The following is a 288,358-nucleotide window of genomic DNA, read 5'->3' as shown; positions in this document are numbered from 1 at the left end:
GGAAAATTACTCAGCTGTGTCCAGTTCCCAAAGAGAGGAATAGTTACAATATGGATTAGAGTGATGCTGTTCTGTGAACACAGCAGTTGGCCTCCTTCTTCAGAGACTGAAATTTCCCTTCCCTCGTGGTTAAAGATACCCTCCAACGCATCTCGTCAACATCCGCATCTCCACGCTCAGACCCTACCCCTCCAACCGTAACAAGGACACAATCCCCGTGGTGCTCACCTTCCACCCTACCAACCTTAGCATAAACCAATTCAACCGTCGATATTTCAGCCACCTTCAAACAGACCCCACCACCAGGGATATATTTCCCTTCCCACCCTTTTCCGCCTTCCGCAAAGATCGTCGCTCCATGACTACCTGGTCAGGTCCACACCCCGCAACAACCCAACCTCCCGACCTGGCACCTTCTCCTGCCACCGCAGGAATTGCAAAACCTGCGCCCACACCTCCTCCCTCACCTCCATCCAATGCCCTAAAGGAGCCTTCCACATCCATCAAAGTTTCACCTGCACATCCACCAATATCATTTATTGTATCCATTGCTCCCGATGCGGTCTCCTCTACATTGGGGAGACTGGACGCCTCCTAGCAGAGCGCTTTAGGGAACATCTCTGGGACACCCGCACCAGTCAACCACACCGCACTGTGGCCAAACATTTCAACTCTCCCTCCCACTTTGCCGAGGACATGGAGGTCCTGGGCCTCCTTCACCGAGGCCCCGTACAGCTTTAGTAAGACACCCTTACTCCTGGATTCAAATCCCCCTGAGATGAAGGTCAACACAGCATTTATCTTCCTAACTGCTTTCTTTCCTGAGATATTGCTGTCAGTGACTGGTTTACAAGGAGATCCAGATCCTTTTCAATGTTACAGCTACCTGTAAACTGTGGGTCCGTGTACACTGCTCAGCGTGCCAATATCATTCTCAGAATTGGTTTCTGGGTTCGGACCTCACTGCCTTGCATGGACCTCGGAGGTTTGCACAGAGGAAACAAAAACAGAACATAAATCCCTTTAAAGAGCAACATGTTTCAACTAATCCCTTTTCAAATGATAGGTTGCTGTTCTACTATTCCCACCAAAGTACACACCGTCACATCCACTCCCATTGTTCTCCATCTGCCACGTATTTGCTCATTCACTCCACTTGTCTCAATCACATTGGAGCTTTTTACATTCTCCTCAGCCATTCACAATCCGACCTCATTTAGTGCTTGCAGCAGACTTGGGAGTATTGCATTTGATTCCCTCAATTAAGTGTTTGACACGGATTGGGAACAGCAAAGTCCCAAGCACCGATCCTGCGACAAGCCATGATCCTTCCACTTCAAAACATATTGTTAGATTTCTGTTCACTGTTTCCTGTCAGCTCTTTTATTATAAAACCATGTTCATATTTTAGCCCCAACCCTGTAACATTTGGCTTTGCACACTAGGCCACAGTTTGTACCAAGATCTTTCTAAAAATTCAAATGCTTTGCATGCATTGCTTCTCCATATGTATCACCCAGTCAGTTGATCAAATATGATTCCCATTTCATGTTGACCCGTTACAGAAGAACTCGGAGTATTACAAAGGTCATGGCTGATCATTTCATGGCCTCAGCTCCACTTACCCGCCCGCTTACCATAATCCTTTGTTCCTTTACTGAACAAAAAAAATCTATCTGAGCTTCAAAAACATTCAATGACAAAACCTCAACTATTTCACTGGGCAGGGAATTCCACAGATTCACAACCTTCTTAGTCAAGAAGTTCCTTCTCAATTCAGTCCTAAATCTGCTCCACCTAATTTTGTGACTTAGCCATCTTGTCTTAGTTTCACCTGCTACTGGAAACATCCTCCCTATTTCTATTGTATCTATTCCCTTCAGAGTCACATATGTTTCTATGAGATCCCTCTCATTATTTCAAATTCCAATCAGTATATAATTCTAGTCCACTCAGTCTCTCCTCATAAGTCAACTGCCTCAACTCTGGAACCAACCTAGGGAACCTCCTCTGCATCCATTGTAGTGCCAGCTCATCCTTTCTCAAGTAGGGAGACCAAAACTGCTCACAGTATTGCAGGTGTGGACTCACCTGCACCCTGTACAGATGCAACACAACCTCCCTGTTTTTAAACCCAATCACTTTAGCAATGAAGGACACAATTCAATTCGCCTTGATAACTTTTTGTTGCCCCTGCAGGCCAACTTCTGTGATTCATGCACAAGAACACCCAAGTCCCTCTGCACAGACGCATGCTGCATTTTTTACTACGTAAATAATAGTCTTTTTTACTAGTATTCCTACCAAAATGGATGACTTCACATTAATTATAATTGTACTCCATCTGCCAGACCTTTGCCCACTCACTTAAACTATTTATGTCCCGTTGTAATGTTTATCAATCCTCTGCACACTTTGCTCTGCCACTCATTTTCATATCATCAGCAATCATTGAGACACTACAGTGGTCCCCAACTCCAAATCGTCCATGTAAGCTGTGAATAATTGCCGTCCTAGGACTGATCCCAGAGGCACACCACAACCAGAAAAGCACTCATTTATTCCCACTCGTTGTTTCCTGTTAGTTAACCAATCCTCTATGCATGTTAATACATTACCCGTAATGTGACGCACCATTACCTTTTGCAGCAGCTTTTTTTTGGCTGCACTGTGTCGAATTCCTGTTGTAAATCTCGGTATACCACATCTACTGAGTCCCCCTGGTCATAATGTCTTAACACATTTCCAATAAATTAGTTAAGCATGATCTGCCTTTGATGAACTGATGCTGTGTCTGTCGAATGGGACAATTTCTATCTAGGTTCGTGCTATTTGTACCCTACTTACAGATTGAAGCATTTCCCAACTACACATGTTAGGCTAACCAGTGTATAATTGACCACTTTTTCCCTATTTCCCTATTTAAACAGTGGTGTCTGGTTTCCTGTTTTGCGATCTTCTGGAACTGCATCAGAGTCCAGAGTCCAGTGAATTTAGAAAAATTTCCACATATGCATTTGCTATTTCTCCCACCACTTCTGTTAGTACCCTGGTATACATTCCATCAGGGCCAGGAGACTTACCTACCTTTAGATCCATTAACTTACCCAACACTATATTTCTCATGGGAATGGTTGTTTCCAGGTCCTCACCTATCTTCCTCCCTTTGACAACTATTGGCATGCTATTAGTGTCCTTCACTGTGAAGACCGAATAAATATCTGTTCAATTCCTCGGTTATTTCCTCACATGCCATTACTGAATCCCCCTTCTCATCCTCTAAATGACCAATGCTTAGCTTAGCCACTATTTTCATTTCATGTATTTATAGAATCTTTTGCTATCTGCCTTTATATTCTGACGTAGTTTACTCTCATAATCTATCTAATGTTTCTTCATAGCTTTTTTGTTGCTCTCTTTTGACCATTGAAGTTTTCCCAATCTTCTAGTTTCCCACTGTTCTTTGCCATTATTTATGCCATTTATTTTAAGTTTTTTTTTTAAAGATTAGATTACTTACAGTGTGGAAACAGGCCCTTCGGTCCAACAATTCACACCGACCTTCCGAAGAGCAACCCACCCGGACTCAATCCTTCTGACTAATGCACCTAACACTATGGGCAATTCAGCATGGCCAACTCTGACCTTACAGTGTTTGTATAAATAACAGAGATTTCCCGTCTTTCCTTAAATCATTTAATGTACTTTTCAAATTCACGGAAGCCAAATTTATCCTCGTATCTTAATGGCTTGCATGACTCGGGTATGTACCAGGAGAAGGTGAGGTCTGCAGATGCTGGAGATCAGAGCTGGAAATGTGTTTGGGCTTATGCCCGAAACGTCGATTCTCCTGTTCCCTGGATGCTGCCTGACCTGCTGCGCTTTTCCAGCAACACATTTCCAGCTCGGGTATGTACCAGTAATATAAGAAAAAAACTGCTTTGTATTCTGATGTGATTTACATTCAAAATATTAAGATCACTATTCGCAAAAACTCCTTTACAACAAACTCTTCAATTAGCTCTTCTGATCATACACCATCAATTCCAGAACAGTCGTATCTCTAGTTCAGTGCTCGTTATATCGTTAAAGCAACCCATCTCATAGACTCTCATGTAATCCATTTTCCCAGCATTAACATTCACTTGGGTTAACACTCTTTAGATGTAACTTGGAGCTATCCATTATTATGCAGTACCCACAAACGTGTATATTTAATTTCCGGTTTTGTAACATACCCAACAATTGTATCACAATTTTGATATATAACTCTCATCAATGTTTGCATCTTCTTGCTGTTGCTAAGCTCCATCTTACCAAATTCTGTGGAATCTGAGTGACGTGAGCTCTGGCGAGGTTAATGGTAGATTCAGGCAAGCTGCTTGGCGATGTTTCAACATTGATATCATTTCGCCACACCTTCCCTTTTCTTCTCAAGATTATTGTGACATTATTACCAGGTCGCCCATCATGCTGGTGGAATGGAGGAGGACAATGACCTTTCAACAATGCTGTGTATTCCCAGACAGCTGAGACTACCCTAACCTGGGTGGGAACCTTACAGCAGGCTGGTAAAGTGTTGCTGCTGCTGTACAGGGTCTGATTGAGAACACATCTGGAGTAGTGCACACAGATTTAATCTCCTCACTTCGGAAAGGATGTTGGAATGAACTCAAAGATTGTTCCCTCAACTGATTTCTGCAATGAAGGTGTTAATCGTAAAACCCCTTCAGTGTGGAAGCAGGCCATTTGACCCATCGAATCCACATTGATCCTCGGAAGACCATCCCATTCAATTACCGCCACCCATTCCGCCCAATCGTTATAACCTGGCATTTTCCATGACTGATGCTCCTTGCCTCCACATCCCCAGACATTATGGTTAAGTTAGTGTGGCCAATCCAACTAACCTGCACATATTGGGAGTGTGGAAGGAAATTGAAGACTGAAATTGAACTAGGATCTCTGGTGCAGTGAGGCAGCAGTGCTAACCACTGAGCTAACCAGTGTGGGCAACGCAACTTGCCTGCATAGTTCAGCCCTTGAAAAGTGACATTTCAGCAGGAAGATTCCCTAAGTCCCCAAACCTGTCATTGAGCAAATGGAGGTGGACATTGAGATCTTGAGCGGCTTGGTCAGGAACAGGACCAGGACATGCAAGCCATCGAGACTATAACGTAGAAAACCAGGAGAACATTCAGCCCAGCGTGTGTGCAAAGCAGGAATAGAATGAGTCCAATCAGCCACTCATGTCTCTTACAGAGAAATTGGAGCAGATCTTATACAGCCTTGTGCCTGTTGCACAGGAATTGTGAAAGGCAATGTCGAAGTTATAGAAATGGAAGGACTTCGAATAACCAGCTTCACTGGGGAATGACAAGTAGTGAGAAAACTATTGGGATTGAAGACAAATTATTAGAATCCGTTATGAAGGAATTAATAACAGGAGATTTCCAAAGTCAAGCCACAATCTAGAACAGTCAACATAGTTTTATGAAGGATAAATCACGTTTGAATGATTTGACTAGCTTTCCTTAAAAAAATGAACACGCAAGGTAGATAATGGAGATCATATCGATGTATTATATCTGGAATATCAGACGTCAGTTCGTAAAGTGTCTTACAAAAGATTAATATGCAAGAAAAGAACACATGGGGTTAGGAACGATTTACTTGCTAGGGGAGAGGATTAGCTGACCAGTAAAAACCATAATATGGAGCCACTGGTTTTGGACTGTGTTGAACAAGGTCAAAAATCAAATGACACCAAGTTAGAGCCCAATGGGTTTATTTGTAGACACCAGATTTTATTGCGCTGCTCCTTCATCAAGTGTAAGAGAGAGGAAGACCTTAAACACAGGAGTTACAAGGCAAAGATCAAAGGATTGTACAACTTATGCACATGAATTGTCCACACACCTAAGGTGGCTGTTAAATACTTAATCAATTAGAATGAAGATGCAAATTTCATTGATTACTATGCAAATCGCAGAATTTATTTCAAGTCACTGCCTGGAGATACCTTCAAGTATTATCGATGTAAATGAAATAACACTTGCGGTTAGACAATGTATTCTAATCCTGAGACCTTGCTTGGATGCTGTCTGTGTCTTCACCTGGAGTCAGACTGGTTTTATTTACAAAGTAGGAGTTTACAAAATATCACATTGACTGACTGTCTACAATTTGTATCTTTTTGGAACAAAATAAAATGCGTCTGCAAATGGGCAAATGCAAATTCACCCCGCAGATTTATATATGCGTACGTGTGTGTGTGTGTGTGTGATCGGCGTGTCTGTGTGAAGGGGAGAGGGAGAGAGAGAGAGACACGATGTATGTGAGAGAGAGTGTGTGTGAGAAGGCGGGAGGGAGAGAGAGAGACTGAGTGTGCATGCGTGCGTGTGACAGAGTGGAGTGCGCGTGTACGCATGTGAGAGAGGGGGAGTGTGAGTGTGTGTGTGGAAGAGATAGGGAGAGTGTGCTTCAGTGTATGTAACGGGGAGAGTGAGAGTGTGTGCTTGTCCAGGCGAGAACACAGACAGATATAGCAAATCATTTTCCCCACACACACATTCCGTGGTTTCAGAGCTTCCCTTCTCGGTAGCCTTTACTCCAATTGTTGTTCATGTTACAGACCCAAATGCTGTAACTGCAGTCCCCATGATCCATCCAGAGTTGGGTCAGCAAATCCTTAGGATTCCCCTGTATGTCTGACGCAGCTTACAGTTCAACGACCAGCAACTCATCTCTAGCACCTCCACTGACTTTTCAATAACAGGAGTCAGTCAGAAGCCCCTCAACTACAAGTTAGATGCCTGTTCCTTTGCAATTATACTCCAGGATTTCCCTCGTGTTACTGACAGCATGATCAACTGAGAGAGACAAGCAGAGGCGTTCTGTGAGCAGGAGCATACCAAGTTTCTAACAGGTGAGTCAGAACTGCTGGAACACCCCTGTCCATGGAGTACCACATGGGACACATCGGGAAGGGAACAACAACAGATTGACACACACCATTTCAATGGTTCTGAGCTTCACCATGCCAGCAATCGATTTAGGAGGGAGTCAAAAGACAAGACCAGGGAAAGATACAGAAAAACAACACAAATAATTAATTAACTGATAACGTGCTGAAAATGTGGATAAGGAGATGGGGTGATTGGAATAACGAGATAAGTGAGACAATGGTGGGTCCAATTCCAAGAAAGCAAACATTGAATAGAGACATTGCCAGATCCGCTAGAATGGTCCATTGCCTCAAATTCTGAATCTGCTTCACAGAACCAGCCTAGACAACATAAACTGGGGTAAGGTAACGGCTTAGATGGAGAGCTGTGCAGGCCGTGCTAGAGGATTACTCCATAAACTGGACTATCTGCACAGCATGGGGAGCATTGCAAATCTTTGCCAGGATATTGCAAACCTCTACTACCACCCTCTGTCTCTTACCTTTGAGCCAGTTTTGTATACAAATGGCTTTCATATGAACCAACCTTGTTAAACGGATGACCATACACAAAGTTATTCAACTCCTTATTGAAGTCCATATTGTTAGAAACGAAAATCGTTTCTCAATAATCGCTCTAGACAAATTCAGGAGAACAAAGTTTCATTAACAAGTCTGCAGAGTTGGGCACCCTTGAAAAAAGGCGTGCTGAGGCTTACAAAGTCTCCCATTATATACTGTACAAGTCCCTCCCCTCCTTGGCTCTAACAAGCCATGAGGTTCACATTCTTAAAAACATCATTATTCTTCGATTTGCACCCTTATCACAAAGTCTGCAACAAATGTCTCCAGACCCTCCCCTCCCTGGCTCTAACGAGCCATGAGGTTCACATTCTTAAACCGTCATTATTCTCCAATTTGCACCCTTATCACAAAGTCTGCAACAAATGTCTTCAGAGTCTCTAAAGTTGTTGTTTTTCTCACCCTGTAGTCTTATCAGTCAAAGACTTATTCTTCTCTGTCTGTGCTAGCGGTCTTATCAATCTGTAGCAGATGTCTCTGCATCAATCTGTAGCAGATGTCTCTCGAGTCGTTTCCCTATCCTGCAGTCTTATCAGTCAAGGACTCATCCTTCCCTGCCTGTGTTAATGGTTTCATCAATCAAGGGCCTGTTTGTTTTTTACTCTGCTCACAAATTGTCAGCATTCTGCACAATTTAAACTATTCTACTTTTGAGTATATAAAATGTTCTAGAAAAGAAACAAAAGTTTTGTCTTTTATTATAGATCAGTCTGTGGTCCAGGCACATCTTAAAGTTTAAACCGAAATTAACTCTCACAATTCCACCCTTTTCTTTCTTTAAGATGTGCCTGACCAAGATAAGCCCCCCCTCCCTCAAGGGCCCGGGAAATCCTTGGTCTTTCGCAGCAACATCACTTTAAGTTCCCGCGTCCCATGTTGTGGAACCACCACTGCCTGGAGTCGGGAAATATTTTTCTGAATTAAAAACTGAATACAGGGAGTTAGGCAGGGTGTTACGAGAAGAAGAATCATGCCTCCCCCAACCACCAGCAACGCCGTGCGCCACCAGCTACCACCTAGGAGACCACCCCACCATCCGATGCCACGAAGAGGACGCCAAGATTGTACTGGCACATGGGCCAATTTCCGAATTTCATCGGAAATTTTCAAAACCGCTTTACCATTATCGTCAATTTCTAGACAGCAGTTTGTCAGGTTAAATTTCCCGCACACACCCCCCTCCGAGGCCAACAGATAATCCAAGGCAAGTCGGTTTTGATATATAGCAGCCCTCATCTGATCCTGCTGCTTAGCCAACAACTCTAGGGCCAGGGCAGTCCGGTTAGTAATGACCTCTACGACTGCTTGGAGCCTGATAATTCGATTTAACATATATATAGGAGTACGATATCCCCATGATCCGTCCTGTGCCCACGTAGCCGGCCCATAGTATTCAATAATCCGGGCCGGTGGCCACTCACCCCCCCCAATCACCGACTTGGATATCCCTTGGCGACCTACGCAGGGAGTCAAAGAGTTTAACTCCCAAATCATCGCCTTCCTCCCGGGGTAATAGGAAGAACGCAGGTCGTATTAGACCCAGGAAGCATACCCCAGCCCATCCCATGGGCAGTTTGGAGTATGCCTGATTACCGCATATCCAAAATAGGCCATCTGGAGCAGGCCCTCCCTGCCTCACAACGTCATCCCACAGCTCCTTTACCCCGGGGACGCCCTCATAAGGACCAGGACCACTGCAATTCCAGTATTCGGACTCCTGGACCAGAGTCTGGACAGGAGTATCCCAGCATCGATTCCCCCGACAACCACCACTCCAGACTCTCATCATGCCATCGGAAGAATCAGAACCTAATTCATCAGAGGAGGAATCAGTACGTAATGGAACGCAATTTTTATGACCTCGGTTTGCAATGTACCAAGTAATATCCTCAGGCCACCATACTCGCGTGGTTTCATCCAATATATTCTGACAGGGGCTAATCCCTACCTTCACGGTCCCCTTGCCTTCAATACAGAACTGGCCCTCAGGGCTGTTTGTCAGTCTCCACCCCTGGCTTTTTCTGTCGTTGTCATGAGTCCAAGTGGTTTGCAGCAATTCCCCTATGTCTAAGCTTTGACCAGTCCACGGCCATTGTTCCGACATATGCAGCCCCCCACAGACCCAGCAATTGCTAACATTTAAAACAGTGGCTATTCTAGAGGTGAGATCAATAAACAGGTTTTGTGTAACATCAGGGAGTTCAATCTTTCCTTCTACCTCTGCGTATACAGATGGCACTTTAGGGAGCACGACCGTTCCCTGACGGTCTTGCTCTTTCCCCAACCCCCGATCAGGGATCTGTATCTTGGTCTCCTTGACTCTGTCAACCTGCTCCCTGAGCAACACGGAGGATAGGTCCCAGTTTTGCTAATACACACCCAGCGGTCATTTATAGGGCATCCATGGATTTTGCCACCGTATCCTTTATTATATACCTGATAATAGGGTCTCCCATCCTCCCAACATTCATGGCGTGCACTCACATCGTAACACCTATCGTCCACATAGGAATGGGACACAAATGATCCCGAATAGATTTGAATCCCAAGTCTTACTGTAGTTCGACATTTGTCACATCTCCCCTCACCCTCCCCCACATACAGGAGTAAACTGATCAATATCCCCACTAATACAGTCCAAGTAGAGTTCATTATTGCTGTCTTTTCAGTTTTACCGACAACGGCTTGTCCCCTTGCTCGCATGTCCAGGTGCTTTCTTCTTCAGGCGGAACAGGCCCCTTTATCCTTGATGTGTGGACCCACCCTTTTTCTTTCGTCCGAACAGCTGCTTCAGTTGTTAACAGAACCAGGAACGGTCCTTCTCACCGTGGCTGGAGCTTTTCGGCCTTCCAGGTCTTAACAAGTATCCAATCTCCGGGCTCCACCTTATGCAGGAGGAAGTCGAGCGGCGGAGTCTGAGCCAGGAGACCTTTCCTCCGGGGTTCTGCAAAAGAACGGGATAAGGCCAGTAAATAGGTTCGGATAAATACATCCCCCTCTTGTAGAGTGGGACATCCATAACCTTACTCCAATACGGTAATCCGAACAGCATTTCATAGGGGGAAACCCCGACATCTCGGCGAGGTGCCGTACGTATCCTCAATAGGGCAATGGGCAGGCACTTTGGCCAGGGTAACTTAGTTTTTAACATCAGCTTAGTCAATTGGGTCTTGAGCGTGCCATTCATTCTCTCAACTCGACCCGAACTCTGAGGATGCCAGGGTGCGTGGAATTTCCATTGGATACCCAGGGCAGTACAGATCAAATGGTGTAGCTTAGAAATAAAATGCGTCCCGCAGTCGGAGTTGATAGATTCCATTATGCCATATCTCGGGATTATGTTCTCTAACAACAGTCGGGCCACGGTTGGTGCATCGCCTTTGGCAGTTGGGAAAGCCTCTACCCAGTGAATGAAATGGTCTACTATTACTAGCAGATATTTCCATCTCTGTACTGGGGGTAATTCTGGAAAGTCGACTTGGATCCTCTGAAATGGCCTAATCGCGAGGGGCTGACCACCGGCTGGCATAGAACGCATGGCCTTCTGATTAATACGCCGGCAAGTGGGGCATCCGACTACCTCTTGTTGGGCTAATGTGTATATCCCCCTGCATACATAGTCTGTCAGGATTGTATCACACATGGCTTGCACCCCCCCAGTGGGTCTGATGGTGTAATTGGTGCAGAATACCCCGGGTGATCTGTTTGTTCAGTACTTGTCTCCCATCAGGAACCGTCCACTTCCCGTTAGTATCTAGCCGGGCACCCAATTGATCCATTTTATCAATCTCCCTCTGGGTGAAGACGGGTTGTTTAGCGAGCCCTTCCCTCAACGGTATTAACGTTAACAATTGGACGGATTTTTCGACAGCTGCCCGCTTGGCTTCCTCGTCTGCCAGCCGGTTTCCCACCGCTTCCGGTGTCGACCCCTTCTGGTGACCGGGTACATGGACTACTGCAAGTTCCGTAGGTAACGCCAGGGCTTCCAACGTTAGGCTGATCATTTGTTCGTGAGCTAATTCTTTTCCCCGGGAAGTTATCAATCCTCGCTCTTTCCAGATTTTCCCGAAAGTATGAACGACTCCGTATGCATACTTTGAGTCAGTATATATGGTTCCCACTTTCCCTTCCAACAACATCAGGGCCCTCTGGAGGGCGTACAACTCACAGGATTGGGCTGACCACTTCCCGGGCAGTCGTCCGGACTCAATCGTCCATTTCGTTGCACCATCTATGACAGCATAGCCACTGTATCGTACTCCACTGATGCACCGGGAGGACCCGTCGATATACAGTTCCTGTCCCTCACCCAGCGGGGCTTCTTGCAGGTCCTCTCGGCTCTTGGTCTGCAAGTCCACAAATTCCACACAATCATGCTCCTGTTCCCCATCTGCAGGACGTCCGTACAGAAACTGGGCTGGGTTGCAACTGAGATCTTTTGCAAAATTGAGATCGTTCCCGGTCATCAAAATCATCTCATACTTCAGGATGCGAGAGTCTGTTAACCAGCGGTGAGCCTTTTGAGCCAGTATGGCACTAACCGAATGTGGGGAGTATACTGTGATCCTTCCTCCAAAGGTAAGTTTCCGGGCCTCTTCTACTAACATTGCCGTAGCTGCCACTGCCTGTATACAGGTCGGCCATCCACATGACACAGGGTCTAACATTTTTGACAAAAATGCAACCGGCTGACGTTTCCCTGCCCGCAGCTGAGTAAGCACACCCTGGGCAATTCCGCCGGCGCTATTAACATACAACTGGAACGGTTCCTTCAGGGTGGGTAAAGCCAATACCGGAGCTCGAATCAGTTTACTTTTAATAATATTAAATCGCTGCTCCTCCTCATCTGACCAGTCCACCTTTTGTCCTTCTTGTCCCAGTTTGTCGTACAAAAATTTTACTAAACTGGTGTAACTTTCAATCCATATCCGGCAATACCCTACTAGTCCCAGGAATTGTCTGACTTCCTTCTTCGTCCTGGGTATTGGCATACCCGTAATTCCTGATATTCGTTCTGGCGTGATACGGCGGTGCCCCTTACTGACTTGATGGCCCAGATATCTTACTTCTCGCTCCACAAACTGGAGTTTTGTCCTGGAGACGCGTAGACCCTGTTTCCCCAGGAAGTTCAGCAGGGCAACGGTGTCTGCTCATACCTCCTCTTCTCTTGGTCCTGAGAGTAAGAGATCATCGACATATTGGAGCAATTGATTCTCCGCGTTACACCGAAATCCTCCTAAGATCTGCTCCAGTATTTGTCCAAACAAATTGGGTGACTCCGTGAATCCCTGCGGCAAGACTGTCCATCTTAACTGTCGCTTTCGTCCTGTGAAGGAATTCTCCCATTCAAAGGCAAAAAGGTTCCGACTTTCTTCGTCAAGGGGGCAACTCCAGAAAGCATCCTTCAGATCTATTACGCTGAACCATTCATGTTTGGGGGGAATTTTACTCATTAACGTGTAGGGATTAGGTACCACCGGGTATCTAGCCTGGACTACTTCATTCAACCCCCGCAAGTCTTGCACCAACCTATATGTCCCGTCCGGCTTCCTCACAGGGAGTATTGGAGTATTGAAAGGGGACATGCATTCCTCCAGTAGTCCATCTGTGATCAATCTTTCTATCACAGGTTGTAACCCCTCCCGTCCTTCCATAGCAATCGGGTATTGTTTCCTTCTTACCGGGCCTCTTCCTGGTAACATGGTGATTTGGAGAGGTTTGATGTTTAGACCCCCTCTGTTCCCCTCTCGGTACCATACTTCCGGGTCTATTTGTTGATCATCTTCTTCGGTGAGGGCGAACAACCTTACCACCATTTCCCCGTTATTTGGTACCGTTCCGATCCCTAGTTTGACCTGCAAGTCTCTTCCTAACAAATTAAACCCCGCCGATGGCAGTAGAAGGAGGTCTCGTTTAGTAGTTCTGTTTTCATACCCAATTTCCACGTCCTCCACCACTGGGACTTGTAATTTCTGTCCTCCAATTCCAGATACCCCCATAACTTTTCCACCTGCTCGGGTGCCGGGGGGTATTTGGATTATACTTGATCTTTCGGCTCCCGAGTCCACCATAAATGTGATCTCCGATCCTTGGGGCCCTACTTTCAAGTTTACAAGGGGTTCCTGTCGATAGTCCTTTTGCCCCAAGTGTAGGAACCCCCGACCTCCCTAATCTTCCTCCATCAGGGCGTACGACCTCACCTCCCGCTTGTAGCGGGAGCACTCCCGTTTAAAATGTCCCTCTTCATTACAATAGTCACATCTGAGTGTCCTCTTCATTTCCCTGTCGCGGTCTCGCGTTCCTCCACTCTTCCTTTGTTCCGGCCATGGTTCTCTTTTCCTTTGCTCTTGCCACGACTCTCCCCTTTCCTGTTTCTGCCACGGCTCTCCCTTTTCCCTTCTTCCAGCTGTCATTTGTTGCACCGTTTGCATCATTATCTTTGTCGCCTTCTTTTGCTTCTCATCGTCCCTTCTCACAAACACCTTTTGCGCCTCCCGTAGTAATTCACTTAAAGATTTACTATCCCAATCATCCATTTTCTCTAACTTCTTTCGTATGTCCGGCCAGGCTTTTGATACAAACTCTACCCTTATGAGTTGTTGCCCCACGTCCGTCTCAGGGTCCACCCCAGCAAACTTCTGCAAATTCTTCCTAATCCTGTCTAGGAAGTCCGTAGGGGTTTCCTCCGGGTTTTGATGATTACCAAAGGCCTTGGTAAAATTGTGCTCCTTCGGGGCTGCGTGTCTTATTCCTTTTATCCAATATTCCCGCATGTCTCTCATGTTGCGCCGTCCTTCCTCCGTGTTCTTATCCCACTCGGGGTCGGTGAGGGGAAACTTCTGCTCTCCTCCTCCTCCTCTCTCTCTCTCCCAGACCAAGAGCGCAGCTTGTCGTATCATCTGACGCTTCTGGCTAGAGAACAATGTTTTCATGATGGAACACATCTCTTCCCACGTGTAAGTATTCGGACCCAGGAACTGATCCAATTGTTCAACAAGTCCCATGGGGTCCTCTAGTAGACCCTTCATCTCCCCCCTGAAATTCCGTACTTCAGTACTCGTCAAGGGAACGTTCACATATCCCGTTCTTCCTTCCTCGCCCCCCCATGGGCACTTCCCGGAGTGGATTCATTCTTGCAATCGAGACAGGGTTTTGTCTGTGACCCCTTCCAGCTTGAGATCTGGTCTGTACCCCTGAGGTAGTTTGTGATTCCTCCCCATTTTCTTCCCTTTCCCCTGAATCGTCGTCACCCGAAGGAACATTTTGTGGGGCAGACGGGGTCACGTAGGGCGGCGGTAAGTGATCTAAAAGGTCCCATTCTTTCTGCCCTTTCGAGTCTTTATTAGTTACCTGCATTTGGCAAGATATCGTAACCGGTAGCCAACAAAGGGCATAATCACTTTCTTCCAGATTAACATCAGGTTTTGAATTGACATATAAAATGAGGGCTTGCCGGACCCAATCTTCGTCAGTATCGAATCTAGGCCACCATACTAAGTCGCCCTGAATAGGTTTCCTGGACCACTTTGGACAGTATTTTACCATATTCCTTTTAGATTTTCCCTTTCTTCCACCCTGATCCCAATTATTTAGCATTCTCCCTAACGGACTATCGTCAGGTACCCCGGGGTATGTGTCATTGTCCCTGTTTAAGCCTACCTTTCCCTTAATCGCCTTAGATCCCTTATTTCCCATTTCCGAGGACTTCGTATTTTTCCCGTGATAATCTATCACAATGTAGCCAATTCCCGGACCTTCAGTCCCGTGATCGCCCAGGTTCCTTTGCAGGCACCCCCAGTCTTTGGATTCCTGTGTCCTACGTCTCTGTGACACAAATCACAGGCACCCCGTAGGTACACGTTCCTCCTCAAACACGGTCTCTGCAAAATCCCTCACAGGCGAGCCCCGGTCTCTAGATTCCTGAGTCCCACGTCTCTGTAGAAAAAAAAAATCCACAGGCACCCCGTAGGTCCCCAGTCCTCCAGAAACACGGTCCCCGCAAGGTTTTTCTTACCTGGGTTCGGTGCACCAAAATTACTCGATCGTTAACCGTCCCCACTGCCTTGGGTACACCCCTCCTTTGTTTTCCTGAGCCTCCCGGATATCACTCGTCAAGCCGCGTGGGGCGACAAGCAAGGAATCAGGGACTGCCGAACTCGGCAGGGTGCACCTTCTCCGATATCCTTCCTCAACTCCCCTCGCGGCCGGAGTGTTGATCCCAGACGAGCCCCCAAGTTGTTAGAAACGAAAATCGCTTCTCAATAATCGCTCTAGACAAATTCAGGAAAACAAAGTTTTATTAACAAGTCAAGTCTGCAGAGTTGGGCACCCTTGAAGAAAAGGCGCGCTGAGGCTTCCAAAGTCTCCCATTATATACAGTACAAGTCCCTCCTCTCCTTGGCTCTAACACGCCATGAGGTTCACATTCTTAAAAACATCATTATTCTTATCACAAAGTCTGCAACAAATGTCTCCAGAGTCTCTAAAGTTGTTGTTTTTCTCACCCTGTAGTCTTATCAGTCAAAGACTTATTCTTCTCTGTCTGTGCAATCTGGAGCAGATGTCTCTCGAGTCGTTTCCCTATCCTGCAGTCTTATCAGTCAAGGACTCATCCTTCCCTGCCTGTGTTAATGGTTTCATCAATCAAGGGCCTGTTTGTTTTTACTCTGCTCACAAATTGTCAGCATTCTGCACAATTTAAACTATTCTACTTTTGAGTATATAAAATGTTCTAAAAAAGAAACAAAAGTTTTGTCTTTTATTATAGATCAGTCTGTGGTCCAGGCACATCTTAAAGTGTAAACCGAAATTACCTCTCACATCATCATAGCTGCAGAAGTGTTTTTCCCTGACAGGGAATGAAGATTCAGGAGGCAGGCTGAGCTCAGAGTGGAAGATGTTTACTCATGAAGCAATCATTTAATGAAGGGATCGTCCCCCGAGGCCAATCTCGGAAGGGAGATCCATGACACACTGTAACATGCACAGTAAAAAGCTGCATTTTTATGCACATATAATGTGACAGCCCTCTCCTCCTCACCCAGATACCCAAACCAAACATATAATCGCAGATGGGCATCCTAATGGACAGTCCCAGATTCTTATCATCTCATGTTGTTTAACAGGTACTATAATCTCCAGGCCTTGGGATCTTTCCACGCATCTCATTCATTCAGATTCCAAAGTTATTGCTACACTCCCTCGGGCCTCTCAGGATGCCTTCTCTGGTGGGACATTTGGAATTCTATTGTTTATTATATTTTACTTTACCAAAGTCAATTACTCCTCATATTGTTCACTCTCCTAATTACTTATGCACAAAGAAATACAAACGACAGTTAGTTTTAACTTACTTGCTATAAGATTAGTAATATGACTTGTGTTATAAGGTTCGTTATATTGTGTAAAATTATATAGCTACTCTTACTGTCAGGACTTTATAATGAATGGGCAGTGAACATCATATCTTGAAGCTAATTCCTAAAACTCGCTAACTTCACATCTAAGTCTAAATGCTTTTCTCTAATGCTTTTGAATTGAATTGGTTAGATGTATCTAACTTGTGTTGCAAATTACCCCTATGATTCTCAAGAATCTGCAATTAGAACCTTTGTTTAATGTTCTGAGTAACTTTAAAATAATAGCTATTTCTGACAAACAAATCTTCTGTTGTCATGATAGCTGCTTTGTGAGTGAACTGGGCTGCATCCTGCAGCTGCTGTTTATTCATTTACTGGGACAATTATCCCTTAATTTATGAAGATCGGGATTAGTCATTTGTCTGTATGCTGTCTGGAATTCTATAGTTGGAGTAGGTCCACTGGTAGTGTGTTATTTTAGTGAAATGCTGGAACAGACTGTTAGTCTTGTTTATCACCCCTCTGACACCTTGTGTTTTAGTTCTAAGGTACTCTGCCTCTTTCTGATTGTCAGGCGTTTTGTATGAGCAAATATGAACTATTTTCTATTCCAGGTGGGGGCAGGCCACACCCACAACAGAAAATCAACTAAGATTCAAGTATTACAAAAAAAAAATCACCATTCGCTACCATTGGTACCTGTACAGTGCAATACGTTTCCGTCACTGAGCCTTAATTTCACACTGAAAGTTGGATATACTGGATTTGATTAATTATTAAATATTAGATATAAGCAACAATTAATCTTAAAACCATTTCATAGCAAACTTAAAAAATGATTAGAAATCTCATATAGCTGCCTGTGATGTGTCAAAATGAACAGTATTTATTGGAGTGCAAAACAATCAGACGTCTGTTAATATGTAAGACCGAATATTAATCCAATGATTTCTGTGAACATCCAAAGGAGAAAGGAACAGATATTACCTGTGAGTGTTGGATGGGGAATCATGAGTTAGTTTGTGGTTGTGCCGACCTGGAATAAGAGAACTATTATTCTTTGTAATATTGGCACTAAGACATAATGGATTAAACTAAAATGTGAATTTGATGATGTTTGTTACGAAACCTAAGCTGAATTGCTGTGTGATTTTTGGAGAGACAATTCATTATTAATTAATTTTAGAACTTTGACAAGGTGAATGAATCAATATTTGCAAATGGGTTTGCTCTGATGTTGATGAGTAATTTATTAAGATCAGTCAAGTAAGAATTAAAATGCTGGCATGATGGTTTGAAAAGACATTAGACATTCAGTGAACATTGATCAGAATTGGTTTGTCATTCATAATTCTCAGATCTTCAAGAATTCTACACTTGGTGTCTCTGCTTTCCTTCTGGAGAAATATAATATATAATAAGAACAAGTTATGTATTATATTTCATTCATGCAATTTTTCATATAATCAATATTTAGACATCTGAGTCAGAATTACAAAGAAAATAAGTCAATAGGGATTTTTTTTTCACAGAAAAATACAGTCAACAGCATTTGTCAAGGTATTTGTTTCACTATTGTCTCTAAATAAACAGATAGATTCCTTTTATGGGGATCTGGTCACAATGTAATGAATTTCAATTATATTTTATCATAATTATTGGATTGGAAACCAGCAGAAAACTTGCCTGTAGTCAGGACTTGCTTCATCTCAATACATGTTACAATTAGCATCCACAGCCATAAGTAGTAAAGTGTCATCATTGGTCTGGGAAAGTTGTAGTGTTTAAATTATAATAAAGAGTCTCGTCCATATGTTTGGATCTGATGAGAGCATGATGATTGCTGTGATAATTGATCCTGAGAACAATAAGGTACTTATATAGCGGTTTTCACCAAATACTAATTAAGTGGCCTTGAAGACCATTAGAGTACTTTGATTTCAATAATGTTGAGCTGATTTCCATGATTTGGGAAATGTTTCACAACATTTTACCAGAATTCTGGATTCTAAGCATCCAATGGGTTTCGAGTAAACACCCTTCTGTTGTTGTCATTCTCAAGTGAGGTGTATAATGCTCAGGCACTGGCTGGAAGTCAAGGTGCCAGGAAGTCTGCTTCAACCTCTCCAAAAAACAACTCTCAGGCTGGTTGTAACTGGACTCCCGAACCTTTGTGACCTCTTTGACCGGGCCTTCCACTGTTTGCTGGAGCTGATTATTTTGTCTGCTGTTTCCTTTAGTTAGACCTTTTCAGCTCCGATTTCTCCAGCGTTAGGAATATTTAGAATGTTCACTTATGAGCCACAGGTCACTTGACCTTAGTGCATAAATAAATATGGTTCACTTATTGTTGTAATAATGTATTGAGAATGAATCTTTGCATCTTAACAAACAAAATGATTCAATATTTTTCAGCAGTTTCCGGTGAGATTGATTAGATAGTCATTAAGAGAGATCAACTGACAATTATAAGCTATTTGCGGGATTATTGAATTGAAAAAGCATACATATGTGCAGAGATTTTTTAGAAGGCATTGCTTTTTCATTCAAATATATAGGCTGTTCAAGAAGTCGATGTAGCTGTTCATTGATTCTCTTGTCCAGATGCTAATTTATAATTCATATCGCTTTTATTGTGCCCAGAATTTTGAGATTTATATCAGAGTTAAGAAGAAAACGAGGAGCAGTTAATATAAGAACTTGAGTGAATAGAAAGCACAGTAAATTTAAATTACAGAGGAAACAGTCGGTAATTGCTCCACATAAGCAGACAAATATTTTTAATGTCGAGAGTGTGATGCTCGAAAAGCACAGCAGACCAGGCAGCATCCATGGACCCAGAGATTCCCAATGAAGGCCTATGCCCGAAACGTGTTTTCACCTGCTCCTCACATGCTGCCTGACCTATTGTGCTATTCTAGCACCATACTTTTGACTCTGATCTCCAACATCTGATTTCCTCACTTTCTCCAAATATTTTTAATGGACATGAACTGAAAATGTAAAACATCTGCAGTTGAACTAAACCAACGTTTTTTGCAATATTTGGACTGAAAATCTGTTTGTGACCATGCAACACATCAGGACATATGAACATCTCTTCCGTTAGAATCCTTGGCCATTCATAATAAAGAATAACCACAGCTTTGACCAACCAGTATCGTGTGTAATTACTGAACTGAAATACCAGAGGACAACTACTGCATTTATTGGAGGGAATGATAACGGATCCTTACGGTGGCAGTGGGGATTAATCTCAGGAACAATCAGATAGTTACTCTGATTATTCCACTGAACAGTAATTAGCTGGTCACGGGGACCTTTTTGTGATCTCATGTTTAGTGTTTTGTGTGAGCAATGATTTCAAAAATATTCAGATATTTCACAAGATTTAGGAACACATTGATAATCAAGTGTGAAAGATATTAACTAAAGTCAACTTAAAAAAAATGTTAGAATTGCTGAGAGAAACGCAATTAAACTATTGTAGAATCCTTATTAGCACAGTGTGGTAACAGGCCATTTGGTTGAAAAAAATGACCCTCCAAAGAGTAACCCACCCAAACACATGTGGGATATAAATGAATTAATGTTATTTCTGCAAGTATAAATTCTGATACAGAACAGGAATGAGAAAATACATATTCAGCAAAAAGAAAGGATATATTAGCATGAGATGTGAATACAGAACAATGGTGGATATATGGGCAAACAGGAAAGCATCTGTTTCCCCCTTAGATGGGGACACAGGAACAAACCCTAATCAAAGAGGTCAAAGTGGCCTCTGGATGGAAATAGATGCTGATAGAAGAAAAGATATGCCTAATCAATAACCTACGGTAGACTGACGTCAAACACCCTTATGGGAGTCAGAGATAAGAGTTTGTCACGGACAAGACAGGATAAACAGAAGTTGTGGGATAAGTCTTAAGGAAATGAGTGACGTAAGCGAAGCAGGGAACAGACAATGGAATAAGGAAAACATATGGGAAAAAACTGTATAAATTGCAAGGGTTTTTTGGGATATAGTGTGCATTTTGTCATTACCTTACCAGGTAATTAGACAAAGCACCCATCGAAAAGTGTACAAATAAATGGCTGATCAGAAATTAGTCTCGGACTGAAATTATTAAAGTGAGTGAGCTTTTGTTTCTCACAATTGGGGGCTCGTGTCCGGGATTTTCTTCCATCACCGGGGGGAGTGGCTGGCCTTTGACACTGGGAAGATGCGTCCCGTTCCGCATTGAGGAGCGGTCTCATGTCCCGGTTTGGTCTGCTCCCTTGGGTGACTGATGTGAATCCTATAAGAGAGACATCTGAATCAGACAGTGATAGGTGCTCGATAGAAAATACGGTGATAAAAGGGGCCAGGCAACTCTGTGCACAGACCAAGGTAAGAAAATTGACTTTTAAATAATGCCTTGGTGGCCGGGATTGAGTTTTAGTAGTTAATAAGGGACTAACGAAGGAACTCAATATGGATTGCGCTGTGGGTAAGGAAAAAGCCTCCGGGGAAACAAAGTAAGGACACGGCAATGGAAATGGAGGCGGGGTCCCTCACAACATTCCTCCGGAAAGTCCTTTGGGCAGGATGTTGTGGAAATTGGCAAAATAATACTTGTACAAGGGAGAAAGATGATTAAATATTGTTGCTTTGTATGGACTAAGGACTCCATTCTTCGTCCCGCTGTCTTCTGGCCAAAGTACAGATCGGACGAAGACTGGGTTTGTGAATATCTGAATTTATATGTCAATGTGGGAGAGAGAGAGAGAGAGAGAGAGAGAGAATGTAAAGAGCTGTACAGCTGGTAGGAAGTTTAACCCTTTGTGATTTGGTTTGAGTGAACATTTGTTTGTTGGTGATTGAATGTTTGTGTTTTATTCCCTGGAGCTTGTGTTCCAGGACTGTTTTGAATCTGATTTTGTTATGGAAACTTAACATGATTTCTTTTAAGGTTAAGGATTCTATTGTGATTATGAAGAAAAAAAAAGGAATGATAACTCCTGTTCTTTTTACAGATCATGACTGCCTTACTATCAGTTTCTAACTCATCTCTTTTATCTTTACATAACAGCGATTTATGGAGGACAGTTGAAGTTTCAGTTCAACATTAGATTGTAGTAAAAGCAAAATTCTATAGTTAATATCTATGACGTTGGATTCAGCCATTGTTCATGCATTAGAAGTTTTTTTTTAAAAAAAAACTTGAGTAGACAAATTCTTTTAAGGCAAGCTCTGATTATTTTACGACTTATAGTATTGTAATTGAGCAATGATTGGCCAGGACTATTTAAGAAAACTAATTCTGGATCTAAATTAAAGGACTAAAACTGGGTAATTACAGTGAATTGCAAAATTGGGAACTGTATGCATTTTGCATTTTAACTATTAAATACTGAAGAAATGAACGTAAATATATATGAATATATTTATAAGTTAGGAACAGGCTTTGAAGGTTAGTCAAGCATGAATTGATGAATTGGTGTTTGAAGTTATGGGGAGCTAGAAATATTGCAATATTTCTTTAAAAAAAGAAAAAGGGGAAAAACGTAACGACTTATCCCCTTTGGGAGGTACCCATAGGGGACAAAGAGATTGGGTTTGTAAGTGCTCCCCTCACCAGTGGGGAAGTCAGAACATTTAAAAAGGAAATGGAGGTCCTGGTTGAGGATCCGGTGGGGTTGTCTGAACAAATTGATCAATTTTTGGGGCCCAGTCTGTATACCTGGGCTGAATTAATGACTATTTTGAATATATTATTTACTGGGGAGGAAAGGGGACTTATACGAGGAACTGCCATTAAAATATGGGACAGGGAACACCCGATTGGAGATGGGGATGCTGGACAGGGAGAGGTGAAGTTTCCCCTCAGAGACCCCCAGTGGGAAAACCAAAACCTGGAGCATAGAGAAGAAATGAGGGAATTGAAAGACCTGATTCTAAAAGGAATAAGAGAGGCAGTTCCGAAGTCACAGAATTTGATTAAAGCCTTTGAAATTAGACAGGAGAAAGATGAGACTCCCTCAGCTTTCTTGCAAAGATTAAGGGACTCAATGCGGAACTACTCTGGAATGAACCCTGAGGACCCAGTGGCACAGGGTCTTTTGAAAGTACATTTTGTGACAAGAGCATGGCCAGACATACAGAGAAAGATACAGAAGATAGAAGGATGGAGCGAAAAACCATTAGATGAATTGTTGAGAGAGGCACAGAAAGTATTTGTAAAGAGGGAGGATGAGAGACAAAAACAGAAGGTGAAAATGATGGTAGCTACGGTGGATGAGGTAATTAAGGGGAGAATGGAACCAATAGTGGGCAACCGGAGCGGCAGGAGGCAGCATGTAGGACAGAGATAAAAGGGGAGAGGGAGAGGACAAGGGGGAACATTTGATCGAGGGTTTGAGTGACAGGGACAGAGATGGAAGTCGCTGCAGGCAGGATGCTATTATTGTGGAAAGATAGGGCATTTTAAGCAGGAGTGTCCTGATCTACAAAGGGAAGAAAAGGCAATTCCGCTTATGAATTATGATGAAGAATAGGGGTGTCAGGGGTTCCTGCCCTCGGGGACCCATCAGGAACCCTTGATGAACTTGAAGGTGGGACTGTGTAGGGAAGAGGTAGTCTCCCTAGTAGATACGGGGGTAGCACGGTCATCGCTAAATTTTAAACCAAAGAAAGTAGAAATGTTAACACGGTCAATTATTGTTTCTTTGTTTCAGGGGTAAGAGGGGAAGGATTTACTGTTCCACTATTTGAACCTATGATGATAGAAGGTCCTAAAGGTAGGGTTACAGGGGAACTGCTGTATATCCCTGATATAGGAAGTAACTTACAGGGGAGAGACCTAATTATCCTTTTAGGACTGGAGATTGGAATTCAGGAAAAAGAATTAGTTGTACAACTGGCGATGTTGACAGAGGATGCAGAGAGAGATAGACCCTATTGTATGGGCTAGAGAAGGGAATCGTGGAAAACTACAGATCCCTCCCCGTACAATAAATTTAAAACGAAAAGGAGACGTTATCTGTGAACGACAATATCCTATTTCCATAGAAGGTAAACGAGGACTGCAGCCAGTAATTGAGGGACTGATTAGAGATGGTTTGTTGGAGCCACGTATGTCTCCTTATAATACCCCAATTCTACCAGTGCGGAAATCTGATGGAATCGATTGGTGCAGGATTTGAGAACATTAAATCGAATAGTACAGGTCAGGCACCCAGTGGTGCCAAACCCCTACACGTTATTAAGTAAGATCCCTCATGATCACAAATGGTTTAGTGTGATAGATTTAAAGGATGCCTTTTAGGCTTGTCCCTTGGCGGAGGAAAGATTTGGGACTATCCCCCTATGAAATTTTATTTGGATTACCTTATCTGGGAACGCAGGGAGAATTGCCAATTCCCGAAACTAAAGATTTGTTTTTAAAGAAGTATATACTGGGCTTGTCCTCCTCTTTATCTTTCCTCAGAAAACAGGGTCTATTGGCACAGACTCCGCCCCTTGAATTTGCTGTTCATCCCATCCGGCCAGGAGATTGGGTCTTAATAAAATCATGGACAGAGACTAAGCTGCAGCCGGACTGGGAAGGGTTGTACCAGGCTCTTTTGACTACCGAAACGGCAATAAGGACGGCGGAGAAAGGCTGGACTCATTATACTCGGATCAAAGGGCCAGTGGACCCTCCAGTTGAGGAAGAAGTCTGGTCAGCCGAATCAATGCAAGACCCGCTGAAACTCAGACTAAAGAGACTTTGAGTAATTGACTATACAGTGGCGACGCGAGCGCGGGATTATTTCTGTAAGATTGTATATTAAGCCTTTTTGTGTTTTAGCATAATGATCAGAATACTGGGAATGCTTAGAGTTATGATGCTAGCCCTCTTGGTATTGGGATTTTGTCACATATCATTTTCATATGTATTATTAATGGTTCCTGAGTCTGATAATCCACAAGTAATAGACACTGATATATGTAGCTTCGTAAATTGTGGGAATGTAGCTAATCAGAGACAATACCGCAACTCAGAGATACATCTTAAGTCCTATGGGGATGGCCTCGGGGAAGGTACCTGGTATAATGGTCTTGTCACAATACACCAGGCCCCCTTTCGACCAGCACCGATTGTCCCGATAAAAAGTGTAACCCCATATATTTAACAATAAGGAAAACCACATCGCACGAAGCAGTTTTGGGAGGTGGCACTTATGAGGTACAATTAAATGAAACATTTGGGATTGAAATGAAAGCAAATGGGAAGGAGTTTGTGAGCTGTTGTTTTCGAATTAGCATAGGACAGGGAAAATGGGTAGAATTACTGGGTAATGAGATACAACCTTTCACCCCTCCCGATGATCCTAAAGTAGTAAAAATTATAGAGGTAAAGGATTTGAAACAGACCATCGAGATAGAGACTGGGTACGGGGATGCAAATGCCTGGTTTGAATGGGTAAAGTATACTGTAAAGAGTCTGAACAAAAGCAATTGCTCTGCATGTGCCTCCGGTAGGCCAGTAGCCCAGGTGGTTCCCTTTCCACTCGGGTGGAAGCGAGACAGGAAGGGCATGAAATGTATGATAGCCCTGTACCAGGATGAGACTGCATGGAATGATAGGAATTGTACCTCCCTATCTCTGATGTTCCCTCCCTTGGAGGAGAAAGATGCAAAAGTTCCCCCCACATTTTCCGCCGCAGTTGGAAATCACACGTCATGTGTGCACAGGCGAGGTACGAATCGGTCGAGACATTTGGGGGAGCTGAAATTATGTACAGAGATTAAGAATGTTACCGAAGCGGAGAAGGGAGGGAACTACTCAGCATTAAAGGTTCCCCGAGCGGATCTGTGGTGGTACTGTGGAGGAAAAATATTGAGACCCACCCTACCTCTGGATTGGAAAGGGATATGCGCAATTGTACAATTGGCAATTCCATTTACCTTGACATTTGAGAAGGAAAAGATAGTAGGGAAAAAGGGAAGGGGTGAGAGATTACTGTTAGATACTTCTTTTGATGACAGGATTTATCTTGATTCGGTAGGAGTCCCTAGGGGAGTACCTGAATTCAAAGCTCGTAACCAGATTGCAGCAGGCTTTGAGTCAGCCCTCTTTTGGTGGGTAACAATTAATAAAAATGTAGATTGGATAAATTACATTTTTTTATAATCAACAGCGATTTATAAATTATACAAGAGAGGCGGTTAAAGGAATATCAGAACAGCTTGATGCGACAAGTAGGATGGCATGGGAAAGCAGAATAGCCCTTGATATGATTTTAGCAGAGAAAGGGGGTGGTGGTTTTTATCCTTACTTCCCTGATAGTAGTAGTCGGGGTATTGGTGGCCATTGGCTGTTGTATCATACCCTGTATACGAGGGCTCACCCAGAGGCTGATTGAAACAGCCTTGGTGAAACGAATGCCCCTGAGGGGAATCAGACAGAGGAACTTTATCAACTAAATAATAAGGAGATGAGTGAGACTAAGTTGGATGAAATCTCTGAAATGATGCTTGCGAATTTTGGGAACAATGTTAAAAAAAAGGAGACAAAAATGCAGAAGATAACAGATAGTAATGAAAAGAAAAAGGGGAAATTGTGGGATATAAATGAATTAATGTTATTTCTGCAAGTATAAATTCTGATACAGAACAGGAATGAGAAAATACATATTCAGCAAAAAGAAAGGATATATTAGCATGAGACGTGAATACAGAACAATGGTGGATATATGGGCAAACAGGAAAGCATCTGTTTCCCCCTTAGATGGGGACACAGGAACAAACCCTAATCAAAGAGGTCAAAGTGGCCTCTGGATGGAAATAGATGCTGATAGAAGAAAAGATATGCCTAATCAATAACCTACGGTAGACTGACGTCAAACACCCTTATGGGAGTCAGAGATAAGAGTTTGTCACGGACAAGACAGGATAAACACGAATGAAAAATAATTAGAAATTTATTTTGATCAAAGGTCATTCCAATATTTAGATGAATTGCATTTTTTAATAACAAATGTAGGTAATTAGCTGACTAATGAATAATTGGAAGTGACATATGTTTACTTTACAGATGCAGAAAGCGAATTGTTTTCTCTCCTTGTAACATGGCAGAATAACAATGCGAATGTCCGAAATGTTTGAATCAAGCTCTTTCGAACAAAAAACTGATCACTTACGATCACTTAGCCTTTTCACCTTTAAGGCCAAAACATTCTCAAATATTTTCCAGGAATTTAGAACCAGCAGAACTAGTTATTTTTTTTTCTTGGGAACCCGAAGAGAATAAACAGCAGATACAGTGAATAAGTCATTCAATGTGAACATTCAATTGAAGACAACATTCCTTCTTTTTAAAAATGTTCAACTTGCAAAAATTCAAAATTTATTGTCATTGGTGAATGAAACAATAACGATATGCTGATGCTTTTTCATTGGATTTTGTTGCATGAAAAATCCTTAAGTCTTATTGTGATTACCAGCACAAGAAGTGTTAGCATTGAAGTTAAATATATTTACATTAATACAACTATGTTTCAACAGGTAAAATAAAAATTGGTTGTTACAATGATTGAGGAGAAAGTGAGGTCTGCAGATGCTGGAGATCAGAGCTGAAAATGTGTTGCTGGAAAAGCGCAGCAGGTCAGGCAGCATCCAGGGAACAGGAGAATCGACATTTCAGGCAGAAGGGCTTATGCCCAAAACGTCGATTCTCCTGTTCCTGGATGCTGCCTGACCTGCTGCGCTTTTCCAGCAACACATTTTCAGCTCTGTTACAATGATTGAGAGATTGTACACTGCAATGCATATGAAGAATTAACATGATTCAATATTTCAAAAGCACTTTGCTGTGATGTCGATTGGATATTTATTAACATCAGTAAACTAAGGAATAAAACATAGTAGCTAGCTTTACATATTAAAGAAAAAATGAGACATTCAGTGATTATTGAACAAAATTATTTTCCGAACTCAAAAATATATGCAATATAAAACTTGCGAATTTCTTTCCACTGGATTCCTTGTAGAGATGGTACGTTGATTAATATTATTATCAAAGTGTCAGAATTAGGAAGAGAATTAATAGATCATGAAAATGAGCATGAAACTAAACAAACAATGAAGTCACTGCTGGGTGGTATATAACGCTATTGTAATAATTATGTCATTATTGTACACTGATGAATAATGTTGGAATTGAAACAACAAAAAATTCAATACTTCTTTTCTTACAATGTAATGAAAACAATAATCATTTTGCAGCACGCATGATTGGAAAAAGCAGTCTTTTAGTATGACATACAGTGAAGACTAACCTTTTTGCAAATATGTAAGAAGTTCATAAATTCAAAAAGTAGCATTTGTTGAATTGGCAACAAAAATGGTTATAATTTGAATTGTCTCTTGCACACTCACAACAGAAGAGGAGCTTAAAGATTGTTAGAATAGTTAGAAAAGTGTTTCCAGTGTTATTGTATTACAGTCAATATCCATGATAAATTAGAATTATTGTTTTAAACAACATAAATCGTCGTTAACAACTGAACTGAAATATCAGATATCAAATGCACTTACTGCATGGACTAGTAAACAAATGCTTACTGTTGTCATTAGTCTCAGGAACAATAAGATACTCAGGTTATTCCACTGAACAGTAATCAGCTGATGATGAATATCTTTGTGTCGCTTTATGTGCACTGTTTTGTGTGAACATTGACTTCAAGAAAGTTGAGATATTTACATGAATTAGGAATAGATTGATAACTGGGTGTTAAGGATCTTATTTAAGATTAGACTTTTTAAATAGTTGATAGAATTGCTGAGCAAAACACACTTCAAACATCATGCAATAAATGAGATAAGTGATTGTGAGATACGAAGTTCAGTCACTTCAAAAACTTCAGTTCGGAACAAGATTTGAACCAGTAGTATCGTTTATTACGCTATTGCAAGAGGGGTGTGATGTCCACTGTCCACACGACACACAAACACACTGAATTTAATGAGTACACAATATTTATGAAATTCGTTTCTCCTCCCTCCTCCCATTGCTCCTTCACTGTTTACAACTATTTCTAATCTCAACCTGGCTGTTTATCTCTGAACTCATCCAGCCTCGTCCATGACAAAATATTTTACTCTGCCCTCACAAGGCCGTTTGACCACCTCCCTCGGTGGTCTTATTGTTATTTATCCTTCTTCACTGTCATCTGTTTACGTGCTAACCAAAGCAATATTTCCTTTTATTCTTTATTTACACCTAGCCTGATGATCTTTTTTTTTGTTTCTGCTGAAGCGGGAAAGGAAACAGATGCTTGTAACTGTTTGTACAGGCATATCTCGCTTAACCTACACCCCCTCCCCTCACAGCATCTTATCTATTTGACTGTAACATCTACCATTATTTGCAGACACATTTCATTCTTGTATGCACATTTTAGCTAATGCAAAAGCAATTATATATTTCCTTCACATAGTTTTCATTCTTGTTAACTCAGCTCTTGGCTGAAACAATTATACACTGGTGCGAGTTCATTTACCTTGAATAAACAATTATGATTGCAGAAGTAACACTGCTTTACATATATCCCACAGTGATAAATATGCAAAGTCAATTTTCACATGAATGGACTTGGATATTTTCACAGCAGTGCGATCTGACATTGTACATAAATAGGTGAGTGGAAAACTAAAACAAATTTCACATAATTCATAAACAGATCAATAACTAAAATTGATAAATAAAAGGAATTGGCATTTGTTTATTTTACTGAACAAGAAATTTATTTTTTCTCTTCATTGTTATAGCACGGGAGCATCAAGTTCTATGTGTTGTTTGAACTCAGCTCTTCAGAACAAAAGAAAATTAATGAATATCATTACTATGTATATTTCATCTGTATGACTGTAACATTCTCAAATATTTTCCAACGAATAATGATTGAGTGGAATTAGATACATTCTGTTATTAGTGACCTGAACAAAATAAATAACAAATACTGTGATTATTGGAATGAACAACAGATGGAAGCTAATCTAATTTTGAACTGAAAGGCAATTCAATTGATTCTTAGATATTTTCTAATCAACATTCAGAGCTGCTCTGGCACAACTCTGTGCAAGATGGGAATTGAAACTGTACCTCCTGGTCTGGTAACAGAGACACTATCAGAGCTGCACAACATTCCTTCATAATGTTCCCAACCAGGCTGGGCAGGTGTATCATCACATGCTCACTGTGGTTACTCAAGTGAAAATTAATCAGATGTTTATTGTGATAATTGGATTGGAATAAAATGGATGGATCCTGTGTGTAATATACTCAAAATTAAATAGTAATTTACAATAATGATGGGAGTTAACAGATGTCTTAATTAAATATGATTTTTATGATAATTTGCAGAATGACAACTTGACAGAATTGTGTGATTACTGTAAATTGATAAACAAAAATGAATACAATCATTCTATTTGTTCATAACAGTTTCTCATTTTATGAAATGCAAAGTAAAATCTCTTGTTCTACATGTAAATTGGAACAAATGATGAATTGGTCAGTCAGTGTGACTATTCAGCTGAAGACAACTTTCATTTTTTCTGAAAATGTATGATTTCTAAGAAGCCACCATTTCCTGTGATTGTTTAATGAAACAAGAAAGATGTCAATCCCATTTTTGTGTATTTCAAAAAATTCATCGGAATTTAAATAATTTTGCACATGAAATATCTTCAACCATTGTTGTGATGTTAACATTGAAGAGAATTACACTCAAATCATTTCAAAAGTGTTTCCATGTTTAAAATGAAAAGCAATATTCACAATGATTGAGAGATTTTACATTGACATGTCCTTGTAATAGTTATTATATGGAATCATAATTCCACATTTACATCCTTTGCCAAATAGACAATGATTAGATATTAGCAACAAATTGATTTTGAAACTACTATTAATGAATTTAAGAATAATGAGGTATATCATCTTACTATTCCACTGAGTAATGTGCAGAAATGAAGAGAAATATTGCAGTGTAAAGTAACTGGTGTTCTCTGAATATCAATGCCTGAGATGACTGTGATCTTTCAAATGAGCAAAAGTCAGATATTTACAAAGGATGTCGCAAGGGCAGTTATTGGTCTTTTCTGGGTGTATTGGCCCGACCAAACAGGTTTTTATATTGTAGCATTCACAATAAGAAATATGAAAGATATTAAAAACGCATTAACTTAGACTTCGTAAAAGCACAAAGTGCTGTGCAATTATTAGAATTGTTCATTGTTTCTAGAATATTGATAGATAAATTAACTTATTATTTTGAAAGCACTTTGCTCTGACGTCGATTGCGTAATAATTAAGATTTATAAACAGAAAATTAATATATAAAAAGTGGCTTTAATAATTCTAAAAAAAACTCAGCAACAATTGACACAGTTCAACATTGGGGATGTTTGGTGAGTCATATTTATTTACTTAATTTTTATCATGATAAATGTTTAGATATCTATGTCAGATAAGGAAGATAATAATTAGACCGGGAAAGTGAGTACTATTGTGAACAAAAGGTCGAGTTAATGACATTTGGGACAGAAAATTATTTTGCTCAAAATGACTGATAATTACGTGATTATTGTTCATTGACAACTAATGCTGAAAGCAAAAGAAACAGATTCTAACATTTCCAAAGCAGATTTTTTGCTTATAATGAAATTAAAATACAAATCATTTTAGAGGTCACATGATTTGAAAAACTGTCATTTAATGTGATATTTGAGATGAAGATTTGTTCTTTTTGCCCCAGTGTAGTCTTTTCAATAATTTAAAATTTAGTGTTATTGAGCTAAAGAACAGATGGGTGTACCTACATTGTTTTCCTCGCACAAAATAAGTAAAGTCAACAACATTTTTAAGTTTCGTAGAGTTGATTAGCAAAATGCATTGAAGCTATCATGCACGAAGTGAGATAAGTCAGAGAGAGACAAATTAAATGTTCAAATGAGCACGTCGATATTTTGAAAGCATATCAATCTTATGAATTATGAATAGGTGGATGGAAAATAAAAACAAATTCCTGACAATTCATGAATGAATAGTAATAAGAAATTTAATGTTTTCAAAGCACATAACAATATTTAGATGAATTGCAATATTTAGTTACAATTGTAGATGATCAACTGACCAATGAATAATATGAAGTTGCATTTGGTTATTTTGCTGAAGAGGAATTTCGATTGTTTTTTTTTCATCTTTATAATACTGGAGAATAAGGATTTATGTGCTTGAAATGTCTGAACTAGGTTCTTTCAAACAGAAAGAAAAACAGTGAGTATCATTTCTTAGACTCTTCTGACCTTAAGATTTCAACATTCTCAACTACTTTTCCAAGGAATTTCGAACCAGCAGAATTAGATGCATCGTTTTATTAGAGACATGAAGAAATTAAGTAATAGATATGGTGGTGATTGAAATGCACAGCAGATTGAAGTATATTTCATGTTGTTTTGAAAAGCAGTTCAGTCTATGCTCAGGTATTTTCTCAGGAATATTTGGAGCCGCTCTGACACATCTCTGCTGAAGATGGGAATTTAAATCATTCCTCCTGATCTTGTCGCAGAGATACTGTCAGAGCTCCACAAGGACCCTTCATAATTTTCCCACCCCGGAAGGGTAGGACCATAGTCACATGCTTACTGTGGCAACACAAATGAAAATGAATCAGATGTTTATTGTAATAATTTGTATGGGAATTAATTACATATTTCTTGTGTGTAATGAACTGACAAAATGAATTAGTAATTTACAGTAATGATGTAACAAAGCAATAATGACTTTAATTAAATATGAATCTCATTTAGATCCATGATGGGAAAAAATGCCTAATCATTTGATCATTGTACACTGATGAACAAAGATCAATAAAATAGTTCCATATGTTCAAAGCAAGTTTTTACAGAATAAAAAGAAAATTAAAATGCTTTTGCAACATAAATGAATAGGAAAATAAATGAATTAGTCACACAATAGGACTATTCATCTGAAGACAACTTCCCTTCTTTCCAGAAATGTTCACTTCCCAAAGTTCAAAATGTATTGTGACTATTTCATGAAACAATAGAGATGTTAGTTCCGTTTGTTATACTTCAAAACGTCGCAAGAATTTTAAATGATTTTGTTCCATGAAAAATGATTAACTTGTACCACGTTTATAAATACAGTAAATGTTAACATGTAAACAAAACATAATTAAATCAATTCAACTTTTGCTAGGGTTAAAATAAAAATTGATATTTACAACACACACTGCAAATCTTTACATTATTTCATACATGAGCCATATTCCACAGATATGCCCTGAACTATATTGAACAATGATTAGATATTTTTCCAGTCACTGCCATTACATTAATTGCACAATTACTGGATTACATTTATATCAGAACTAGGAAGAAAATGAGAAGCGATTCACATGAGTATTTTCGTGAGTGAAAGTCAAAATAAATTTACAGTGCCAAGTTTCACTATTTTGTCTGAATAAGCAGATAAAGATTTTTAAAGTGCGAGCTCAAAATGTTTTCACCTACAGGTTGTACTAAGCCAAAATACATCATTTTATTTTGCGATAATTCAACTGGATTGGAAATCTATGTATGCTGATGTTAGCGTCCTCGCTCATTGTTATTGGTTTTAGCGAAATATTTCGTGTGCAATTACTGAAGTGAAATGTAAGAAATCAAGTGCATTTTTTGGATGGAACTGCTCACCAAATGTTTACTGTGATTCTTGTTCTCAGAAACAATAAGATATTTACTCAGGTTTTTCTCTTGAGCAGTAATTAGATGACCAGGAAGACATTTGTGTGGTTGTTTGTGCCGTGTTCAGTGAGCATTTCTTTTCAATCACAATTATATTATATTAATATAGGAAGGGATTAATAATCGTGTGTTAAAAATCTTAATTAAAGTCATATTTTCTTTTAAAAATTACGAGAATTCCTTTGTGCAACAATAATTTGGAGATGTCGGTGTTGGACTAGGGTGGGCAAAGTTAAAAATCACATGACACCAGGTTATAGTCCAACAGGTTTATTTGGAAGCACTAGCTTTCAAGGCTATGGCTCTGCATCTGGTTATCTGGTCTCTTAGGAGACACACTACTAGAGCCACAAGTGCCTTTCATGATCTTCCCAACAAGGAAGGGTTGGATTATTATCAATTGGGATTACTCAAATGAAAACTAACCAGTGTTCATTCCGATAATTGGGCTGGGAATTAATTAGACTGTTTCTGTATAATGGACTGAGAATGAACCAGTAATTCACAATAATAACGGTACTAAGCACATATGCTCTAACTTACATATTAATATCAGAATAATTGGAAGAAAGATAAATCGACATATCATGAGCTTGTTGTAAATTCATAAAAAATACAACTGCTGAATACGTTTAAAGCAGTTTTTCTTATAAAGAAAAAGATAATGAGAATGTTTAGCAGTCGGACGGAATTGGAAGAAAAGGTCATTCACTGTGACTATTCAGCTGCAGACATCTTCTCTTCCTTCCACAAATGTATAACTTGCAACAATTCCAAATGTATTCTGATTGATAAAGGAAAGAGCAAACATCTGTAAATTCTATTTTTTTTGTTTACAACAAATGTCACAAATTTAATTTTTTAAGCTTTAAAATATTTAAATCTTACTGTGATCAGAATTACAATAAATCTTTGTGTTGAAGAAAAATATAATCAAATCAATCAAAATTTACATCGATATTCACAATAATTGGGAGAGTGAACACTGCAATATCTTTCCATCAGTTGATGTAATGAGCCATAATTCCACTTTTCTATCCCTTACTGGATTGATCAGTGGTTAGATATTAGCAATAACTAAATTATTAGTATGCTGTCAGTGACCTGCATGTTAATAAGAAACTTCCCAATGCTGTTTGTTCGAAATAAACAGTAATTATTGGTGAAATGTCATTAGATGTCTCTTAATCGATGAGGCTGTGATTACTTTGATTTTGAAATGAGTAGTATTCCAATATTTCCAATGAGCATTGCATGGAAAATCGATGCTTTTTGGTGTAGACCTGATTTTTTTTATTGTAGTATTGGCAGTAATAATCAATGGATAATATTATGATATGCATCACACCTTACTGAATATTTTCAAGTTTTCTAACAGGTTTCTAGTCCAATCTGCAGTTTAAAAGGGGTAATTTTGGCTCAGTACATCAGTAACTGCAAATGGTTTCAACTCATCTCCAAAGTTATTAATCGTATAATTTAAAAAAAAATCAAAAAATGACCTCTGTAAATGTCATTGACTCTAACTTTAGATTATAGTCAAGTTCGTTCTCTACTTATTTTCTTTCTATTTCTGACACCAGTGGCTAAATGTTGATTAGATTAAATGTCATATGAGTGAGACATTAGTTTTCTCTCAAAGATCTGTGCAGCACAGGAATTGGTCCTTTGGCCCATAACGTTATGCTGAACATAATGCAAAAGAAACTCATCCCTTCTGCCGACCCTTGATCCATATCCATCCAAATTATCTACATGAACATTAAATAGCCTTAATGTATCTGCCTCCACCACCAACCCTTGAAGTTCATCCCAGACATCTACCACTCCCTGTGTAAAAAACAATTGCCCCTCACATGCCCCTTGAATTTTTCCCCCTAGCCTTAAATGCATGACTCATAGTTCTCATGTTTCAACTCTGGTGAGAAACTTCCTGACTGACAACTCTACCTATATATCTCATGATTGTATAGACTTCAATCATTTTTTCCCCCAGCAACCGCCACTCCACAAAAAAGCAGCCTGAGTTTTTTCTCGCCTCTCAAATCCAGGCAGCATCCTGGTAAATGCTCTCTGTACCCTCTCCAAATCCTCCATATCCTTCCTGTAATGTGGCGAACAGAAGTGAATACAATACTTCAAGTATGCCTTAACCAAAGTCTTATGATGTTGCAACATGATATCCTGACTTTTGCAACCAGTTCCATGACCAATAAAGGCAAGCATGCCATTTGCCTTCCTTACCACCCTATCTACTTGCATGGACACTTTCAGGGAGCCATGGTCTTGAATGCCAAGATCCCTTTGAACAACAAAGTTGTTCAAGGTCCAGCCATTAACTATCTACTTTTCCTTAACATTTGAGCTCCCAAAGTGAGACACCTCATACTTGTATGGATTAAGCTTTATCTTTAATTTCTCTACCCATAGCTGCAGTTTATCTTTTTCCTGCTGCATTCTTTGGCAACCTTCTACATTATTCACAACTGCACTGAACTTTGTATCATCTGCAAGCTTATTAACTCACCCAATTAGATTTTAATCCATGTCACTTCTATATATTTGTATCGTGAAAAGAAGGGTTCCAGTATAGATCCCTGTGGAAAAAAGACAGAAAATGAGGGAAATGCAGAATTCTTGAATAAATGAGTTTTTTTTCAATGACATAACAATTCTGATGAATAATCTCTGAAGTTGTGATTTTTGTTTTCACATTAACCCAATATTTTAATTCTCAGTTTACTGATCTTAATGAATATCCAGTACAAACTGCTTTGAATATATTGAATCATTTTAAGTGTTGAGTTCTAACATTATGGCACAGTGGTTAGCACTGCTGCCTCACAGCGCCATGAGACCCAGGTTCAATTCCCGCCTCAGGCAACTGACTGTGTGGAGTTTGCACATTCTCTCCATGTCTGCGTGGGTTTCCTCCAGCTGCTCTGGTTTCCTCCCACAGTCCAAAGATGTGCAGGTCAGGGGAATTGGCCATGCTAAAATTGCCCGTAGTGTTAGATAAGGGGTAGATGTAGGAGTATGGGTGGGTTGCGCTTCGGCGGGGCGGTGTGGACTTGTAGGGCCGAAGGGCCTGTTTCCACACTGTAAGTAAAGTAATCTAATCTAATTTAATTGTCCTTTCAATTCTCACGCCATCATGAGATTCTCATTTTAGTTGAATCCATTATTTTTTAATGCCAGTGTCATAATGAAATATTAATATTATTTTCAGGTCAACACACCTGCAATTAACCAACGTTTTCTCACCCAACACTCATAGTAACTATCTCATTCTCTTTCATTTGAATTCTCATATTAATGGATGGATTATTAATCAGCCTTATCAATTAAGAGATGGCTAATTATTTTTCACTTCAATATTTCAGTTTTTTCCGATTTCCTGCACAGTTACATTGCAATGAGGATTTTCTTATCAACCTTAAATTTGGTTTCAGCCATTTTAAAACTAATTATTGCTATTGTCTAACTGGTAATCATTGTTTAAATGCAATATATCCAGCTGTCGATGTGGAACAATGGCTCAAAACATCAACTGACAAACAATATTGCACTCTACAATCTCTTAATCTTAGCAAAATAATTTTCAGTGTGGAAGCCTAGTTGGATTGAATTGGCTGTGAGCAAAAATACATTCTGAGGAAGGGTCACTGGACCCAAAGTATTAACACTGAATGCTCCCCACACATGCTGCCAGACCTGCTGAGTTGGTTTCCAGCAATTACTGATTTTGTTTCTGAGTTCCAGCATCCACAGTTTTTTGCATTCTTGTACTGATTGTATTTCACTTCAATGCTAACATTTCTATAATTCTGATTATTACAAAAGAGATAACCATTTTTCACATTAAACATTATTTAAATTTCATGTGTTTCTTGTGTACACAAACCTGAATTAACAAATGTTTGATCTATTCTTTTACAATAAATCTTGAATTCTTAGAAATCACAATTTTGTGAAACTGAGGGAAGTTGCCTTTCGCTGAGTAGTCACATTGAATGACCAATGCTTTATTTCCAAATCATGTGCTTTACAAAGCAGTTTAATTTTAATTTATGTATGTGAATAACTGCTTCAAACATATTGAATTATTTGATTATCATGAAACTTATATTTATTTAAGATCATTGTCACTTCGTTCCATCATTATTAGAAATTACTAATTCTTTTTATCCATTACACACTGGAACTATCTAATACAATCCTAGTCCAATTATCACAATAAATATCTGAGCAGATTTCCCTGAGAGTAACCACAGTAAGTTTGTGATTATAGTCCTGCCCTTCCTGCATGGGAACATTATGGAGGGCTCTGGTAATGTCTGTACTAATAGACCAGAAGGGCAGGCGTTCAATTCCTATCTTAAACAGAGATGTGTCAAAGCACCTCAGAGTTGATTTGAAAATATCTAAGTGTCAATTGAATTATTTTTCAATCCAACATTTTCTCAACTTGTATCTGTTGTTCATTATAATGATCACAATATCTTGAATTTATTTGCTTCAGGTCACTGATTAAAGTATGAATGTTATTAAGGTGAGGGGGAAAGTTTTAAAAGGGATCTGAGGGGCAACTCTTTTCACAACGCGTGTTTGGCATTTTGAGATGAGCTGTGAGAGGAAAGGCAGCAGCTGGTACGATTACAACATCTAAAAGACATTTGAACAGCTACATGGATAGAAAACATCCAGAGGGATATGGGACAAACACAGGAAAATGGGACTAGTTTAGTTTCAGAAACCTGGCCGGAATGCCAAGTTGGGCTGAATGGCCTGTTTCCGTGCTGTATCAGTCTAACTTTTTACAATTCAAACTTGACTGTGCTGGGTAAAGGAAAGCAAAAACGGGTGTTAATTCTATTTTCTGTCCATGAAAAAGTGACATAAATTTTAAATAATTGTGTCACATGAAATAGTTCACTCTTATTGTGATTAGAAATACAATGAATCCGAGCATTAAAGTGAAATATAATTGAATTAATTCAACTGTGTTTCCATGATTAAAATAAAAATTGATATTCACAATGATGAAGAGTTTGTACACTGCAATATATTCACATCAGTTCACGTACTGAGCTATTATTGCACATTTATACCTCTTACTGAACTGAACAATAATTACATATTAACAATACACAGATTTTTGAAAATGTATCAGTGCACTTCAAAGAAGGAGATATTTAATGTTACTATGTGACTGTGCAATGTGTAGACATGAACAGCAATCATTGCAGTGAAAAGTAATTACAGTTCTCTGAATTTATAAGGCTGAGATTGCTGTGATTATTCAAATGAACAAAAGTCAGTTTTCAAAGCGTGTTGGATGCAAAATCATTGGTTCCACTGTGGGATAGTTGACCTGAAAACAATAGCATTGCTGCAATGGATTAAATGAAACAATGGATTAAATTAAAATATGGATCTGACTATACACGTTAGAAAGACAAACAAATTATTCTGTAATTATTATAAGGATAATGAATTCATAATAAATGTTGTAATCTGAACAAATAAGTTGACTCAATATTTTAAAAGCACTTTGCTCTGATGTTGATTAGACATCATTAAGATCGATAAACTGAAGACTAAAATATAACAGCTAGATTGATGGATTAAGGACAATAAATGAGCCATTCAGTAATTATTGAAAAGAAATGACTTTTGATCAAAATGCAAACAATACAGAAGTAATGTATTTCATTCAATTAGCTTACATGCAGAAACGTATGTTTTTAATTTATTTAATTTTATCCTGATCGATGTTCAAACATTTGTGTCTGAATTAGGAAGAAAATAAGGAGATAATGAAAGTGAATATCAGAGTGACCACAAGATACAATCCATGACATTTGATAGAAAAAGGAATTTGCATAATTTTGTAATTATTGAACGTTGATAAATAATTAACTCCTCAGGTACTGAAGCAGTCCAACCCCAAGAACTACAAAATCTGGACAATATCCAGGTTTGGGCTGACAAGGGGCAAGTAACATACATGCCACACAAATGCAGGCTGTGACCATCACGTATAAGAAATGACCTAACCACCATCACTTGACATTCAATGCTGTTACAATCACTGAACACCCACTATCAACACTATCCTGGGGATAATCATTGATCAAAAACTGAATTGGTCTCACCACATAAACACAGTGGCTACAAGAGTAATTCAACTCCTGGCTCCTGAAAGCCTGCCCAACAGCTACCAGGCACAAGTCAGGAGTGTGATGGAATACTCCCCACTTGCCTGGATGAGTGCAGCTCTAACAACACTCAAGGAACCCATGGCCGCTTCCATCTCGAAGGACAAGGGCAACAGCTATATGGAAATACAACTACCTTCAAGATCCCCTCCAAGGTACTAACCCACCCTGACTTGGGAATATATCGCCATTCCTTCACTGTCGGTGGGTGAATGTCCTGGAAATCCCCACCCCAATGGCATCGTGGGTGATCCCACAGCAGCTAGACTGCAGCGGTTCAAGAACACAGCTCACCACCAATTTCTCAAGGGTAACTAGGGATGGGCAATAAATGCTGGGCCCAGCCAGTGACAACCAAATCACATCAAATAAATATTAAAATAATGTCTCCAAGATCAAAACAGCTCCAACGCTGTCCTCGCTGCAATCTCTGCCTCTTCTTATTGACAAAGATAAAAGGTTACCCTGCCCAACTTTCTCATCAGTACAGTATTCAACCCAGCCTTCTCTTATACCAACCAGCAGCATTTCCATCACCAGCAGCAACTCCACTTAAAATATTTTGTCAGTAACTTTTCATTAACTGGTTACTTCAACTACAATGCAATCTCTACAAACAGACCAAGTACCTTTTAGGCGACAACAAATTTTCTAACAACGTTTCTTGATCTCTCTCTGCCATTCTTTTTGGTTATATGATGTAGGGAAGGATGGGATCACCACAGTGATGTAAGATATATGTAACACAGTGAGACAGGAAAGCTCGTATGGCTCACGTTTACTCTTAGACCCCACAGTGTGGAACAACGCATTCACTGCATAATAAACACAACACAACATTTCAACCCGGCGTGACAGTAATAAAATGTGGATCGGTTGGACAGGCTGGATTTGTTTCAGCTGGAGTTTGTGAGAGTGAGGGATGACATGACTGAAGAATCTAAGATCCTGAATGGTTTGGTAAGGAGGACGTGGAAAGGATGTTTCCTCTTGTGGGTCATACGTTAAAATTAGATTCACCCTTTCAGGACAGAGATGAGGAGGTTTATTTCCTCACAGAGGGCTGTGCAACTTTGGAACTCTCTGCCCCAGAAGGTGGGCTCAATGAATATTTTTTAAGACACAGGTTGATAGATTCTTGCTAAGGGACGTTGGGGGAAGATGGAACATCAATCACTAACAGATCAGGCCTGGCCTTATTGAATGATAGAGTGGACTTGAGGGGCTGAATGGTCACCTCCTGCTTCTTTCTCACATGACCCAGGACGAAGAGCTTTGTTGAAAATTTATTCACTGGATGTAGGTGCCACTGGCTATGGGCAGCATTTATTACCCAGAGGGCAGGTAAGAGTCAACCACATTGCTGTGGGTCAGGAGTCACATGGAGACTAGATCAGGTAAGGATGGCAGCTTCTTTCCCTAAAGGACGTCAGTGACCGAGATGTGTTTTTCCTGACAATCGAGAATAATTTCATCAATAGACTCATAATTCTAGATGATTATTGAATTCAAACTCCTGAAACTGACTGGCCATGTGGCTGTCAGTGAATCCAACACAAGTGAATGGAAACATTGCTCAGAGTCTGGTTCTGGAACATTCAACACAACTAGGAAATGGAAAGTGAATAATTAGCTGAAAACAAGGCCACTGCTCTGTTAGAGACAAAATCATTTAATGTTCAGTTATTGACCATTATTGACTCACAGAATATTCTAACCTGCAGAATCACAGTAAAAGGGAAAAGTAAACAACATTCTTGGCAAAGACATAATGAACCAACTGCTTGTATAAAACAGCTCTGAACAAAGGGGCTGAATCCTCCACAAACTGACAAATCAGATTTGTAGATAGAGATTGGAAATCTTTAGAAAAAAAAACCCTTCCCTGCCTATGGTGTGTGCTAGAACCCATTCTCAGAGTGATCTGCCACTTATTTCCTTTGAAGAGAATCTGTTTCCCCTCACAAAAGGAGGTGTGTTGCTCACCTCAGTTACAGACTGACTTACAGACAAAGGAAACCTGATCAGGGACTCGCAGGTTAATTAAGCTTTTAGTGACAGTCCACTGCACACATCAAGAGCTCAGACCACAACAGATTCTAGTGAAACCAACAATGCAATGAAAAAGGCGACTTGCTCTTTATAATCATGCAGCCTCTCTCAATCAAATAATCCCAGTCAACTTCTAAACATTTAAAAACTATTAATATCAATGAATATATATTTTTTTTCCATTCCTAATTTCCTCCAAAAAAATGCATCTGATTATTCTCTTCAAAATATATTTTAAATGGTGAATTCCAAATCACAATTCATTTCCAATTATTCTTAGAGCAAAACAACTTGCAAACTAAAATAGTTTTCATGTCAATAATGACACTGGAAACTTTGTTATGTAGTTTATCCGTATTTCCAAATATTGTTTTGGTTCATTATTGTAGTGAAGCTAAAATTAAAGTCTATTTATTTTCTCTGATATCCTTCCATTACTTTATTCCCTAATAACTATGCATGACGTAATGGGTGACAAGCATTAAAATAAAATCGAATTTTCAATGCAAGAACTGGTACAAATAATCACATATTATTCAGTTCATTCATTGTCGTTGATTATCAGAGTTATTTTCATTGTATGATCACGTTAAATTCACTTAAATAATCACAGTACAATTTTCACCTCTATAGATAAGTGAAGTGAATGTCAAATTATTAATATTTCAAGTCAAACCAAATTCACATTTTGTTCTGTTTTATTCAAGGAATGATGGAATATATTACATTATTATGAGAAACAGGAACAAGTGAAGGTGGTGGTTCTCAGATGTGAAGCCATAAATCCAAAGGGCCAGGTGGTAGTTACAGTGGGGGAGGTACCTTGTCTCTCTCTCTCCTCAGAAGGCAGTGAGGATGGTGACACTGGCAGGAACGGGTTAGATGACAAAGCGTCTACGTATGGATAGAGGGACGGCAATGGGTGGGATGACCCACCGCCCTGTAAGGCCCAGAAGGCCGTGTCTATAGCATCGCTGTGCATCAAAGCTCAAACTTGGACAGACAGGAGGGGTGGGGGCAACAAAGGGAACTGACAGAAACTAAACCTGAACCGTTCACCCGCTGAACGACAGATGTTGATGAATGAACACCCAGCCTGGTAGAGAAATGGCAATAATGGGCCTTATTGGGACAATATGGATGAATTAGTAGAGGTACACAGTCTCACCGAAGATGATGTATGGACCCTCCCTCGGGCCAAGATGCCCTGAAGTGTACAACAGAAACTGTCCCTGCAATGAGAGGATGGGGTACAAGCCGGTTCCTCCCAGAGTACAGCCGATCAGTGTCTCCAGGCATTAACAGATATTGCAGGGACACACAGGGGACGGGACAAGCTGAATGGGCTAAAATAACCTTGGTGACTCAGGGGCCCAAGGATAATATCGAGGATTATACAGAGAGGAAGCCTGAGGTGTAAGGACCACGGGGGTTTACCAAACTCCAACCTGTGATGATGAAATAGGTTTGATGTATTTAAAAGATGACATGGGATCCTATTTAACTGGAATTATAAACATGGGACTCCCAGTGGGAGATAATTCTAACCACACTCTGAATTGCGTCATGAGAGCTGAGGCAAACTCAGAAACACAGGGGAATAGCTGCAGTACAGGGAGGGTAATCAGACCCACAATGTTACAAGGGAAGCAGGAAAGGGCACATAGACAAGGAACGTAGGCACAGAGAGGGAGATAGGTGTTCATATTGTGTGTGGCCTGTGTTCACCTAAGTATATGCATAGCCCATGAATATTCATTGACGCGCTGTTGAAGGGCCAAAACTGCATGATGCTAACACCGGAGCATCTTTGTCAGTTACCGATAAGCATTTACCCCTCACTCCCTCAATTACTAAAATGAGAGCAGTCGGAGAGGGAACCTAGGAAGCTGGATGAAGCAAAGCTGCCCCGATATAGACTGGGAGTATGACAAAATGTATTCAGATATGGAGGTGTGAAACTCAAGAAGGGACCTTCTGGGAGTTGCTCCTATTTATGCAACTATTGACATCAACATCTGAATTTAAACATGGGGATGCTCCGGCCAGGACTCGGACAGAAAGAAAAGGAGAGGCAACCTCTCCAGAGTAGCTACATTGCAGGGAGACTGGGACAGTCAAAGAATCTGGTGGGTTATTGCTCGGACGAACTCAGCGGTGTGCGTAACTCAAACAAGAAAGTGGGTTGTTATCTATCGACCCTGTAGAGATCGAGGGCCCTCTCACTCCCCACACAAACAGGATCTCATCAAAACTGGGGATGAGGGGGCAATAATTGTGAGAGTGACAGATTGACAGAAGCTGGAAATAGTCTGGGTCCATACCTGTGGACATTGAATGGCAGATGAAAGTGGTGTTTACTGACTGAGGAGAACAGGCGACCAGGATACTATTACCTCAGGGATCCTGCAATATTCCAGTATATCCCACCGATGTGTGTTTGATGGATTTAGTCACACTGATCTTACCAACACCTCATCACCTCAAACAGTGAAGAAAGAACATATCCAGATATTATACAGAGTATTGAATCAGGTTAACCAGGCCAGGCTTAAAATTAACGCACAGCGAGTGCAACTGGGAAGGTAGGGAGAGACGTAACTAGGACATCATATTGGGGAGATCAAATCAGGAAGGGAGAGGGAACAGTCCCAGCGGGAACAAAAACTATGATTATAAAACTAATCACCCACACACCGTAAAGGGATCAGGCAAACTTTAGGATTGTTTAATTATTGTGGGAATTTTATGAGGAATTATCCAGAAACAGAGAACCATCACGAGCCCTGGCAGAAGCGCGGACATTAACCAGGGATGAGGGAGGCAAAATGCACACAGTCAGCATGCCTTTGGTATAGTTCATGACTGGGCTCGGTGAAGGTACATCACCCTGCCTGGGGGCCACATTGAGCATGAAGAACAGGTCAGAGAGTTAGTGGAAGCAGCTAACTTTCCCAGTGAAGCAGCAATAATGAAGATTAGAGCTCACAGGAAAGTAGAAACCCCACACCAACGCGGTAGTTGGTGACATGGGTGAGCATACTTACTGAAACGGTGCAGACATTTGAGGAGGATGCAGTGGCAGTAGCTACAGAAGCGAGAAAGGAAAGTTTAAAGACATTTCCAGAAACAGTCCCACAGCAGGAGAAACAGGAAGGGGAAAAGGGTGGGGCAGTAATAGGACATAGGATGATGCAGCAGAGCCACTGTATAAGACAAACATTATGAAAAACATATCATGGGCTGGCCCATATTGAGCAGGATAAAATGCAATATCGGATGATCAACTACAGGGGTGTTCTGGAACAAGAAGGTTTTGTCAAAGGGGTGTAGTCTGTACACAGCGTGAGCCAGGGAAAACAATCAGGATAAAATGGAGGAAGCCGTAGGGACCCAGGGGCCCACGGGAACAATTACAGATGGATTTTATGTACACCCCCATCCCAATCCCAGGGAAGGAAATCCTGCTGGGTCTTAATAAACAGGTTTACTCAGTGGGCGGAAGCATTCCCCTGCAGATTCTGACCAAGGGACACACGTTCCAGGAAACTAAGTTAAGCAGCTCTGTGGCCTGTTTGGTACTGAGCAGAAATCCCATCTCACATACCACCCCCAGAGCTCAGGGACAGGAGAAGGAATGAAGCAGACACTGAAAGCTAGTCTGACTAAGGCCCTGACAGAGACAGGCAGAGATGGGTTAGTGTACTCCCCACAATCCTAATGAAACTGACTTCAACCCCAGCAAAGGGAACTGAGCAATCCCCCTTTGAATTAGTGACCGGATGGACTATGCAGCTGCCAGAGGGTATGGTAATGGGAGGGCAGGAGATGTACAATGGCAAGGATAGGGTGAAACAATTTGTGAAAGAACTGACAAAGCAACTGCATGAGCTGAGAGGGGAAGTTGCAGACGGACAGAGAATCAGATACTGGGAAAGGGAGCTCATAAACATCCGAGCTGACATCCCGAACCCAGGAGATTGGGTCAGGGGGGAAATATTAGTGGAAAGTATGGAAGAAACACATCAAAATGCTGGACTTGGCTGGGGGAACCACAGAATTCCAGAGAGGGAACTCTTCCACCATGCATTAGTAAGGAGCTCTGAATAAACATTGGTCGTGCTGCTCAGCACAGAACTCAAGGCTCCTCTTTGATACTTCTCCCAGCAACAGATGTGCTGGGGTATGTTACCGGCTGGAGGTCTGTGACCAATGCCTCTGTTCTACAAGGGTCAGAGCTGGGACATCAGTTGTTTGTAATACATATAAATGATTCGCCTGAAAATGTAAACGATTTAATTAGCAAGTTTGTAGATGGCACAAAGTGAAGAAGCTGTGAATCGTGAAGAATGTTGTCAAAGGAAACATCAAGGACGAGATCAGTTGGAAGGTTATGCGGAGAAATTGCAGATAGGTTTTAATTCAGACAAGTGTGACGGCTCATTGTAAGAGGAATGTATACACTAAAAGGAAGTGCCCTGAGCAGCATTGATATACAGAGGTGCAAGTTCACAGCTCCCTGAATGTGGTGAAGGAGGTGGATGGCAGATTTGCCTTCTTCTGTCAGGGGACTGAATATAAAACTGTCATTAGGCCACCTTTGCAGTATTGTGTGCTGTTTTGAGCACCGCATTATAAGGAGGATGTGGAGGCTTTGGAGAGGGTGGAAATGGGTTTACCAGGATGTTGCCTGGATTGGGAGAAGTTGGAAAATCTTGGATTGTTGTCTTTGGAAAGTCAGTGGCTGCGGAGTGATCCGAGAGGCACAGACAAAGTGAATAATCTGAATCCTTTTCCAAGTGGAAATGACCAATTCCACAGGCCATAGATTTAAGGGGAGAGGGGGCAAGTTTAACGGAAATGAAAACTGAAAGAACAGCAGATGCTGTAAACCAGAAAGAAAAACAGAAGTTTCTGAAAAAGCTCAGCAGTTCTGGCAGCATCTGTGAAGAGAAATTAGTTAACATTTCTGAGGAAGGGGGACCGGACCTGAAACATTAACTGATTTTCCTTCACAGATGCTGCATGATCTGCTGAGCATTTTCAACAACATCTGTGCAAGTTAAAAGGGAGTTGTGTCAGACAAGTTTATTATGCAGAAGGTGGTCAGTGACTAGAATGTACTTGCCTGAGAGATGGTAAAAACAGAAACAATCACAATGTTTAAGAGGCATTTGGACAGACAGATAAGCAGGTATGGGTTGGCAGGGATATGGATCATGTACAGGCAGATGGAATCAGTTTGGAATGGCATCATGATCCACACAGACATGGTGGGCCGATTATTCAGGTGCTGTACTGTTCTGTTTTCCAGGGGGTAGAATGATAATATTTTGAGTATAATATGTCTCTTCTTTAGAACACACAGTAAGTTGATGCATTTTGAGAGAAGCAATGTAGAAAGGGGATATATATTTGAATGGCACAGACACAGGGAGCAGGACAGTAGGAATGCGGGACAATGTGTACAAATCCTTAAAGGAGAGAGAACATAAAGTGTTTTGAGTAAACGTATAGGATGCTGGGCTTCATTAATAGAGGGAATGATAACATACTCATGCAAAAGATGCTGACCGTTGACAAAGTTCTAGTTAGGTCACAGTCAATCATTGCATCCAATTGTGGTCAACTGATTCCTGGTCAGGATGAGGAAGTTAAAATACCACAGAGGGGCCTGTTCCATACTTTGCTTCTCTTTCAGGATGCATTGGTGACTCAAGGGTTAAACATTATCCTGCCAAAGGTCTTACTGCCGTATTGTAAGAGTACAAGGCCTGTACTCTTCCAATACAGACTGAACACCTCAGCAGGGGTGAGGCAGACCGTATCTTTGAAATAGAACCTCTTGGAGCCACACATGTGGATTCCACCATAACCCCAGACAGAGCAATTTACCCTTTCCAGACAAGACTGAGAGCCCTGGGCACAACCCTGTTAAACTGCCTCCTGCTCTCATTGTCTCACTTCCCCTCCATATGAGCATAGGTAAGTGAATCCCCCATTTACTGAAAGAAGAACCCTTCTGCCTTAATCTCTTCCCATCAACATATAATCATGGACAATACGATAATCAGTTTCTGTAATCCATCACACATTATCACAGGACATTGGCATTCATCAAGCTTTGTAAATTCATAATTACCAGCTTTAAACTATGTAGTAGCAATCGCCCATGTGACTGATATGTCTTTGTCTAATTGTTATTAAATATACTGTCTCTGTGGGTAAGGCAGAGGTTCGTGAAGATGAGTCTGTACAGGTAGACACTCGGCTACTTTAGAGATGCTTTGAAATTCTTGCCAGCTGTCTGATAATAAAGCTACTGCTGTTGTACAGAAAACTTGTGTCGTCTGGATTTGTGGAACAAAACAGACATTAACAAGGAAGGAGGGCTTTTGCCCGAAATGTCGATTTTGCCTGTCCTCGGATGCTGCCTGAATTGCTGTGTTCTTCCAGCACCACTGATCCAGAATCTGGTTTCCAGCATCTGCAGTCATTGTTTTTACCTCATTAACAAGGAAGGATATGAGTGATCTTCAGGGTGTGGAGTACAGACTTACTGGAGTGGTTCACTGATGAAGAAAATGCAGTCACTGGATTGATTTGAAGAGATTGCTATCTTCTTTGAAATAAACAAGTTAAATACATTTTGATAAAGCCATATAAGATTATAACAGACCTAGATATAGCAGACAAAAATATCTGTATTTGATAGGTGATGGCACAAGAATTAAGACCAGATGTAAGGTTTTGAGACAACGGAAGATGAGCAAATGTTTCTGTTGACTGTATTGGCTGGAAGTATGCAGAACATGTTGCCTATTATGGTGGTGCAAGTAGAGAATATCAATGATTGATAAAAACAATTAGATCAGTCCTGAGTGAAATAAACTTGCAGAGTTTGGGGTACATATGGGGAATGAGAATATGGGATTCTGCAACAGAGAGCCAGCTTGGATTTGATGGCCTCTTTCTGTGCTATAATGATTTTATTTGGAATTGCTTAACTTGCTCTGGTCACCGATTAAGTTGTCATTTAGGTAAATCTGCTCAGTGTTCCTACTCAGACCAACACAGGCTGTCCCTCCACAGCAGGGGATAATGTTTACTGCTTTATACTGGGTTCTTTTGGTGGGGGGGGGGGGGGGGGGGGGTGGTGGTGGTGGGGGGGGGCGAACGGTGTGTGTAACAGTCTGCTAGCATTTATCTGAAATGGCAAAACAACAGTGCAGCCAGACTAGGGATCGACTCTGGAAATGTGGGGAATGCCAGAAGGGAATTCTTTACCCATCCCACCTGGAAACTGGCCAAACCAGTCAGACTGGGGAGCTGTTCACTTGCTCTGTGTGTGTGGGGCGGGGGGGGGGGGGGAAGGGATTCACTCAGGCATCCATCCTGCTGAGACACCATTCAATTTACTGATGGCCACAGTTGAAGGATTTTTTCTCTTTTTCACGCCAAGTAATGAACAATGGTTTTGGCAGCTCACAAAATTGTGCACATAGAGATCTTAGCTTTGGAAATGTTCACAACATTGTTGAACATGCACAGGTTCACACTGGGTACAGATTTTTATTTTCCTTTATTCATTCACAGGATGAGGGTGTCACTGGCCCGGTAGCATTTACTGCCCATCCCTAATTGCCAAGGGGGCAGGTAAGAATAAACCACATTGCTGTGAGTCTGAAGTCACGATGTTGGCCAGACCAGGTAAGGATGGCAGCTTCCTACCTGAAAGGGCATTAGTGAACCAGATGGGTTTTTCTGACAATCGATTAATGGTTATCGTTAGACTCTTAAATTCACAAGTTTTTTTTTATTGAATTCAAATTCCCCCATCTGCTGCAGCAGGCTTTGAACCCAGGTCTCCAGAACACTATCTGGGGTTTTAGATTAACTGTCTCACGACAATACCACTCGGCCAATACTTCCCCACATCGCTGTCCAGCTGCACAGAGTGAACAGTGATTTTCTGGTTCATCAGAACTGGGTAATCACACATACGTTTGCTCAATGATTGCAGGAGTTGGATGTTGACGGGCTATTGACATCCATCTCCGAACCATGTATTCTGGGGTTTGTTTCTGATGATGATTGGAAGCACCGTCAGTCTTGTTATCTTTTGGGGATAAAACCAGTTTCAATTAGCTTTCTGTTAAATGCATGGCAATCAATTCTATCTCACAACTCTCAGGCAGATTAGTTTTTGTAGAAGGACTCTCCATCTCCCCAACCTCCTCCATCCTCACCTCCAACAGTACAATAATCTCATAGAGTCTCTTTATGATTATGAATGAAACAATCTGAACGGCTGCTTCTTTCCCTACTCCTATGTCAAGTTGGATCTTAAACTCCCCTTACTGCAGCTGTGATCCTGCATCATTGTACAGTGTTGCTCGTATTTCATGTTTTGGCCTATCAGTGTTCATGATACTGCATGTAGTATATGGGGCCAACAGTGTAAGAGTTTAGCTCTTTCTTTCCAACAACAGCAGTAGAATTGTACTCCAACAAAACTTATAGAATCACGGCCAAGAATATCCCCCAACTTACCTCTTACCATCAACCCAGAGTATCAATCCTCATTCAACTGAGAGAATTCAGGAGGGCATGTCAGTCACAGCAGCATGAATACCTAAAAATGAGGTGTTAACCTGATGAAGTTCCCAAAGAGGACTACTTGTGTGCCTAACAGCATAAGCAGCAAGTGATAGACAGAGTGAAGCAATCCGGGAAACAACAGAACACACCTAAGATCTGCAGTCCAACAAAATCCAGTTGTGAATGAAATCAGAGCACAGCTGGAATTCTGAGGACAGTTCTCTTCAAGATATTAACCAACAAGAATGTCAGACTGGATTAATTATCATAAAACTCAAGTCCTTTTGATATTCATATATTTACAATCAGTGTTCAATTCACCAAATGTAGCTGAAGGTAAAGATAATCTTCAAGTGATTGTAACAGTGGAGACATCTGAATACTTGATCAGCAAATTAAAGCCTGTTGTGTTTAGATAGTAATAATTTTAAAGATATTTTTTAAAAAGTAAGGTGACTTGAGTATAATGGAAGAAGTTGATTGGTGTGAAGCTGATAATGTTGTTTTAATCTGAAGTTAATTTAGGATTAGTGAACAAATAAACACATGGTAGGGAATCCCAGCCTCATGGAGTGCACATCCAGTTCCATGTGGGAAAACCAGGACATTTCTTGTGTGAGCGACAACCACAAGAACACGGAGGTGACACGGGAAATGTCAGGAACACTTGTTTGACCACAGCTAAAGTACTGCACACACTTCTGATCCCCTTATTCCAGGGTTAATGTGATCACACCAGAGAGGGTACAGAGGAGACTCATCAGAATGTTTCTACAATTGGAAAATTTCTGCTCTGAGGAAAGGTTGGAAAGGCTGGGGATGATTTCCGAGGAGGATGAGCTGAGATTTAATTGAAGTGATAAAATGCTGAGGAATCCAGATCGAGTGAATAGGAAGGAGCTATTCATTGACTGAGAGGTCAGAAACTGGAGGATTTAGATTGAAACTAATTCCCAGAAAGAAGGAGGGGAGAATTCATTTCACTCGGAGATGGTGGGGAGCAGGAACTCATTGATGGGGTGGCAGAGGCAGTAACCAGCATCACATTAGAATAAAAGGACATGGATGTAACTGAGATGCTGGAACATGCAAGGTTGTGGACTAAAGTCTTCAGAATGGGATCATTGTGATTTATTTAACATTTCCCCAGAATATTAAACTCAAGTCCAATTTGAGAATTTATGAACATCATCCGACCTGAATTCCAAATGTCAGAATAAATTTATCAGAAAGTTACAGCACAGATCGAGGCCACTTGGCCTATCCTGCATGTGTTGGCTGTAATGGAATGACCCAGGCTTTACAGCGTTCTGTACTCACCAATGAGAGCAACAATTTCAGATTGCATACTCTGCCATCTATGTTGTTATAACCTGTTTATTCAATGTATTTCTTTGACAGCTGCTCACCTTCTTTCCTGGTTTCTTTCCCAGCCCTAACTCCATTCCCCGTGGCCTTGAGGGGCTCCCATTTCTGCTGTTTAATCTCTCCTGCCTTCTCCCGTGTGACAGACTGTGTTTTTGTCCTTGTCTCACTCCCACCTTGCTCACAACTTGTTACATTTCTGATGGTTCCCACACCCCTTCACTGCGTCCCCCAGGTCAGTGGCACGAGTTTTGAATTCTCTTCCTCATGAGATAATCGGAAATCTTTCTGGCTGCAGTTTCCCCCAGATTTTATTTTGAAAAAAAAAGAGGATTTGCGTCAGAGTCAAGTACTTGTGAGCCTTCATCCACAATCCTGAGCACTTAGACATAATATGTGACCCTCCCACAGATGTGCAAGTTTGATGGATTGGCTGTGCTAACATGGCCTGGAGTGTGTAGGTTCGGCGGGTTGGGTTAGCCATGCTAAACGTGGGCTTATGGAGGTAGGGTGGGACAGCAGGTCATTGCAGACTCGATGGACCGAATAGTCTCTTTGTGCGCCTAAGAGACTCTGTAATTCTAACTACTTGTGATTGTTGTCACATTTTCCTAAGTCCAGGTTCATTCAACTCAGGTACACATGCTGCCTTTTGTGTTTCTGTGGGTGCTCACTCAATCCTTTCCTTCTGATTTACATCAGTTTCACACTGTATGTGAGGGTGGGAATGAATGTGTAAATTTAAATATTCCAACCGAAACCCCTCACAAGTCAGGAACTGTTTCTGCTACTAGCATCACTCACAACAGGAAAATAAAGGTTCAGTCACAAATCTGACAGAAACACAGTAGTTATAATCACCAGGAAAGGCTTAACAGCTTAAAACTCTTTTCTTAAGAAAAGAGGAGGCTGAGAGACAACCTGGTACAAGTAGGAAGCTTTGTGTCTGTGTTTTCAGAGGTTTGAGGTTGAAATCATTGGGTTGAAGCATGTTTCATTGCCCCAGGTCATCGAAGGTGTTATCTAAATGTGCATCTTTCTTTCTGCCTATCTGTCTGAGTCAACAATCAGATGGATAGGTCATTGTCTGAGTGTTTTCCCAAATCCCTGATTGAATCTGCCTCCCCCCACAATCTCAGGTGCCAGCTGCCTCACGTCCACCCACATGGGCATGTTGAAGAGCATGTCAGGAGAATGGATTGAAACCGAGAGTTCAATGCCAGAATGAAATAGGAAGAAGGAAATAGACGGGATTTTTGGATCCCAGGGGATACAGACTCCAGGATTAGTCCTTGTGGGCATTCCTGCAGTAACACGAGACAGAATTCCATGATGAGAGTTAAATCCGGGTGGCAGTAGAGGGAACCACTGAGCATGAGCAGGTTTAGTTCAAACACAGGAGGTTTGTTCAGTCAGTAACAGTGTGTTAGACATGGAGGTGAAGTGAGCATTGAGGGGAAATGTTACCACAAGCTGCAGATGGATAACTTTCATTGGAACAGGAGGAAGCCATTCAGCCCTTCAACTGTGCTTTACCATTCAAGAGATCATAGCTGATTTGTGGCCTAAGTTGCAATGTTCAAAACTCTCCAAACTCATCAATAAACTCTTCTGCAACAGACAAGATCAATATACAAAAACGAAACATCTGCAAATGCTGGGAAATCAGGAACAAAAACAGAAATTGCTGGAAAAGAAAAGTCAGCAGATCTGGCAGCATCTGTGGAGAGTGAACCTTTGGGTCCAGTGACGGGTCAGGTGACCACCTGCAGCTGACCATTCTGCCTTTTCTGTAACACTCTCTGGAACAGGTTCTGGTGCGAGGGGAATGACACTGTCAATAACACCTGAGAGAAACAGGAGGACGTGCTCAATCAGAATAAAACCCATTTTGGTCTTTCACTTTTAATTCAACTGTAAAAATTATTCATTATCATTTCAGAAATAAGATAATAGGCCAGAAATCAACTCTTCATGTCATTGGGTCTGAGAGACTGTGTTAATTCTGACCTGGTCCAGCCTATATGTGAATCCAGACCCTGAATAATGGGGTTGACTCTGAACGATCTCCTGGGCAGTTAGAATGGATGACAAATGCTGCCCCAGCAAGTGATGCCATGATCCCATGAACAAACAAAATAAATCCAATCGCTGTGGTTACTTGTGAACTCGCCGGTGTTATTGGAAATGGACGAATGGGAAGGTTTATGGGGTAAAGGGAGAAGAATGCATTCAGTGAGGAGATCCTTTGGAGAGCTGATAAGTCAATCAGCCTCCTTTCGTACAGTAACAATTCAGTAAATATTTCATTCTGAGCCATCTGAGGAAATATCAGAGCAGGGTTTATAAAGAGGTCAGATTGAATGAGTGTCTCGGTGAACACAAGTGAGACACAGGTACAGAGAGGTTTTGGGATGGATTAAATTATATTTTATACATTTGCATAGTCATCAACATTACAGCAGTTAAAATTGGGGGTTATTTATGCATCGAAAGGGAATGCTGGGTAAAGATACCATAGTTAGTGCTTATTTTACTCCAGGCACACCAGCCAGGGAGCACATCCTTCCTGTATCTATCCTCTCGAGCTCTTGAAGATTTTTCTTCCTTTGAAGGGTTTCATGTTTAGATACTCCAGAGAAGACAGCTTCAAGCTCCTCAATCTCTCCTGCCAGTGCAATGCTGCTGTTAGAATTCAACTCACTGGTGCATGTTACTGGCTGCTTCGTGGACTGGAACTGGCAATTGAGACTGAAAGGTTACTGTATAAAATATCTTCAATGGTATTGCCAGACGAGAGTGGTTTTAGGGAAATGACCTTGACTTACGGGCATTGAGTGTCAGAGCACTTCCTGTTGTGGGGCATCCTGGTTAGATTCAATCTATTGCTAACTATTAGAACTGACTTGCACTGGCTCCGTCAAAGTGGTCAGAGCATTATGGCTGTCATCGAAGCTGGTAACAAACTTCCCATGGGTTAAAAATCGTAAATGATAGAGTATATACGAGGTCTGATGGCACTGCTGGAGTATTGATGTTGTTGTTAATCACATTAACTGGGCTGGAGTTGACTGAATTTATATTGTCTCTTTCTGAATCTCAGGATGTCTCTCTGGGCAGTATGTCTCCACAAACAGCAATGCGACAATGAGAAGGGATCATCTGTTTTGATTTAAATTGTGACTGTAGCACTGCTGCTTCACAGGACCAGGTACAAGGTTGGAGTCCAGCCTTGGTCAACGGCCTGTGTGGAGTTTGCACATTCCCCTATGATTGTGTGGGCCCCCTCCAGGTGCTCTGGTTTCCTCCCACAGTTCAAAGATTTGTGGGTTAGGTGGATCAGTTGTGCGAAATTGTCCACAGTGTCCAGGTATGTGCAGACTCGGTGGATCAGCCATGGGAAATGCAGTGTTACAGGGGTGGAGTGCTCCAGGTGGGATGCTCTTTGGATGGTTGGTGAGGTTTGATGGGCCAATGCTCTCCTGCCACACTGTTGGGATTCTATTCTATGATTGAGGATAAAGCAGGGTGTCCTTAGAGAAGGAGCATGTGGTATGTTTCAATGCTCTCGATGCCTTTAGATAGAGGTTGGCATCGCAGGGGATACCGTGCTTTATCTCCACTGCTGCCCCCTCACCCCTAACTCTACTTTGATTTAGTCCCTTCCCATTCTGTCATTTGAAATGGTTTGCTTTGCCCGTAATGGGCTTTGTTTGTAAATATTCAATTGGTTACACGGGTGGTTTACTGCAGGTGATTACATATTAACAAAACCCAAAATGGCGTAATGATGAACGTCGGAAGGTTGCTCAGCTGTGTATGATAACACTTCTGGGTAGGAGAAATGGGGGGGAAAAGTACACTTCACAGCTCACAGAAGGAGAACTGAAAAGCAGTGAAATCAAACCAAAGGTTCAGACAGGGAGGGAATATTTCCCTGGAGTTTGAGTAACTGGAAAGAGATGGTGTCCGGGAATAGACAGGATTTTGTTTTTACAAGGCATTTGAAATTTTTAAAAACTGTTATATTCAGATAGTTTCATTTCTTTTCTTTTAGTTTTATTTATTGTGGAATAAATAGCTACAATATTTTAAAACCAACTTCACAAATGTTAAATAAAATCCATCAAACCATCCCTCACTGAAAACTGATGTGGAGGTGCAATCTCCTGGAGAATCCCTGCCCACTTCTTCCTACCCGGGCTCCAAGGCTATATACATACCTGGGAGATAGCAGCAGGAGGCCATTCGGCCTTTCAATCCTGCTCCACCATTCAAGGGAAAACAGCTAACCATGCAGCTCAATCTCCTGTTCCTGCAGTGTTCCAATCCCCTTTCATGACTTTACCTTGAAAAACTATATCTAAGTCCTCCTTTGGCTTCACCAGCTTTTGTTTCAGTGGCGTTGAGGTGTTACTGCGTGGGTATAGGCAGGGGTATTGTGATGGTGCTGCCTTCTGGAGGATGCACTCAGCGTCCCTCATCATCCTGCAGTAACATCAACTGGGTTTTAGCAACTAGAGATAGAAACCGTTTCCAGGATATGGGCATGACTTGCTCAGCCAGCATTTATTCCCCTAATCTAGTTACCCTTCAGAAGATGGTAGTGAGCTGCTGTCTCGTACCATTCACAGTCCATTTGGCGCAGATAGACCGACAATGCTGGGAGGGAGAGTGTTGCAGGATTTTGGCCGAGTGATTCTCTATCTTTGGTTCTTCAAATGTTGTTTAACTTAATCACAATCTGCACATGATTTTGAGATTTCAGTCTGCAAATCTTCACCATCTCGCACCCTGTATAAAGGTATATGTACAGATTAGAAATTCAGAGCAGACAATTCTAGTTTCTCTGGAATATCTTTTTCCCCCTTTCTTCCCTCAAAGCTGTTACCCTCCAGCCCATTTACTCTCTCCCACCATTCTGACTCTACTACCGTCTAAGGTACACCCTCCCCATTCTCATGGAGTTGTTGATAAACAGATCCATGCCACCCCTTCCAGCCCCTGGTTAGACGCTGCACCCTTTCTGGGTTCACTTGCTTTCCCTTCAGTTGCTGCAAGTCAATAATGTAACAGCAGAATGAAACGAAAGGAAACAGACAGGGAGGTGGCAGATCCTGGATAGTAGAGGAACCTTCAGTCTGGGAGAATGGGTCAGATCCTTCTCTGTTTCTCATTGGTAGATTCCAGTGTTATGACAAGTTGGGGATGGAACTTGGTCCCATGTGGGTGTGCTGACACGTTGACCCTCCAACAGATCAATACTACAAGCAAATACGTTCCTCCTCCAGCCAATCACAGTGTGAAATCCTTTCCACTAGTTACCCCAAAGCACATGCTCCAAAACTTATCCACATTCTGTACTTGTGCACTGCCAGGTTTCCCCACAGATGTGTGGTCCCTGCCTCGGAATTTGGGAGTTGCAGTCCTCATGCAGCCACTGGATCCCTGTCTCTGGAACGTGAATGAAAAGTGTGGGGTGGAAGATGTTGTGTATTGGATCCCCATTCAGACACACGGGACCTGTGGGCTGTCACTGGGATTTACTGAGACATCCGCTTAGACAACCTGATTTCTGATGTAAGGAACATAGATTCAGCCAATTGGGGGTTAGCGAGGTTAATAAGGGGCAGCAGGTTTTAAGCAGAGGTGGTTCAGTGGCTAGCACTGATGTCTCACAGCATCAGAGACCTTCGGCGACTGTGGGGAGCTTACACATTCTCCCCATGTTTGCATGGTTTTGTGCAGTTCTCCAGTTTCCTCACACAGTCCAAAGATGTGCAGGTTAGGTGGATTGCCCATGCTAAATTGCTGACAGTGTCCATGCATATGCCGGTCAGACAATTAGCCATGGGAAATGCAATGTTACAGGGAATGAGTGGGTCTGAACGGGATGCACATCATAGGGTTGGTGTGGACTCGATGGATGAATACCCTGTTTCTGCACTATAGGGACTCTATTCTATTCTCATGGGGAGGAATGTACTTATCTCGATGTGTTGTGAATCTGTGGAATTCCCTACTCAAAATGCGGTGGATGCCAGGACAATGAGCCAATGTAATGAAGAGATACAGATGTTGAATTTGCAATGGGTTGAAGGGTGAGAAAGAGCTGGCAGGAAAATCCAGCTGAGACCGATGTGAGCTCAATCATCACCGTATTAAATGGTGGGGCTGGTTCTCCTGTGCCCAGTGCGTCTCTTCTTACGGTAATAACTGGAAAGCTGAATCCAAAACTCACCACCTTCACCAAAGGAGATTTTTGGAAAATGACATAGTCAGGTGGATTAGCATTCCAAGCTGAGATAGTGAGGAAATGTGTAGGAGATAATGATTTTGCAATTTTAAACTGAGGGGAGACAGTGATTTATGGTTTTAGATTGTGTCGTACCTTCGCAGCGTCCAGTGTACGCTGTTGTGAATATCTATCCTGTACTTTATTACAAAGCCAAGGTCACTGACAATGAAAACCAAAACACCCAGGTAACATCGTCTCACCTCGTAATCTGATAAAAGACTTGTGATAAGTCTGGTTGAACTTAGAACACAGATGGAAAACTGGAAGATTAGATCCACTCCAAGATCCAGTGCTTTTTAAACAAAAGGAGACTACAATAGGATGAGGCAGAAGTTGGCTAATGTAGACTGGAAACAAAGACTTTACGGTGGGAAAGTTGACAGACTGCGGGAATATCAAAGCAATTTTTTGATGTGCTCAGCAAAAGTATATATCAGTGAAAAGGAAGGACTTTAGGAAAAGGAATAATCTGCCATGGATGGCTCAGGAAATAAGAGAGTCTATCAAACTGAAATAGAATGCATACAAATTGCCAAAGACCAAGGAGATTAAAAAAACTTTAAAGATCATCAGAAAGCGAGATGGGATTGGGGGAGAAAAGTGGTGAGTAGCTATCCCCAGGGCCAGAATAGCAGTTTACACTGCTAGAGGGGAACCTATTGTGTGGGGAACATATGGCGTCTAATTGTTGAAGCACTGAACTGTTACCATAGAGATAATCCTGATCAAGTTAAAAATCACAGCACACTCCAAAAGCTTGTACTTCCAAATAAACCTGTTGCACTATAACCTGGTGATGTGTGGTTTTTAAACTTTGTCCACCCCACCACCGTCTCCTCCACATCAGAATCGTGATAGAAAGCCCCACTGAAACTGAAGTGCCTGTCAGATACTTGAGGGAGCCACAGGGGCGTGGGGGAGGGGTGTGTGGTTTAACCACAAAGTGCTGAACTGAACTAGACTTTCTAACTGACCGTTGCCATGGAGATAATACTGAGAGACAGTCTCTATTCAAAGTCCCAAACCACAAAGGTATAAGAATGGGAGCGGCACATCGGACAGGCGGGGAGTTACCTGATGCTGCCTGGAGGTGTTTTGCATGTACACTATCCAGGGAACTGCCATGTCTCATCAATAAAGACTCAAAGAAGACCTCTCAGAGTTCTGTGCCTAGTTATACCTATCCAGCAGGGTTCAGGAATATGAGGACACAGCAGTCAGTCTTCACAGTGGAGGATACGAAGACCATGCCAGTAATTGATAAGGAGACTGAGGAAGGTGAGGACCTAGATAACCATTATCATGAAAGAGTTAGAGCTGGGCAAGGTATTGGAGCTAAAGGTAGACAAGTCTCATTGCCCTGTTGGAATACATCCCAGGATACCAACAGAGTTAGTGGGAGAAATAGCAAATGCACTTAGAGTTATAGAATCCGACAGCAGAGACAGGACCTTTGGCCCAAACAGGCCCACACTGACCAGAATGTCCATCCATGATAACCCCATTTCCCTGCACTTGGCCCATCTGCTTCTGACCCTTTCCTATCCATGTATTTGTCCAAATGTCTTTTACCTGTTGGGAGTGTTCCTGCCTGAATCACTTCCACTGGCAGCTAATTTCATATACATACCACCCTCTGTGTAAAACAGTTGCCCCCCCCAGCTTCCCTTTTATTCTTTCTCCTCTCACCTGAAACTGATCCAATCAAGCCGTCCAATCCTTGAGTTCCTGGGAAAAAAGACTGAGTGCATTCACCTTATCCAGGCCTCTCATGGTGTTATACACTTCGAGAAAAGAACCCCCTCTGTTTCCTCTGCTCTAAACATAAAATCCTCACTTGTCCAACTCTCCCTATAACTCAGATCCCTGAGCCCTGGCAACATCCTTGTAAATTGTTCTGCACTTTTTACAGTTTAATAACTGAAACCTACATTACATTCATCATATTTCCAGTATTTGCCCACAGCGCTGGAACCGACGTGACAAGTCAATGGATTAGAATCCATGATCGAGAATGAACTCCTTTACAATAATCCGGTTTTCATAGTGTTTCCCATGGTGCAGGTATCCTTGTGTCTTTCTGGTTGCATTATTAATTAAAGACTTGTCCTTCTACAAAGCAAAGTTGTGACTTAATTGTTCCTGGGAAATGTGCCATGATTTTCCAGACTTTCAAAAGCAAATGGAATCTCTCTCCCCAGTCACCGTGCTGACATGGACTTGGCTGTGTCTCAGTACTTTTGCAGTCACACTGAGATTTGGAATATTCGCCCATGGACAGAATGCACACCTTTCCTTCCAGATGAAAAGGCCAATGATATTCAGATCGGCACGGATCAAGTAACTATCACATCTGAACATGAAGTTCAATTTGAATTTCTCATCCGCAAATCCACCCTTTCAATACCTTACAACAGAGCACACAAGTTACCACTGTTAATACAGGATGGAAATTCATAAGACAATTGTAGTATTAAACTGTAGCTTCCTTGTTCCTCCAAAGCTTTAAGCCTCAGTCTCACAATTTCTCTCTTCTGTGAACTGAAATCCAAACCCACCTCCACACCCAGTTCTCTCACACATTCTCTTCGAATTCAGTTTCCGAGCTCCTGATGAGAACTATCCTGCATACACTGCTTCCTGCAACTCTGGCCAAGACCCATCTTCCTAAAATGAGCCAAATTAGAATTCTAATTGCAGGCCCATCCTTGTCCCTTTCCATAACAACTCTGAATCTTCACAAAAGAGTTCTGATCATTTTCTGCAAAACGCTGCACCACTGATAGTCTGATCACATGTCAGGGTAGTAAGAAAGGTGCCATTTTCCTGGGTCCTGCTCCCAGAGGGATGAAGCTGCTAATGATAGATTAATTCCTCACACCCACAGCCTCCTTCCCAGACACTGACCTAGGCTGCACATACTCCCAACGGTTGCCAGCACTGCGACCGTGCACTGGTCTCCCTCCTACAGCACGTGCTCCCGATCATACAGGAGTCCGGGTGATTGACAGCAGCTGCTGCCCAATATATCAGAATCCCTACAGTATGGAAACAGGCCCTTCGGCCAGACAAGTCCATACTGACCCTGCAAACAGTAACTTGCACAGACCCATGCCCACTAACTAATGTAACTAATACTATGGGCAATTTAGAATGGCCAATTCACCTGCCCTGCACATCTTTGGATTGTGGGAGGAAACCCGCTCAGACACGGGGAGCACACGCAAACTCGACACAGACAGTCGCTCGTGGACGGAATCTAACCCGGGTACATGATGCTGTGAGGCAGCAGTGCTAACCACTGAGCCGTCTCTATCGAGTGGAGGGGGCGTGGCTGGAGGACTGGGTCAATGGGATTGTAAACAGTGAATGAATGTGGAGGACACTGGGGGATGGACAGGTCAGTGAGCGACAGGATCAGTGCAGCAGCAAGAGGGGATCCGAGACAAACTGAGCAATGGGAAAGTCTGACAGGAGAGAAACTACAGGAAGGTTCTGTTTAGAGGCTCAGGCAGGGACAGCTGGGAGACAGCATGGCCTGGTGGCTTGGGCAGGTTTACTAATCAGCCTCTTCAAAGATGCTTTTACACAACTCTGAGCCTGATCCTCCTCGTCCAGAGGTAAGGACACTTACACTATTTCCTGGTGGGCAAGGGATACAGGAACTGCCTTTCAAAAGGAACTCACCTGTGTTGGTGACATTAACAGGACTCAATACAGACTCACTGACAAAATGCTGGTGTACTTGAACTTCATCCAGAATATTAACACCTATAACTGGGCAACGCAGACCCCAATGTACAGAGTTAAATCCTGGATACTAATAACAGCTTTGTGCATGGGAAATCATATCTCATGAATTTGACTCAGTTTTTTTGAAGAAGTAACAAAGAGGATTGCTGAGGTCAGAGCATGGACATGATCTACATGGTCTTCAGTAACGTGTTTGACAAGGTTCCTCATGGGAGACTGGTCAGCAAGGTTAGATCGCATGGAGTACAGAACTGGCCCGAAAGTAAAAGGCAGAGGGTGCTTTTCAGGCTGAAGGCCTGTGACCAGTGGAGTGTCACAAGGATCGGTGCTGGATCCACTACTTTTCGCCATTTATATCCATGATTTGGATGTGAACATAAGAGGTATTGTTAGTAAGTTTGCAGATGACACCAAAATGGGAGGTGTAGCAGACAGTGAAAAAGATTACCTCAGAGTACAAGGGGATCTGGATCAGAAGGGTGAATGGGCTGAGGAGTTCAGTTCAGAAAAATGCAAGCTGCTGCATTTTGGAAAAGCAAACTTTAGCAGGACTTATACAGTTTATAGTAAGTTCCAGGGGAGTGCTGCTTAACAAAGAGTCCTTGGAGTGCAGGTTCATAGTTCCTTGACAGTAGAGTAGCAAGTAGATAGGATAGTGAAGGCGGCAGTTGGTCTGCTTGCCTTTATTGGTCAGAGAATTGAGTGTAGCGGTTGGACGGTCATATTGTGGCTGTACAGGACATTGATTCGGCAACTTTTGTAATATTCCATGCAATTCTGGTCTCCTTCCTATCAGATGGATGTTCTCAAACTTGAAAGGGGTCAGAAAAGAATTACAAGGATGTTGCCAGGGTTGGATAGGCTGTTTTCGCTGGAGCGTCAGAGGCTGAACGGTGACCTGAAAGAGATTTTTAAAATCAGGCCGGGCATGGATAGGGTAAATAGACAAGATATTTTCCCTGCAGAGGGGGGAGTGCAGAACTAGGGGGCTGAGAGGGGAGGGTAGGCAGAGAGGGGGTGGGCGGAGGGTAGGAGAGGGTGGATGGATCGAGAGGGTTGGGACAGAAATGGGCGGGGACAGAAAGCGGGATTAGAGAGGAGGGGAACAGACAGGGGGATCAGAGGGGGCGACCGACCGACGGTTGGGGGGGCGACCGACAAAGAGGGGGAACAGACTGAGGGGGGGCAACCGATGGAGCGGGGAAAGAGACGGGTGTGCGACCGACAGGGGGGCAACTGACAGAGGGGGGACAGACCAAGGGGGCAAAAGATGGGGGGACAGACCGACAGGGGAGGGACGACCGACGAGGTGGGGGAGCCGACAAAGGACTAACCGACAGAGGGGGGGAACCAGACAGAGTGGGGGGAGACGGGGGGGGGGGGGACAGAGAGGGGGAAGATGGAGAGTTATTTTATAGATCTACAACTCAACCCTGTTCGTGTTTTCTCCTCCTCACCTTAATTTCCTCTGAAGGGCTCTGAACAACTGCATAGTTCCTGGAAAGTGGAGTTTCAGGGAGATCAGGTGCTGAATGTGGCATTTGGGACACTGATCTTTAATGGAATGTGCTGGTCAATAAACGGACTCTGGTTTGATTCCACTGTCTGTGTGGTATTTGCACATTCTCCCCGTGTGTCTGCGTGGGCTTCCTCTGGGTGCTCTTAATTTCCTCCCACAATTCCAAAGTCATGCAGTTTAGATGGATTAGCTTTGGGTAATGGTAGGTTACAGAGTTAGGGTGGAATACTGTTCCGATGGTTGGTATGGTCTCATGGGCCGAAAGGCCTGCTTCCACACTGTGGGGATTCTGTCACTGAGATAGGGGTTAGGAGGTCACGTTGTGGCTGATTAGGGCATTGGTGAGGCCAGTTTTAAAATACTGCATTCAATTGTGGTCTCCATGATTTCAGAAAGATGTTATCAGAATAGGACTCAACCTCTTAATGGCAAGATCTTGGGAAGTGTTGACAAACAAACAGACCATGCAGTGTAGGTTGATAGTTCCTTGAAAGTGTGGTTGAAGGTAGACAGTTCGGTGAAGGTGGTGTGCTGTATACTAGCTGTTATTGGGCAGTGCATTGAGTAGAGAAGTTGGGAGATCATGTTTCGGTTGTACAGTTTATTGGCTCGGCCACTTTTGGAATCCCCAGACTGCTTTCAATTCCAGTCTCCCTGTTACAGGAAAGATGTTGGGAAACTTGCAAGAGTTCAGAAAAGCTTTACCTTGTGGTGCCAGTATTGGAACATTTGAACCATAGGAAGAGGCTGAATAGGCTGAGGCTATTTCCCTGCAGCACTGGACATTTTAAGTGGCTTTATTGAACTTTATAAAATTATGAGGAGCAATGATAGGGTGACCAGTCATGGTTTCTTTTTTCCCAGGGTAGGGGAGACCAAACAAATGCTCCTATTAACAAGCAACAATTTAAAATTCTCACCCTTGATGTAATTCCTGGCTGTGAACATCCCTGTCTCCCTGCACCACACAACCTGTGAGACCCCGACAACTCATTTTCTTTCAGACTCCCAACGATGTGTTTATTGATTGCTTCAACTGTCTGGCTGGTTCTACTGTTGCCAAGGCAACACGGTCTGGAATTCCCACCCTAACCCCCTCAGACCTGCTTTCTTCCTTTAAGGTATTCCTGAAAACCTGCTTATTTGGCAACTCTTTTGATCACCTGACCTAATATCCCCATCTGTGGCCTTATGTCAGAAGTTCTCAATAGTATTTCTGTGGATTTATAAACATGATAAAAAAAAAACAAACTGTTGTTGATTTGCACATACATTGTCAACTCTTCACTGTCGCTGAGTGAATAATCTATAACAGCTCTTACCCAACCACATTGTGGGAGCACCTTCACCACACGAATTGCAGCTGTACAACGAAGTCAAACATCACCTTCTCCACAGGCAATGGGGCTTTGGCACTGATCAATGGTATCTGTGGAGGGAGAAACACACAGTTGATATTTCAGGGAGTGCAAAATGCATTATAGGGAGGGAAAATGGTGCAGAATTTGGATTTTGAAATTTGTGTTTTACAATGTGCACTAAGTTCTATAAAACCTCTCATCCCATACCATGAAAATTTCCTCCTCTTCCTGGTCAATATGTCTTTCCTTTCCCCTACCCTTCACCTTCACACATTTCCAATGCCTTGGTCACAACAACACTGTGCTGTCAGTGAAGTTTATCATGTGGTTGAGTATTGTCCCGCCCCTCATTCACTCCGATTGGTTGAAGGACCAACTAGCACCTCTAGCCCCCGTTCCCCCACTCTTATTGGTCCTGCGCTGACATCAATAATCCGAGGCCCATTGTGTGCTGGAGCATGCTCAGTGCTTCCTGCTTTTGCTGCTATTCATTCGGTATGAGAGAGAGGGCTCATCCCTGTTTCTCCTGATGTCAGACAATAACAACAACTACCTGCATTGTATGGAGCCTTTCACATTGACAAATCTCCTAAAATGCTTCACGAATGATAAAAACGTTGATTAAAGAGAACGATTTTTAGATACATCTTTAAGGCAGACAGACAGGGTTCGGGAGGATATTCCAAAGGTTTGTGTCCTCGGCAGCTCCAATCGTGGAGTGATATAGGTGGGCAACAGCTTACAATGAAGACAGTTAGTGGCTAACCATAGGTTAACAACCTCATGTCGTAGCCCCCTACCCCACACACCAGTACTTGTTCTCACAGCCTGCCATTACACACTACCTATGGTTAGCCATTAACAGTCTCCATTAACAGCTAGTCAACCTCCCCCGGCCAGATCGTTATCCTTTATCCAACTGTTCTTCTCACTCTATCCCTATCTATCCTTTACTCCTTTTATCCTCCCCTCACACTATCTTCTGCACATAAACTGACTTTTTTTTCCTCAGTAACATCTGTTCTGTGGAAGGGACACCGGATCTTAAACTTTAACTCTGATTTCTCTTCACAGATGCTGCCAGACCTGCTGAGCTTTTCCAGAACCTCCTGGTTGTTGTTTCTGATTTACAACATCCGCAGTTCTTTTGGCTTTAATTTACTGGGAGTTTGTAATTCAGGTCCAACAGCCTCTGTCCCAGTCTCTGCTGTCTCTCCCAACCCCAAACAGTGACACTGCACCTGCACAGCTCATGGACATGTGTTGTCTTGCTGGCCACACCCCTCATTCAATCTCATTGGCTGCAGGACCACACAGACTCTCCTCCCATTGGTCTAGAGCTGCCATCAATCAGCTGGGCCCCATTGTGATGAGAGTGGAGGGCTAATCGCTCTCTCTGCCCTGGGATGAGCTTCATAATTCACAGTGAATGGGGCAGTATCACAGAGCACAGGGGCTGGGGGCTATTCAGCCCATTGGGGCTGCACTCTCTCCCTCTGGAGATGCTGCAAGTCTGTCCAAAGTCCCCTCCCATGTGCCCATAGCCCCCCAAATCTTTCCTTAAAAAGTAAATTCCAAGTCTGCTTCAGAATACCTGCTGAATCTGTGTCGTTCAGACTATTCCAGGTGCTCAGAACTTACTGAGTAAAATAGTGTTCACATTTTCACCTTGTATTATTTGCCAATTACTTGAAAGTAGTTACTAAAAATTGTGACAGTGTTAACAATTCCTCTCTCTCTCTGCAAATTCAAGACCTTGGAACCAAATCTGCACCAGATCGAAATCACTGCTTCACCTTCTCAGCTCCAAGGATAATTATCTGTGCTTCAGCTAGCTCTCCACAAAATAGAGGAATGCATCTTAATTTATTAAGATCAAAGAAACAGACCTTCGGTCCAATTCGTCCGTGCCAACAAGGAATCCTAAACTAATGGATTCCCATTTACCATCTATTGGCCTGTATCAATCAAAACCCTTCCTATTCATGTACCCAATTGGAAGCCTTTTAAATGTTGTGATTTTATCAGCCTCCACTACTTCATATGGTAGCTCCTCCCATACACACACCACACTCAGCTTGAAAACATTGCCACTTAGATCCCTTTTAAATCTTTGCCCTCTCAACTTAAACCCATGTGCTCTAGTTTTGGACCCACCTAACCTGAGGAAAAAGGACGCCAGCTGCTCACCTTATCAACGCCCATCGTGATTTTATAAATCTCCATGAAGTCACCTCTCAGTCTTTGATTCTCTAGAGAAAATAGCCCCAGCCTATTCAGCCTCTCCCTGTAGCCCAAATCCTCCAATCCTGGCAATGTTTTTGTCCAAACTTTTTCAAGTTTCACAACATCCTTCCCAGAACAGGGAAATTCAAACTGAAAACAGAATTCCAGAAGTGGCTTAATCAACGTCCTGTCCAGCCACAATATGACGTCCCAGCTTCTGTATTCAATGCATTGACCAATAACGGAGAGCGCTAGTGGAGTCCCATTTGCCATCGGTTCACCCGTTTCCCTCTAAAACCTTCCTCTTCATGTACCCAATCAAATGCCTTTTAAATGCTGCAATTGTACTAGCGTCCACCACTTCCTCTGGCAGTTCATTCCATACTTGCAATGCCCTCAACATGAATAAGATGCCCCTTAGATCCCTTTTAAAACTTTTCCCTCTCAACTTAAGCCTGTACCCTCTAGTTCTGGACCCACCGAACTTGGGAAAAAGTCCCTGACTGCTCACCTTATCCATGCCCTTCATGATTTTATAAGATCACCTCTCAGCCTCCATCTCTCCAGGGAAAATAGTCCCAGCCTATTCAGCCTTTCCCACGAGCTCAAACCGTCCAACCCTGGCAAAATCCTTGCAAATGTTTTCTGAACCCTTTCAAGTTTCTCAACATTATTCCAAGAACAGGGAGATTGGAACTGAAAACAGGATTCCAGAAGGACCTTAATCAGTGCCTGTCTAGCCACAATATAACGTCACAACAATTGCATTCAATGCATTGAGCAATAACGGGGAGCGTACCAAATGCTGCATTCACTCCCCCGCCTACCTGTGACTCTACTTTCAAGGAACTATGAACCTGCACTCCAAGGTCTCTTTGTTCAGCAATGTTCCCCAGGACTTTACCATTAAGTGTATAAGTCCTGCCCTGATTTGCCTTTCCAAAATACAACAGCTCACATTTATCTGCCATTCCTTGCTCCAATGTCCTATCTGATCAAGATCCTGTTGTATTCTGAACTAATCTTCTTCACTGTCCACTACTCCTCCAATTTTGGTGTCTTCTGTAAACCTACTGACCATACCTCATATATTCACATCCAAGTCATTTATTTAAGGGCCCAACATCCATCCTTGCAGCACATTGCTGCTCACAGACCTCCAGTCCGCAAAGCAACCCTCCATCATCCTCTGCCTCCTACCTTCAAGGTAGTTTTGTAATGGCTTGCTCTCCCTGCATTCCATGTTATCTAACCCTGCTAACCAGTCTGCTTTGTGGAACCTTGTTGAATGTCCATATAAACAACATTCACCGCCTGGCTTCATCAATTTTATTTGTCACTTCAAACACTCACTCAAGTTAGTGAAACACAATTATGCATGTACAAAGCCACAGTGACTCTCCCTGATCATTCCTTACCTTTCCAAATAGATGGATATCCTGTCCCTCAGAATCCCTTCCAACAACTTGCCTGCCACTGACTTCAGGCTCACTGTTCTCTTGTTCCATGGCCTCTCCTTACCACCTTTTAAAAATAATGGCACCTCACCTGTCGCTATCAACGATACAAATACCTCAGGAGAGGCCCAACAATCACTTCCCTAGATTTCCAGAAAGTTTCAGGATACACCTGATCAGGTTCCAGGGCTTTATCCACCTTGATGCGATTTAAGACATCTAGTACCACCTCCTCTGTAACAAGGACACTTTTCAAGTTATCACTGTTTATTTCTCCAAACTCTCAAGCTTCCCTATACTTCTCCAGTAAAAATGACGTGAAATATTTGCAGATCATTCGCACCCCCTGTGGTTCCATAGACAGCATTGTTGACCTTTAAGGGGTCCTATTCTCTGGTCCAGTTAATCTTTTGTCTGTGATATATTTGTTTAAACTCTTTGGATTCGACTCCAGGACATCCCAGAAAGGCCTACTTCACGGACCGTAATTTTCCTCTGACTTGATCAACAATGCCCTCCAACACATACCCTCCACTTCCCGCACCTCCGCCTTTACCCACAATAATGAATATAACCCTGCGGTCTTCACCTTCCACCCCATTAATCTCCAGATACAGCACATTAACCTCTGCTATTTCTGCTACCTAAAGTCAGACCCCACCACCAGAGACATATTTCCCTCCCCACCTCTATCTGCATTCCGCAGAGACCATTCCCACTGTGCCTTCCTTATTCGGTCCACACCCTCCCACCAACCCACGCTCCACACCCTTGACCCTACCTTGCCGCCATGGGAAATGTAAAACGTGCAGCCACACCTCCCTCTGTCCAAGACCCCAAAAGGATCTTTTCACATCAGGCAAAGATTTGCCTGCACATCCCAAAACCTCATCTAGACACTATGGGAAATTTAACATGGTTCATCCAACTAATCTACACATCTTTGGACTGTGGGAACAAACTGGAACACCCGAAAGAAACCCTCACAGATACTGGAGAGAATGTGCCAACTTGAACACAGGTAGTCGCCCGAGGCTGGAATCAAACCCAGGTCCCTGGAGCTGAGGAAGCAGCCCTAACCACTGAGCCACAATACTTTGGGATCTTTGTTGCTGATGTCCCGCCCCACTGATACCTCGGTCATTCACCCTGCTTCATTTCCTAAGAGGCAGCGATGATGGAGTGAAATTATCGCTAGACAGATAATCCAGAGACACAGAAAACGTTCTGGGGACCCGGGTTTGAATCCCATCACGGTAGATTTTGGATCGTGAATTCAATAAATATCTGGAAAAAATAATCTAGTGACGACAAGGAATCCATTGTTAATTGTTGAAAAAACCAATGTGGTTCACTCACGACCTTTAGGGAAGGAAAATGCCATCCTTACCTGGTCTGGTCTGTATGGGACTCCAGACCTATAGCAACTTGGTTGACTCTTAACTGCCCTCTGGGTAAACGCTGCAATAAATGCTGGCCGAGCCAGTGACAGCCTCATCCTATGAATGAATAAAGAAAACAGGAAGGTTTTGTTCCTTCTCTAGTAGGTACATCCTACCAAATGAATCTGAAATGTTCTCGTACACACTGAACAAATAACTTTCCATCCAAGCCCTTATCACTACATCACTCCGAGGCCATGTTGGTAAAGTTAAAACCACTTATCATTGCATCCATATTATTCTTACATATAACTGAGGTCTCCTTGTAAAATTGTGTCTCAATTCCCCGCTGACTATTGGGACAGAGGCTATAATACAATCCCAATAAGATGGTCATCCCTTTCTTATTTCTCAGTACCAACCAAATAACTTGCCTGGATGTACTCCCAGGAATGTTCTCCCGAAGCCCAGCCATAATGTTATCCCGAATCAAAAACACCTCTCTCCCTGCTCTGTTGTCCCCTTTCTATCCTTGCTATAGCATCTATACCCTGGAACATTAAGCTGTTAGTCCTATCCATCCCTGAGTGATGCCTCTGTAATTGCTATGGGAACCTAGACTGTAGCTTCAGGGTGCAGGACCTGGAGTGTAGGGAGGTTAGGAACATGGCATCAATCTCAAAGGAGGGTGCCTGTAAACAGGAAAGTGGCTTGAAGTGTGTATACTTCAATGCAAGAAGTATACGAAATAAGGTAGGTGAACTTGCAGCGTGGGTTGGTACCTGGGATTTCGATGTTGTGGCTATTATGGAGACATGGGTAGAACAGGGACAGGATTGGCTGTTACAGGTTCCAGGGTTTAAATGTTTTAGTAGGGTCAGAGGTGGGGGTAAAAGAAGGGGAGGTGTGGCATTGCTTGTCAAAGATAGCATTACAGCGGTGGAAAGGACGATGAATGAAGACTCGCCATCTGAGATAGTTTGGACTGAGGTGAGGAATAGGAAGGTGAGCTCACCCTGTTAGGAATTTTCTACAGGCCTCCTAATAGTCCTAGAGATGTAGAAGAAAGGATTGCGAGGATGATTCAGGAGAAGAGTGAAAGTAATAGGGTGGTTGTGTGGGGAACTTTAATTTTCCAGATATTGACTGTGAAAGCTATAGCTCGAGTTCGTTAGATGGGTCGGTGTTTGTTCAATGTGTGCAGGAGGGTTTCCTGACACAATATGTAGACAGGCTAACAAGAGGTGAGGCCATACTGGATTTGGTTCTGGGTAACGAACCAGGCCAGGTGTTAGAATGGGAGGTAGGTGGGACAGTGACCACAATTCAGTGACTTTTACTCTAGTGATGGAGAGGGATAAGTGTGCACTGCAGGGCAAGAGGGCAGGGAAATTATGATGCGGTGAGGCACGACTTAGGATGCGTGGCTTGGAAAAGTAGGCTTCAAGGCAAGGGTGTAATTGATATGTGGAGCTTGTTCAAAGAGCAACTATTGAGTGTCCTTGATAAGTATGTACCTGTCAGGCAGGGAGGAAAGGGTCGTGTGAGGGAGCTGTGGTTTAATAAGGAATTGGAATCCCTTGTTAAAGGGAAGACGGCGGCCTTTGAAAAGATGAGGCGTGAAGGTTCAATTGGGGCGATTGAGAGTTATAAGGTAGCCAGGAAGGATCTGAAGAGAGAGCTAAGAGCAGCAAGGAGGGGACATGAAAAGTCCTTAGTTGGTCGGATTAGGGAAAACCCTAAGGCTTTCTCTAGGTATGTCAGGAATAAAAGAATAAAAGGAATAGGTCCAGTCAAGGATAGTAGTGGGAAGTTGCGTGTGGAGGCTGAAGAGATTGAGGTGTTGGAAATTCTGGAAAGGGCGAAAATAGATAAGTCCCCTGGGCCTGATGGCATTTATCCTAGGATTCTCTGGGAAGCAAGGGAGGAGTTTGCAGAGCCTTTGGCCTTGATTTTTAAGTTCTCGTTGTCTACAGAAATAGTGCCAGAAGACTGGAAAATAGCAAATGTGGTTCCCTTGTTCAAGAAGGGGAGTAGGGATAACCCTAGTAACTATAGGCCGGTGAGTCTCACTTCTGTTGTGGGCAAAGTCTTAGAGAGAATTGTAAGGGATAGCATTTATGAACATCTGGATAGGAATAACGTGATCAAGGATAGTCAGCATGGTTTTGTGAAGGGCAGGTCGTGCCTCACAAACCTTATTGTTTTCTTTGAGAAGGTGACTAAGGAGGTGGACGAGGATAAAGCGGTAGATGTGGTGTATATGGGTTTAAGTGAGGCGTTTGATAAGGTTCCCCATGATAGGCTACTGCACAAAATACAGAGGTATGGCATTGAGGGTGAGTCGGAGGTTTGGATTAGGAATTGGCTGGCTGGAAGAAGACAGAGGGTAGTAGTAGATGGTAAAGGTTCATCTTGGAATGCCGTCACTAGCGGTGTTCCGCAAGGATCTGTTTTGGGACCATTGGTGTTTGTCATTTTTTATAAATGACCTGGAGGAAGGGCCAGAAGGTTGGATGAGTATGTTTGCGGATGATACAAAAGTCGGTGGAGTTGTTGACAGTGAGGAAGGATGTGGCAGGTTACAGCGGGATATAGATAAGCTGCAGAACTGGGCAGAAAGGTGGCAAATGGAGTTCAATGTAGGTCAGTGTGAAGTGATTGACTTTGGTAAGAGTAACAAGAAGATGGGGTACTGGGCTAATGGTAGGATACTTGGTAGTGTGGATGAGCAGAGGGATCTTGGTGTCCATGTAAACAGATCTCTGAAAGTTGCCACCCAGGTAAATAGTGCGGTGAAGAAGGCATATGGCGTCCTGGCTTTTATTGGTAGAGTAATTGAGTTCCGGAGTCCTGAGGTCATGTTGCAGTTGTATGGGACTTTGGTGTGGCCGCATCTGGAGTATTGTGTGCAGTTTTGGTCACCATACTATAGGAAGGATGTGGAGGCACTAGAACGGGTGCAGAGGAGCTTTACCAGGATGTTGCCTGGTATGGTAGGAAGATTGTATGAGGAAAGGCTGAGGCACTTGGGGCTGTTTTCATTGGAGAAAAGAAGGTTTAGGGGTGACTTGTTAGAGGTGTATAAGATGATTAGGGGTTTAGATAGGGTTGACCATGAGAACCTGTTTCCACGTATGGAGTCAGCTATTATGAGGGGGCATAGCTTTAAATTAAGGGGTGGTAGGTATAGAACAGATGTTAGGAGTAGTTTCTTATAGGACAGATGTTAAGAGTAGATTCCATGAGTCGTGAGTTCATGGAATGCCCTGCCACTAGCAGTGGTGCATTCTCCCTCTTTATGGGCAGTTAAACGGGCATTGGATAGGCATATGGAGGATAGTGGGCTAGTGTAGGTTAGGTGGGCTTGGATCGGCGCAACATCGAGGGCCAAAGGGGCTGGCTGCGGCTGTATTTTTCTATGTTCTGTTTTTTTCTATCCCAGTCACATTTTCAAAACCATACCCAGAGCCCACCTGCCTGACCTGTAAGGCCTCTTGCACAGAAATAAATGCAGTGCAACTGGTCCGTCGCACCTCATTCTGTGACTTGCTCTTGACTACCTTGACAGTCTGACTGGTGAACAGTACCAGCCTCAGACTCACCTCTTTTCTCAGTATCTCTTTAGGATTACCCTGACTCCCTCACAGGTTTAATGCCTCCCGAGTGGCACTAGCAAATCTCCCTGCTCGTCAGGACCCCATGCCTTCCCCTTCCTATGCCATTGGTACCAATGTACAATGTCCTCCCACTGGTTATTTTCCCTTTTGAGAATCTTCTGCTCCCTCAGAGACATCCTTGACACTGGCACCAGGGCGGCACCACCCCATTCTGATCCCTCATTGTCAGCTGCACAAACAGCAGATTGTGCTCCTGACTAGAGAGTCCCCTATCACCATCGATTGTGTGGAACTGGATATACCTCACATTATGTTAGAAGCCAGTCTCAGTACCAGTAACTTGACTGTCAGTTACATCCCCCTGAAAGTCTAATACCACCTACATTTTCCAAAACAGTATACTTGTCTGAGATGGGGATAGCCACAGGAGACTCCTGCAGTACCTGCCTACCCCTCCTAGCTTTCCTGGCAGTAACCCATCTACCTGACTGTATCTGCAGTATCCTGCATTCCTGACACTGCCACCTATCACACCCCCCAGCTCCTGTCAATTCCTCACTGCCTTTAATCACTCCTCCACTAATCCATGCGATCCAACAGGATTTGCAATCACACTTCCTGCAGACAACCATCAGGATCATTGAAACTCTCCCTAATCTCCCACATCCGACAGGAACAGCATGCCCCTCTACAACAGGCCATCTCTCCGCCTTAACAATCTACAGACCAAGACAAAGGCACAGTCTTACTGCTCGAAAAATACTGCCAGAGAATAACTTAATGCTTAAGTTTTATATTTTAAACATTTAATCAGGAGACTGTAAGACATTAAAAAGAAACCCTCACCTTACTCACGATTGTACATTTAATAAAATAAAACCGACTAAGATTGATATTTGAAGAGACTGAAACTCACTAAGCTGATCCCCGGCTCGGAGTATTTCCAAGGGTGAAGTCTCTCTGAGGGCAGCTGTGAAATGTCACTGTTTCTCTTCTCTGCCCACTCCATTTCCAGAGAGGTTTTTAACTTCACATCAAGTCAGCTCAGAGAGGTCACTGCTTGGTTTTATTCACTGGGGGTTGCCTTTGCTGCCCAGACCAGTATTTTTTGGCCACCTTTACTTGTCTTGGAGAAAGTGGTGGTTAATCGCCTCCCTGAAATGCTGCAGTCCATGTACACCACAGTGATGTTTGGACAACAATCCCCCTCTGGCCCCACAACCCTCCCTGTCTCTGTAATCCCCCTCCGGCTTCAGAAATTACATGTCCATGGCATAAGATTTTTATTTAGATTCATTTTTGTTTAATAAACTGGCCCAAAAAAGTGAAATAGTTCACCCCCAAACAAATTTCTGTTGATTGAAATTTTGGAGAGGCTGACACATTGACGTTGCAGTATTTTATCTCAAATTGTACACCTAGAATGATGGAACTTTCTTTTAAATGTTGCTAAAAAGGGAGGCAATGGCTTAATGGTATTCCTGCCAGATGAGTGATATGTACAGTGTTCCGAGGATTAGGGTTAGAATCCCAACATGGCTGATGGTGGCATCGGAATTCAATACAATCTAGAATGAAAAGGCGAATGATGACCATGAAACTATTGTCGATTGTTAGAAAACCAATTTGGTTCACTAATGTCCTGGAGGGAAGGAAACTGTCATCCTCACCTGGTCTGGCCTACATGCGACTACAGGCCCACAGCAATGTGGTTAACTCTCAACTGCCCTCAGGAAAAGTACTTTAAAAACTGTTAACAAATACTCCACAGGTATCACTTAAAAACTGGTTGTTCCCATTGGGACTGTGAATTTCTGAACGGCCAGAACTAAAACGGAGTTTCATCTTCAACTTCTCCCTGTCTCTCCTCACTCTGTTCACACCCAAGTCCAAAACACTCTCATTGAGCCAAGCAGCCCTCACAGTGCAGCCCTGTCATTTTCCTTGTCTGCTCACACCTACACTGCCCTCAGCCTCCTGTACTGTTCCAATGCATCTCAATGGGAGCTCAGGGACAGCACCTCATCTTTCAATTCAGCCCTTTGTAACCCTAGAGTCAATATGGACCTCAGCATGGACCTCTGAATGAACAGACAGTTGTCAGAAGCTGGAACATTCCACCTGAAAAGGTACTGGAATTTGAGTCCAAAAGGATTTTTAATGGGAAGTTTGCAGGTAATTGAAAATATGAAGTTTACATGTTAGCATCATGAAGTGGGTGGTTGGGTCTAAATCTGAGAGTTCTCACAAAGAGACAAGGTGCAATCTGGATAAATCCCTCTCAGGCCAATCCCTCTCAGGCCAATATCTCCTTCCTCTCCTGCAGGGCCCAGAACAGAGCACACACCCAAAGGGTGACCCAACCATAAATTTGTACATCTTTCTGCTTAACAAAAATATTGGAGATATTTTCCCACAAACAGATCAGACAAACCTTTCTCCTTCCACAGTTAAATGCCAATGATATTCAGATCCGGATGAATCCATTTTCTGTAAAAACTTGCTTTTGAGATCCCAGCCTCAATTATTCTGATTTAATATCCTATGAAATGAATTCACAAAACAAAACTCACAGTCAGTGCTAGAAGAATATAAAGACATACTTTTCTCTTGTTATGTGCTTGATGTGTAAATGCCTCTCTTCAAATCGCACCCCCCTGTCCTAGGAAAGGGACATGTACATGCGCCTCACCTGTACCTTGCCCACAATAAAGATGGTGGCCATATCACCGCCTGAGGGCCGCAGCCATTTTCCCATCTGCTGCAAACGCGGGACTAAGAGATTCTAATTCAGACTTACGAACCGCACAGAGTGTAATTAAAACTTCCCAGTGTAAAGTGACTCATTATCTCCCTGTCTCTGAGGCCACTCTCCCCTTCCCTGTTTGTGTCTCCCACATTCACCAACGCCCGAGTCACGTGGCACTGCATCGGCTGAGTTATTGGTGACGTGTCATCCCACTGGCCACGCCCCTCATTCACTCCCATTGTTTGGATGACCAGCTGGTTACACTTCGTCCACCAGTCCCACCACCTTTTCCTATTGGTCCGAAGCTTCCACCAATCAGCTGGACCGCATTGTGAGGTCAGTGGTGGGATCCTCCCCCTGTCTGAATCACACCCAGAAGGTGTCAATCAGGAACAACAGCAGAAGGTGCAGGAAAAGCTCAGCAGGTCTGGCAGCATCTGGGAACAGAAATCTGTCCAGTGGCCCTTCCTCAGAACCGATGGGAGCTGGGAAAATTAGAATCCTGACAGTTTGGAAATAGGCCACTCGGCCCAAAAAGTCCACAGCATCCCTCCAAAGGGTATCCCACCCAGACCCATTCCCCTACCCTATTACTATATATTTCTCCTGACTAATGCCCCTAACCTACACATCCCTGAGCACTATGGGAAATTTAGCTTGGCTAATTCAACTAACCTGCAGATCTTTGTACTGCAGGAGATAGGGGTTAAAGAGTAAATAATAGGGAGGGACAGAATCCAAAGAGAGACCGGACCATTTGGAAAGACAAAGGAGTGGATTACGTTCTGGCTGGGAGGGTGCATAGATGTTAATGGTGGGGACAGGAACCTGTGTCTGGCAGCATCTCAGTGGAGGTGGCCGAAATGACAACTGATGATCTACATTCTGCTGCAAAAACAGACCCCGAGCTTCCGGCTGCCTGCCACTTTAAACACACGAGCCTGTTCCCTGGCCAACATCTCTATCTCATGCTTACTGCTGTGTCCCAGTGAAGCCAGAACATACCAAATGGCCCCGTATTTCGAGGAATGCAATTTCCCCTCCCATGTGGTCAATACCATCCAATGTGTCTCCTCCACTTCCTGCACCTCTGCCTTTGAAACCCACACCTCCAACTGCAACAAGGATAGAACCCCCACGTACCCCCACCAAGTCCTTACCTTCCACCCTGATACAACACATCATTCTCTGCTATTTCCACCACCAACAATCAGACCGCACCACCAGATTAAGGGGTTTGACAGAATAAATACTGATGTGTCTGAGGGTAAATACTGAGAGGGGAGTCTGAAACCAGATTCTGAGCCAGTCACAGAATCAAAGGTTCTGCTTTGGGTTCGTCAAGTTTAAGGCAACACAGACACGGACAAGGGGTTTCAGTCGCAATGGAGCTGGGGTGAGGAGGAGATAAGCAACGGTTTAGAGATTGGAATTCCTGATGTTTGGGATTGTGTAGATGTCTAATCAGAAGGTCAGCTTCACGTCAGTTATAACAGCAGTATTGTGAAGAGTCTAGTTCTGCTGCATAGTTCCCAGTGAGAGGGAGAGGCTCAGCAGTTAGGGAAAGGAATTTGTAAGCCAACGGGTTTAACCATTACAATGTTTTATTGGAGGGAACTGCACCTAATCGAGTAGTGGGAGCGTGGTAAGCAGTTTGATAACTGAGTAACAGTGGAGTAATGGAGAGGGATGATGGGGAGGGAGAGCTGGGCATCGTCAGTGGACATGTCAAACCCAACATGGTACTTTTGCACAATGTCACCTCCTGGCAGTATGTAGGTGAGATACAGGAGGGGCCAAGGATAGATCCACGGGGGACACCAAATGCAAGGAATTCAGAAAGGAAAGGGAGAGTGGAGATGTAGCAGCATTTTCCAACAACCGTGAGGTCAAATGTCAGTTTTTCACAGAATGGGAGAGAAGGACATAACCAGAAAAGACAGAACAAGGAACAATGTCAGTGAATCGGTGAGGGGGACTGATGACGAGGAGGAGAAAAGAGAGTTGGAAAGTCAATGGTTTAGTGAGATTAGTGTAAAGGGTCAAGATGAGCTCTGATAAGGCTTGACATGAGATGAGATTGGAGATAGATGTAGGTTTGGACAAAAACCAGGAACACCACATGAAGCAGTTTGACTCAGTGGGCTAGTGGGAGGGAGGGAAGCAGCAGATCGGATTCTCTGTCTTAGTGACAGAGAAACTCCATGTGCTCCAAACTCTTGTTGTTGGAGAGAAGGATAGAGGAGACAGGAGGATGGACAGTGCTTACAAAGAAACAAAACCTGGGTAAGTGATATATAAAGTGAGTGAACAAACCTAATGTATATAAATTTTATCCAAAATATTAAAACAAATGACTGAAGTCCTGGTTCGAATCCCATCTTGGCAGATGGTGGAATCGGAATTCAAGAAAAAAATAACTGGAATTAGAAATCTCCTGATCTCCATGGAATAATTGTCAATGGCGAAAAAAGTCCTGCCAACCTGACAGTGACCCAGCCAGCTACTCACTGTATTAATCACTGCAAAGTCTCAACACAGGAATGAAACTGGATGGACCACTCGGCATCTAAGAAGGCTCCATTTAATACAACCACAGAATCAGCCCTCTCGATGGTGCAATGTCTTTCAGACTAACATCTGGATTTTGGTACCAAAATGTGAAGAGCTGTCTCACAGACCAATCAAGGAACAGCCTGACATAGTCACTCATGAAATCAACCCTTACAGACAATGACCAGACACCACCATCACCATCCCAAGATAATGAAATTGTGGTGATGGAAAAGCGCAACAGGTCAGGCAGCATCCGAGGAGAAGGAGAATCGATGTTTCGAGCCTAAGCCCTTCATCAGCCTGACCTGCTGTGCTTTTCCAGCACCAGACTCTTGACTCTGATCTCCAGCATCTGCAGTCTTCACTTGCTCCTGAAATCTCTGGATATGTCCTGCCCCACAGGCCAGGCAGAGGTCGTGGCACAGACAGGGAGGATTTGCCCTGGGAGTACTCAACATTCACTCCGGACACCAGGAAGTCTCACGGCTCCTGCTAATTACCACATCCCCTCCTCCCTTGGCTGATGGATCAGTTCTCCTTCGTGTTGAACAACATTTGAAGGAAGCACTGAGGCAATAAAATGGTGTCAAACGTACTCTGGGTACAGGATTTCAATGTTCACAATCGAAACTAACTCTGCAACATAATTACTGACTGAGCTGGCCAGGTCCTGAAGGACATAGCTGCTCAACTGAGTCTGCAGCGGGTGGTGAGGGAACCAACAAGAGGGAAAAACATACTTGATCTCATTGTTATGAATTGACCAGCTGCAGATACATCTGGCCATGACAGTATCAGTACGAGCGACCATCACACATTTCCTTTGGAGACAAAGTCTTGCCTTAAAGTTGAGAAAAACCTCCATTGTGTTGAGTGACACTATCACCGTTCTAAATGGGACAGACTTCGAAGAGATGTAGGGTCTCAAACTGGGTATCTATGAGGCACTGTGGGACATCAACAGCAGCAGAACTGTACTCCAGCACAATCTGTAATCTCATGGGTTTGTAAATCCTGCTCTCAACGATCACAATGGACAGGAAAGGAGGGCATGCCAAGAGCAGCACCAGGCAGACCTAAAAATGAAGTGCCAACCTGGTGAAGCTATCAAACAGAACTACCTGCATCAAACAGCATCAGCAGCAATCTGCAGCCAGAAGTGCAAAGTGGGATGATCCATCTCAGCCTTCTCCAGTGGTTTCTAACATCACAGATGTGAGTTTTAAGCCAGTTCGGTTGAGTTTGAATAACATCAAGAAATGGTTAAGTAGTGCAAAGGCTACGGGCCCTGCCAACATTCTGGCAATAATACAGATGGCTTGTGCTCCAGAACTTGCCACCCACCAAGTCACGTACCACTCCAGCACTGGCATCTACCGACAATGTAGAACATTGCCCAGGGATGTTCAACACAAAAACACAGGGCAATCCAACCCAGGCAATTTCTCTCTATCAGTCCACACTCGATCAGCAGTAAAGTGATGGAAAGTGTCATCAACAGGGCTACCAAGCAGCAGCTGCTCCGCAACAGCCAGCTGAGCGACACTCATTTTAGGCTCCACCATGGCAACTCGGGTCCCGATTGTGTTACCGTCCTGATTCACAACCTGACAACCAGCTGAATCCCAGAGGTGAGGTGAGTCTGACGGCTGAGTCCCACTCCAAGACCACAAATTCTAGCTGATTCCACCCTTGTCTCAGCTCATACACTTTCATCTATCTTGTGTTATCTCCAGACTTCAATATCCAAACATACTCCTGGCCAGCTTCCCACATTCAACCTCCCTGTAATCTAAAGAAAAACTAAATCTCTGCTGCCCAAGTACTCCCTCGTACCAAAACTTGTTGATCCATCAAAAGGCTCCTATTCATAATCAACAACATAGAGCCACAGAGATGGACAGCATGGAAACAGACCCTTCAATCCAACCCATCCATTCCGACTAGATTGAGTTGGGATATCTGGTCTCACCTGCCAGCATCCAGCCGACATTCTTCAATTTAAAACTCTCACCCTTGATTTAATTCCTGATTGTGATCATCCCGAGCTCGCTGCATCTCACACCCTTTGAGACCTCAACAACCCATTCTGTTCGAGACTCCCAATGATCTGTTAGTGACTCCCAATGATCTGTTAATTCATTACTTCACCGGTGTGGCTGCTTTTACAGTTGCCAAAGCAGCAAGGTTTGAAATTCGCAGCTAAAACCTCTCAGGTCTGCTTTCCTCCTTTAAGACATTCCTCAAAACCTGCTTTTTGGCAATGCTTTTGGTCACCTGACCTAATATCTCCATCTCTGGCCTTATGTTTAAAATTCTCAATAATATTTTTTGTGCAATTATAAGCATGATAATAAAAATACAAACTGTTGTTGATTTGGACATTATCTTCAGATCTTTATTGTTACTGAATGAATACTCTGTAATGTCTCTTACCCAACCACACTGTGGGAGCACCTTCACCACACAAACTGCAGCTGTACAAGAAAGTCAAACATCACCCTGTCCCCAGGCAACAGGGTTTTGGCATTAATCACTGGTATCTGTGGAAGGAGAAACACAGTTGATGTTTCAAGGAGTGCAAAATGGATTACAGGGAATGAAAATGGTGCAGAATGAGATAGTCAGAAATGGAAGGAAGATACACTTGCTTATTGGAAAAAGAAATTCTTGACTGTTAAAGATTTTCCAGAAAATATTGATAAGCAGCAGGTGGTCAGGGGCTGGGCGGCAGTGAAAAATTAACTTCCAAAAATGTCTGTAAAAATAATAGTAAAATACCAAACAGACCAGAAATACACCCATTGTTCGATACTGACGAAGCTAGATATTGACAAAGTGGTCGCATGAGGGAGCCCAGAGATGAAGCAGAGCTGTATAAGCTGTTATGATCCCACAGTCATAGAGATGTATAGCACCGACACAGACCGTTCGGTCTAACTCATCCTTGCCAAACAGATATCGAACCGAGTCTAGTCCCATTTGCCAGCACTTGGCCCATTGTAAACGCTTCCTAATCATATCATGTGTCTCTTTAGATGCCTTTAACATGTTTTAATTGTACTAGCCTCCACCACTTCCTCTGGCAGCTCATTCCACCCACTCCATGAAAGAGTTGTCCTTTAGGTCCCTTTGAAATTTTATCCGTTCACCCTAAATGCCCTCTACTTCTAGACACTCCTACTCCAGGGAAAACACCTTGTTCATTTACTCTATTCATGCCCCTCATGATTGTATAAACCTCCATAACACCACCACTCAGCCTATGGCACTCCAGGGAAAACAGTCCCAGCCTTTTATGCCTCACCCTACAGCTCAAATCCTCCAACCCGAACAACATCCTTGTAATTCTTTTTTGAAACCTTTCAAGTTTCACAGAACCCTTCTGATAGGAGACAGGCCAGAACTGCACACAATATTCCAAAAGTGGCCTAACAAATGTCCTGTACAGAAACATGACCTCCCACATCCTATACTCAATGCTCGAACCAATAAAGGAAAATATACTGAACACCTTCTTCATCATCTGCAAATGACTTGCAAGGACTATGAACCTGCAGTCAAGGTCTCTTTGTTCTGCAAACATCTCCAGGGCCTTGCCATTCAGTGTATAAGTCCTGCCCTGATTTGCTTTTCCAAACTGCAGCACCTAACATTTATCTAAATTAACCCCCATCTGATCAATATCTTATTGTAATCTGAGGTAACCTTCTTCATTATCCACAATACCTCAAATTTTGTATGACCTGCAAACTCACTTACAATACCAAATCATTTAAATGAATGACGAAACAAATCCAGAAATAAACATCCATTTCTCTGAGTTTGAATGTGCTCTGTGTAGATCCTGCCCAATGACTCTGTACCAGAGAAAGGCTGCACCTGCGCCTGGCTGCACCTTGCCCCCTACAAAGCTGGCGGCTCCGCACGGGTCCAGTGAATTCTTGCCCCGAATAAAGATCGTGGCGGTCACTCCTGCCTGTAGCCACACTGAGGCAATTCCCCGTTTACTGAAAACGCGAGACTGGGACGTTCAACTTTGTGTTTTCCGACGTGCACATTTTGTTTGTAAAACCTCTCCACTCATACAGAATCTCTCTCACCTCCTGCGGTTCCACAGACAGCCTTGATGATTTTTGCGGGTACCTATTCTCTGCCTGGTTACTCGTTTGTCCTTAGTGTATTTGTACAATCACTTTGGATTCTCCTTAAACCTATTTCCTAAAGCTATCTCATGTCCCCTTTTTGCCCTCCTGGTTTACCTCGAGTACACTCCTACTGTCCCTTTACTCCTCTAGGGATTCACACAAAACAGCTCTCTGTACCTGCCATATCCCTCCTTCATTTTCTCGACCAGGCCCTCAATTTCTTTCGTCAGGCAGCACTCTTTACACCTACCAGCCTTGGCCTTAACAGGAACATACTGTCTATATACTCTCATTGTCGCAGGTCTATGGAAGCAATGGCAGATGAGGATACAGAAGCAATCATTCTCAGTAAAGAGGTAGTGTTGGAAAGATAACAGCCTAAAGGTAGATGGGTCTCCTGGCTCTGATGGAATGCATCCCAGGGACTAAAAGAGATGTTGGGGGGGGGGGGAGAATAACAAATAGACCTCGTGATAATTCACTAAAATTTGTTGGATGTCTGGTTTTGACAGACTGGAAGCTGCAAATGTGGTGCCACTATTTTTCAAAAAGGATCCGTTAGCTTAACTTCTGTAGTGGAGAAAATGCTTGAACCTCTCAAGGAAGTAGTGGTGAGATATCTGGGTAGAAATTGTCTCATTGAGCAGACACAGCATGGATTCATGAACGGCAGGTCACGTTTAACGCGTTTACTAGAATTACTTGAGGATACGATGAGTGCGTTGGACAAGGGGGACTCGGTGGATGTGGTGTACCTGGATTTCCAGAAGGCATTCGATAAGTTGCCACATAAAAGGCTGCTGAATAAGGTAAAGATGCATGGAATTATGGGTAATTATCATTGATACAGGATCGGTTAACCAACAAAAAGTAAAGAATGGGGATAAATGGGTGTTTGGATTAGTGTTGGCACTACAACTGTTTGCAATTTACACAAATGTTTTGGAGTTGAGGACCAAGTGTACGGTGTCAGAGTTCACATTTGATACAAAGATGAGGTAGAGCAATGTGTGCAGAGACCACTGTCAGTATGCACAGGGATACAGATCAGTTATGTGGGTGGGTAAGGATCTGGCAGATGGAGTTCAATGTTGGGATATGTGAGGTCATCCATTTTGGTTGGACTAACAGCAAACTGGATGATGAAATGGTGAAAACATGCAGCAGGCTGCTGTACAGAGGGAGCTGGGTGTCCTTGTGCATGAATCACAGGAAGCTGGTTTGCAGGTGCAGCAGGTAATTAAGGCAGTGAAGGGAATATTGTCCTTCCTTGCTAGAGGGATGGTGATGCTGCAGCTGTACAGGGGGCTGGGGAGGCCACACCTGGAGTACTGTGTACAGGTTTGGTCTCCTGACTTCAGCAAGGATGTACTGGCACTGGAGGGAGTACAGAGGAGGTTCACTAGTTTGGGTTAGGAGTTGAGGATTGGTGCATGTGGAGAGATTGAGAAAACTGGTTCTATAGTCATTGTAATTTAGAAGAATGGGAGATTGGATAGGAAACAATAAAATTATGAAGGGAGTAGATAAGACAGAAGCAGGGAGGCTATTTCCACTGGGGGTGGGTCAAACTACAGAGCATTACCTCAAAATAAGGGGGAGCAGATTTAGAACTGAGCTCAGGAGGAGTTTCTTCAGCTAAAGGGTTGTGAATCTGTGGAATTCCCTGCCGAGTGCAGCATTTGACGTTATCAACTTGAATGCCTTTAAGACAAAATGTAGATTTGTGAACAGGAAAGGAAGTAAAGGTTATGGTGAGAGATCAGGAAAGTGGAGCAGAGGCCATGAGAAGCTCAGCCCTGATCTTAGTGAATGGTAGAGTAGGCTTGAGGGGCCAGATGAAAGTTCTTGCCTTGTGCCATCAAAATTGGCCTTTGTCCAATTCAGAACCTTAACTTTTAGATCTGGTATATTATTTTCTGTAACTATTTGTAAATCTTGTCTGAACTCTTTCAAGATTCAAAACATCCTTTCCAGAACAGGGAATTTCGAACTTAAAACATAATTCCTGAAATGGGCTTAATCAATGTCCTGTCCAACCACAATTTGACGTCCCAGCTTCTGTACTCAATGCATTGACCAATAAATATAAGCATACCAAACACCACCTTCACTAGTCTGCCTACCTGCGACTCTACTTTCAAGGAACAATGAACCTGCACTCCATGGTCTCTATGTTCAGCAACATTCCCAAGGACTTTACCAATAAGTGTACAAGTCCTGCTCTGATTTGCCTTTCCAAAATCCAACAGCTTACATTTGTCTAAATTGAACCCAGTCTGCCATTCCTCGCTCCAATGGCCCATCTGGTCAAGATACTGTTGCATTCTGAACTTGTCCACTTCTTCATTGTCCACGACACCTCCAATTTTGGTGTCTTCTGTAAACCCACTGACCATATCTCATATTCACATCCAAGTCATTTATTTAAGGACCCAATATCCATTCCTGCAGGACAATGCTGCTCACAGGCCTCCAGTCTGCAAAGCAACCCTCCATCACCACCCTCTGCCTCCTACCTTCAAGCCAGTTTTGTATCCAAATGGCTAGTTCTCCCGCCATTTCATGTTGTTATCTAACCTTGCTAACCAGTCTGCTTTGTGGAACATCGTTCAGTGTCCATATAGACAACGTCCACAGTCTGCCTTCATCAATCATCTTTGTCACATCTTCAAAAAAACTCAATCAAGTTAGAGAGAGAGAATTTCCCACACATAAAGCCATGTTAGCTATCCCTAATCAATCCTCGTCTTTCCAAATACATGTAAATCCTGTCCCTCCGAATCCCTTCCAACAACTTACCGACCACTGACGTTAGGTTGACTGTTCTCTTGTTCCCTAGCCTTTCCTTAGCACCTTTTTTAAATAATGGCACCCATCTTCCAGCACCTCACCTGTCACAAACAATGATATAAATACCTCAGGGAGGGGCACTGCCATCACCTTCCTAGCTTCCCACAAATTTCTGGGATACATCTGATCAGGTCCCAGGGATTTATCAACCTTGCTACTGTTTAAGACATCCACTACTTCCTCCTCTGTAATCTAGACACTTTTCAAGTGATCACTATTTATTTCTCCAAACTCTCTAGAATAGAATAGCATAGTATTTCTCCCACCTCCTGTTGTTCCATAGATGGCCTTGTTGATCTTTAAGAATTCCTATTCTCCGTCTGGTTATTATTTTATCCTTAATGTATTTGTAGAATCTCTTTGGATTCTCCTTAAAAACTATTTCCTAGAGATATTTCAAGTCCCCTTTTTGCTCTCCTGATTACCCTCGAGTATATTCCTGTAAAAACGTGATCCTGTACTCCCAATTCCTCTGCCTCTGTCATATCTGCTCCAGGCAGAAGCAATTCCACTCCAGGACATCCCAGAAAGGTTTCCTCTTTCAAGGACCGGATTTCCCTCCCACTTGATCAACGATACACTCCAACGCATATCCTCCACTTCCTGTACCTCCGCCTTCCCCCCACCCCTCCAACCACAATAAGAATATAATCCCCCGGTCCTCACCTGCCACCCACTAATCTCCATGAACCTCTGCTATGTCCGCTACCTACAGTCAGACCCCACTACCAGGGATATATCTCCCTCCCCAGCCCTTTCTATCTTCCGCAGAGACCATGGGATCTTTGGTGCTGATGTGCTGCCCCACGGATACCTCAGTCACTCATCCTGCCAAATGGCCTCGTGAGATTATCACTAGATGGATAATCCAGACACCCAGATAACATTCTGGGGCCCAGGGTTTGGATACCATCACGGCAGAGAGTGGATATGAATTCAATAAAAATTTGGAAGTAAGAATCTATTAAAGACCATGAATCCATTGTTGATTATTGCGAAAAAAAATCTCATCAGATTCGCTAATATCCTTCAGGGAAGGAATCTGCCATCCTTACCTGGTCTGGCCTACATGTGACTCCAGACCCACAGCAATGTGGCTGACTCTTTACTGCCCTTTGGGCCCAGCCAGTGACACCCTCATCCTGTGAATGAATAACAAAGAAGGTCAAGTCTTGTACACAACCATACTATTCTTACAGAGAAGTCATCTCTTAGTAAATTTGCTTCTCAACTCCCTGCTGACTATTGGGGAAGTGGGGGGTCAATAGTACCATCCCAATAAGGAGATCATCCCTTTCTTATTTCTCAGTTCCACCTGTATCACCTGCCTGGATGTACTCCCAGTAATACCCTCTTGAAGCCCAGCTGTAATGTTATCCCTAATCAAAAATATCTCTCCCTTTGCTCTGTTGCCCCCTTTCGATCTTTGCTGTAGCATCTATACACTGGAACATTAAGCTGCTGGTCCTATCCATCCCTGAGTCATGCCTCTGTAATTGCTATAATATCCCAGTGCGATGTTCAAAACCATATCCTGAGCTCCTCTACCCGACCTATCGGGCCTCCCGCATTGAAATAAATGCAGTGTAACTGCTCATTCTGTGCTTTGCCCTTGTCTGCCTTGACTGTTTGACGTCTGAACTGTACCAGCGTCAGACTTAGCTCTTCCTCACTCTCTCTCTGGTTTTACCCACATTCCTTCACTGGTTTAATGCCTCCTGAATAACACTAGCAACTGTTCCCTTCCAGTGCAGGTACAATCCATCCTTCTGATGGAGGTCAATTCCACCCCACAAGAGATTCCAATGATCCAATAATGTGAACTCTTCTATTCCTATGTCATTGGTACCAATAAACAACAGCCTCCCCTCAAAATGGTTATTCTCCCCTTTAAGAATATTCAGCTCCCTCTCTGAGACATCCTTGTACAAAAATTACACATTCGAATAATAAACCTTACACTCATCACGTCATCATAAAAGGATTACATGACACATTGAAGGTTTGGGGAGACCTTTTGCGAGAATGCGATGATTCAAAGGAGAATTTTTAAGCAGCAAATGGGATTTATCTGGAACACAATGCGAATATCCAGATCCTGATATACTGAGTAATTCAATCAGAGTTTGGCAGAATATTTACTGAGATTACCATCTGAATGTCCACCTGTAATATCCTGCAATACAAGTTTATAAAATCTGTCACTACCAGTTCAAGTTAGAAACCCACACCATTCCCTCCTTGTGGCCCAGGATGACTGTACATATTACCCTTGAGGACATCAGCAGTCAACTAAGGGGGAAATCTGTGGGTTTCTAGGAGATTCCAACTTGAGATCTCATGTGACTGAACACAGCAGTTCTTTGACAGGTTGGAGAAAATGATCCAAGCGTCAGTGAGATATGGGGAACAAGAATGACTTTCTTTTCTTTCATTCCGTGCTGCCGCTCTGCCTCATCAATAAGACATGGGTGTGAAAGGCTAATGCCTAACGATGGGCAAGTTGTCTCCATCCTGACCAATGGGTAGGAAGATCCTCTCAATCACTCCAAAGCGTATCCCTAAAAAGATAGCAACTCTGTCTGCTTCCCACTGCCCAGTGCTCCCAGTAAATGTTTGGAAGAATGGGAAGGGGGGATATCTCCTAGAAAAGGCATAACTGTAAAAATGTCTAGGAGGATTATGAAAAGAGAGAGATGCACAGGAGAAGGGGGCAACAAGTTGCCAGACAGGGCGTAACTTGGAAAAGTGGGAAGTTGCTCAGTTTGGAGGAGATAATAAAAGAACAAAGTACTATTTAAATGGTGGAAACTGTAGAAAGCTGCACCACAAAGGGACCAGGGTTAATTGTTCAGGAAACACAGAAAGCTACCACACAGTTACAACAGGGAATCAGGAAGGGGAATGGAATGTTTTGTTTCAAAGGTTCTCAGTACTAGAGTTTGGAATATATACCTGAGAGTAACGTGTGGAAGTGCTGGTGAGACCACCATATCTGCAGTAACGAGAGCAGTTTTGGTCCCTTTAGATAAGGAAATATGTCACTTTATTGGATGCATTTCAGGGAAGATTCAATGAGATGATCCCTGGTTTGGAGGCATTATCTTTTAAATAAAGGCTGAAAAGGTTGGGACTCTACTCACTGGATTTTGGAGAAAGAGAGGTGATCTCATTGAGACAGTTGGGATTCTTAAGGGGTTTGACAGGATAAATACAGAGAGGATGTGTCTGAGGGTAAATACTGAGAGGGGAGTCTGAAACCAGATTCTGAGTCACGGAATCAAGGGTTCTGTTTTGGATTCAAGGTTAAGGCGACAAAAACACGGGTAATGGGTTTCAGTGGCAATGGAGCTGGGGTGAGGTGGAGAAAAGCAACGTTTAAGAGACTGGAATTCCTGGTGTTGTGATTGTGTGGATGTCTGATCAGAAGGTCATCTTGGGGTCAGATATAACAGCAATATTGTGAAGAATGTAGTTCTGTCTCAGAGAGTTCCCAGTGAGAGGGAGGAGCTCAGCAGAAAGGTAAAGGGAAGGCAATGGGTTTAACCGTGACAATGTTTCATTGGAGGAAATTGCAGCTAATCGAGTAGTGGGAATGTGATAAGCAGTTTAATAACTGAGTAACAGTGGAGTAATGGAGAGGGATGATGGGGAGGGAGAGCTGGGCATCGTCAGTGTACATGTCAAACCTAACAGTGTTTTTGATGATATCACCTCCTGGCACTATGTACGTGAGATACAGGAGAGACCAAGGATAGATCGTTGAGGGAAACCAAATGCAAGGAATTCAGAAAGGAAATGGAGAGTGGAGATGGAGCAGGATTTTCCAACAACGGTGAGGTCAAATATTAGTTTTTCACAGAATGGGAGAGAAGGACATAACCAGAAAAGACCAACAGACAGAACAAGGAACAATATCTATGAATTGGCGAGGGGGGGTGATGAGGCGGCAGCGGAGGAAAGAGTGTTGGAAAGTGAGTTTAGTGAGATTAGGGTAAAGGGTCAAGGTGAGCTCTGATAAGGCTTGACAAGAGATGGAGAAAGATGTAGGTTTAGGACAAAAACCAGCAACATCACCTGAGGCAGTTTGGCTCAGTGGGCTAGTGGGAGGGAGAGAAACAGCAGATCGGATTATCTCAGTCTCAGTGACAGAGAAACTCCATGTGCTCCTCACTCATTGTTGGAGGGGAGGATGGAGGAGACAGGATGATGGACAGTGTTTCACAAAGAAACAAAACCAGGGTTAGTGATATTTAAAATGAGTGAACAAACCTGATGTATTCAGCTTTTATCCAGAATATTAAAACAAATGACTGAAGTCCTGGTTCGAATCCCATCTTGGCAGATGGTGGAATCTGAATTCAAGAGAAAAAACAACGTATTAGGAATCTCCTGATCTCCATGAAACCATTGTCAATGGCGAAAAAAATCCTGCCAACCTGTCAGCGGCCCAGCCAGCTACTCACTGTACTAATCACTGCAAAGTCTCAACACAGGAATGAAACTGGATGGACCATGTGGCATCTAAGAAGGCACCAGAAATTACAACCACAGAATTAGCCCTCTCGATGGTGCAACATCCTCCTCACTAACATATGGTTTTTGGTGCCAAAATGTGGAGAGCTGTCTCACAGACTAGTCAAGGAACCGCCTGACATAGTCATACTCACGGAATCATCCCTTACAAACAATGACCGGACACCACCATCACCATATCTAGATATCGAGAATGTGGTGCTGGAAAAGCACAACAGTCAGGCAGCATCCGAAGAGCAGGAGAATCGACGTTTGGAGCCTAAGCCCTTCATCAGCCTGACCTGCTGTGCTTTTCCAGCACCAGACTCTTGACTCTGATCTCCAGCATCTGCAGTGTTCCCTTTCTCCTGAAATCTCTGGATATGTCCTGTCCCGCCGGCAGGACAGACCAGGCAGAGGTGGTGGCACAGTGGTGTACAGACAGGGAGGATTTGCCCTAGGAGTACACAGCATTGACTCCGGAGACCAGGATGTCTCATGGCTCCTGCTGATTACCATATACTGTACTGGCTGATGAATCAGTTCTCCTTCATGTTGAACAACATTTGGAGGAAGCACTGAGGCAATAAAATGGTGTCAAACGTACTCTTGGGTACAGGATTTCAAGGTCCACAATCGAGACTAGTTCTGCAACAGAATTACTGACTGAGCTGGCCAGGTCCTAAAGGACATAGCTGCTCAACTGAGTCTGCAGCGGGTGGTGAGGGAACCAACAAGAGGGAAAAACATACTTGATCTCATTGTTATGAATTGACCAGCTGCAGATACATCTGGCCATGACAGTATCAGTAAGAGCGACCATCACACATTTCCTTTGGAGACAAAGTCTTGCCTTAAAGTTGAGAAAAACCTCCATTGTGTTGAGTGACACTATCACCGTTCTAATGGGGACAGACTTTGAACAGATGTAGGATCTCAAACTGGATATCTCTGAGGCACTGTGGGACATCAACAGCAGTAGAACTGTACTCCAGCACAATCTGTAATCTCATGGGTTTGTAAATCCCGATCTCACCCATCACAATGGACAGGAAAGGAGGGCATGCCATGAGCAGCACCAGGCAGACTTAAAACTGAAGTGCCAACCTGGTGAAGCTATCAAACGGAACTACCTGCATATCAAACAGCATCAGCAGCAATCAACAGAGCTAAGTGATCCAACATCCAATGGATCAGATCGGAACTCTGCAGTTCTGCCACACCCAGTTGTGAACGGTGATGGACAATTAAACAACTCACTGGAGGAAGGATCACAGATACCCCCACCTTTACTGATGGAGGGGCCTCACACATCCATGCACCAGATAAGATGACAGCATTTGCAGCAATCTGCAGCCAGAAGTGCAAAGTGGGATGATCCATCTCAGCCTTCTCCAGTGGTTTCTAACATCACAGATGTGAGTTTTAAGCCAGTTCGATTCAGTTTGAATAACATCAAGAAATGGTAAAGTAGTGCAAAGGCTACGGGCCCTGCTAACATTCTGGCAATAACACTGATGGCTTGTGCTCCAGAACTTGCCACCCACCAAGCCACGTACCGCTCCAGCACTGGCATCTACCGACAATGTGGAACATTGCCCAGGGATGTTCAACACAAAAACACAGGGCAATCCAACCCAGGCAATTTCCCTCTGTCAGTCCACACTCGATCAGCAGTAAAGTGATGGAAAATGTCATCTACAGGGCTACCAAGCAGCAGCTGCTCAGCAACAGCCAGCTGAGCGACACTCATTTTAGGCTCCACCATGGCAACTCGGGTCCCGATTGTGGTACCGCCCTGATTCACAATCTGGCAACCAGCTGAATCCCAGAGGTGAGGTGAGAGTGACAGCTCAGTCCCACTCCAAGACCACTAATTCGAGCTGATTCCACCCTCCTCTCAGCTCATATACTGAAACTCTCATCCATCGTGTGTTATCTCCAGACTTCGTTTTCCAAACACACTCAGGGCCAGCTTCCCACATTCAACCTCCCTGTAATCTCAAGAAAGTCTTAATCGCTGCTTGTTGATTCATCAAAAGGCTCCTAATTAGAATCAACAGCATACAGCCATAGAGATGTACAGCAAGTAAACAGACCCTTCGGTTCAACCCATCCATGCTGACCAGATACCCCAACCCAATCTAGTCTCACCTGCCAGCACCTGGCCAATATCCCTCAATTTAAAATTCTCACACTTGATTTAATTCCTGGCTGTGATAATCCCTAAGGTATTATCCCTACTGCGAATCCTCTACAAGGATGCCTGCCTTGAAGAAGTTTTCCTCCTCTCTCTACAAGAATCTTAGGGAGTCTCTCTCCCACTGCAACTCCCAGGTCATTTCCTCTGCCCTGAAGCTCATCAACCAGGTCCTGAAACAAACCCGCTACTGCAGCCACATTTGCTTACTTGTCCGACCTGCCCAGCTCCTTTTCCACCTATCCACTCCACCCTCTCCTCCCTGACCTATCACCTTAATCTCGTCCCCCACTGACCTATTGTACTCTATCCCCACCCCCACCCTCCTCTAGCTTATCTCTCCACGCTTCAGGCTCTCTGCCTTTATTCCTGATGAAGGACTTTTGCCCGAAACGTCGATTTCGAAGCTCCTCGGATGCTGCCTGAATTGCTGTGCTTTTCCAGCACCACTGATCCAGAATGTGATAATCCCTAGCTCCCTGCACCACACACACTTTGAGACCTTGACAACCCATTTTCTTCGAGACTCCCAACCATTTGTTAATTCATTACTTCACCTGTGTGGCTATTTCTACATTTGCTGAAGCAGCATGATCTGAAATTCGCAGCCAAAACCTCACAGGTCTGCTTTCCATCTTTAAGACATCCCTCAAAACCTGCTTTTTGGCAATGCTTTTGGTCACCTGACCTAATATCTCCATCTCTGGCCTTATGTCTAAAGTTCTCAATAGTATTTTTGTGAAATTATAAGCATGATAATAAAAATACGAACTGTTGTTGATTTGGACATTATTCATTCAGCAACAGTGATGATTTGAAAATAACCTATAATGCCACTTACCCAACCACACTGTGAGAGCACCTTCACCACACAAACTGCAGCTGTGCAAGAAAGTCAAACATCATCCTCTCCACAGGCATCAGGGCTTTGGCATTAATCACTGGTATCTGTGGAAGGAGAAACACAGTTGATGTTTCAGGGAATGCAAAATGCATTACAGGGAATGAAAATGGTGCAGAATTTGATAGTCAGAAATGGAAGGAAAATACACTTGCTTATTGGAAAAAAGAATTCTTGACTGTCAAAAATATTTTAGAAAATAATCTGATAATAGAGCAGCACATGGTCAGGGGCTGGGCCGCAGTGAAAAACTAATTTACAATGGGTCTATAAAAGTAACAATACAGTCGTAAACAGACCAAAATACACCCATGATTCGAGACTGAGGAAGCTAGATATTGACAAAGTGGTGATGAGGGAGCCCAGAGGTGAATCAGAGCAGTATGGGCTGCTATGATCCCAATAACTCTAAACTGGAGAAAGTCTGCACATGCGCCTGGCTGCACCTTGCCCCCTACAAAGATGGCGGTTCCGCACGTGTCCAGTGAATCCTTGTCCCGAATAAAGATGGCGGCGCTCACTCAGGCCTGCAGCCGCGCTGAGGCCATTCCTCATTTACTGCAAACACGGGACTGGGACGTTCAAATTTGTGTTTTCCGACGTGCACAATTTATTTGTAAAACCTCTCCGCTCATAGCAACACAGTTTTTCTCCAGTTCCCCGTTTATTTCTTTCCTTACCGTATCCTTTCTCTCCATAACTTCCCATTCATTTCAGCTACTCTGCGCCGCGCGCGAGGATGATCACATGGTTTAGTTTAGCTCCGCCCTTCATTCACTTTGATTGGTTGGAGGACCAACCGCCCGTTAGGTCCTCCAACACCGCCCACCGTCCTTTCATTGGTCCGGTGCTGACATCAATCACCTGGGGTTCCCTTGTTGGCTAGAGCATGCGCAGTGTGTCCTGCTTTAGCTGATATGTTGGGTAATGTGATGGGAGAGTTTGCTGAGGGTAAGAATTACCTTTGTGTGAGCTCTGCAGTAGATTTCCTTTATTCATGGAGGGAATTGCCTTCCTACTCATGGTTGTATAGCTATGATTGATGAATCAATGCCACCTGAACCAGTACATAAACACCACTTTTTCACAACATCTGAGATCTTCAGCACATTGTATCACGCTCTTCTTTGGAAACAAAAAAAACATGAAATGGAGCCTCAAGGAATCGGAGCAGGAGTAGGGCATTCATTCCCTTCAGCTTGTTCCCCCATTCTATCAGATCATGGCTTGGCCAACCCAGACCTCAACACCTCTTTTATGCTTGATCTGCATAGCCCTCAACTGCTCAATATTTCAAAAATCTATCTGCCCTCTTTTAAAATAATTTGTGATTGAATCATAGATTCCCTACTGTGTGGAAACAAACAGGCCCTTCAGCCCAACAAGCCAGAACAACCCTCCAAAGAGGAACCCAACCATTCCCCTCCCACATTTAATTTTCACAAAAGTTTGGGCGAGAAAATTCTAGCCATTCACTGAGAGAAAAAATTCTGTACTTTTTCTAAAATGAATGTTCCCTTATGTAATGTCCCCTGGTTTGAGACTTCACTGGTGCTAGAAGATCTAGTCAACATCCACCCTGTCAAACTCATCAGAATCTTGTTTCCATAAGATCACCCCTGCATATCTATTCTTGATAGGTGAACCCTTTTGTCCTCAAAGCAGCGAAGTGAATCTTATTTTGAATGGTCTCTGATGTTGGTTTATCCTTTATTAAATATGGGAACTAACATTGTATACAGTACTTCAAGTGAGGACTCAACAACAGCCAGTGTGGTTAACCAATCCTCAGTCCATGCTAATACATTACCCTGATACCATGAGCTCCTAAATTGTGCAATTAACTTTTATGTAGCACCTTATCATTTGCATTTTTAAAATCCAAATACAGAACATCATTGGATTGCCCTTTATCAGCTCTGCTTGTTATCTCCTCAATGAACTGTCGCAAATTTGTCAAATATAGTTTCTCTTTCACAAAACCCAGTCTACCATGTTTAATGATAAGCTTTTCTAAATGTCCTGCAATTTCTTACTTTAATATTCTGTAGATTCTTTCAGTAGATTTGCTAAGTACTTAAATCCAGGCGGACTCTGTCCAATCCTGTCACTGTTCAGTAAGAAACTTGACTGTACTCCAATATAGTTAGTAAATGTATCTGTATTTATTTTTAAAAATTGATTACTTATAAATGCTGGACCCATGCAATATCAATGAATTAGTGACTCTGAATTGGGGTTAGAATTTTTTTTTGTTAATTCCTTTTTGTACTGTGTTATGCAGACAGCACCAAGTGATCACTCTTAATTGTGAGTAACGTTAAAAATAATGTTAAAAATGACATCCGAAATTGTGCAATGACAATTTTGCATTCAATAGTTTGCAGATAAAATTGAACAGATTTTTGCTGCAATTTGGCCAGACTGCAGGTTACACCAAAGTGGCAACCCTGTTGTCAAATTCTTACTTGAAACTGCCCAAGGCGATACTGATGGGACTTCACTTTGCCATTCTTGTTCACCAGCTTTATTTCCAGGTTTAATTCTATAATCATTCCAGAGCTTGTAATTTTAGACAACTTCTCCTTTAGGTACATATGTAAATATCATACTGAAATGTTGCACTGAATGGTACCAATTCTGAAATTAGTCTCTAATCTGATAGTAACATACTCTGACCCTTCTACATATGTATTGGCATAAGTCTATGCCAGTTATTTTTCTGTAGCCTGTGATTCCTGATGAAGGGCTTATGCCTGAAACATCAAGTCTCCTGCTTCTCGGATGTTGCCTGACCTGCTGTGCTTTTCCAGCATGACAGTTTTCGTCTCTGATGTCCAGCTTCTTTGAGTAGATTAAACCAAGAATAAGTTTTGTTGATCACAGTGCAATAGGAACCAATTCATGAAATTCAGATATCTCACATTTACCTTAACTGTGTGAAGGCTAAGACATTACTAAATTATTGTCAGTAATTGAAATTGTGCTGACAAACTTGTGCAGTATCAGTGCCTCACCTTTAGAGTGTTCTCAGATAACACTCAGCTGCAGTATTTTGTTTTGTGCTCAGCTATATGTTGTTCTCACTTGTTTCTTTGTGAAAGATTACAAAATTAACTTGGATGAATGAACTTATGATTTCTTAAACCAATATTGGGGGAAAAAAAATGTCAGTATTTCAAGTGCTGATAAAGTAAAATAAACTGATAATCAGTAGAAAGGGTTTAAGATGGATATGGAACAAATGCTGGCAAATGGGATTAGATTAATTTTGGATATCTGGTCAGCATGGGCAAGTTGGACTGAAGGGTCTGATTTTGTGTTGTACAACTGTGACTTCATTCTCTCAGTTATTCAAGAAGTTGAATACTTCGAGGAGGAAAAGGAGAATTTATGCAGAGAATGCACTTGAAGTGATCATTGAGGTATATCAAACTCTCATTATTTCATGACCTTTTCCTCTGGGTTCTTCAATGAACAAACTTGTTTTATTATCTGAATAACTATGTATCATGTGATTTGTTTCACACAAAATATTTCGTCAGGATCTGGTGAACTATTAAGAAGTGTTCATGTTTAAAATTTAGGCAGCGTGATTGTTAAGCAAGAAAAGGTTAGCGTTTTACTCCCACTGAATCATTGCTCTATATAAGGTAACAAGCTTTTTATCTGTTCTGGGCACTGAATATATGGAAGTCAATTCTGAAGGAAAAAAATCCTCGTCAGTAATGTTCCCACATTTGTGGAGTAATTGCTTCTGGTCACTCTTCAGGCGATAGAGGCTCGGAAAAAAATGAATTGGCCAAAGTTAGCCACATCATTTCGATGGACTATGCTCATTGGGGAAACTTGCAGGATCTGTAGAAGGAACATGTGTTTCATAGTGTATGCAATAAACCTGAACATTGTTATTTTTTCACAGAGCTTGAGACCCGACTGGAGCAGCAATGAAGCCCGTGTTGTTTTTTAAATTTCCGAGTTTGCCAAATTATTGTTGGTAAATGCAGGTGACTTTATCAAAGCACATTTCACATGCCCCAGCCAGGAATTTGGTCCCAATTCTGTCAGTCCATCCATTCATATGGATAACAGGTATTTTAAATGTGAACACTCCATTTAACTATTTGAATTGAATAATTCAGTGGTTACGTCCTCTTGGATTCTTAATTACTCAATGTGATTTTTTTGTCCCCCCTGAATTTGCCAAGCACTAGGCAGTTCTGGAATATTCCAAATATTTACAATAAATGCATTCACACTATTGAAGGCAACCTGGCAGATTTGAATACCATTCAGGTAGTCAACAACAATACATAAGTAACTTTATGAATTGCTTACTGTACACCAACAACGCAAGCCAAGTATTAGTGAAACCATAGATTGTTTCCCATGGATTCCCAAATCGAAACAGTGCATTCCAGATATGCTCACTATCACCATCTGGGAACAGTCTCCCAAAGTGCTCCCAGAATTTAGAATGCGCATACACTGCCCTCCAAAGCTAAATCTGCTGTCACAGGCTTCACTCTTATTGTATACAATGACATTTATTGTCCAGTTCTTTAATGTGACATGATTTTACAAACAATTTATAAAATACTTTAAATCCTGAAGAAATGTGATGTCAGCCCTTTGTAGAAGTGAATGGAAAGTGTGATGTTTGTTTGACCTTTGGCTCTATGTATCAGACTGAACTGAACCTTTACCAAGATGTGGGATGTTTCCCACACTCTTTGTTTAAAAAAAGCAAAGATTATGCTCTGAGATTTAAATGTTCAATCAGGTTTAATAAAAATCTTTCCAAAAATTGAGTTTGACTTCAGCTCCTTTAAAGAGACATGCTCTTGGCCTTCAATTTCGTGACATGTGATCATTCTTTGGTAAAAGTGGCTGTGTGCAACACTGCAGGATGTTGTGCTGAAGTGCCTCATTGGGTGGATGAGCTTTATTACTGGTGTAACTCGGCTAATTTTGAGATGGAATGTTACTTTGAGTTAAATCTTGTTTTTAAACTGAGGCGTACTTGTGTAACTCAAGTGTGGAAACTATGCTCATGTTTGCAATGAACCTTTCACTTTTGGAGATTAGTATTTTTCCGATCTGCTTTGTAAATAAAGTTCACTATAGAAAGCACAGTGCTGGAGAACCGCAGGTCCAGCAGCATCTCTGAGGGGGAAAACATTGTCAGCTCCAAGTCTCATGACCATTTGTCCGTCCAGACGAAGAGTCACTGAAATTGAAATGTAACATGTTTTTCTCTTCACCGATGCCCTCAGAACTGCTGAGTTTCTCCAGCACTTTGTTTCTGGGGTTCAGATCTCCAGCACCTGCAGTTTATTGTTTTGTTATCGATCCTATGATTTGACTTGGGGAGCGAGAGGCAGCAACTGTGATCAACGCGGATAAAACTCCCCAACCATGAAAAAAAACCGCATAGTTCTTTATACTTTGCAAAACACGACTGTAAATAAGAAATGCAATTAAGCTAAGTGCAAGAAGGCAAACCACCTGCCTTGTCTCAAACTTGCTACTCACCTTTGAGGACTAATCTGGCAGAATTGTGTTTGCTCGCTTCCTTTGAGATCACAGTCCACAAATGTCCCAGTTCCAGTTCCTGGGCTGGGCCCAGTTTCCACATTGCAGTGGGTTGGGGAGCTTTGTGTCAGCCTGAAGTTTTTGTTAATAACAACATTGCAGGTTGAAGTTGACGGTTTTGACGAATATTGTGTCATCAAACTTGGAGGAAATCCTTCCGAATGTATTGATTAACTGGACTGAGCCTGTTTACATGCAGTCCTGTTAGTAGTGCTGTAATATTCTAAGTTAGGAATCACACAACACCAGGTTATAGTCCGACAGGTTTAATTGGAAGCACACTAGCTATCGGAGCGACGCTCCTTCATCAGGTGATTGTGGAGGGCACAATTCTAAGGCACAGAATTTATAGCAAAAGTTTAGTGTGATGTAACTGAAATTATCCATTGAAAAATACCTTGATTGTCTGTTGAATCTTTCATCTGTTCGAATACCACGATAGTTTCACTTCTTTCATGTGTAAATCACAAAACATTTTTTTAAAAGTTGCATTCCTGACAGTGGCCCATCAAATCACTCATTGTATTAATCACTGCACAGTCTCAACAAAGGAATGAAACTGGATGGACCACATTACATCTACCAATGCACTGGAAAATACAACAATCAGCCCTCTTTACCCTGCATCTTCTGTCTCACTGTGGGCCAAAACAGCAGCAGAACTGTACTCCAGCCCAATCTGAAATCTCATGGCCTGGTATATTCCCCATTCAACCATTAACATCAAGCCAAGGGATCAAACTTAGTTCAATGGAGAGTTCCGCAGGGCATGCCAAGAGCAATACCAGGCATACCTAAAAATATGGTGCCAACCTGGTGAAGCTACCCAACCTACATGCCAAACAGCACAAGCAACACCAAATAGAACTATGTGATCCAACAACCAATCGATCAGATCTGAGCTCTGCAGTTCTGCCACACCTAGTCAGGAATGGTGATCGACAATTAAACAACTCACTGCAGGAAGCATCACAGATATCCCCACCCTTACTGATGGAGGGGCCTCACACATCCATGCAACAGACAAGATAAAAGCATTTGCAGCAATCTTCAGCCAGCAGTGCCAAGTGGATGAGCCTTCTACATTGGTCCCTGACATCACAGACGTGAATCAACTTGGTTGAAAACTTATTTCAAATCAGATCAAGAAATGGAGAAGTAGTGTAAAGGCGGTCGGCCCTACCGACATTGTGGCAATAATACTGATGGCTGTGCTCCAGAAATTGCTGCCTACCAAGACAAGTCCAGCACTGGCACCTACTGACATTGTGGAATATTTCCCAGGGATGTTCAACACAAAAACGCAGGACAGAGCCAACCCAGCCAATTTCCCTCCATCAGTCGACACTCGCTCAGCAGTGAAGTGATGGAAGGTGTCATCAACAGTACTGTCACGCAGCTGCTCAGCAATAACCTTCTGTGACGCCCAGTTTGGGTTCTGTCAGGGCCACTCAGTTCCTGATCTTGTTGCAGACTTGATTCACAAACTGACAAACAGCTGAATTCCACAGGTGAGGTGAGGGTGATAGCCCAGTCCCACTCCAAGACCACTATTTCGACTTCAGTGATATTACCTGACCTCACCACAGTCTCAGCTCATTTACTGAAACTCTCATTCATTCATTTTGTTAACTCTAGATTTCATTATCTAAACCCACTCCTGGCCAGCATCCCACAATCACCCTCCCTATAATCTCCAGAATATTTAAAACTCTACCGCCGAAGTGCTCACTTGTACCAGAACTTGCTGATCCATCAAAAGGCTCCCATTTATAAGCAACAACAATTTACTTTCACATCCTTGACTTAATTCCTGGCTGTAATCATTCCTATATTCCTGCAACACACACCCTTTCATATCTCAATAACTCATTTTAGTTTAGACTCCCAATGATGTGTTTATTTTTGAGTTCAGCTGTGTGACTGTTTCTATAGATTCCAAGGCAACACGGTCTGGAATTCCCACCCTCTAAGATCTGCTTTCTTCCTTTAAGGCATTCCTGAAAAATTGCATATTTGGCAATGGTTTTGGTCACTGGACATAATATTCTCCAGCTGTGGCCTTATGTCAAAAGTTCTCAATGTTTTTGTGAAATTAAAAACATGTTGATTTGTACAGATATTTTCTACTTTTCACTATCGCTGAGTGAATAATCTGTAATGTCTCTTACCCAACCACGTTGTGGGAGCGCCTTCACTATTCAAACTGCAGCTGTACAAGGAAGTCAAACATCACCCTCTCCACAAGCAACACGACTTTGGCAATGATCACTGGTATCTGTGGAAGGAGAAATACACATCATGTTTCTGGGAGTGCAATATGAATTATAGGGAATGAAAACGGTGCAGAATTTGACTCTCAGAAATGGAAGAAAAATCCACTCACTATTGGAAAAAATTCTTGACAGTCAAAGATATTGTGGAAAAAATAACCTGATAATGGAGCAGCATACGGTCAGGAGTTGGGCAGCAGTGGACAATCCATTTACAAAAAGATCTGTGAACGTAGGAGTAAAATACTAAACATGGCAAAAATACACATGTCAGACTGAGGAAGCTAGATAATGAACAAGTGGACATCAAGGAGCCCAGAGGTGAATCAGAGCAGTGTTCACTTTTATGATCCCACAGTCAGAGATGTCTAGCACAAAAACAGACTCTTCAGTCCAACCCATCTATGCAAACCAGATATTCTAACCTAAACTATTCCCATTTGTCAGCACTTGAGCGACATCCCTCTGAATCCTTCCTATTAAATGCCTTTTAAATGTTACAATTTTGGTTGCCCTTTAGGCTCCTTTTGAATTTTCCCCTCTCACCCTAAACCTATATTCTCTATTTCTGGGTTCCACCACCCCAGGGTAAACACCTTGTCTATTTACGCTATCCATGCCCCTCACGATTTTATAAACCTCTTCAACATCACACCTCAGCCTATGACACTCCAGGGAAAATGGCCCCAGCCTATTATGCCTCTCCCTGCAACTCAAATCCTCCAACCCTGGCAACATCCTTAAAAAATCAATTCTCAAACCTTTCACGTTTCAGTGCCTCTTTCTGATAAGAGGGAGACCAGAATTGCACACAATATCCCAAAAGTGGCCTAACCAATGTCCTGTACAGCTCCTTTATTCAATGCTCTGACCAACAAAGGGAAGAATCCCAAACAATTTCTTCACTATCCTATCTACCTGTGACTCTACTTTCAAGGAACTGTGAACATGCATTCCAAGGTCTCTTTGTTCAGCAATACACTCCAAGACCTTACAATTCAGTGTGAGTTCTGCTCTGATTTGCTTTTCTAAAATGCAGCACCTCACATTTATCTAAATTAAACCTGATCTGCCACTCCGCAGCCCATTGGCCCATCTGATCAATATCCCATTGTATTCTGAGACAACCTTTATCACTGTCAACAACACCTCCAATTTTGGTGTCATCTGCAAACTTACGAACCGTACCGGCTCTATTCACATCCAAATCATTTAAATGGATGAAGAAACAAATCCAGAAAAAAAAACATCAATTTCTCTGGGTTTGAATGTGCTCTGTGTAAATTCTGCCTATGACTCTCTACCAGGGAGGGCTGCACATACACAACGCTCAACTTTGCCCCCGACAAAGCTGGCGGCCGCACACGTGTCCAGTGAATCTTTGCCCCGAATAAAGATGGCGGCGATCACACGATGAGGTTATTTTCCAGTTTACTGCAAAAACGGGACTGGAAGTTTCAAATTTGTATTTTCCGACGTGCACCAAATGTTTGTAAAACCTCTCAGCCCATACCAACACCATTTCCCTCCCACTTCCTGCTGTTTATTTCTTTCCTGACCAACAGCTCTCCATCCACACGTCCCGCACACCCGCACCCACCGTGAGGATGATCACGTGGTATAGTCTAGTCCCGTCCCTCATTTACTCTGATTGGTCGGAGGACCAAATGCCCCGCCAGGTCCTCCAGCCCTGCCCCTGCCTTTCCATTGGTCTTCCGCTGACATCAACCACCAGGGGCCCATTGTTGCCTGGAGCATGCGCACTGCTTCATGGCTATTGTTGCTGTTTACCAGTTACAAGAGTGAGACACAAAGTTAAAAATCACACAACCACCTGATGAAGAAGCTGCAAAGCGGGTGTTTCCAAATAAACCTGTTGGACTATAACCTGGTGTTCTGTGAATTTTAATTTTGTCCATCCTAATCCAACACCAGCACCTGAAAGTCAAGAGTGCGGGAGGAATGTAAAATATAACAACAAAAGAACTAGGAACAGGAGAAGGCCGTCCTGCCCTTTGAGCTTGCTCTGCCATTCATTAAGATCATGGCTGATCATTTCGTGGACGCATAACCATTTACCAACGTTCTCACCATAATCTCTTAATTAATTAATTAATTCTTTTAAATACCTTAGCTTTAAAAACGTTTACTGAACTAGCATCAACTACTTCCCTGGGCAATGAATTCCATAGAGATCAAGAAGTTCCTTCTCAATTCAGTCCTAAATTTGCTGCCTCTAATCTTAAGGTGATGCCTTTTTGTCCTGGCTTCATCTGCCAGTGGAAACATTCTCTCTACTTCTGTTTTATCCATTTCATTCATTATTTTATATGTTTCCCATTCTTCTGATTTCCAATGAATATAATCCCAATCCAAACAGTCTCAGTTAAGCCAACCCCTCAACTCCAGAATCAACCTCGTTAACCTCCTCTGCACCCCCTCTAGTGCCGGTACATCCTTGAGCAAGTGAGGAGACAGAAACTGCATGCAGTACTCCAGGTGTGGCCTCACCAGCACCTAATACAGCTGGAATATAGCCTCTGCTTTTAAACACAATCCTTCAGCAATGAAGGCCAAAATTCCATTTGCTTTCTGAATTGATTGTTGTACCTGGTGACCAACCTTCATGCAGAAGGTTACTCAGGAGCCCCTGCAACTTTTTAAAATTCAAGTAATAATCTCTTTTTTAATGTTACTCCAACCAAACAGTAGGACTTTACATTTATGAACATTCTATTCCAAATGCCAGACCATTGCCCACTCACTCAATGTGTTTTTGTTCCTCTGCAAAGTTTCACAGTCCTCCGCACACTGTTTTCTGCAACTCATCTTAGTGTCATATGCAAACTTTGACACCCTACATGTGGTCGCCAACTCCAAATCATCTGTATCAATTCTAAATAATCGCAGTCCCAACACTGATCCCTGAGGCACACTATTAGTCACTGATTGCCAGCCAGAGTAGTACTCATTTATCCCCACACTTTGCTTCCTATTAGTCAACCAATCTTTTATCCATGCTAATACTCTACTCCTAACGCCATGCACATTTATATTATGCAACAGCCTCTTGCACATCACCTTGTTGAAGGCCTTTTGGAAATCCGGGTACACCGCATCCACTGGGTCCCCGTTGTCCACCTTGCTCGAAATGTCTTCATAGAATTCCAAACGATTTGTGAAGCATGACCTGCCCTACATGAACCCATGCTCTGTCTGTCCAATAGGACAATTTCTATTAAGATTCCCTGCTATTTCTTCCTTGATAATAGACCCAAGCATCTTTCCCACTACAGGGAATAAGCTAACTGGTGTATAATTCCCCACCTTTTGTCCACCTCCTTTTTAAAAATGTGGCATCACTTTTGCTGCTTTCCAATCTGCTGGGACTGCCACAGAGTCCAGTGAATTTTGGAAAATTACTGCCAGTGCATTTGCTATTTCTCCTGGCATCTCCTTTAGTAACATGGGATGCATTCTATAAGGGTCAGAAGACTTTTCTGTCATTATCTCAAATACCTCCAACAGTCCAACACTAGCTGTTCCGTAATAATGATCGTTTCCAAATCCTCACCTATCTTTGTCTCTTTGCTAATTATTGGCAAGGTATTAGGGTCCTCCACTGTGATATCACATAATTAAATGTTCCTTCTCATTTTCCAAAGGACCAACATTTACTTTGGCCACTCTTTTCTCATTCAATATAAAATTTTGCTATCTGTCTTTATAATCTGTGCTAGTTTATTTTTCTCATGATTCGGAGATGCCGGTGTTGGACTGGGGTGTACAAAGTTAAAAATCACACAACACCAGGTTATAGTCCAACAGGTTTAATTGGAAGCGCACTAGCTTTCGGAGCGACGCTGATCAATCACCTGATGAAGGAGGCCTCCGCAGAGTTCCAGGGAGGTGGAAGAGAGGATTAGCAAAATTATTCTGGATAGGAGTGAAAGTAATAGGATGGTCATTATGGGGGACTTTAACTTCCCCAAAATTGACTGGAAATGCTATAACTCTAATACGTTGGATGAAACACCTCCAACACACTGCATCCACCTGGACACCCTGTGCTGGCCTATTACCTGCCCTCGACCTCTTCATTTCCAACTGCCAACGGGACATTAACCGCCTCAACCTGTCGACCCCCCTCCCACCTCTCACCGTCACAACACGCAGCCCTCCAATCCCTCTGCTCTAATCCCAACCTCACCATTTCACCAGCAGATAAAGGAGGTGCAGTGGTAATCTGGCGCACTGACCTCTACCCCGCTGAAGCCAAACGCCAACTGAAAGACACCTCTTCCTACTGCTCCCTTGACCATGACCCCACCCCCCCATCACCAAACCATCATCTCATAGACCATACAGAACCTCATCACCTCAGAAGATCTCCCACCCACAGCTTCCAACCTCACAGTCCGGGAACCCCACACTGCCCTGTTCTACCCCCTTCCCAAGATCCACAAGCCTAAGCACTCTGGCCGACCCATTGTCTCAGCATGCCCCTGCCCCACTGAACTCATCTCTACCTACCACGACACTGTCCTATCCCCCCAGTCCAGGAGCTCCCCAAATACGTTCGAGACACCACCCATGCCCTCCACCTCCTCCAAGACTTCCATTTCTCCGGCCCCCAATGCCTCATCTTCACCATGGATATCCAATCCCTCTACACCTCCATCCGCCATGACCAGGGCCTCCATGCCCTCCGTTTTTTCCTCTCCCGACGTCCCCAACAGTACCCTTCCACCGACACTCTCATTCATTTGGCCGAACTGGTCCTCACCCTTAACAATTTCTCCTTTGAATCCTCGCACATCCTCCAGACCAAAGGGGTAGTCATGGGCACACGTATGGGCCCCAGCTATGCCTGTCTCTTTGTTGGCTATGTAAGACAGTCGATCTTCCATAATTACACCGGCACCACTCCCGACCTCTTCCTCCGCTACATTGATGACTGCATTGGCGCCACCGCGTGCTCCCGCGAGGAGGTTGAGCAATTCATCAACTTCACCAAAACATTCCACCCTGACCTTAAATTTACCTGGACCATCTCTGACACCACCCTCCCCTTTCTTGACCTCTCCATCTCCATTAATGACGACCGACTTGACACTGACATTTTTTACAAACCCACCGACTCCCACAGCTACCTGGATTACACCTCTTCCCACCCTATCTCTTGCAAAAATGCCATCCTGTATTCCCAATTCCTCCGCCTCCGCCGTATCTGCTCCCAGGAGGACCAGTTCCACCACAGAACACACCAGGTGGCCTCCTTCATTAGAGACCGCAATTTCTCTTCCCACGTGGTTAAAGATGCCCTCGAATGCATCTCGTCCACATCCCGCACCTCCGCACTCAGACCCCACCCCTCCAAGCGTAACAAGGACAGAACGCCCCTGGTGCTCACCTTCCACCCTACCAACCTTCGCATAAACCAAGTCATCCGCCGACATTTCCGCCACCTCCAAACAGACCCCACCACCAGGGATATATTTCCCTCCACACCCCTCTCCGCCTTCCGCAAAGACCGTTCCCTCCGTGACTACCTGGTCAGGTCTACGCCCCCCCACAACCCACCCTCCCATCCTGGCACCTTCCCCTGCCACCGCAGGAATTGCAAAACCTGCACCCACACCTCCTCCCTCACCTCTATCCAAAGCATGAAAGGAGCCTTCCACATCCATCAAAATTTTACCTGCACATCCACTAATATCATTTATTGTATCAGTTGCTCCCGATGCGGTCTCCTCTACATTGGGGAGACTGAACACCTCCGAGCAGAGCGCTTTAGGGAACATCTCCGGGACACCCACACAAATCAACCACACCGCCCTGTGGCCCAACATTTCAACTCTCCCTCCCACTCTGCTGAGGACATGGAGGTCCTGGGCCTCCTTCACCGCTGCTCCCTCACCACCAGATGCCTGGAGGAAGAATGCCTCATCTTCTGCCTCGCAACACTTCAACCCCAGGGCATCAATGTGGACTTCAACAGTTTCCTCATTTCCCCTTCCCCCACCTCATCCCAGTTCCAAGCTTCCAGCTCAGCACTGTCCCCGTGATTTGTCCTGACTTGTCCTACCTGCCTATCTTCTTTTCCACCTATCCACTCCATCTCCGACCTATCACCTTCATCCCCTCCCCCACTCACCCTATTGTACTCTATGCTACTTTCTCCCCACCTCCACCTTCCTCTAGCTTATCTCTCCACGCTTCAGGCTCTCTGCCTTTATTTCTGATGAAGGGCTTTTGCTCGAAACGTCGATTTTACTGCTCCTCGGATGCTGCCTGAACTGCTGTGCTCTTCTAGAACCACTAATCCAGAATCTGTACCCCACCACATCACTTTGCCCCACAATCGTGGTATCTGGCTGTGCACAAGGAGGAGTGGCTACAGTCTGTACTGGGATGCCCTGGGGCCCTGAAACACATGGTAAAGACTAAAATGACCAGAGCATTGAGAGCCCCACCACATTGTTTGCATATTCTATTGTTTTTACTCTGTTCCTGCCTTCCCTTGTTTTTTCTTAATAAAGCTGTGAAATGAACTCAGGCATCTCGATCCAAGATTCGGGATATTTTCACCACATCACAAGGCATCGACTCTAACTTCCCTTGTCCCTTAGCCTGCTGAGTCGCGACTGAATCAACTCCTCAATTGGGAGGAAGGGGCGGAACCGGAGGACTGAGCAGCGGCCGGTCCGCCAACCAGAGTGAGTGAGGAGCGGGGCCAACGCATTCTCGGGGAGTGAACGCTTCAGGATTGGCCAGAAAGCCAACTATTTTGCAGGATTGATCATTCACACTACATAGTGGAGCATTAAACCTCTCCCATGAATCAATGTGAGATTTTTAAGAAATAGTTGAGATGTAAATCTGATAACGTACATTAGGGAGATTTAAACAATCCTTCGATAAACACATGGGTGATTTTGCAATAGTGTAGGGGACGAGCTGAGAATAATTCACAGGTCGGCGTGAATAATTCACAGGTCGGTTTACACAACTCGAGTAAGAAACTTATTTTCAAACTCCCAGAACGATTGGTAATTTACTTACCTGGCTAATATGGTTAAGTTGGACCGAATAATCTATTTGCATAGTAATCATCTCAATGACTGTAACTCGACAGAGCAATTGTTAATGACTTATATTTCACCCATGATTCTGTGCAGATATGAATATTCTCTATAAACTCACTGATAATCTCAGACGCACGCGCAGTTTAGTTTCCATGTGGAGCATGCGCAGTGTCACATTGATCAGGGCACAGAGAGAGAGCGACATGGAGCTGCTTTCTCCGGCAGCGGCTGCGATCGGCTTCAGAGAGCGGCGCTCCGAGCCGGTGTGTGGGAGCCTCGCTGGGAGAAAGGATTTGAGAGATTTCACAAGTCCTGGATAGAGGTATAAAAACCCGATAAAGACCCTCCAGGCCCGGGTAAGGAGGCGGCGGTCTCTGATCAGGGAAGCGGCCCAGGGTCACGGCCGCCATTTGTTTGAGGGAAGAGGAAGCGCTCAGGGCCGCCATCTTGAGAAGGTCAAGGTGCAGGAGGGCGGGGCTCTCGGGGTCTGTAGAACAATCAGAGGAAAGGGAAGACCCATTGTTACTGATTAATCCCACGGACACAGCGTCACTGGGCGGTCCCACAGGAATATCCTCTCTCAGTCCTGCTGGGATGGTTCACCCAGTCAGAACCAACAGCTCTCCTCCTCTCTCAGCTCCCCTTCTGTCCTTCCTGCAGCATCTGTCCCCTGGGACATTGAGCTGTCTGTCCTGTCCCTCCCTCAGCTGTTGTTCTGTAATACCTGTGATATCCCAGTCCCACCTTAGATTACTTCACTAAAGACAGGAATGCACCCGATGGATTTTTCTTAACATCAACAATTGTTTAATACTCACTTGCAGGTTTTTAATTACATCGTTTTTGAAGCATTTACTTCACATTCAATCATTTGCAATGGTGGGATTTGGACCTGTGTCCAGAGAACACTTGCTGAGTTTCTGGATAAATTGTCACACAATACTGCCACTAGGCCATCACTTCGCCTGCTCACAGTTTGTGTATCCCAGTGTAACATGAATCAAAACCCTTTCTTCCTGCACAATTGTTTGACCCGGCACTCTGTTGATGTGACTCAGTACCTCTCCATGTGGTATCCCTCACTGTGTGGGTCTAATTGCTGCCTCTGTCACCGTCTCTCACTTTTGAAGCTACTCCAGATCATGAGCCAACAGAATTCTCCACTCCAGAGAGATGAGGCAGCACAGGTCAGGAATGGAGACTGGGATTTTCCAGATCTCTGTGGGCTCAGTGCCATTCTATTTGTGTAACCCTCAAAGCATTAGTCTAATTTCCCATTCTGCCTATTTCTGTGTCTTCTACAGGTACTCATGGAGTTCCTGACTCAATAGGCTTGCCAACTGCTGGTTGGGACGATGGTTGGTCAGCCAGAAAGACAAAGTCAGGGAGGTTGGGAGTCTTCAATAAATCCTGGTCCCAGGTAAGATCATTCCAGTGCACAGAGCAGAAAGTAATAAGGGGGATCCAACCATCAGCTAACAAGACATGACATAGAGAATGTGCTGGAGGGGGAGCACAGTACAGACACGCCCCAGGCTCAATCACCAAGCCTGCTGCAAGTTTTGTTGTAATGAGACAGCATCGGCAGTTCCCAGTTATCAGTCCATGCCTGTGCTTTCTTAGGGACGTCAGAACAACTGAGGGGAAAGCAGGCTTCCCACGAGAGGGTGGTAATGCTGCCTGGGATCTTTCTGTTCCCTATTCCCTCTCCAACACTGTATCTATGGCTTGTATTGAGGACCAGTGTCTTCAATCATTCTAACTCCTATAACAGTTCCTATCTCTGTCATCTCCTCCCCTCTCACCAATTATTTTACATATTTGAAACCTCCAATCCAGATGGCCTTCCGTATCGCTGTAACTTGCTTCAGTCTCTACAACATGCCTTGTCTCGATAGTCTCCTCCTCCAATAACTGGAGACATCGGGTCTGTTTCTGTGCAGCATGACTCTTCGGCCGAGGTTTCCTAAATGGAATGAGTCGCGTTTGCCTGTGTTTGGCTCATATCCCTTCAAACCTTCTCCTCTCCATGTACCTGCCAGAGTGTCTTTTCCATGTTGTAATTGTACTTGTTTTTACCATTTCCTCTGGTAGTCCATTCCGTCTATGCACCATCCTCTGTGGATAATGTTGCCCCTCAGCTCCCTCTTTAAATCCTTGCTCTCTCGCCTCACGTTTATGCCTCTAGCTTTGGACTCACCTACCATTTGCAATTCACCTTACTTAGACCCTACATGGTTTCATAAACTTTTATAAGGTCACCCCGTGGCCTCCTCTGCCCAGGAGAAATATTGACGACAGTGTTACCAATATCTCCAACTCATGTTCTCAATGCTCTGACCAATGAAGACAAGTGTGCCAATTGCCGCTTTCAACACCCTGTCGCCCTGTGATGCCAGTCCAAGGAACAATGTAACTGCACCTCTTGGTGTCTCTCTTTTCTACAACATTGTCCAGGGCCCAACCATTACCTGAGTTAGTCCTCCCTGGTTTGTCTTGACTAAATCCAACATCTGAATTAAACTCCATTTTTCATTCCTTGGCCCACTGGCCCAGTTGATTAACATCCCCTTCGATAACTATATTCCCTGCCCACTCTTTCACTAATCTTGGTATCCACAAACATACTAACAGGGACTCCTATATTTTCACTCAGATTGTTTATGTAAATGGTGCACAACAGTGGTCCCAGCACCAATCCTTACAGCACACTGCTGGTCAGTGGCCTCCAGTCTGAACAACAACCCTCTCCCACCACCCTCTGTCTCCCACTGTCATCCCATTTTGTATCCAGTTGGCAAGCTCTCCCTGATCCTTTGTTATCTACCGTTACTAACCAATGTATCATGCTACAACCTGAACAAGGGTTTGTGGAAGCCAGAAACAACGTCTGTTGCTCTGTCTTTGTCTATCTTTTTGGTCACATCTTGAGCGAACTCCAGTCAAGTTTGTGGGACATGTTTTCCCATGCACAAAGCCATGCTGGCTGTCCGTAATCAGGCCTTATCTTTACAAATGTATGTAAGGCCTACTTCTCAGAATGACCTCCAACAACTGACCCACCATGATGTCTCGCTCATCAGTCTGTAGTTCCCTGGCTTTCTCTTGCAGCCTTTCTTAATTGATGACACCACATTATTATCATAGTCAGAGTCATACCGCACTGTTCGGTTAACGCTAACCATACTCTAAAACGGATCTCATCCCACCTGCCTGTTCCTGGATCATGTCCCTTCAAACCTTTCCTATTCCTGTACTAATCCAAATGTCTTTTGAACATTGTAATTGTCCCCATGTTCACTCCTTCCTTGGGAAGCTCATTTCACACACAACCCACCCTCTGTGTAACAATGTGCCTCTCATGTCTTTTTTTTATATGTCTCTCCTCTAAACTTAAAAACGTAGTGCCTTGTCTTGAGACTCCCCTGTCCATGGGAAAAGACAACTCCCATTAACTCTATCTATCCTCGTCATGATTTTATAAACTTCTAATAGGTCATCTTTCAACATTCAGGTTTCAGTGAAAAATACCAACCTATTCAGCCTTTCTTTATACTGAAGCCTTTCATACCCAGCTACATCCCAGCAAATCTCCTCCCAACCCTTTCCAGCTTAATAATATCCTTCCTATAACTGGGCGACCAGAACTGGACACAGTATTCCAGAAGAGGACTCACCAATGGCCTGTATAATCTCAATATGACTTCACAACTCCGATATCCATAGGACTGAGCAATGGAAGCAAGTGAGGCAAGCACCTTTTTTTAAACTATCCTGTCTCTCCATGTTGCAAACTTCAAAGAATTATGTAGCTGAACCCTGAGGTCCCTCTGTTCTACAACACCACTGTAGGTCTTGCCATTAATTGTATAAGCCCTGCCCGTGTTTGTTGTACCAAATGCATTACCTTGCATTTATTCAGATTGAACTCCATCTACAGTTTCTCAGCCATTCACACATTTCATCAGGATCCCTTTGTAATCTCAGAAAACCTTCTTCACTGTCCACAATGCCACCCTCCAGTCTAACAGCCTATCACACATAGCTCTCTATGGTACAAATATCTCTGCTAGGGGCCCTACAATTCCTTCACCAGCTTCTCACAATGTCTTGAGATACATTTGATCAGGTCCTGGGGATTTATCTACTTTTGTGTTTTAAAACCTCCAGCAGCTCCTTTTCTATAATGTGGACTCATTTCAAGACATTGAGTCATAGAGATGTACAGCACGGAAACAGGCCCTTCGGACTAACTCCTGCATGGCGTTTCTAGTCACATTTGCCACAATTTTGCCAATATCCCTCTAAACCTTTGCTATTCATACATCCATCCCCATGCCTTTTAAATGTATTTCTATCAGCCTCCACTATTTGCTCTGGCAGCTTATTCCATCCACTCTGCGAGAGCCAGTTGTCCTTTAGATCCCTTTGAAAAGTTTCCCTCGCCTGGGGAAATGACCTTGTCTATTGACCCTGTCGATGACCATCATGATTTTAAACACCTTTTATCGGTTAACTCCTCAGCCTCCCATGTTCAACTGAAAACAGCCCCAGCCTATTCAGGCGTTTCCCTGAAGCGCAAACCCTCCGACCCTGGCAACATCTTTGGTCATTTCTTCTGAACCCTTTCATGTTCCACGACATCCTTCCGATGACATTGAGACCAGAATTGCACACAGTATTCCAATAGCAGTCAGGCCAAACACTGTTTAGTTCCCTGAGCGCCCCAGTCTTTATCCTCAGTAAGTTCCAAAGTGAAATATTTGTTTTGGATCTTGAAGTTTCACACATTGTTGGCTTCATTGATCATTAAGGATACCAGGTTTGTCCCGAGCTCTTCTTTTGCTCTTCATACACTTGTAGAGTCTCTTTGGATTCTCCTTAACTTTCTCTTCCAAAGCTATCTCATGTCCTCTTTTTACATTCCTGATTTCCATCCTAAGTGTATTTCTACAGCCCCGATGCTCCTGAAGGGATTCCCTTGAGTCAGCCAGTTATATCTGACATGTGACCCCTTTTTTCTTGACCACAGCCTCGAAACTCAGCCAATGTTTCCTAATTCAGTCAGCATTGAGCTGCACACTAACAGGAACACGCTGGCGCTAAACACTCCTTTTATCTCAGTTTTAAAATATTCCGACTTGCCAGACTTCCCTTTATCTGCAAATAGCCTCCCCAGATCTACTTTAAATATTCATGTCTAATTCTATCTTGCTCCATTGAATAACTTGAACTTGTGGACCAGGCCTGTCCTTTTCCATCGCTATTTTCAAACTCATACAATTGTGGTAACTTTCCCAAGTACTCCCCCACTAACATCTCAGTCCCGGTCCTGACCTTGTTTCCCAAGGGGAGGTCAGGTTTAGCCCCATTCTCCAGTTGGGCCACTTACATAATGACTGGGAGTTTTTGGAACACACTTAACAAATTCCTTCCATCCAAATGCTTAGCTTAGTAAAAAGCCCAGTCCAGGTTTGGAACGGTTAAGATCCCCTATCATTACAACCCTATTATTCTAAGAGATATTTGAAACCTCTTGACATATTTGCTCCTTCATCTCCCATTGCCTATTGCTGTAGTCCGACCGTAGAAAACTAATGGCCAATTTTTATTTCTCGGTTCCACTAATATCGCTTAACTGGGCGATCCTGCATGAATACTCCCTCTAGGTACTGCTGGGATGTTTCCCCCAATCAAAACCACCAGCTCTCCTCCTGTTTTGCCTCCTGTTCTATCCTTCCTGTAGCATCTGTCTCCGGAACATTGAGCTGCTGGTCCTGTTGCTCCCTCAGCTATGTTTCTGTAATATCTATGGTATCCCAGTCCCATGATCCCATCCATGCTCTGGGTTCATCTTCCTTATCTGTCTGGCCCTTTGCATTGAAATAACTGCAGGTTAATCCACCAGTTTTCCCTCATTGTCTGCTATGTTCTTGCCTGCCTTGTCTACTTCTATTGCTCTCTTGAACATTTGTACCAGCCTCAACTTTCTTTCTGACCTTACGACTCTTTGGGGTCACACAGCCCTGCCAGACGAGTTTAAATCCTCTCGAGCAGCTCCAGCAACGTTCCCCACCAGGATGTGGGTCGCTCTCCTGCTCCCAGTTCAGGTGTATTCCCCACCCTGTCTATCTGTGCTGACACCTCCAGACATCCAGGGACTTGCCCACCAAGGTCCCTGTGTTCCTCAGTATTCCAGGAGGACCTACCATTCGTGATGTATATCATTCGTTTATTAGATTTGCCACAGTGCATTACCTCACAGTGATCAGAAGTAAACTCTGTCTGCCATTACTCTGCTCAGTTTATCATCTGATCGATATCAAACTGCAGCCTGAGACCATCCCCCTCACTGTGGACAACACCCTCACCTTTCATGTCATCTGCAAACCTACTAATGATTCCTTCTGCTTTGATATCCAAGTTATTAATGTACGTAACAGCCAGCAATGATTCCAGCACAGATCCCTGTGGTACAACCGCTGGACAATGGCTTTCAATCACAAACCCAACCCTCCATCAATTGAGGACCCAATTTGCCAACTTGCCTTGGATCCCATGGGATCTTCCCTTTTGGACCAGCCTTCCGTGTGGGACCTTGTCAAAGACTTTAATGAACTCCATATAAACCACATCATCTGCACGGCCCTCATCAATATCAGAGGACAGTCGTCTAGCAAAGCCATACAGACAATCCCTCATGAAATTGCGGGGGTATCCGTTTTTGGCGAATACATTGTACAGGTGTTCTTCTTCCACTTTTTGCAGTTCTGGTGTACTGCAGTGTGTTGTGGCCCTTTTGAACAGTGTCTTGATGCAACTTCTTTTGTGTGTGTTGGGGTGGTTGCTTTCGTAGTTTAGGACTCGGTCTGTGTGTGTGGCTTTCCTGTTTATCTTAGTGGTGAATTCTCCGTTCGGTGTTCTCTGTACCATCACGTCTAAGAATGGGAGTTGGTTGCCCCTTTCTTCCTCTCTAGTGAATCGGATTCCTGTGAGTGTGGCGTTGATGATCCGGTGTGTTTTCTCTATTTCTGTGTTTTTAATGATTACAAAGGTGTCATCCACATATCTGACCCAGAGTTTGGGTTGAATTTGCGGTAAGACTGTTTGTTCTAATCTTTGTATTACCGCTTCTGCTATGAGTCCAGAAATAGGTGAGCCCATGGGTGTGCCGTTGATTTGTTCATATATTTGGTTGTTGAATGTGAAGTGTGTTGTGAGGCACAGGTCCAGTAGTTTGACTATGCCGTCTTTGTTGATAGGTTCAATGTCCTGTTGTCTGTTCTGTAGGTCCAGCAGGTTGGCTATTGTTTCTCTGGCTAGGGTTTTGTTGATAGAGGTGAACAGTGCCGTTGCATCGAATGAGACCATAGTTTCTTCCTTGTCTATGTGTATATTTCTGATGATGTCCAAGAATTCCTGTGTTGACTGTACAGAGTGGCTGGATCCGCTGATCAGGTGTTTCAGTTTCTGCTGTAGTTCTTTAGCCAGTTTGTGTGATGGTGTCCCAGGTAGTGATACTATGGGTCTGAGTGGGATGTCTGGTTTGTGCACTTTAGGTAGGCCATAGAATCTGGCGGTGTTGTTGCTTTCAGTTTTCATTCTCTGTAGGTCAAACCTGGTTATCTGTCTGTTTTTTTTGTAGGTTTCTCAGTGTGTTGTTTATCCTATTGGTGAGCTGTGGGGTGGGGTCAAACTCCACACAATTTCATCCACAGATGCCTCAGGGAAAGACAACGGAATGAAGACATGCCACAACCCAAAGGACTAGCCACACTATCATACATCAAGAACATTTCCAAACTGACAGCCAGACTACTGCGACCATTAGGACTCATAACAGCACACAAACCAACAGCCACCCTCAGACAACTCACCAGGACGAAGGACCTGACACCCAGCATGAGCAAAACCAATGTAGTGTACAAAATCCCATCCAAGGACTGCTCAAAACACTAAATAGGACAAACAGGAAGACAGCTAACAATCCGCATCCATGAACACCAACTAGCCACGAAACGACACGACCAGCTATCCTTAAAAGCCACACACGCAGATGACAAGCAACGTGAGTTCGCCTGGGACAACACCACTATTATAGGACAAGCCAAACAGAGAACAGCCAAGGAATTCCTGGAGGCATGGCACTCATCCACAGTTTCAATCAATAAACACATCAACCTGGACCCAATATACCGGCCACTGCAGCAGACAGCTGGAACTGACAACCGGAAGCGGCAGATGCAAATCACTATAAATGCCGGAGGAAAGATCACAGAAGCGCTTCACAGGAGGCTCCCTGAGGATGTCACCTAGACAGGGGACGAAACGTCTGCAACACAAATTCCCAACTCGGCGAACAGAACCACAACAATGAGCACCCGAGCTACATATCTTCTCACAAACTTTGAAGCCCTTTAGACTCTACAAAGCTCGGTCATGAACAAGCCACCATCTGTCAATTTCCTTTGCCTTCTTCAGTGTCTGCAACTCTCGCTCCAGTAACGTTCTTTAGTTACTGCAGGTCTGCCTAGCTCCCCAGACAACCTGTTTCATCCCCTACATCTCCCTCAATCACTGTAACACCCTCTGCTCTGTCTAATCCTCCTCTTTCCCACTGTCTTCCAGGCACAACGGCGATCCTGTAAGAGAGCAGTGCGGAATGGGATGTTATAAATCGCAGCTGAGGTTTGATGCCAACCATTACCTGGGAGCACAAGGGGAGAGACCCTGAGAGCGAACAGCACAGAGCGGGAGAATATAAATCAGCAGCGAGGGTCAAGGCCGGCTGGGACTTGGATTTGGATAAAAAGCAGAGCAGGAGGTTCGAAATCCGCACCGAGTCACAGAGGGAGTGACCGTGTGAGGGAGCAACTTGGAGCAGGAGCTTGAGGCTGACTCACACCTGGGAGAATATAAATCCGCACTGAGGATCGAGGCCTAGTTGTACCTGGGAGTCACAGACGGTGACCCTGTGAGGGAGCAGACTGGAGTGAGAGCTGGACGATTACACGTCCGAGGAGACACATCACTGTGTGTGCACGTGTTCTGTGTTTGTGTGTGTGTGTGTGTGTAATTGTGTGTGTGTCCCCTTCCCTCACTGTGTGTTTGTCCCTCCCTCACTGTGTGTGTGTGTCACCTCGCTGTGTGTGTGTGTTTGTGTGTGAGTGTCCCCTCTCGCTTTCTGAGCACATGTCCCACCCTCGCTGTGTGTGTGTGCCCCTCTTGCTGTGAGTGTGTGTGCCCCTCTTGCAGTGTGTGGGCATATCCTCCCCTCGCTCTGTAAGTGTGTGTATGCATATCACTCACTTACTGTGTGTCTGTGTGTTCCTCCCTCGCGTGTGAATATGTGTGTATGTATGTTCCCCTCTCACTGTGTGCGCATCGCTCTTGCTGTGTGTCCCTCATGCTGTGTGTGTGTGTGTGTGTGTGTATGTCCCTCCCTCACTGTGTGCGCGTGTCCCTCCCTCGCTGTGTGCGCGTGTCCCTCCCTCGCTGTGTGCGCGTGTCCCTCCCTCGCTGTGTGTGTGCGTGTCCCTCCCTCGCTGTGTGTGTGCGTGTCCCTCCCTCGCTGTGTGTGTGCGTGTCCCTCCCTCGCTGTGTGTGTGCGTGTCCCTCCCTCGCTGTGTGTGTGCATGTCCCTCCCTCGCTGTGTGTGTGCGTGTACCTCCCTCGCTGTGTGTGTGCGTGTCCCTCCCTCGCTGTGTGTGTGCGTGTCCCTCCCTCGCTGTGTGTGTGCGTGTCCCTCCCTCGCTGTGTGTGTGCGTGTCCCTCCCTCGCTGTGTGTGTGCGTGTCCCTCCCTCGCTGTGTGTGTGCGTGTCCCTCCCTCGCTGTGTGTGTGCGTGTCCCTCCCTCGCTGTGAGTGTGCGTGTCCCTCCCTCGCTGTGAGTGTGCGTGTCCCTCCCTCGCTGTGAGTGTGCGTGTCCCTCCCTCGCTGTGAGTGTGCGTGTCCCTCCCTCGCTGTGAGAGTTCGTGTCCCATCCTCGCTGTGAATGTGTGTGTCCCTCCCTCGCTGTGTGTGTCCCTCCCTCGCTGTGTGTGTGTGTGTCCCTCCCTCGCTGTGTGTGTGTGTGTGTGTGTGTCCCTCCCTCGCTGTGTGTGTGTCCCTCCCTCGCTGTGTGTGTGTGTGTGTGTGTCCCTCCCTCGGGGTGTGTGTGTGTGTGTGTGTGTGTGTGTGTCCCTCCCTCGCTGTGTGTGTGTGTGTGTGTGCGTGTGTGTGTGCATGTCTCTCCCTCGCTGTGTGTGTGTCTGCGTGTCCCTCTCTCGCTGTGTGTGCGTGTCCCTCTCTCGCTGTGTGTGCATGTGTCCCCCCTCATTGGGTGTGCGCATGTCCCTCTCTTGCTCTGTGTGTATGTTTGTGTTTGTGTGTGTCCCTCCCTCACTGTGTGTGCATGTCCCTTCCTGGCTGTGTGTTTGTGTCCCTCTCTCGCTGTGTGTGTGTGTGTGTGTGTCCTCCCTCGCTGTGTGTGTGTGTGTGTCCCTCCCTCTGTGTGTGTGTGTGTGTGTGTGTCCCTCCCTCAGTGTGTGTGTGTGTGTCCCTCCCTCAGTGTGTGTGTGTGTGTCCCTCCCTCGCTGTGTGTGTGTGTGTCCCTCCCTCACTGTGTGTGTGTGTGTGTCCCTCCCTCACTGTGTGTGTGTGTGTCCCTCCCTCACTGTGTGTGTGTGTCCCTCCCTCACTGTGTGTGTGTGTGTGTCCCTACCTCACTGTGTGTGTGTGTGTCCCTCCCTCGCTGTGTGTGTGTGTGTGTGTATGTGTGTGTGGCCCTCCCTCGCTTTGTGAGTGTGTGTGTCCCTCCCTCGCTTTGTGTGTGTGTGTGTCCCTCCCTCCCTTTGTGTGTGTGTGTGTCCCTCCCTCGCTGTGTGTGTGTGTGTGTCCCTCCCTCGCTGTGCGTGTGTGTGTGCATGTCTTTCCCTCGCTGTGTGTGTGTCTGCGTGTCCCTCTCTCGCTGTGTGTGCGTGTCCCTCTCTCGCTGTGTGTGCGTGTCCCTCTCTCGCTGTGTGTGCGTGTCCCTCTCTCGCTGTGTGTGCATGTGTCCCCCCTCATTGGGTGTGCGCATGTCCCTCTCTTGCTCTGTGTGTATGTTTGTGTTTGTGTGTGTCCCTCCCTCACTGTGTGTGCATGTCCCTTCCTGGCTGTGTGTTTGTGTCTCTCTCTCGCTGTGTGTGTGTGTGTGTGTGTGTGTGTGTGTCCTCCCTCGCTCTGTGTGTGTGTGTGTGTGTCCCTCCCTCAGTGTGTGTGTGTGTGTGTGTGTGTCCCTCCCTCAGTGTGTGTGTGTGTGTGTGTGTGTGTGTCCCTCCCTCAGTGTGTGTGTGTGTGTGTGTGTGTCCCTCCCTCGCTGTGTGTGTGTGTGTCCCTCCCTCGCTGTGTGTGTGTGTGTCCCTCCCTCGCTGTGTGTGTGTGTGTCCCTCCCTCACTGTGTGTGTGTGTGTGTCCCTCCCTCGCTGTGTGTGTGTGTGTCCCTCCCTCGCTGTGTGTGTGTGTGTCCCTCCCTCGCTGTGTGTGTGTGTGTCCCTCCCTCACTGTGTGTGTGTGTGTGTCCCTCCCTCACTGTGTGTGTGTGTGTGTGTCCCTCCCTCACTGTGTGTGTGTGTGTGTCCCTCCCTCACTGTGTGTGTGTGTGTGTCCCTCCCTCGCTGTGTGTGTGTGTGTGTGTCCCTCCCTCGCTGTGTGTGTGTGTGTGTCCCTCCCTCACTGTGTGTGTGTGTGTGTGTGTGTGTGTCCCTCCCTCACTGTGTGTGTGTGTGTGTGTGTGTCCCTCCCTCACTTTGTGTGTGTGTGTGTGTGTCCCTCCCTCGCTTTGTGTGTGTGTGTGTCCCTCCCTCGCTGTGTGTGAGCGTGTCCCTCCCTCGCTGTGTGAGCGTGTCCCTCCCTCGCTGTGTGTGAGCGTGTCCCTCCCTCGCTGTGTGAGCGTGTCCCTCCCTCGCTGTGTGTGTGTGTTTGTCCCTCCCTCGCTGTGTGAGCGTGTCCCTCCCTCGCTGTGTGTGTGCGTGTCCCTCCCTCGCTGTGTGTGTGTGTTTGTCCCTCCCTCGCTGTGTGAGCGTGTCCCTCCCTCGCTGTGTGTGTGTGTCCCTCCCTCGCTGTGTGTGTGTGTGTGCCCCTCCCTCGCTGTGTGTGTGTGCACGTCCTTCTCTCCCTTGCTCTGTGTGTTTGTGCGTGCATGTCCCTCCCTCGCTGTGTGCGCGAGTTCCCCTCTTGCTCTGAGTATGTGTCCCTCTTGATGTGTATATGAGTGTCCCTCCCTCGCTGTGTGTGCGCATGTGTCGCCCCCTCGCTATGTGTATGTGTGTGTGTCTCTCCCTCGCTCGCTCTGCATGTGTGGTCCCATCCTTGCTGTCTGTGTGTGTGCATGTCCCTCCCTTGCCGTGCATTTGTGTGTCTCTCTCTCGCTGTGTGCCTGTGTTTGTGTGCTTGCGCATGTGCGTGTCCCTCCCTCACTGTGTGTGCATGTCCCCACTTGCTCTGAGTATGTGTTTCCGTTTTACAAAGTATGTGAGTGTCCTTCCCTCGCTGCGTGTGTGTGTGTGTATGCGTGTCACTCCCACACTGTGTTTGTGTGTCCCTCCCTTGCTGTGTGTAGTGTCTATGTGTGCGTGTCCCTCCCTTGCTTTGTGCGTGTGTGTGCGCCTCTTGCTGTGTGTGCACGTGTCACTCCCTCGCTGTGTGAGTGTGTGTCCGTTCCTTGTGTGTGTGTCCCTCCCTTGCTCTTTGTGCATATCCCCACCATTGTGTTGCCCCTTGCTGTCCGCGTTGCCCCTTGCTGTGTGAGTGCCTGTCCCCCCTTGCTGTGTGTGCGTGTGTCCTTCCCTCGCTGTGTCTGTGCATGTCCTCTCTCAGTGTGTGCGTGCACCCTCTCCATTTCTGTGCACATGCCCTCCCCCTCACCGTGTGTCTGCTTGTCCATCCTTCCCTGTGTGTGTGTCGCTCCTTTGCTGTTTATATGCATGTCCCTCTCTCGCTCTGTGTGTTTGTGTATATCCCTCCCTCGCTGTGTGTGTGCATGTCCTTCCCTCCGTGTGTGTGTGTGTCCCTCCCTCGCTGTGTGTGCATGTCCCTCCCTGGCTGTGTGTGTGCGTGTCCCGCTCTCACTGTGTGTGTCTGTGTTTGTGTGCTTGCGCATGCGCGTGTCCTTCCCTCACTGTGTGTGTGTGTGTGTGTGTGTGTCACTTCCTCACTGTACCTGTGTGTCCCTCCCACGCTGTGTGAGTGTATGTGCGTCCCTCCCTCGCTGTGTGTCTGCGTGTATCTCCCTCACTGTGTGTGTTTGTGTGTGTGTGCCCTTCCCTCGCTGTGTGTCTGCGTGTATTCCCCTCACTGTGTGTGTGTGTGCCCTTCCCTCGCTGTGTGTCTGCGTGTATTCCCCTCACTGTGTGTGTGTGTGCCCTTCCCTCGCTGTGTGTCTGCGTGTATCTCCCTCACTGTGTGTGTGTGTGTGCCCTTCCCTCGCTGTGTGTCTGCGTGTATCCCCCTCACTGTGTGTGTGTGTGCCCTTCCCTCGCTGTGTGTCTGTGTGTATCCCCCTCACAGTGTGTGTGCATGTCCTTCCCTCGCTGTGTGTCTGCGTGTATTCCCCTCACTGTGTGTGTGTGTGCGCGCGCGCGCCCTTCCCTCGCTGTGTGTCTGCAGGTATCTCCCTCACTGTATGTGTTTGCGTGTCGCTCCTTTGCTGTGTGTGTGTGTCCAATATTTGCACCATCAGTGGATTGGCCATCATAAATTGACTGTAGTATTCAGAAATGTGTGGTTTAAATAAGTTCACCACGAGAAATGCAGGGTTTAATGTACAGGTAGAGGGGTGGGTCTGGGTAGGATGCTCTTCAGAGGAATGGACTGGTTGGGCCGAATGGCCTGGTTGCACCCGATGGCGATTCTAATCAGGTTATTGTCCAGCCCTGTCAACCATCCCCGTCTCTTACACCTTGCCTGATCCCCAATATTCTCCTGAACAATGTAATCTCCTCCAGACTCTAAAACACTCCTTGGCGATGTAAGCTTCTCCAGTCCTTACAAAGATCGATATGTCTGTCACCTCTTCCTGCTTTTAGAACCCTCCCTATAACTATTACCATTTGGTACAGCACTCCCAATCATTGTTCCCTCTTGAAACTCCCATAAACATTTGTATCTCTGAAAACTCATCTGGACCGACTCAACTTCCCTTTGACAGTTACGTGCTGAGACCTGCTCTATATCAGTGATGTAATTAACTCTTGGCAACACTCACTGTTATAACCTCCCTCCAGTCTTACAGCACTGAGGATCTGTAGAAGCTCTTTTCAACCCGACAGCCATCTCTGTGTCTGTAATCTCCTCCACTCCCCATAATACATTCTCTCTGAGCTCCTCTGTAGTTCACTAAACACTCCCTAACACTGTCTGTATCAGTGTAACCTTCTCCAAAAACACAACCTTCCCTATCTGTGTAAATCCCTACACCAGTCCCTATCCCTCTCAGCTCCGTCTAACAATACAACCCTCCATGTCTGTGTATTCACCTTCAGTCCCTACTCACCTCCCTATCTGTGTAACCTTCTCCATGCCTTTTGCTTCAGTCTGTTCAACTGTCCCTGTCAGTGTAACCTCTTCCAGACGCGAATAATCTCCTCTTTTTGACTTACTCAGACCACACAACCCTCACTATCTATAACCTACTCCTGTCTGAGAAACCTACCTCTGCAAATTGCTCCAACTCTTCCACTCTCCATAAGCTCTTACATCCCTCCCTATCTACCAAGTCTCTTCCAGTCCCTAAACACCAACAGTTTGTGGAGACCCGACCACCATTCCTATCAGTGTAATCCTCTCAGGTCTCTGCAGTATTCCTGATCTGTCGAACTCACTCCATGCCTGTGCCTCTCCCAATCCAGTCCCGACAAAACCCACTATCTATTTAACACCCTCCTGTCACTATCACCCCCTTGTCAATGTAAGCTCCTCCTGTGTCTTCACTATCTACCCATCTTCATAACCTTGTCCAGTTCTTACACCACTATCTGTTTAAACGTCAACCTCCCTGCAACTTCCTCCTGTTTGTGCTATGCTCCCTTATCTGTGAAACTGTTTCTGACCAAAATTGTTATCCCAGTCTCTGAAAAGTAATCCAGAATCCACAGCCTCCATAACCCCCAGAACCTAAGCCTTCCTATGTCTATAAACATCTTCAGTCACGACTACCCTGCATATCTCTGTTTGTTCTTCCAGTCGATACAAACAACTTTATCTCTGTAATCTGCTCAGCTCCCTAAAATAGTCCCTGTCTGTGATCCAGCCCTGGCCTACAAACATCGTGATCCCTGTAAACTTCTCCATCCCTGCCAACATTCCCATCTCCATGAGCCCGTCAACCCTACAGCTCTCTACATTTCTGTAACCTCCTGTGGGTCTATGGTCCTCCCTTCCTGTGAAACCACCTCCAGTCCCCACATCCCTCCCAATCTGGGTCCTCTGCTCCAGATCAGACCATTGCTGTCTCTGTAAACACCTCCACTCCTGACAACTCTTCCCATTTGTGTAACCTCGTTCAGATCCCATACTCTCCAGCTTCCTGAATTCTCTTTCTGCATTGCAACCAAAACTACATGTTTTTGTAATATCCACCAGTGCTTTACACCCTCCCCAACTCAGTAACCACTTGCAGCCCTAACAAAACACCTAAACTGTGAAACCCCTCATTTCCCTACAATCCTCCCTCCCTCCCTCCTCAAATGCCTTCATCACCATGAAACCTCACAACTACTGAAGCCTCCTTTTGGCACTGCAACCCTCCTCCTAATGTCTGCAAAATCCTCCTGTCCTGATATCCCTCTCTATCTCTGTAAGCCTCAGCACCCTCCAGTGCCGTTCTGGGGAACATGGCAGAGGAGGGAAGATTTGTAAAGTCCGAGCCATGTTACGGAGATAGAATTCTTGGAATTACAGATTTGGTCGAATGTCTGTGGTGTGCAGATTATTTGCGAGGACTCTAAAGACAGGATTTATGACTACTTGGAAAACCATAGTTACATTAGAGACAGTCAGTATGGGTTTGTGTGGGGTTAGGTCATGCCTCACAAACCTTATTGAATTCTTTGAGGATATAGCAGAATATGTTCATGGCTCATTCAGAAAAGAAGGAAAATTGGGATACAGGGAAATCTGTCTGTCTGGATACAGGATTGGATGGCCTAGCGAAGACAGAGGGTGGCACCAGATGGACAGTATTGAGCCTGGAGCTCAGTGACCAGTGGTGTTCTGTAACAATCGGCTCTGGGACTCTGCTCTTTGTGATTTTTGTAAATGACTTGGATGTAGATGTTGGAGAGTGGGTTAGTACGTTTGCCAATCACATGAAGGTTGGTGACGTGGTGGGGAATGTGGAGGGCTGTTGTAGGTTGCAATGGGATATTGACAGGACGCAGAGCTGGGCTGGAAGTGGCAGATGGAGTCCAATCTGGAAAAGTGTGAAGTGATTCATTCTGGAAGGTCGAATTTGAATACAGAATACAGGGTGAAAGGCAGAATACTTGGCAGTGTGGAGGAACAGCGATCATGGGGTCCGTGTCCATAGATCCCTCAAAATCGCCACGCACGTTGGTCGGGTTGTTAAAAAGGCATATGTTGCATTGGCTCCCCTTAGAAGGGGATTGACTGTAAGAGCCGTGAGGTTTTACTGCATCTTTATAGCGTCCTGGTGAGACCACACTTGGAATATTGTGTTCAGTTCTGGTCCCCTGTTTACAGGAAGGATGTGCAAGTTTTAGAGAACGTACCCAGGAGATTTACCAAGATGCTGCCTGGAATAGAGGGCAGTTCTTACGAAGAAAGGTGAAGGGAGCTAAGGCTTTTTTCATTGGAGTGAAGAAGGGGGTGGGGTGACTTTGTGGAGGTGAACAAGGTGATGCGAGGCACAGAGTGAGTGAATAGTCAGAGACGTTTCCTCCTATGGCATAAATGGCTATTACAAGGGGGTGTAATTTTAAGGTGATTGGAGGATGGATAAGAGGATAGAGAATGGTAGGTGGTTGGATGGACTGCCAATGGTGGTAGTAACATTAGACACATCTAGGACATTTAATAGACTCTTGGACAGACACATGGATAATAGTACAACGAAGGGTATGTAGGTTAGTTTGATCTTACAGTCGGGTAAAAGGTTGGCATGAAATCATTGCTGAAGGTTCTTGGGCGGAACTGTTCTGTGTTCTATGCTCGGTCTGGTAAACTGGGTAATAAATCGAGATCATTGCATAAAGGATATGGCATTCAGGAGAAGCTAGTGAACAGGACACAACATTTGCTTGATGGTTGTAGACAGAGTGGTGGGAGACATGTTGTTTTTCCGACTGGAGGCATGTGACCAGCGGTGTCGTGGGTCCACTGGTGTTTGTCATTTGGATAAATGGTTTGGATGGGAATATTGGTTTCCTGGTAAGTAATTGTTTTGGGTGACACTGAAATTGGTGGTAAAGTGGACAGTGAAGAAGGTTATATATGATACAACAGGATGAACAGTACTGCTGGGATAGGGGGCTGAAGAATAGCAGATGGAGTTTAATTAGATAAATGTGAAGTGTTCCATTTTGGTGAAACAAACCAGGGTGGGACTTGTACAGTTAATGTTCGGGCCCTGGGTCGTGTTGTCAGTCAGTGACCCAGGGATGCAGGTAGACAGTTCTTTGAAAGTGGTGTCACAGGTAGACAGGCTGGTGAAGCAGGTCTTTGGGATGGTTACCTTCATTCGGGAGAGCGTTAAGAGTAAGAGTTGGGATGTCATGTTGTGGCTGGAAAAGACATTGGTGAGGCCACCATTAAAACATTGTTGATTAGTAGGAAGAACTCATCTAGTTCACTAACCTCCTTTAGGGAAGGACATTAAATATTCTAACCTGGTCTGGCCGACATTTGACTACACACCCATAGCAATATGGCTGACTCTGAGCTGCCCTCTGGGTAATTAGCAGTGGGGTCAAAGAACGTTGTTCCAGGCAGTGACACCCACATCCCATGAATGAATAAATAAAAATACCTATGTCCCTCCCTACCTCTGCAAACCCCTCCAGCTGTAGCAATCCGTCCTGGCTTTGTAACACCCTGACCACTCTCTGTAACACTCTCACCACCTCCAGCACCTTCACATCTCCCTGTTCCTATTGTGTCAATGAACCCTGACCGTGGCTCCCCTTCCCACAACCCTCCTCCTGCGAGCAGACCCATTGCAATCCATTAACATTTACTCCTAAAACATTCTCTCACTTCAGGATTTTAAGTACTTTTTGGTGATCTTCTCAGCCTCATGACCTAGTATGATTCCTTTTGTCCTGAGTGAGGGACCAGTGGGAATTTCTTGCTGAGGTTTTTATTGTTTCAATTGATTGTCCTTTTGTTGAGTATGTTGCATTGTCCCTTCAAATGTTTTCCACTGTCCATTTTTCAGTCTGTTTCGCCTGTTTCCCTTGGTCAGTTCTCATCTCAAACTCATGTCATTGGCTATTTTTGTTTCTAGTTGTAGCTTGTCCTTTCTGTGATTCACTTTAATACTTTAAATTTATTTAAACTGCACTTTATCACAATTTCCCGAAGGATCTCTGCAGGTGACATTACTCATTCACTAAGTTTCATTACACGGTCGCTCTGCGATAGTTATGTCCCTTAACAGTTGCACAATGTGTTTTTCAAAGAAACACTGAGAAAAAAATTAACCAAGATCCTCTTCCAATATTAATATTGACCGTGTGATTGTCCCAGATTATACAAATATTGAAGTTTTCCAAACTTATCACAATGCCTTTGTTAAAAAAATCCAATGAGTTACTGTGTAATGCAGTGATGAGCAATGAAATGCTGTTCAGTGGCTAAAACTGTTCTGCTGCTTGTTTCCTTGGCAAGTAGTAGCAAGTATTCACATTCAGACTGACGCTACTTCATGATCTGAGGCCAAATGCTTTCTCTGTAATGCCTTTGTTAACCATTATTGTTAGTGTTACCCATTTTGCCTGAGTTTGCACAAGACTGAACCACTGAATATTTTTGTTCACCCTGTATCCATGTCTCCCTGGTGTCTAAATCTCTTTTATCTCTGTGTCACAAATCCATTGACCTTTTTGCAGCAACGTTGTCCATTCAAAAAAAAATTACATACTCTCTACCACAATTTTCTGTCACAAATCTATTCGCTGATGTACAATTTTAGTTAAACTCTATCCCTTCCTGTTCCTTTCTGCTTGTCTTCAGCCACATTCCCATGCTGTTCCATTGCTTCACCTTTTCTATTTGGATTTGGAAAGCTCCTTTCACCTGCATCCTCTCTGTCAGTTTAATGCCCTGTCCATAAACCTACCGACATGATTGGCCAGGACCCTGGTCCCAGCACAGTTCCAGGGGGACCATCCTAATAGATTTTTAAATCAGGTATGGGATGTGTGAGTCTCTGGCTGACCAGCCTTTCTTCCCCTGTCCTAGAAGCCCTTGAACTGAGTAACGTGCTCGGCCATTTCAGAGGGTAATCGAGAGGCAAACACTTTGCTGTGGGGATGTTGTGCAGACCACGTGACGATGGGCAGATGTCCTTCTCGAAAGGACAAGTGTTTGGATTTGTTGTATATCAGCAATGGTTTCATACTTATTTGTGGATTGTTAATTATTATTTTTAAAATTATTGATTTCAAATGTCTCCTTTTCAGATGGCGGGATTCAATCCTGCCTCCCCTGAACATGAGCTGAGGTTTTGGATACATTCTCTCGCAATAATACCACTCGGCCATCACTTCGCCTGCTCACTGGGTGCTCATCCCTGAGCACTGATACCAGGGCATCATGAAGCTAAACCCATTTTTCCGACACAATTGTGTGATCCTGACACCTTCCAGCAATCTGGGACTATTACTTAATATCGCTCCATTTTCCAGACCTCTGTGGAACTCAGTGCCATCCTCCATGTGTAACCCTCACTGCATCTGTTTTATTTCCCATTCTGTCTATTTCTCTGTCTCCTGTAGTTACTCAGGAAAGTCCTGACTCAATAGCCTTCCCAGCTGCTGGGTGGATCGTCCATCACCACATGGAACGCAGTTGGTCTGCCAGAGAGAGACAAAGGGAAAGGAGATCTGGATCCTTCAATAAATCCTGTAGTGAAGTAAGGTCACCCACAGTGCACAGAGCAAAGAACAATGAGAGGGCTCCAAACATCTGTTAACACAACATGACATAGATACAGTGCTGGAGGGGGAGCACAGTACACACACACACAGACTCCAGGCTCAATCACCACCCCAATGTAAGTTCTGTCATATTAAAACTCACTACTCTGCAACAGTGTATCTATGGCATGTCTTGTGGTCCAGTGTCTTCAATAATATTTAATTCCTATAACAGATCCTATCGCTGTAACCTCCTCCCTTCCCGATACTCCCTCCACATACTTGAAATGTACTGCATTCCAGACTACCAGCCCTATCGCTGTAACTTGCTTCAGTGTCTACAACATGCCTTACCTCAGTAGTCTGCTCCTCCAATAAGGTAAAAACAAGGACTACAGATGCTGGAAACCAGAGTCTAGATTAGAGTGGTGCTGGAAAAGCTCAGCAGGTCAGGCAGCATCCCAGGAACAGGAAAATTGATGTTTCCTTTATCAGGAACAGATGCCGGGAGCCAGCAGAGTGGGGAGATAAATGAGAGGGGAGTGGGGATGGGGAGAAAGTAGCATAGAGCACAATAGGTGAATGGGGTGGGGAAGAAGGTGATAGGTCAGAGTGGAGGATGGAGGAAGGTAGCAAAGAGTACAATGGGTGAATGGGGGTGGGGATGGGGGTGCGAGGGTGGAATGGATAGGTGGAAAGGGAGATAGGTCATGAGTGTGGTGCTGAGCTGGAAGGCTGGAGGGGGGTGAGATGGGGGAAGGGGAAATGAGGAAACTGGTGAAGACCACATTGATGCCCTGGGGTTGAAGTGTTCCGAGCCGGAAGGTGAGGCGTTCTTCCTCCAGGCGTTGGGCGGTAAGGAAGTGGTGGTGGAGGAAGCACAGGAGCTGCATGTCCTCGGCAGAGTGGGAGGGGGAGTTGAAATGTTGGGCCATAGGGCGGTGGGGTTGATTGGTGCGGGTGTACCAGAGATGTTCCCTAAAGTGCTCCGCTAGGAGGTGTCCAGTCTCCCCAATGTAGAGGAGGCGATGGAGCCTGTAACTGGAGTGGGTGTGGTGTTAGGGGGAATGGGGATGGAGTCATGAGCAGGGGCGGTGTTCCCCTCAGGGTTCTGGGGGCGGGGATGGTGACGGGACCTGGGGGGGGTGTCAGCAGAATGCAGGTGAGTAGCGTTGATGTGGGCGGAAGTGGTGGCAAACACGGCAGTGGGGGAGCGTGGAAATCACTGCGTGTGTGACATCAGCGATGATGTGAGGGGTGGAAGTGATGTCAGAGATGGAAATGTGTTGCTGGAAAAGCGCAGCAGGTCAGGCAGCATCTAGGGAACAGGAGAATCGACGTTTCGGGCATTAGCCCTTCTTCAGGAAGTGATGTCACTTGTGGTGTATGAGGAATTGTGAGGGGCAGAAAAGGCATTTACTTTATTTTAACCAATAATTTCCTGTCACCAATCTGTTTGACAATGTCATATTTCAATTAAACTCAGTCCCTTACTGTTTCTTTCTTTTGGTCTTCATTCACATCTCCATGGTGTTCCAATATTTCAACCTTTCTCTTTGGACTTGGGAATTTCCATTCACCTCAGACCTGTCCCCCTCCTCATCTGTGTCCATTTATAACACACTGCATAATCTGGTACCAGAGGAGCCTATCCCAATAAAATAGCTCAGTCCTCCCTGAGTACTGGTAGCAGTGCTCACTGGTCAGAACCACTTCTGATAATACCCGTTGTGTGATCCTGATACATTCCTGCATTCTGCTGATATCACTGTCTCTCTCCATGTGGTATCCCTCACTGTGTGGGTCTAATTGCTGTCTCTGTCAGTGTCTCTCGCTCTTCCAGCTATTCCAGATCCTGAGCCAACAGCATTCTCCACTCCAGAGGGAAGCAACTGCACAGGCCATGGATGGAGACTGGGAATTTCCAGATCTCTGTGGGACTCAGTGCCATTCTCCATGTGTAACCTTCATTGCATCAATGTAATTTTTCATTCTGTCTACTTCTCTGACTCCTGTAGGTATTCCTGATGTCCCTGACTCAACAGAATTCCCAATTCCTGTCTCGTCCATCACCACATTGAAGACAGTTGGTCAGCCAGAGAGAGATGGAGAGTGAGATCTGGAGCCTTCAGTAAATCCTGCAGCCGGTAAGATCACTCACAGTAAACAGCACAGGGAGGAGTTAGTGGACTTTAATTCAGACCCTGAGGGCATGATGTAGGAACAATGCTGGGCAAGGAACATGAGAAAATTCTCAGGCTTCATTATCACCATCTTGTCTGTAAATTCATCTGTTCCACAGAACCCTCCCTATGTCTGTCAGTATCTCTGCTGTCTGTTTCATCGATACCACTTCCCCTATCTCTATCAGCCCCTACAATCCTGCTTATCCCTGTAAGCTCCTCATATCAGTAAAACTCTCCAAGTTTCTGCCTTTGCCTTTAATCCCGGGTTCTGTCACATCTCTCCTTAACTGTGAAAAACAACTTGTCAGTTCCTTAAGCCATCCCTGTCAGTGTAGCCCTTTCCAGACCTGAAAAACTTCCCTGTCTTTGTGACTTTTTTGAACTCCTATTACCTTCATGATCTCTGTAACCTTCCAGTCACGACAACAAAAAAGTTCTGTATCTTCGTAACTCCACCAGCTGTTAGACTCCTCCTTGTCTCTGGACACAAAGCAGAGTGACTCTGCTTCTCTCATAAATTGGTTTCTACATTTCTAATGATGACTATGAACTCTTCCTGTCTCTAAAACGCACTCAGTCTCTGTAAACTCTGCTGGTCCCGCTTCATGTAATTTCCTTCAGAAACTGCAAACCTCTATGCCTTTAATCTCCTCCCAGATGCAACCACGCAGTTTATTTCTATAACCCCCATGAGTCATAGAGTCATAGAGATGTACAATATGGAAACAACCCATCCACGCCGACCAGATATCCCAACCCAATCTAGTCCCACCTGCCAACACCCGGCCCATATCCCTCCAAACCCTTCCTATTCATATACCCATCCAAATGCCTCTTAAATGTTGCAATTGTACCAGCCTCCACCACATCCTCTGGCAGCTCACTCCATACACGTACCATTCTCTGTGTGAAAAAGTTGCCCCTTAGGTCTCTTTTATATCTTTCTCCTCTCACCCTAAATCTATGCCCTCTAGTTCTGCACTCCCCAACCCCAGGGAAAAGAGTTTGTCTATTTATCCTATCATCCATTTATCCATACCCCTCATAATTTTGTAAACCACTGTAAGGTCACCCCTCAGCCTCCGACACTCCAGGGAAAACAGCTCCAACCTGTTCAGCCTCTCCCACTGGCTCAAACACTCCAACCCAGGCAAAATCCTTGTAAATCTTTTCTGATCCCTTTCAAGTTTCACAACATCTTTCCAATAGCAAGGAGACCAGAATTGCACAAAATACTCCAACAGTGGCCTAACCAATGTCCTGTGCAGCCGCAACATGACCTCCCAACTCCTGTACTCAATACTCTGACCAATAAAGGAAAGCATACAAAATCCCTTCTTCACTATCCTATCTACCTGTGACTCCACTGCCAAAGAGCTATGAACCTGCACTCCAAGGTCTGTTTGTTCAGCAACACTCCCGTGCATCTTACCATTACGTCTAAGTCCTGCTAAGATTTGCTTTCCCAAAATGCAACACCTTGTATTTATCTGAATTAAACTCCATCTGCCACTTAGCCCATTGGCCCACCTGTTCCAGATCTGAGGAAACCGTCTTCGCTGTCCACTGCACCTCCAATTTTGGTGTCATCTGCAAACTTACTAACTGTACCTCTTATGCTCGCATCCAAATCATTTATGTAATTGACAAAATGTAGAGGACCCAGCACCAATCCTTGTGGCACTCCACTGGTTTCAGGTCTCCAATCTGAAAAACAACCCTCCACCACCACTCTTTTACCTTTGAGCCAGTTCTGTATCCAAATGGCTAGTTTTCCCTGTAATCCATGAGATCTAACCTTGCTAATCAGTCTCCCATGGGGAAACCTTGTTGAATGCCTTACTGAAATCCATACAGATCACATCTATCACTCTGCCCTCATCAATCGTCTTTGTTACTTTGTTACTTCTTGATTTCCCACGCACAAAGCAATGTTGACTATCCCTAATCAGTCCTTGCCTTTCCAAATACATGTACATCCTGTCCCTCAGGATTCCCTCCAACAACGTGCCCACCGCCGAGGTCAGGCTCACCGGTCTATAGTTCCCTGATTTGTCTTTACCGCCCGTCTTAAACAGTGGCACCACTTTTGCCAACCTCCAGTCTTCCGGCATGTCACCTGTGACTATCGATGATACAACTATCTCAGCAAGAGGCCCAGCAATCACTTCTCTAGCTTCTCACAGAGTTCTCGAGTACACCTGACCAAGTCCTGGGGATTTATCCACCTTTAAGCATTTCAAGATATCCGGCACTTCCTCCTCTGTATATCTGGACTTTTTGAAAGATGTCATCATCGATTTCCCTACAGTTTATATCTTCGATATCCTTTTCCACAGTAAATACTGATGCAAATATTCATTTAGTAGCTCCCCCATTTTCTGTGGCTCCACACAAAGGCCGCCTTGCTGATCTTTGTGGGGCCCTATTCTCTCCCCAGTTACCCTTTTGTCCTTAGTATATTTGTAAAAACCCTTTGCATTCTCCTTAATTCTATTTGCCAAAGCTATGTCATGTCCCCTTTTTGTCCTCACTGGGCGGTCCCGCAGGAATATCCTCTGTCAGTCCTGCTGGGATGTTTCACCCAATCAGAACCAGCAGCTCTCCTCCTCTCTCAGCTCCCCTTCTGTCCTTCCTGCAGCATCTGTCCCCTGCCGGTCCCCTCCCTCCCTCTGCTGTTGTTCTGTAATACCTGTGAATTTTCAGTCCCATGTTCCCATCCATGCCATGCGCTCATCTGCCTTAACTGTCAGGCCTTTTACATCAAAGTCAGTGCAGTTTTATTGATCGGTTTTCCCTCATTGCCTGCTCTGCTCTTGCCTGCCTTATCGCTTGAAATGACTCTTTGAAATTCAGTCCCAACTTCAAACTTCAGTCTCTAGCCTGAGACAATCCCCCTCACTGTGGACAACACCCTCACCCTTCATGTCATCTGTAAACCTTCTGCTATCACATCCAACTCATTAATGTACATAATAAACAGCGATGGTTCCTGCACAGATCCCTGTGGTACATCCGCTGGTGAAAGGCTCCTCATCACCGAAACAACCTTCCACCAGTGTTGGATCCAATTTGCCAACTTGCCTTGGATCCTAGTGGCTCTTCCCTTTTGGACCAGCCTTCCATGTGGGACCTTGTCAAAGGCAGTACTGAACCCAATGGAACCCACATCATCTGCACTGCCCTCATCAAGATTTTTCAATCATAATTTCAAAGAAAACTCAGCTGAATTCATCAGACAGGATCTTCCTTTGCCAAATCCATGCTGAATATCCCTAATTGCTTCCTGCCTTTCCAGTTATTGATTCAAACTGTCCCTCAGAATTGTTCCCAATAATTTCCCTCCCCCTGTTGTCAGACTGTCTGCTCTGTAATTACCTGGCCTATCCTTTGGGTCCAGTGACCACAACTGTCTTCGTTTTAACATTGTTATGGAAAAAGATCAGGCAGATTGACAGATTAAGGTGTGAAACTGGAGCAGGGCCAGATTTGGGGACATGAGGCAGGATTGAGCAGAGGTGAATTGGGTGAATTAAAAATCACACAACACCAAGTTATAGTCCAACAGGTTTATTTCAAAGCACTAGCTTTCAAAGCGCAGGTGATCAGCCTAAAAGATGAAAGGCTTAGACAACATGTGTTTGATATTACATTCCATGACACTGCTATCATGTTGCTATAAATTCTGAGCCTTAAGATTGTGCTCCACAACCACCTGATGAAGTAGCGCTCCGAAACCTAGTGCCTCCGAATAAACCTGCTGGACTGGAAGCTGGGGTTGTGTGATTTTTAACTTTGCCCATCCCAGCCACCACCGGCTCCTCCACATTATGACTATCATCGATTGGGCAAGACTGTTTGAAGAAAAATGAATGACTGGAAAACGGGATGCTTCTAAAAGTGTGATCTCAAGAATCCAGGGCCAGTATGTCCCTGTTAGAGTGAAGGGAAAATCTGGCAGGTTCAGGGATCCCTGGCTGATGAGGGATATTGTGGCTCTGTTCAGGAAAAAGCAAACAGCATACATAGAGTTTCAGCTATTCATATCTTCTTCCAGTCCTAAGGACATGATCAATCTCAGGTCCCTGCAGCACTCCTGATCTTTATAACTCACTGCAATGCCTGTGACTATCTGATCCAGTTCCGAAAAGACTCACTATCTGTGTAACATCCTCCCTTGCCTTTCACCCATCCTGTCAATGTCAGGTCTTCCATTCTGTCCCTCATCTACTCATCTCCATAACCTTCTCCATCTCTTACACCCCTATCTGTGTAAATGTCACCTTCCCCTACAAACTTTCCCACTTTGACCAAACTGCAGGAGTTACTAATGCTCCCTTATCTGTGAAACTGCCTCCCACCAAAATGGATGTCCTTATCTCCTGCTAAAATTGTAAGACACCACACCCTCTATACCTAAATAACTTGCAGAACCTAAGCCTTTCAATAACTATAAACATCTTCAGTCACGACTGCCCTCCACATGTCTGTTTGTTCTTCTAATCTATAAAACCGTCTAGATTTCTGTAATCTGCTCCATTCACATAAAACACCCCTGTCTGTGCAAACCACCCCATCCTATCAACATCCTTATGCCTGTAACTGCTGCATCCCTCCCCACCTCCTCATCTCCATGAACTCCTGTAGACCCTACAGCTCTCCACATTTCTGTAACACCCTGTGACTCTCTGGTCCTCCCTCCCTGTGAAACCACCTCCAGTCCCCACACCCCTCCCAGTCTGGGTCGTTTGCTCCAGGTCAGACCATTGCTGTGTCTGTTACCTCCTGACAATCCTAGCAACCATTCCTATTTGTGTCTCTTAATTCCGATCCCATCTCTCCAGCTTTCTGAAACCTCTTTGTGCCATTGTGAGCCTCCTTATTTAGAATATAGAGCGGTACAGCACAGAGCAGGCCCTTCGGCCCTCGATGTTGCACTGACCCTTTATCCTACTCTCAGATTAAACTAAACTAAAGGCCCCACATTTTACTATCATCCAAGTGCCTATCTAAGTGTTGCTTATGTAACTAATGTATTGGTCTCCACTACAAATATTGGCGGTCCATTCCATGCATCTGCCACTCTGTGTGTAAAAAAAAAAACCCTATCACATCTCCCGTTAAACATTCTCCAATCACCTTCCATTTATGTTCCCTCGTTATAGCCATTTTTGCAATGGGAGAAGTATCTGGTTATCCTCTCTATCGAGGCCTCAAATCATCTCGTTCACTTCTATCAAGTCACTCCTCATCCTTTTTCATTCCAATGAGAAAAGCCCAAATGCTCTCAACCTACCTTCATTAGACCTCCACTCCTGATAAATCTACTCTGCACCCTCTCTAAAGCTTCCACATCTTTCTGATAATGAGGCAGCCAGAACTGAACACAATATACCAAATGTTCTCTAACCAGATAGAGCTGCAGCATAACTTCATGGAACTTAAACTCAATCCCGCTGCTAATGAAAGCCAACACAACAAACACCTTCTGAACAAGGCAATCAACTTGAGTGATAACATTGAGGGATCTATGGACGTGGACTTCAAGATTCTTCTGTTCCTCTACACTGTCAAGAATCCTGCCTTTCACCCTGTAAAGGTTGTCTGTGGAATCCTGCAATCTTAAACCCTCCCTATCTTGGTAACTTCCTGTGATCCCTACAACTCTCGCAAACAGTGAAACCTCTTCATATCCCGACAATCCTCCTTCGCTCTGTAACCTCCTTTATTAGCATCTGCCCTCAAAAGTCCTGAAGCCTCCTTTTTTTACCACAGCAGTATTCCTAATATCTGCAATACCGTCTCATCCTGATCTCATTCACTGTCTCTGCAACCCCATCACCCTCTAGTCCCCTCTGGGGAATATTGCAGAGTAAAGGAAGGGTTGTAGAGTCCGGGTCATGTTACAGAAGTAAGAAGGGCTGCAGAACCTGGAGGGTGGTACAAATGTATGAAGGGACGTGGATCCTGAGGAGGCTAGAGGGAGCAGGATTCATAGAACCTACAGGATGGGACCGAGAATGGTTTGTGGAACCTGAAGGATATTACAATTTAAATGACTGACTCTTTTTGATTGGACTATTTATGCAGATATTTATCATGATGGCTGTGCACAGCTTCAGATTGCCAGGCTGGGAGATGTGAGCTCAGATGTGAATCTATTTGCCCATTCTGACTGTGTGCCTGACACTGACCTGGTGCTGCTCAGGTAGAAAGCACTCTCCGTGTATATTTACGTGACTGACCAGAGCTCACCTCATCCAAGCCTTTGTTTGGAATGTTCTTTATTTTTTTCATTATTTTCAAGTGACAATTCCGCAAGATGCCGTAATTGGGGAGTTTCCATTTTGAGAGAATGAAACCTTTACCATTGGAAATTGGGAAGCCTTCCAAAATGAGATAACGGCAGTCCAGAGACAGTATCCAGCATTCCTGTTAGGGTGAAAGGAAAGGCTGGTAAGGTGTAGGGAATGCTGGATGATTAGAAAATTTGAGGTTTTATTTCAGAAAAAGAAGTAAGCATATGTCAGATACAGGATTAGTGGTGCTGGAAGAGCACAGCACTTCAGGCAGCATCCGAGGACAGGCAAAATCCGAGGACAGGCAAAATCGCCTGTACTCGGATTTTGCCTGTCCTCGGATGCTGCCTGAACTGCTGTGCTCTTCCAGCACCACTAATCCAGAATCTGGTTTCCAGCATCTGCAGTCATTGTTTTTACCTATATGTCAGATACAGACAGGAGGTCTCCCAACATATTTGTTCCTCAGTCTGCCACAGGTTATTCAGGGTCTGTACACTCGTATCAAATTGATGACCCATTCTTATTTCACAGTTCCACTAACACAGTGGCCAATCCCATAAGAATGTCCTCTCTAAGTATTGCTGTGATGGTTCATGCACTCAAAACCCACCACCACGTGGCCTTCCTCTCTTGCCAACCCTTCCATGCTTCCTGTGGTCTCTCTACCTTGAAACAATGATTTGTTGGTCCTATCCCTCCCTCAGCAGTGTTTCTGTAATGATTTGATTAGATTAGTTTACTTACAGTGTGGAAACAGGCCCTTTGGTCCAAAAAGTCTACACTGACTCTCCGAAGAGCAACCCACCAAGACCCATTCCCCTACATTTACATCTTCACCAAACATGACGGGCAACTTAGCATAGCCAATTCACCTAAACTGCACATCTTTGTGACTGTGGGAGGAAACCAGAGCACCCGGAGGAAACCCACGCAGACACGGGGAGAATGTGCATATTCCACACAGATAGTAGCACAATGATAACTATAATCTCCAAGTCCCATATACCCATCCATCCCCGTGTTCATCTTCCTTAGCTGTCAGGCCCCTTGCATTGAAATAAATGCAGGTTAATCATCAGTTTTTCCCTATTCCCTGCTATGTTCTTGCCTGCCTTGTCTGTTGGAATTGCTCTCTTTAACTTGTGTAACAGTCTCAATCTTCTTTCTGTCTTTATGACAGTTTAAGGTCCACTAGTTTATACACTCTCAAGCCGCGTCTCTAATTTGCCCCACCAGAATGTTGGTCCACATCCCACCCCCAGGTCAGCACGGTGGCACAGTGGTTAGCACCGCTGCCTCACAGCGCCAGAGACCCGGGTTCAATTCCCGCCTCAGGCGACTGACTGTGTGGAGTTTGCACATTCTCCCCGTGTCTGCGTGGGTTTTCTCCGGGTGCTCCGGTTTCCTCCCACAGTCCAAAGATGTGCAGGGTCAGGTGAATTGGCCATGCTAAATTGCCCATAGTGTTAGGTAAGGGGTAAATGTAGGGGTATGGGTGGGTTGCGCTTCGGCGGGGCGGTGTGGACTTGTTGGGCCGAAGGGCCTGTTTCCACACTGTAAGTAATCTAAAAGTAATCTAAAAATCTAAAAAAAGTAATCTAAAAAAGGTCAGGTCCATTCCCCACCCTGTCTCCCTGTGCTAACCCCTTCAGGGATCTATGGACTTGTCCACCAAGGTCCCTGTATTCCTCAGCACTCCACAAGGACCTAACATTCATTATGTCTGTCTGTCGCTTATCATTCCTCCCACAGGGTATTATCTCACTTCGATCACTCTAAACCCTGCTCAAATTATCATCTGAAAGACATTGAACTGTAGACTGAGATCAACCGTCGCACTGTGGACAGAACCTCACCTTTCATGTCATTTGCGAGCCTACTAATGGTTCATTCTGCTTTCACATCCGAGTTGTTAATGCCCATTATAAACAGCAATGGTTCCTGCACAGATCCCTGTGGTACACCCACTGGTGAAGGAATTTCAAACACGAAGCAGTCTGTCCACCAATTGTGGATCCAATTTACCAACTTGCCTTGGAACCCAATGGCTTTTTACTTTTGGATCAGCCTTCCGTGTGTGAACTTGTCAAAGGCCTTATTCAATTCCATGTAACATCTGCATTGCCCTCATCAATACGTTTAGACACCATTTCAAAACACTCCACTGACTTTCTCAGACAGTATCCTCCTCTCCCAAATCCGTGAGGATTGAGCCGAGATGATCTTTACCTTTTTAAGTGTTGATTTGTCCTCAGAATTGTTTCCAATAATGTCCCTCCCCCTGCTGTCAGACTATCTGCTCTGTAATTACCTGGCCTATCCCTCCTGAACAAAGGAACCACATTAGTGATCCTCCAGTCATTCGGCACTTCATCTGTGACCAGAAAACTATTAAATATATCCACCAGGGCCCCAGCAACCTCCTCCCTTACCTCCCATAGCAGCCTGGGATACATTTTATTGGGCACTGGGGATTTCTCCAGCTTTATGCCTATGAAAACATTTAATACCTCCTCCGTATTGATCTTAACATGTTCTCGAGCCTCACCATCCCAACTAAAATCCCTGGCTCCTGTGTGAATACAGATGAGAATTATTCATTGAAGACCTCACCTACATGCACAGATTGTCTCTTTTATTTCTAACAGGCCTCATTACTTCCTCAGTAATCCTCTTATTCTAAACATATTGATAAGATACCTTGTGACTTTTCCTTAATAGTATCTGACAAGGATATTTTATGGTCATTGTGTGTCCCTCATTTCTAAGGATATCCTTGCAGTCCCTACACTTTTGAATGGCTTCACCTGGTTTTATTGCACTGTGTTTTCTTTTTAAAACTCACGATGTCGCTTGATCAGTATTTACTGGATTTGCTGCCTTTACTATTCCCTCGTCAGGAACACACTGTCCCTGAATTCTCACTGTATCACTTTAACATACTCCCACTTTCCAAATATGGACAAACTGCAGATAGTCTTCCCAGTATATGTTTGCCAGAACCTCTCGAAGAAAGAGATACTGATAGGAGACTCAGTTGTGAGGGGGACAGACAGGAAACTGTGTGCCCGCAGAAGAGACCCCAGGTGGTGTGCTGCCTCCTGGTAACCAAGGTCAAGGATGTCTCTGAGCGGTTACTGAACATTCTGAAGGGGAGGATGAACATCCAGAGGTCATTGTGCACATCGGTCCACATGACAGAGGTAGACGATGGGATGGGGTCCTGTGAAATGAGTATCAGGAGTTAGGTACGAAGTTAAAAAGCAGGACCTCAAGGGAAGTGATCTCCAGATTGCTCTCAGTGCCACCTGCCCCAGTGAGGATAGAAATAGAAAGATAGGCCAGATACATGTGTGGCTGAGGAGCTGGTGGGGGTGGGGTTAAGGTTTGGATCACTGAGATCTCTTTTGGGGTAGAGGTGACCTATACAAGATGATGGGTTTGACTTGAACCAGAGGGACGCCAGTATCCCAGCGGGGAGATTTGTTAGTGTTATTCGGGGAGGGTTTAAAAAGGTTTGGCAGGGACTCTCAATAAGGGAGGGCCTATCGACCAGTCAGCGGAAAAATGCATCAGCCATCGAGAACAAGTTTGCTATTCAGGATATCCAAGGGCACAGCCAAGGTAGGGAAAAGACTTTTGGTTTAACATGCATTTATTTCAATGCACGAGGCCTGACTGGTAAGGAAGACGAGCTCAGAGCGTGGATTTGCTCTGGGGACTGGGATATTATAACCATAACAGAAACATGGCTGAGAGAAGGGCAGGACTGGCAGCTCAGTGTTCCAGGATACAGATGCTTCAGGCGTGACAGAAGGACAATTAAGTGAGGAGGGGGAGCTGCCCTTTTGATAAGGGATGGCAGAACAACAGCGCATCGAGAGGATACTCTTTAAGAGTCATCAAATGAGGCCATATGTTTAGACGTTAGAAACAAAAAGGGGGTGTGCACTCTGTTCTGACAGTCTTCAAGATTCCCAAATAGCCAGCGGATGTGAGAGGAACAGATGTGTAGAGAGATTGCAGGTACCTAATGAAATAATAATGTAGTATTGGTTGGAGATGTTAACTTCCCCTGGATGGACTGGGCCACCCACAGACTAAAAGGCCCATACGGAATTCAATTTGTCAAATGTGTCCAAGAAGTTTTCTGAAATCAAGATGTAACTCGAACAAGGCCTAACTCTACTCAGGTGGGTGCAACACCGGACCTCCCCTCAGACAGCGTGGTCAGGCAAGTCACTGAATAATCAATCAGAGAACACTTTGGGTCCAGTGACCACAACTGTCTTAGTTTTAACATAGTTATGGAAAAAGATCAAACAGGTCCACAGAATAAGGTGTGAAACTGGAGTAGGGCCAATTTTGGGGCTATTTGGCAGATTCAAGCAGAGGTTGATCGGGTGAATTAAAAAATCGCACAACACCAGGTTATAGTCCAACAGGTTTATTTCGAAGCACAGGTGGTCATCCTAAAAGTGAAAGGCAGAAATTAAATGTGTTTGATATTACGTTCCATGACATTGCCATCCTGTTGCTATAAATTCTGTGCCGTACGACTGTGCTCCACAACCACCTGATGAAGAAGCAGTGCTCTGAAGCCTAGTGCCTCCAAATAAACCTGCTGGACTGGAACCTGGTGTTGTGTGATTTTTAACATTGTCCACCCCAGTCCAACAACGTCTCCTCTACATTATGATTACCATCGATTGGGTGAGTCTGTGTGAAGGAAAAGGAATGACTGACAAATGGGAGGCTTTTAAAAGGGTGATCTCAAGAATCCTGGGCCAGTGTGTTCCAGTGAAGGGAGAATCTGGCAGGTTCAGAGATCCCTGGCTGCTGAGGGATATTGAGGCTCTGTTCAGGAAAAAGAAAACAGTATACATAGAGTTTAAGCTATTCGTATCTTCTTCCAGTCCTAAAGATATCATCAATCTGTGGAGACCTTGCAATCCTCTCAGGTCCCTGCAGCACTCCTGATCTGTAGATCTCACTGCAATGACTGTGACTATCTGATCCAGTTCCAAAAAGACTCACTATCTGTGTAACATCCTCCCTTGCCTATCACCCATCCTGTCAATGTCAGGTCTTCCAGTCTGTTCATCATCCACCCATACATTGACTTTAAGTTATTTGTATCTTTTTCCAGACCGAAAGATACAATCAATTTTTTAGACCGTACAATCCTCTCGGGTCCGTGCAGCATCCCTGATCTGTAGAACTCACTCCAATGCCTGTGACTATCTGATCCACTTCCAAAAAGACTCACTATATGTGTAACATCCTCCCGTGGCTATCTCCCACCCTGTCAATGCAAGCTGTTCCAGTCTCTCCATCCATCTACTCATCTCCAGAACCATCTCCAGCTCTAACACCCCTATCTGTGGAAACGTCACCCTCCCCTACAACCCTTCCCACTTTGACCAAACTGGAGGAGGTTACTAATGCTCCCTCATCCGTGAAACTGTCTCTAACCAAAATTGCTGTGCTTTCCTCCTGGTAAAATTGTCTAACTCCACATCCTCTATATCTAAATAACCTGCAGAAACTTAGCCTTTCTATAACTATAAACATCTTCAGTCGCGACTGCTATCCACATAGCTGTGTGTTCTTCTAATCTATAAAACCGTCTTGATTTCCACAATCTGCTCCATTCACCTCAAACACTCCTGTCTGTGTGAAACATCCCATCCTACCAACATCCTTTTCTGTGTAAACTGCTCCATCTCTCCCAACCTCCCCATCTCCATGAACTCCTGCAGGCCCTATAGCTCTGTAACCTCTTGTGGCTCTATGGTCCTCCCTCCCTGTGAAGTTACCTCCAGTCCCCACAGCACCCCCAGTCTGGGTTGTCTGCTCCAGACCATTGCTGTCTGTGTTACCTCTGACAATCCGAGCACACCTTCCTATTTGTGTCTCTTCATTCAGATCCCATCCTCTGCAGCTTTCTGAAACCTCTTTGTGCCATTGTAACCCTCCCTATTTAGATCGAAGAACAGTACAGCACAGCGAAAGGCCCTTTGGCCCTCAATGTTGTGTCGATCATTTATCCTACTGACCCTACATTTTATTATCAGCCATTTGCTTGTCTAAGAGTTCACTAAATGTCCCTAATGTATCGGACTCTACTACCACTGTTGGCAGTGCATTGTACGCACCTGCTACACTGTGTGCAAAGAACACCCCTGATATCTCCTGTAAAATCTTCCTCTGATCACCTTCACTTTATGTCCCCTTCTTATTTCCATTTTTGCAATGGGAAAAGTATGTGGCTATCCTCTCTATCTAAGCCTCAAATCATCTCGTTCACCTCCAGTAAGTCATCTCTTGTCCCTTTTCATTCCAAAAAGAAAAGCCCTAACTCCCTCAACCTTTCTCTATAAGATCTCCCCTCCAGTCCAGGCAGCATCTGGTAAATCTCCTCTACACCCTCTCTATAGCTTCTACATCTTTCTGATGATGAGGCAACCAGAACTGAACGCAATATACCAAGTGTTGTCTAACCACACTTGTCTTGATAGAGCTGCAGCATAACCTCATCGCTCTTAAACTCAATCTCTCTGCTAATGAAAGCCAACACACCACATGCATTCTGAATAAGGCTAACCACTTGAGTAGCAGCTTTGAGGGATCAATGGATGTGGGCCCCAAGATTCTTCTGTTCCTCCACACTGTCAAAAATACTGCCTTTCTCCCTGTAAAGGTTGTCCGCGGAATTCCTCAATCTTAAACCCACCCTATCTTGGTAACTTCCTCCAATCCCTCCAACATCATAAACTGGGAAACCTCTTAAAGTCCCGATAATCCCCCTTACCTCTGTAACCTCCTTTATTAGCATAAACCTTCAAAATTACTGAAACCTCTTTTTGCCACAGCAACATTCCAGATATCTGCATAACTCTGTAGAATGGCTATGCACCCTTCAGGTTCCCAGGCCGGGAGATGGGAGTTCAGATGTGAATCTATTTGCCCATTCTGTCTGTATGCCTGATACTGACCTGGTGCTGCTCTGGTAGAAAGCACTCTCCGTGCATTTGGTAACCTCCAGATCTATGTAACTGATCAGAGCTCGCCTTATCGAAGCCTTTCTTTGGAAAGTTCTTTGTTTTGTCATTATTTTCCAGCAAACATTTCATGAGATGCAGGAACTGGGAAGTTTCCATTTTGAGAGAATGACACCTTTATCACTGGAAATTGGAATGCCTTCTAAAATGAGAACAGCAGTTTGGAGGCAGGAGACATATTCCTGTGAGGGTGAAAGGCTAGGCCAGTAGGTGTTTGGAATGCTGGATGAGGAGAGAAATTGAGGTTTAAGTTAAGAGAGAAGTAAACATATCTCAGGAGAGAGTGTGAATCCTTAGGAGAATATAAAGGCAGCAGGCGTATACTAAAGCTGAAGATCAGGAGGGCGAAAGGGGGACATGAGATAGCTTTGGCAAATAGGATTAAGGAGAATCCAAAGGGTTTTTATAAAAATATAAAGGACAAAATGGTAACTAGGGAGAGAATAGGGCCCCTTGAAGATCAGCAAGGCAGCCTGCACGTGGATCTGCAGGAGATTGGGAGATATTAAACAAGTGTTTTACATCAGTATTTACTGTGGGGAGGACATGGAAGATATAGAATGTAGGGAAATAGATGGTGTCAACTTGCAAAATGTCCATATTACAGAGGAGGAGGTGCTGGATGTCTTGAAATGCATAAAGATGGATAAACTCTCAGGACCTTATCAGGTCATAGAGATGTACAATATGAAAAAAGATCCTTCAGTCCAACCCATCCACGCCGACCAGATATCCCAACCCAATCTAGTACCACCTGAGTCTCCACCACTTCCTCTGGCAGCTCATTCCATACACGTACTACCCTCTGTGTGAAAAAGTTGCCCCTCAGTCTCTTTCATATCTTTCCCCCGCACCCTAAATCTATGCCCTCTAGTTCTGTACTCCCCGACACCAGGGAAAAGACTTTGTATATTTATCCCATACGGGCCCCTCATAATTTTGTAAACCTCCATAAGGTCTCCCCTCAGCCTCCGATGCTCCAGGTAAAACAGCCCCAGCCTGTTCAGCCTCTCCCTAGAGCTCAAATCCTCCAACCCTGGCAACATCCTTGTAAAGCTTTTCCGAGCCCTTTCAAATTTCACAACATCTTTCGGTTAGGAAGGAGACCAGAATTGCAAGCAATATTCCAACAGTGGCCTAACCAATGTCCTGTACAATCGCAACATGACCTCCCAACTCCTGTACTCAATACGCTGACCAATAAAGGAAAGCATACCAAACGCTTCCTCACTATCCTATCTACCTGCAACTCCACTTTCGAGGAGCTATGAACCTGCACTCCAAGGACTCTTTGTTCTGCAACACTCCTTCGGACCTTACCAGGGCCTGATCAGGTGTACCCTCGAACTCTGTGGGAAGCTAGTGAAGTGATTGCTGGGCCCCGTGCTGAAATATTTGTATCATCGATTGTCCCAGGTGAGGTGCCAGAAGACTGGAGGTTGGCTAACGTGGTGCCACTATTTAAGCAAGGTGGTAAGAAGAAGCCAGGGAACTACAGACCGGTTCGCCTGACGTCAGTGGTGGGCACGTTAAAGGAGGGAATCATGAGGGACAGGATTTGCATGTGTTTAGAAAGTCAGTGTCTAATTATGGATAGTCAGCATTGCTTTATGCATGGGAAATCATGTCTCAAGAAATTGAATTGAGGTTTTTGAAAAAATAACAAAAAGGATTGATGAGGGCAGAGCAGTCAATGTGAGCGGTATGGAATTCAATAAGGTGTTCGCAAAGTTTCTACATGTGAAATTGGTGAGCAATGTTAAATCTCATGGAATACAAGGAAAACCAGCCATTTGGATACAGAACTCGCCCGAAGGTAGAAGACAGAGGGTGGTGATGGAAAGTTGTTTTTCAGACTGGAGACCTGTGACCAGTGGAGCGCTACAAGGATCGGTGCTGGATCCACTATTTTTGTTATTTATATAAATGTTTTGGATGTGAACATACGAGGTGTAATTAGTAAGTTTATAGATGACACCAAAATTGGAGGTGTTGTGGATAGCAAAGAATGTTACCTCAGATTACAACGGGATCTGTATCCGATGGGCCAATGGGCTGAGGTGTGGCAGATGGAGTTTAATTTAGATAAATGTGAGGTGCTGCATTTTGGGAAAGAAAATCTCAGCAGGACTTACTCACTTAATGGTATGTTCCTAGAGAGTGTTGCTGAACAAAGAAACTTTGGAATGCAGATTCATAGCTCCTTGAAAATAGAGTCGCAGGTAGATAGGATAGTGAAGAAGGTGTTTGGTATGTTTGCTTTTACTGATCAGAGCATTGACTAGAGGAGTTGGGAGGTCATGTTCTGGCTGTACAGGACATTGGATAAGTGACTTTTGGAATATTGTGTGCAATACTTGTCTCCTTCCTATCGGAAGGATTTTTTGTAAATTTAATGGTTTCAGAAAAGATTTGCAAGGATGTTGCTAGGATTGGAAGATTTGTGCTTTAGGGAGAGGTTAAATGGGCTGGGGTATTTGAGGCTGATGGGTGACCATACAGAGATTTATAAACTCATTACATTATTTTTTTTTACATTACATTACAGTGTGGAAACAGGCCCTTCGGCCCACCAAGTCCACACCGACCCGCCGAAGCGCAACCCACCCATACCCCTACATTTACCCCTTACCTAACACTACGGGCAATTCAGCATGGCCAATTCACCTGACCTGCACATCTTTGGACTGTGGCAGGAAACCGGAGCACCCGGAGGAAACCCACGGAGACGCGGGGAGAAGTGCAAACTCCACACAGTCAGTCGCCTGAGGCGGGAATTGAACCCGGGTCTCAGGCGCTGTGAGGCAGCAGTGCTAACCACTGTGCCACCGTGCCTCCCACTGTGCCACCGTGCCGCCCACCGTGCCACCGTGCCGCCCACAAGAGAAGCATGGATAGGTTTAACAGACAAGGTCTTTTCTCTGAGGTAGTGGAGCCCAGAACCGGACAGCCTAGCTTCAGGGTGAGAGGGGAAAGATATAAAAGGAACCTAAGGGACAATGTTTTCAGGCAGAGGGTGATGTGTGTATGGAATGAACTGCTAGAGGAAGTGGTGGAGACTGGTACAATGACTGCATTTAAAAGGCATCTGGATGGGTATACGAACAGGAAGGGTTGAGAGGGATTAGGGCCAAGTGTTGGCAAATAAGACGAGATTATTTTAGGATATATGGGTGGCATGAACGAGTTGGACACCGAAGGCCCTGATTCTGTGCTGTACACCTCCATGACTGAATGTTTTCCACTGTCCATTTCCAGCCATACACTTCACTATTTCCCCTGTTTACCTTGGTCAGTTTTCCTCTCAAATACATGTAAATGGCTTTGGTTGTGATTGCAGGGTGTGCTTTATGGTCACTTTAAAAATCCATCAGCCCTTTGAATTCCACTACACGACAATTTCCCCGCGGATATCTCAGTGTGACATTACTCCTTCACTCAGCTTCATCACCCAATGGTCGATCTGAGATAATCATATCCCTGGCCATTTACTCAATGTGTTATTTAAAGAAACACTGACAAAAACATTCGGAGAGGAGTTCGGAGAATATCATTTTTGACAAACATTGAAGTCTCCCAAAATTATCACAGTGCCTTTGCATTACACAGGAATTCATTGGAATGTGTAACAGTGTTGAGCAATGAAATATTGTCAGGCCGCCTCAAAACTGTTCTCCTCCTTGTGTTTTTGACACATGTTACCCAGATTCTGCATTCAGGCTGATTCAGCTGCATCATCTGATGTCAAAGTCTTTCTCTGTAATGCCTTTGTTACCCATTACTGTCAGGGTTACCCATCCTGCACTCCCTGAGACCCCTCAAGGATGTGTACAATTCAATATGTATGTTCCACCTTTTGTTTCTCCTATAACCACACCTTTCTGGTGACCGAATATTATTTATCTCGGTGTCACAAGTCTATTACCTTATGGCAGGTACTTTGTCCATTCCAAAGAAAGAACATTGTAATTGACTTTTTCCCACAATTTCCTGTCACAGCCTAATTCCCTGATGTACAGTTATAGTTAAACTCTGTCCCTTCCTGTTCATTTCTGCTTGTCTTCAGTCACAACCCCGTGCTGTTCCGATGCTTCAACATTTCTATTTGGATTTGGAAAGTTCCTTTCACCTGAACCTTGTCCCTGCATCCTCTCTGTCAGTTTAAAGTCCTGTCCATAAACCTACTGACACGATTGGCCAGGACACTGCTCCCAGCACGGTTGTTTTTAATTCCATCGTGGGATGTTGCTGTCTCTTTCTGGCCAGCATTTCATGCCCACCCCATGAGCTGCCCTAGAGCTGAGTTGCTTGCCAGGTAACTTCAGGGGACAGTTGAGAGTAAATCTCGTTACTTTGCGTCTGGAGTCACATGTAGGCCAGACCTGCTGTCGATAACCGATTTCCTTCCTTAAAGGATATTAATCAGTTAGATTGGTGTAGTTGACATCGGCATTAAATTCTGGATGAACAGTCGGGTGAGAATAACCTGAGGTTATCACCTGTCCCACTCGTAGTTCACCCATCACTGAGTACTGATCCCCGTGCACCATGAATCGAAACCCTTTCACCATGACTGTTGTTTGATCCTGACACCTTCATGCACTTTGGTGATATCACTCATTATCTCTCCATGTGGTGTCCCTCACTGTGTGGTTCTAATTGCTGCCTCTGTCAGCTCCTCTCACTCTTGCAGCTGGTCTGAGATCCTGATCCAAAATAATCCTCTGATCAGCAATAGCACAGACCAGGGACAGAGACTGGGATTTTCGTGATCTCTGCCGGACTCAGTGCTACTCTAGATGAGTTATCCTCACTGCATCAGTCTAATTTTCCATTCTGTCTATTTCTGTCTCATGCAGGTAATCAGGATGTTGCTAACTCCTCTCTCATCCATCACCTCATTGAAGATGCTTAGTCAGCCAGAGAGAGATGGAGAGGGAGGTCTGGAGCCTTCAGTAAATCCTGCAGCCGGTAAGATCACTCACAGTAAACAGCACAGGGAGGAGTTTGTGGCCTTTGTATTCAGACCCGGAAGACAGGATATAGACACAGAACTGGGCAAGGAACAGCAACATTCTAGGCTTCATTCACATCATCTTGTCAGGGTCCTGCATTCACCTTTGCTGTACTGGTCCTCACAGAGACAGCACAGAAGCCCCAAGCATCAATCCTGGCCCATGTTGGACTAGTGATCTCTGTAATATCCTCCAGTCCCGATAATCCTTCCTCTGTTTGGAAGCTCTTCTAGTCCACATAATGCTCTCTGTTTCTGTCAGGTTCTCCAATCCCTAACACCCTAATCCAGAAACTTCTCCAGTGGATACTAAATTCCTTCATCCCTGTAAACCTCACAGTCCTGTCTGTCCCTGTAAGCCCCTCATAACAAAACCACTCTCTATGTCTATGTATTTGCCTTTAACCTCTCCATCCGTCCCTATCTGGGTAAACTTCTCCAGTTCCTACAACCCATCCTTTTCTGTGAAAAAAATCGTAACTTCCTTATCGTTCTCCAAACCTTCAATCTTAATCTACATAAACTTCACCCTGTCTCCACCAACCCGCCTGACCACAGGAACCTCTTCCAATTTGTGCAACCCTCCCCATCTGTGTTACTGTCTCCAACCCCGTAACCTGGCATTCTCCATTGCCTTCCGATCTATGGAGCCTTCCTGAACCTAGAAGCCTTCTTATATCTGTGAACGTGTTCAGTCGCTATAACCTTCCATATCTCTGTTATACACACAAAACTCTTCTCTCTGAAACACCACCTGTATGTGCCTCACAGTCTGTCTGCCTCTCCCTATATCCATCCCTATCCCTATCTCCAGAAGCTAATCCAGCTCCATCTATCATCTGTATAAATTCCTCCAATCCCCAAACCCCTTTGTCCCACTGACATTCTTGACCAGATGTAACTTTGTTTAACTCTAACATCCTCCAGCCCCTGTAAGCCTCACTATCTCTGTAACCTGTACCATCTGTTCAACCTCACACTACTGAGGAATGACTCCCTGCATTCGACATAAGGCAGATGGAATGACAGAGAGCAGATATGATGGAACTGTCATTCTGGCGATGTAAAAACAGAATGATAATTGCTGGGAAGGAAATATTGAAGGTTTGTTGGGATCGAGGCAGGCTTGGCAAAAAGCCACCAAGGAGTGAAGAAAGGATGAGCTTAATGCTTTAATGAAATTGCGACGTGGAACTGAAATCCAAAATTTGGAGGCTATTGGATGGAGCTGGGAATAAACAAGCAGCAACAATCATTGGCCGGAATTCTTTTATAGGGACCAACCAGTGGTGGGAATGCAAATGTGGTTACAGTCAGAACACTGAATATACTTACAGCAAGGGTAGTACAGCAACTGTGTGTGACAGTGGTCTCCATCCACACTAGATAACTAATAAGTGTCAGTGCTGTATTAGATAGCATCCTGGATTGTGTACTAGATTGTTTACAATAACATCATTGAACAGGCAGAGAATAGAGGGATATGGACCATGTCGGGGCAGGTGGCATGTGTTGAGAATATCATCATGGTCGGCACAGCCATGGTGGGCCGAAGGGCCTATTGCTGTGCTGTACTTTCTAATTTCCTACTTCCCAGCATGTACTTGATCAAAGCTCTTCCGAATCTTGAATCTTGCATTCAATTTTTCTGTCATGTTTTCTAAACATCAGTTGGGTGCAAACTCAATCTAATCCACCTCTTATTGGAAAATTCATCCATTTCCAGGATCAGCCAAGCGACCCTTCTCTGACCTGCCTCCAATAGAAGAATATCATTCCTTCGGGCACTCACACTGTTCATAGTATTCTGGGTGTGGTCTGACTTGTACCTTGCATAGTTTTAGCAAGACCTTCCTATTTTTAGACTCCATTCCCTTTCTAATAAGTGGCAGCATTTGATTTGCCTTCTCTATGACCTGCTGACCCTGTAAGTTACCTTTTTCAGATTGATAAACAAGAACTCGTACAACCCTTTCTGCTGTCAGTCTGAAACCAAACAATGTTTGCCTGACAGTAAGTGAGGAGCATGCTGAAATGAGTGAGAAAGGACCTATCAATAAAAAATAACTGGACCCTTAGAAACACATTTTATAAAGAAGAATGTGTTTTTGAGCCTGTTGGATTTTAAATGTTGGTGTGAATGTGAATGGCAGAATAGATAAGGGTGTGGTGGGTGACGGTATGGGGGAAATGTGCTATTTGAATTTACAGAAGCCTTTATGCAAGTTTCCGTAAGGGCTTAAGAATAACTAGGAAGAGAATAGGGCCCCTTCAATATCAATAAGGTCGCCTATGTGTTGAACCAGAAGAGATGAGTGAGATCTTAAACAAAAAAAAATCTTGTCTGAATTTACTATGTAGAAAGACATGGAAGATCAGGAGCTTGGGGAAATAAATAGTGATGTCTTGGAAAGAATCCTCAACAGAGAAGGGAAAGTACTGGAATCTTAAAACAAATAAAGATAGATCAATCCTCAGTAGCTCATTCGGTTTATCCTCGAATATTATGGGAAGCTGGGGAAGAGATTGCCGTGTCTCTAACAGAGATATGTATATTATCAACAGACACAGTGAGTTACAGGAAGACTGGAGGGTGGCTAATGCTGTTCCATCACTTAAGGGCTGCAGGGAAAAGCCAGGAGTGAGCCCAGTCATGGGGACGTTGTTGGTGGAGATTCTGAGAGAAAGGAGCTACGCATATTTGGAAAGGTAAGGGCTGATTACAGATGGTCAGCATGGATTTGTGAGTGGGAAACCGTATTTCACAAACTGGATTGACTCTTCGAGGAGGTGGCCAAGAGATAGATGAAGGCAGAAAGTCAACGTTGTCCACATGGACTTCAGCAAAGCATTTGACAAGGTTCCAACGTGTAGAACATCTAGTCAAGAGGAAGAAGGAAGCTTACATAAGGTTAAGGACGCAAGGATCATTAGACTTCTATAGGGTTATATGGGAGCGGCACAATGCCTGAGTAGTTAGCACGGCTGCCTTATAGCACCCGGGACCCGATTTCAATTCCAGCCCCGGGCGACTGTCCGTGTGGAGTTTGTACATTCTCCCCATGTCTGCGTGGGGTTCCCCCAGGGGCTCCAGTTTCCACCCACAGCCCAAATCAGCCATACTAAATTATCCATAGTGTTCAGGGATGTGTAGTATTGACACGTTAGTTAAGGTACATGGAGAGAAATAGGGTCGGGGAATGGTTTTGTGTGGGATGTTCATCAGAGGGTCGGTATAGCGTTGTTGGGCCAAATGGCCTGTTTCCACACTCTGGGGACTCTGAAGGTAGCCAGGAAGGAACTGAAGAATGGACTTAGGACTGCCCGAAGGGGGCATGAAAAAGCTTTGTTGGGAAGGATTAAGGAAAACCGTAAGGCATTCTCCACTTATGTGAGAAACAAGAGGATGGCCAGAGTGGGGGTAGGGCCGGTCAGGGATAGTGGAGGGAACTTGTGCCTGGAGTCACAGGAGGTAGGGGAGTTCCTTAATGTATACTGTGCTTCAGGATTCATACTGAGAGGGGCCTTGTCATTTGTGAGGACAGCATGAAAAGGACTGATATATGTGAACAGGTTGATGTTAAGAAGGAGGATGTGCTGTATGTTTTCTAAACATAAGGATAGGTATATACCAGACGGGATGTACCCAAAGTTACTGCAGTAATCAAGGGAAGGGATTGCTGCGCCTTTGGCGATGACCTTTGCACCCTCACTGTCCACCGGAGTCATACCAGATGATTGGAGGGTGTCAAATGTTACTCCCTTGTTCAAGAAAGGGAGTAAGGATAATCCTGGGAATTACAGACATCATGTTCTTATGTCTGTGGTGTGCAGATTATTGGAGAGGACTATGAGAGACAGGATTTATGACTCCTTGGAAAACCATAGTTTGGTTACAGATAGTCAGCATGGCTTTGGTAGGGCCAGATCGTGCCTCACAAATCTTATTGAATCCTTTGAGAATGTGATAAAACACATTTATGGCTCATTCAGAAATTACAGAGGCATGGGATACAGGAAAGCTGTCTGTCTGGATACAGAATTCCTGGCTCATAGAAGACAGAGAGGAATGATAGATGGGAAGCATTCAGCCTGGAGCTCGGTGACCAGTGGTATTCTGCAGGGACCGGTTCCAGGACCTCTGCTTTTTGTGATTTTTTTTTTTAAATGACTTGGATGTGGGTGTGGAAGAGTGGGTTAGTAATTTTGCCAATGACATGGAGGTTGGTGGAGTGGTGGATAGTGTGGAGGTCTGTTGTTGGTTGCAGCCGGATTTTGACAGGATGCAGAGCTGGACTGAGAAGTGGTAGATGGAGTTTAATCTGGAAAATTGTGAAATGATTCATTGGGGGAAGATCAAAGTTGAATGGGTTAAATGCAGAATATTTGGTTGTGTTGTGGAACAGAGGGATCTTGGGTTCCACGTCTATCGATCCCTCAAAGTTGCCACCCAAGCTTACAGGGTTGTTAAGAAGGAATATGTTGTGTTGGCTTTCATTAGCTGGGGGTTTGAGTTTTAAAGCTGTGAGGTTATGCTGCAGATCGATAGAGCCCTGGTTAGACCCCACTTGGAATATTGTGTTCAGTTCTGGTCCCCTCATTACAGGAAGGCAGTGGAAGCTTTAGGGAGGGTAAATTAGAGATTTACCAGGATGCTGCCTGCGCTGGAGGGCATGTCTTATGAAGAAAGTTTGAGGGAGGTAAGGCTTTTCTCATTGGAGTGAAGAAGGGTGAGGGGCGACTTGGTAGAGGTGAACAACATATGATGTGAGGCACAGAGAGAGTGGATAGTGAGACACTTCTTTATACCATAGCATAAATGGCTATTATGAGCAGGCATAATTTTAAGGTGATTGGTGGATGGTTAAGGAGAGATAGGTTCTTTACACAAAGGCTGTTAGATGGGTGGAATGCACTGCCAGCAGTGGTAGGAGAGTCAGATACATTCGGGACATTTAATACACTCTTGGATAGACACATGGATGACAGTAAAATGAAGGGTATGTAGGTTAGTTTGATCTTACCGTCGGATAAAGTTTGGCATGGCATCATGGCTTAGGGGTCTTGTGCTGTACTGTTCTGTGTTCTACGTCCCGTATGGTAAACTGAGTAATAAGCTCAGGTCAATCTAAAAGGATATGGCATTCAGGAGGAGCTAGTCAACTAGATACAAAATTGGCTTGATGGTTGGAGGCAGAAGGCGGTGGCAGACATGTTTTTCTGACTGGAGATATAGGACCAGCGGTGCAGTGGCTGCAGAGTTGTTGTAATGTGGATAAATGGTTTGGATGGGAGTACTGGTTTCCTGGTAAGTTTTTTTTGGGTGGTACTGAAATTGGTGGTAAAGTGGACAGTGAAGGAGATTATCTGATTCAACAGGATGAACAGTACTGCTGGGATAGTGGGTGAAGAATAGCAGATGGAGTTTAATTAGATAAATGTGAAGTGTTCCATTTTGGTGAAACAAACCAGGGTGGGACTTGTACAGTTAATGTTCGGGCCCTGGGTAGTGTTGTCAGTCAGAGACCCAGGGATGCAGGTAGACAGTTCTTTGAAAGTGGTGTCACAGGTAGACAGGCTGGTGAAGCAGGCCTTTGGTATGGTTACCTTGACTGGGCAGAGCATTGAGAGTAGGAGTTGGGATGTCATGTTGTGGCTGTACAAGACATTAGTGATAATATAAAAGACTATAAAAGCATTGTTGATCAGTCTGAAGAACTCCTCTCATTCACTTACCTCCTTCAGGGAAGGACATCTGAAATTCTAACCTGGTCTGGCTGACATGTGCATCCAATCCACAGCAATATGGCTGCCTCTTAACTGCCCTCTGGACAATTAACTGTGGGGCAAAGTATGCTGGTCTAATCAATGACAACTTCATCCCATGAATAAATAAATAAGTATGTATATGCTCCTCACTACCTCTGCAAACACCTCCAGCTGCAGCAATCCATACTGGCTTTGTAACACCGTTCAGGCCCTGACCACTCTCTGTAACACTCTCACCACCTTCAGCAACTTCATTTCTCCCTGTTCCTGTAGTGTCATTAGCTCCTGACAATGATTCCCCTTCCCACTGCTCTCCTCATGTTAGCAGCCCCTTTGCAATACCTTTAACACTTACTGGTTAAACTCTCTCTGATTTCGGGATTTTAAATACTTTGTAGTGATCTTGTAAGCCTCATAATCTAATATGATCCATTTTGTCCTCAGTGAGGGATTGGTGGGAATTTCTTGCTGAGGATTTTCTGTTTCAATAGGATGTCCTTTTGTTGAGTGTTTTTTACACTGTTCCTTCAAATGTTTTCCACTGTTCATTTACAGACACATGTTTCAGTCTGTTTAGCCTGTTTACCTTGGTCAGTTCTCGTCTCACACTCATGTAATTGGCTGTTTTTGTTTCTAGTTGTATCTTGTCGTATTTGTAATTCACTTTAAAACTTTATATTTCTTTAAACTGCACTTACTCACAATTTCTTAGAGGATCTCTCCAGGTGACATTACTCATTCACTAAGTTTCATCACACAACGGTCGCTCTGAGATAGTTACGTCCCTAGCCAGTTGCACAATGTGTTATTCAAAGAAACACTGAAAAAACTCTACAATCTCCTCTTCGAATATCACTCTTGTCAGTGGGATTGTCAAGATTATATGAATATTGAAGTTGCACTGAATTATCACAATGCTCTTATTAAAAATTCCAATGAGTTCCTGCTTAATGCAGTGATAAGCAATGCAATGCTGTTCAGTGGCTAAAACTGTTCTGCTGCTTGTGTTCTTGGCAAGTAGCAGCCAGAATTACATTCAGACTGACTCTACTTCATGATCTGAGACCAAATGCTTTCTCTGTAATACATTTGTTATCCTTATTGTTCGTGTTGCCCATTTTGACTGAGTTTCCGCAAGCTTGTGATCCATTGAATATTTATGTTACAACTTTTGTTCGCCCTATAACCACGTGTCCCTGGTGTCTAAATCTCTGCGTCACAAATCAGTCTATCTTATCGCAGACAATTTGTCCATTCCAATAAAAAACATAATTTACTCTTTCCCACAATTTCCTGTCGCAAATCGATTCACTGATGTACAGATTTAGTTAAACTTTGACTCATCCTGTTCCTTTCTGCTTGTCTTCAGCCACATTCCCTTGCTGTTCCAAAGCGTCACCTTTTCTCTTTGGATTTGGAAAGCTCCTTTCACCTGAACCCTGTCCCTGCATAATCTCTGTCAGTTTAAAGCCCTGTCCATAAACATACTGACATGATTGGCCAGGACACTGCTCCCTGCATGGTTCCAGTGGGGCCATCCGAATGGATTTTTTTTTAAAATCTGGTATGCGATGTGGGTGTCTCTGGCTGACCAGCCTTTCTTGCTCAGACCTAGCTGCACTAAAGCTGATTAACTTGCTCGGTCATTTCAGAGGGTCATTAAGAGGCAAACACTTTGCTGTGGGGACGTCGTGCAGACTACGTGAGGATGGGCAGGTGTCCATCTCGAAAGGAGAAGTGTTTGAATTTATTGTACCGCAGTAATGGTATGTATTGATTGTCAATTACGATTTTAAAAATAATTTATTTCAAATTCCACCATTTCAGCTGGTGAGATTCAAACCTGCCTCCCCTGAACATTAGCTGAGGGTTTGGATATATGCTCTAGCAATAATACCACTAGGCCATCACTTCACCTGCTCACAAGCTATTCATCCCTGAACACTGATACCAGTGCATCATGGAGCCACACCTGTTTTTGCTTCATGATTGTTTGATCCTGATACCTTCCTGCACTCTGGTGATATCACTCAGTATCTCTCCATGTGGTATTCCTCATTGTGTGGGTCCAATTTCTGCCTCTGTCAGTGTCGCTCACTCTTACAGCTACTTCAGATCCTGAGCCAACAGAATTCTCCACTCCAGGGTGACACAACAGCACAGGCCAGGAATGGAGACTGTGATTTTCCAGATCTCTGTGGGACTCAGTGCCATTCTCCATGTGTAATCCTCACTACATCAGTCTAATTTCCCATCCTGCCTATTTCTCTGTCTCCTGCAGGTAATCGGGAAAAATAGACTTCCCAACTCCTGGGTATCTCGTCCATCGCCACATTGAAGATTGTTGGCCAGCCAGAGAGAGAAAGGGCAGGGAGATCTGGAGCCTTCAGTAAATCCTGCAGTGAGGTAAGATCATTCACAGTGAGCAGAGCAGAGATCAATGAGAGGGCTCCAAACATCAGCTAACAAGACACGACTTTGATACAGTGCTGGAGGGGGAGCACAGTACTGACACACCCTAAGACAATCACCACCCTTACTGTAAATTTTGTTGTACTGATACAGCATCGGAGTGTCACAGTTATCCATCCAGGCTTGTGAGGTCTTAGTGAACATCAGTATAACAGAGGTGAAAGCAGACTTCCCATGAGTGTGTGGGAATGCTGCCTGGGATCTTTCTGTTCTGTGTTCCCCCTCCAACACTGTACATATACAATGTCTCCTGGACCAGTGTCTTCAATACTTTTTAACTCCTATAACAGTTTCTGTCCCTGTAACCTCCTCCATTCCTGATAGTCCCTCCACATGTTTGAAATATACTGCATTCCAGAGTACCATCTGTATCGCTGTAACTTGCTTCAGTGCCTATAGCATGCCTTATCTCAGTAGTCTCCTCCTCCAATAACTGGAGAAAGAGCCACGCAGAACAGAAACGGTTCCTTCGATCCAACTAGTCCATGCTGACCACGGTTCCTGAACGAGTCGCATTTGCCTGCGTTTGGTCCCTATTCCGTCAAACCTTCTCCTCTGCATGTACCTGCCCAAATGTCTTTTCCATGATGTAATTGTACATTTCTCTACCACTTCAGCGGCAGCTCATTCAAAATGTGCACCATTCTCTGTGTGGAAATGTGCTCCTTTGGTCGCTTTTAAGTATTTCCTCTCCCACCTCATATTTTTGCCCTCTAGTTATGGATTCCCTTACCCTGGGGTAGAGACCTTCACTATTCACCCTACGTATACCCCTCATGTTTTTTATAAACCTTTATAAGGTCACCCCTCAGCCACCTACACCCAATGGAAATACGAAGGATATTGATACAAATATCTCTGCCACGGTCCCCACTGCGACTTTGCTGCAATGTTCTGAGATACACTTGTTCAGGATCTAGGGCTTTCTCCGCATTTGTGTTCAAAGACTTCCAGCACCAACTCTTCTGTAATGGGGACTCTTTTCAATACATCACTGTTTCTTTCTTTTGTTTCATAATCTTTGTCCATAGTACTTTCTGACATGAAATATTCATTTTGGGTCGCGACCATATCCTGTTGTTCCAGGCATGGATGCCTCATTGATCTTTGACGGGCTCTATTGTCTCTCTAGTTGCTTTTTTGTACTTGTATGCTGAAGAATATTTTTGAATTATCCCTAACCTTATTTGCCAAATCTATCTCATTCCACCCATGTTGCTTTCCAGTTTATCCAGCCTCCCTGTTTCTGTCAAATCCTCCAGTATCAGTAACATCTTCATCAATCTTTGCTCCATTTTCAGTTTCAGAATATGCTTCCTAAAGCAGGAGGATCAGAATTCTACACAGTACTCCAACTGGAGACCCAGCAATGTCTGATACAGCCGTATCATGATGGACCAACTCAGGTACTGAATGCTCTGACCCATGAGGGCTAGTGTGCCTAACCGCTTTCCCTGCCCTGTCCACCTGTGACGCCACTTTCAAGGAACAATGTAATTGCACCCCTTGGTCTCTCTCTGTTCAACGACACTGTCCAGAGCTCTGCCATTAATTGTATTAGTCGTCTCTGGTTTGTCTTAAAAAAATCCAACACCTGAATTCAGCTCCATCTTTCATTTCTTGACCCACTGGCTCAGTTGGTTCAGATCACCTTTGATAACTGTAATCACTGCCCACTATAACACTTATTTTACTATCGACAAACTTACTAACAATAATTCATATATTCTAGTTTATGTCAATAATGCACATGCGTGGCCCCAACACCAATGCTTATGGCACACCGCTGGTCAGAGGCCCCCAGTCTGCACAACAACCCTCTCCCAGCATCCTCTGTCTCCTACTGTCAAGCCAATTTTGTGTCCGTTTGTCTCGCTCTCCCTGATCCCATGTGATCTAACCTTACCAACCAGTGCACCACGCTAACCCCTGTCTAAGGTCTTCTGAAGTCAGGATAGGGACGTCTACTGCTCTGCCTTCATCCATCTTCTTGGTCACCTCTTCAACAAACTCTATCATGTTTGAGAGGCACGACTTTGTATGCACAAAGCTATGCTGACTATCCCTAATCAATCGTTGCCTTTCCAAATGCATGTAAGTCCTGTCCCGTGGAATCGCTTCCAACAACATTGGCACCACTGACACCAAGCTAATTGGTGTTTATGTCCCTAGCTTTTCGTCGCAGCCTTTCCTAAATATTGGCACAACATTAGGCAAGCTCCAGGCTCCGAGCTCATCACCCGTGGCTGTCAGTGATAGAAATATCATTGTAAGTTTCTTCCTGAACTTACCCCAATGTCCTAGGATATACTTGATTAGTTCCCAGGGAGTTGTCTAATTTTAATGTGTTTGAAAACCTTCAGCACCTCCTGTCCTCCAATGTGGACTCTTTTGAAAACATCACTGTTTATTTCCCTGCTTCTCCAGTGTGTCTTCCACAGTAAGTTCTGACGTGAAGTTTTGTCTTGGATCTCACCCATTTCCTATGGGTTCACACATGGATGGCTTCATTAATCTTTAAGGAGTCACATTCTGTTCAGAGTTAATGATAATCTTATGTTGCTAATATACTTGTAGAATCTCTCTGGGTTTTCCTGAACCTTCTCTGCCAAAGCTGTCAGTTCCCCTTTAGGCCCTCATGGTTTTCCTCTTAAGAGCATTACGACACCCACAATTTTCTTCAAAGTATTGACTTAATCCAGCTGGCTATATAGGATATGTACCCCCTTTTGCCTTGACCAGAGCCTCAACATCCCAAGTCATCCAGTATTTCCCACTGGTGTCAGCATTGTCCTTCACACTAACAGCAATATGCTGCCCCTGAAATCTTAATTTATCTCTCTTTTGAAAGAATCCTACTTGACCAACGTCCCTTTATCTGCAATTTTTAGACAGTCTTGTCTAATACCTTCTAGATTGCAGCAAGGCCAGTTTTGACGTTTCACTTGCGGACCAGGCGTGTCCTTTTCCATCGCTATTTTCAAACTAATAGAATTGTGGTGACTTTGCAAAAGTGCTCCCCCACAAACTCTTCAGCCCCTTTCACAACCTTATTTCCCAAGGGGAGGTCAGGTTTTATCCCTTTCTCCAGTCGGGCCAGTCACATACTGATTGAGACAGTTTTCTTGAACGCACTGAACAAATCCCTCCCATCCAACCTATGGAACACTCTGGCAGTCCCAGTCTAGGTTTGGAAAGTTAAAATCCCCCACCATTACAACCCATCCTTCTTACAGATATCTGAGATCTCTGACATATTTGCTGTTCAATTTCCTGCTGACTACTGCAGGCCTGTAGTACAGTCATATCAAACTGATTATTCATTCTTATTTCTCAGTTCCATTACATAGTTTCAGTGGGCGATCCCCAGGAATATCCTGTCTCAGTGCTGCAGTGATGTTTTCACTGATCAAAAACTCCACTCCCCCTCCTCCCTTGCCTCCCCATCTATCCATCCTGTTGAATCTGTCCTCTGGAACAATGATCTGCGAGTCCTGTCCCTCCCTCAGCTGTGTATCTGTAATTCCTGTCATTTCCCAGTCCCATCTTCGCATCCATGCCGTGCGTTCATCTGCCTTACCTGTCAGGCATTTTACATCAAAGTAAATGTAATTTAATTGATGAGTATTCCCTCATTGCCTGCTGTGCTCTTGCCTGGTTATCAATTGAAATTACTTTGTTGAAATTCTGTCCCAGCCTCAACCTTCAGACTGCAGCCAGAGACCGTCCCCCTCTCTGTAGACAACACCCTCATCTTTCCTGTCTTTTGAAATCCTGATAATGATACCTTCTGCTTTCACTTCCGAGTGATTAATGTCCATTAGGAACAGCAATGGGTCCTGCACAGATCCCTGTGGTACACCTGCTGGACAAAGGCTTTCAATTACAAAACCAACCCTCCACTAATTGTGGTGCCAATTTGCCAACATGCCTTCGATCCCATAGGATCTTCCCTTTTGGACCAGCCTTCCTTGTGGGACCTTGTCGAAGCCCTTAATGAACTCCATGGTATCCACATCATCTGCACTGCCCTCATTAATATTTTCAGACACCATTTCATCAGACAAGATATTCCTGTATCAAATCCGTGCTGACTATCCCTAATCAATCCTTACCTTTCCAGTTATTAATTCAAACTGTCCCTCAGAATTGGGACATTGGGATCACTTCTTGGGTAGAGGTGACCTGTACCAGAGGATGAAAGGCACTGGATGCAGAGGGGCACCAGCATCCCAGGGAGGAGATTTGCTTGTATTACCTTGCAGAATTTAAACTATTTTGGCAGGAAGTTGAGACTCTGAATAAGACAGGGGCCATCAACTCGTCAGGGGAAAATACATCAGCCATCGAGAGCATGTTTCCTATCCAGGATATCCGGGGCACAGAATAGGAAGGGAAAAGAATTATGGTTTTCAATACATTAATTTCAATGCACGAGGCCTGACTGGTAAGGCAGACAAGTTCAGACCATGAATTAGCTCTGCGGACTGGGATATTATAGCCACAACAGAAACATAGCTGAGAGAAGGGCAGGACTGGCAGAGCAGGGTTCCAGGATACAGAAGCTACAGGCGTGACAGAAGGACAAGTAAGTGAGGAGGGGAAGTTCTCCCTCTGACTAGGGAGGACAGAACAACAGTGCTGAGAGACAGTATTGTTGAGCAGTCATTAAATGAGGCCATATTTTCAAAAGTTAGAAACAAAAAGGGGATGGTCAGTCTGCTGGGTTGGTGTTCTAGATGCCCAAATAGCCAGCAGATACGAGAGGAGAAAATGCGTATAAAAATAATAGAGTAGTATTGGTTGGAGATTTTAACTTACGATGGATTGACTGGGTCACCCACATTGTAAAAGGACCATACGAGGTGGAATTTGTCAAATACGTCTAAGAAAGTTTCCTAAACCAAGATATAGAGGGTTCCACGCTACTCAGACGGATGCAACACTGGACCTCCCGTCAGAAACCGAGGTTGGGCAAGTGACTGAAGTGTCAGTCAGAGAGCACTTTGTGTCCAGTGACCACAACTGTCTTTGTTTTAACATAGTTATGGAAAAAGATCAGACAGGTCCACAGATTCAGGTCTTAAACTGGAACAGGGTCAATATTGGGGCCATTCAGAAGGATCAAGCAAGGGTTGATTGGGTGAAGGGAAAAATCACACAACACCAGGTTAACATCCAGCTGTTTACACAGGAACCTTGATTATCTGAACGAGATGGGCGGGCAATAGTACATTCAGATAATTGGTTATTCGAATAATCGATTGCATGTCGTTCGTTGAGGGCTCAGAGTTTTCGGTAATGCCTAGTCCCCGTTGAGGTGACTAGGCAGCAGCAAACCATGCGTGAGGCCTCACGCCCCATCAGCCCCCCAAAACTTCCCACTGCTCGCCCCCAAACTCTTCCAGCACCGCCCCCCCACCCCTCAACATCGCTCCCCCGCCCGCTCGCAAACCCATCCAACACCACCCTCCGCCCACCTCCAACAGATCACCCTGCCCACCCCAAACACATTCAACATCACCCTCCGCCCACCTCCAACAGAGCACACCGCCCGCCCCCAAATCCATCCAACATCACCCTCCGCCCACCTCCAACAGAGCACCCCGCCCGCCCCAAACGCATCCAACATCACCCTCCGCTCGCCTCCAACAGAGCACCCCGCCCGCCCCAAACGCATCCAACATCACCCTCCGCTCGCTTCCAACAGAGCACCCCGCCCGCCCCCAAACACATCCAACATCACCCTCCGCCCACCTCCAACAGATCATCCCGCCCGCCCCCAAACCCATCCAACATCACCCTCCACCCACCTCCAACAGATCATCCCGCCCGCCCCCAAACCCATCCAACATCACCCTCCGCCCACCTCCAACAGATCATCCCGCCCGCCCCCAAACCCATCCAACATCACCCTCCGCCCACCTCCAACAGATCATCCCGCCCGCCCCCAAACCCATCCAACATCACCCTCCGCCCACCTCCAACAGATCATCCCGCCCACCTCCAAACCCATCCAACATCACCCTCCGCCCGCCTCCAACAGATCATCCCGCCCGCCTCCAAACCCATCCAACATCACCCTCCGCTCGCCTCCAACAGAGCACCCCGACCGCCCCAAACGCATCCAACATCACCCTCCGCTCGCCTCCACCATCACCCTCCGCTCGCCTCCAACATCACCCTCCGCCCGCCCCAACTGAGCACCCTGCCCGCCCCCAAACCCATCCAACATCACCCTCTGCCCGCCCCAACTGAGCACCCTGCCTGCCCCCAAACCCATCCAACATCACCCTCCGCCCACCTCCAACAGAGCACCCCACCCGGCCCAAACCCATGCAACACCACACTCCGCCCGCCTCCAACAGATCACCCTATCCATCCCATACCCATCCAACATCACCCTCTGCCCGCCTCCAACAGAGACCCTGTCTGTCCCCAAACCCATCCATCATCACCCTCCGCCCGCCTCCAACAGATCATCCCGCCCGCCCCCAAGTCCATCCAACATCACCCTCCGCCAACCTCCAACAGAGCACACCGCCCGCCCCCAAATCCATCCAAAATCACCCTCCGCCCACCTCCAACAGATCATCCCGCCCACCTCCAAATCCATTCAACATCACCCTCCACCCACCTCCAACAGATCATCCCGCCCACCTCCAAACCCATCCAACATCACCCTCCGCCCACCTCCAACAGATCATCCCGCCCGCCCCCAAACCCATCCAACATCACCCTCCGCCCACCTCCAACAGATCATCCCGCCCGCCCCCAAACCCATCCAACATCAACCTCCGCCCACCTCCAACAGATCATCCCGCCCGCCCCCAAATCCATCCAACATCACCCTCCGCTCGCCTCCAACAGAGCACCCCGACCGCCCCAAACACATCCAACATCACCCTCCGCCCACCTCCAACAGATCATCCCGCCCGCCCCCAAACCCATCCAACATCACCCTCCACCCACCTCCAACAGATCATCCCGCCCGCCCCAAAACCCATCCAACATTACCCTCCGCCCACCTCCAACAGATCATCCCGCCCGCCCCCAAACCCATCCAACATCACCCTCCGCCCACCTCCAACAGATCATCCCGCCCGCCCCCAAACCCATCCAACATCACCCTCCGCCCACCTCCAACAGATCATCCCGCCCGCCCCCAAACCCATCACCCTCCGCCCACCTCCAACAGATCATCCCGCCCGCCTCCAAACCCATCCAACATCACCCTCCGCCCACCTCCAACAGATCATCCCGCCCGCCTCCAAACCCATCCAACATCACCCTCCGCTCGCCTCCAACAGAGCACCCCGACCGCCCCAAACGCATCCAACATCACCCTCCGCTCGCCTCCAACATCACCCTCCGCTCGCCTCCAACATCACCCTCCGCTCGCCTCCAACATCACCCTCTGCCCGCCCCAACTGAGCACCCTGCCCGCCTCCAAACCCATCCAACATCACCCTCCGCCCGCCCCAACTGAGCACCCTGCCTGCCCCCAAACCCATCCAACATCACCCTCCGCCCACCTCCAACAGAGCACCCCACCCGGCCCAAACCCATGCAACACCACACTCCGCCCGCCTCCAACAGATCACCCTATCCATCCCAAACCCATCCAACATCACCCTCTGCCCACCTCCAACAGAGACCCTGTCTGCCCCCAAACCCATCCAACATCACCCTCCGCTCGCCTACAACAGAGCACCCCAACCGCCCCAAACGCATCCAACATCACCCTCCGCTCGCCTCCAACATCACCCTCCGCTCGCCTCCAACATCACCCTCCGCCCGCCCCAACTGAGCACCCTGCCCGCCCCCAAACCCATCCAACATCACCCTCCGCCCGCCCCAACTGAGCACCCTGCCTGCCCCCAAACCCATCCAACTTCACCCTCTGCCCACCTCCAACAGAGCACCCCACCCGCCCCAAACCCATGCAACACCACACTCCGCCCGCCTCCAACAGATCACCCTATCCATCCCATACCCATCCAACATCACCCTCTGCCCGCCTCCAACAGAGACCCTGTCTGCCCCCAAACCCATCCATCATCACCCTCCGCCCACCTCCAACAGAGCACCCCACCTGCCCCCAAACCCATCCAACATCCCCCTCCGCCTGTCTCCAACAGATCACCCCGCTTGCCTCCAAACCCATCCAACCTCCCCCTCAGCTCCCACAAACCTGTCAAATACTGCCCCGCCCGCCTCTAAAAGCGCCCCCCCACCCGGCCCCAAACCCATCCAACATTACACCCCCCGCCCGCCCCACCTACCATGTGTTCCCATACCCCCAGCTGCCCCGCCCCCCCGTGCGCCCCTGCCCTATCATCTCCTCCCCCTCCTGGGCAGCCAGAACGGACACCAACAGTAAGACAGGTGGGTAAGTCTCCAAATAGCGCACGCGCACATGCACACATACACGCGCGCGCACATGCACACATACACGCGCGCGCACATGCACACATACACGCGCGCGCACATGCACACATACACGCACGTGCACATGCACACATACACGCACGTGCACATGCACACATACACGCACGTGCACATGCACACATACACGCGCGCGCACATGCACACATACACGCACGTGCACATGCACACATACACGCACGTGCACATGCACACATACACGCGCGCGCACATGCACACATACACGCGCGCGCACATGCACACATACACGCGCGCGCACATGCACACATACACGCGCGCGCACATGCACACATACACGCGCGCGCACATGCACACATACACGCGCGTGCACATGCACACATACACGCGCGCGCACATGCACACATACACGCACGTGCACATGCACACATACACGCACGTGCACATGCACACATACACGCACGTGCACATGCACACATAGCTACACACAACTTTTCCTTCAACATTTTGAAAAGTTACACGTCTGCCCTGTGCAGGACAATGTTCGAGAGAATATCTGGGGAAGGGGGATTTAGGATTTAGCCCTATGCAGAACTCCAGTCTACATCTGGAGAGCCAGAGAGGATGGGAGGTCAGTCATTTGGAGATGTAACCTGGGCTCAATATCTCAGCAGTATTTCAGTAGCTGAGATCTGTTTTAATCAGTGTGAACAAAAAAACACACAGTCAGGGTTCAAGCAGCTCTTTGATGTAATGTTTCTATCGGGACCTCGAGATCTCCTTTGGATAATCCGATATTCAGACAATTGATATTTGGATAATCGATGACCCACTGTGTTTGGAAGCATTAGATTTAGAAGCACTGGTGATCATTCAAAAGATGAAAGACTTAATCAAAACTTGTTTAATATTTCATTCCATGACACTACCATCCAGTTACTATAAATTCTGTGTCTTATGACTGTGCTCCACAACCACCTGATGAAGAAGCAGTGCTTCGAAAGCCAGTGCTTCTAAATAGACCTAGTGCACCTGTAAGCTGGTGTTGTGTGATTTTTAACTTTGCCGATCCCAGTCCAACACCGACACGTCCAAATCATGGGTGAGTCTGTTTGATGGAAAAGGAATAACTGGCAAATGGGAGGCTTTTAAAAGTGTGATCTCAAGAATCCAGTATGTCCCTGTTAGTGTGAAGGGAAAATACCCTACAACCCTTCCCACTTTGACCATTCTGGAGATGGTTACTAATGCTCCCTTATCTGTCTTCAACCAAAATTACTGCCCTTCTGGTAAATCTGTCAGACACCATACCCTTCATATCTGGCTCACCTGCAGAGCCTAAACCTTCCTGTATCTATAAACATCTTCAGCCATGACTACCCTCCATATCTCTATTTGTTCCTCCAGTCTATACAACCCACTTTATCACTGTAATCTGCTCGATTCGCCTGAAACATTCCTGCCTGTATAAACCGCTCCATCCAATCAACGTCCTTATCCCTGTCACCTGGCCCATCCCTCCCAACCTCTCCATCTCCCTGAAATCCTGCAGGCCCTACAGCTCTCCGCATTTCTGTTCTCTCCTATGGCTCTATGGTCCTCCTTCCCTGTGAAACCACCTCCAATCCCCACACCCAGCCCAGTCTGGGTCATCTGCTTCAGATCAGGCCACTGGTGTTTCTGTTACCTCTGGCACTCCGAGAAAACCTTCCTAATTGTGTCTATTCATTCACATCTGATCCCGTTCAGCCTCGTGAAACCTCTTCCTGCCATTGTAACCCACCCTGTTTGGAACACAGAACAGTACAGCACAGTTTCTCCTGTCACCACATCTTTCTGGTGACCAAACCTTGCTGATACTTTGACAATTCCAAAAAAAAACTGAAATTGACTTTTTCCTAGAATTTCCTGTCAGAGCCTAATTCACTGTCCGTTCCTGTTCCTTTCTGCTTGTCTTCAGTCACATCGCCATGCTGTCCTGATGCGTCACCTTCTCACTTTGGATTTGGAAAGCTCCTTTCACCTGAACTCTGTCCCTGCATCCTCTCTGTCAGTTGAAAGCCCTGTCCAGAAACCCACTGAAATGTTTGGCCAGGACACTGCTCCCAGTAGTGTTGTTTTTAATTCACTCATGGGATGTTGCTGTCTCTGGCTGGCCAGCATTTCATGACCACACCCAAGCTGCCGTTTAGCGAGTGACTTCCCGATCATTTCAGGGGGCAGTTGAGAGTCAACATCCTTGCTCTGGGTCTGGATTCATATGTAGGCCAGACCGGCAGTCCATAACAGATTTCCTTACTTAAAGGGTATTAAGTAAGTTAGATGGGTATCCCTGCTACTGGCGTTAAATTCTGGATGAGGAATCGATTGAGGGTAACACGAGGCCATTGCCTAGCCCACTGATTGCTCACTTATCCCTGAGTACTGCTCCCAGTGCACCTTCGTCCTGACCGTGATTTGATCCTGATACCTTTCAGCACTCTCGTGCTATCACTCAGTATCTCTCCATGTGGTATCTGTCACTGTGAGGGTATAATTGCTGCCCGTGGCTGCACCTTTTGCTGTTATTCCAGATCCTGACCCAACAGTATTCTCCACTCCAGGGAGACGCAGCAGCACAGGCCAGGGATGGAGACTGGATTTTCCAGGTCTCTGTGGGACTCAGTGCCATTCTCCATGTGTAACCCTCACTGTATCAGTCTAATGTCCCATTCTGTTCATTTCTCTGACTCCTGTAAGTATTCAGGATGCTCCTGACTCAGCAGAATTCCCAATTCCTGTTTCATTCATCACCACATTGAAGACAATCGGTCAGCCAGAGAGATGAAGAGAGACATATGGAGCCTTCAAAAAACCCTGCAGATCTGTAAGATCACTCACAGTGAACAGAGCAGAGTGTATTTAAGGGATCGAACTTTGGTCTAGAAGACATGACATAGATACAGTGTTGAAGAAGGAACACAGTGCATGATGGTCCCAGGCTCAAACACCCCCCTCTTGTTAATTTTTAACTCTGCTGTACTGAGCCTTCCTGTGTCAATCCAGGCCTGTGCTGTCTTAGTAAGGATCTATACAATAGAGGGGAAAGCAGGCCTTCCTCAAGGTGATGGTATTGAATCCTGGGATCTTTCCGTTCTATATTCCCTCCTCACGCTGTCTCTTGTCATGTGATAGAGTCATACAGCAAGGAAACATGCCTTTCGGTCCGACTTGTTTGTGCCAATGTCTTGAATGCTTGTAATTCCCAGAATTTTTCCTATTTCTGTAACCTCCACCACTATCATATTCCCGCTGTATATTTGAAACCTACTCCGATGCTGACAACACTCCCTATGTGTAAATTGCTCCCATGTCGATAACATGCCAATCTCAATAATCTCATCCTGCACCCAGTACAATAATTCCTATTTCTGTAGTTTTGCACAATACTTACAGTGCCCCCATCTCTGTAAAATCATCCAACCGGGACCAAAATACCCACGTGTGTACTTTCCTCAAGCCCCAAGAGAACATGATGTCACTGTAACCTTCTGCAGTTCCGATCACACTCCTGAATCTTGGCCTTTAGCACCACACGATTTCAGTAACCTTCTCCCATCCCTACCACCTTCCTTATCTGTATAAACACCTCCAGACCTTTTTCAAGCCACAACAGCAGGCCACATCTCTGTTTGTTCGTCCACTCCCTACAGTCCTCCCAGCACCTCAAACACTCTCTGTTTGCGTAATTCTGCAATTTGGGGCAGCACGGTGGCTCAGTGGGGTACAATAGTGCTTCACAGCACCAGAGACCCAGGTTCGACCCCAGCCTCGGGTGACTGTCGGTGTGGAGTCTGCGCATTCTCCCCGTGTCTGCGTGGGTTTCCTCCGGGTGCTTCGGTTTCCTCCCACGGTCCAAAGATGTGCAGCTCAGGGGAATTGGCCATGCTAAATTGCCCATAGTGTTAGGTAAATTGTCGGAGAGAAGCGGGTCTGTGTGGGTTACTCTTTGGAGAGTTGGTGTGGACTTGTTGGGCCAAAGTACCTGTTCTCATGCTGTAGGGAATCTAATCTAAACTCTCCCTCTGCGTTCCATATTACTGTCCTAAATATATCCCTCTATCCATAAACAGTCCCAAACCCTTCACACCTCAAGACTCTGTGAACTCCCACAGCTCCAACATCCCTCCTTCACTGTGTAACCTTTTCCATTTCTGAAACACTCTGAAAATGTGGACATCCTACAAACCTCCCTATCTGCGTAAACCTCTCAGGTCCCTGTAAAACCCCCGATCTGTGGAAACAACTCCAATGCTTGTGACTTTCCCGATCAGTTTCTACAAGACTGGCTATCTATGTAACATCCTCCTGTCGCTATCACCAGCCCTGTCAATGTAAGCTTCTCCAGTCTCCCCACCAATCTAATCATCTCCATAACCTTTTTCAGCTCTTAGACCCCTATCTGTGTAAACGTTACATTCCCCTACAACTATCCCTAAAGCAGAAACCACCTCCAGTGTCTGTAATACTCCCTATCTGTGTTTGTGTCTCCAGGCTCTATTGCTGTTCCTGTCTCTGTAAGCTCTGACAGATTGTACAGCTTTCCGGTCCATATAATTTCCAGAACCTCAGCATCTGACATCAACAAATGTCTTCATTAACTATAGCCTTCCGTATCTCTGTTTGTTCCTCAATTCTATACAACTTCATAGTCTCTGTTAATAGCACCATTCCATAAAATACTCCCTGTCTGCGTAAACTGCCCCAATCCTCCACTGAGAAGCCTCCCTGTCCTTTTGATCACCTGTAATCCCTTCAGATCTCCCTGTATCTTCCCTGATTCCATTGAATACGGTTCATCTCATATTGTAACTCCTCTAACTCATGTGTTACTCCATATCTCTGTGGTATTCTTCAGTTCCTGCAATTCTCATTCTTTATCTCCAGAGTTTCTAATCCCCCTGATCGATGTAAGGTTATTGATCCCTTACAGCATGTTTAACACCTGTAGCAGTCGTCAACTCCTCAACGCATCCTGTCCCTGTAACCTCCTCAAGTACTACAGCTCACTGTCTTTGTAATATCTTCCAGTATCTGCAACCCTGTTGGTTTTTGTAACCCCCTCCAGAACAGCACTCCACATCTCTGTGTAACTGATGGGAATGCTGCAAACCTGCCTTCACAGTCCTCAATAACTCTCTGAACTCCTGCATCCCTACAACCCTCAGTATCTCTGGTTCCTCCAATCCCTACACTTCTCCCTGGCTGTGTGAACTGATCCAACCTCTTCAACCCTCCCTATCTCACTCACTCCTGCAGCTCCATCTATTGTCCATGTCAGTGTAATTCCCGACACCAACAATCCTCCCGGTCTCAATAAACTCCTGCAGCTCCAACTACCACGACAATCTATGTAGTCTCCAGTCCGTCCAATCCTCCCTTTCTCTATAAACTCCTGTAGCTCCAAATACCACCCCATCTGTCTACTCTCCAGTGCCTATAACCCTCCCTTTCTCTATAATATCCTGTCTCTCCAACTACTACTGTGTAATCTCTAGCCCCTATATTCCTCCTGATCTCTGTAACTCCTTCAGAACTGATAACCCTGTAACTCTCCTTGACATCTTTCAGCCCGACAACCAAATGATCTCTAACCACCAATAGTGATCTCAAACCACCCAAACTCTGTAATATCCTCCAGTCTCTACAACCCAGCTTTTCTTTGTTCGCTTCTCTGGTGTCTGTATTCCCCTTTATCTCCGGTTACAGATCCTTGCTCAGGGAAGCAATGTCTCAGTACCTAATCCGTAAGCAAACAGGAATCTTTGGTGTATCAATAAATGTGCTTCATTTTCTAAATTTTAACGACTGCAAGTTCAACCTTCTCCACCTCTTCTCATCAATATCCCTCCATTTTGAGGAACAGTCTGGTTAACCTTCTCTGGGCTGCCCCCAATACAAGGACATTTTCCCTCCAGATAGGGGACCAACCTGTTCACAGTATTCTCAGTGTGGGCTGACTGGAGTCCTCTATATTTATGGAGAAAGTGAGGTCTGCAGATGCTGGAGATCAGAGCTGGAAATGTGTTGCTGGAAAAGCGCAGCAGGTCAGGCAGCATCCAGGGAACAGGAGAATCGACGTTTCGGGCATAAGCCCTTCTTCAGGAATGAGGAAGGTTTGTCCAGCAGGCTAAGATAAAAGGTAGGGAGGAGGGACTTGGGGGAGGGGCGTCGGAAATGTGATAGGTGGAAAGAGGTCAAGGTGAGGGTGAAAGGTCAGACTGGGGTGGGGGCGGAGAGGTCAGCAAGAAGATTGCAGGTTAGGAAGGCGGTGCTGAATTCGATGGATTTGACTGAGACAAGGTGGGGGAAGGGGAAATAAGGAAACTGGTGAAATCCGAGTTCATCCCTTGTGGTTGGAGGGTTCCTAGGCGGAAGATGAGGCGTTCTTCCTCCAACCGTCGTTTTGTTGTGGTCTGACGATGGAGGAGTCCAAAGACCTGCATATCCTTGGTGGAGTGGGAAGGGGAATTGAAATGTTGAGCTACAGGGTGGTTGGGTTGGTTGGTCCGGGTGTCCCAGAGGTGTTCTCTGAAACGCTCCGCAAGTAGCTGGCCTGTCTCCCCAATATAGAGGAGGCCACATCGGGTGCAGAGGATGCAATAGATGATGTGTGTGGGGGTGCAGGTGAATCTGTGGCGGATATGGAAGTTTCCTTTGGGGCCTTGGAGGGAGGTGAGGGGAGAGGTGTGGGCGCAAGTCTTGCACCTCCTGCGGTTGCAGGGGAAGGTGCCGGGAGTGGAGGTTGGGTTGGTGGGGGGGGTGGATCTGACGAGGGAGTCACGGAGGGAGTGGTCTTTACGGAATGCTGATAGGGGAGGGGAGGGAAATATATCCTTGGTGGTGGGGTCCGTTTGGAGGTGGCGGAAATGATGGCGGATGATGCGCTGTACATGGAGATTGGTGGGGTGGTAGGTGAGGACCAGTGGGGTTCTGTCCTGGTGGCGGTTGGAGGGGCGGGGCTCAAGGGCCATCATGTAGAGGGATAGAATTAGGCCATTCGGTCCATCAGGTCTATTCTACGATTCGGTTATGGACGCATTGTTTCTCAACCCCATTCTCTCACTCCCTGTAACCATTGATCTCCTTATTCATTCAGAACCTGCTTATCTCTGAGTTAGATACACTGAATCACTTAGCATCCACAGCCCCATAAGGGAGTGAGTTCCACAGATCCATCGCCCTCTGGCTGAATAAATTTCTCCACTTCTCCATTCTGAAGGGTCATTCCTTCGTTCTGAAGCTGTGCCCTTGGCCCCTAGTTTGTCCTACTACTGGAAACATCCTCCCTACGTCCACTCCATCCAGGCCCCTCAGTATTCTGTAAGTTTGAATGAGATTCTACCGCCGTCTCTGAAACTTCATCCAGTGCAGACCCAGACACTTCACCTGCTCCTCATATGACACGAATTTCATTTCTGCGATCGTTCTTGGAAACCCATTTCTCGTACCCCTTCACATCCTTTGTCCAGACTCTGAATGAATATCGTGTAGAGTGTAGTCCCTAAACTGACCCCTGCAGAGCTCCCCTCATCACCAGTTCCCATCGTGATAAAATCCCCTTTCTTCTCACACTCTGCCTTGTGCCAAACAGACAAATCCACTATCCGTGTTAAGCATGTTGGTCTGAAATGAAAATTTCATTTCACACACACTGCTGAATTTATGTTTCGATCTGGCTGTAAACAGCAGAGTTTCACCATTACCTTCCCATCCGTAATTCCCTGGAGAAGGTGGTAGTGAGCTGGCTTCCTCACCCACTGCAGTCCTTTGGGTGTAGGGACAGACACAGTGCTGGGAGGATGGAGAGTGGCTTGGCGGGCACCTTGGAAATGCTGGTGTTCCCGTGCACCCGGAGCTCCTGTCCTTCCAGGATATAGTTGTTCCAGGTTTGTGAAGGGCTGTTGAAAGAGACTTCTTTAGTGATCTCAGTGCTACTTGTAGATATTTTATTCATTTATTCATGAAGATAAGCTTTGTTGGCTGAGCTCGCATGTGTTGTTGATTTGGAGTTGTCCCTGAGAAGGTGGCGGTGAGCCACTGCATTAGCTGTTGGAACTGTTATTATCTGTGTCCCCTCCAGCAGGCGCTACAACACTCCTCACGTCTATAACTGCACACAGACAATGCAGCTCTACCTTTTATATCTGGCATCCTCCCCGACTTATAACTCTTGTAGTTCCTCACAATATCTCACCTCCTCCATTCCCATCTGTGCCTGAGATCTCTAAAATTTCTTTATTCTTGTTTAAACTTCTGATCACCTAAACTCGATCCCTTTTTAAATTTGTAAACCCTTAAGCTTCTGTAACTCTCCACATAACTGTATTCAATGACAGCACAGGTTCCCTTCCTAAATCTCTATAATTACGATGGTTGTGTGTGCTAAATTGGCACTGTTCATCCTCCTTATCCTTCTAAGAACTTCCAGCCCCTATAATCCCATATTTGGAATGCTCCCATTCTCTGCATCTCCTCAATTCCTGACGGTCCTTGAACACCACAAGTGCTCCAAAAGTTTATATTCCGCCCAGTTACTGTAAGTTTTCTAACTCTGTAACATTCAACAGTCTCCAGTACCTTACACCACTTGCTGTCAATTTGTATTTGTTGAAGTCTACACATTTCTGTCAGCAGCTCAGAAAAAGCCTTTTAGGTTCTCCAAAGCTCCGTCATGGACAAGCCACCATCTCTGTATTTCCTTTGCCTTCTTCAATGTCTGAAACTCTCACTGTATCTTCCAGGAAACGTCTTTAGTTGCTGCAGGTCCCCAGACAATCTGTTCCATCCCATACAGCTCGCTCAATCACTGTAACCCCCTCTGTTCTGTCTAATCCTCCTCTTTTCCACTGTCTTCCAGGCACAACAGAGATCCTATAAGAGAGCAATGCGGAATGGGATGTTATAAACCTCAGCTGAGGCTTGAGGCCTACCAATACCTGGGAATCACAAAGGAAGGAACCTGAGAGAGAGCACCACAGAGCAGGAGAATATTCATCAGCAGCGAGGATCGAGGCTGACTGGGACTTGGAGTTGGAGAAACAGCAGAGTAGGAAGGGTGAAGTGGTCTGAGAGTCGGAATTTAGGGAGCTAGATGGATGCTTAGCAAGTGGTACCTCAAATGTAGCAATCCCTGGAATACTCCCCGTGCCATGTACAAGTGAGACCAGAACTCAGAGTTTTAGGTAGATGAGAGTGTGACTAGAACGATGGTGCAGTAGGAAGGGCTTCAGCTTCTTGGGACATTGGGACTGGTTCTGTGGAAGGCAGCAACTGGACAAGCCGGGAGGGCTAACGTGACAGAGCTGGGACTGAATTCATTGTGGGCTGTGTGGGAGGGATTGAAAATAACTTGATGTGTGCTTAGGATCCAAAAAGGAATAGTAGAGGAGACTACCAGGATTCTCAAAATAATGGGAGATGCAGTTGGTACTAATTTACAACAACAAGTTAATTAGTGGAAGATGGAGTGAGAAAGGAAGCCTTAATCTGAGGTACTCTGCATGAACATAAATACTCGGAATATAGGGAGTTCCAGATGTAGATTAGTGTGTGGAAATCTGATGTACTGATCACCGAGAGCTGGCTCAAGGAATGGCAGGACTGTGTGTTAAATATTGCTGAGTATAAAGGATTCCAAAACGATAGAAGGGAAGGGAAAGAATGAAGGTAGAAGTATTGGTTTAGATTAGCATTAGTTTAGGCGTCCAAGAGAAAGAGGATCCGTCCAAGGACAGAATTTGGCTGGAACTACAGAACAAAAAGTGTACAATTACACTGTGAGGTACAGTCTGTCTGCCAGGAACCAAAGAAATGATGGAGACAATAAATACGCAGGGTCATTTGAGACCGATGACCAATACTACAGATCAGTTATACTGAGAAAATTAATGTTTCCAGATATTGACAGGGATACTGGTGGTGAAGGTTTACGAGGGTCAAGTGTTCCTGGATTACATGGAGGAGAGCTCACTGGAGGAGTATGTATCCAACCCAAGAGAGCATGTACTATTGGATCTGGTCCTTGGGAAAGAGGTGGGGCAAGTGGATCCAGTTTCAGTAGGGGATGGTTTTGGGGTGCAGCGATCATTTTATTATAAAGTTCAGGATAATGGTAGAGAATGAAATGCAATAATTGAGAGGGAGAAACATTAGTTGACTGACAGCAGCCTTCAATGGGGCAAGTATGAAGCTGGGAACATTTCAACAAGGCCAGTGAAATGGTAGCTTTAAATAGTGTGAACCAGGTCAGATGGAGCTGTCATTATGGAGATGGGGCTGTAGTGTGACCACGACAGACCAGGATAATCAAATCTTTTATCCATTTCTACAGGAAGGATAAATAGGCCAACACACTGAAGGAGCATTGTGTATAAAGGATGTGATCAGTATTATTGTGATGCTCATCAATTTACACACTGCTCCTCCCTGCCCTCACCCCTCATCCCTGCGTATTAATCCTATCAGATATTGGTCACCTTTGCAAACTTCAGAAAATAGCACAGTTTGGAGGAGATAACTCTGTCCACTGTCTGCGTTGGACAAGATGTAACGTTGTTTTTTAAAGCCCTAGTTCTGTCTCCCCAGACAGTGTAGGACTTCAGGTGTAGATCCCGACACCTTTTTAAAATGGTTTGAGAGTTTCTGCATCTACTCCACTTCCCTGTGTGACTCCCAGATCCCGACCATACTCTGGGTGAAATAACAACCTTCCTCATCACGCCTCGACTATTTAACCACATACATTAAGTATTCGCCATAGGTAACTGAGGTCTCCAACAGGAACAATGTATTCTCTCCCTTTCTATCCAGGCTCCTGACAATATGTGCACCCCAATCAAATCTCCTCTCAGTATCCTCCATTCCAATCTTTTCCCATAACTGCACTTCAACTGTCACAGGGTAACGGATCGACTCTGTTCCCTCTCCAATCCAATTCTTTCCTCCCATATGATGGGGTGACCAGAAATGCACACAGTCCCCAAGCTGTGACTCATTATTTATACAATTCCTGTATAAGCTTCCTGCTCTGAAATTCTGCACTTTGGCTGAGAGAGGAAATGATGCCATTTGCTCCATTAATGAGATTATTGATCTGTCCAGCCTACTTCATTTACCTGCCCACACTGACCATGCTCTCATTTATTGTTTATTCCTCTCTATTGTTGATGTCCCCAAATGCCTTGCCTTGCACTTCTCTGGGTTGTTTACTTCATTCACCTGGCCCCCATATTTTCTGTTTTTTAACAGTCTGCCATGGGATCTCTCGTCAAATCCAAGAAATTCACATGCAGTCACGAGTTACTGACTCAAACCGACCCAGTCAAATTAATTACACATGATCTTCCTTGACCAAGTCCAGACCGACTATCCTGGAGTCCCTGGGACTTCCTCAGTGACCGTTTATCCACTGTCTCTGAATTCCAGCCGTGACCTATTCAGTCAGTCCCTTGCTCTACATTAAACAAAGTTGCGGTATTAGCCATTCTCCAGGCCTCCAGCACAATCCCTGCATCCAGTGAGGATTGGATAATGTAGATAACTATAAGGCCGGGGATTTTCCCCAGCTCCTTTTTACAGTCTGGAACATTGTGTTACCCCTTTTTGAGGATTTGAATCTCCTGTATATTTGTCCGCTCCAAGTTTGTTGCTCCCAAAATGTCATCCCTATTTTGATCCAGACAGACAAAGGCCTAACCCATCTTATGATTGGTCAAGTCTCATTTTAAACAGGTTTTATGGAGGGTTTCTCTCCACAAGGTGAATTGCATGTTCTCATGATACCATCCCCAATCTGCCTCATTAACTACTCTCCCTGCCCGCGTGGTCTTCCTCTCATCTGACACGAACGCGATGATTTTTCCCCTTTGTCACAACAACTGCCCTCTGCCTGGATATCCCAGAATGCACCAGCCTCCCTGTTTCCCGGAGCCATCTTTAAAAAGTCATTTTACTCTTGGATTGTGAATCTGAAACTGGCCAGGACATGGCAGAGGGGTTAAAACTGGGGCCTCACTTTGTGGCCAAGCCCCTGAGTTTCTGGTGGATGGCATGGTGCAGGAGAGGGACATTATCTTCCTAAAGGGCTGGCAGGGGAAGCTATGACACCAGACCCTGCCAGCTTAGTCCGAGGCTGACCCCTAGGTCAGTGAGGTACCAGCCTTCTGGGTGAATACCCAGCAGTATAGGAAGGAGGTCAGTGACCTTCTCCACTCCACCAGGGTAAGTGCCACCATCTGAAATTTGTGACCTCACCCTCACTCTCTCTCTCTATTACTGCACCCACCTCCCACCAAGGCTCATGTTCTCCCACCGTCAGTGCATGCAGCACCTTCTCTCAGTCTCTCTGTAATCTCTTCTCTGCCCCTCTGCCCAACTCTGCCTGTTGACTGTGCTGCCCATTCACTCACTCAGAAGAACTCGACATCTTTCCCCCAGCTGTGCCAGCACTAACAGCTGTACCAACACTTCCATGTCCCTAATCCTACTTGGTAATTCTCACATTCCAGAAGGAATCATCCCATACGAGGGCACAAAGAGCGAAGAGAGATATGGGACAGCCTAACATTCATCTCCTCACCCCATCATAGGGGAAGGATCCTGACCCTAACAACCAAGAGAGGCTGACTGACTGACTGTGTCCAAGGTCCCGGACTGGGATCTGAGACTCCCCCTGGGTCACTGTGCTGGGCACTGTGACTTCCTGTGGACAATGATATCAAGCTTCCTGGGTTTGTGTCTCTGCTAAACACCAACACAACACAGCAGACGGGTGAGCCTGGTAGATGTAGCTGAGGAGAAATGCTGCTAAAGGCAGGGTAAGGCAAGGCAATAATTCTGTGAGCATTCAAATCAGTTCAAAGTGAATGTGTACAAATATGGATTGAGCAGCCCAGAGAGACAGACCATGAGCTGGGTGTGTGTCCCTGAGCACAGTGTCCTTGCAGCAGCATTGCAATGAGAGTTGTCAGTGCACCCTCAGCTGCAGGATTGAAGTACAGAAGCGTACTGTCAGTGGGTCGGAGATGTGCTGGGATGGCATGGTGAGGCTGGCATGTGTCAGATGACAGCATTGGTGGGTGTGGAGGACATGTAGCTTCTGTCAGTGCAGTGTGCCCCGAGACGCTGGTGTCCAAGGAAGAAGGCCACAGGAGCGAGCGGCGTGATGGCGTCACCAGGTACCAGCTCTGACATTCATGTCAAATTCTCAATATTGAGTTTCCCCAAATTGGGAAACGATCTGAAGCTGCAAGATGATGATGGGAGGAGTCCACAATAATGTGGCTGTTGATCATCAGTAATCATTCAGTGAGCATCTCGCCACTCCCGTGCTCAAATCTTGTCTTAAAGAACAGTCCAGCACAGGGACAGGCCCTTCAGCCCAGCAAGCCCGCATTGACACAGGATGACCTTCTAAAGTTAAAACAAAAGTTTTTGTTCCACTACCTTCTATGTCATTCTATTCCCTACTTATTCATACTTGTGCCAAGATCCCTCTGAAACCTTGCTATATTGACTTCTTCCCCTCTATCAGTGCATTTTCACATTCTGTCTGGAAAAGCAGAAATAAACTTACCTATCACATCTCCTGAACTTTCTCCCTTTTACCTAAAACCTACGGTCCTGAGTGATTGATATTTCTCCTCTGGGTGGGGGAAGGGTGTAGGGGTTGGGGGAAGCATCTAGCTGTCCTTCTATCTATGCCTCTGATAATTTTGTAAATATCTATCAGGAAGCCCCATAGCCAATGATGCCCAGGTGCAAATAAACCATGTGTGTTCAATTTCTCCTTCTGGGTAATACCCTCCAAACCAGACAATATGCTGGTAAAACTTTTCCATACCCTCTCCAACACTTCAGCATCGTGTGGCAACCAGTACTGTACACATAATTCTAAATGTACGTTGAACTAAGTTTCTCTACAGCTGCAATGTGACCTGCTAATTTTCATACTGCATGCTCCGATGTATGTCTGCAAGTTTGCCATCAGTCTTCTTGATCACCCTATCCACCCATGTTACCACTTTCATGGAACTGTGGAGCTGTACACCAAAATCCTTCGGATGTTGATGCAATCAATAGTTTTTCCATCCACTTTATACTTCTCTCCTGCATTCGACCTTCCAAAATGTATCACATCACAACTCTCCAGATAAAGTTACATCTGTGTTTTCTCTGTCCAAGTCTGCAGCTGACATATATCCTGCTGTATTATCTGGCAATCATCCTCACAATCTGCAACTCCGCCAAACTATTTACAGATCTCCAGTCACAAAAAACACTGTTCCACCACTATGTATTCTATGACCAAACAGTTCTCTATCCATCTTACTAACTGACCGCTGATCCCATTTCACTTCACCTTCTGCATGAGCCTGCCATAAGGAACCATATCAAAGGACTTGCTAATGTCCAATTGGCCAACATTCAGCCCCATGCTCTCATCAATCAATTTTGTCACTTCCTCAAAACATTCAATTAAGTTTGAGACATGATCCTCCCTGTTGCTAGTAAGTCCATACTAGAGTACTATTGGAGCTGCACTCATTCAGACAAGTGATTATTCCATCATATTCCTGACATGAACCTTGCAGAGTAGATTATATTCCCTACAGTGTGGAAACAGGCCCTTTGGCCTAACCAGTCCACATCAACCCTGTGAAGAGTAACCCACGCACATCCAACTCCCTCTGACTAAAACACTTAAAAAATTAGCATGGCCAATTCACCTGGCCTGCGGGAGGAAACCCATGCAGACACGGGGGGAATGTGAAAACTCCGCACAGACGGTCGCCTGAGGCCGGAATCGAACCCAGGACCTTAGCGCTGTGAGCCACCATGCCACTCTTGATGGTTCCCATAGAGTGGGACTTATGATGGGCCGTGATGGTTACTGTACAGTGGGAGGTATGTTAATCTGATGGTTACTGTACAGTGGGAGGTCTGTCTGGCTGTGAGGTTGAAGAGTGTATGAGCTGTACAGAGTATGATTCTACTCCTGCCAATGGCCCTTGCACCTCATGGCTGCATCATCATTGTTTATTCAATCTGTTTACAGTCTGTCCCACTCAGTATTCAAGGGGCTACATATCATGGCGAGGAGGGCCTGCAAAATGTGAAGGTAGCCCTTGCTGCCCATTGTGGAGTGACCATTCTTACTGATATTTGAAATGGAGAGGTGTATCTGCAGCAGGCAGATTGGTAGCGATGTGGTCAATTATATGTTTCCCTTTTATTGATTCCACCATAATTTGCCACAGAGCAGTCTAGCAGCCACAGGATTCAGCATCAATGCTGAGCACTATCATTAGATTGGATTCCATACAGTATGGGAACTGGCCCTTCGGCCCAGCCAGTCCACACTGACCCTCCGAAGAGCAACACACGCCTTTCTGACTAATGCACTGAACACTATGGGCAGTTTACCATGGCCAATTCACCAGAGCTGCGCATCTTTGGACTGTGGGAGGAAACCCACGCAGACAGAGGGAGCATGTGCAAACTCCACACAGGCAGTTGACCGAGGCTGGAATCAAAGCTGGGACCCTATTGCTATAAAGCAGCAGTGCTAACCACTGAGCCACCATGCCACCGTATATTGACTATATACCAAGGAGCTGTCCCCCTCTGCCTGGCTGTGTCCTGTCAGTGGGACTGAACCTACCAGAGAGGGTGGTGATGTTGCCTGGGACATAGTCCTGTTCACAGAATCCTGCATGACAGACAATATCTGACTGTTGCTTGATTAGTTAATGGGAAATATATAACAGGTCACTTTCACATTTTCTGTAATGAAGAGTTAATATCACTTTATTTCTTACATATTTTAAAATAAACCAAATATCATTGTTTTTCAGTTGAAAACAATTGAAGTGAACAATAATTGAATTACCAGAGCGCACAGCTATTACACAATTCAGTGACTGTAGTAAACAGCTGATTTATGTTCAGATCAGTGAACACACCATCTTGCAGGCAGCAAAGCTGTTGGAAATGACTGAGGAAAAGCCTGAATTCAGACACAGTGTTACTGGGCCTCACCATGACCTCCAAAACACTGACAATCTCCAAGATCAGTCCAGAGAGCTCCTAAACTGGAGCTGGGCAGTTTCTCACACAATCCCTCACAATATACTGGTTAGAGACATACCTGAACAACAGGGAGATGTGAGTGGGGCAGACTGGTCAATGGACTAGCACATGGCGCTGGTCCAGACACAGTTCAATATTTATAACAACGACCTGTAAACAGCCATGTCTTGCAAGTATATCTTTTCTTGTGTGCCACCTAAATTCTGTAATTCTGCACCTTGGACCTGATCCTGAATGAATGTGTTATAAAGGTGATGGACTCCTGCAGCACATGGCATCTTACATTGAATCCATCATAAACCACATCCAGTGTATGTTAGCCCCACAATGTCAGTATCCAAACAGAATTGTGCAGCTCCATTGATGGCCAGCATCATCCCAGCCCAACGAGCTTGAGTTTGACTTGAGCCGGTTATTTCTGTGTAAATGCTTGCAGCATTGTTCTAACCGTTACCAGCCATTAAGTAAAGTCTCTTTACTGAAGGTCCGATATCCTTTCATAATACCAACTTTTCGATTGTCCAATAAGCACAAAATCCAACCATTTATTCAGTACACTGTTATAACAACAATATGATGCAAACTCACAGTGAGGAGCATTGAAATGATGAGTCGCATTGCCACACCCAAGACCAAATTGTTATTAAGTACAAGGACTTTGAAAATATACAATTATTTTCCCTTGAATTAATATTGTTAACTAATAGTCGATTCTCCTGCTCCTCAGATGCTGCCTGAACATCCGAGTTTTTTTTTCAGAACCACACTTTTTGACTCTTATCTCTAGCATCTGCTGTCCTCACTTTCTCCCTGCTAATATTCACTCATAATCATTTTCGTGACAACAGTATTACTGTGTTTAAACATGTTCCAGTCAGATATGAGTACGTTTTCAGTTGCTTCTGTCTATCTCGGAGCTCAGTATTGTGGGATGAGATTGCCAGTGTCTGTGTGATGCTCGGTGTTTAGGCCATGCCTCTGAGAGACTGACAGATTGTTTCAAACAGCATATCCCTTCAGCTGTTTACAACAAGCAAGGTACTGCCTGGACCAACCAGCCTGAGCTCACAAAACCTTAAACTCAGTGTCCAGCATTGAACAGGTCGAGACAATTTTTTTAATGTTAATTTATTCATGCAATGTGATTGGAACGGCATTTATTGATAGATAGGGAACTTGTGGATCCTAGAGGCATGGCATTCATCCACAAACTCCATCAACAAACACATCGACCTGGACCCAATATACCAACCACTACAGCGGACAGCTGAAACTGACAACCGGAAGCGGCAGGGACAGACCACTATAAACACCGAAGGAAGCATCAAAGAAGCGCTTCGCAGGAGGCTCCCAAGCACTGAGGATGTCGCCTAGCCAGGGGACGAAACGTTTGCAACAAAAACTTCCAGCTCGGCGAACAGAACCAATATTCCATAGATTTCTACAATATTGTCTCTATTAAGACATTGCATAATTCCATTTTTAAACTATTTACGTGTATCTCTGTATCTTTCCCTGTCATCCCCTCTAGCCGCTACATCCATCTGTATTTCAGGAAACCTCTGTATCACTACAAACTTTATATCATATTACAGCCTCGTCTATCACTGTAAATTCCGCCAACCCCTACACCCCTCCCTATCTCTCTAAACTCCAGCTGCTTCACCTTTCCCCATATCCTGTGAATGAGTTCAAAAATATCTCACTAACCTATTCTAGCATGTACAGGCCACACTATTTCTGTAATACCTCCAGTCTTACTTTCCTCTCTCTGTAACATCTCACACCTTGCTTTCCTATCTCTGTAACATCTCGCACCTTGCTTTCCTATCTCTATTACATTTCCAGCTTTGGTTTCCAGTCTCAGTAACATTTCCAGCCTTGTTTTCCCTCTCTCTCTGTAACATTTCCATCCTTTCTATAGTCTCTCTGTAACATGTTCAGCCTTTCTTTCCTATCTCTGTTGCATCTCTAGTCTTGCTTTCCTCTCTCTAAAACATCTCCAGCCTTGCCTTCCTATCTCTGTAACATCTAGAACCTTGTTTTCCTCTCTCTGTAACATCTCCAGCCTTTCATTCCCACCTCTGTAACATATCTTGCCTTGCTTTCCTATCTCTTGAAACATCTCCAGCCTTGCTTTCTTCTCTCTCCGTAACATCTCCAGCCTTGCTTTCTTCTCTCTCCGTAACATCTCTAGCCTTGCTTTCCTTTCTCTGCAACATCTCCGGCCTTGCTTTCCTCTCTCTCCGTAACATCTCTTGCCTTGCTTTCCTATCTCTGTCACATCTCCAGCCTTGCTTTTCTATCGCTGTCACATCTCCAGCCTTGCTGTCCTATCTCTGTAACATCTCCAGCCTTGCTGTCCTATCTCTGTAACATCTCCAGCCTTGCTGTCCTATCTCTGTAACATCTCCAGCCTTGCTTTCCTATCTCTCCGTAACATCTCAAGCCTTGCTTTCCTCTCTCCGTAACATCTCCAGCCCAGCTTTCCTCTCTTTCTGCAACATCTCCAGCCTTGCTTTCCTCTCTTTCTGTAACATCTCCAGGCTTGCTTTCCTATTCTCTCTAATATCTCCAGCCTTACTTTCCTCTCTCCCTGTAACATCTCAAACATTGCTTTACTCTCTCCCTATAACATCTCCAGCTTTGCTTTCCTATCGCTGTCACATCTCCAACCTGGTTTCCTTCATACCTCAGTGAATTGGTTATATATTTGCTTCTGCATTTTCATCTTTCTGGGGCTCTATTATATATCCCCAGCAATGTGCCTGTCATCGTTTGGAACCTCACCTCGACCCAAAAGCCTCATTTGAAGACACGTCCAAGATACCATCTCTCCTTACTGCAGTAACTGTTCTTTGATTAATAATGCAACAGCACCTCCTCTTTAACACCCTCTCCTGTCCTGACTATAATTCCAGTACAACAGAATACTGAGTTGTTAGCCCTGACCTCCCTCAAACACGTCTCTATGATGGCAAAACATATTCCACCTCCACATGTCGACTCATGCCATTGTCACAACAGTCTGTCTGATAATACTCCCAGCATTCATGTAAGCTGGAATATAACACCTGGAATACTCTGTGTATCGGAGTTCCTCAATCATTCACTATTTGTTATCAGGCTGCCCAAACCATGAACCAAAATTGTAACTCTGGGACTGAATGAATATTTGTTGAATTGTAATTTTAAAAAAAAAGAAAGTATTCATCAAGTGCAACTTTCCAGAACTGAGCAGTCAGCTCCACATACAATGAGTATCTGATGGTTAATTCTCCCTCCGTGTGCAGAGGGGCCAGCCCTCAGTAATGGATAAAGTGAAGACTGCAGTTGATGGAGATCAGAGTCGAAAAGTGTGGTATTGGAAAAACACAGCATGTCAGGCAGCATCCGAGGAGCAGGAGAGTCGATAGTTCGGCCATGAGCTCTTTATCAGGAAGGCATTGGTGCATTCCTTTTTTTTGATTCTGTGATTTGCAGGCCGTTGAGAACCATACTTGCTCAGCAAGGCAGCACTGTATATAGCACTGAAAACGAAAGCAGTCAATCAATTGGTTGGACAGCGTGTAGACAGGTTGAGGGGAAATACAGAGTGATTGACGTACAAACATAAGGATGGATAAATCCCCTGGGCCAGAGGAGGTATACACAAGGTTACTCCAGGAGGTGATGGAAGAGATTGGTGTGACTTTGGTAATAATATATGCGTCTTCATTGTTCACTGGAGTAGTGCCAGATGTTTGGGGGGTGGCAAATGTTATCCCCTTGTTCAGGTAAGGGAATAGGGATAACCCTGGGAATAATAGAATAGTCAGTCTTACACCAGTGGAGGGCAAAGTATTGGAGATGTTTCTGAGAGACAGGATTTACAATGACTTAAAAAAACCATAGTATGTTCAGCATGGCTTTTTGAAGAGCAGGTCATGCCTCACAAACCTTATTGAATTCTTTGAAGATGTGAAAAAACATGTTGATGAAGATAGACCAGTAGATGTGGTGAACACGAATTTTAGAAGGCGTTTGATAAGGTTCCCCATTGTGGGCTCATTCAGAAGTTAAGGAGGCATGGGACGCAGGGAAATTTGGCTCTCTGGATACGGGCGTGGCTGGCCCATAGAAGACAGAGGGTGGCAGCAGATGGAAAGTATTCAGCCTGGAGCTCAGTGAGCAGTGGCGTTCCACAGGGATCGGTTCTGGGGCCTGTGCTGTTTGTGATTTTTATAAATGACTTTGATGAGGAAGTGGAATGGTGGGTTAGAAAGTTTGCCGATGACATGAAGGTTGATGGAGTTCTGGATAGTGTGGTGGGATGTTGTAGTTTGCAACAGGACATTGACAGGATACAGAGCTGGGCTGATAAGTGGTAGATAGAGTTTAACCATAAAAAGTGTGAATTGATTTAATTAGGAAAGGTTGCATTTGCATCCAGGGTTAAAGGCAGAATTCTTGGCAGTGTGGAGCAACAGGGATCTTGGGGTCCATGTCCGTAGTTTCCTCAGTGTTGCGACCGACATTGATAAGTTTGTTAAGGAGGTGTATGGTGTGTTGGCTTTCATTATGGGGGATTGTGTTTAAGAGCGGCGAGGTTAAAGCTTAGGTCAATAAAGCTGCGTTTCAACCACACTAGGAGTATTGTGTTCGGATCTGGTTGCCTCAGTATAGGAAACTTGTGGAAGCCTCAGTGTCGAGAGGAGATTTACCAGGATGCTGCCAGGACTGGAGAACATGTCTTAGAGAGAAAGTTTGAGGGAGCTGGGGCTTTTCTCCCTGGAGCGAAGAAGGATGAGAGGTGACTTGATAGAGGTGTACAAGATGTTGAGAGACGTAGATAGATTGGACAGCCAAAGTCTTTTCCCATGGCAGAAGTGGCTATCAACAAGGGCCGTAATTTTAAGGTGATTGGAGAAAGGTTTCGGGGGCTGTCAGAGATAGGTTATTTACACAGAAAGTGGTGGGGGCGGAATGCACCGCCAGTGGTGGTAGTAGAGTCAGATACATTAGGGATATTTAAGAAGACTCTTGGATAAGCACATGGACGTTAGTACATTGAAGGTTACGTAGGTTAGTCTGATCTTAGTGTAGGATAAAAGGCTGCCAAAACATTGAGAGCTGAAGCGCCTGCACTGTGCTGTACTGTTCTATGTTCCAAGTTTCACTCAGTTTGTGGATTCTCGTCGGTTGGTGAATGTGGGAGGAAGTGTGGCGGGTGAGGGAGTGAGGTGTGTGAGGTCAGGAATCTGGGGTGGGGCGTTAGACCAAGACTTCCAATTTTGATGTGCTTTGTTAGATTCACTTGAATGTCAGCACAATATGTGAGGTTTCCAAGACCAGAGAAAATCCACCAAGTTTAGTTATTAAAACGATTCTTGGCTTGCCATTTGCTCCTGGTTTCTTCAGATACATTCTGTTGGATGACCTATGAATTAGTATCTGAGCATCCACAGGCATATACAATTTTATTTTGATCCTGGTTAATGTGAAGGTACATTTAGTGGATATAGTTTCAGAGGGTTCACTGTGAGACACAAGATGCTGCAATAGACTGTCAATTGTGAACGTTTTCACCCAGTGTCTGGTCCAGGGGGCAGATGTATGGAATCTGGAGGTCATGCCAGATGCCATCACCATAAGTAACGTGTGTGATGTGATTATGACACTCCATGTCCATACATCTGCTCCCTGGGCCAGGCTCTGACTGATGATGAATTTATAAGGCATGGTTCCTGGTCAGTCAGTGGTGTCTAATTTAGACAGCATTTGTATCTACACTGAGAGCAGTGATAGCCTGTTGGCTAGTTTCCTCCTGCTCAAGGCGGATCCCAAATGAATCTCTGTCAGAGAATGTTTGAATGACTGCCCTGACCCAGGTTGGAAACTGTCTGGTCAGATTCAGGAGCAGGCCAGTATCTCACTCAGTGCCACAGGCAGCTGTGAGGTCCAGTAGTACTTTACCCGAATTCAGGCCTTTTGGAATCCACTTTTAATGATGGTCATGACGCAAAGTCATAGGTTTAATGATCGGAACAATGATCAGGAGTTTGCCATGTTTGTGAATTGGGCAATAATAAGATATGAGCTACAATTATTCAACTGAACAATAACTGCATCATCTCTGAGACAATTAAGTTGATTCTATATTGATGGAATTAAAATATAAACACGAAAAACCTTTTATTATACAAAAGTAAGGAATCACATTTTGTTTTGTATCGAAAACGAACATGTCTGGCTATTTTGGTGATCACAATTACACATTGAATCTCAGTATTCAAATACAAAAATTGTCGCTCTATCATTTACAAAGTGACTGACCTCTAACTGATTACATATTCAGATTGAACAAATGATTGAAAAATCAAATAGACTTACAACTCTTACACATTTAAATATAATCAATCGATTTAATTTCTCACCGGAAATATGTGAGCTTCAGCTATTTGCCAACAATTCTATTAGTTTTAAAATAATGATGGAAAAGGATAGACTAGATGTAAATGTTAATGTTCTAAATTGGAAAAATGCCAATTTTGATGGTATTAGGAAATAACTTTCAAAAGCTGATGGCAGCAGATGTTCGCAGGGAAAGGGATGGCTGGAAAATGGAAAGCCTTCAGAAATGAGATAACGAGAGTCCAGAGACAATATATTCCTGTTAGGATGAAAGGAAAGGCTGGTAGGTATAGAGAATGCTGAATGACTAATGAAATTGAGGGTCTGGTTAAGAAAAAAGAGGAAGCATATGACAGGTACAGGCAGGATAGGTCGAGTGAATCCTTAGAAGACTATAAAGGCAGGAGGAGAATACTAGAGAGGGAAGTCAGGAAATCAAAAAGGGGACATGAGATAGTTTTGGCAAATAGATTTAGGGAGAATCCAAAAGGATTTTACAAATACATTTAGGACAAAAGGGTAAATAGGGAGAGAATAGAGCTCTCAAAGTTCAGCAAGACAGCCTTTGTGTGGAGCTTCAGGAGTTAAGGGAGATACTAAATGAGTATTTTGTATCAGTGTTTACTCAGGAGAAGGACATGGACGATGTAGATAGACACAGAAATAGATAGTGACATCTTAAAAAATGTTCATATTACAGAGGAGGAAGTGCTGATGTCTTGAAATGAATAAAAGTGGATAAATCCCCAGGACCCGATCGATCAGGTGTAGCCTAGAACTCTGTGGGAAGCTGGAGAACTGATTGCTGGGCCTCTTGCTGAGATACTTTTACCATTGATTGCCACAAGTGAGGTGCCAGAAGACTGGAGGTTGGTGAACGTGGTGCCACTGTTTAAGAAAAGTGGTAAGGACAAGCCAGGGAACTATAGACCAGTGAGGCTGACGTCAGTGGAGGGCATGTTGTTGCAGGGAATCCTGAGGGACAGGATGAACATGTATTTGGAAAGGCAAAGACTGATTAGGGATAGTCAACATGGCTTTGTGTGTGGAAAATGATGTCTCATTAACTTGATTGAATTTTTTGCAGAAGTAACAAAGAGGATTGATGAGAGCAGAGCGGTGGACGTGATCTATATGGACTTCAGTAAGGCATTCGATAAGGTTCCCCATGGGAGACTATTTAGTAAGGTTAGATCTCATTGGAGTACAGGGAGAAATAGCCAGTTGGATACAGAACTAGCTAAAGGTAGAAGACAGAGGCTGGTGGTGGATCGTTGTTTTTCAGATTGGAGGCATGTGACCAGTGGAGCGTCACAAGGATCAGTGCTGGGTCCACTACTTTTTGTTATTTATATAAATGATTTGCATGTGAGTATAAGAGGTATAGTTAGCAAATTTGCTGATGACACCAAAATTGGAGGTGTACTGGACAGCGAAGAAGGTTACCTCAGATTACAAGAGGATTTTGATCATATGGGCCAATGGGCTGAGGACTGGCAGATGGAGTTTAATTTAGATAAATGTGAGATGCTGCATTTTGGGAAAGCAAATCTTAGCAGGACTAATACTCTTAATGGTGAGGTCCAATGGAGTGTTGCTGAACAAAGAGACCTTGGAGTGCAGGTTCATTGTTCCTTGAAAGTAGAGGAACAGGTAGGTAGGTTAGTGAAGAATGCATTTGGTATGCTTTCCTTAATTGGTCAGAGCATTAAGTACAGGAGTTGCGAGGTCATGTTGCAGCTGTACAGGACATTGGTTAAGCGACTTTTGGAATATTGCATGCAATTCTGTTCCCCTTCATATCGGTAGGATGTTGTGAATCTTGAAAGTGTTCTAAGAAGATTTACAAGGATGTTGCCAGGGTTGGAGGGTTTGAACTATAGCTGGTGGTTGAATGGGCTACGGCTATTTTCCCTGGAAAGTTGGAGACTGAGGTGTGACCTTAAAGAGGTTTATAAAATCATGAGGGCCATGAATGGGGAGATAGACAAGGTCTTTTCCCTGGCGTGGGGGGAGTCCAGAACATAGAGGGCATAGGTTTAGGTTGGGAAGGAAAAATATAAAAGATATGCAAGGTGCAACCTTATCACACAGAGGGTGGTTTGTGTGTGGAATGAGCTGCCAGAGGAAGTGGTGGAAGTTAGTACAATTGCAACATTTAGATGGTGTCTGGATAGGTATATGAAGATAAAGGATTTAGAGGGATATGGGTTGAGTGCTGGCAGGTGGGACTAGATTGGTTTGTGTTATCTGGTCGGCATGGACGGGTTGGACCGAAGGAACTGTACCATGCTGTACATCTCTTTGACTCTGTGACTGTAATTTAGAAATGACAATAATTTGATATGTACTGTCAAATAAATGGTTTATATCATTAAATTGTAGCATACAATAGTTGAAATCTTGCTATTTTTAGAATGAATGATAAAGAACAAAGAACATTCCAACACAGGAACAGACCCTTCGGCCCTCCCAGCCTGTGCTGATCCAGATCCTCCTATTTTCTAAACGTGCCACCTATTTTCTAAGAGAATGTATCCCTCTGCTGCCTGCCCATTCATGTATCTGTCAGATACATCTTAGATAACGCGTTTGTACCTGCCCTGATCTCCTCTGCTGGTAACACGTTCCAGGCTGCCACCACCATATGTGGAAAGAACTTCCCACATATATCTACCCTAAACCCGTCCCCTCTCACTTTGAACTCATGACGCCTAGTAATTGAGTTCCAAATCTGGGGAAAAAGCTTCTTGCTATCCACCCTGTCTATATCTCTCTTGATTTTGTAGACCTCAATCAGGTCCCCCTCAACCTTTGTCTTTATAATTAAAATAATCCTAATCCACTCAATCTTTCTTCATAACCAGCACCTCCATACCAGGCAACATCCTGGTGAACCCACTCTGCACTCTATTCAAAGCATCCACATCCGTTTGGTAACGTGGTGACCAGAAATATATGCAGTATTTCAAATGCAGTGAAACCAAAGTCCTATGCAACTGTAACATGACCTGCCAACGTTTGGACTCAACAGCTGATCCAATGAAGGAAAGCATGCCTTATTTTGCCTTGACCAGTTTACTGACCTGCCACCTTCAGGAAACAATGGACCCAGGTCTCACTGTATGTCAATTTTCCCCAAGACTTTTCCGTTTACTGTATTGTTGCTCTTGAACTGGATCTTCCAAAATGTATCGCCTCTCATTTGCACAGTCTAAACTCCATCTGCCATTTCTGTGCCCATCTCTCCAATCTATCTATATTCTGCTGCATTCTCTGACATTTCCCTTCACTATCTGCTACTCCAACAATCTTGGTGTCATCTGCAAACTTGCTAATCAGGCAACCGATACCTTCCTCCAAATCATTGACATATATCACAAACAACAGTGGTCCCAGCACAGATCGCTGTTGCATACCACTGGTCATAGGTCTCCAGTTAGAGAAATCCCCTTCCACTACTACTGTCTGTCTCCTGTTGGCCAGCCAGTTCTCTATCCATCTAGATAAAACATCCTGGACCCCATGCGGCATCACCTTCTCCATCAGCCTACCCTGGAGAACCTAATAAAACACCTTTCTCAAGTCCCTCAGTATCTTCTCCAGAAGCTTCCCTACCACTGATCTGAAGCTCGCCGGTCTATAAATAACTAGATAATTCCCGCCATCCTTCTTAAACAAGGAGACAGCATTAGCAATGCTCCAGTCCTCCGGGACCTCACCCATGTATAAGGGTCCTACAAAGATATTTGTTAAAGCCCCAGTTATTTCCTCACTCCCATCCCTCAGTAACCTGTGGTAGATCTCATCCAGACCTGGGAGCTTGTCTACATTTCTACCTTTTAGAATATCCAACACTCCCTCCCTCTTTATGTCGACTTGATCCAGAGTACGCAAAGATCTATCCCTAACCTCAACATCCATCATGTCCCTCTCCTTGGTGAATACAGATGCAAAGTACTCGCTAAGAATCTCACCCATTTTCTCTGACTCCATGCATAACTTTCTTCCTTTGTCCTGTGTAGGCCAAACAGTTCTCGATTACCCTCTTGTTGTTTATATATGAAACGTAGTCTTTGGGATTTTCCTCAACCCTGTTTGCTAAAGATATCTCATGACTACTTTTAGCCCTCTTAATTCCTCAATATTTACTGTGAAATGTCGTTCATGTAAAGAAAATAAACATTTGTTCGTGCGAGTAGGAACTCAGACCTTTTCAAACTGTTTTGTGCCAAAAAATATTTGAAATCCGTCTCAGTGCAAATAAAAAGCAAGAGAAGAAACATCTTGGGAAGTATAATTTTCAGCCACTGTCCCCCCAAAGTACTTCTGAGGTAGAATATAGTGAGGGCTTGTCGCAGGGGCACAATTTTAACTATGGGTGATTTGAACATGCAAATTGACTTAATTAATCAACTTGATAGTGATATCCTCGAATAAAAATTCATGGAGTGTATGAGAGATTATTTCTGAGAGCAGGATGGCGTGGAACCAACCAGAGAATGGGCTAATTTCGATTTGATATTACGTAACAAGGAAGGATTGGTGGATGAGCTTTGACTTGGAAGGAGTAAACACAACTTGCTGGAGTTTCACATTCTTATTGAAAGAATGAAGACTGAGTCATACATGAGAATTTTAGTATTAGGCAATGGTAATTATACTATTATCCTAAGGAAGGATTTGGCCTGGGTGGACTGGGGGCTGGGTGGGGGTGGGAGAAAAGAATAGTCAAAGGCAGGCAGATGAAGAAATTTGGCAAATAATTCAGGAGATATTGAAGACCGAACAGGAGTTGCATAACGTGGAAAAAAATCATCCATATCTTGATAAGGAAGTCAAGGATAACATGAAGGCCAATCCTAGTGCATATCATACTGCACACGTTAGTCACACTATGGAGGATTGGGCAAGTCAGTGGACTCTTGGTGTTATCACTGAATTCTTATGTGATAAGTCCAGATAATGTTCTGGTGACCTGGGTCCAAATCCTGCCACAGCAAGTAGGGGAGCTTGAATTCAAATCTGGAATTAAGAGACTGATAGTGGTTATGAATCGATTGCCAAGAAAAACCCACCTGGTTCACTAATGTCCTTTAGGTAAGGAAACTGCCATCCTTACTATAGATTCACCACTCTCAGGCTGAAGGCCTTTCTGACCGGACGGGCCACCTGAAAGAATAATCTTACGAAGGGCAATAATAAATTTACCATAGAGTTACAAAAATGAACAATTATTAAAGCATGCTGCGAAATGGACCCCAGCTTTGACTAAAGTCTCTGTGCTAATCCACATGCTGCAGAAGCCAGACAGGCTGCAGATACCCACAGACGGTTTGCAAACAAACCTGAAACTACAGATACTGTAATACTCACCTGAAGTTGGACCTGAATAGGACAATGGAATGTTGCCCTTGAGCCAACCCATGATTGAGTCTGATTGATCAGGGTAAATGAACCTGATCATTCCATTGACAGATCCTCCTTACCTTCCCAAAAGGGCGTGAAGACTTGGAAGGATAAGAATCACCACAAAACCCCACACAGTGCAGTAACTGGAGAATAACCAGGGAAAGAGAAGACACCTCCAAGATCATCAGAAGAACAAGAAGACATCACCAAGTCGAGCCCGGTCAACTTCTAGTGGGGTGGTCTGTGACCATCCAAAGTTAAGTTAAAGCATAAGATAATGTGTTACGTTTATCATTGCGTTATAATACGTTTTATTGTTCTATATTAATTGTGATCAATAAACAAATATTGTTTGGAAGAGTTAACTCGGTTCTTTTGCTGAATATAAGATTTCAAACACACTGTGCATCAGAAACAACACCTTCCTAATTGCTGACTCAACCTACAAGTTTGTCTAGAGACAATCCTGAACTGGAACTCGCAACTCTCTTTGTACTTCAGACTTCTGATTTTTCTCTCCACTTACAAAGTAGTGTATGCCTGTATTCTTCCTACTAATGTGCATCACCTCGCACTTTCCCAAGTTGTACTCCATCTGCCACTTTTTTGCACACTCTCGTAATAGTTATTCAGTTTCTCATCTATTGTTTGTTCCACATGACTATCTCTCCAGCGTCATTTTCCAGTGCCCCAATATCCACTTCTGCTTCTCTTTTGCCCTTTATATGTCTAAAGAAACTCTTACAGTTGTCCTTTATATTACTGGATAACTTAACCGTATACTTAATCTTCTCCGTCCTTATTTCTTATTTCGATGCCATCTGTTCATCTTTGAAGCTTCCAAATCTTCTGGTTTCGCACTGCCATTTGCGATGTTATCTACTTTCTATTTTCCTTTTCCGCCAGCCATGACTGTCCCAGTCATCCATTGTTGCCTCCACCTCGCTGTGCAATGCATCTTTTACCTCGGGATAAATCTCTGCTGTGACTCCAAACTTGCTCTGAGAAACTCCCGCCATTATTGTTCCACTGTCTTTCCTGCTCGGCTCCTCTCCCAGTCAATTCTATCCAGCTCCTCCCTTGTGTCTTTGAAGGTGTCTTTAGTTAGCTGTAATATTAACTCCGATTCTACGTTTTCCCTCTAAAATTGAAGAGGAGGTTCAATCATAGTATGATCACTGCCTCCGAAGGTTCCTTCACCTTAAGCTTCCTTATCAAGTCTGCCTCACTGCACAGCTCTAAATCCAGTATTACCCGTTCCCTCGTTGCCTGCACCATAAGCTGCTCCAAAAAGCCATCTTGGAGACATTCCACAAATTCCTTTCCTTGCAAACCACTACCACTGATTTTCCCAGTCCACCTGCATATTGAAATCCCCCCAGTCACTGTATCTCCTCGTCTATCATGCGCCCCAGCTTCTGACTATGATTTGTCGACCTGTACATAACTCCAACTACGGTTTTTCACCTTTACGGTTCTTCAATTATACCCACACACATTCCACACCATCTGACTCTATTTTAAGTAATGGAACTGAGTGATGCAACTGCAAAACACTTTAGCATTGTCTCAAATTTATAGTTTAGACATAAAGTAATAATATTTCATTGTCAATTACTTTGCAAGATCGCCACAGTGTATTTCTTTCGCCAAATATTCTGTCTTTATTAGAGAAGAATACAAACTTCAGCGTGGGTTTCCTCCGGGTGCTTCGGTTTCCTCCCACAGTCCAAAAATGTGCAGGTTAGGTGAATTGGCCATGCTAAATTGCCTGTAGTGTTACGTGAAGGGGTAAATGTCGGAGAACGGGTCTGGGTGAGTTGCGCTTCGGCGGGTCGGTGTGGACTTGTTGGGCCGAAGGGCCTGTCTTCACACTGTAACTAATCTAAAAAAAACTTGAAACTGTTCGAGGAGGAAGATATGAAGAGGACATGAGTCTATAAGGAGATTTAAGGTGGGTCAAGTGAACAGGCAAATATTGGTGTATGGAACATAGTAGGAAAAATGAGTCTGTGCTAAAAGATATTGGCGGGTTGAATGGAAACGCAGTGTATTATTTTAGTGGAGAGATTGGCTTTAGGCACAGAGGAACCGGGCACTTGGATTACAAAATAAAAATTTTACGTGTACATCAAATTTTTAGGGAGGTAAGACAAATGTTGAAACTTTCTGAAACAGAATACATTTAAAAGTTGGGACGATTTTGTACAGATTTACAATGTAGTGGTGTAACCACATCGAGAGAGCGATGGCCACAATGAAAAGAAATACAATCCAGAGAAGATTCACTCAGCTGACTCTTGCGAGGAGCGTTTATTTCAGGAGGAAATCTTGAAATGACTGGCTCTGGATCTGCTGGGGTTTAGGCGAACAACATGTGGTCTTGCTTAATCTCAAAATATTCCAAATAGTCTTTCAAGTTGAATTCTAAAACAATATTTCAGCTTGTGTGAGAGATTACCATGAGTAGATGGAGAGTAAAACAGAACAATGTCTCTGTTAAGAAGATGGTGATTTGGTGTCATCCTCTCAGAGTGTTGTGTCTTTGTACAATTCTCTTCCCAGATAGCGATGGAGGATAAGGCATTGAATATTCCTAAGGCAGAGGCAGGCAGATTCTTGACTAAGAATGATGCACGAACATTGTAAGGGCAAATGAGGAATGTGCGATTGAGGTCACAATCAGATCATCCACTAACTTATCACATGATGGAGTTGTTTTGATTCCTTACTCCTGATGCTCGGTTTTACATTTCTGTTGTCTTTAGATACTGAAAATAAAATAATACAGTTCTCTCAATTTCAAAACAGCGACAAACTCTTCAGATCAACAAAATGCCCTTGTTGTTTAATAATTAGTAGAAAATCGGATTGTCTTTTTAGTTCATTTGGATGTTAATGGAGCCAGACCAGCATTAATTGCCCTTGAGAAGTTCCAGTCCAGTTGATGTTGGTCCATCCAAGTGGCTGTTGGGAGGGAGTGCCAGCAGTGCATCTCATGTGTCGGTTTAACTGGGAGTAAATATTACTGGTGAGGAACAGCTTGCGGGATAACAGACTCTTTGTCAATATAAATATATGGGAATGAATTTATTAGTCTTCAGAGAAATAACAACCTTACATGAGAAGTCTATATAATAATGAAGCGAAGTCTGTTTCTATGTTATTGGTGAACGTAAAATAATGGTGTCAAACAGCTGGAATAATGTTGATGCTGTGTTGGACGATTCTTGCACTGAGCATGTGAATTATCCTGGATGATTTCAGAGATGGCTGGGTTGTCCTAGGTTGAGTAAGTGCTGATACTCCATGGGATGATGCTTGTTTGTAATCTCACCACTTACTGAGCACAGTTCGTTGGAACATACCAAGTCCAATTGGTCGCTGCTTCAGAATATATCAGACTTTTCATGGCTGCCACCACATGGAATCATGTAATAAAGACAAGGCCCGTCGAGTCTGCACCACCCAGTGCTGATACAAGTGTTTTATAATGTTTGTGAGGTTACCTGCCTAAGCCATCCTCCCAGGCAATGCATTTTTGAGACATATCATGCTCTGGGTTCGAAACAGATTTCACAAATCCTCTGTTAGTATATTCTCTTTGACTTCAAACGTATTTCCCATTGTTTTTGACCCTTTGACTAAGGGGAATAGTTGTTGTCTGTTCACTCATCCCATACCTCTCATGCTATAATACACCTCTGTCAGGTTCACCCCTCACCTTTCTCTGCTCCAAAAGCAAATCTAACCTATCTTCATGGTTTGTGTTCTCCCTTGTCTTGTTACATCTTCCAAAGTGCAGCATCTCACATATTTCAGTGTTACCTTTTATCAGTCATTGTTCTGGCCATCTGAAAATCTGTTTGTACCCTCCTGTAACCAACACGTTCCTGCTCACTGTGACCCACCTGGATAATCATTGTGTCATCTACAACATTGTTTATCATCGTCCGACATTGTTTATCATCCTCTAACATCCCCCCCCCCCCCCCCCGACATGTACCACATTCTTATCATCACAATTTATGAATTTCAGAAACAAACCTTGATTTTCTTCCTGTTCTACAGACGTGGTTGCAGAATTGGGAATTCCAGTCTCTTGTTTTTCCTATTTTGGTGAATTTACACCGTGAATCAGTTGTGGTCTTTTGTGAGGGAGCCACAAACAGTATTTTGGACATGGAGCTGAATTCTGCTTTGAAACTCCGCCCCTCTGCATGTATTTTCATAATGCTTGGACATAATTAGTCTTGGACTAGCGTTTGGCACCTTGCCCTGCAGCATTTTCATTTTACGTGGGCCTGCAGCTTATTTTTTATAACATTCGCTGCAATAGTCAGAGCTGAAAGAACTTTTTCATCTGCAGGATGGACACAGGCTCATTCATTATTTTTGTTTCAAAGAGCTAGAGCAATGATGATAAAGATTGAATTAAATTCTGGATTATAAACACACTATAGAAGATCAATTCACATTCTCATGTTTACACTGAATTGGATGCAAATTAAAAGAACAAACATCCACCGTTCAGAATATTGTTTGGAAAGTGATGTCATGTTGAAATAATGCATTAAGGAAGACTATGCATCAACTTTCTTTTGAATATTGCGAGGACATTGTTCAAGCAAACAGTGCTCTTGTCTTTTGCTCCTTATTCTTTCATCTAATCTTCCCGTGTAATTTGAGGTGAGATCAGAGTGACTTCCCTTTCGATCGAAGCAGGACTTGACTGAAGGACCCTGAGCAAAACTGTGATTAATGGGATTCAGAAAAGATTCTGAACTGGGAATGGGAACAAGAGAATAATCAGTCTCTGAAAGGTATCTTCCAAGTTGCATGTCATCCTGACTAGGGACTAATTTGCTGGTCCTTCACAAGTATTTGTTTAAAATCTTGGAATACCCCTACAAACAGCTCTGTCTGGATTTGCATCACTTTGGATTGAAGAGGTAAAACAGGGCAACTCTGTGTCACTTATTCCAGAGCCATTGAGGATGACAAATAAACTCTGCCCTTGCTCGTGCCTTCCAAAACCCTGGATGAATATGTCTTGTTAAAATACAAAGATATTTTATGTTTTCGTAGATATATGGAAACTCTCAGAAAGGTAAGATCTTGGTGGATGAGTACGATGCCAGTGACATCAGGAGCATGATAAGACATTGTTAACAATTGGGATCAGTACTTCAATCAGTTAGTTTCAGAGGATTGATCATGTGATGTCATGACCACCGAGTTCAACATTTTCATAATGCATTATGACAATGGCAATAAACTATCAGTATTTGGAGAGCTGTCAGGCACATAGTTTTTCATTTTTCATTCAAAAACCATAACCAAGTACTTGAGCGTCAACAGAAATGGCAGCTTCGCTGTTCGCTTTCAGATCAGACAAATATCCACTGTCCAGAAGAGTAACTAAGTTGAAAGTGCAGGAAAACATTTGCAGGTTCTGAGCAGAGAGAAACACAATTAACTTATTGATTCAAGTATGAGTTTTTCAGAAGAGGATCATATCAGACTCAATATGCTGCCTCTTTTTCTACCTCCAGATCCTGACTTATCTGTGGCGTTTTGTCACTGTTTACTGTTCAGAAAATAGAGCATAGAACAGTACAGCACAGAACAGGCCCTTCAGCCCACGATGTCGTGCCGACCATTGATCCTCATGTGAGGTAAACCTAATGTACGAACTCTCAAATTTCTGAGACCATATGCATGTCCAGCAGTCACTTAAATATCCCCAATGACCTTGCTTCCACAACTGCTGCTGGCATCGCATTCCATGCTCTCACAACTCTCTGCGTAAAGAACCCACCTCTGACATCTGCTCTATACTTTCCGCCAAACAGCTTAAAACTATGACCCCTCGTGTTAACAATTGCTGCCCTGGGGAAAGGTTTCTGGCTATCAACTCTATCTATACCTCTCATTATCTTGTAACTTCAATTAGGTCCCCTCTCTTCCTTCTTTTTTCCACCAAAAAAAGTCCGAGCTCAGTCAACCTCTCTTCGTAAGATAAGCCCTCCAATCCATGAAGCATCCTGGTAAACCTCCTCTGAACCCTCTCCAAAGCATCCACATCTTTCCTATAGTAGGGCGACCAGAACTGGACACAGTATTCCAAGTGCGGTCAAACCAAAGTTGTATAGAGCTGTATCAAGATCTCACGACTCTTAAACACAATCCTCCTGTTAATGAAAGCCAAAACACCATATGCTTTCTTAACAACCCTGTCCACCTGGGTGGAAATTTTAAGGGATCTATGTACCTGCACACCAAGATCCCTCTGTTCCTCCACACTGTCAAGAATCCTGTACTCAACTTTCAAGTTCGATCTTCCAAGATGCATCACCTCCATTTATCCAGTTTGAATTCCATCTACCACCTCTCAGCCCATCTCTGTATCCTGGCAATGTCATGCTGCAGCCTACAACAGTCCTGTATATTGTCAATGATACCTCCAACCTTTGTGTCCTCTGCAAACTTGCTAACCCATCCTTCAATCTCCTCATCCAAGTTATTAATAAAAATTACAAAGTGTAGAGGCCCAAGAACAGAGCCCTGTGGAACAGCATTCATCACTGACCTCCAGGCAGAATATTTTCCTTCCACTACCACTCGCTGTCTTCTGTCGACCAGCCAATTCTGTATCCAGACAGCTAAATTTCCCTGTATCCCATTCCTCCTGACCTTTTGAACGAGCCTACCATGGGAAACCTTATCAAATGCCTAACTGAAGTCCAGATACACAACATCCACCGCTCGACCCTCATCAACTTGTCTAGTAACATGGTCAAAGAACTCAATAAGATTTGTGAGGCATGACCTGCCCCTCACAAAGCCGCGCTGACTGCCTTTAATCAAGCCATGCTCTTCCAGATGGTCATAAGTCCTATCCCTCAGAATCCTTTCTAACACCTTGCAGATGACAGACGTGAGACTGACTGGTCTGTAATTGCCAGGCATTTCCCTATTTCCTTTCTTGAAGAGAGGAATTACATTTGCCTCCCTCCAGTCCTCTGGTACGAATCCGGTGGAGAGCGAGGATGCAAAGATCTTCGCAAGCAGCGAAGCAATCACATTCCTCGCTTCCCAAAGCAGCCGAGGACAAATCTGGTCTGGCCCTGGCGACTTGTTAATATTAATGTTTGTCACAATTTTCAACACATCAGCTTCCTCAATCTATCTGTTGCAGCATGATTACCTGCTCCTCAATGGTTTCATTCACTACAAGGTCCTTTTCTTTTGGAAAGACAGAAGCAAAAAACTCATTTAGGGCTTCCCCTACCTCCTCAGACTCTATACACAAGTTCCCTATGCTATCCCTGATCGGCCCTACTCTTTCTTTGATCATTCTCTTATTCCTCACATATGTGCAAAATGCCTTTAGATTCTCCCTAATCCTTCCTGCCAGGCCTTTTTCCTGCCCCCTCCTCTCTTTCCTCAGACCATTTCTGAGCTCCTTCCTCACCTGCCTGTAATCCTCTAGAGCTGAGCAAGACCCTTACTTCCTCCACCTTACGTAAGCTGCCTTCTTTCTTTTGACGAGAAGCTCCTCCGCTCTCGACATCCAAGGTTCCTTTATCTTACCCCTTCTTGCCTGTCTCAGAGGGACATATTTGTGCATCACTCGCAACAACTGTTCCTTAAACCGTCTCCACATGTCTATAGTGCCCTTTCCATGGAACAATTGCTCCCAGTCCATGCTTCGCAACGCAGTCTGATAGTATCATAGTTTCCTTTTCCCCAATTAAATATCCTCCCATTGTGCTTGCTTCTCTCCTTCTCCATAGCTATATAGAATGTGAGGCAGTTGTGGTCACTATCACCAAAATGCTCTCCCACCGCAAGATCTGACACCTGCCCCAGCTCATTGCCGAGCACCAAATCCAAAATGTCCTTTCCCTTTGTCGGCCTGTCAGCGTACTGAGTTAGTAAACCCTCCTGAACACACCTTACAAAAACAGCTCCTTCCAAACCATCTGCTGGAAGGAGTTTCCAATCAATATTGGGAAAGCTAGTCACCCATTACAACTACCCTATTCCATTCACACTTTTCCAAAATCTGCCGACCTATGCTTTCTTCAATCTCCCTGCTTCTATTGGGGGGCCAATAGTAAACCCCTAATGAGGTGATTGCTGCCTTACTGATCCTAATTTCCACCCATACTGCCTCAGTAGGCAGACACACCTCGATAATGGTACCTTTTGTAGCTTTGATATCCTCTCTGATTAGCAGTGCTACACCCCCTCCTCTTTTTACCCCTTCCCTATTCTTTTTAAATATTCTAAACCCAGAAACATCCAGCAACCATTCCTGCCCCTGAGAAACCCATGTCTCTGTTATGGCTACAACATCATAGCTCTAAGCTCATCACTTTTAATTACATTTTCCCCAGTATTACCGAGCACAGTGCCTCCGTTTTGGGGGAGGGGGCGGGGACGGGGGAATGGTGTCTCAGTGGTTAGCACGGCTGTCTCACAGTCCCAGGGCTCCGTTTTGGGGGGGGTGGGGGAGAGGGACATGATGTCTCAGTGGTTAGCACGGCTGTCTCACAGTACCTGGGACCCGGTTTGGGGGGGGGGTGTGGGAGGGGGTGCATGGTGTCTCAGTGGTTAGTACGGCTGTCTCATAGTACCAGGGACCCGGTTTTGGGGGAGGGGGAGGGGTGCTGGTGTCTCAGTGGTTAGCACGGCTGTCTCACAGTACCTGGGACCTGGTTTGTGGAGAGGGGGAGTGGGGCTGGTGTCTCACTGCCTTTGACATCTTCCAAAACCTTTCTCCAAACACCTTAAAATTATGCTCACCTCGTGACAATCATTTCCACCCTGGGAAGAAGTCTCTGGCTATTTACGCTGTCTGTAACTCTCACCATCTTGTTCAGCTCTATCAAGTTACCTCTCATCCTTCTTTACTCCAATGAGAAAAGCCATAGCTCCCTCAACCTTTTTTCATAAGACGAGCCCTCTAGTCCAGGCAGCATTCTGGTAAATCTCCTCTACACCCGTTCTAAAGCCTCCATATCCTTTCTATAATGATGCGACCAGAACATTTCATTGTGGTCTCACCAGAGCTTTCTAGACCTGCAGCATTATCTCGCGGCTCTTCAATTCAGTCCCCCTGCTAATGAAAACCAACACACCAAGCATCTTCTTAACAACCCTATCAACTTAAGTGGCAAATGAGAGACCTGCAGACATGGACCCCAAGATTCTTTGTTACTCCACACTGCGATGAATCCTACATTTGACCCAGTAATCTGCATTCAAATTCGACTTCCAAAATGAATCCCTTCACAAAATAGGAAATTGGAACAGAATTAGGCCATTTAGACCCTTAGATCTGCTGTGTGGGTTGGTCACAGCTAAAATGTTTCTCAGACACATTCTCCTGCCTTCACCAACTGACCATTGATTCCCTTATTCATGAAAAACATACTTATCTCTATCTTAAAGAAACCACTGTGTGTGCGGGCGTGTGCATGTGTTTGTGTGTAAGTGTCCATATCTGTATGTATACGTGTTGTGTGTTTAATGTGTCCATGTATGTTTGTGTGCATCTCTGTGAAATGATGGCTCTGTGATTTTGGGGGTAAATCCATTGAAATTGAGATAAACCCTTACTCCCCTCGTCCACCTCTCCGTCTGTCCCTGTTCAGGTTATAGTAATTAAATGCCACCCTCTCCACATGCCACTGCACAAGTGTCAGTTTTTTTCTATCTGATGACATCAAATACTGTGAACCTCTCACATTGTACGGCTGTTTAGTTTTGCAAAATTCTCTGGATGCACAGAACAGTTTTGTCTGACACCTAGTTATATTACCACCACCACTGGGCCCGTTTCAGGACTTTTCAATCCTTTCTCACTTACATCTTGTAGGGGTGAATTATAAAATATTTCAATTTAAAGAACGTGTAATAAATTCATGGCATCACCTTACAAATGGTTTGGTCAAAGTTGCTTGGATGCAGTTGCAGTGGAAATACTCTTCAAGGTGTACACTTTGTGTAACGAATAATCTTCAAAGACAAATCACATTCACATTGCAGAGCGAGCACAGATATTACTCAGGAACATTCGCCACTCTGAGTGTCCTCAGTACAATTATGCTCCTCCCTATACCCAACTGTGTGTGTGCATGTGCAGATGTTGCTGTTAGTTTGGATGGTGCTATGATCTACCTCCCTTTCCCCATCTCCTAGACTGAATCCCTTATGGTTTTCTCCCTCCACTGCCATCAGTGCAGTAGAGTGGGAAGGCCAGCAGAGGCGGACATTGCATCACTTTAAACACTACAGAGGCTGGCAGATCCGCTGTGCACACGGATACGCACAGAGACACGCAGATACACAAAGATATGCACATAGAGACTGGTGTGGTCACACAGATACTAAAGCACACAGAGACAAATCCCGATACACTGATGCACGTGCACACACAGATGTACAGGCATCAGTACAGATGCACCACAAACACTGACACACTGACGTGTATACAGACATGCAGAATCTGCCAGTATTTATTTTTCGCGTGATGACTTCCTCAATATTTCACTCGATTGTGTGGTGTGTGCCAATATTCCTGTTGATCCCTAGGGATTCCTCTGCACCCTCACTATAGCTTCTACATCTTTCCTATAACAAGGCGACCAGAACCAAAGACAATGTTCCAATGTGCTGTTACGACACAACAATGAACCCGTTTGTGAATTAAACCAAACACCCAGAAAAGCTTACCTTGCCTTATAATCTGTTAAAGCACCCATCCTCCTCCTCTAACCAAAATCAAAATACCTGTGCCACAGCATGGAAAGTTAACGAGTTTTTTTATTCCTTTTTTTTCCAACAGTCTCTTTGGGAATTTAGACTAGTGGGAATGGAGGTTAGGGCAGTTGAATGTTGCTCCTGCAGAATGTGGGAGGTAATGGTCACCACCAGTGTCATTGCTGACTACATCTGCTGGAAGTGCACCTGACTCCAGCTCCTTGAAAACTGCGTTAGGGAACAGGAGCTGGAGCTGGATGAACTTCGAATCATTTGGGTGGCAGAGGGGATTATTGAGAGGAGTTACAGGGAGGTAGTCACTCCTAAGGTACAAGAAAAAGGCAAATGGGTTACAGTCAGGGGACGGAAAGGGAACCGGCAGGCAGTGCAAAGATCCCCTGTGGCCATTCACCTCAACAATAAATATACCCTTTTGGATACTATCGGGGGGGGGACTTACAAGGGTAAAGCAGTGGGTAGACAGCTCTGGCGCAGCGTCTGTCCCTGCTGCTCAGAAGAGAAAGGGAAAGAGGAGCAGAGCAGTAGTGATTGGGGACTCTATAGTTAGGGGGTCAGATAGGAGATTCTGTAGTGACGAGAGAGACTCACGGTTGGTGTGTTGCCTCCCAGGTGCCAGAGTTTGTGATGTCCCTAATCGTGTTTTAGGGATCCTTAAGGGGGAGACGGAGCAGCCCCTAGTCGTGGTCCACATAGGCACCAAAGACATAGGTAGGAAGCGAGATGGGGATTTAAGTCAGAAATTCAGGGAGCTAGGATGGAAGCTTAGAGCTAGGATGAACAGAGTTGTTGGCTCTGGTTTCTTGCCCCCGCCACGTGCTAGTGAGGCAAGGAATAAGGAGAGAGAGAAGGTGAACACGTGGCTACAGGAATGGTGCAGGGGGGAGGGTTTTGGATTCTTGGATAATTGGGGCTCTTTCTGGGGTAGGTGGGACCTCTCCAAGCAGGATGGGCTTCATCTGAACCAGAGGGGTACCAATATCCTGGGGGTGGGGGTGGAATTCGCTCAGGCTATTGGTGTGGGTTTAAACTAATCCAGCAGGGGGATGGGAACTAAAATTGTAGTTAGAGTAAAGAAAGGTTGAGAGCATGGAGGTCCAAAATCAAGTTTCAGAGATGCAAGATGGCACCGGCAAGCAAGAGGTTGGATTGAAGTGTGTCCATTTCAACGCCAGGAGCACCCGGAATAAGGTGGGTGAACCTGCAGCATGGGTTGGTACTTGGGACTTCAATGTTGTGGTCATTTTGGAGACATGGTTAGAGCACGGACAGGAATAGTTGTTGCAGGTTCCAGGATTTAGATGTTTCAGTAAGAACAGAGAAGATGTTAAAAGAGGGGGAGGTATTACATTGTTGGTCAAGGACAGTATTGCAGTTGCAGAAAGGATGTTTGAGGACTAATCAACTGAGGTGGTATGGGCTGAAGTTAGAAAGAGAAAAGGAGAGGTCACCCCGTTGGGAGTTTTCTATAGGCCTCCGAATAGTTCCAGAGATGTAGAGAGAAGGATAGCAAAGATGATTCTCGATAGGAGTGACAGAGACAGGGTAGATGTAATGGGGAACTTCAACTTTTGAAATATTGAACGGGAACACTATAGTACGAGTACGATAGAGGGGTCAGATTTTGTCTAATCTGTGCAGGAGGGCTTACTGACACAGTATATAGACTGGCCAACAAGGGGCGAAGCCACATTAGTTTTGATACTGGGTAATGAGCCTGGTGAGGTGTTAGACTTGGAAGTAGGTGAGCACTTTGGTGATAGCAATCACAATTCTGTTATGTTTACTTAAGTGATAGAAAGTGATAGGTGTATATCACTGGGCAAGAGTTACAGCTGGGGGAAAGGCAATTACGATGCCATTAGGCAAGATTTAGGAAGCATAGGATGGGGAACGAAACTGCAGGGGATGGGCACATTAGAAATGTGGAGCTTATTCAAGGAAAAGCTACTGTGTGTCCTAGATATGTATGTACCTGTCAGGCAGGGAGGAAGCTGTACAGCGCGGGAGCTGTGGTTTACGAATGAAGTGGAATCTCTGGTCAAGAGGAACACGGCGACGTATGTTAGGATGTGATGTGAAGGCTCAATTAGGGTGCTTGAGGGTTACAAGGTAGCCATGAAAGACCTAAAGAGATAGCTTTGGAATGCTTTGTCTGCAACAGTAGTAGATTCGCCAACTTTAAGTACATTTAAGTCGTCATTGGACAAGCATATGGACGTACATGGAATAGTGTAAGTTAGATAGACTTCAGATTGGTATGACAGTTCGACTCAACATCGAGGGCCGAAGGGCCTGTACTGCGCTGTAGTGTTCTATGTTCTATGTTCCCCTACGTCCTCCGACTCCTGGCGCAAGTTCCCTCCACTATCCTGGTGAGCCCTACCCTCATTAAAGCAATCATCTTTTTCCTCACAAATGTATAGACATCTTAAGGTTTACATTAATCCTACTCACCAAGTCTTTTTCATGCCCGCTTCTGGCTCTCCTGAGATTATTCTTCACTTCCTTCCTGACTACCTTGTAACTACCTCTAGAGCCTTGTCCGATCCTTGCCTAGTTAACCCTAAGTCATTTCCTCCTTCCTCTTGAGATATTCTACATCCATTGGAGATATGGAGCTGGAAATGGATTTGAGCTGCGCATCCTGTCACTTCGAGCATGGGCTGCAGGCTTCCACACGCTGGGCAGTGATCTAACACAGTGTTACTGAACAATACACTGGGGTGTTGTACACAGCTCTACATGCTGGTAGGGTAACTGCTCCTGGTTTACAGATCCATGCCCTTGGGACGCGTACACTGCTCTACATGCCGGGAGGGTAAATGCTCCTGGTTTACAGATCCATGCCCTGGGGTGGCGTACACTGCTCTACATGCTGGGAGGGTAAATGTTCCTGGTTTACCTAACAATTCACTGCTGTTCACTGCATAGCTCCCAGTGCTGGAGAGGCAGTTCATGGACTGGTGTGGTCTGCACAGATTGCTGGGTTGTATTGAGCAGTACACTAGCCTGGTCTGAACACTGCAACATGCTGCACAGGTATATCATCTGGATTATGGTGTCTGATACTGTGACGTGGATTTCAGCTGATTTGTCAGCACATTTACTTTCTATTCTTATTTTTGTTATTGGACCTAAGAAAGTACTACCCATCCAGTTAATCCCATTTGACTGAGAAGAGCCACGTTTACTGAACTTGTCGATCAAGTAATCATCCAATTATAACATGAATATCTGTCCTTCTGTACCTTAACCTGGCCGTTGGTGCTCATATACCTGGAATCCCGGGGAAATCATTATGAAGCTCAGAAACAATGTGCAAAACGTATGGCGCGTGGTCTTCTGTACGTCCCGGCTGTGGGTCCCATTTGGATCCCGAGTGTATTGAGAGCTGGCATTGCGACTCTCAGAAACAATGAAATGGTATGTGTCAGACTGCTGTTCACTTCCCGGTGTGTTCCATGTGGTGCTCCATAGACAGGTGGATGTGTGCTGGGCTGTTGTTCACTTCGTGGTGTGTCTCATGTGGTACTCCATGGACAGGAGTGTATGTGTTTGACTGTTGCTCACTTCCCGGTGTGTGCCATGTACTGCTCCATGGGCAGGGTGTGTCTGTGTGTGTGTTTCGCTGCTGATCACTTCCCGGTGTGCCTCATGTGGTGATCCATGGACAGGGAGGTGTATGTGTGCTGGGCTATTGATCACTTCCTGGTGTGCCCCATGTGGTGATCCATGAACAGGGGTGTGTGTGCCCTGGGCTATTGATCACTTCCCGGTGTGACCCATGTGGTGATCCATGGACAGGGAGGTGTGTGCTGGACGATTGTTCACTTCCCGGTGTGCCCCATGTGGTGATCCATGGACAGGGGTGTGTGTGTCCTGGGCTATTGTTCACTTCCCGGTGTGCCCCATGTGGTGATCCTTGGACAGGGGTTCCGGCAGCTTTGAACCTTGGACTGTGCGTGTCCACTGAACACCTGCGCTTGTCCCTCTCAGATGATTGTGTGGTCAGTAACACGAGGAAACTTCTCGAGTATAATTGTAAAAGAGCAGCCATCTAACTTGTAGCTGAGGGGCTTCTGACTGACTCGTGTTATTGAAACGTTAGTGGATGGTTTGCGAGCGGTTGTGCTCAGACATTCAGGGAGACCTGAGGATTTGGTGACCCAACTCTGGTTGGACCATAGGGAGTGTAGTTACAACACCTGCATCTGTAAGATGAATAACAAATGGAGCAAAGGCTGCACAGAGAGGAATATCTGAAACCACGGAGTGAGTGTCCTTGGGGAAAGGGGCCTGCTGTATCCACACCGGGTTTTCCAGCAACAGCTTCCCAAGTTACATTTAACTCAGGAGCAGAGAGTGAGAGGACACTGATTGAACAAGGAGCTGGTCACAGAGTGGTGTCACCTCCTTCAACACGATCTGCAGCTTCAGACCAGGGGGAGGACGGTGCTGCCAATGGCTGTTAGGGTCACTGTTTCATTCAGCTTCTATGATCCAGAACTTTCCAGACAGGAGTGGGTGACAGATCCATCATCTCCCAGTATGCCGACGTCAACATCACCATTTGGAGACGGAGGATATATATATATATGGTAATTGAGAGCAGTGGGGTCCCTGGGAACATCAGGAAGATGGAGAAACACTTCCCGTGTCTGATCGGGTCAGAATGAACCCTCCAGTATACACTGCATCACAAAGTCCTGTAGCATTTTCCGTTTCAGTAACATACTACCTACCATTCTTCCTAAAGAAAATGACAGACTATATATTATCTTTAATTCCATTTGCTAAACTTTTATCCATTGACTTCATCTGTCCATATCCAATTACAGACTCTCCACCTTCCCTTGATAATTTAGTTTCCTGTTTATCTTAGTTTAATCGGCATACATAGTTACAGTATATTTGTTCCACTCCTCCTGATCATTGATCAGATTGGAAAGAGCTGTGGACCCTGCACTGGTCACTGTGTGACTCCACTGGTGACGTTCTGTCAAACTGACTAAGGTTGATTTTTCCGGAGTGCCTGCTTCCTGTCTGATAACCAGTCCTCCCCCATTTATGTGTAACACATTTGAAGCGCTGAATAAGAACGAGGAGCATCAGTTCGGCAATCCAGCCCCTCAGGCCTGTTCCGACATTGAATATAGTCATAGCTGATGTCATTGCGGCCTCAGTTCCACGTTCCTGTCCGCTCTCCATATTCCTTCACTTACTCAATATCCCAGCACCTACTGCACTCTGGGGCAGTGAATTACACTGATTCCCAACCCTGTGACAGAAGTATGTTCTCCTCACCCCTGTTTCATTTCTCCCCCACCTCATCCTAAAACTGTGGTTTTAGGATCAGGTGGGGGAGAAATGAAACAGAGGTGAGGAGAACATACTTCTGTCACAGGGTTGGGAATCAGTGTAATTCACTGTGGTTTTAGGATCGTTCGAGATTTTCCCACTTGTGGAAATATCAACTTCACATCTACATTGTAAATCATCTTTAACATCGTCCAGACCTCCGACATCTCCTCTCATTTTTCTATACTCCAGGCAGTGTTGGCCTGAACTGCTCAATATCTCTTCAGAGGACAATCTCCTCATCTCTGGAGTAAATCGAGTAAACCACTTCTGAACTGCCTCCATGGCAAATATATCCCTCCTACAGTGAGGAAACCAAGACTGTACACAGTACTCAGTTGAGATCTCACCCCTCCCACCCTTTATAATCCATTGTTTAAGAAATAAATGCCAAAGTTGCACTTGCCTTTCTCATTATCTGCTGTACCAACATCAGAGTATTCTGTAGTATGGACGCAGGCAGCCAGATCCCTCTGCACCTAATCATTCTGAAGTCTCTCTCTCCATTTGGATAATAATTTGCCTTTCTGCTACACTGATCCAAACGGATACACTCATACTTTTCGTTGTTCAGTTTTTTCTTTCAAATGTTGCCCCAACCTATCCATATACATTTTCTAACTTCTTGCATCTTCATTGCAATTTCTCACCTGAGTTAGTATCATCTGTTAATTTGGTTACAACATGTTCTATCCTCTCAACTACTTAAGACTATAGATTGTAAATAGTTGGGGCCTGGGGACCAAGACATGTGGTTTCCTAAAAGTTGAATTTTGCCAACAGAAAATTACCCATATTTTCCATCTCACTGCATTTTGTTGCTTCACTAAGCCTGTACCAAGTTGATAAATTACTTTTAATCGTAAACGATCTTATTTTGCAGATTAATCATTTGTGCAGAGCTATTCAATGCCTTCTGGAAGTCCAAATATTTCATCTCTCGGATCCCATGATCCCCATTATCGAAATCATGTTGATTCTGATGGTTGTGGTTTAACTTTTTCAAATTTCTTGTCATTAATTCCTGACTAATCGATTTTTAAAAATATTTCTTATATTTGAACAGTTTTGTCACTACTATATATTCCATCGTGAAGGTGATAATTCTAAATTCTTAACTCTCTATAAAATCCTTGTTCACTCAATCCTATATAATTGGCACATGGCGTGATATGACCTGCTCTGATTGCTCTGTAAGAGGTTGGAGTCACTGAACGGACTCATTCTCTTCCTTGTGCACAAAATTGGTGGGCTGATGTCTTTCTGGTGTCCCACATCACCAATTCGATGGTCTGCCTGACTTCCTCCTGTTGATGCGTAAGAGCCGGTGAGGGCTTATGCAATCTTCCTGTTGCTGTGTAACAGTTTGAGGGGCTGAAAAAAAACCTTCTCATATTCCTCCATCACAGGCTGGAGATACTGAACGGTCTTTCCTGCATCCCTGATATAGGACTGAGGGAGTGATTGGCCTTCTTGCGTTCCCATACACAAGACACGTGAGGTAAACTTCTTCCTCCTTTCCCATAAGAAATCTTATAGTTTGCATCTTTCTCCAATTCCCGTGCAACAGGCTCGATGGGACTGAATGTACTCCTGGTATCCTAGTGCATCAATCCCCAGTCCCTGTGTGACCTATTCCAGTTCCTATGTTACAGACTTGAGGAGGCTGAATAGACTGATCCTATTGCTGCATAACAGGGTACTGGTGCTGCATGGCCTATTCTGGGCCCAGTGGTATCGACTCGAGGAGCTGACTGGCCTCTTCCCGTAACTGTAAATCAGGCTCCAAGGGTTGAATAGCCTCTTCCTGTTCTGGTGTAACAGGGTAAATGTCCTTTGAGACACTACCTCCTAATAAATGTTGGAAGCCGCTGACCGAGAGAGTGCCTGTACTCTGAAGCACTCTCGTCTCCATATCTGAATTTCAGAGACTAACCATTAATATAGACTTTTTCTGTATAAAGTCCTGAAGCTGAAAGTAACAAAAGAGGTTCCTCACAGATATCTCATATTCCTGGCTCAGCTGCTCAAAATTCATCATGACCGCTACCTCCCAACCCCTGTCAAGCAATTCTCCCAATAATGACAAGGGTATAGATCAAGAATTGGTCCTTAATATTAGTGATAATAATGAAATGGAGAATAGTGACCAGGAGGTAGATATGATAGTAGAGGAAAGAGGAACAGATGAGAGGAGTCATCAGGATAATAATAATACTACAGAAAAATTAGGTTATAATGGTAGGTCACTAACAGAATTAATTAAAATAGTTGAAGATGATATGGGTAGGAATAAAGGTACTATTAAGGACTACGACAATATCATGGTTATGATAATGGATAAATTAGAAAAGAATAGTGAAGATGATAAGTCTAAAAAGTGAACTATGTTAAACGAGTAGGTTTTAAGCAAAGGGATAGTGGACAGAGAAGAAATAGGAAGGAAATTAAAGCTAAAAGAAGACATAGTAGAAAGAAGGGCAAATTTAAAGAAATACAGGTTTTATACAAAACTAAGAGGCAATACCTAGCGAGAACCCTAATGGGGGCCCCAGTCAAGTGCGAATGACCCCTTCGTAAGGAAGAGTTAGAGGATTATTATAAAGAGAGATTATCTAACCCTAATGATAAAAATAACTTGAAAGGTTTTGCTAAATATAAAAGTCAAGGTGAGGGATCAGTAGGTGGAATTCTGACCGGTCCTGTAACGGTGGAGGACGTGAATCAAGCTGTAAAGGCGATGGACGTGCAAACCGCTGCAGGACCAGATCGGATAACACTGAACGTGATAATGAAGATATTCAATAAAGACAATACGGTACTTCCTAGAATATATACTATTTGGATAAAAACAGGCAAAATCCCAGATCAAATGAAGATAAGTAGGTATTGATTCGGAAAGTGAGTGAGGAATAAAGGTTGAGAGATATTAATAATTGGAGGTCAGTTATGCTTAGGTTATTCACAAAAATTATAGCGAATAGATTAAGTAAAGTGATAAAATTTAAACAAAAGACAGAAAGGATTTATGGCTGGTGTAGCAGGATGTGAGGAAAACATTAAAATCCTGGATAATATTATTAATGGAGCTAAAAAGAATAAAAGAGATTTAGCGGTGGTTGTTGTGGATCTAGCAAAAGCCTTCGATACAGTGGGCCATAAACTAATTATAACTGCCCTTAAAAGACTCCAGCTCCCTTTAATACTGATTAAATTGGTTACAAATTTATATGATATTAATTTAATTCAAGTGGAAGGTTTTAATTGAAAAACTGGAAAAAATAAAATTTTAAGAGATGTCAAGCAGGGGTTTCTGGATGGTTTCCATCCGTTAACAGTATGAGAATTAAAAGACATAATAGGATATTAGAGGAATTAGTCAAGTTTGTTAGGAAGAATGGGTGGATAATTTATATAGAACCATGAATCAAAGATGATATTGGAAAACTTTGGATTGTCACCAATTCTTTTCAATATAATAATGGACCCCTTGATAAATACCATCGAAGAAAGGAAGAAAGGAATATTTTTAGGATTAGAGAGAGATAGTTTTCACTGCTCCACATTAGCGTTCGCAGATGATGTAGCTCTAATTAGTCAATCTATGATGGTATAGCTTATAACCTAAAACTTGTCGAAAAATGTTGTAACAATACTGGAATGGAAGTTAATATAAATAAAACGAAAGGATTCTACTTTACTTCTAAGAATAAGACATTCACATCTCACGATAAAGCAAATTGGAAGCTAAATGAAGGGAATATACAGTTCATAGACCCGAGAAACACAGATAAATATCTCGGAGCGAAGATAGACTCATGGATTGGCGTAAGCCAATCAGACTGGGAAAGCCAATTAAACATATCGATAGGAAATTTTTAATAATCCGCTTTAAAACCTGGTGCAAAAATTAGAACTTTTAAAAACGTATTTTATTCCTAGGTTGTATTATTATTTAGTTTTATCAGAAGTTTCAATTAATTATCTTAATAAACTAGACAACATAATGAAAAGCGCAGTTAAAGAAATTTTACACCTCCCGCAATCAATCACGGATGGAGCGTTATATGCTAAGTCCTGTAATGGTGGCCTTGCGTAAAACAGATTGTCAACCTTCATCCCAATCTCGATTTTGAGGAAGTATGGAACGCTACATAAATCCGAGGACAAAATTTTGCATGCTTCGTTTTGGTTCGAGGGTGATAGTGTGGCTGTGAAAATGTATAAATTCAGTAAATTAGAAGCGCTGGAAAATATCTGGAACCCGAATATAAATCGGCAATTGGGTGAAGACGGAATTATCGAGGAAGATAGTGAGGATGAGATGGACGAATTTAGAAGTACAAATTATGCAAATTGGAGATCCATTGAATTACAGAGGTGGATAGCCCTCCCCTGTCAAGGGGCAGGGGTCCATTATTATAAAAACGATAATATGTCTAACAATTGCTTGACGAAATTGCAATTTATGAAGACGTCCAAAGTTATTAATTCGATCTTGTTAAGAACAAACTTATTCCCAACACGGGCGTCGTTGTCATACGGAAGGCCGTTCAACATCAAGAATTGCAGGAGGTGTAATGATACTTCGGAGACGTTTGCACATATTTCTGGATGGTGTCCACACGTTAAAAGTATAAGAATTAAAATACATAATAGGATATTAGAGGAATTCGTCAAGTCTGTTAGGAAGAATGGGTAGATAATTTATTTAGAACCACGAATCAAAGATGATATTGGAAAACTTTGGATTCTGGATTTAATTTTTAAGAAGGAACATCAGATTGTCATGGTGGACGTTACTATTAGAACGGACCTACGGATTAACTCGCTTGAATCACCTTAGGATGAAAAGAAAAGCAAATATAAACATCTAGAAAAGGAGATAATGGACCTCACCAGAGGAGGAAATATATCTTTTTATGGTTTTGTGATAGGTTTCCGAGGGAGGTAGTTCGAGAAGACCACGGAATTAATGAAAGACCTCGGTATCATGAAATTTAAATCTTTTGCTCAGAATATCACAAACCTTGTTTTATCCTTGACTCTCGATTTTTCTATACTCTTAATATTCTCTATTAAAAAATTTAATAACTTTTCAATGTTAACTTTTAAATGTTAAATATTTTAATAATGTTAATTAGCAATTTAAATAGGTTTGATTTAAATTAGTATTTTAAATTTTACACATTTTAATAATAAAATTATAGCATTTTAAGTGACATAGAAAGGGTGATGAATAATAGCGGTGATAAATAATTCAAGTACACGCTACACCAAACATGTGATGAGTGGTAACATAGCCTAATGGTTGAAAAACCCAGCTCATCCCTTGCTTCTCTGAAATTCTGATTCATGTTGTTTTATACCGTCCCCTGAGGATCATCTAGCTGTGGTTTCGCTAGATAGGGGTATTCATTCGTCGTCGAGCGACGTTAAAATCTCGAAAAGGACATGATCCATCGCGTATGGTGAGTGCACCAAAGTATGGAAAATCGACACACCCCCATTCACTGTGGAAGCTGCAATTTGTCCAGGTTAATAGGAAGCCATCTTTGACGTCAAATGAAAGATCAAAGCCAACTGTTAAGCCTCTGTAGCGCCTGCCTCGGCAGCGTCAAAGCGAGCATTGGCATGGGATATCATAAACAAGGAAGGACATTCATTTGAACCAGAGCTAACCCAAACAGGATATTGGAAAATTCTGTCCTATCTTCTCTAGCAACTGCACGAATTTAGCTTTATATAATTGATCAAAGGCTTGGGTGATAAAAAATACCTAAACCTCCTTGCGACCATCTGGACGGGAATCAGATTCCAACCCAAGGTCGGGTACTCTAATAAGACCCCCAACAGAGATGGCCTCTGATTTCATAAAATTGAGAAAGAGCCAAATAAAGTAATCATTCGTATTATACGGGACACAGATACCATTGGGTTAGTTAGAAAGAGAGGAACAACATCTGCTTAAGGGGTGATCTTGTGCCTTCCTGATCCTACCTCCAGGCAGTGATATTGGCGTCCCTCCGGATGGCTTCTGCCAACAGCTCAATCATTAATGCAAATGGTAACGGTGAAAGGGGGGCAACTTTGTTGGCTGCCACTGTCAATACTAAAATGAGTGAAATCCACTAATTACCAAAAGTGAAATCCGCTGCTTTCGGGTCACTATATAACAGCTGGCAAAGACCCCTCCAAGACCAAACCATTCAAGGTCATAGAAGGCGCATATCTACTCCATCCTGTCAAATGTTTTCTCTGCATCCAGGGAGAATCCCGAGTCTGGAATCAAACCTTGCTGGCACACTGAAACCAAATTTAGCACTCTTCTAATATTATCAGAGGACCTATGGCCCCTAATAAAAATGGTCCTCTTCCACAATTACGGGCAAGATCTTTTCCAGCTTCAAAGCCAACATTTTCGATAAAATGTTAAAGTCCATACATAACAATGATATAGGCACATACAAAGTGCAATCCTCTGAGACTTTCCCTCTCTTGAGAATAAGAGAAATATTTCCTTCCCTGAGAGAGGATGGGAGGCAGTCCTGACTGTACGATTAATTGTACATATCCAACATTGGCCCAGCCAGCCTGTCTATGAACTCCTTCTAAATCTCACTCCGAAAATCTATCTGGGCCGGGGGCTTTACCACCCTGGCACTGGCTCACTGTCTCGTGTATCTTTCGGATTATCAGAGGGGCATTCTAAAGAGACGCCTGCTCTGAAATTACACCTGACAGGTCCAAGGTCTTAAAAAAGGACTCCATCGTCTCCAATCAGTCCTCCCAGCCCACTGACTGGAACATCCCAGAGTAGAAATTCCTGAATGCTGCGTTAATCTTTTTGGGATCGCAGACGATAATAGCAGCATTCTTCTTTCTGGCCAAGATCGCCTAATATCTTCCTGGTTATCACCATACTCTAATAATTTCTGTTTCGCAAAGGAAATCTCTCTCTTTGCTGTCTGGGCGAGAGCAGCATTCAGAGCAGTCCGGAGGGCTGTAATCTGTTGCAATTAAGTTACAGACAGTCTGCCAAAATATGGTATCTCAGCTGTCTTCAGCCGAGCCTCAAGCATACGCTGCTGCTCGCCCCTCTGCCGCTTCTGAGTCGCCGAGTAAGAATTAATCAAACCCCTTGTATAGATCTTGGCAGTCTCCCAGAGCATCATCGGATTACTGGCCGTACACAAGTGAATGTCCCCAAAAAATTAAATTCCCCGAAAAAATACTCAATGAATTTGCTATCCTTCAGGAGGAAAGGATCCACGTGCCAGTGCCGTGAGCCTGTCCCATCGCACAATCCTTGACCTCTATGTACACTGCCACATGATCAGAAATGGCTATGTTCCCAATTCGACAGGACAGCACTGAATCTAAAAAGACCAATGGGGCAAACGACATGTCAATCCTAGTATAGCATTTATGTGGCTTAGAAAAAAAGGTGAAGTCCCTATCTTCAGGGTGAAGACATCTCACACATCCACCAACCCAGCTACCTGTTCAAGCCCACCAGTTGCCTGGGTGGTGGGGAAATACCCGCGAGACCCGTCGACATCCTATCCACCTCGGGGTCCATACGTCAGTTCAAGTCTCCGCTTCATTGTATGACGTGCCCCAAGGATCATCAACCTGGACAGCGGACCTATTTGTAATTTGAGGGGGTGTGCTGGGGGCAATATTAATCAAGATCCCATATTCCTCTCCATGTATTAAAGCTTTAAGGATCAGAGACCACCCACATTCATTCTTAATTTGGTCAAACAACTGAAGTGGAAGGTTCTTATGAATGAGTATAGCTACTCCTCAACTTGTTGTATTAAAGAATGAAAAAACACCCGGCTGAACCTTCCCTGCTGTAACTTTAAATGCTCCTTATCGGTTAGCTGTGTTTCTTGCAGTAACCCTTTCCTTGTAAATGTTTGGACGTATATTGTTTTCTCTTAATCAGTGAATGGCTCCCTTTAACATTCCAGGTGCACCATTTAAACAAGCAGTTAGCCATAACCATCCGAAGCAGCCCATGACCCACTGGGAGAAGAACCTCATTTATAGCGCACCGAGTGAAAGCTGTAAACAGTTCGTATAAACTTGAAAATATAATTACAAAAACAATCATTCAAAACTTCTAACAACTACTTCTCCCATGAACCTACATGGAACACAAATAAGCAGAGACTGTCCCCCTTGCTCACAGGGGATGGTCATACTATAACTAATCCCCCATGGCTCCTCCTAGCTGAAACCGCTCCCAACCTGGACAAAACAAAGTTAGACACGGGTCTTAAAACAAGAAAATTAAAAGTGGGCATTCAACCCATCCCATCCATACCTTCACCCGAGGTAGTCCTGGTGAAACAAAATGTAACCACCCCACCTCCCACAACCCCCTTTCCCATTCCGTACTAAGAGATAAACGAAAAGCAAATGATAGAAAAAAAACAAAGGATAATGGGAGGGGAGGAAGAAAGGAGGAGAGAGTAAAAGAAAACATGGGACCTCCACATACTAAAAAAAACCCCAAAACGAGGTAAACCAGGCAAACCCCAGAGAAAACAAAGGGAACACAATTGTCCATATTATTTGAACCAGCCAGTCTATTTTAATGTGTACAAGAATTCCTTTGCGTTTTCTGGTGAGTCAAAATTAAGCACAGACCCTCCATGGCTGAAAGGTAATATTGCTGGCTATCTTACCAATTACAGAATATTCACATCCCTCAAAGTCATTTTTGCCTTATCAAAGGCTTGCCACTTGCGGATCACAATCGTAGAAAGGTTTTGGAAAAACATAATTCGTAATCCTTTCTAGATCAGGACCAATAGATCCTTCGCAGAGCTCTAGAAGGTTCCAGCACCAGTTTTTCTCTATCGTGCTGGAGTTGCACAAGGACTGGGCAGGGGCGCTGGTCTGATCCAGGCCTGCACACTGCGATCCGGCGGATCCCCTCGAGCCTCACCAAGTCTGCCCTGATATGCAGCTTCAAACATTGTGTGAGCCATTGTTCCAAGAAGCTGACGAGCTGGCTTTCTTGTTCTCGTTCCAGCAGCCAAACCAAGCAGATGTTCTTCTGACGGCTCTGATTTTCGAGGGTCCTCGACCTACTCCACTAAGGCCTGTATCTAACATTCCAGGGTTTAGACACGACCCGTTCAGGATTCTGCCATGGTTTCCAAAGCCGTGGTTCCCTCTTCCACTTCCACGACGTGTGGCCTGAGACGCTGTATCTCCTGGTCATGCTTCTGCAGCTTGGCTGAGATCAGTTCCAGCATGGTTCTGGTCTCCTCCATTGCTGAATCAATCTTCTCTTGCAGGCTCCTGCACTCCGAGACCAGGCTCTGCTCCACAAATAAGTTCGTGGGGTTCTCGCGGAAGACGACATCACAGCCGTGGGCGTATCCAAAGCTGCAGTGCCCTGCTGGTAGTGATCCTCGTGGTCATGTTTCCTTAGTCATTTTCCTTACTCACTTAAAATGACAGAGAGCAATACTGGGGATCAAAACCCTCCGATTTTACCACAATAGCGAAGAAAGAGAGGGTGAATGCATCACTTTGTCTGGGTTCTGGTGCAGATCTCACCAGGGCAGTCCCACTGGATCGTCGCCATCTTGGATCTCACCCGAATAATCACTGTTAACAAACTTTTTTTGAAATGGTTTGAAGATGGTTCTTGTAGGGGAGACAATGGAAAACTGTTGGATGTGATATATTTATATATTCAGGTGGATGTTTAAGAATTCAGAATGTGGATAATAAATAAAATTGAACTAACGTGGTTCAGGAGTGACTTTTGGAAATGGAAAGGTAAAAGTGAAGTTGGCCTTCAGTTAACGGAAATTGGAATATCGAAGTAAAGGTGTTCTGCACAGACTGAATGCAGTGCAGATGAGATTATACTTGTGTTCTGGACTGTTTCAAAGAATGAGAGGTGATCTCAAGGAAACTTCGAAAATTCACGCACAGCAGACTGACTAACACAGGGGCATGGAGAAGTGCAGCAGGCAAAGTTAGCGGGGAACCCAAGATGTTCTACAAATACATCAAGCTAAACAGAATAACCAGGTAAAAAATAGGATCCATTTCGAAATCAAGGGGGTAATCAGCATGTGAAACTGGGGAACACTGATAGCCTGTGACATGAGAGCTTCACATCTGTTTTAGTTGGGAGAAGGAAGATGCAGGTACAGAATTCAAGAAGATGGACTGGGAAGCTCTCGAACAGTTTGATATAAGATGCAAGTTGGGATTGATGGTTTTGGATGATGTAAAGTCCAGATAAGTTGTATCGCAGGATGCTATTGGAGACAAGAGAGGAAATGTCCTGACCTAATTGTTTAAGGTGAATCTGACCACACAAGGGAGGTGCTAGAGGACTGGAGAACAGCTATGTCATGCCAAGTTACTGGAAAGGAGGTAGAGATAGACCAGTGTCTGGTGGTGTACCACAGCGAGCAGTGCAGTGTATCTAATTATTTGTGGTATTCATAAATTATATAAATATGAATGTAGAGGGGGTGGAGGGGGTGGGAGCTGAGTGTAATATGCAATTTTGTGTTTGACACAAAGATTGACAGGTGGTTGGCAGCGAATAGGAAGGCCTTATGTTACAGGAAGATACAGGTGGAATAGTCAGATGGTCAGATCATTGGCAGATGGAATGGAACCCTGAAAAATATGAGGTGATGCACTTTGTAAGAAGTAACCAGACAAGGGAGAATTCAATGAATAGCAGAACACGAGGGAGGTCAGTGGGTGTTTCTTCACACATCCCTGAATGTGACTGGACAGTGCAATAGCCAGTTAAGAAAGCACACGGGACTGTAGACATAGAGTTTATTCATCGAGGCGACATAATATGAGTTAAACATGCTATTGGTTAGCCCATGGATAGAATACTGTGTGCAGCTCTGGCAGCCACGTTACAGGAAGGGTTTTGGTTTCTCAGTAACATCAGAATCTATTGGGGTCTCCACAGAGTTGAAAGCTTCAGTGGAAGTCTCCTGGCCGCAAATCTCTCTAAATTTTCATTAGATTTGTTTTTCCTCCTCGATTGGAGAACTGCATCTGAGAATCTATATCTGATCTTTCTTTTTTGCCAAGTACATGTTTATGGGATATTACTGTATCAGAACACTTCATTATTAATACCATCTAGGCCAACGCCTTCAAATATTTTTGAGGAGCTCTGCTGCCGTCCATAACACATGATTCCTTCTCTTCCTGTGTAATTGTTTGGAGACATTAAATGGGCTATCTCTACACTTCTCCAATAATTTAATTGAGCTGAATGCCTTCCTCATATTCCAGTGAACCTAGCGTGAGAACCTTTGACTGTGGAAATGTGCAGTGTCCAGCAGCACTGTTACATGAATGTTACGGAGACTTCCAACAGCACAAGCCTGAACGTTGTCTAGGTCTTGCTGCACATGGACACAGACTAGTTCAGGAGCTAAAGGGGGATATTTTTTCCTGAATATTGTGTGATCTTCAGTGAACACCACCACTTCTAATCTTATGGTGTGGGCAAGACATTTATGAAGCAGCTGAAGATGTTTGTGCTGAGGAAGCTACCTTGAGGATCTTTTGCAGACATGTCCAGGACTGCATGGATTTTTTTTACACAAACCACAATCATCATGGTTTATGCTTTAAATCACTCTAACCAGGGAAGTTTACAACTCATTCCCATTAAGTGCAATCCTGCTCAGGCTCCTTGAGTCCAACATCAGTTAAATGCTGCCTTGATGTCAGGGCCGGTCCCTCTTCCCTGAGCCCTTGTGTTCATGTCTTTTGCTCATATCAATAGGTCACAGTGTGAGGCAGGGAGTGCTTTTTGACCAGTCAGAGGTGAAGGCTGTGAAGAATTGGACATGAAAGAGGATATTAGACCTTATGAACTTATTGTGGGTGAAGCCATGCTTGCGGGGGGCGGTGGGGGGGCGGAGCGATGTGGATGAATGACATATCCCTGTTTGTGGGGTTTTCACATTCTATTATTGGAAAGTAGAGGGTGTTATTTTCCTGGAAGCTCTGTTATTGAATGTTGCCAGATTGTTTTGACCATCTCTGGTTGAGGTGTAGGGACTGTATTCACAGTGAAACTGGGTCTACAACATGACCAATAAATGAAGCGCATGTTGCAGAGAGGGGAAGCTCTGTAATGAGAGATGAACGACCACTTTCATACCCAGCCTGGGTTTTTCAATTACATTTTCCAAACCAGACCAAATTGTGTGGGACAGTTTTGAGTGGCTGAATGGTCTCCTGTGTTTCTGTGCACCAGGGTATCGCAGTAAGTAGCCTCTAACTGTTCCTGTCTAGCGGGTTTGAGGGACTGAATGGAACACAGAAACATTGGACTGACTAGCAGGAGTGGGCCGTTAGACAGTTTGAGTCTTCTCCACCAGGCACTAAGATGGTGGCTGATCAGGTTATGGTCACAGCCCCACTTCCCTGACTGTATCCCGTTATCCATGACTCACTTCTCTGTCAAATATTTAACTAACTCAGCTTTGAATCAATGTAAACAAAGAGGCATCTCAAACTTGTGGGGAAGAGAATTCCCACTTGAAATGCCTGTTTAGAATGTCTCCTCATCCCTCTTATAACAGTCATATAGCATGCAAATTTGTCCGCACTGACCAGACATCCCAATCTGATCGAGTCTGATTTGCCCGCATCTGGCTCATATTCCTCTAAACCTCCTTATTCAGATACCCATCAAGATGCCAGACTCCACCACTTCCTCTGGCAGATGATTCCATATGCACACCTCCCTCTGTATGAAAACATTGCCTCTAACTTCCATCTAAAATATATCCCCTCGCACCTTAAACCTATACCCTCTATTTTTAGAATCCCCTATTCTGGAAAATAGACCTTTTCTATTTACAAAATCAATGCCCCTTATGATTTTATAAACCTCTATAAGGTCAGCGCTAAGCCCATAATTCTGCAGGGAAAACCGCTTTAGCCTATTCAGCCTCTGCTTATAGCTCAAACTCTCCAAACCTGGCAACATCCTTTTAAATCCTTTCTGAACCCTTTCAAGTTTCACAGTAACCTTCGTACAGCAGGGAGACCAGAACTGCACACAGTATTCCAAAATGTGGCATCACTGACATCCTGTACAGCTGTAACATGACATCCCAACTCCGAAACTCAATGCTCTGACCAATGAAGGCAAACATGCCAAACACCTTGTTCACTATCCTGTTCACTTTGAAGGAGCGTTGCAGCTACATCTCTCTCTCTCGTTGCTCGGCAACATCCTCGAACATATTTCCATTAAGTACCCCGATTTGCTTCCCAAAATGCAGCACTTCACATTTATCTGAATTAAACACCATCTGCCAATCGTCAGCCTATGACCCCATTTGATCGAGGTCTCATTGCACTCTGAGATAATTTTCTTCATTACCCACAACACCAAAAATGTTGGTGTAATCTTCAAACTTGCTACCCTTACCACCTATGGTCACATCCACATCATTTATATAAATGACGAAAAGCAGTGGGCTCAGCATTGATCCTTGTGGCACACTACTGTTCACAGGCCTCCAGACTGAAAAACAATCCTCTACCAACCTCTGTCACCTTCCTTCAATCTAATTTTTTATTCAATTTTCTTGGGTGCGCTGGTTCCCATGTGTCCTAACCTTACTAACTTGCCTAATATGCAGAATCTTGTCGAAGAACTTGCTCCTGTCTATATGGAAAGCATCTACAACACTGTCTTCATCAATCTGCTTTGTCACCTCTTTAACATACTCAGTCAAATTAGTGTGAGACCTTTTCTCATGCAAAAAGCCATGGTGACTATCCCCAATCAAACCTTGCCTTTGAACATGCATGCAATTGGCTATCCCTCAGAATCCCGTCCAACAATTCACCCACCACTGATGTCAGGCTCACCGGTCCAGATTTCCCTGGGTTGTTGAGTCACTGTTTTCTTTTCTACTGCCACTCCTCTATTGGTCACAGCAAATTATCGGTGTGACCAGTTTGATGATATGGCTTATAATATAGGTCTCACATTGGGTCAGGGCCTTCGTAGGAAGAAGTCATACAGATTTCCTTCTCTGTTACAATAACAAATTCATGACTAAAACAAAGTTCCTCAAGCTATGATGTAAAGATGAACGACAAACAGTGTAGAAATTACAAAAATGTACATTGATATTTCCATTACTAAAAGTAATGAGGAGCACAAACATATGCAGACACACACAGATACATACACAGGCACACATAGACAAACTCAAACACACACAGACATACACACACAGGCACACTCAAACACACACACAGACGTGCACACGCAGACACACTCAACATCACAGAAACACAAAAACACGGACACACAGACACACATGCACCTGCAAATACACACACTAACACAGACGAATGCACGTACCATAGTGCGTACAAAATTAGAGCAGTAAAAAGGCCATTTGGCCCATCCAGTCTACTGAACTATTGATCATGGCTGACATGTTTTTCAAGCCAGTTCTACTACTGTGTCACAACAAGCCTTGAGCCCATCTTTAATCATAACTTATCGACTTATATCCTAAAGACGCTAAGATGCGTGTATGTGCGGCACGCGCATGCACGTGTGTATCTGTGTGTGTGTGTCTGTGTGCGTGTGTATGTCTCTTTGTGCGTCCGTGTGTGTCTGTGTGCATGTGTTGTCTTTGTGTGTGTGTCTGTGCGTGTGCATGTGTCTGTGTGTCTCTGTGTGCGTGTCTTTGTGTCTGTGTATGTGTGTGTCTCTCTGTGTGTGTCTGGGTGCGTGTGTAAGTGTGTGTCGTGTACGTGTCTGTGTATGTGTGTGTGTTTACCTAATAGCAGGAGACAGCATTATCGAGGATGATTGTTTTTCAGACTGGAGGCCTATTGTTATGGACCACTCAAAATATTCTTGAGCAGGCAGCGCAGACTATAACTTTGTAATTTGTTTCAGTAAGTGCACAGTGAAAATTATCAGGTTTTAAAATAGACAAAAAATATTCACAAAACTACACAATGAAACACAAAGAACAGAATAAAGAACCCCTACAGAACTCAATCTATTCAAACTAGACTTAATTAGCTGTCCTGGAAGTACACAACCATCCCAATAAGCGAACCCCCCTTAAAAACAGTACAAATGGAACAAATGATTGCACGTTCAAGTTAGAAGGGCAGAAGGAGAGACAGAGAGAGAGAGAGAGCGCCTGTCCACACAGCTAAACTACAAACTGGTTTTGGACTGAACTGCTCACCTCGAAAGCTGACCACTCCCCTTTCATTATACCTTTAATCACAAAACCGTTTTATCTCTGTACCAAACCAGTCACCTTGGAGCCGGGAACTATTTACGACGCCTCTGAAAAAAAAATCAAGGACACAATATCTTTGAGAAAAGGAAGCTTTTAGAGAAAAGGCACCAACTTTGTGACACTGTGCACAGTGGTGTTCCACAGGGACTTCTGCTCAATCCATTTTTGTTTTGACATTTAGACAAATGATTCAGATGAGAATTATAGAAGGCGTGGTTAGAAAGATTGTGGATGAAATCAAGTTTGGCTATATAGTGGACAATGAAGATTACACAAGGATCTAGATCAAATTGCTTGATGAATCTAAAGAGTTGTACAGCATCGAGGCAAACACTTTTGACCAACTCGTCCATGCCAACCTGATTTCTGAAATTAATCGTGCCCTACTTGGGGTGGTGCAGTGGCTCAGTGCTTAGCAGTACTGCCTCCCATACCAGGGACCTGCGTTTGATTGCTAGCACAGCTGATTGACTGTGTGGAGTTTGCACATTCTCGCTGTGTCTGCGTGGGTTTCTCCCACAGTCCAAAATTGTGCAGGTTATGTGAATTGGCCATGTTAAGTTGCACATAATGTCAGGTGCATTAGTCGGGGTAAATTTGGTGAGATGGATCTGGGTGGGTAACTCTTCAGAGAGTTGGTGTGGACTTGTGCTACACTGTAGTGAATCTAATCTATTTGCCAGCAATTGTAACATATCATTCTAAATCCTTCCTACCAATATGTCCATCTGGGTGCATTTTAAAAGTTGTAATTACACCTACCTCCACCACTTCTTCTGGCAGTTCATTATGTACACGCTCCACTTTCTGAGTGAAAACGCTGCCCCGACGTCACTTTAAAATCTTTCCCCTCTCACATTAAATCTATGCTTTCTAATTTTGGACTTCCAAGCATGGGGAAAAGATCTTGACTACTCACCCCCTGTCCGTGCACTTCATGAATTTATAAACCTCTAGAAGGTGCAAATTTGTCTCCCACGCAGCCTCTGTGGTTTCAGTCATTCGGCGCTTAAATTCTGAAATTCAATACTGACACCTCTTCCATCTCGATCAAACCACAATTTTAAAATCATTTTAGTCAACGCGTTCAGACATATTATCAAACACCTCTAGTTGGATGAGAACTTAGACCTATGGGGGCCAGAGGTAGGGACACTACCACCACTCCACAATAGCCCCAAACGTTGCAGCGTTATTCTCCTGTGTGTTCGTTCATCAGCCTGTTCTGACATGCTTCACCGGAATCCAGACAATCTGGTCTCGAGCGAGGACCACTACCAGACAAGTTCAGGAATTGGAATATAATCCAGAGCTCTGCCTCAGAGGCAGGGATACTACAGACTACACAAAATCTAAACCATGTCCAAATTTTTAACTTTAAATGCCAGCTTCCAGATCGGTATGGATTTATTGAGATCTGGTTCACTTCACTGAATTACCCAGTTAAAATAATAACGTTGTTAAAAAATGCAAGGTACTTGCCTCAACTGTAGGATGTCGAGTTTATGTGCTCTGCCTTCGAGATAAACTATGAACATCTTTAAATACTTGTCTATTATTTCCAGTTTAAATGGCTATTATCTGTAGTCTGCAATATGAGGAATGAAATCCTGCAGACACACTCTGCACTATGAAGGATCTCGAATAGATATCAACACTGAACACCAGAGACAAAGACAGAGCATACTTTCTGGCCTGAAACACCTATCACTGTTTCCCATCTCTAACGTGTGACTGTCCTCTTCCTAAAACCACCAAATGGTACAAGGTAACTGATTATGTTCCAGCCTTTCTTCCCCAGTATTATCACTCACTGGGCTAAAGAATTGCTGATGGAGTTTAATGTTGATAAATGCAAGGTATTGTACTTTGGTAAAACAAACTAAAAAAAACATATACAATTAAATGTTGAGCCATTGGTAGTGTTGTAGAACAGAGCAACCGAGGGTTTCAGGCATAATTGCTTGAAGTTTGCTTCATATGTTGACAGGATGGTTATGAAGGTGTTTCACTTGATGTTCTTCATTATGTAGACATAGTCATAGAGATGTACTGAATGGAAACGGACCCTCTGGTATAACTTGTCCATGTCGACCAGATACCCTAACATAATGTTGTCAATTTTGCCAACGCCTGTCCATATCCGCCTGAACCCTTCCTATTTATATATACTCATCCAGTTTTTTAAATACTTTATTTTTACCAGCCTCTGGCAACTCATTCCATACACATACCACCCTCTAAGCATAAAAATTGCCACTGTGGTCCCTTTTAAATCTTTCCCCTCACATCTTAAACCTATGCCCTCTAATTGTGGACTCGCGTACCCTGGGGAAAAGACATTGTCTATTTACCCTATGCATGCCTCTCATGATTTTATAAACCTCTATGATTCACCTTTCAGCCCTTAATGAATCAGAGAAAACAGCCTCAGCCCATTCCGGCTCTCCCTTGAGCTCAAATCTTCCAGCCTTGGCAGCATCTTTGTCAATTTTTTTCTGAAACTTTCCAAGTTTTACAACATCTTTCTGATAGGAATGAGACTAGAATTGTACGCAATATTGCAAAAGTGGCTTAACCAATGTCTTGCACGGCCGCAACATGACCTCCCGACTCTTGTACTCAGTGGTTTGAACAATAAAGGAATGCATATTAAACACCTACTTCACTATCCTATCTACCTGCAACTCTACTTTCCAGGAAATATGACCCTGTACTCCAAGGTCTCTTTATTCAGCAACACTGTCCAGGACTTTATCGTATATACGTCATGTTCTTATTTGCTTTATCAAGATGTAGCAACTCGCATTTATCTAAATATAACTCCATCTGACACTCCTCAGTCCATTGGCCCATCTGAACAAGATTCCATTTTGCTCTGTGGTAACGTTCTTAACTGTTTACTACACCTCCAATTTTGATGCCATCTGCAAATTTACTAGCTATATCTCCTATGTTCTCATCCAAATCATTTATATAAATGATGAATAGCAGTGAACTGTCCTTTGAGTACAGGTGTTGGGACGGTATTTTCAGGTTGCACAGGACATTCATGTGGCATGTCCTGGAAGACTTTGTGCAGTTCTGGTCGCCATGTCATATCGAGAATATTATCACGTTCGGGAGAGTTCAGAAGAGGTTTATCAGGATGTTGCTGGGAATGGAGTGTTTGCATATAAGGACAGGCTCAATAGATTCGGACATTTTCGACTCGAGCGTCGGCGGCTGAGAATTAACCTTATAGAGGTTCATAATATCATGAAGTATCGGTAATGTTGAATGGTAGGTAACTTTTCCCTCGAGTGGGGGATTGTTTTAAGATAAGAGGAGGGAGTTTGTTAAAAGACATGGCGTCATAGAGCTGTATAGCATAGAAACAGACCCTTTGGTCCAACGTGTCCATGGCAACCAGACAGCCAAAATTATTCTCCTCCCATTTGCCAGCATTTGGTCAATTTCCATCTAAACCCTTCCCATTCATCGGTCCATACAGATGCCTGTTAAATGTTGCAATTGTGCCAGCCTCAATACTTTCCTCTGGAGGCTCATTACACACGGACCATCCTCTACATGAAGATATTGCCCGTTAGAGCCCTTTTTGTCTTCGCCATCCAACCATAAACCTTTGGCATCTAGTTTTTGACTGCACTGCCCTATGGAAAAGACTTTGGCTATTCAATCTATCCGTTGCACCCATGATTTTACTAACCTCTAACATCAACCCTCCTCCTCTGATTCTCCAGGGAAAACAGGCTCAGCCTATTCAGCCTCTCCCTGTAACTCAAACCCTCCAATCATGGCAACCTCAGTGTAAACCCTTCTTGAACCCTTTCGAGTTTGACAACATGCTTCCTACAGAGCAGGGAGATCAGAATTGCATACACTATTCCAAAAGTGGCCCAAACCAATGTCCTGTACAGTCGCAATCCAGTCTCCTAACGCATATACACAATGCACTGACCAATAACATATGAAATACTTTCTTCACTGTCCTATCTACCTGCAAATCCACTTTCAAGGAAGTATAAATCTGTACTCTGAGATCATTTTGTTCAGTAACACTCCCCAGAATTTTACCAGTAAGTGTATAAGTCTTGCCCTGATATACCTTTCCAATATGCAGCATCTCACATTTATCTAAATTAAACTCTGTCTGCCACTCCTCGGTCCATTGGCCCACCTGATTAAGATCCCGTCGTAATCTGAAGTAACCTTCTTTGCTGGCCACTATACCTCCAATTTTGATGTCATCTGCAAACGTACTAACTGTCCTATGTTCATATCGAAATCATTTATATAAGTGACGAAAAGTAGCGGACCCAGCACCGATCCCTGTGGCACTCCACTGGTCACAGGCCTCCAGTCTGCAAAACAGCCCTCCACCACCACCCTCTGTCCTCTACCTTTGAGCCAGTTCTGTATCCTACTGGGTAATTCTCCCTGTATTCCATGTGATCTAATCTTGCTAACCAGTCTCCATGGGGAGCTATGTCAAATGCCCAACTGAAGTCCATATAGATCAAATCCAGCATTCTGCCATCATCAATCCTGTCCGTTACTTCTCAACAAAAACAAAATCAAATTAGTGAGACATGATTATCCACGCACACCCCCATTTCACGATGCATATAAAGGGCTTTTGTCCAGATCATGGATTTTGCTGTTCGTCAGATGCTGCCTGAGATGCTGTTATTTTGCAGTACCACTCTCATCTTGACTCTGATCTCCAGCATCTGCAGTCCTCACTTTTGCTTATCCCTAATCAGTCCTTGCCTTTCCAAATGCATTTAAATCCTGTCGCTCATGATTCCCTCCAACACCGTGCCCACCACTGATGTCAGGCTCCCCAATCTATAGTTCTTGGCTTTTTCTTTCCATTTTGTTTAATAGCAAAACTTTAGTCAAACTCATGACTTCCAGCATCTCACCTGTGGCTATTGATGATGACAACATCTCAGCAAGGGACCCAGCATCACTTCCTTAGCTTCCTACAAATGTATTGGGTCCACCTGATCAGGACCTGTGAGGTGATTTCTGTTTTACACAGCATGTGCTTCGTGAAGGGAATGTACTTTCTGAGGAAGTGATGGATTGTGGGTGAAGTTATAACATTTAAAACGCATTTAGTTAAGTACAAGAGTAAGAGAATATTTAGACAAATCTGAGCCAAGCGCAGGCAATGGGAATGATTTAGCTTGGGATTATGGTCAGCATGGACTGTATGGGCTGGAAGGCCTGTTTGCAAATACCCTGTATAACTCGATGAGTCTATGTGTGTTTGCATGTCCAAGTATGTGTCTGCATATTCTGTTGGTGTTTGTCTATTCCTGTGTGTCTACATATGTCTCTGTTAACCACTGTGTGCATGTCTATCTCTCTCTGTGCTTGTTACATGTGTTCCTGCATTAGTGTATGGATCTCTGTCACTGCATCTCTGTGCAATGGGAACACTTCTTGTTTTTGGTGTGAATCACTGAAACGGGGTCAAAATCACTCTTCCTTCCTCTCCCTTTCCCTCTTTTCTTTAAAGTGATACAAGCCCACACTCTGCTGGTCTGGTTTAGGTCTTTTCAATCCTTTCTCAAAGATAAGATTACTTGTAAGAGTAAAACATTAATAATTCCAAGTTAAAGGAAGTGCATTAAAATTAATCTCATTGCCTTGGAAAATGGCTCACCCGGAATTGCTTGGTTATAATTACAATGGAAATATGCTTTAATGTGTATTCTGTGTGTTGGAAATACTACCCAGTGAAAAACCATTTCTACATTGCAGAAAGAGCGCAGACATTTCTCCACATGAACGTGTTCCACTCTGAGGGCCTAAGTGCAATGACAATCCTCTCCAAACCGACCTAGTGTGTGCATGTGCATGTGCGTGTATGTATGTTTGCGCGTGCATGTATGCGCCTGTGTATATGTTTGGTGAAATTAAAGTTCAGGTTGGATTGTGCTGTGAGCTGCTGCCCTCCCTCTCTCCCTCTCAGACTGAATCCCTGGTCGTTTACACACTTCACACGATTACAGTGGGGTGGGGCATCGGGGTGGGGCGTGTGAAACAGAGATTGACAACAACAGAAATCTCAGCAGCTCTGGAAGCATCTTTGGACAAAAATGAAAGTTGACGTTTTGGATCGAGTGACCATGACTCAGAACTCATATCGGGGGATATTACATCACTTTAAACATCACAGAGACTGCCAGACCCGCCCCGCACAGATACACACACGAATACAGACACATAGAGGCACTCACTATACATTGACAGTAATACAGACATGGAGAGTGTGTCAATATTTCAAAAGCTCTGTCTGGTGTGTGTCATTATTTTTGGGTGGAGTGTGACTGTAGGACAATTTTAATATTTGCAGATACCAAACCTGAAAGAATTGTAAAGTATGTTGAGGACGGTGTGGAACTCCAACAGGAAAGTTATATGTTGGTGTCGTGTTCAGGTGTATGGCAGATGAGAATCAATGCAGCGCAGTGTGAGGTGATGCTCTTTAGTAGGAAGGACATTGAAAGACAATATAAAACAGGTTGTACTGTTATAAAGGAGGTGCAGGAACAGAGGGCCCAGGGTGTATATGAGAACCGATTATTGAAGATGTCAGGACAGGTGGGGAGAGCAGTAAATCTCACAGATTAGTTTTAGCATCTGAGCTGTTTACAGGAGGAGGTGTACGAGGGAATTTCCATGCTCCCTTCCTGAGATGTGATGGAGACGATGTGATGTGAGTCCACCTTCCTGCCCACCGAGACCGTGGGGATTCCATTTGTACCAGCTCGACACAAAAGGGAGATGGCATCAGGGCCACGGCTTCTAATTGTGCCGGGAGGGTAAACGGAACTGACAGTGAGTTTAAAGTGAGAATTGCCCTTCACTGAATATTGCTCCTTACTCAGTCGGTGGGACGTGGATAGTTCAGAATTTCCACATGAGGCTTGGTCATTTCTGCCTATTCCAGGCTGTTTCTCCTGGAATGGGAGAAAGGGAGGGAGGGAGGGAGGGTGGGAGAGGGTACCCCTGTTGTTAGTGCTGGTGTAGGTGGGGGGAAATATGGTGAGATGTCTGGAGGGAGTCAGTCCACAATGGCATATCCATGCAATGTTATTAGTGTGTGCGTGTGGCGGGGGAGGGGGGATAATGGGGAGAGAGAGAGAGAGAGAGGGAAGGTGTTGCAAGCAGCAGTGAGAGTGGTGGAGCAAGAACGTTGTTCTGGGTCGCTGCTGCAACAGATATACAGTGAGTGTGAGGGAGCAGAGAGAATTCGGTGACCCTTATCCTGAAAGAACGAGGCAGGTTATTGTTGGTTGTGCTGTATTGCTGGGCATTTCTTCAGACCGCAGGTACTGCATTGAGCTGGGTGGTGAGTTCAGACCATGCCAGGTGTGTCTGATAGTTGAGCCCCTTCTGAGAAGAGAATGGTCCCCCTCTGTACTAGTCCATCCACCAGGACCTCCGTGTCCCTGTCGACAAACCGTGCTGTAATTGCCCCTTATCTGCCATGCTCGGGGTAAACTGTACAAACCAGCTCCGACATCAAAAAAGCTCCACAGTGTGCCCACTGGCCTTTTAAAGATGGCACCAGTGCCAGGGATAACATAATATCCAAGGGTATCAGTGCAATTGTGAGTACCTCCAGCCGTGATGGGTGGGAGAATAAGGCTGGTATTGAATGAGAGGGGCACCATGGCGTGGGGGAGGTAGTTAATGAGATGATTTCGATAAGGTAGCACCAGGAAACGAGCTCGACCTTGTGCAGACAATCCCTGTGTCACACTCAATAAAAATGGCACTGAGATAATTTATTGTTCGATTCAGCCCAATGAGACGAAGACACTGTTGAGCCCAATCCCAGTTACAACGCTGCAGCTGCTTGACCAATGCTCTCCATCACAGAGAAGGAACTCAATGTCACCTCCCTCTTGGGAAATATGGCAGGGCAGGAGACTGAGGTATCAGTGAGGAAGCACTTTTGGACACATAATCATAATTCTACTAGTTTTAAAATAGAGATGGAAAAGGACGAACTGGGTTTAAAAGATAATGCTCTAAATTGGAGGAAGGCCAATTTCGATGATGTTAGCAAGAACTTTCAAACGGGTTTGGAACAGATATTCGCAGTTACGGGGCCAGCTGAGAAAGGGAAACCTTCAAAAATGAGATGTCAAAATCACAGCGACAGTCTATCCCTGTTAGAGTGAAGGGTAAGGCTGGTAGGTGTAAGGAATGCTGGAGGACTGGAGAAATTGAGTGTCAGGTTACAAATAAGAGGGAAGCATATGTCAGGTAGAGACAGAGAGAGAGCTGGAGTCAAGGTTTTTTTTCAGTACTCATTCACGGGATGCGGGTATCATTAGTTGGGCCTGCATTCATTACCCAACACAAACACATTGTTGTCGGTCTGGAGTCCCATGTAACCTATGCCGGGTACGGAGGCAGTTGGCTTCCTTCAAGACCATCAGCGAACCTGATGTGTTTTTCCAAAAATTGAAAATGGATTCATCATCGTCATTTGGCTCTTAATTCCAGATTTAAAGTGACTGACGAGAAGGGTCTAAAGCCAGTAGGAGTATACATAAGAGGGAAATCCGGAGGCCATAAAGGGGACATGAGATAGTTCTGGCAAATAGGGTTAAGGAGAATCCAAAGGGACTCTACACATACATTATGGACAAAAGAATAACTCAGGAGAGTTTTGGGCCAATTAGAGATCAGCAAGGTTGCCGATGTGCAAAACCGCAGGAGATGGAGGCGATACTAAACAAGCATCGTGCGTCAGTATTGACTGTGCAGAAAGACATGGAAGCCAAAGAACTTTGGAAATAAACCGTGACACGTTGAAAAGTGCCTGTATTACAGAGAAGGAGATGCTGGAGTTCGTAAAGCCCGTAAAGGTGGGAAAATCTCCAGGACCTGATCAGATGTACCCTAGAATACTGTGGGAAACGAGTGAAGTGATTGATGGGTCCATTGCTGAGATATTTGTATCGTCAATTGTCACAGATGAGATGCTGGAAGATAGGAGGCTTGCGAACTTGGTGCGATTACTGACAATGTTTAAGAAGGATGGTAAGGAAAAGGTAGTGAGCCTGACTTCAGTGGAGGGCAAGTTGTTGATAAGGATTATGAGGCACAATGTTTGCATGGATTTTGAAAAGCAAGGACTGATAAGTGATAGGCAACATGTCGCAAAGCATGGAAAGTTGTGTCTCACTAAATTGACTGAGTATGCTTTAAGAAGTGACTAAGAGGATTCATTGAGGCAGAGGTGTATATTGTTGGAATGGACTTCAGTAAGGCATTTGACAACTTTCTGCATGGTAAGTTGGTTAACAAGTTTAGTTCATATGGAATACGGGGAGAACTAGCCATAGGTATACAGAATTAGCCCGAAGGCAGGAGACAGAGGGTGGTGGTGAAGGATTGTTTTTCGAACAGGAGGGTTGTGACCATTGGTGTGCTACAAGGATTGGTACTGGATCCGCTACTTTTCACTATTCACATAAATCATTTGGATGTGAACATTGCAGCAATAGTTGCTAAGTTTGCAGCTGAAACCAAAATCGATGGTGTAGTGGAGAGCAAAGAAGGTTTATCTCAGAGTACAATGGGATCTTGATCAGATGGGCAGATGGGCTGAGAATTGGCAGATGGTTTTTAATCTAGATAAATGGGAGGTGCTGCATTTTGGAAATGCAAATCAGGTCAGGACATATACACTTAATGGTAAGGTCCTGGGGAGTGTTGCTGAACAAAGAGACCTTGGAATGCGGGTTCGTAGCTTCTTGAAAGAAGAGTCGCAGGTAGATAGGATTGTGCAGAAGGCATTTGGTATGCTTGCCTTTATTGGCCAGTCCTTTGACTATTTGAATTGGGTGGTTATGTTTCTGTTGTACAGCGCATTACTTTAGCCACTTTTGGAGTACTGCATTCAATTCTGGTCTCCCTCCTTTTGGAAATATATTGTGAAAATTGAAGAGAGTCAGTAAAGGTTCACAAGGATATTGCCAGGACTGGAGCTATAGGGAGCGTGCGAGTAGGTTATTCCAGTAGCATGAAGAGCATGTATAGGGTGTATAGCCAAGGTCTTTTTCCCTAAAGCTAGAGGGCATCGATTTCCGATGAGAGAGAAAAGATTTAATAATGACCTAAAGAGCTGCTTCTTCCCACAGAGTGTGGTGCATGTGTGGAATCAGCTGCCAGAGGAGGTGGTGGAGGTTTTTACAATTACGACTTCTAAATGGAATTTGGATGGGTACATTAAGAGAAAGGGTTTACATCAATATTGGTCAAATGCTGGCAAATGTGATTAGTTTAATTTGGGATATTCCATCAGCATGGACGACTTAGTCTGAAGCGTCTTATTCCGTGCTGTACACCTCCGAGACTCTGACTCTATCTGACCTTGCACCAATGTCGTATTAATTCATCATTCCCGGACATACTAACCTATATTGCTAGATATGATCGAAATGTTTTCAATTCAGCATTCTGACGCCTGCAAACACATCCTTCCATAACACTGACTCAGAGTCTCTCTCCCTTTGTCTATTTCCCAAATCCGTCCCATTTGTTGGTGTTTAAACTGCTTCCCCAGCATCCAGTTTTAATAGTCCAGTTTTAATGTGAATATCTGCCGTATATCTTTTCCTGCCCTTGAATGTTGCTCACCCAAGAGCATCAGCTTCCAACACTAAGAAGCTTAGAAACAATGTTCAAAATGCATTGCTTGCATTTTCTTTGACTTCCCAGTGTCCTGCCCTGTGCTCCATGTTGGATAGTGGGGTTTTAGCAGTTTTGAGTCACACGTTTGTAACTTGCTCTGTGCCTAACCATTGAAAGCCTGTGTTAATCACTCTCTGCTGCTCATGTACTCAGTAACATGTTAGTGATTTAGACCAGGCTTCTCACTTGCATTTGACTGACATTTGACTTAACTCTAGTTTTTGTACGTTCGTGGAAATGCTGAGGCTGATTTCATGGAGGCTGTGTTTTAAGCTGCTGTGGAAATTCATGAAGACCAGAGGCTTTGGTGACCCAACTCTGGATGAAACATGGTGACTGTAGTTGCAGCATCTGGATCTGCAACATGACCAACAAATAGAGCAGAGGCTGCAGAGAGGGGAATCTCTGTAAAATGGGATGAGGGAATAACAATCAGATCAGCCATGGTTTTGAAAAACGTTGGAGCAAGATTGAATTGCTCGCTAATGCAACTTATTCAGATATTCCTGTTAGTAACAAGCCAATTTCCCTTTTCTCCCAGTGTCCCAGACTGGTGGGTAGTGAGTCGTCTCCTCCTGTTCCTGGGGAACAGAAATCTGGGGCCTCACTAGCCTCCAGATTTCCCTGTTTCCCAGTCCCGAACAATTGAGTGACTGCCTCCTGTTCCCGTGTTCCGGTATCGAGCAGTTGAGTGTCTACCTCCTGTCCCTGTGTTCCAGTCTCGAACAGTTGAAAGACTGCCTCCTGTCTCTGTGTCCCAGTCTCGAACAGTTGAAAGACTGCCTCCTGTTCTTGTGTCCCAGTCTCAAGCAGTTGAGTGTCTACCTCCTGTCCCTGTTTCCCAGTCTTGAGCAGTTGAGTGACTACCTCCTGTATCTCCCTGTTCCTGAGCAGGAGTTTCAATGCTCTGAATGAAAGGTTAAGAAAGGACTTGATAACAGGGAATTTCAAACTTGGAGCAGCATTACACAAAGATATCTAGAAACTTCTCCACCAAACATTTTATACAGCTGTTGCTTTATTCCTGTCTCCTTTTATAAACAGGGTGAAACGTATACAACAATGCAGTGTTCCGACAATACTCCCACATACAGGGAAGACAGGTTATAAAGATTGAAAGATTTATGGTCTATCCCTCAGCAACCCTCATCCATTCCATCAAAACCAAGTAAATGTTCCCTTTTATTGTGTTATGTAAAATGATGTAAGGAACTGGTTAACTGAACCTGTTTGTTTGGTGACTGTCACTAATGTCAGTCTCCATGGATTCTAATTATCCCAGTGGAGGGTTTCCATCTTTTCATGATAAAAGGGCTCCATTCAATATGTTATCCCATAGTATGGGCGGGAGTAACACTGATAGCACTAACTGGGATCGACTGCTCCAGAGAGAGAGAGAGAGATCAGAAATTGAGAACATTGGACGGGAAAGTTCCAACAGTAGATCAGAATCTGAGAATGTTATACTGGAATGTTCCAACAGTGGATCAGAATCTGAGAACATTCGACTTGAAAGTTCCGACAGTGGATCAGAATCTGAGAACAATAGACTGGAATGTTCCAATAATGGACAGGAGGTTATCCTATTCTGTTTGGATTCTTTCTTCATATTATTGGTGGCCGTTAACATCGCGGATCAAATATGCACTTTACATTATTCAATGTTTTTATTATCCTATCCTGGCTATTGTTGGTGTCCCTGGTAAGTTTCACTGTCGATATATTATTTGCATTAACCATGTGCGACTGTATTACTGTTCTTTTCATTTACTCTACTCTGTAAGTATTCACGGTCCAAACCACAACAAACAGTGAACCTGTTCATTCTTTCTCTCCTTCGTTAGTTCTGGCACTGAGCCTTGTTGGTTGACCTACTCACTTTCAGGTATGAACCAGGATGCATTGCATTACTGCCCTTGCTAATTAAATATTGAAAGCCTCAAGATCACTGTCTTCTGTTCTGGACGCAAACTCCATTTCTGTCCTCTGACTACATCTCATCCCTGGCCAATAACTGAGGCTGAAACAGACGAGTCACAACTACGGTGGTCCCTTTGACCACAAACTGATTATTGACACTATATCCTGACCATTCCTAATTTTAACTATTGACAACTGCAGATTATACTTCACTGGTTCATCCCATCTGCTGTTTGAACCTTCATTTGAAACACAGTCTTAATAAAGCCAATGATCTGCTGCTGCTTAACCAAATCTGAGTCGGTATTCCATGGCTTTTATCTAAACGCAGACCAAAATCCCATCATTCCTGTATGGATTGCTTTATATTGTTGCTGGGTCTGGCAATGCCTTTACTTTAATATTCACAAGCACGGCGTCACCTCTGTCTATGACACGGTCCTCAGTCTCCCTCTGTTAATGACAAAAAGCCCTGTCAGTTGTGCACATTTAAGCTGATTTCCTCTATGTCTATTCTCTCTCAAATAGCAATTTACAAATCTACTGCCACCAACACACACACACACACACACATACACAAACAATCTCTTGCCTTATATTTCGGCAGTGGAGATACAGAGCCATACATTTGTGGGAGTCCATTTACTGTCACTCACTGCATGGGTTACAAATCTTCCCGTGCAAGACATTTCTGTCGTGCAAGTATAGTAGCAATATACTGGCAAAGGTTTGCAATGGTCCCCATGCTGGGCAGGTAGAACAGTTTATAGAGTAGTCCACGAGCATGGTGCGCATAGCTTGCCATTCTGGCTGGTCCCTTGTCCCAGTTTATGGTGCCTGGGATGGTTCTGTGAGGCAGATTCACAATTTGATGTAACTAACCATTTCAACCGAAATGGCAGTAATTTTTTTGAATGCTCTCATTCTTGTGATTGGACCCACCATTGTCTCACTTCTCCAGTTACTCCCACTCCCCTGTCTCCTTATCCATATTTTCACAACATGTTATCAGTTAATTAATTATTTGTTTTTCTGTACCTTTCCCTGGTGTTGTTTTTTTGGCTCCCAAGTGTATCGAGTGCTGGCATTGTGAAGTTCAGAAACAATCAAATGGCATGTGGCGGGCTGTTTCCCCAAGTTGTAAAGGGGGTCCCAGCAGTATTGAGACACGTCTTTGAAACTTGGTCTGTGCCTGACCACTGAAAGCCTGTGTTTGTCCCTCTTACATGATTGTGCGGTTCATCACATGAGGAAACGCCTCGAGAAATATTCTCAAGTAGCAGGTCTTTTACTTGGAGCTGAGAGGCTTCTGACTGACTCCTGTTATGGAAAGGTTAGTGGAGGGGCTGGGGATGGTTTTCTGGAGGTTGTACTGTGAGCTGCCTCAGATATTCAGGGAGACCAGAGGATTTGGTGACCCAACTCTGGATGGAGCATGGGGAGTGTAGTTACAGCATCTGAGTCTGCAAGATGAACAACAAATGGAGCAGAGACTGCAGAGAGGGGAAGCTCTGAAACCACAGCGTGTGTGTGGGGAAAGGGATCTGTTAAATCTGCCTGCGTTTTAACGTGGAGACATACATCCTTTCCCTCTCCCCTTTAAATACACCCATGCATATTCACCCTCTCCTCCCCGCACACAAATACACTCCCCCACTCTCACATGCACACACACACTCACCCCTCTCTCACACGCACGCACACCCTCTCTCTCCCTCCCAAAGACTCACATCCTCACCCTCACTCTCTCACAAACACACACACTCTCTCTCCATCCCACAGACATTCCACCTTATTTTCAAACACACACACGCACGTGCATGCAAACACACAGACACATCGGCACACACACACACACACACACATCTAATATGTAAGATGAATTTTCATTTGCTGGCTTTTATTTCAAGATGCATTGTATTTTCTCAACAAATACACAATTTGTAGACAGTCAGTCAATGTGATATTTTATGAACTCCTACTTTGGAAATAAACCCAGTCTGATTCCAGGTGAAGACACATACAGACCCCAAACAAGACCGCATGCCTAAAATACGTTGTCTTACTGGAAGGGTCACCTCCTTTACATTGATAATACCTGAAGGTATCTCCAGGCAGGAGTTGAAAGGAACTCTGGAATTTGCATATTCATCAATCAAAACCTGCATCTCCATTCTAACCGAATTAAGATTTAGCAGCCATCTTCGATGTGATCAATTCATGTGCATGTTTTATATAAGCCTTTTAGCTCTTCCTAATAAATTTTGTGCCTAAGGTCTTCTCTCTCTAACACCTGACGAAGGATCAGGACAATGAAAGCGTGTGTCTTCAAATAAACCCGTCAGTCTATAACCTGGTGCCATATGATTATTGACCTTACTCATCCCAGTCCAAAGCTAGCACCTCCATATCATGGTTTTTATTGGTTAGCCAATTCTCTCTCCAAGCAAATAAATTGTCCCAACCCCATGTGCTCTTGTCTTGCATATTAATCTTTCGTCAAGCATGTTATGCATTGCCTTCTTGAAGTCCAGATATAATACATCTTTCAGGTCCCCCTTATTCAACTTGTTTGTCACACTTCTTAATACAAAAAACATAGGAAAATCATTCAAACATGATTTATCCTTAATACAATCATGTCGACTTTGATGGATTGTGGTTTGACTTTCAAAGTCTTCTGTTGTTAATTCGTTAATAACAGATTTGAACAATTTATCTTTAGCCCCAATCGTTTGCTCATACCTTTCCACTCCCGAGTTAAGTTGGTTATTCTAAGTTCTTCTCTTTTCATAACCTCGACAGTCCGTTTCAATTCCTGTGAAATAGGCACGAGGCTGTGAAAGATCGGCTCCAATTGCTGTGTGAGGGGCATGGGTGGCTGATTGGACTCATTCTGTTCCTGCTTTACACACACGATGGGCTGAATGTCATCCTGGTGTTCCTATACTATAGCTTCGATGTCTTGCATGTCCTGCGCCTCTTCCTGACCAAGCCACTTAAGATACCATCGTCCTCATCCTGTTGCACAATGACAAGTATGGAGACTTATGGAATCTCCCTGCTGTTATGCCACATTTCGAGTGTTGAATTTAGCAGGCAGGTTGCGTTGTCCACAGTAGGTAGTTCAGTGGTTAGCACTGCTGCCTGCCAGCACCAGAGATCTGGTTCAGTTTCAGTCTCGGGTCACTGTGTGTGTGGATTATGCACATTCCCCCTGTGCCTGCAAGGGGTGTCTGTCGTGTCATGCAGTTTCCTCCCAAAGTCCCAAGATGTGCCAGTTAGGTGCATTAGTCATGGAAAATGTTAGGTTGCAGAGATTGGGTTGGGAAGGGGGTTAGGGAGTGGGGTTTGTATGGGATGGCCTTCGGGGGATCAGTGTGGAGTCGATGGGTCAAATGGTCTGCTTCCAAACTGTCGGGATTCTATGATTAACACCTTCATTGCAGAAATCAGTTGAGGGAATAATATCTGAGTTAATACCAATACCCTTTCTTAGTGAGGAGATTAAATCTGTGCACATTATTCCAGATGTGATCTCACTAAGACCCTGTACAGCAGCAGCCACACTTTACGAGCTTGTTGTAAGGTTCCCACTCAGGTTAGAGCAGGCTCAGCTGTCACGGGAATACACAATTTTGTTGAAAATGAATGGTGTGCTGACCTTCATTCCAGGATGTTTTGAGTACAGGTGTAAGGGTGTCTTACTGCAGATGAACAGCCCCTTGGTGAGACCCCATCTTGAACATTGTGCAGTATTGTGTGCAGTTTTGGTCTCCATACCTAATAAAGGACAAACGTGACATTGAGGGAGAGCAGCAAAGGATGACCAGACTGATCTCTGGGATGACAGGCTTGTTGTGGGAACAGAGTTTGGGGCGACTGTGCCTGTATTACATGAGGTTTAGGAAAATGGGTGAACTATATACAACTCTGACATGGCGAGACAGATTGGAAGCAGGGATGATAATTCCCCTGGGTGGGATGTCCAAAACATGGGATCAGTGTTGGGTACAGACAGGCCAAAGTGCGTCGAGATGAGACTAAATGTCTGCACTCAGAGACTAGTGAACTTGGGGAATTATTTCCCTGATCAGGCTGTGAAAGCTAAGGTACTGAATATAAATAAGAATTTCAAGACACAGAAGGGATGGGGAGAGTACAGGAGTTTGGTTGTGGAGGTAAAGAATCAGCAATAATTACAGGGAGTTATCCAATAATGTGGCAGCTGTGTTCCTGTGGAACACCGTAATATAGAAAACTGTGCAATATAAATAATGGGGCCAATGGGAAAAAGAGACTTCGGTGCGAACCCCCAAATTACCAGTAAAAATCAAAACAATAATAATAGTCAGCCTAACACAAACAATAGCACAGGCTACATAAATCTTTAAACTGTATATTGCAATGAGTTAGTGCAGTAAATGCCACACTTTAACACTACAGTCACTGGCTACAGTACTGTACCTTTCACCAAGATCTTCACCAGAAATTGCACGAGCTAACTGACCACGTGATGCCGATGCGGCATTCCAGTTCTCTCCAAGATATTCCCCTCCCGGTTTGAAATAAAATTCCTTCTAAATGTAGACCACAAATCCCACATTCAGGCACAGTTTCAAGGCTTGCAGAGCAGATTACATTCCTGCTTTATCTGAACACACTGAGGGTGCATTTGGCAAACAGAGGAATCCTGAGGCTGGGATTTGATGTTCAGCTAGTGCCAGAGCCGGACTCCCATAACAGTGAACGGGAGCTCGTTTTATAAAGAAAGGGGCACAATTCACGAATTGTGTTGCAGCGAAATTGCGTTTAATAACCACACCTTATTGGATAACTGCCTGTATATTGAATGGAGGATCAAAATTGATGGACCAACGCGAATACAGTAGTTCCTATTTTATGTGTTCCGACGTTTAAACATACTAAAGGATATGAACACTGTGTGGGGAAAACTGAATTGAGGAGATTTTCACCATGAACTAGAATGGAGGATGCTCAGTGTTTTGAATGACCTACTCCATTCCCGATGTTTCTGTGCAGTCCGCGGGAAAGCTCTGCAAATGTGCCACCAGCTCTCAGATGTTAGGAAGGAGGTCTCTGCAGGGTCAACAGGATAGTGTTTCCCGTTCCAATACTGAGGCTGGTGCTGGGTGATCTGTGCGGTTTTATTCTTTAAGACCTCGGAGCAGTTTGGTACAATAGAATGTCTTGCTTGGCTGTTTCCGAGACCATTGAAGAGTTTTTCATTTATCTGTGTGCCTGGAGTCACTTTTAGGCCAGAACAGGAAAGCACCCGAGATTCAATTCCTGAAAGTACATTGAGGAAGGAAATTGGTATTTACAATCGACATTGGCTTCAAGGTTACTGTTAATGACTCCAGGTTTTACATCTCGATATTTTATTAATTATAACTTCCACCGGCTGCCAGAGCATTAGCCTGGTCTGGATTAGTAATCCAGTGATATTTCTACAACAATACCATCTCCATATGAGGACCTATCTGAAACCACACTGAGCAGGTTATTTCTGTGCTACTTTACAGATCTGTCAAAAAAAAACTCCCACCAATGTGACTATTGCGAGGGGACTCAGGGCGTGGTAAATGGTCAGACTGTAGTTACTCCCTTGTTTTGGGACTGGACATAGCTGAGTAATTTTCCACATTGCCAGGGAGATGTCAGAGTTGGATCTGGAATGAAACAGCTTCCCCAGAGACACGGCTTGTTGTGCAGCACAAGTCTTCAGTCCTATTGCAGGAATGGGGTCAGGGCCCATTGCCTTTTTCATATCTACTGTGTTCAGCTGTTTCTTCATGTCACGTGCAGTGAATCAGACCGATTAAAGACTGGCATCTGTGATTCTGCGGGCAGCATGGCGAGGGTCAGGTGGATCATCAACTCAACACTTCGAGCTGAGGACGGTGCAGATAATACAACCATGTCTTTTACACTGATGTACAGGGCTGTCCCGTGATTTAGGATGGTGATATTTCTGGAGTCCTCTCCTCCAGTGAGTTGTTTAATAGTCCATCGACATTTATGTCTGGACGTGGCAGCACTGCAGAACTTCGATCTGATCTGTTATTCTTGGGATCATTTCGCCCTCTGTATCAGATGTTAGTTCTGCTGTTTCTAATGTAACCAGTCAAGTAGGGTAGCTTTAATAGATTATCATTAGGTTTAGTTACACATGTTTCCGACCCTATTATGTTCACTCATACTCGTCACTGAACCAAAAATCGGTTTGATGGTAATGGCAGGCTGAGGGATTATCCTGGGGAAAATGTTACAGAGTGTAATTGAATACAATTCTGCTGCTGCTGTGATTGTACCGCACCACATGAATCCCCACTTTGAGCTCCAATATGTTCAATTCAATTCTACTGACTGTCCCCCAGTTCACACCAAGACCCATTCACCCATCAGCTCTGTACTCAGTGTCTTAACCTGGTTTCTGATGTGGTAACACTTCAATTTTCCTATTCTCATTGTGCTGAGGGTCTATCCCTGGTGTCACGCGTCCAATTTGTTACTTTATTCAAATCCCTGAACATATGCCTCTGAATCATTTCCATTCCCCCAATGCCATCTTCTGTGTTTGATGTGAATGTGTTTCCTTCTGATTCTTTCCCTGACCATAATAAAGAGCTCTGCAGTGTCAGTGATGCCAGCATTATGCAATTTTCCATCAATGAATTTGGGCACCTTGCATTATCGGTCAATTTCCAGTGCATGGCGTTCCGTGTTAGACAGGGCGTTAGAGCAGCTTTAACACACGTCTATAGAACTTGTTTAAAAACAGAAATTGCTGACGAAACTCGGCAATTCTGGCAGTATTTGTGGAGTGAAAGCAGAGTTAATTTTTCAGGGCCAGTTACCCTTCTACATAGCTCCCATTTTCTCCAGCAATTTTCGCATTTTCATTTCCAGTATCCATAGTTATTTGTATAATTGATAACTTGTTCTGAGCCTATTCATTTCTAGAGAAAGTCAACAGGTCTGGCATCATCTGCAGAGACAGAGAAACAGAGTTGGCCTTTCAAGTCCAGTATGACACTTCTTCAGAACTGAAAAGGATTGGAAAATGAACTTTATAATCCTTGACAGATGTGGGGAGTGGGTTGAAGGGTAAAAGAGGGTGCGGCAAATGGTAAACATGCTTTTAGTAGTGGTGAACGAGAAGATCATGTGAAATAGCTTTAAATTAAGCTGTGAATGGGGAAAAGGGATTCTCTCTATTGAGTGAAAGATAAAGAAGATACAACCACACAAGGTCATCGGGAGACAGGAGGGAGAATGTACGGAAACTAGAGAACAGTTATAATGGGGTCAGTCTGTGAAGTTGTGAAATTGTACATAAACTCCCACAGGATGTAACTACGAAAGTGTAAAGTGAGTTGTTACTCGAGCTTGGGTTGTGCTTCCTTGGAACATTGCAGCAGCCCAGGGCCGAAATGTTAGTATGAGAGCAAGGGATATTATCGAAATGGGAAGCAATGAGAGGGTCAAGATTATTTCCACAGACAGAGTGGGAGCGTTCCTTAAAGCAATCTCTGTTTGGTCTCACCAATATAGAGAGACTGCATTGTGAGCAGCAATGATAGGAGACCAGATTGAAAGTTTACAAGTGAAATTCTGCTTCACCTGGAAGGTATGTTTGGGCCTTGCACAGTGAGAAGGGAAGAGGCGAATGATCAAGTGTTGCAGCTTCTGCAATTGCATGGGAAAGTGCCATGGGGGAGTGGGCAAGTGTTCGGAGTGATGGAGGGGACAGAGAGGGAACGGTCCCTGTGAAATACTGAAAGTGGGTGGGAGGAGAAGATGTGTTTGATAGTGCTGTCCTGTTGGAGATGGTGGAAATGGTGAAAGATGATTGTGTGAATGTGGATTCTAGTGCAGGAGGGAGTGTGGACAGGAGGAATCTATCATTGTTCTGACATGGAGGGGACGGATTGAGGGCAACACCGTGGGGGTGGAACAGTGACAACTGAAGGCCCTGTCCACCAGAGTTAGGGGATTTCTGGTTTGAAGAAAAAGGTGGCCACATTAGACGCAGCTTACAGGAATGTGGCATCATCAAACAAAAATAGCAGAGATAGAGAAACTGGGAGAATGGAGTCAGCCTCCGCTGATCATGGGCTCAGCCACATGCAGAAATCTCCCCTGAATGATTGAAAAGAACCAGGCATCTAAACTGAGGATTTCTGCCTCACATCCCGTCTGAAGCGGAATGTGAAAATAGACCCAGAGGAATGTCAGTGAGTATACGTGAGCAGACATTCAAGCAGATATCCCAAACCGCTCAGTAATTGTTCAAGATGAAGAACTCAATAAGAAGGTGAACCACCCATGGTTGACAAAAGGTCTCAAGGATGCTATTGATGAGCAATAGTGGAGGGCCAGATTTATAATGTTTATTTCAGGGACCATAAGCAGATGTTAGGCTTGAATTTCAGCTGTGCTTCCTGATTTACCCCCAAGAAAACCCTACCATTGCTGCTCCATCCTCTTCCCTGCTCGTCTCCCCTTCCTTATTCCAGGTTCTTCCTCTCAAATTACAGAGTACATTCTCTAACATTATGGTCCCTAACCACTTCATCTGAAACTCTTTGATCAAGCCTACCTACTCTGCAGTAGCATCAAGCTGAGTTTTATGCTGCGACTTTGCCTCTGGTCTCAGTGTGGCTCGGCCTCTCCATTCATGCTGTTTTACCCCTCCCATTCACATCTCACGCCGGAAAGTTTCCTTCTTGGAGTAAACCTTATTGAAAACACCTCTCCCCCTTTGCACTGAATTCACAATGTGATCCAAATTTCAAAAAGTATACTCAGCCTTCATCTCACTCTGCTAAAGGCAACTGCACGCTGACCGTGTGGTATAAGAATTCCCCTTCTTGCATGGTTGAGGCCAGTGATGCGCTTTTACTGTAGAGATCATCACTCCATTTGGACAAAGCTTTTCAGGTGTTTGACCTCTTATTGGTACTCGTAAGAGTTCATGCTGCCTTACTATTGTAACATGGAGAAAAACAAATCACAGTACGAAGCTTGGACTGAGCATTATTTACCTGTCATTTGAATACTGTTTCAAATTTGCAGTGCTTATCTTTAAATGCTTGTTCGTAAAGTTAGTGTCAGATAGCGTGTCGGTGGTTGTGGGATGATATTGTATAAGTTTATAAAATCATGAGAGGTATGAATAGAGTGACCAGCCAAGGCCTTTTCCACGGGATGGGGGAGTTCACCCATAGAAGGCGTAGGTTAAGGTGAAAGAGGGAAGATTTGTAATGGACGAAGGGTCAATGTTTTCACACAGAGGGTGATGGGTGTATATGGAATGAGCTGTCAGAGGAAGAGTGGGAGATGCCAGTACAGCCATAACATTTAAAACTCATTAGGGCAAATATATGAATGGGAAAAGTTTAGAGGCATTTGGACAGAATGCAATCAGATGGGACTAGTTTAGTTTGGAAAATCTGGTCAGCATGGACAAGCTGGACCAAAGGGTCTGTTTATGAGCTATATGACTGCATGAGTCGAGAAAGCGAGGAAAAGGGGAGAAAAGAGATGATGTAGTAAATTGGCGAGAAATACAAAAAACATGCAGCACAAGCTTTTTCGAGCATATAAAAAAAGTTTAAGATGAGTGTGTGACTTTAGGTGAAATTAAGTCAGGATAATTGGAGGGTGTAACTGAAGAATTGGCTACAGGGAGCAGACAGATAATTTACACCATAGTTTACATCTTTCATCACAGGGGAAGGCACAGTAAGTATTTCAATGATGTTAACAAAATGGTAATAGGATGGAAGTTCTTGAACCGTCTCTAACAAAAGGAACAAGGATTTTTCTATCAGATAAGACTAAGAGTAGACAGGCCAGCAGTAATTCGTAGCTGGTTTTAAAAGAAGTGGTCACAGCCTTGGGGTCATGGCGCCCTCTCTATCAGATGTTAGTTCTGCTGTTTGTTAATGTAAGCAGTAAGTGCGGTAGCTTGAATGGGTTGCCATCAGGTTTAGGTACACACGGTCCTGACCGTGGCAGGTTCACCCACACTCATCACTGAAACAGAGATCGGCTTCATGGTAATGGTAGACTGAGAGATTATATTGTGGTTGAATATAATTCTACTGCTGCTGCTACTACAGCTGTTATGATTTGCAGCATCACATGAATGCCCAGTTTGAGCTGCAATATCTGCAATACAATTCTGCTCAATTCGCATGGGGACCCGGTCACCCTTCTCCCCTGTACACAGTGCCGTATCCCGCTTTCTGATGTGGGAACGCTTCAATTTTTATAAAAATTCTCATCCTGTTAGGATATCTTCATGATGCCATTCCTCCAATTTGCCGCATTCCTCAATAGCATTTAACGTTTTCACCTGAATATTTTCCCCTCCAGTAATGCCATCTTCCGTTTAAAGCGAATGTGTTTCCCTCTGTTTGTCTCCATGACCATGATTCAGAGCTCTGTAGTGTAGGTGATAACAGCCTTATGTAGTTTCAGAACAAATGAATTTGTATACCTTGCATTATCATTCACTTCCCGGTGTATGGCGCTCCATGTTGGACAGGGCGTGTGAGCAGCTTTGATACACATGTTTGAAACTTGTTCAAAAACAGAAATTGCTGAAGACAGTGACAGGTCTGACAGCATCTGTGCAGTGAAAGCAGAGTTAATCTTTCGGATTCTGTGACAGTTCCTCAAAGCACCCAGTAAGTCCAACAATTTTTGTTTTTGTTTCAGATTTCCTGTATCCAATTATCTTTGCTATAATGAAAATGTATTCTGTAACTTTTCATTTTGAAGGAACTCAGTGGGTCTGACAACATCTGCAGAGACAGAGAAACAATGTTAATGCTTCAAGTACAGTCTAAATCTTCTTTGGACGTGTAAAGGATTGGAAAGTGAGCGCTTTAGTATCTTGGAAGAGGTGGGAAAGAGTGTTTGGAAGCCCAGTGTGAAAGACAAATGGGCTTTAAATTGTGGTGCAAGAGACACAGATATATAATGGGTGTAAATTAATGTGTAAATATTAGAAATTGATTTTCTCTGTTGAATGCAACATAGACAAGACACGAACTTAGGGAACCCAGGAGGGAGCGTGTACGGAAAATGGAGAACAGCCATAATGGGGTCAGGCTGTGAAGTTATGGAATTGAACATTAACTCCTACAGACTGTAACGTACCAATGTGTAAAGTGAGGTGTTACTCGAGCTTGGGTTGTGCTTCATTGGAACATTGTAGCAGCCTGCATTTTCTTAGAATCCCTACAGTGTGAAAACAGGCCCTTCAGCCCAATAGGTCTATACTGACCCTCCAAAGAGTATGCGAACTAACCCCATTCTCTACCCGAATACTATGCATAAACTCTTGACTATAGCGCCTAACCTCAACATCCCTGAACATAATCGGCTATTCAGCACGGCCAGTTCACCTAACCTGCACAACTTTGAACTGTGGCAGTAAACTGGAGCACCCAGAGGAAATCGAACCCTTTTCCCTGATGCTGTGAGGCAGCAGTGCAAACCATTGAGCCACCATGCGATCCAGGACCGAAATATCATCAGACCACACGAATATACGAGCAGAAATGAAGCCATTCGGACCATCAAGTCTGCTCCACCATTCGATCACGACTGATAGATTTTCAACCCCATTTCCCTGCTTCCTCTCAGTAACCTTTGATTCCCTTGTCAATCAAGAACTTATTTGCCTCTGTTATAAATCTACTAAATAGAACATTGAACATAGAAAAGTACAGCACAGAACAGGCCCTTTGGCCCACGATGTTGTCCCGAGATTTAATCCTAATGTAAAATATAATAACTTAATCTACGCAACCCTCAACTCACCGCTCTCCATGTGCATGTCCAGCAGTCGTATAAATGTCCCCAATGGCTCTGCTTCCACCACCAGAGCTGGCAGCGCATTCCATGCATTCACAACTCTCTGCGTAAAGAACCTACCTATGACGTCTCCCTTATATCTTCCTCCTATATCTTCAAACTATGACTTCTCCTACTAGTCAATCCTGCCCTGGGGAAAAGTCTCTGGGTATTGACTCTATCTATTCCTCTCATTATTTTGTACACCTCGATCAGGTCTCCTCTCTCCTCCTTGTCTCCAGAGAGAAAGGTCCAAGCTTGTTCAACCTTTCCTCATAAAGCAAGCCCTCCATTCCTGGCAGCATCCTGGTAAAACTTCTTTGCAACCTCTCCAAAGCCTCTGTATCTTTCCTATAGTAGGGCGACCACAACTGCACGCAATATTCCTAGTGTGGTCTCACCAGGGACTTGCAGAACTGCAGCAAAACTTTGCGGCTCTTAAACATGATCACACTGTTTATGAAAGCCAAAACACCATATGCTTTCTTGACACACTATCCACTTGGGTGGCAACTTTGAGGGATCTATGCACTTGCACACCTAGATCCCGCTGTTCCTCCACACTGCCACGAATCCTGTATTTAATGCTATATTCAGCATTCGGATTTGACCTTAAAAAACGCATCACTTCGCATTTATCCAGGTTGAACTCCATCTGCCATTTCTCAGCCCAGCTGTGCATCCTGTCGATGTCGCACTGCAGCCTGCAGTAGCCCTTTATACTATCGACAACACGTCCAAACTTTGTGTCATCAGCAAATTTGCTAATCCACCCCACAGCCTCCTCATCCAAGTCATTTATAAAAAAAACTACAAAGAGCAGAAGCCCAAGAAAACAGGCCTGTGGGATCCCACTCAACACTGTCCTCCAAGCAGAATACTTCCCATCTATAATCACTGTTTGCCTTCTGCCAGCCAGTCAATTCTGAATCCAGAGAGCCAAATCTCCCTGTATCCCATAATTCCTGACTTTATGAATGAGCCTTCCATGGGGAACCCTATCAAATGCCTCGCTAAAGTCCACATGCACCACATCCACTGCTCGATCGTCGTAAACCTGACTCGACACCTTCTCAAAGAAATCAATAAGATTTGTGGGGCATGACCTGCCCCTCACAAAGCCATACTGACTGCCTTTAACCACACAATGTTTTGTCAAACAGTCATAAATTCTATCCCTCAGAAATTTTTCCAAACTTTGCTCACCACAGACGTAAGACTGACTGGTCTCTAATTGCCAAAGATTTCCCTATTACCATTCTTGAAATAAGGAATAACATTTGCCTCCTTCCAATCCTCCGGCACGACTCCTGTGGAGAGTGAGGAGGTAAATATCCTCACCAGCGGCTTAGCAACCTCCTTTCTTGATTCCCGGAGCAGTCTAGGGTAAATCTGGTCCGGCCCTGGGGATGTATCCATATTAATGTTTCCCAAAATTGCTAGCACATCAACTTCATCAATCCTGACCTGGTCAAGAGTGATCTGGCCCAGTTCCTCTAAGGTTTCATTTACAACAAGTTCCCTTTGCTTGGTGAAAATCGAAGCAAAAAGCTCATTTAGGGCTTCCCCTATCTGCTCAGACTCCACGCATAAGTTCCTACGCTATCCCTGATCGGCCCTACATTCTCCCTGATTATTCCCTTATTCCTCACGTATGAGAAAAATGCCTTTGGTTTCTCTCTAACCCTTCTTGCCAAGCCTTTTTAGTGCCCCATCATGGCTCGCCTCAGTCCATTTCTGAGCTCCTTTCTAGCAATCCCTGTAATCCTCTAAAGCTGTGCTAGATTCTTGCTTCCTCCATCTTACGTATGCTGCCTGCGTCCTTTTGACGAGACATTCCTCTGTGCTCATCATCCGAGGTTCCTTAATCTTGGCCCTTCTTACCTGTCTCAGAAGAACAAATATGTGTATTAATCGCAACAACTGCTCCTTAAACAGTCTCCACATGTCTGCTGTGCCCTTTCTGTGGAACAATTGCTCCCAGTCTGTACTTCCCAACTCCTGTCTGATAGCATCATAATTTCCTTTTCCATTTAAATATCTTCCCTTGGAAACTGCTCCTTTCACTCTCCCAGACTATGCTACATGTGAGGCAGTTGTGATTACTTTCGCCAAAGTGCTCTCTCACCGTGAGTTCTGACACCTGTCCTGGCTCGTTGCCAAGCACCAAATCCAAAATGGCCTCTCCCCTCTTCGGTCTGTCTACATATTGAGCAAGGAAACCCTCTTGAACACAGCTGACAAAACCAGCTTCATCCACACCATCTGCACTTAGGAGGTTCCAGTCGATATTGGGAAAGTTGAAATCACCCATAATAATAACCCTGCTAATTTTGCATTTTTCCAGAATCTGCCCGCCTATGAGATCTTCAATCTCTCTCCTGTTATTAGGTGGTCTGCAGGAAACCCGCAAATGCGGTGACTGTTCCCTTGCTGTTCCTACCTTCCACCCATACCGACTCAGTAGTCAAACCTTTCTCAACAACCTTCATTTCTGTAGCTGTGACGAACTCACTGATTAGCAATGCTACACCCCTCCTCATTTTCCACCCACACTGTTCTTTTTTAGATTAAATTAGATTATTTACAGTGTGGAAACAGGCCCTTTGGCCCAATATTTCACACCAACCTTCCATAGAGCAACCCACCCAGAACCATTCCCCTACATCTAACACTACAGGCAATTTAGCATGGTCAATTCACCTCATCTGCGCATTTTTGGATTATGGGAGGAGACCAGAGCACCCGGAGGAAAACCACGTGGAAAATTTGCAAATTCCACACAGACAGTTCCCTGAGATAGGAATTGAACCCGGATCGCTGGCACTGTGAGGCAGCAGTGCTAATCACTGTGCCAACGTGCCGCCCCGAAACGTTTTTAAAAGTTCTAAACCCTGGAACATCAAGCGACCATCCCTGTCCCTGTGAAACCTACGTCTCCGTTATAGCCATGACATCGTAGCCCCAAGTACTGATCCATGCTTTAAGTTCGTCACTCTTATTTCGAACATTCCTTGAATTAAATCTGACACACTTTAACTGATCCCTTTGTTTCACCACACGAGAAACCTTCCAGATAGATTCAATATATCCTGTCACTGTCCCGTCTGCAACTAACCCCCTCTCAGATATGTGGTCTTATGTGCGTGCAGCTTCAAACTTAGAAAGCTCAACATTGTGCCCATTGGCCTTTTAAAGATGGCAGCATTGCCAGGGTTCATGGAATATCCAGGGACATCCGGGGCGATTGTGAGTACCTCCAGCTATGATGGGTGGGAGAATCGGGATGGTATTGAATGAAGTGGGTCGGGTAGTTAATGAGGTGAGTTCGATAAAATAGAACGAGGAAAATAGCTCGGCCTCGTGCAGACAATCCCTCTGTCACATTCAATGAAAATGGCACTGAGACATATTAGTATTAGATATAGCGCAATGAGTCGAAGACTCTGGTGACCCTGCTCCCAGTTACAAAGCTGCAGACCAAATACTCATCCAAAAATCTCCATCATCTGACCACATACCAATATCATGTTCACCTGGATACAGTGACCCAAATTGCAAGATGCTATTAAATGTTTTCATTTCACAGTTTTTATACCTAACATCAGATCCTTCTCTGAAATTCTTTCTCAATCTCCCTCCTCTTTTAACCAAGATCCTCCCATTTTGTGGTCTTTCAACTGATTCATGGTCTCTCTCTGGCAGAGTTCCATACCCACAGCACCCATTGACATGGCCTAATGGAGATATGGAGCTGTACATGGATGGGAGCTGTACTTCCTGTCACTTCCAGCATGGGCTGCAAGCTCCCCCACACTGGGCAATGATCTAACACAGTGTTACTCAGCAATGCCGTGGTTGGTGTAGACAGCTGCACATGCTGGGAAGGTAACTGCTCCAGATTAACACATAACGTCACTTCTATTCACTTTCACTGCACAGCTCCCCATGATGGACAGACACAGTCTGTGTTTATCGAACAATGAACTGGTGTGATCTGCACAACATCCTGTGCTGAACAGGTTATTTAGTCCAGTTTAAATATCATTGCACTGTTTGAGGGATAAGAAATGGACTGGTGAGCTCTGAACAGTGTTCAATCCTGGAAAGATTGCTGAGCAGTGCACTAGCCTGGTCTATGCAATGTTTCTTGATGAACAGATATCTCATCTTAGATTATGCATGTCCAGGCTTGATCTGTTAGGTGGATTGAGTAACCGACATAACTATCACTCCTCCTGCTCGGCCCATTCCACTGCCAAACCCCATATTTCTACAATATTTGTTCATTCAGTAATTAGCGCTGAAAACGTGTTGCTGGAAAAGCGCAGCAGGTCAGGCAGCATCCAGGGAACAGGAGAATCGACGTTTCGGGCATAAGCCCTTCTTCAGGAATGAAGAAGGGCTGATGCCCAAAACGTCGATTCTCCTGTTCCCTGGATGCTGCCTCCTGTTCCCTGGATGCTGCCTGACCTGCTGCGCTTTTCCAGCAACACATTTTCAGCTCTGATCTCCAGCATCTGCAGACCTCACTTTCTCCTCATTCAGTAATTACCCAAGTAAAACGAAAATATGTGTCCGTTTGTTATGGACCAGAGCATATCCCCTCCAAACACATGGAGAAATTAACCTCGGGCCGAAAGTTTTCTTATCTTAATGGTAAATGTGAGGTGTTGTGTTTTAGATACAATTCGCTTCTTCAAAATATTCGACATTAAGCAAAACACAGTTTATTCAAACATTGCCGACAAAATACAACAAAAGGAAGTGGAACTTAGAATAACTTAATTCTGTTGGAAAACTTAACAGAATAATAGGTTATTTAACTACGATACAGTAACTGCTGAAACATGGTAACATTCAATAAACACAGACGTGTCAAAAAACAAATTCAGTAAACATAACGTTCTCCAATCCAGAAGGAAAGAACATCAAAAGACAATTCTGAGAGAAATCTCAGACAGAGAGTGTAGCATAGGGGAGAGATTTCCTGCCTTCCAACCCTGCTAAGACCCCAACAATAACTGGCGAAAGGTAAAACTAAGAATTCTGGTTATGTGAGAGTTTGAAATTACTCCACAGGACCAGGCTGCTGCTGCAAGGACCACGGAATGCACCGTAGAGCCTGTCAAAAATGCCTAAACCCACCGAAGCCGTTAAATGATGGTAAGATAAATGTCAAAGTTGAGCATAAATAAATAAAACAAAAGGATGTGGAGGCCTGGTGATCAGACACGGACGGCCTCGTGATTCCAACAATTCCTACCCTGCTAAAACATATTAGGATCATCGAGCTTGTGAAGAGACAGCATCATCTCTGCCCCTCACCTCTCACTTCACAATTGAGATGTGCCATTCACCCAATAGTCAGCGATGTCAACATCCCACCCACACCAAGTATTATTGCGTTATATCAGGGTTATCGTGAAAGGGGTTAACTGAATCTGTTTGTTCAGCGACTGTGATTCATATCAGTCTTCCTGGATCACTGGAGGGATTTCCTCTTCCATAATTAGGTGATTCTTTCAACTTGTTATGCGATGTATCTGGACAGCGTCATCCTCAACACGATTGAGATCAGCAGCTACAGAGCGAGGGTTGGATCAGAATCTGAAAGCATTAGAATGTTCCAACAATGGATCTGAATCTGAGAACATTAGAGTAGAATGTTCCAACAATGCATCAGAATCTGAGAACATTAGACTGGAACGTTCCAACAATGGATCAGAATCTGAGAACTTTTTTACTGGAATTTTCCAACAATGGACAGGAGTTTATCCTGGGGTCTTTACTACCTTTATTGGGAGCGGGCATGGTTAGAGTTGCGGATACAAGCCATACTGATGATTATTCAAGCTGTGTACTATCCCATCCACGCTATTGTTGGTGTTCCTGGTAGGCCTATCTCTGTCAATTTATTAACCTATGATGAAGATTATTGCTATTCAAATTAATTATATTTTACAAATATATGAACTCTCAGTCACAAACTCCACTTCCTTTTCATGCATTTCCAAACTGCTTACACACAAACAGAAGTAACATGCCCGTTCGGAACTTTGAATGGCCTTTTTGCTCTGAACTGTTTTATGTCTCCATATTCTCTCTGTCATCAAATTTGCCGACACCAACATCCATAATATTCCCAGTCTCCAGCTCTGCCTCCGTGCTGGTGCTGAATTAGCCATCGTCTACCCCTTTGTCAATGAAAGATTTTACGGCTCCAGTTCTCTTCTGACGTATCTTCCAGTTTCAAATATTTTGCCCACAAGCAATTTCTTGTCTCTACAGTTACTTCACAACAGGGACTCTGTATCAGAGAAATAATGTCAGTGAGAATGTAATTCAGAGGCATAGGTAATGACTCTAAAAGCATTGTTTGAAATTCTACCATCGCCAATGACTAAACTTAAATTCAATGACAAAAATTGGAATGAAATCTAATTTCACTCATGGCAACCATAAACCATCAGGATTCTTTTCCTTATTTTACTGGTAACCTTTTGTAAAGAAACTTAGCATTTTTGCCCCATCTGGACTAAGTGTAACTTCAGACACACAACAATGTGGTTGGTTCATATTGCCTTGACTAGGAGCCGCGTGGTCAAGAGCCATTAGAGGTGGACAACAAATGCTGCCCTTGCCAGTGGTGCTGGCATCCTGTCTCACAACAACATTAAAGGTGAAATGACGAAGGAAATGTGGATTATGGAGATCTGAAATAAAATTCTCTGGCGTCTGAAAGAATGTTGGAGAATATCAGCAGGTATGGCAGTCTGTCGGACTGGAGAAACACAAATAACGTTTCGAGTTCAGTGACCCTATCAAAACTGAATGCAACTAGGAAATAATATTATTTGTATCAGGGATGTTTTCCAGGGTGAGTGGGAGGATTGAATGGATGGAGAAATGTCCAGCAAGAGGGAGAGTCAGAGAGAGAGAGAGAATTAGAGATAAAAAGAGAAAAAGAGAGAGGAAAAACAAGCAAAGGGATGGCTAATGATGGATCGGAAGTAAAATAGGATGGGAAGTTATTTTAACATTTCCCCTTTTCCCATATTCCTGAATACCACCTCCATTTCGGCATGTCCTGTTTAAAGTGAGTCATGTTCCCACTGTCCCTCTTCTCTGAATGTGGTGATCAAAGCCATCGGCAATACTGGTGCTGCCCTTATAGTTGCTGAGATAAAAAGAAATGCAATTTTACACTGTCAACTGCTCCTTTGGAGAGATAAACTGTTACTGTGGGACTGCGTGGAGATGTAACGGCTTTCTCAGCTATGAAAGGAAACTGAGGAGACGGATGTATTTTCAACACTGAATGGGTGAACCATGTGTGTGGGGAATTGACTCACTGCTGTCATTAGAAAGTCAGTGGAGATTCTGTGCATAGTGTTTTCAGGTTTGTATTGTCAGCGGCTGCGTTTCTTCAGGGAGACCGAGGGCCTGTTGACCCCACTCTAGACACTGCATTTACAGTTTATCTGGGTTCATGGAAAACAAATGGAGCTGAGACTACACAGAAGGGAAGCTGTGTAAACAGGGTGGGGCTGGGCACTGCTCATTTCTCCCTGGGATTTCCAAAAATATTTGTCTAATCTGGACCCCTTCCAAGTGTAAAGTGTGAAAACAGTTTGTTTCAAAAATGAGGTAGTCACTTAGCTGTATCCCTTCCTTCAGTATAACCTGAAGCCTCACATCAGTGACAGGACAGTGCTAACTCTCACCGAGAAGTGAACTGGATTGATTCTGGAACTTTCCAGGCTGGAGTGGGTAATATATCCACCATCTCTGAAGTGCAGTCCTCCGATGTGTTCACGAGCTAACAGAAGCCATCTGCCTGCTAAGAGAAATACATTGGTTCCATCTCCACAGGAGAAGGTACAGAAACTAACTTCCAGAAATACGAGAAAACAGAGTGACTGGTAAAAATGAGAAACCGCAGGAAATTGGAATTAAGGATGAGTATGAATTTGAATTTCTAATTTAATTGAAGTTTCAAAAGTTGCTGCATCTGATGAGCTACATCCCAGAGTATTGAGGAAGTGGCAACAGAGCCAGTGAAAGAATTATTGATTATTCTTCAAAGCTAGTTAGATTCAGGAAAGGATCCTGCAGACTGGAAAGCAGCTATTATAAGCCTAAATATTTAAAACAGGACGGAGAGGGAAAACAGAAAACTAAATAGCTTAATGTCAGCTATGTGAAAAACATTGTATTCTTTTATTAGAATGTGACAACTAGACACTTGGAAAACAGTGATATGATTTGGTAGATTCGGTCTAGATTCAGGAAAGGGAAATGATCATTGATAAACCTGCTGTAGTTTGTGGAGATTGTCCATTATAACATCAACAATTGAGAACCAATGGGAGTGGAATATTTGAAGTTTCCGCAGACGTTTGACACGGTTGAATATAGGTGAGTGGGTATGTTAAATTCCATGGGTAGGTACGTGTGGAATATATACGACTTGGATTAAAAATTGGATAGTGGAGACAATGAAGGGAATAGTGCTTTTCTCTGGACTGAAGGCTTGTTGTGTATCAGAAGGATCAGTGTTTGGTCAATAGCTGTGCATAAGGTATAAAAACGGAATCAGATGGGAACAACAAATATCATCATTCACATTTATATTTATTAAATGGTGAGAGTCGGCGAGTGCTTTTGTCGAAAAGGACCTGGATGTCCTTGGTCATAAGTCACTAACAAAATTCTTACGGGACAGGAAGTAAATGATATGTGGCTCTTTTTACAAAATGATTGGAGTACCAGGGTTATATATCTTACCAATGGTAGTGATTTGTTGAGACAGTATTTGGTGCATTGTGTACAGATTTGGTCTGTTTTATAAATAATGATCTCTTTGTCACCGAGACAGTGCAAAGGAGTTTCACCAGACTAAACCCTGGCATGATGTACCGTGACGAGAGAGTTCAGGATCTATGTGTTTAATCTGTAGCGCTGTCAGAGCATAAGAAGTTGAAACTTGATGGTTATGGACGGACACTCATTATGTCCCAAACAGCTGAATAGTGCGACAATTCCATACTTTCCATGGCATGTTTGATTCCTGATGTGTGCCTCTGCAGAGCCCCCATGTCGTTTGACAGAGAGGTACACGCTCTGAATGAATTCTGAACACTTTAATGCACAGTTACTGTGTGACACTGAATTGAATGTTACTTTGCAGACAATCCTGTCAGCAGTCAAAATACCTTCAGTCTGAAAGAGTTAACAATTATGCACCAGCATCTGACCTCCATATGGACCGTGAGTCTGTTTTCTTGAAAATTGAAGACATCTTGGAGAACGGTTAAAAAAGGTTGGCTTCATTCATACTACCGGAAAACCATGTTAAAGTAACACATAGGTAGTATGAGTAATTACGCCATGTGGACCAGATTGGAGCAGTCTATCCATTCAGTCACTGCTCCATTTGTTGCGATGTTGGAGGATCTGTGACAACTTCCTGTTCCTGTATTAATGACATGATAAGCTGAATGACCTCTTCCTGTTTCTTTTTAATCACTCCGAGTGTGAAATGATCTCTTTCTGATCCTGTGTAAGTGAAGTGTGGGAGTGAGCAGATTTCTTCTCTTCCAATGTAATAGGCAGGAGGGACTGAGTGAGCTACCACACGTCCTGTCCAATAGTTTGATAGACTGAATGTTTTCCCCATATTTTTGTGAACTCAGCTTGAGGTGCTGAATGATCTCCTCCATTTATTGTGGAAATTTGCGGTGTCCAGCAGTGCTGTTACATGAATGTTACCCAGATTTTAAAAGCATGGTCTTGAATGGTGTCCAGTTCTAGTTGCATACTGACTACTTCAAGAGCTGAGGAGTGGCAACTTGTTTTGAACATTAACTAACCTTCCATGAATATCCCCACTTCTGCTCAGTTTGGAATCAATGGGCTGAATGACCTCCTCCCACATTTTCTATAATAACCAATTGTACATGCCTGGGCTGAGGGAGCTACCCTGAGGATCTCCTACAGATGTGTCCCATGGCTGAGATGATTGATGTCGACTGACGATAAACATCTTCCCTTGTGCTATGAATGACTCCAAACAGTGGAGCGATCACTACCGATTCTCATTAAGTGCGATTTTCCTCAGGATCCTTAATGTCATCTCAGTCTAACACTGCCTTGAGTTCAGGGCCAGTCTTTCTTACCTGAGACCATGTGTTCCCTATTTTGTTCATATAAATAGGTCATGGTGTAGAAGCGGAGAATGTTTTCTTCAAACAGACGGTAGTGACTGTCAGGAAGTATCTTACACAGAGACTTAGGGGAGCTAACTCACTGAAAGGGACCAGTGGTGTCCCGCAGGGATCGGTTCTGGCACCTCTGCCCATTGCGACTTTTATACATGACTTGGATAAGGAAGTGAAAGGTTGGGGTTAATAAGTTTGCCAATGACACGAAAGTTTGTAGAGTAGTACATAGTGTGGAGGGATGTTGTAGGTTGCAATGGGACATTGACTCTAATGCAGAGCAGGGCTGAGAAGTGTCAGATGGAGTTCAAATTGGAAAAGTGTGAAGTGATTCCCTTTGTAAGCTTGAATTTCAATGCAGAATACAGTGTTATATGCAGGATTCTTGGCAGTATGGAGGAACAGAGGGATCTTGGGGCCCACGTACATAGATCCCTCAAAGTTGCTGCTCAAATTGATCGGATTGTTAAGAAGGCGAATGGTGTGTTAGCTTTCATTAACAGGGGGATTGACTTTAAGAGCCGTAAGGTTATGCTGCAGCACTATAGAGCCTTGGTTAGACCACACTTGAAATATTGTGTTCAGTTCTGGTCACCCAATTATAGGAATGGAGATGGAAACTTTAGAAAGAGTGCAGAGGAAATTTGTCAGAATGCTGTCTGGACGGGAGGGAGATTGGGCTTTCCTGGTTGGCGTGAAGAAGAATGAGAGGTGACTTGATAGAGATAAACAAGGTGGTGAGAGGGCTACATATACATTGCATAGCCAGAGACATTTTCTCAGGGCAGAAATGGCTATCAGGATGAGGCATCATTTGGAGCAAGGTTTCGAGGAGATGTCAGAGGTCGGTTCTTTACACTGAGAGTGGTGGATGTGTGAAATGCACTGCCAGCAGTGGTACATTAGGGACATGTAAGCGACTCTTAGATAGGCACATGAGAAGATAGTACAAAGTAGTGCATGTAGGTTAGTCTGATCTGAGAGTAGGACAAAAGGTCGGTGCAAAGTTGAGGGCCAAAGGAACTATAATGTGCTATAATGTTCTATGTTCTATCTTCTATGAGAGTTTTTAAAGAAGATTTAGATGGATTTTGACCGATCAGAGAGGTGAGGGCTATTATCAATCGGGCATGAAAGAGGCTTTGAGACGTAGAGCAGATCAGTCATGATCTTAGTACGAGCAAGGCATGATTGGGGTTTGAACAATTTCCTCCTGTTTCCGATGTTCTCCCATTCTGTTATTGGAATGTTAGTGGGTGTTATTTTCCTGGAAGATCTGTTATTGAATGTTGTAGTCAGAGAGACCAGAGGATTCTGTGAGCCATCTCTGGGTGAGGTCTCGAGGCTGTATTCACAGTGAATCTGGGTCTACAATATGACCAACAAATGGAGCACAAGTTACAGAGAGGGGAAGCTCCGTAAAGAGAGATGAGGGGCCTGTTTCATACCCAGCCTGGATTTTCCAATTCTATTTTCCAAATCTCCTAAACCGTGTGGGACAGACTTGAGAGGCTGTTTCTGTGCACCAGGTTATAGCAGTAAGTAGCATCCAACTGCTCCTGTCTAGCAGTTTTGAGGGGCTGAAAGGAACACAGAAACATGGGACTGAGGAGCAGGAGTGGGTAATTAGACACTTTGACCCTTCTCGACCAGGCACTAAGACTGTGGTTGATCAGGTTGTTGTCTCAGCTCCACTTTACTGTCTGTATCCCAATTCTATTTTCCAAATCTCCTAAACCGTGTGGGACAGACTTGAAAGGCTGTTTCTGTGCACCAGGTTATAGCAGTAAGTAGCATCCAACTGCTCCTGTCTAGCAGTTTTGAGGGGCTGAAAGGAACACAGAAACATGGGACTGAGGAGCAGGAGTGGGTAATTAGACACTTCTCGACCAGGCACTAAGACTGTGGTTGATCAGGTTGTTGTCTCAGCTTCACATAACTGTGTTTTTAGATCACTGTTCCCTTTTCCAGTCCCATTCTTCCACTGGTCACAAAAAAATTAATTATTACTAGGTTAGTGAAATGGCCAATGTTATAGTTCTCAGAGTGTGTCGGGTCAGTCATAGAGTTAAAGATATGTACAGTATGGAAACAGACCCTTCGGTCCAACCCGTCCATGCTGACCAGATATCCCAACCCAATCTAGTCGCACCTGCCAGCACCCGGCCCATATCCCTACAAACCCTTTCTATTCATATACCCATCCATTTGCCTCTTAAATGTTGCAATTGTACAGCCTCCACCACATCTTCTCTGCGTGAAAAAGTTGCCCCGTAGGTCCCTTTAAAGTATTTCCCCTCTAACTCTAAACCTATGGCCTCTAGTTCTGGGCTCCCCAACTCCAGGGAAATGACTTTGCCTATTTTTCCTATCCATGCCCCTCATAATTTTGTAAACTTCTATATGGTCACCCATCAGCCTCCGACGCTCCAGGGAAAATAGCCTCAGCCTGTTCAGCCTCTCCCTTTAGCTCAGATCCTCCAACCCTGGCAACATCCTTGTAAATATTTTCTGAACCCTTTCAAGTTTCACAACATCTTCTTCTGAATAGGTCAGGCAGATTTCTTTAATCTGCTAAAACAAAACGTTTATGACTAAAACAAAGTTACTCAAACAATGATGTAAAGAAGGATGATGAGTGGGTATTGCAAACATGTACATTAATACTTCCCTTTGAAAAATACTGAGGAACACACACACACACACACACACACACACACACGTTTGATAAAAAAATGGAAATCAAAATCTCTGCGGTTTTAACTTGAAAGAACATTGTCCAAATATTATTGGAACTCATGACAAAAGGAAAAAAATAGAGTTTGGCCCAAATGTTATTCTACTTGTAGAGTCAGAGAGCCCTACTGCGTGAAGACAGGCCCTTTGGTCCAAACTAATCTATGCTGACCTTAATGTTCATCCATGCTAACCCCATTTCCCTGCACTTGGCCCATATGCTTCTGAACCTTTCCTATCCATGTACTTTTCCAAGTGCCTTTGAAATATTGTTAATGTTAATGCCTCAACCACTTTCACTAACAGCTCATTCCATATGCGTATTGTGCTCTGAGAAATATTTGCCCCTCTTGGTCTCTTTTATTATTTCCCCTCTAACCTTAAACTGACGCACTCTCGTCCTCGATTACAAAACTCTGGGAAAAAAAGACTTGGTCCGTTCACCATATCCGTGCTTCTCATGATCTTGCGTATTTTCTAACAAACCCGTCCCACCATCAGTCCCCCTCAGTCTCCTATACTCAAAAAAAAATGTCATTGCTTGACCAACCTCTCCCTGTAACTCACACTGTTGGATCATGTCAACATCCTTGTAAATTCCGTCTGCAATCTTTCCAGTTTAATAACATCCTTCCAATAGCAATGTGACCAAAACTGAACACAGCAATGCAAGTGGGCCTCACCAACATCCTGAAACGTGCAACAGAACTTCCCAACTTCCAGACTGATGAATGCCCATGTGCCAAAAGCCTTCTTCACTTCCCTGTCTGCCTGTGACTTTACTTTCAGAGAACCATGCACCTGTACTCCAAGGTCCATCTGTTTCACTACACCATTTCACGCCCTGCCATTCACGACGAAATTCCCGCCTTGATTTTACTTTCCAAAATGCAAAACTCACGTCTATATATATTAAACTATATTTTCCTATTTCTCAGCCCAATTCCCCAGCTAATCAAGGTCCTGCTGCAATTTCTGAAAACTTCCCTCACTGTCATCATCAAATTCGCTTCGGCTTACTGGTCTATATTTCCCAGGTATTTCTTTCCTTCCCTTCTTGAATAAGGTAACAACATTCGCTACACTCCAGTCTACTGGGACCCCACCTGTAGCTAACAATGATGCTAAAATATCAAACAGGCTCCCTGTAGTTTCTTCTCTGTACTCCTGCTGTGTTCTTTGATACATGTGGTCAGAACCAGGAGATTTATCGACCTTTCTACTTTCTAATACCTGTACATCCAACACCTCCTCTACTATGATATAGATTGTCCCCAAAGATATCACCACTAACTTCCATAAGCTCCCACACCAAGTCTTCACGTATTTCTCTACAGTAAATACAGAGGAGAAATATCAATTGAGAACCTTCAGAATTTCCTGTGGTTCCACATATACATATCCACTTTGGTCCTTGAAGGGTCATATTCTCACTGTAGTTATTCTCTTTTCCTTAATATATGTAAATGAACTTTTTGGATTCGTCCTGATCTTCTCAGCCAAGGTTATCCCGTGCCCCCTTCTCACCCTCTTGATTTCCTTCTTCAGTTAACTCCTGTATCCCCAGTATATGTCCAGGGATTCCCTTGATGCTATCAACCTGGACCTTACTCGCACCTCCTCCTCTTTTTTTTTTGGTTAAAGCCTCAATATCTCTTGTTATCCAGGGTACCCTCTTCATGACAACCTTGCCCGTCACCCTCACAGAAATATATAGACATTGAGCTCTTGCTATCTCACTTTTAAATGCCTCCCAGTTGCTGGAGGTCCCTTTGCCTGCAAACAAACTACCCCAAACAGCCCATGCAAGTTTCAGACTAATTCCATCAAAATTCACCTTGCCTCAAGTTAGAACTTGCACCTGTGGACCAGTATGTCCCCCTCCATAACTATAATAAAATTAATAGAACAATGGTAACTGGTCACAAAGTGCTCTCCCACTGTCACCTCAGTCATCTGTCCTGCTCCATTTCTCAAAAGTATGTCGAGTTTTGCCCCTTCCCGAGTAGGCCCCTCTACACACTGCTTGAGGAAACTTCCCTGAACACACTTAATACGTTCACCCAATCTACGCCCTTAATTCTGTGTCAGTCCCAGTCTATGTTCGGAAAGTTAAAATCTCGTACAACGACAATCCTATTGGCCTTGCAAGTCTCCCCAATCTCTCCACATATGTTTGTTCCTCGAATTCCCGTTGACTATTTGGGGGCCTATAGTAAAACCCCAATAATGTCACCATTCCCTCCATATTTCTTAGCTCCGCCCACAAAGCTTCACTGGAGGATTCTTCAATTGTTTTATATCTGATCACAGCTGTGATACTCACCTTAATCAAACATGCAACTACCCCTCCGCTCCTTCCACCACCACTATCCCGCCAAAAGCAGTTATAACCTGGTACCTTAAGCTGCCAATCTGTCTCTCCCTTAGTCATGTTTGTGTAATGGCTATAATATCTCCATCACACGTACTTACCCACGCCCTGAGTTCATCAGCCTTAGCTGTCAGCCATCTTGCATTGAAACAGATGCAATTTAATCCAACAGGCTTTCCTTGCCCTCTGTCGTGTTCCAGCCTGACCTTTCTCTTCACTTTACTGTTTCTGATTACTGTATCTCCTTCCATCCTCGCACTTTTCTCCCTGCTGTTGAGGATCCCAAGCTCAATAGCCTCCCCAGCCCCAGCCAATCTAGATTCAACCCTCCCTTGTAGCACGAGCAAACTTGCCTGGCAACATATTGGACTCCCTCCAGTTCAGGTATAGCCCGTCCCTCTTGAACAGTTTGCTTGTGCCCCACAAAAGATCCCAATGATTTAAAAATCTGAATCTCTGCCCCCTGCACCAATTCTTTCGCCACACATTCATCCGCCATAACCTTCTGTTCTTACCGTCACTAGCATGTAGTACTGGAAGTAAACCCGATATTACCACTGTCATGATCCTGGCTTTTATCTTTTTTCCTAGCTCTCTAAAATCACTCTGCGGGACCTCATCCCTATTTCTACCTCCGTCATTTGTACCAACGTACTCAATGACTTCTGGCTGCTGCCCCTCTCCCTTGAGAACGATTTGCAGCCGCTCTGAGACACCCTGGACCCTGGCATGTGTGAGGCTACACACCATCCTGAATTCCCATTTGCAGCCACAGAATCCCACAGAATCTCCTGTCTGCACCCCTCGCCCCACCACTATCGAGTCTTAGTAATTACTTCTGAAGTTATTCTGCTCACACAAGCTTCTGAAAATGTGATTCCTTCCCGGAACAGATGAAATTGGCTGAATTCCCTTTCCTTCAAGCAGTGGGGAGATTCCAATGAATCCTCATCCGGAATCCTCCATGAGTGATAAAACCGACTGCGCTTTCTTTTTGCTTGCACACATTGCTGTGATGAGGGATAGGGAAAGAGAAAGGGAGGAACAGACTGTTCCTTCTCAGACAGATTACACTTTTCCATCTCTAAATTGATTCAATGACGTTATTACTCCCCAAACTGGACCATGTGAAATCTCCTTGAACATTGTCTGAAGGATATGACTCCATCACATTTCCTGCTTCATGTAAGTGCAATAACCAATAACCAATTTCAATAACCAATAATTTACCCTACTTGATTTGAGGATGTGTTTATATGTGCCTGCGTAATATAAAAATAAAACGTTTAATGTCTTCACCATATCTGCGTTAAAATGCATGTGTTTTATTCTGAAAGAAATACAGAAATTGCTGGAAATGCTCAGCAGGTCTGGCAGCATGTCTGAAGAGAAATGAGAGTTAAAGTTTCTGGTCTAGTGACCCTGCATCAGAACTTGTCTTATTCTTAAATTACATCCCCAGTTTTATTCTCCCACACAAGAGGAAATATCCGTCAAATATTCACCAGCTGCACTCTCCTCGTGATCTTGTATGGTCAATAAGAACATCTCTCATTCTCAGGCCGAAACTGGTAATCCGTCATGTGCCTTCATCGGAAGGCCAAGTAAAGATAAGCATCTTTGTAATATTTGAAACCAATTTAGCTTTTTTTTCAGTTGTGGGGATCATAACTTCAAACAATACATCAGACGTGGTCTCTGCAATGCCTCGTACTGATGCAGGAAAATATCGCTAAATTTAAACCCGATACCCATTGCACAAAACAGCATCATTCCGCTTCCCTTCCAAATCAATTGCTGCATCTTCAGAGCAACTTCCAGTCACCCACATTGTACTGCTTTTTTTTTTGTCACAGCTTTACTCACTGCCCTCCCCTGTCTGTATGCCATTGCAGATGTTCTGCCTCCACTTGACACCTTATTGAATGTTTGTCCTGGTGTGTGAGCAAACTGTGCTCCAGTCCTATCAGCCCCTTCATCCAAGGCATTAGTCTGGATTGTAATCTGTTGATAAACTCACACTGATCCCTGAGGAATTCAACTAGTTACAGCTTTCCACGCTGAAAATTATCTCTACTCTATATTTCCAGCTGGTTATCCAGACCTTCCCTGTTCCTGTGTAGCTGCCCAGAAAGGTTGCATGGCCTCCTCCAGTGAGATGTAATTTAGTCATTGTGTTGAATGATGTATTCTATTCCTGTGTAACTCCACAGAGGGGCAGAATGGTCCCCTTCTGTCTCATTATTACGCACCTGACTGGCTGAAAGGCACTTTCCTCTCTCTCTGTAACAGCCTCGAGGGGCGAATTGGGAGTACCACATGTGGGATAAGAGCATCACTTGGCAATTCGTCCCCTCCAACCTGCTGCTCAGTTTAGAAACATCAGGGCTGGTCTGAGTGTAGCTGACCACCCCCTTCCTGTCTCTTGTCAATAAACATTGACTCGTCTGCCCATCAAAGATCAGTCAAGATCAGCCTTGAGTATCTTCAATGATCCAGTCTTCACTGTTCCCTGGGGAAGACAGCGCCACAAATTGCACAATCCGAAGGAGAACAGAACAACGTTATCGCAAATGTCAATGGGAGATCTTTTAATTTTAAAGTGTGTTAACCTCACAGAAGGTCGCCTCCTCTTCTGAGAAATAACAGCACAACAAATAGGAACAGACGTAGACTAATCAGCTCCTCAAACCTACCCCACAATCGCATTGACTGTTCAGTAAAGTATTTATCAAACTCAGCCTCCATTGCACTTTCCAAAAAAATATTCCTGTCATCTGACGGCCACACAGTATAGGAAATTGAAATAAGATCATTAGGCCCATCAACTCTACTTTGCTGTTCGGACCTGCCTGACATGTTTCTCAACACAATGCCCCTACATTCTCAATGTAACTCTGAACCCATGTTTTAATCAAAAATTATCTATCTCTGTATTAAAGATATGACTACCTGTATCTCGATATTGGTGTGTGTGTGTGTGTGTTTATCTATTTCATCGCAGGACACAGGGTGGCGGTGGAATGTTATGTGTGCGTGTTTTGTATATATCTGTTTAATGGCAGGGCACAGGGTGGTGGTAGAGGGATGTGTGTGTTTCTGTGTGTAACTGTTTAATGGCAGGAGACAGGGTGGTGGTGGAGGGTTGTGTGTATGTGTTTCTGTGTATATCAGTTTAATTGCAGGAGGCAGTGTAGTGGTGATGGGTTTTGTGCGTGTGTGTTTCTGTGTATGTCTGTTTAATGGCAGGAGACAGGGTGAAGGTGGTGGGTTGTTTTTAAACTGGAAACCTGGGATCAGATGTGATTCACAAGAAAAAGTGTTGGATCCCCTTTTGTTTGTCATTTATATCAAAAACTTAGATTAGAATTGTAGAAGCCACGATTAGCAAATTTGCAGATGACATCAAGATTGGTTGTATCGTGGACAAAGTTATTTAATGTTTTACAGTCCGTGATTATAACGATATCTTGATCAATTGAATATGTGATTCGTAGAACTGTACAGTAGAGAAACAGACCCTTCGACTCATCCAAGCCGACCAGATATTCTGAATTAATCTTATCCTATTTTCCAGCATTCGTCCCATCTCCCTCTGAAACCTTCCAATTCATATACTCATGCCTTTTAAATGTTGTAATTGTACCATTCTCCACCACTTCCTCTGGCAGCTCATTTCATACACGCACTATGCTTTGCGTGAAAACGTTGCCCTCTAGGTCCCTCTTCAATCTTTCTCTTCTCACCTTAAACCTATGCCCTTCAGTTTTGGTCTTCCCTACCCTGGGAGATAGACCTTGACTATACCCTTCCCAAGATTATATAAACATCTAGAAGTTGCAAATGCGACTCCAATCAACACGAATGGCTGTGCTTTCAGTCATCATGGGCCTAAATTCTGAAATTTAATCATGACACTTCTTCTATCTCCATCAAGTCACAATTCAAAAATGATTTTAATCCACGTGTTCAGACATATAATGAAACATCTCTGTCGGATTAAAAACTTGAACCTTTAGGGTCAGAGGAAGGGGCACTCCCACTAATCAGCAATAGCCCCGAAAGCTGCAACATGATTCTCCTGTGTGCTTGCTCATCAGCCTGTTCTGACATGCTGTAACACACCTCCACAACAGGCAGGACATGAATCCAGATCATCTGCTCCAGAGATTGTGACACTAACACAGGTTCATGGAATGAAATCAAATCCAGAACTCTGGCACAGAGGCAGGGGCGCTTTCCATTACACAAGACTTAGACCATGCCCAGAATTTGGGTCATATTTTAAGTGTCAGCTTTCAGTTCTGCATGCATCTATTACATTCTGATTAACATTACTGATATACACAGGCCACTGTTCTTATTGTTAAACAAATAAAAGGTATTAGACTCAACTACAGGATGATAATCGCATGTGCTCTGCTATTGAGATAAACTATGAACATCTTTAATTGCTTGGCTATGATTTCCAGCTTAAATGGTTATTATCTGTTGTCTGCAATATTAGCAAATGAAATCCTGCAAGCACACTCTGAAGGATCTCGAAAAGATATCAATGCCGAACAACAGAGATGAGGAAAGAGCCCAGTTTCTGGCCAAAACACACTGGTCACTATTTCCAATCTCAGACATGTGGTTTCCGTCTTCCTAAAACCATTAAGTGACACAAGGCAACTGCTTACTTTCCAGCCTCTCCATAACCACTGCACAATCTGCCTACACAAGGCAAACCAACCTCTGGGTCTTTCGAAAACTCAAGGTTGGTATCTGTAGACCTTTGGTGAGGGGAGGCTCTTTTAAAGCTGAAGGGAGAGGATGAGGGGGCATTAATAACACTCACTGGGCTGAGGTGTGGCAGATGGTGGTTAACTTGGATAAATGCGAGGTATTGCATTTTGGTAAAACAAACAAGGGAATGACTTATACAATTAATGGTAGTGCGTTGGTAGAGTTATAGAACACAGGGATCCAAGGGTGCTCAGATCATTGACTTTAGAAGTTAGGAGTCATGCTGAGATTGTGCTAGACATTGAAAAAGTTTCTTCTGTTGTACTGTGTGCAGTGCTGTTATAGGAAGGAGATTACTAAGCTGGAGAGTTTTCAGAAGAGAATTCCCAGAATGTTGCCAGGAACATCTCATCTTCTGCCTCGGGAGCCTACAAACGCATGGCATGAGCATTCGATTCATTGATTTACAAATCTCCCCTCACCCATCCTGATCCCAGATCCAACCCTCCGAATCAGATCCACCCTCTCGAGGGGATCTACCTGTCCATCTTCCTTCCCATCTATACACTCCACACTCCAATCCGACATATTACTATCACCGTGTTCCATGTAGTGCCTACCTTTCTCCCTTCCTCACCCCCACCAGCCCCTTTTACCCCTTCGCAGTTCTGAAGAAGGGTCCTATCTGAAATGTTGACTCTCTTGCTCCTCGGATGCTGTCTGACCTGCAATGCCTTTTCCACCACCACATTTTATCAACACTAAATTCTCCAACATCTGCAGTCACCATTGTCTCAGGTTAACATGCAATGCCGTCTGTCTGCTTTAACTCCACGTTGTCTTAGGAACATTTTCTCTCCTGATTATGAACTATAAAAGTTCTCTCAATGTCTTACTGATATTGTAATGTCTGAGCAGTAGTTGCAGGATGTATGTTTCCATTTATAAATAGAGAAGCATGCTAATGTTCCGATAAGACACCAGGATTACTCCCATATCCAAGTCAGATTGAATGATTATACTCAATTGATCTACCAACGCCAACATTTATTCCCTCAGTCACCCTCACATATCCTATCCAGAATATGTAAAGTTTAATTTTTTTTTAGTTTTAGTAAAACAGTATTGAACTGTATTCCATGTATTACCCCGTAGTATGAGTAGGAACATCACCGACAGCACTAACAGGGATGAGCAGTTCCAGAGAGAGGGGGAGGAGAGATCAGAATCTGAGACTGGAATGTTCCAACAATGGGCAGAAATATATCCTCAGGCCTTTACTGGCTTTCCCAACCTTGGATATCAAGAGCATCACGGATCCAGGATTCCCTTTGAATTATTCAAGGTGGTTGCTATCCCATCCTCGCGATTGTTGGTGTTCCTTGAAAGTCAGTCTAACTGTCCATTAAAGCCGGTTGAAATGAATTGCTGCTCATACTATTTAAAATATGAAAAGTTGGAAGTCAACATTTTCAGTTCCAACCAAAACATCCATTCGTTAGAAATAATAACTGATAAATTACCATTTAAAAATTTCTCACCAGTATGCGGGCAGGAAGTAGACTTATAAAACTCTATAATCCTTCTAGCCCTGCACAGATGTGCATTTCCATAACCTCTCCACTCACTAATCCTGTCCGATACCACCAACAAGGTATCCCAGTCTCCTCCTCAGCCTCATTGCAACTTCTGTGTAAACCATTATTTTTGCCTTTGTTAAATCCAGATACAGCTGTTTCAAGACCCTTCTAACCACATATCCATTAGAAAATAATTGCATTTGAGATATTTCTCTTGTTCTCTGCACAGACTCTGTCAGACGGGAAGATAGTGCATGGTGCTCAAGTCATTCACTCACAATCTAGAGCCACAGAATAATAATCTGTTGATATGTCATGAAGGAAATTGGTGCCATTGAAATGAAACCAACATCATTATTTATAAAAAGCCCATCTGCTTATCTCATACCCTTGAGATGGCAATGGTCATCCTTCCCTGGTCAGGTCTCTGTGTGACTGCAAACCCACAGCAATATTTTTTTTACTTCTTACTGTCCTGTGAAACAGCTGAACCAGCTATTCAGTTCAAGATCAGCACAACCTGCTGGCCTGGCCAGGGCTGCACACATCCCGTGAGGGAAGAACAAAAAGAAAGTTAGCTCTCTCCCTCTGCCTGTTTCCCATATTCCTACAGCTCATTTTCAGTCAGGTTGGTGACCATTCCTTATTTGAAGTGCATTCTTTCTTACTCTCTCCCTGACAATGATGTTCATCTCCATTAGCACCTCTGGTGCTGGCTTTGTTGATGCTGACATTCAGATGTAAGGAATTTCTAAATTCCACATCATTCCCAGTGCATCGAGAAGGAATAGGGTTTTTATGGAACAGGAAAGAAACGGAGATGTCTCAGTGAGGAAAATTAGTCATTGCAATCAACCCTGATAGTGTTGTTGAGGCATTCTTTGGGATATTGTGGACTGATTTTCTCTCATTTATAAAGAATGATCGCTTGCCACGAAGTTTCTCCAGACTAATCCCTGGTCCGATGTTACCATGAGGAGTGAGTGAAGATTAATCTCTAGTGCTGTGAAATAATGAGAGGTGATTGTATTGAACCTTGAGGGGGAGTGACAGTCACTAACGATGTTCTGAACAGACACTGACATGGTGATTAAATTCCATGACTTATGTTTTACTTGGGTTACATGATTGTCGATAGTTTAAGAGCCTCTGAGAATATTCCCTCACACTACCCCACTCCCCACGTCGATTGAGAGAGACAGAGGGCCAGTCTTTGAATTAACTCTCCCTACGTTAAAATGGTTCGTCTCGTGTGTGATGCTGCACTGAACGTCATGTTATTCTCAATACTGACAGCAGCCACGATACCTTCATTCGAAAACAGTTACCTATTCCTACCATCTTCTGACCTCCATGGAGAACATGTGTCTGTGTTCTTTGAGATGGAAGATGCCTCCTTGAGACTTGGCACAAATCATCTGGCTTCCTTCCTCACTGCCAGGAAACCACATTAAAGTATTACGTGCACCACAGGCAACGGAGTCACGAGGAACATGTGGAGCCGTCTATGAATGCATTCTCTGGTTTGTTATGTTGGAGAATCAATGACATCCCCTATTACTGTATAAGTGTCTCGAGGGGCTGTATGGCCTCCACCTCGTCCCATGGAACAGGTTCAAGCGTCTGATTGAGCTCTGCTTGTTCCTGCTTCACAGTTCGCTGTACTGACTAGACCCCTCTTCTTCCAGTGGAACAGGCAGGAGGACTGAATGTGTTATCACTCTTCCTGTTCAGTAGTTCCGATGGGATGAATGGCTTCCACATATCCGTGTGTAACCAGCTTGAAATGCTGAATGAGCTAATCTTTTAACTGTGGAAATGTGCAGTGCCTGGCTGTGCTGTTTCATGAATGTTACTTGAACAGCACAAACCTGAATGCTGTCCAGGTCTTGCTGCACATGGGCATAGATTGGTTCGGGAGTTGAGGAAGGGACAAAATGGTACGGGGGGGGGGGGGCGGGTGCTGGTGGTAGGGTGTGCAACCATTGATGAAGCAGCTGAAAATGTCTGTGCTGAGGAATCTACCCTGAGGATGTCCTGAAGAGATATCCCAGGACTGAGAGGTTGTCGGCCACTGACCACAAGCATCTTCCTTTGTGCTCTGAAAGACCCCAAGCAGTGGGGAGGTTACACCTGATTCCCATTAAGCTCAAAGAAGTAAGTGGTCCAGATGACATCCTCAATCTAAAACTGCCTTGATATCAAGGCCATTCACTCTTTCCTGGGCCCCTGTGTTCCCCTCTGGTTCATATCAATATGTGACGGTGTATGTGCAGGGAGAGTTTTGCTCTCACAGAAGGTAATGAACATTAGGAATTATCTGGTCTAGAGAGCTAGGGGATCTTCATCACAGAAAGTATTTAAAGAGCAGGTAGATGGATTTTTGACCTGTCAGAGAGCTGAGGGGTGTGAAGAATTGGACATTAGAGAGAAGTTCATTTTAACAGTAGATCAGCTATGATCGTATTCAATAGCGTGATCGTCCAAATTAACTGATCCTGTTCCTTATGTTCTCATATTCTGTAATTACAAAGTTAATGGTTGCAATTTTCCTGAAAGTTCTGTTAATTAATTTTGCAGTCAGAGAGAGCAAAGTATTTTGTGACTCATCTCTGAGTAAGATATGGGTGCTGTACTCACAGTGAATCTGGGTGTACACCATAACCAACAAATGAAGCACAATTTGCAGAGAGGAGACACTGTGTAAAGAGACCAGAGGCATCTTTCGAATTCAGCCTCGATTTCCCAATAACATTTTCCAACCCACTCCAAACTATATGTGACAGTCTTGATGGACTGAATGAGATCCTGTGTTACTGTGGACTATGTATTTGGAGCAAATCGCCCTCATCTGCGCCAGTGCAGGAGGTTTGATGGTCTGAATAGAACATAGGAATATAGGACTGAGGAGCAGGAGTTGTTCATTAGACACTTTGTCATTGCTTCTCCAGGCGTAAGATCTTACCTGATCTGATTGTGATCGAGCATCACTTTTCTGTCTGTATACCATTTTCCTACATTCATTTGTCTGTCAAATGTTTGAATGCAACTCATCTTTGAATAAGTGCAAGCATCCGGGCACCACAAAAGTCTGGGAAAGTGAATTTCCACTCGAATAGCACTTTGAGAATTTCCCATTTGTTGGAGGATCATTGTTTCCTTTTCCAGTTTCATTCCCCCACTGGTTACAACAAATATTAAATGGAACAGTTTAGGGATATAACCAATGGCATCGGTCTCAGACTGGGACATTTTCAAAAACAAATGTGAGACATAGGAATTTGAACTCGTAACAAATGGTAAGATAATAAAGTCCCAAATTTTATTCTGCCTTTGAAGTTATTCTGCTCACACAAGCTGCTGATATTGGAATTTCTTTCTGGAACAGTTCGATTTGGTTGAATTCCCTTTCCTTCGGGCTGTGGAGAGATTCCAATGAACCCTCGTCAGGAATCCTTCACAAGTGGTAAAGATAACTCAGGGATTTTATGATCTCACGCTTTGCTATCGGACGGGACAAATAAGAAACAGGGATCAATCGGCTGCTCCTTCTCAGTTTTGGAACATTATTTCTCCCACTCTGTGTTGAACTGTGCAATAATGTCAACCGAACACCAAACTGGGACATGTACGATCTCAATGAACATTCTCTGGAAAAGATTATAATGGGTTATATGCAGGTGCATCATCGCTGTTGTTGTACATAGTGCCTGTCATTAGTAAAAAAATGTCCCCGCTTTATAACTTGATGTCATGTTTATGTGCATTTGCGTAATTTGTAAATATTGGTCTGTACCTTCATAATATGTGCGTTCATATAAATACATCTTATTCATAAATTTATTCTCTAGCTTTAGTCTCCTTTACAAGAGAAAACGTTCATCCAGCTGATAGACTTTCCAGAACGTCATGTATGGCTAAATAAAATTTCTCATCTAAGATCGAAACTGATAATTCCCCATAACAAAACACCTTCATTCCAGGATTGAGTAAAAGGAAACAGCTTTGAAAATCTTCTGAAAGAATTATATCCTTTTTTTAGTGTAGTGGATCAAAATTGCACATAGCGTTTTAGATGTGGTCTCAGCAATACCCTTTGCCAGAAACAGCATAATTCCACTTACCTTCCAAATCACTTGCTGCATCTGCAGACTGACTTCATATGATTCATGTACCAGGAACATGGAAAACGCCTATATACAGGGTTCTGCAATTTCTCCCCATTTAAACTGACTACCATAGTTTTAACTTTCCTTCCAAAATGGACAACTCGCGGTATGTTATTTCTGCTGAAGTCTTGCTCACTAACCTTCACTGTATGTATCACAATGCAGACTCACTACCTCCATTTGACGACATATTAAATGGGCATTTTGGTTTATGAGCTAATTGGGCTTCATGCCATTTAGTCCCCTTCCTCCAGATCTTTGATACAGGTTATTGGTCATTGATAACCCCACAGTGATCTCTGAGGCACTCCATAAGTTAGTCTTGCAACCTGAAAATGAACATTTATCTCTACTCTATTTTCTGTTCACGACAGCTTCCCTGTTCCTGTGCAGCAGTTCAAGCGGGTTGAATGGCCTCCTCCTGGGCTGTGTAATGTACTCAACGAACTGAATTACTTCATTATATATTCATGTGTAACTCCTTCGTGGTGCAGAATGGTCTCCTCTCGTCTCATTGTAACAATCCTGCCTGACAGAATGGGGTAGTCCCCTACCCTGTAACAGCATCAAAATGTGGATTGAGAGAACAACACATAGGGTAAAGGCAGCAGTATATCTCTGTAACGTATCTAGGCGTGGATTGAGAGAACAACACATGGGGTGGGGCGGCAGTATACTACCGTAACAGATCGAGGGGTGGATTGAGGGAACAACACATGCGGTAGGGGCAGCAGTATATCACTGTAACAGCCTCGTGGGCTGGATTGAGGGAACAACACGTGGGGTAGGGGCAGCAGCATATCTCTGTAACAGCCTCGTGGGGTGGATTGCGGGAACAGCACATGGGGTAGGGGCAGCAGTATATCACTGTAACAGCCTCGAGGGTGGATTGAGGGAACAACACGTGGGATAGGGGCAGCGGTATATCTCTGTAACAGCCTCGAGGGTGGATTGAGGGAACAACACGTGGGGTAAGGGCAGCAGTATATCTCTGTAACAGCCTCGAGGGTGGATTGAGGGAACAACACATGGGGGAGGGACAGCAGTTGGTCATTCGGCTGCACCATTCAGAATGCTCATGGCTGATCCGATTGTGTCTGACCATCCGTCTCCTGTCCAGCAAAGGTCAGTCGAGCTCAGCATTGAATATCTTCAATAACCAAGTCTTTACTGCTCCCTGAGGCTGAGGACACCACAGACAGCACAATACTATTTCATTGCGGGACCCGTTATTTTAAACTGTGTTAACCCAACATCAAATCGCCACCACTTTTCAGGAAAAAAGATACAGTAATTAGGAATAGACAGACACCATTCCGCACTCCAAACCTGTCCCACATTCCCACTGTCTCTTTCTGATCAAATACTTATCAAACTCAGCTTCTGCCGCTGTCTCAGGAAGAGAATACCTGATAGCATCACACCACACGAGAATTAGAAAAGAAGCATAATTAGGCCATTCGACCCATCGAGTCCGATATGCCGTTCAATAATTTCTTATATGTTCCTCAAACTCATTCTTCTGCCTTTTGCCTTGAATCCTAGATCCCCTTATCAATTAAAAACTGATCTATTTGTGTCTTAATGAGACGAGTGTCTGTGTGTGTCCATCTGCTTGTTATATGAGGATTTGTTTGCCTACGTCTGTCTGTGTATCAACCTGTGTATTTCTATCTGTGTTTGTTCCTATTGTGTGTGACTGTACATGTCTTTGTGTGCTTCTATGTGTGTGTATGCTTGTCTCCTTGTACATATTGTACATGTTATTATATTGGGGTATTTACCAATATTTCCTGGTAATTCTATGACTGCATCATTGTGCAGAGAGGTATCTGTTTTTTTTATTTGAGAGTGAGAGAGCTGGAACTGCCAGAGAGCTGACGCTGGAACTGCCAATGGGTTTAAAGTGAGAATTGCGCTTCGCTGTTCATTGCTCCTTACTCGGTTGGTTGGACGTGGATGTTTCAGAAACTCCACACAAGTCGCCCCAGTCCTCTTCAGCTTGTACCAAGGTCCTCCCCACACGGCGTGGGGAGGGGAGAGGGAACAGATTTCAGGCACCCCACCACCTGGGTTGGCCTTCTTCTGTCCTATTCCAGGCTGTATACCCTGGAATGGGAGAAAGGGAGGGAGGATGTAAGGGTGGGAGAGGGTGGCCCTGCTGTTAGTGCTTGTCCAGGTGGGGTGACATGGTGAGGTGTCCTGAGTGAGTCAGTCCACAGTGTTGTATCCATATCGTGTTATGAGTGTGGAGGCTATTGCATAAGTGACAGAGAAAGTGGGTGAGGGAAGTTGCTGAATTCAATAGTGAGAGTGTTCCTGCCTGAGCCTTATTCGGAGATAGAGCTTGAACCTTGTTCGGGGGTAGTGCTATAACAGTATACAGTGAGTATGAGGGGGCAGACAGAATACAGTGACACTTTTCCGGGCAGAGCGGGGAAGATTATTGATGCTTGTCCTGTATTGTTGGACATTTATTCAGATCATGCCAGCATCGAGGTGATCCTCCCCGAATGTCTTTTCCATGTCTATCATTAATAACGACACAGACCACGTCCCTCAGCTTTCACAGAATCAGTTTATATAGAGCTTACAGATAGCAAGGAGAAGCAAACATTGCTGTTTTATATATTGAAACCAAAACGGTAGCAGAAAATCTAAACATCATGTGCTCTGGAAATTACACATGCAAGTATTGTGAATACTGCAGTCTTATTGGATGGTCTCAAGTTGCATCTAAACTGCGTTAACTAAGTGACTGCTCATGCTGTGAATAAGTGTATATGAGGTGGGTTGAAGTGTGTGGTGAAACAAAGTAGAGAGCAGGCTAGTTCGGAGTTGGTGTTGTGTGGTAAGAAAGCCATATTTCTAACCTTACACTGAAACAGCTTTTGAGGAATAGTGACGTTAATAAGGTGCATTTTGCATGGCGTTCGCATTCAATATCAAATGTGTGAACATTCTGGTCAAACATCATGGAAGCCTGGAGGGTAGAGGGTCAGGTTTGCTCCAGTAAATTGGGAAAATACAATATAACATTCAGTGGGAGACAAGCAATATTTGTTCGAGTTATAGAGTCCTAGAGCATGGACACAGGTCCTTCAGCTCAAAGTGGTCCATTCTGAACAAAATGTCCATTCACACCAAGCCGTTTCCCTGCCATTGCCCTGTATCCTTCTAATCCTTTCCTATCCGTGTATTTGTCCAAATGCCTTTTAAATGTTGTTAATGTATCCACCTCAACCGCTTCCCCGGCAGCTCATTTCATCTGCTTACCAAGATGTGTGTAAAGATCATTGCTTGTCAGTTTCCCTTTTATTCTTACCCCCTGACCTTAAACTGATGCCCTCTAGTCCGTGATTGCTGTCCAACCCTGGGAAGAAAAGACTGGGTGCATTCACTCTATCCATGCCTCCTGCGATCTTTTCACCGTCTATAAGATCCCTCTCAGTCTCATATACTCTAAAGTAAAAAGTCCTAGCTTGTCCAACCTCTCCATAAAATTCAGACCATTAAGAGCTTGGCAACATCCTTGTCAATTTCTTCTACACTCTTTCCAGTTTAATAGCATCCTTCCTATAGCAAAGTGAACAGAACTGATCATGACGCTTAAAATATTGCCTCACCAGCGTCCTGTATAACTGCGACGTAACTCTTCAACTTCGATACTCATTGCTCTGACTGATGAAGGACAGTCTACCAAAAGCTTTCTTCACTGCCCTGTCTACCTGTGAATCAACTTTCAGAGTACCGTGCACCTGAACTCCAAGGTCCTTCTGCTCCACTGCACTCCTTAAGGCCCAACTATTCACGATGAAACTCCAATCTTGACTCGACTTTCTAAAATGCTTACACCGATCTGTACTAAACTGCATTTTCCATTTCTCAGTCCACCTCTCCAGCTGATCAACGTACTGCTGAAATTTCTGAAATTCCTGATAACCTTCCTCACTCTCCATGATGCTACCCCTTTTAGTGTCGTCATCAAACTTACAAATCATGCCTGTGCATTCTCATCTAGATCATAGATGTATGTAATTGGTAAATTATATATATATATATATATATATATATATATATATATATATATATGTGTGTGTGTGTGTGTGTGTAACATATTACATACATCTATGATGTGGATGAGAGAATATATATGTATATACACATCTATATATAGAAACAAACAATGTTCCCAACACCAACCCCTGAAGTATTCCACTATTCACAGGTCTCCAGTCTGACAAGCATCCTTCCTATATTACCCTCTGCTTCCTACCACCAAACCAGTTGTGTATCTAATTTACCAGTTACCCCTGGATTCCAGGCGATCAAACATTCCAGAGTAGCTGATCTTTTGTAACCTTATCAAAGGCCTTACTGAAATCCACACAGACTATGTATACCATTCTCCCTCATCAATGTTCCTCGTCACTTCATCAAAGCACTGTAACAAGTTTGAGAGCCATGATCTCTCATGCACAAAGCCATGCTGACTGCTGCCAATCAAACCCTGTCTTTCAAGTGCATGTACAGAGTAACCACCATTGTCCAAATATCAATTATACGAAATTTGGATTATCCGAAGGGGACCTCAAGGTCCCAATAGAAACATTATGTCTTTCAACCCTGATTTCGTCTATTGTTTGTAGGTACGATTATTAAAGAAAAACTTGACTTACTAAAATGCTGCCAAGAACAGTCCAAAAACTGTCTCCAAAAGTCTGACCTCCCGCCTTCTCTGTCTCTATCACCCCACAAATTCCCTGGAATTGTACACAGGGGTTTACCCTTAACACCCCCTTCCCCAGATAACTGCACCAACATTGTCCTGTACACAGCAAAGGTGAAATTTGTCAAAACGTGTGTGTGTTTGTGTGTGTGTGTGTGTGTGTGTGCTATTTGATGAGATACCCAACAAAGACAGCAGCAGCAGCAGTTCTGTTGGTGTACAGTCTGGCTGCCCCAAGGTAGGTGGTTGAGGATGAATGTTTGGGGGTACAGCACTAGGGGGCAGATGGGGACGCAGACGGGAGTCCAAAGATGGGTAGGTATGATTGGTGGTGCGGGGTTTGGGGACACGGGGATGGTGGCGCAGGGATAGAGGCGTGCGGGGGTGTGGATGGGGCTTGGACAATGGGTGGGGATGGTTGGGCTTGCAGAGTTAGGGGACCGATGTTGGTGTTGCAGGGTTAGGAACGGGCGGGGACAGACGGGAGTGGCGTTGGACGGGGTTGTGGGCGGGCGGGGGGCGGGATGAGTGTGGACAGGGTTAGGGGTGGGCGGGACATAAATGGGGCAGGGTGGGAGTGGACATGGCGAGGTGGGAGCGGATGCAGGGTGGGGTCTCGCACGCAGTGTGCTTTTGCCTTGTCTCCTGAACAGGGAGGAGACTTCACAGAAAACTCCGAGCCCCAGAGTAGATCAATTAACCGAATAATCAATTATCTGAATGAAGTAGTGCTCCGTTCATCTCAATCCTCTGTATATCTTATCTCAGAATCTTCTGAAGTAACTATCTACTATTGATGTTAGTTCTACTGGTCTATAGCTCCCAGGTTTATCTTTGTTGCCCTCCTTGAATAAGGGCACAGCAATCACTATCATCCAGTCCTCCGGGACCTCACCCATTGGCCAGCAAAGTTGGAAAAGTACCCACCAGGGCTCCCGTAATTTCTTCTCTATCCACCTGCAGAATTCCTGAATAGATCTGGTCAGGATCAGGAGATTTATAGAAGTACTGCAAAGTCTTTCCAGAACTTAAAAACACCACAGAGTGAGCAAGTGACTTAATGATGGTTAACATAACAAATTAAAGATTATATTAATCATAGGAAGTGACTTCAGAAGAATTCCAGAAATTGTGGAAACCTGAGAATTCAAAGAAATTGTTGATTCAGAAAAGGAGGGCCATGAAGCTGTTAAGGAAATCAAAATGCGAACATTCATGCAAACAAACAGGAACACAAAGACTGCATCAATCTACTATTTATAATTCAAAGGAAACAAAATAAAAGCAATGTCAAATGTGGAAATTTGTAATCGGGAGAGGAGAGGTTAATGTGGAGAACAAGGAAATGGCCAAGAAAATAATCAGTTATTTTATATCTGTCTTCATGTAGGATGATCCAGAAACTCACCCAGAAAACCAAGTGATCAGATGGAGTTTATGGGACTAAAGACATAAAGCCAATTTATATCAGTAACAGGGCAGTACTTGAAAATGTAACTAGATTGAGCATTGCTAAGTCTGACAAAGCAGATTTACTTCGTATCAAAATGTCAGAAATAAGGCACAAATGGAAGTATTAATTGCGTAGTCGATAACTGTGTTTTAATTTTCCTGAACTTCCTGCAGAGACTGGAAACCATTGTAGACTAATGGAAGGTAGTAACTGTGTTCCAAGCATTTTAGATGAATGGAAGGGATCCAAGCAAATATTTGTGATTCGGAGGAGTTGGTGTTGGATTGGGGTCGACAACATTAAAAATCACACAACACTAGATTGTAGTACAACAGGTTTAATTGGAGCCACAAACTTTCAAAGTGCACAACCACCTGATGAAGAAGCAGCGCTTTGAAGGCTAGTACTAGCGAATAAACATTTTGGACTGTAACCTGATTTTGTGTGATTTTTAACCTTATCACTTATGGTTATCATAAATGATGGAGATGAGAATGTGGAGGGGAGAATGGGGGATAGTGTGATAAATCAGTTTGAGTTGGACACAAAGATTGGCCGGGTGGTTGGCAGCGAGGAGGAAGACCTTATGTTGCAGAAAGATACAGACGGAAGGGTCAGAAGTGCAGATCGACGGCAGATGAAATGTAACGCTGATAAATATGAGTTGATGCACTTTGGGGGTAGGAACCAGGCATGGGAGGACTCAATGAATGGCAGCATACTAGGAATCTCAGAGGGTGCTTTTCCACACTTCCCTGAATGTGGCTGAATAGGTTAATAGTCGAGCTAAAAAGGTTTAGGAGTCGTAGACATAGATTATAAGAGTTATACAGGAGTTTGTTTAGGGCAAGATGGTATGTAGTGTGCAGTTCTGGATACCACATCATGAAATGATGTCATTACACTGAGGGGGGTGGGGTTTGGTGGGGATTCATCAGGATGTTCCCTGGGATGGAGAGAATCAGCTATGGAGAGCGGCTGGATAAACTCGGTTGTTCACTTTGGAGCAGAGGAGGCTGAGGGGACGTGATTCAGAAGGATAAGATTACGAGGGACATGGACAGAGTGGATAGACATCACCTGTTCCTTTTCGTCAAGAACAAGGGAACAAGTGAAGTGCTTGAGGTTTAGAGAGAATTTAAAGATATTTTGTCACCCAGAAGATGTTGGGATCCGGAAGAGAGAGAATGGTTGTCACGGGTAACTCCACAACAACGCAAAGTCCTTGGACGAGTTTTTGCAGAGTCATAACATGCCTGGTTCTGGGCCTCATGTCAGAAGGTGGGACAAATGTCGATCGTGCTGTATTTCAAACGATATGGAGTCTGTGTTTCTGTGATTGTATGATTGTGAAATGCACATCATTAAACTGTTTAAGACAGAAATTGATGCTTTTCCGAACAGTATATCAATGAGAGTTATACGAGTGAACTGTAATAGCTTCTAAAGATATGCCAGTGTGAAAGGTAAGATAAAGCAATTGCAGCTCAGTACAGCCGGAAACCAGAGAATGGAGAATGGAGAACAGGGAAATGGCAGAACTATGAAGCAACTACTTCATTCTGTATTCACAGAAGATACAAAAGCAAAAACAAATCTTCCCAGCAATACCATGCAATTTTAGTCTGTTGAGAAAAAGAGAATAGAATGAAATTAGCAACTAAACAGTTCGAGAGAAAGTATTGTAACAGAACATAATGGGCATAGACAAAGTCAACACAGATTTATTAAATGGGAATCATATTTGAGAAAGTGAATTTTAGCAAAATTATGGAGGAGCTATCAATGCAATACGATTGGATTTTCAGAAAGATTTTTGATAAAGCCCCAAGCCTGTTGTGCAAATGAGAATCCTATGGGACTGGGGCTAATATATGGTCATGGTTTTAGAATGGGAGAGCTGACAGGAAACAGTGAGTGGGAATAAAACTTTTTTTTAGAATGGAAGGCTTGGAGGATATTGCAAGGATCGGGGTTTGGCACACAGGTATTCCCAATACACATCATATCTTAGGTTGAGGGTCTCAAATGCAATATTCCCAAGTCTGCTGATGGCATTAAACGATGTTGGATTGTGAGTGGGTGAGCAGGATGTCAAAAAGCTCCAAGGTGATTGAGACAACTGGAGTGACTGTGCAACTACGTGGCAGATGGAGAGCAATGGGGGGAGATGTGACGTTGTACACTTTGTTGGAAACAATAGAAAGCCAGCCGATCAATTGAAAATGGATTGATTGAAAAATGTTGATCTATAAAGGAACTAAAGCTGCATTTTTGTTTCCTTCTGCGCCGACCTGTGAAGGCCATGCAGGGCTGTGTGTTCTGAAACCAGAACTCAATATTGTGAATAGCACTGACCCACTGACCAGTGTGCATAGACCCACCAAGTGGGTAGCTCTAACATTGAAAAGGTTGAAAAGGATTTGGATCTCTTTGTACACCAGTCACAGTAAGCAATATTGCAGAAACAGAAAGCAGTTTGGAAGATAAATAGCCCATTGATCTTCATTTCAAGAGTATTTGAGTATAGGAGTAAGGGTGTCTTACTGCAGCTGTACAGGCCCTTGGTGAGACCCCATCTCGAACATTGTACAGTATTTTGTGCGGTTTTGCTCTCCTTACCAATAAAGGACACATCTGACATTGAGGGAGAGCAGTGAAGACCAGAATGATCTCTGAGAAGACAGGCTTGTTGTGCGAACAGAGTTTGAGGCGACTGGGCCAGTATTTCATGGGGTTTAGGAAAATGAGTGGTGATCTCAGTGAAATATCTAAAATTCTGACAGGGTGAGACAGATTGGAAGCAGGGATGATAATTCCCCTGACTGGGACGTCAAAGAACAAGGGGCCACAACATTAGGTACAGACAGGCCACTCTGAATTGAGATGAGAATAAATATCTTCACTCAGAGACTGCTGAACTTGGTCAATTTTCTGACACATAAGGCTGTGGAAGCCAAGACACTGAATATAAATGAGGATTTCTGGAAATTAAAGGGATAGACAGAGAGCAGGAGTATCGTGTGAAGATAGAGGATCAGATATCATTCCATGTTTTTCTCCAATAACACGGTAGTTGTATTCCTGTGGAACACCGTGTTGTAGAAAATCATGCAATATTAATAATGCGGTCTATGGGAAAAAGTGGGGAACCGTCAAACCACCCCTCCCCCCCAAAAAAATATAGATCAGTAAAAACCAAAAATTTAAATTAATCTAACACACACGAGCATAGTCTAAGAAAATCTTTAAATCATATAATGTAATGAAACAATGTTGTACATGTTGCACTTTCACCCTAATGTCACTGACTACAGCACTGTACCTTTCACCAAGCTCTTCGCCAGCAAGCGCGTGAGCCGACTGACCACATGATGCTGACATGGAATTCCGGTTTGAAATAAAGATCCGTCTAAATGTAGACTACAATTCCTAGTTTCAGTCTCAGTTTCAAGGCTTGCAGAGCAGATTACATTCCGGCTTTAGTGAACACACTGAAGGGTGCATTTTGCAGACAAAGGATCCTGAGGCTGGGTTTTGCTGATCAACTGGTGCCTCGGACGGAAATGCGTTACAGTGAATGGGAGCTCGCTTTATAAAGAGGAAGCACAATTCACGAATTGTGATGCAGACAAGTTGTGTTTAATGAACATGCGCTATTGGAGAACTGCCTGTATATTGAAGGGTGGATCAAAATTGATGGACCAAAGCAACTACTGCAGTTCCAATTTTATATATCCCGACGTTTAAACATGTTAAATGATATGAACACTGTATGGGGCAAATCGCACTGAGGAGATTTTCTCGACTGTCTAGAATGGGGGATGCTCAATGGATTGAATGACCTCCTCCCTTCCCGATGTTTCTGTGCAGTCTGTGGGTTAGCTCTGCAAATCGTGTCACAAGCCGGTGGGCGGCACGGTGGCACAGTGGTAGTGGGCGGCACGGTGGCACAGTGGTTGTGGGCGGCACGGTGGCACAGTGGTTGTGGGCGGCACGGTGGCACAGTGGTTGTGGGCGGCACGGTGGCACAGTGGTTGTGGGCGGCACGGTGGCACAGTGGTTAGCACTGCTGCCTCGCAGCGCCAGAGACCCGGGTTCAGTTCCCGCCTCAGGCGACTGACTGTGTGGAGTTTGCACGTTCTCCCCGTGTCTGCGTGGGTTTCCTCCGGGTGCTCCGGTTTCCTCCCACAGTCCAAAGATGTGCAGGTCAGGTGAATTGGCCATGCTAAATTGTCCGTAGTGTTAGGTAAGGGGTAAATGTAGGGGTATGGGTGGGTTGTGCTTCGGCGGGGCGGTGTTGACTTGTTGGGCCGAAGGGCCTGTTTCCACACTGTAAGTAATCTAATCTAATCTCTCAGACGTTCGAAAGGAGGACTCTGCGGGGACGTCAGGACTGTGTTTCCCATTCCCATTTCCAACAACAAGGCTAAGACCAGGTGTTCTGACCCGGTTTATCCTTTAAGAATGATGAGCAGTTTGATACAATTGAGTGCCTTGCTTGGAAGTTTCAGAGACCATTGAAGAGTTTATCACATGTCTGTGTATCTGGAGTCACTTTTAGGCAGACCAGGAAAACACGGGAGACGCACTTCCTGAAACTACACTTGGGAAGGAAAATGGTAATCACAATTGACATTGGCTTCAAAGTCACTATTCCTGACACCAGATTTTAGATCTCGATATTTTATTAATTGTTTATAACTTCCACCAGCTGCCAGAGTATTAGCCTGGTCAGGATTAGTAATCCAGTGACATTTCCACAACAGTACCATCGCCACATGGGGACCGATCAGAAACCACACTGAGCTGGTTATTCCTGTGCTGCTTGACAGCTCTCTCAAAAAGTACTCCCACTAATGTGACTATCGTGATCGGACTGAAGGGATGGTAATTGGACAGATTGTAGTTATTCCCTCTTAGCGGAATGGATATAGTTGAGTAATTCTTCACATTGCCAGGGAGTTGTCAGAGTTGGAGCTGGAATGAAACAGCTTCCCCAGGGACACGGCTTGTTGTGCAGCCCAAGTCTTCAGTCTTATTGCAGGAATGGCGTCAGGGCCCATTGCCATTGAATCATCCACTCAACACTCCTGGCTGAGGACGGTGCAGACACTATATCCTTATATTTTACACTGATGTATAGAGCAGTCCATTATTTAGGATGGAGATACTTATGGAGTACTCTCCTCCAGTGAGTTGTTTAGTAGCCCATTGACATTTATAATTGGATCTGGCAGGACTACAAAGCTTAGATCTGATCTGTTGGTCTTTAGATAATTTTGTCCTCTCTATCAGATGTGAATCCTGCTATTTAGAATGTAACTGGTCAAGTACCATAGATTTAATGGTTTGTCATCAGGGTTAGGTACACATGATTCTGACTCTGGTATGTTCACCCACGCTCCTTACTGAACCATGGATCAGTTTGATGTTAATGGTAGATTGAGAGATTATCCCAGGGAAAAAAAATTACAGATTGTGATTGAACACAATTCTGCTGCTGCTGCTATGATCTACATCATCACATGAATGGCCAGTTTGACCTGCAATATCTGTAATTCAATTCTACTGACTGTCCCCCAATTCACACCGAGACCCATTCACCCATCAGCACTGGACTCAGTGATCTAACCTGGTTTCTGATGTGGTGGCATTTCCATTTTCATATTCTCATTCTGTTAGGATCTCTCCATGGTGTCTCGCTTCCAATTTGTCACATTACTTAAATTCTTTAACATATAAATGTGAATCTTTTCCATTCCCGAAATGACATCTTCTATATTTAAAGTGAATGTGTTTCCCTCTGTTTGTCTCCCTGACAATGATTAAGAGCTCTGCAGTGCCCGTGATGCAGCCTTATGCACGTTTAGCGCCAATGAATCTGTGCACCTGGTGTTACTGTTCACTTCCCTGGTACCCAGCGCTCAGCATTGGACAGAGCTTTTGAGCAACTTTGACAGAGAACTGGGGAACTAGTTCAAAAACAGACATAGCTGAAGAAACTAAGCAGGTCTGGCTGCATCTTGTGGAATGAAAGCAGAGTTGATCTTTCAGGTCCAGTTTCTCCAGAAATATTTGTGTTTTTATTTCCAGTATCCATAATTATTTGTTTATTTGAAAATTTGTGCTGTGCCTATTCAACTCTGGAGAAACTGAGCAGGTCTGGCAGAATCTGCAGAGACAGAGAAACCGAGTTAGCGTTTCAAGTCCAGTGTGGCACTTCTTCAGAACTGAAAAGTATTGGAAAATGGGAATTTTAATCCCTTGACAGAGGTGGGGGAGTGGGTGATGGGTAAAAGAGAGTGTGGCAAAAGATAAATAGGCTTTTAACAGTGGTGAACGAGAGGCTCATGTGATAGATGCGAATTGGGGGAAAGGGGTGCTCTCTATTGAGTGCAAGATAAAGAGGATACAACCACACAACGTCATAGCCAGACGAGGAGAGAGAATGTATGAAAATGGAGAACAGTCATAATGGGGTCAGGCTGTGAAGTTATCGAATTGAATATTAACTCCTACAGGCTGTAACGTACCAAAGTGTAAAGTGAGGTGTTACTCGAGCTTGGTTTGTGCTTCACTGGAACATTGCAGCAGCTCAGGACCGAAATGTTAGCATGAGAGCAAGGTAGCTTTTTGAAATGGGAAGCAATGAGAAG

General features: G+C 44.1%; 2 long non-coding RNA genes across 6 annotated transcripts; one reads left to right on the top strand and one right to left on the bottom strand.

Annotated features, from left to right (window-relative positions):
* Positions 1–54,288: 54,288 nt before the first annotated feature.
* Positions 54,289–101,558, bottom strand: LOC148135755 (uncharacterized). Of its 5 annotated transcripts, XR_015754814.1 has the most exons (11): positions 101,447–101,558; positions 101,232–101,338; positions 93,406–93,512; positions 90,122–90,204; positions 86,905–86,991; positions 81,285–81,391; positions 75,978–76,085; positions 69,932–70,040; positions 64,820–64,926; positions 60,516–60,632; positions 54,289–56,721 (listed from the first exon to the last, which is right to left on the bottom strand). It is a non-coding gene; the product is annotated as an uncharacterized LOC148135755 (long non-coding RNA). The 5 variants fall into 5 exon arrangements; XR_015754810.1 differs by lacking the exon at positions 60,516–60,632; XR_015754811.1 differs by lacking the exons at positions 54,289–56,721; positions 60,516–60,632 and adding an exon at positions 60,886–62,876.
* Positions 101,559–108,626: 7,068 nt separating this feature from the next.
* Positions 108,627–175,090, top strand: LOC148135754 (uncharacterized). Its single transcript, XR_015754963.1, has 10 exons — positions 108,627–108,743; positions 109,726–109,841; positions 116,067–117,454; positions 128,394–128,530; positions 130,553–130,681; positions 148,946–149,057; positions 151,666–151,809; positions 157,151–157,275; positions 158,643–158,747; positions 174,647–175,090. It is a non-coding gene; the product is annotated as an uncharacterized LOC148135754 (long non-coding RNA).
* Positions 175,091–288,358: the final 113,268 nt, after the last annotated feature.

The sequence above is a fragment of the Chiloscyllium plagiosum genome, unplaced genomic scaffold, assembly GCF_037043375.1.
Source record: "Chiloscyllium plagiosum isolate Xiang-an unplaced genomic scaffold, Cpla_swu_hap1 HiC_scaffold_48, whole genome shotgun sequence".
NCBI classification, from domain to species: Eukaryota; Metazoa; Chordata; class Chondrichthyes; order Orectolobiformes; family Hemiscylliidae; genus Chiloscyllium; species Chiloscyllium plagiosum.
Note: the sequence above shows the minus strand (reverse complement) of the source record. Positions and strands in the feature narration are given on the sequence as shown.